This window comes from Lutra lutra, chromosome 5 (genome assembly GCF_902655055.1).
Source record: "Lutra lutra chromosome 5, mLutLut1.2, whole genome shotgun sequence".
Taxonomy (NCBI): Eukaryota; Metazoa; Chordata; class Mammalia; order Carnivora; family Mustelidae; genus Lutra; species Lutra lutra.
In genome coordinates this window covers 79,418,790-79,630,993 of record NC_062282.1, presented here as the reverse complement: position 1 = coordinate 79,630,993, position 212,204 = coordinate 79,418,790, and the positions used below count along the sequence as shown (strand labels likewise).

The 212,204-nt window shown below is 41.1% G+C and overlaps 8 protein-coding genes across 11 annotated transcripts in view; all 8 read right to left on the bottom strand.

Annotated features, from left to right (window-relative positions):
• Positions 1-12,968: 12,968 nt before the first annotated feature.
• Positions 12,969-15,425, bottom strand: PCDHB1 (protocadherin beta 1). Its single transcript, XM_047731078.1, has one exon. The coding sequence runs from the start codon at positions 15,423-15,425 to the stop codon at positions 12,969-12,971; it is 2,457 nt and encodes an 818-aa protein (XP_047587034.1).
• Positions 15,426-54,323: 38,898 nt separating this feature from the next.
• LOC125099906 (protocadherin alpha-C2) lies at positions 54,324-166,225 on the bottom strand. Of its 4 annotated transcripts, XM_047729527.1 has the most exons (5): positions 96,312-99,469; positions 86,630-86,688; positions 83,719-83,807; positions 54,954-55,055; positions 54,324-54,514 (listed from the first exon to the last, which is right to left on the bottom strand). In XM_047729527.1, exons 1-5 carry the CDS (start codon positions 98,871-98,873, stop codon positions 54,444-54,446), a joined length of 2,883 nt encoding a protein of 960 aa, XP_047585483.1. In that variant the 5' UTR covers positions 98,874-99,469; the 3' UTR covers positions 54,324-54,443. The 4 variants fall into 4 exon arrangements, with proteins under 4 accessions (XP_047585483.1, XP_047585484.1, XP_047585482.1 ...); XM_047729528.1 differs by lacking the exon at positions 96,312-99,469 and adding an exon at positions 163,742-166,225 and having other exon boundaries at positions 54,382-55,055; XM_047729526.1 differs by having other exon boundaries at positions 54,382-55,055; positions 96,312-99,465.
• On the bottom strand, positions 139,079-142,216 carry PCDHAC1 (protocadherin alpha subfamily C, 1). The gene is given in 1 exon segment (XM_047729532.1): positions 139,079-142,216. A coding segment is annotated over 1 exon segment (2,457 nt). The 5' UTR covers positions 141,649-142,216; the 3' UTR covers positions 139,079-139,191.
• Positions 166,226-172,219: 5,994 nt separating the features above from the next.
• Positions 172,220-174,716, bottom strand: LOC125099909 (protocadherin alpha-12-like). The gene has a single exon (XM_047729531.1). It carries the CDS (start codon positions 174,713-174,715, stop codon positions 172,220-172,222), a length of 2,496 nt encoding a protein of 831 aa, XP_047585487.1. The 5' UTR covers position 174,716.
• An 11,677-nt stretch (positions 174,717-186,393) lies between these two features.
• LOC125099911 (protocadherin alpha-10-like) lies at positions 186,394-189,212 on the bottom strand. Its single transcript, XM_047729533.1, has one exon. It carries the CDS (start codon positions 189,084-189,086, stop codon positions 186,666-186,668), a length of 2,421 nt encoding a protein of 806 aa, XP_047585489.1. The 5' UTR covers positions 189,087-189,212; the 3' UTR covers positions 186,394-186,665.
• A 5,024-nt stretch (positions 189,213-194,236) lies between these two features.
• LOC125099907 (protocadherin alpha-10-like) lies at positions 194,237-196,787 on the bottom strand. Its single transcript, XM_047729530.1, has one exon. The coding sequence runs from the start codon at positions 196,775-196,777 to the stop codon at positions 194,237-194,239; it is 2,541 nt and encodes an 846-aa protein (XP_047585486.1). The 5' UTR covers positions 196,778-196,787.
• Positions 196,788-201,610: 4,823 nt separating this feature from the next.
• LOC125099913 (protocadherin alpha-7-like) lies at positions 201,611-204,167 on the bottom strand. Its single transcript, XM_047729536.1, is given in 2 exon segments — positions 201,611-201,704; positions 201,706-204,167. Coding segments are annotated over 2 exon segments (2,352 nt in total). The 5' UTR covers positions 203,980-204,167; the 3' UTR covers positions 201,611-201,626.
• A 7,132-nt stretch (positions 204,168-211,299) lies between these two features.
• LOC125099912 (protocadherin alpha-6-like) overlaps positions 211,300-212,204 on the bottom strand; it is a 2,415-nt gene continuing 1,510 nt past the window's right edge. The window contains 2 exon segments of the mRNA XM_047729535.1: positions 211,300-211,415; positions 211,417-212,204. The exon segment at positions 211,417-212,204 is cut by the window's right edge and continues 1,510 nt beyond it. Coding sequence (XP_047585491.1) covers positions 211,344-211,415; positions 211,417-212,204 — 860 coding nt within the window. The 3' untranslated portion in view covers positions 211,300-211,343.

The window sequence follows — 212,204 nt, the reverse complement described above, 5'->3', positions numbered from 1 at the left end:
CTCTTCACTTAGTCGGGAGTCTGCTTGAGATTCTCTCTCTCCCTCTTCTCCTTTCCCTACTCACTCACGTGCTCTCTCTCGCTCTCTCTCTCAAATAATAAATAAATAAATCTTTAAAAAATGAAAATAGAACTACCGTATGATCTGGCAATTCTACTTCTGGGCATATATTTGAAGGAAATAAAACTACTGTCTCAAAGAGATATCTGCACTTCCATGTTCACTAAAGCATTATTCGCAAAAACCAAGACATGGAAAAAAACAGTAAGCATCATCAACTGATGGATGGGTAAAGAAAATATTATATATATATATATATATATATATATATATATATATATATATATATATAATAGATGGGAATATTATTAAGCCATAAAAATGAAGACATTCCTGCCACTTATGAAAACATGGATGGGCCAGGGGCATTAGGCTAAGTGAAATAAGTCCAACAGAGAAAGACAAATAATGTAGGTTCTCACTTATTCATGGAATCTAAAAAAGCCAAAGTCATAGAAACAGAATAGAATGGTGGTTGGCAAGGGATGGGACTGAGAGAAATGAGGAAATGTTGGTCAGAGGATATAAACTTCCAGTTATATGATGAATAAGTTCTGGGGGGATCTTATGGCATGGTAACTGGAGTTAACAATATTGTATTATATATTTGAAAATTTCTATGAAAGCAGATCTTAAATGCTCTCACTGAACAACAACAAAAAAAAATGGTTAATATGTGAGGCGTTAAAAAAAAAAAAGTCCTTCCAGTTATTTCAATCAGACTTGGATGGAGGGTATGGGGAGTAGAGAGAGATTTTTAAATTACAAATTCAATTTTCTTAATACTTTCAGGACTATTCAAATTACCCATTTCAGGGCGCCTGGGTGGCTCAGTGGGTTAAGCCGCCGCCTTCGGCTCAGGTCATGATCTCAGGGTCCTGGGATCGAGTCCCGCATCGGGCTCTCTGCTCAGCAGGGAGCCTGCTTCCCTCTCTCTCTCTCTCTCTGCCTGCCTCTCTGTCTACTTGTGATCTCTCTCTGTCAAATAAATAAATAAAATCTTTAAAAAAAATTACCCATTTCATATTGGGTGAGCTATGGTAGTTTGTTTTTTGAGAAATTATTTTTTATTTAAATTCAGTGAGACAACTTATAGTACATCATTAGTTTTTGAAATAATGTTCATTGATTCATTAGTTGTGTATAACAGCCAGTGCTCATCACATTATGTGCCCCCTTAATGCCCATCATCCAGTTACCCCATCCCCCATTCTCCCACCATCCGCACCCCTGTTTGTTTCCTGGAGTCAAGAGTCTTTCATGGTTTGTCTCCCATTCTGATTTCTTCCCACTTAGTTTTCCTTCCCATCCCCTATTGTCCTCTGCCCTATTTCTTATATTCCATACATGAGTGAAACCATATGATAATTTTCTCTGCTTGACTTATTTCACTTAGCATAATACCCTACAGTTCCACCCATATTGATGCAAATGGTAGGTATTCATCCTTTCTGATGACTAATATTCCATTGTATATATGGACCACATCTTCTTTATCCATTCATCTGTTGAAGGGCATCTTCGCTCTTTCCAGAGTTTGGCTATTGTGGACATTGCTGCTATGAACATTGGGGTGCATGTGTCCCTTCTTTTCACTACATCTGTATCTTTGGGGTAAATACCCAGTTGTGCAATTGCTGCATTGTACGGTAGCTCTATTTTTAATGTCTTGAGGAACCTCCATACTGTTTTCCAGAGTAGCTGTACCAACTTGCATTTCCACCAACAGTGTAAGAGGGTTCTCCCTTCTCCATATCCTCTCCAACATTTGTTGTTTCCTGTCTTGTTAATTTTGGCCATTCTAACTGGTGTAAGGTGGTATCTCAATGTGATTTTGATTTTAATTTCCCTGATGGCAAGTGATGTGGAGCATTTTTTCATATGTCTGTTGGCCATTTGGATGTCTTCCTTGGAGAACTGTCTGTTCATATCTTCTGCCCATTTCTTGACTGGATTATTTGTTTTTGGGTGTTGAGTTTGGTAAGCCTTTTTTAAAATATTTTTTAAGATTTTATTTATTTATTTATTTGACAGAGAGATTGGGATCACAAGTAGGCAGAGAGACAGGGAGAGAGAGAGGGGGAAGCAGGCTCCCCACTGAGCAGAGAGCCTGACGCAGGACTTGATCCCAGGACCCTGAGATCATGACCTGAGCCTAAGGCAGAGGGTTAACCCACTGAGCCACCCAGGTGCCCCTGAGTTTGGTAAGTTCTTTATAGATCATGGATACCAGCTCTTTATCTGTAATGTCATTTGCAAATATCTTCTCCCATTCTTTGGGTTGCCTCCTAGTTTTGTTGACTATTTCCTTTGTTGTGCAGAAGCTTTTTATCTTGATGAAGTCCCAAAAGTTCATTTTTGTTTTTGCTTTTCTTGCCTTGAGAGACATTTCTTGCAAGAAGTTGCTGTGGCCAGTGTCAAAGAGGTTACTGCCTGTATTCTCCTCTAGGATTTTGATGGATTCCTGTCTCACACTGAGGTCTTTTCATCCATTTTGAGTTTGTTTATCTTTGTGTATGGTGTAAGAGAATGGTCCTGTTTCATTCTTCTGTATGGGGCTGTCCAATATTCCCAGCACCATTTATTGAAGAGACTGTCTCTTTTCCTTTGGATATTCTTTTCTGATTTGTCAAAGATTAGTTGACCATAGAGTTGAGGATCCATTTCAGGGCTCTCTATTCGGTTCCACTGATCTATGTGTCTGTTTTTGTGCCAATACCATGATGTCTTGATGATGACAGCTTTGTAATATAGCTTGAAGTCAGGCATTGTGATGCCCTAGTTTTAGTTTTCTTTTCCAACATTCCTCTGGTGATTAGGGGTCTTTTCTGGTTCCATACAAATTTTAGGATTGTTTGTTTCAGCTCTGTGAAAAATGTTGATGGTATTTTGATAGAGATTGAATTGGATGTGTAGATTGTTCTGGGTAGCATAGACATTTTCACAATGTTTATTCTTCTAATCCTTGAGCATGGAATGGTTTTCCATTGCTTTGTGTCTTCCTCAGTGTCTTTCATAAGTGTTCTGTAGTTTCTAGAGTATAGATCTTTTACCTCCTTGGTTAGGTTTATTGCTAGGTATCTTATGGTTTTTGGTGCTATTGTCGATTCCTTATTGATAAGAAATTGATTCCTTAATTTCTCTTTCTTCAGTTACATTGTTAGTATATAGAAATGCAACTGATTTCTGTGCACTGATTTTGTATCCTACCACATTGTTGAATACCTGTATAAGTTCTAATAATTTTGGGATGGAGTCTTTTGGGTTTTCCACACAAAGTATCATGTCATCTGCAAAGAGATAGAGTTTGGCTTCTTTGCCAATTTAAATGTCTTTTCTTTTTGTTGTCTGATTGCTGGGGTTAGGACTTCTAGTACTATGTTGAACACTAATGGTGACAGTGGGCATTCCTGTTGCATTCCTGACCTTAAGGGAAAAGCTCTCAGTTTTTCCCATTGATAATGATATTCACTGTGGGCTTTTCATAGATAGCTTTTATGATATTGACATATGTACCCTCTATGCCTATACTTTGAAGAGTTTTAATCAGGAAAGGATGCTGTATTTGGTCAAGTGCTTTTCTTTTGCATCAATTGAGAGGGTCATATGGTTCTTGTCTTTCCTTCAGTCATGTGCTCTATCATGTTGATTGATTTCCAAATTTTGAACCACCTTCCATCCCAGGAATGAATCCCACCTGGTCATGGTAATAATCCTTTTAAGGTACTATTGCATCCTATTGGCTAGGATTTTGCTGAGTGTTTTGGCATCAGTGTTTATTAGGGATACTGGTTTGTAATTCTCTTTTTGATGGAGTCCTTGGTTTTGGGATCAGAGTAATGCTGGCCTCATAGAACAAGTTTAGAAGTCTTCTTTCCATTTCTATTTTTTGAAACAGCTTCAGTAGAATAGGTACTATTTCTTCTCCAAATGTTTGGTAGAATTCCCCTGGGAAGCCATCTGGCTCTGGACTCTTGTTTTGGGGGAGTTGATTACTGCTTCAATTTCCTTGCTGGTTATTGGTCTGTTCAGATTGTCTATTTCTTCCTTTTTCAGTCTTGGTAGTTTAAAAGTTTCCAGAAATGCATCCATTTCTTCCAGATTGTTTAATTTGTTGGCATATAGTTGCTAGCAATAATTTCTAGTGATTTTGCTTCTATTTCCTTAGTATTAGTTGTGATCTTTCCCTTTTCTCATGATTTTATTGATTAGGGTCCTTTCCTTTCAATGCGTTTTAAAATTTCCCTTTACACTTCTTCCTTGACACATACATAATTTAGATGTGTATTATTTAGGGTTGAAGTGTTTTGGAGATTTTCATCTTGTCTATTACCGATTTCTAGTTTGCTTTTATTGTGGTTGCAGAGCAACTTCTGTATCATTTTAATTACTTTAAATTTGCTGAGGATTGTTTTATGGCCCAGGATATAATCTAGCTTGGTATGTGTTCTGTGAGCACTCGGAAAGAATATAAATTCTGTTTTTTGATCAAATGTTCTATAAATGTCTGTTGGATCCTACTACCTGATGATATTGTTGAATTCCTTTTTTTTTTAAGATGTTATTTATTTGACTAAGAGATCACAAATAGGCAGAGAGGCAGGCAAAGGGGAAGGGGGAAGCAGCCTCCCTAATAAGCAGAGAGCCCGATGCAGGCTTGATGCAGGGCTTGATCCAGGACCTTGAGATCATGACCTGAGCCGAAGGCAGAGGCTCAACCCACTGAGCCACCCAGGCACCCCTATTGTTGAATTCTTGCTGAGTTTGTCTACTTCTTCTTGTCAACGGTTGAGAGAGGTGTTGAGGTCTCCTAACTACAGCTGTGAATTTGTCTTTTTCTCCTTTCAGTTCTATCAGTTTTGGGTTCACATTATTTTGCAGCTCTGTTGTTTCATACATGTATATTTAGGATCCCTATGTCGTCTTTTTTTTTTTTTTTTAGGATCCCTATGTCTTTTTTTTTTTTTTTTTAGATTTTATTTGTCAGAGAGAGAGAGGGAGAGAGAGCGAGCACAGGCAGACAGAATGGCAGGCAGAGGCAGAGGGAGAAGCAGACTCCCTGCCAAGCAAGGAGCCCGATGTGGGAGTCGATCCCAGGACGCTGGGATCATGACCTGAGCCAAAGGCAGCTGCTTAGCCAACTGAACCACCCAGGTGTCCCTCCCTATGTCTTCTTAATGAACTGACTTTCTTGTCACTCTATTATGTTCCTTTCTGCCTCTGGTAATTCTCTTTCTCTGAAATCTCAGGTATTAATATGGCCATACCTGCTTTCTTTTATTAAGATATTTATGGTTTATCTTTTCCCATCCTTTTATTTTCAACTAGCCTGTACTGTTATATTTGAAGTGAATTTATTACATACAGTATATACTGAAATGTTTTTTAGTCCATTTTGCCAACTTCTGTCTTTAATTGGTGTACTCTGATTTTTTACATTTAGTGTAATTATTCATAAACTAGGGCTTAAGTCTGCCATTTTATTTTTTTAAAAGATTTATTTATTGGGGCACCTGGGTGGCTCAGTGAGTTAAGCCTCTGCCTTCGGCTCAGGTCATGATCCCAGGGTCCTGGGATCGAGCCCCGCATCGGGCTCTCTGCTCGGCGGAGAGCCTGCTTCCTCCTATCTCTCTCTGCCTGCTTCTCTGCCTACTTGTGATCTCTGTCAAATAAATAAATAAAATCTTAAAAAAAATAAATAAATAAAAGATTTATTTATTGGGGCACCTGGGTGGCTCAGTGGGTTAAGCCTCTGCCTTCGGCTCAGGTCATGATCTCAGGGTCCTGGGATCGAGCCCCCGCATCGGGTTCTCTGCTCAGCGGTGAGCCTGCTTCCCTCTCTCTCTGCCTGCCTCTCTGCCTACTTGTGATCTCTCTCTCTCTCTCTCTCTCTGTCAAATGAATAAAAATTTTAAAAAAATTATAAAAGATTTATCTATTTATTTGAGAGAGTGCATGCACATGTAAGCAGGGAGAGGGGCAGAGGAAGAAGGAGAGAGAATTTCAAGCAGATTCCTGGCTGAGCACAGAACCCAATATGAGCTCAATCTCAGGACCCTGAGATCATAACCTGAGTCAAAATCAAGAGTCAGATGCCTCACCAACTGAGCCACCAAGGCAACCCTGCCATTTTATTTTTTGTTTTCTGTTTTTTGTTTCTGTTTTCTTTTTCTCTAGCTTTCTATAGGTTACTTGACCACTTCTAAAATTTTGATTTTATCTATAGTGTTTCTGAGTATATTGCTTTATAAGGCTTTTTAGCAGCTGCTTCTAAGTATTATACATAGATAACTTCTCACAGTCTACTGGTGTCATCATTTCACCTGTTTGAATGCAGTATAAAGATCTTACCTCCCCTCTGTGTCTTTACTCTCTATCTTGTTTATAATATTGTCTTGGTTATTCCCTCTATATACTTCAGAACCACATCGGGCAGCATTATCATTTTTGTTTAAACATAATTTAGAAAACCCAAGAGGAGAAGAAAGTCTATTGTGTTCACCCATTTTTTTAAAAACTCACTGTGCTTGTTCTTCCTTCCTGATATTTCAAGTTTCCTTCCAAATTATTTCCTGTCTGTTTGAGGAACTTCTTTTAGCCATTCTTTTAGGGTCAGTCTGCTGATGACAGAGTCTTTTAGTTTTCCTTCATCTGAGAATGTCTTGATGTCTTCTTTATTCCTGAAGGATATTTTAATGGTATGGGATACTGGGTTGACAGTTTTCTTTCAGTCACTAAAAACATTGTATTACTTGCTTCTAGCCTCTACTATTTCTGATGAAAAATCCCCTATCATTCAAATTATCTTCCCCCTATAGGTAATGTGTCATTTTTCTCTAGCTGCTTTCAAGACTTTTTGTCTTAATTTTCAGAAGTTTGATGTAGATTTCTTTGGGTTTTTCCTGTTTGAAGTTTGCTAAGCTTTTTAAATATCCACATTTATATCTTTTGCCAAATTTGAATAGGTTTTCAGTCTATCTCTTTGAGTACCCCTATCTTCCATCTCCTTTCCTATTAGGACACCAATGACACAAATATTATATCTTTTATTATTTTCCCATATATCTCTGAAGCTCTGTGCATTTATTTTTCAGTATATTTTCTTTCTTGTTCAGATTAGGTAATTTTGATTGCTCTTTATTCCAAGTAACTGATTCTTTTGTTTCTTTTCCTCCCTTCTACTGTTCAGCCTATCCACTAAGCTTTTTTATTTGGGCTACTGTGTATCTCCAGTTCTAAAATTTCCATTTGGTTCTTCTTCATATTTTTTATTTATTAAGACTTTCTTCTTAAAAAATTATTAAATTTTTTATTATTATATTCAGTTAGTGAAAATATAGTACATCATTAGTTTTTTATGTAGTGTTCAGTGATTCATTAATTATGTATTAAATTTTTAATTTTAATTTCAGAATAGTTAACATACCATGCTATATTACTCTCAGGTGTACAACATAGTGAAGCAATAATACTATACATTATCAATGCTTATCATGTAAGTGTACTCTTTAATCTCCATTTCCTATTATATTCATCCTGCTGCCCATATCCCCTCTTGTAACTTTCAGTTTGTTCTCTATAGGTAAGAGTCTGATGGGGTGGCTTACCTGGGTGGCTCAGTTGGTTGGCTGGCTAACTCGATTTCAGCTCCAGTCATGGTCTTGGGGTCATGGGATGGAGCCCCATGTTGGGCTCCTCTCAGTGCAAAGTTTGCTTGTCCCTCTTCCTCTTGATCTGCTCCTCCCTTCTGTCCCTCCCCCAACTCACAGGTAAGCTCTCTCTCTTTCAAATAAATGGATAAATCTTTTTTTAAAAAAGACTGTTTCGGGCGCCTGGGTGGCTCAGTGGGTTAAGCCGCTGCCTTCGGCTCAGGTCATGATCTCAGGGTCCTGGGATCGAGTCCCGCATCGGGCTCTCTGCTCAGCAGGGAGCCTGCTTCCCTCTCTCTCTCTCTGCCTGCCTCTCTGCCTACTTGTGATCTCTGTCTGTCAAAGAAATAAATAAAATCTTTAAAAAAAAAAAAAGACTGTTTCTTGGCTTGTCTTTTTCACTTCTTTTGTTTCTTAAATTTCACATATGAATGAAATCATATGGTATTTGTCTTTCTCTGACTGACTTACCTTGATTAGCCTTATTACTCTCTAGCTCCATCGACATTGTTGCAAATGGAAAGATTTCATTCTTTATATGGCTGAATAATATTCCATTGTGTACATGTGTATACACACACACACACACATATATATGTCACATCATATATGTATCACCTCTTCATTATCTATTTATCTATTGATGGGACACTTGGGATGCTTCTGTAATTTTGCTATAAATAATGCTGTAAATATGCTTTAATAAACACAAGGATGCATATATCCTTTTGTATTAGTGTTTTTTTATTATTTGGGTAAATGCCCAGTAGTGCAACTACTGGATCAAAGGATAGTTCTATTTTTAATTTTTTGAGGAAACTCCATTCTGTTTTCCACAGTGCCTGCACCAGTCTGTAACTCCACAAAGAGTGTATGAGAGTTTCTTTTTCTCCACATCCTTGCCAACACTTGTTATTTCTTGTGTTTTTTTATTTTAAACATTCTGACACATGTGAGGTGATAGCTCATTGTGGTTTTGATTTGAATTTTCCTGATGGTGAGTAATGTTGAACATCTTTTCCTATGTCTGCTGGCTATCTGGATGTCTTCTTTGGAGAAATGTCTGTTCATGTCTTCTGCCCATTTTAAAAATTAGATTATTTGGTTTTGGGTGTTGAGCTGTGTGAGTTCTTTATATATTTTGGATACTAACCCTTTACTAGATATGTCATTTGCAAATGTCTTCTCTCATTCAGTTGGTTGTCCATTAGTTTTGTTTATTGTTTCCTTTGCTTTGCAGAAGCTTTTTATTTTGAGGTATTCCCAATAGTTTATTTTGGCTTTATTTTTCCCTTGCCTCAGGAGACATATCTAGAAAAATGTTGCTATTGCTGATGTCAGAGAAATTACTGCCTGTGTTGTCTTCTAGGATTTTTATGAATTTAGGTCTTATATTTAGCTCTTTAGTCCATTTTGAGTTTATTTTTGTGTATGGTGTAAGAAAGTGGTCCATTCTTTTGCATATAGCTGTCCAGTTTTTTCAACACCATTTGTTAAAGAGACTGTCCTTTCCCCATTGCATATTCTTGTCTCTTTTGTCAAAGATTAATTGACCCATAATCATGGATTTGTTTCTGGGCTCTCTATCCTGTTCTATTGATCTACATGTCTGTTTTTATGCCAGTACCATAATGTTTTCATTACTACAGCTTTGTAGTATAACTTGAAATCTCGAATTGTGGTAATTCCTACTTTGCTTTTGTTTTTCAAGATTGTTTTAGCTACTCCAGGTCTTTTGTGGTTCCATACAAATTTTAGGATCATTTGTTCTAGTTTTGTGAAAACTGTTGTTGGCATTTTGATAGTACTGCATTAAATGTACAGATGGCATTGGATAGTATGGATATTTTAACAGTATTTGTTCTTCCAATCCATGAGAATGGAATACGAACATGGAAAGCCATTTGTGTTTGTCATAAGTTGAGAAGTATTTTGGCGGTAGTTTTTCAACCTTTTTTTCATGAACAAGATAGATCCATTCTAGCTTCTGGCTGTAAGCAGTGACCTTGGCTTTTATTCTCCATCTTGCATAGAGAATTTTTTTTCCTGATAGCCAGAAGAACCAAACTTATGGCAACCAATGCCAGCTTCCATCCTGCAGCTCAGAAATGCAAGGGTTTTATACCTGTTCATCATTTTATGTTTGTTCCATTTTTGTTTCATACTTTCTGATTTTTTATTTTAAAATTTTATCTATTTTTTCTATATTCATATGAGCAGAGCACGGTACACAGAAGCATAAACTTATTTCACCAGCTTAACAGAAAACTGTTTTTACTTTTTAACATTTTGTTTCAGTGTTACATAAACACAACCAATACTTTAATAATATTATTTTTACAGTGTCACATAAATTTGTAAACAAAGTCAAATTTTTGGTTGAAGAGCAGGTGTTTGATCAGTTGCATGCTTTGATGACATTCAACTGTATAGAAAATAGACATTTAAGGGGCACCTGGGATAAGCATCTGTCTTCGGCTCTGGTCATGATCTCAGGGTCTTGGGATGAAGCCCTGAATCAAGCTCCCTGCTCAGTAGGGAGTCTGCTTATTCCTCTCCCTCTGCCTCTCTGCCCGCTTGTGTGCACTCTCTCAAATAAATAAATATTTTAAAAAGATTTTATTTATTTATTTGACAGAGACCACAAGTAGGCAGAGAGGCAAGCAGAAAGAAAGGAAGGGAAGTAGGCTCCCTGCTGAGCAGAGAGCCTGACATGGGGCTCAACCCCAGGACTCTAGGATCATGACCTGAGCTGAAGGCAGAGGGCTTAACCCATTGAGCCACCCAGGCACCCCAAATAAATAAAATCTTAAAAAAAAAAAAAGAAAATAGACCTTTATATGGGAAACTTACATGGATGAATTCTGCTTCCACAAATGAAACTAATTCATCTTTTTTTGAGAGAGAGAGAGCAGGAAGAGGGGCAGAGGGAGAGAAAGAGAATCTCAAGCAGACTCCACACCCAGTGCACAGCCCCACTTGGGGCTGGATCTCATGACCCTGAGATCATGACCTGAACCAAACCAAGGGTCAGATACCTAATCAACTGAGCCTCCCAGGGACCCTGAGACAAATTCATCTTTAAATTATATACAACTGGGGCATCTAGGTGGCTCAGTCAATTAAGTGTCTGCCTTCAGCTCAGGTTGTGATCCTGAAGTCCTGGGATCGAGCCCCACATCAGGCTTCCTGCTCATCAGGGAGTCTGCTTCTTTTTCTCCCTCTGCTCCTCCCCCTCCTTGTGTTCTCTCTCTCTCTCTCTTGCTCACTCTCTCTCTCAAATAAATAAATAAAATCTTTAAAAAAATAAATTACATGCAACTAATGAATCATTGAACATATATCAAAAACTAATGATGTACTGTTTGTTGGCTAATTGAGTGTAAATTAAAAAATAAACCAGCAACAACAAAATACAGAGACATGACAGAGAAGACAATGTATTTACTTATTTTTAGGAGAATAACTGACACCTCTATTATACATAGCTTATAAATATCTAAACATGCCCATATAATAAAATTTAAACTTTTCATACTTTAGTATCTATTTAATAGTTTTAAAATTATAATGGAAATATTAAGTCAAGTTAATGTAATTTTCATTTAAAGTTAAAACATCATTATGAAGAAACCTTAACAAGATTTGAGAAACTTATACTTAAGATCATATAGCATATACAGTTATAAAGAAATACTTATTTTGGTCAAAATGTGTTCATGTGGATAATTCCAGTTTTAAAAAAATGCTTTTCATCCCAGATAAAGGGTTTGCTGAACACCAAAATAAATAATAACATTGGATTATAACCCAAATAATAAAATATATACCCATGAGTCTATATATTAAAAAAATAACTACATAATGAATAAGTGGAGGAGAAAGGAAAAGTTTTTCTTGAAGAAGAATTTCAATTAATTAATGTAAAAGGAATCATGGAAATAGAAAATTATCATTCTAATGGCACAGTGTTAATTGCCATAGGAAATATCCAGTAATGGATACTCAAATTAGCAGGCAAAAGTTTAAGGAGAAACATGATATTTGCATAATTTCAAAGTGTCTCTTACCAAGTATTTATTAATTACAAGAAAAAACAGTAACTTTATAGTGCAGAAACTTTACAGATATTATCTTAACCAAGTGACGGAAATTAATATCACCTTAGCACTATTTTTATATGTTAAGTATAACTGTATACTTAAAAATGTTTAACATAGCAAATTTTATGTTGCTTTTAACCACAATTTTATATAAAGATTAATATTACTGCTAAGTAGGACACATTGACATCAGGTACCCCAATAATGATGCACTGAGAAGGATACAGTATCATTTCTGTCTTCCCAATAATGCATAACATAAATCTAATCTGAAGAAGACAAAGGCAATCTCAAACTGAGGGACATGCTTGTTAACTAAGCTTATTTTGGTAACCATTTCACAATACATGTGAGTCAAGTCATTATGCCATATACCTTGAATTTACACAGTACTATATGTCAGTTATATATCAATAAAACTGAAAAATTGAAAAATCAAATCTGGTAATATCTGACAATGTATCTTTCCTTAAGGCTACTTAATTGGTATTCATGATCACTTTTTTCCTTTATATCTTTTTTATTTTATAGTTGTGTGCTAGCACTTCTTAACTACAGTAAGCCTAATTTATTTTCCCTCATCTACCTTTCATTCCCCACATTCAAATAACTTCTCTCTGATAAGGAATGAAATAGACTTTAGTGTATAAAGAGAGGTTTGAGACTTGCCTAAGGCCCTAAACAACCATTAAGAAATCACCTGTAACTTACTTTTGGGAAACATTCCTGAACTGAATCTCTTTGGTCTTATATCTGCCTTTACTTACCTTCTCAAATAAGTCAATCCTTTTTTTTTCTTTACCTTTCCTTCCATCTGATTACCTATAAGGACCACCATTCACCAGGCATTTGCATTGTTAAGAATGATGGCAGGCAAGATGTTGAGTCAAAGATGATCTCCACATACTGAGAGGCAAAAATCTAAAATTTCTGAGGGATAATAAAATATATTTCTGCTTCTCAAATCTAATTGCTTCCTGATGTATCAAAACTAGGACCTGGTTTTCATCCCTATGCATACATAACCATCTAATGGAAAATAATTTAAAGGCAAAATAACAGGATATCTTTATGGAACTAAGCATTTCTAGGGCCAGGACTAATGAACTTTTGGGAGAGACATAAATAACGCCTACATATAGCTCATGAGTAAAAACTACATACTGTTGTCAGGTACTTGGCCATGGTCCTCTGACCCCTGAGACCTATTCCTATTACAGTCTGGTGGTAAACGGGAGCCAGCTTCTGTTTTTGTCTCTCCAGTGCCATGCGGGAAGGGGAAGTTGGGCATAAAGCGTTTAAGAAACCGAAACTCACTATTGCTGGTGCCAGTGGCTGAGCACATTTCATAGGGACACGGTTGAGATAACGATCCATTGGCCCCTCTTTGTACCAGGTTGTTAGGGAAATTACAGTCATCATAGAAATGCTCTTGAACTGTGAACTTTTCTCTGTATTTAACCTTCTGGTAGATGTGTATACCAAAGATCACTGTGACAGAGAGGAGAAAGAGAAAGGAAAGCACAGCCAGAGAAATGACCAAATATTTAGTGGATGGATTTACCCTTGTAGGATTCTTGGAAGGATCCCGGAACTGCAGATAGGGTTCAGAAAAACCATCTACCAGTAAGATGTTGAGTGAGGCAGTAGTGGAAAGAGCTGGTTGGCCATGATCCTGAACAAGAATGATCAGTTTCTGAATCATGGGGTCTCTTTCAGATATCTGCCGCAATGTACGGATTTCCCCATTTTGTTGTTGAACAGAGAATAACCCAGGGTCAGTGGCCTTAAGGAGATGATATGAAAGCCAAGAATTCTGACCTGAGTCACCATCCACAGCCACTACCTTGGTCACCAGGAAGCCTGCATCCGCAGACCTGGGCACCAGGTCGTTGCAGGGTAAGGTGCCATTCTGCAGTGGGTACAAGATCATTGGGCGGTTGTCATTGTCATCCAGAACAACCACCCTGACAGTAACCTGGCTACTCAGTGAGAGGAAGCCCCCATCAGTTGCCTTTACCACAAACTGAAAATTTTGAATGGCCTCATAATCCATGGTTCTCAGTGCATAGAGCTTCCCATTGTCTGAATTTATGGAGATGTAAGCAAAGACTGATAAATCTCCACTTTGTGGAGGCAGCAGAGTATATGTTACTTGGGCATTCTCACCCAAATCTAGATCCTCAGCGTGAACTTTGCCAATAAAAATTGCTGGGCTGTTGTTTTCTCGAACAGTCAAAATGTAGGAGTCTTCCTGAAATACTGGGGGATTGTCATTAATGTCAGCTATTAACAGCTCAATCACAGTTTCTGTGAACAGACTGGGTGGTCCAGTATCCATGGCAACAACAGTGATGTTGTAGCCCGAAACCTCTTCCCGATCCAAGCCTCTGTCAGTAACCAATGAGTAAGAATTCCGGAAAGTCGGTTTGACCACAAAAGGAAGGTCTTCTCTGAGGAAACAGGTGATTTTTCCTCCCACCCGAACATCCCGGTCTCGAATAGAGAAAAGGGCCACTACAGTTTGTAGCGGGGAGTCCTCAGGGAGAGGACTGGACACAGAGGAAACGGTCACCTCAGGAGGATTGTCATTAACATCCACCACTTCTACCAGGACTTTGCTGTGGGCAGAGAGGCCCCCTCCATCGGTGGCTTGAATGTCAATATCATATGTTTCAATAGCTTCAAAATCTAGGGGCCCCCTCAGTCGAACCTCTCCAGTGTGAGAGTCAACCTGAAATGTTTGGAGAACTGCTTCTGGGTTTTGAGCCAAGGAATAAGTTATTTCTTTGTTGGAGCCCTCGTCCAGGTCTGTGGCACTCACAGTGGCCACCAAGGAACCGTTGGCGCTATTTTCCAGTACCTGAGTGCGGTACACCAGCCTAGAGAACTGAGGCACGTGGTCATTGACATCCAGAACCTCCACGCGGATGTGCGCGATGCCCGACTTGGGTGGGGACCCGCCATCCACCGCCGTAATTGTCAAGTTGACTTCAGGCTGGTCCTCTCTGTCCAAGGGCTTATCCAGGACCAGCTCAGCATATTTGGGCCCATGGCTGCGAAAGCGGGTGTGCAGGTGGAAATATGCATTGCGGCTCAAGGTGTAATTTTGAAGACCATTGAGGCCCACGTCCAGATCCTGGGCGCTCTGCAGAGGAAAACGTGAACCCAGGGGCGTGCTCTCTGGAATCTTTAAAAGCGGCTCCTTGTTCAGGAAAATTGGGGCATTGTCATTGATATCAAATACCCTGACCTCAACCCGAAAGGACTGCAGCGGCTCCATCAGGACTATTTCAAAGTGCAGGACGCACGGGTCAGCTTTGCCACACAGTGACTCCCTATCCAGTTTCTCCTTCACGAACAGATCCCCGGTCTTACGGTGGAGACGGAAATGCAGTTTGTTGCCTTCGGAAACAAGCCGCGCCCCGCGCGCAGCCAGCCTCCCTACCTCCAGCCCCAGGTCCTTAGCCACATTAGCCACAAACGAACCACTCTCCATCTCTTCCGCCACTGAATAGCGGATGGTGGCCGCACTCCCCACAGATACGCACAACATAAAGAGAAGAGACCCTACTTGCCTGCTCCGCAGGAGTTTTCTGTGCGCCACCGCCATCCGTTCTCACAGGCGCACTCTAGCAGCAGCCACCCACCACCTGTTGCGGATAGACTTCACTTTTCTGCCAACAGGTTGCTGCAACTGCGGCGGCAGTCAGCTTTGCCCGTCTCCAACCGCAGCGCCACCAAGGGCTAGCCGCGCCCGGTGAGCTGTTTTGCACTTGAAAGAAAATTTGCATTGAGCAACTCAACTCCCCAGTCTACCTAGTGTATTAATAGGTATATTCTCATTCCGGAGATTAGGTAGAGGATGCAAGTTGTTGCCGAAGCAACGGCTGACTCTAACCCGCCTTTTAATTCCCTTTCAGAGAAACAGTCCTTGGGAATTAAGAAGCCAATGAGGAGACTCACTCAAGCTGAAGTCACCTGTCTGCGAGGCGGCTAGGGCCACTGCAGCAACCGGCAAAGCTCGAGTAAGCAAGCTACTTTGCATACTCCGCACAGTCCGCCCTGAGATTAAGGGAGAAGCAAAAAGATCCTGGAGCCAAATGAACGGCTGCGAGGGGCGGGGAACTAGAGAAAGTGATAGGTAGGAAAAAGAAAAGAGCCAGATGTTTCTTTCAGGAACCTGGTATCCAGTAGATATATTGATAGGGTAACTGGCCAACTAGGCTCTTGATTTGCCAAATCTACTCCTTTCCCAAAACTCTCAAACACTCAGGAAGCAGGGCTTGAAATTTAGGATTATGATGGCAGTAATATTTACTGTGTTGTTTACCCGCATTATTTAATTTAATCCTTGCAACAACTCTATGAAGTCCACATTAGTATTTCTTTTTTTTACAGGTAAAGAAACTGAGACTGGATATATTATGTCACTCTCCCAAGATCCCCTACTGAATAAATATTAGAGAAGGAATTCAATTAATTTTGTCTGACTCCAGAGTCTATGCTGTTAATAAGTATATTATTCTGCTTCCCTGATAACATAGTGGACAAATGAAATGAAGACGTTTGGCTTTGGATTTGAAAGGAAATAAGAGACTACTTACATATCCTGAAAATGACTAGATAGAAATTTGGGAGATACTTGTTCAGAGTTTCCTTTACAACCATAGGATCATGGAATGTTTAAGAATGATAAGCCACCTCAAAAAAGATTCCTCAATCTCCATTACAAATCTTAACATTTGGCTTGAGTGTGCATCTCTAAACAATTTAATTTTATCTCTTAAAAAGCTGCATATCAAAGTGTATACAATGAAATGTATGGACGGTAATATTTTTTACTATGGTAAAAAAAATAATAATAACATTTATAGTAGAGGGGCGCCTAGGTGGCTCCGTGGGTTAAGCCTCTGCCTTCGGCTCAGGTCATGATCTCAGGATTCCTGGATCAAGCCCCACATCAGGCTCTCTGCTCACCGGGGAGCCTACTTCCCCCTCCCCCCTGCCTGCCTCTCTGCCTACTTGTCATACCTGTCAAATAAATAAATAAAGTCTTTTTAAAAAAGTTTATAGTGGATAATCTTTTCAATCTAGTTTCTTACCTTCAGTATGTAGCTCAAGGTGAGACTGACATTGTGTTTAATTCTCATTCATCCATTCCATTGCTATGGAGAATTCCAGAGTATTGTCAATACCCTTTGGCTACAGAGCATCAGGAACTCACCTGTCATTAAACAGAATTGTATTTTCTGACTTAGCGGAACAAGAGAGACTGCACGCCCCAGATAATCATGAGACAGCTTGGTAAAAGGGTGTTAGAAAGGACTTAGGGTATTTAATCTCATGCAAGGTGACTTTGGGCGGGGGGGGGGTGGGTGGTAAAGCAGGACTCTACTCTGGATGGGATGCGGTCAGAAATGGAGTTGATAACTATGGTCAAGTGTATTAATAATTCTCAGAAGGTAAGAGAAAGGAAGTAAAGCTGTGACTTGCAAACAAGATGTAACTGACATATCAGCCAGGATAGAAACATATTGCATCAATTTTTGTGGATTGGACGGTGTTCTTTTTTGTCTGTATGTTTTTAAAGATTTATTTTATTTATTTATTCGGCAGACAGAGATCACAAGTGGGCGAGAGGCAGGCAGAGAGAGAGGAGGAAGCAGGCTCCCCACAGAGCAGAGAGCCCGATGCGGGGCTCGATCCCAGGACCCTGGGAGCCGAAGGCTGGGAGCCAAAGGCAGCGGCTTAATCCACGGAGCCACCCAGGCGCCCCTTTGTGTGTATTTAGACAGGATTATGGTATGCTCTTGTTTTAAATTTGATCCATCACAGTCACATACTGGCCTTGTGTAATGTTGGTGTTCTATGAAATTATTTTTGTTCAATAGGGGAACACCATCGCCCAGCTTGGAGCATCAGGCCAGCAGCTAGCTGTCAGATGTTGCTTTTGCCTTTTTCAGTATAAATATAGCAAACTCATTTAGCCATTCTATTGAGAATTGCTGCTGTCCATAGCAGTATGCCCTTGTATACGTCACTTTGTGAACATGTACACATATTTTGGGTGAGGGGGTGTATACTCAGAGGAGGCACTGCTGTCATAGGGTATGTTCTTTTCAGCTTTCCTTCATATGCCCAAAGTTGCTAAGAGGTAGTACCAATCTATAATCTGATCAGCAGTCTAATCTCCAGGTGTTGAAATTCTTACCAACACCTAGCATTCCTCATCTTTTTAAAGTGCTATCTCAGGGTGGGTGTAATTACATTTCTCTGTTGATTAATTATTGATGAAGTAGGACACTTTAATTTGTCTTTAGTCACCTGGTTATCCTTTGGGTGGGGGTACGGTTGTTTGGGTCTCATGCCCATTTTTCCCACTGGATCATACCTTTTTTCTATTGATTTGTAGCTCTTCATATATTCTGAGTATGAGTCCTGAATATAATAAGTGAGAGAATAAGAAATGATTACCTTTAGTTAATATATGTCTACAGAGTTTTTGTTTAAAAAGGAGGTATTTCTCCCAGTGATTCACACATTAGGCAGAAGCTTATGGCATCTTAGGGAATCTTTTTAAAAATTGAGATATAATTGACATGTAACATAATAGATATGATATCAGTTTCCAAAGTACAACATAATGATTTGGTATTTGTATATATTAAGAAATGATCATCAGAAGGTAAGTCTAGTTAGCATCTATGACCACATGGAATTAAAATTTTTTTCTTGTGATGGGAACTTTTTAAAATGTATTTTATTTTCAATGTTTTTTTAAGATTTTATCTGTTTGTCAGAGCAAGAGAGAGAGCAAGAGAGCAAAAGCTGGGGAAGCAGCAGGTATAAGGAGAAGCAGGCTCCCCAACGAGCAGAGAGACTGATTCAGAACTCAGTCCCAGGACCCTGGGATCATGACCGGAGCTGAAGGCAGAAACTTAACTGACTGAGCCAGCCAGTTGTCCCTAATTCCAGTATGGTTAACAGTGTGGGTGCACTCATCACAATACATGCCCTCCTTGGCCCCCATCACTGAGTTCACTCAACTCCACACACCTGCCCAGCTGAGAACTTTTAGGATCTGTTCCCTTAGCAATTTTCAAATATACAATAGAGTATTAACTATAGTCACCACTGAGAAAGTCTTAATACAATCACTTTTCAGGATGCCTGGGTGGCTCAGTCAGTTAAGCCGCTGCCTTCGGCTCAGGTAATGATCGAGTCCCACATTGGGCTCCTTACTCAGTGGGGAGCCTGCTTCTCTCTCTGCCTCTGCCTGCCACTTTGTCTGCTTGTGCTCTCTCTGACAAATAAATAAATAAAATCTTTTTAAAAAAATACAATCACTTTTCAAATAATTCATTCCAAAGCCATAAATTTTAAATATTAAAAAAAATTTATATTTTTTAAGACTCCCAGTCTTGGGGCGCCTGGGTGGCTCAGTGGGTTAAGCCGCTGCCTTCGGCTCAGGTCATGATCCCAGGGTCCTGGGTTCGAGTCCCACATTGGGCTTTCTGCTCAGCGGGGAGCCTGCTTCCTCCTCTCTCTGCCTACTTGTGATTTCTCTCTGTCAAATAAATAAAGAAAATCTTTAAAAAAAAAAAAAAAGACTCCCAGTCTTAAATTTGTAATTTGTTACAGCAGTCCTAGAAACTAATACACAGCATAAACTAAGTTGTGGCTTAAAATGTGCTCTAATAATTGGGCTTGCCCTCTTGTTCTTCTGCCACCTTGATAAAAACACTCTGTATAGCCCACTGACCCAAGGATGAGGACAGAACAGCACTAGACACAGCCTGCATACTAAAGTCAAGCACAGCTGATCTCAGCCTAAATCTGCTGACCCCCATATGCATGAGTGGGAATTAATGTTGTTTTGAGTTACTAAGTTTTGAGGTGTTTTGTTACACTGTTCCACATGACAATAGCTCACTGACACAATATGTAAACATTTAATTTTGTTATGAGTTACTTGCAGACATTATGACATATCATCCCTAAATACCTCAACATGGGCATTTTCCCACATAAGTTCACATACAATTATCATACTTGGGAAATTTAACATGAATATAATACTAATATGTAACATATATTCCATATTCTAACTTCCTTAATTATTCCAATATTGCCTTTTGTGGTTATTTTAAAAAACCCAGAATACAATCAAGGATTGCACATTGCATTTAATTGTCATGTTTTCCCTGTTTTCCTTTAAACTGCAACAATTTAAGGAAAACATTCTTTTTTTTTTTTAAAGATTTTATTTATGTACCTGACAGACAGAGATTACAAGTAGGCAGAGAGGCAGTCAGAGAGAGGAGGAAGCAGGCTCCCTGCTGAGCAGAGAGCCCGATGGGGGGGGGGGGGCTCCATCCCGGAACCCTGGGATCATGACCTGAGCTGAAGGCAGAGGCTTTAACCCACTGAGCCACCCAGGCGCCCCAAGGAAAACATTCTTTAAAAGATTTTATTTTGGGGGGTAAGATCTTTGTAAGATCTTTTTTTTAAAGATTTTATTTATTTATTTGAGTTAGAGAGAGCGAAGAGGAAGAGAGCACGCGGGAGAAGCAGACTCCCTGCTGAGCAGAGAGTCCATTACAGGGCTCCATGCCAGGACACTGAGATCATGACCTTAGCCAAAGGGAGATGCTTAAAGGACTGAGTCACCCAGATGCCCCTAAAGAAAGCATTTTTTAAAAATTGCTTTTATTTATTTGACACAGAGAGAGATCACAAGTAGGCAGAGAGGCAGGCGGGGGTGGGGGGTGGGGGGTAGGTGGGGGGAAGCAGTCTCCCTGCTGAGCAGAGAGCACAATGCGGGCCTCCATCCTCAGACACTGAGATCGTGACTGGAGCCTATGGCAGAGGCTTGCAACCCACTGAGCCACCCAGGTGCCCCTTCCCGCCCCCCGGCTTTTTTTTTTTTTTTTTAAGATTTTGTTTATTTATTTGAGAGAGAGAGAGAGAGATCACAGGTAGTCAGAGGCAGGCAGAGAGAAGGGGGAATCAGGCTCCCTGCTGAGCAGAGAGCCCAATATGGGGCTTGATCCCAGGACCTTGAGACCATGACCTGAGCCGAAGACAGAGGCTTAACTCTCTGAGCCACCCAGGTACCCCTAGGAAAGCATTTTTTATAAATTATTTCTTTTTCATGATACCATCCTTTGAAAGTATCATTTTACAGATATTCCTCAATTTGGAATTGTCATTGTGTCTTCATGATTAAATTCCAGTGAAATATTTTGGTGACTTTATATCCTTTTCAATGCATCACATTAGGAGGTATATAATGTCATTTATCCCATTACAGGTGATATTAAGTTTGATAATTTGGTTATAAAATAGCTTACATCAAATTTCTCTATTGGAAAAGTACCTTTTAATTCTTTTCATAATTAATTAGTTATCTGGGGAGAGATGCTTCAAAACTATGTGAATATGCTGTTTCCAAAACAATTATTTGGTGTTTCCCAACATACATGGGTGATACTTGGCTAAATTATTACATACACACATACTTATATATATGTAATCATAGTAATTATACTTTTAATTCATTAATGCAGGTTTCTTCCTTCCCACCCCCAAGCTGTATTTGTACTAGCCTTGTACCAAACTGAGAATCTTTGCTTCCCAACACTATCAATGTATTTACTTATTATCTAAATCTTATATTATATGGTACTTTTACTGTAAGATCCAATAATCGCTCTCCTTATTATTCACCCAAAGGAGATGAAAACTTATGTCCATGCAAAGCTCTGCGCACAAATGTTTAGAACAGCTCTAGTCATAATTGCTAAAACTTGGAGGAAACCAAGATGTCCTTTAGTTATGTCTTTGGTTGCTTCCAAGTTTGGGCAATAATGATTTAAGCTGTGTAAAAACCCATATTCAGCATTTTGTGTGGATAAGTTTTCAACTCCGTTGGGTATATACCAGGGAGCATGACTGCTGGATCATATGGTAAAGAGAATGCATAGTTTTGTAAGAAACTGCCAAAATACCTTCCAAAGTGGTTGTACTATATTGCATTCTCACAAACAATGAATAAGAGTCCCTGTTGTCCCATGTGCTCACCAGCGTTTGGTGTTTTCAGGGTTGTGGATTTCGGTCATTATAATAAGTATGTAGTAGCATCTTATGGTTGTTTTAATTTGTATTTTCCTGAGGACATATGATGTGGAGCATCTTTTTATATGTTTATTTGCCATCTTTACGTCTTTATATAGGTGAAAAGCCTGTTAAGGTTTTTGTCTCATTTTTTGCTGGGTTGTTTTTTATTGCTGAGTTTTATGAATTTTTGCATATTTTGAATATTTATGAATCTTGGTCATTTATCAGATATGTTTCTTGCAAATATTTTCTCCCAATTTGTGCCTTGTGCTTCTGTTGTCTTGAAAGTGTCTTTTGCAGATAGGAAATTTTTATTTTTTTTTATTTTTTTTTTAAAGATTTTATTTATTTATTTGACAGAGAGAAATCACAAGTAGGCAGAGAGGCAGGCAGAGAGAGAGGAGGAAGCAGGCTCCCTGCTGAGCAGAAAGCCCGATGTGGGGATCGAACCCAGGACCTGGGATCATGACCTGAGCCGAAGGCAGCGGCTTAACCCACTGAGCCACCCAGGCGCCCCTGCAGATAGGAAATTTTTAATTTAATTTAATTTTTTAAAGATTTATCTATTGTTTTGAGAAGGAGACAGAGAGGGCTGCGGGGAGAGAGAGAAAGAGAATCCTGAAGCAGACTCCCCACCAATCGAGGAGTCTGACACAGGGTTCAATCTCAAGATCCTGAGATTACCACCCAAGCCAAAACCAAGAATAGGATGCTCAACTGACTGAGCCACCCAGGAGCCCCCCAATTTTTTTATTTTAATGAAGTCAGGCTAATCAATTATTTCTTTCATGGGTCATAACTTTGGTATTGTATCTAAAAGTTTATCTCCATACCCAAGAATATCTAGATTTCTGTTATTTTCTACAAGTTTTATAGTTTTGTAATTATATTTAGGTCTTTCTTCCTTTTTTTTTTTTTTTTTAAGAGAGAGAGCACCCACGTGTGCATGGGGTGGGGGCAGAGATAGAGATAGAAAAAGAATCTAAGCAGGCTCCATACCCAGCACAGAGCCTGATGTGGGGCTTGATCTCATGACCTGGAGATAATGACCTGAGCTGAAATCAAAAATCAGAAGTTCAATCAACTGAGCCACCCAGGTGCCCCAATTTCCCTTTTTTCAGATAATTTTTATGAAGGGTATAAGGTCTATATCTAGATTCATTTGTTTGGTTGCTTGGGGCTGCAGAAGAGATTGCAGTGGTTGTTCCAGGAGGGGGCAGGATGAAAAGCAGCCCCATCCCAGCAACTGGATATATGGGATCACCAGCTTCAGAAAATTAAGAGGGCCAGGAGTAGCCTAGTTAGAGGAAGAATGTAACTTATTAAGGTTCCAAAGGGAAAATAAGTAGTTTACCTTTCAGGATCAATAGCTCAGTATGCTGGAACATCAACAAACAAACAAACAAAAGGCTCTGCTCTGGCTTTGCTACTCTAGGAACAAAAATGGGGGGTTGAGGACTAGGGAAAGGAGAAGATAAGAGGAAAGGCTAAGAGTGTGGCTGAGTCATCCTTAATACAAAACAAGTGAAGCAAGCCACTCAGGGAAAGAGACAATGAGAGAAAGCCTGCACATGTTGCTTAGAACCATTTGTTGCAAAGATTGTTTTTTCCATTGGATTGCCTCTGCTCCTTTATCAAAGATCAGTTGGCGATTTTTTAAGAGATTTCACTTATCTATTTTAGAGACAGAGAGAATACATGCAAATGGGGAGGGTGGTTGGAACAGAAGCAGAAGGAAAAGCAGACTCTGTGCCGAGTGCACAACCTGACATCAGCCGATACCCTGACACCAGGACCACGACTGGAACCAAAATCAAGAGTCAGACGCCCAACCAACTAACCCATCCTGGCACCCCAGTTGACATTTTAAAAAAGATTTTATTTATTTATTTGACGGGGGGGGGCAAGCAGGGGGAGTAGCAGGAGCCCTACATGTGCAAAGGCAGATGCCTAACGAACTGAGCACTCAGGCACCCCCAGTTGACTTAAGAAGATTTTATTTATTTATTTATTTGTTTGTTTGTTTGTTTATAGCATGAGCAAGGGGATGGACAGAGGGAGATGGAGAGACTCTCAAGCCAACTCTGTGCTGAGCATGGAGCCCCAGGCAGGGCTCAATCCCACAACCCTGAGATCATGACCTGAGTCAAAATCAAGAGTTAGGAGGCTTAACCAACTGAGCCATCCAGGTACTCCTCACTTGACTGTTTTTATGTGGGTCTATTTCTGGGCTATTTGTCTGTTTTTTTTTTGTTGTTGTTTTTTTGTTTTTTTGTTTTTGCCAAAACCACTTTGTCTTGATTACTGTAGCTTTATAATAAGTCTTCAAATTAGCCAGTGTCAGTCCTCTGACTTTGTTCTTTTTCAATATTCTGTTGACTCTTCTGGGTCTTTGACCTCTCCATATAAATTTAGAATCAGTTTGTCAATATCCACAAGAATATCCTGCTGGGATTTTTACTGAGATATTAACTCTACATCAAGTTGGGAAGGACTGACATCTTGCCAATATGGAGTCTTCCTATCCATGAACATGGAATATCTTTCCATTTATTTAGATTTCTTTTATTAGAATTTTAAAATTTTTCTCATATAGATCTTGTACATATTTTGTTAGACTTACACCTAAGTGTTCCATTTTGGGGGGGGTGCTACTGTAAGTGGTATTATGTTTTTATTTATTTAAAATTTTATTCATTCATCAAAGAGAGAGAGAGACCACATGTGAGCACAAGCAGGGGGAGTGCAGAGAGAGAAGGAACCCCATCCCCCACTGAGCAAGGAGCCTGATGTGGGGCTCAAGTCCAGGACCCTGGGATCATGACCTGAGCTGAAGGCAGATGCTCAACTGACTGAGCCACTCAGGTGTCCTAGTATTGTATTTTTAATTTTAAATTCCACTTGTTCTTTACTGCTATATAGGAAAATGATTATCTTTTTTATTTTTTTAAAGATTTTATTTATTTATTTGACAGAGAGAAATCACAAGTAGGCAGAGAGGCAGGCAGAGAGAGAGGAGGAAGCAGGCTCCCTGCTGAGCAGAAAGCCCGATGTGGGGCTTGAACCCAGGACCTGGGATCATGACCTGAGCCGAAGGCAGCAGCTTAACCCACTGAGCCACCCAGGCGCTCCTGATTATCTTTTTTATATGATCCTCATATTCTGCAAATTTCTATAATTACTTATTAGTTCCAGGAGTTTTTTGTTGAGACTTTTAGACTTTCTACATGCCTGTTCATGTAATCTGCCAACAGTTTTCTTTCTTTCTTCCTAAGCAGTATACATTTTGTTTCCTTTTCCAGACAATATTTTTTCCATGCAATGTTTAAAAGCAGTGGTGAGGGGTGCCTTGGTGGGTCAGTCAGTTAAGTGTCTGTCTTCAGCTTGGGTCATGACCTCAGGGTCCTGGGATCAAGCCCCACATTGAGTTCTCTGCTCACCAGGGAGTCTTCTTCTCCTTCTCCCTCTCCTTTTCCCCCAGCTTGTGTGTGCTCTTAAATAAATAAAATCTTAAAAAATAAATAAATAAATAAAAGCTGCAGTGAGAGGAAACAGTTTTGCCCTGTTCTCCACCTTAGTGGAAAGCCACAGAGAATTTTTAAGGTAGTAAAACTATTTTGTAAGATACTAATGGTAAATATAGATCATCATATATTTGTCAAAGTTCATGGAATGTACACCACGAATGAACCAAATGGACTTTGGGAGATAATGATGCATCACTCACACTGTTGGTTCATCTATTATAACAAATGCACTACTCTGCTTCAAGATGCTTATACTGAGGGAAGCCTGTACATGTTTGAGGGAAGGGAATATATGCAAACTCTGTAATTTGGGCTCAGTTTTCCCAGTGAATCAAAAACTGTGAATCAAAAACTGTTCTAAAAAAGTCTTTTAAAAAATATATATGTCAGGGCACCTGGGTGGCTTAGTGGGTTAAAGCCTCTGCCTTCAGCTCAGGTCATGATCTCAGGGTCCTGGGATCAAGCCCCGCATCGGGCACCTGCTCAGCGGCGAGCCTGCTTCCTCCTCTCTCCCTCTCTGCCTGCCTCTCTGCCTACTTGTGAGCTCTGTCAAATAAATAAATAAAATCTTTAATATATATATATATATATATATATACATACATATATATACACACACACACACACATACATATATGCCAAAGAATTTGGGAATTTGAATTACGCTATTACACGAGTGCCATTTTTGTTTGTTCATTTGTTTGAAAAATCTACTCAGGCAAGCCTGAGAAATCTAATTAGACTCATACTGGATAACAATTTTTTTTTACCCCATGTTCTATCCTATACAACTCTGTATTTCCTGATTATAAAACTAGATAAAAATCTATTCAAAATTTATGTAAAATGTGGCACTTATGTTTATTCATTTACCTTTACACCATACATTTGAATGCTTCTGAAACTGTTCTGAAAATTTTGTCACTATTTTCAACTTCTTTCAGAAAAAATACCCTACCTAACTAGAATATTGGAAAATCTCTCCATTTGTTGTTTCTATTATTGTATCCAAACTTCAAGTTGTCTTATAGTTGTATTATTTGTAATACTTACTGTTATATCATACTATATTAATATCTGGGATCCCCTCTAATTTTCTTTCATATATATACTCCTTAATCTGAAAAAAAAACCTGTCTATTTTTAGGAGCCAATGTATTTTGAAACACTGGGGTCACATCTGCTGTTACAGACTTTACTACTATTTTAGAATTCTTTTCTTCCAAGTGTCTTCTCATGCATTTTAGGTTTCTTATTCATTCTGGCAGGAACAGGAGGCTTCAGGGGTCCAGGAGTCCTTCTTAGGCAGCTTAGTGTACTGCAGCTGCTCTTGATCTACCATCTGTTGCTTTGAATGACAATACCTCTTATTGTTCACCATGTGCAGGTGCGTATAATGTTTCAGTCTTTCACAGTAACATAAGAAGACAGAATATAAACCAATACCACTTATAGTCCAGATTTATATTACATTCTTATTTTCAAGAGATGGCTTTCATGCACTTATTCATGCTTGTTTGTTTTCCAGGCTGACTGGTCGCATAGGTTACAGGTGTCTTTCCATGAAATTTGATGAGTGTTTTGGGAAACTTCCCAATTTAGTCAAATGAAGCCTAGGCTAGAGTGATAATTTTTCTCTTCATTAAACTCTGACCAATTTCTTCCTCTTACAATTGAAGTCAATTCACATAACAACCCTAAATCAGTACCTCAGTTTTTTATTGAAACTAATATTTTGAAAATGTTTTGTACCTTAAAAGAGAAATGATCATTATATTTTCTGTGTTGAGATACACAGAACAGTAGCCACATGGGTGGCTCAGTCCTTTGGTTCTGGTCATGATCCCAGGGTCTTATGTTTGAGTCCTGCATGGGACTCCCTGCTCAGCAGGAAGTCTGCTTCTCCTTCTGCCCCTTCCCCTGCTTTCTCTCTCTCTCTCTCTCTCTCTCAAAAAAATAAATAAACCTTTTTTAAAATCCGCAGAATAGCAAATGAGAAAATTATCTGTAAGAATACTAAATATTAACAGGGTTGGCTGAAGACAAGTGTACTTCCTGAATAGGCCTTTCCTTTCTGAGATTAACAAATTTATTCACTTAAGAATTTTACTTCAGGGGCACCTGGGTGGCTCAGTGGGTTAAAGCCTCTGCCTTTGGCTCAGGTCATGATCCCAGGGTTCTGGGATCGAGCCACACATCGAGCTCTGCTCAGCAGGGAGCTTACTTTCCTCTCTCTCTGCCTGCTTCTCTGCCTACTTGTGATCTCTGTCAAATCAATAAATAAAAATCTTTTTAAAAAAAGAATTTTATTTTACTCTCAACTTGCTAGAATTAACTTTATACTGTAATCCATACATGTGAACATGTAGTAAAACTCTGCCTATATAGCAGTCACTTATTTCAAAAGATGGAAAGAATGATATTAAACTAATTAGAAAGGAGAGTTTACAAATATACACATAGAAATTTGAGGGTTAGTTGCACTTTTGACTTTATAGCTTATTTATTAGCATTTTACTTCATTTTTATTTAAATTCAATTAATTAACATAATGTATTATTAGTTTCAGAGGTAGAGTTCAGTGATTCATCAGTCTTATACAATACCCAGTGCTTCTTACATCACGTGACCTCCTTAATGTCCATCACCCAGTTACTCCATCCCCATCCTCCCCTCCAGCAACACTCAGTCTGTTTCCTATGATTAAGCTTTTAAAAATATGTATCTAGGGGCGCCTGGGGGCTCAGTGGGTTAAAGCCTCTGCCTTCAGCTCAGGTCATGATCCCAGAGTCCTGGGATTGAGCCCCATGTCTAGCTTTCTGCTCAGCAGGGAGCCTGCTTCCCTTCCTCTCTCTCTCTGCCAGCCTCTCTGCCTACTTGTGATCTGTCAAATAAACAAATAAAATCTTTTTTAAAAATATGTATCTATTTTCTTACAATATTTTTATCAAAATAACAACACTTGGTGGTGCCTGGGTGGCTCAGTGGGTTAAAGCCTCTGCCTTCAGTTCAGGTCATGATCCCAGGGACCTGGGATCAAGCCCCACATTGGGTTCTCTGCTCAGCAGGGAGCCTGCTTCCTCCTCTCTCTCTCTGCCTGCTTCTCTGCCTACTTGTGATCTGTCTGTCAAATAAATAAATAAAATCTTTAAAAAAATAGCAACACTTGAATGAGGCATTTCATTATCTCTTTCTCCTGTTTTTTTTCTTGCTATCTATCAAAGAATCTCTACACACTTATCAACCTAAGAGGCTCTCCATCTGAGGTTGCATGTAATTCATAGTGATTTAATCATCACTATATGGAAGATACAAGGTAAAAAGCATAAAATACTTTATTTTACACTTTTAAATTTTATACACAAAGTAAAAACAATAAGCATACCAAAAAAAAATCCTATTATTTTCAACGGACAGCTTACATACTAGCAGGAAGAAAATGAGGGGGAGACCAAGTTTTACTGCTAGAATTCCTATTACTTCTTACCACATATAAATATAATTATACTTTTTGGGGGGCCTGGGTGGCTCAGTGGGTTAAGCCTCTGCCTTTGGCTCAGGTCATGAACTCAGGGTCCTGGGATCAAGCCCCACATCCTGTTCTCTGCTCACCAGGGAGTCTGTTTCCCCCTCTTTCTCTACCTACTTGTGATCTCTATGTCAAATAAATAAATAAAATCTTTTAAAATATTAAAAAAATAAATATAATTATACTTTTTTTCCTTCCAGAAGCTGAAATCAGAGCAGTTACTCTCAGCTATGCTTTCTTGATTGTATTTGGCTAAAAAGATAAAGCTTTTTAGTAAAATTTACTCTGTGAACATTTTAGCAAATATTTCTAAATTCCTATATATACAAGTATTTCTCAAATACGTATCTGAAAACAAGATGTGTTGGGAAAAATGCCTGGGAAATTCTCAGTCTATTTGCACATTATTTTCTATGATAGAAGTGAGAGATCACTCTGGAAATTCTTAATTCCCCTATACATCTTTACGGATTTTAATAGGCAGATCTCCCAAAAACCACTTCGGGTGGGGGGGCGTCTAAGATCCCAAACCTTTACAATTTGATTTTTAGAGTTTAGGGTCTTAATCCGAAGTCCTCAACTTTATCAAAAGCATTTTCCTATTCTACCACCAGGTGGCAGATGGATCCATTTTTTTGGAGCAGGAGTCCAACCCCGCCCTACCGGAAGTTGTCATGTAAAGGAACCCTCTTTGGCCACGCCTACAGTTCAGCACCCTGGACACGGACAGCGACACCGCCCAGTTTAGTCCCATGACTTGCTGCAGAGGTTTTCACCTGACAAAGGAATTGGCCAATCCCAACTTGTTCCAAGGGCCGCGTGACTAAGTTATAATGCCAGATATGGAGGGGGGTAAGAACCCTTTGGTTTTGGACACAGGCTGGGAGAAACCAGCCGATATTAAATAATATCCCCTATTGCAAAATGCCATCTTTTCTCTCTCTCACTACTCTTGGATTCTAAGCGCATGCTGTGAATCCTGTCTTTGTGTGTGTGACAGACATTAGATCATCCCACCTTGGTGTGTTGGTTTGTTCCAACAAAATGCGTAAGCCAGCAAAGGCGGTACAAAAGTCTGTGTGAGTTATGGCGGCCAATGCCTCATCTTGCACAAAGCTGCTTGTCAGTTTTCCTAAGAAACTAGCGTGAAGATAGACTGCTTTTTCCGCATTGTTTTCCTATTACTCTCGAAAATACAAACAGCAGCTGTCTTTGTTCACATGAAATGACTATTTCAGGCAAAGAGACTGGATTGAAGCACAAGTGTGCTTAAGAAGTGATGGTTTAGGTGTTATGTTTCCAGTTGCTTAGCAACAAATTAGACAAAAAGAGCATGTTTGCAGGTTTTAATTCGTGTATCAAAATGGCAAAACTCAAGGGCAAATGAAAATGGGCTCGGGACAGCATAACTTTAACTGTCAGTAGGAATTAGAATCAGTCTAATTAAATCTCAGTTCTGAGGCAGCAGGTAGGGCTAAACAGGAACGTATCTATTTAAGATGCACCAACAGGCTAAATTAGACTTAGTTTTAGCTGTAATTTATTTATGTTTAACCAATTTCTTTCTTTCCCACTTTGTTTTGGCGATGATAATTCACATCTTTAACCAGCAGAGGGCGAATTGGCTGCGTCTTTCGCCCCTAAGTCACTCCCTCCTCTCGCCCCCCTTCCCCCACCCCTCCTCCCCTTGCCCCAGAGAAATTAATTTACTAGGCTCCTCAAATATACACCAGCTGAGGAAGGTGTGGCAGAAAGACATTTGCACACAGATCTTGGCAGAGTGCCCGCCCTGTCACCCTTGGATCTGTGGCTGCTCTTGTGTCTCCTTGCTGGGGGCTGCAGAGGGGATTGCAGTAGTTGTTCCAGGAGGGGGCAGGATGAAAAGCAGCCCCATCCCAGCAACTGATATATGGGATCACTAGCTTCAGAGAATTAAGAGGGCCAGGAGTAGCCTAGTTAGAGGAGGAATGTAACTTATGAAGATTCCAAAGGGAAAAGAAGCAGTTTACCTTTCAGGATCAATAGCTCAGTATGCTGGATCAACAAACAAACAAAAAAAGGCTCTGCTCTGGCTTTGCTACTCTAGGAACAAAAATGGGGGGTTGAGGGCTAGGGAAAGGAGAAGATGAGAGGAAAGACTAAGAGTGTGGCTGAGTCATCTTTAATACAAAACAAGTGAAGCAAGCTACTCAGGGAGAGAGACAATGAGTGAAAGCCTGCCAGGACACAGGGCAGAGCAATAGAGCATGCTGCACAGAGTTAATTTATTGTTGGGAAGAGCCCTCCGCATTCTGGACAAACAGGCTACCTGCTCCACAGAGGCGTTTTACCAAGTCTTGTAGGATTTTGCAGACTCTCCTTGGGCAAGGGGCCAGAAATCCCATTAATTAGACGTGTTCTTTCTCCTGTATATATTTATGTCTCAGAATTCCTCTAACTCAGTTTAATTCAGTAAAATTAATTTTTCCTGGAGGTCATTAAACTAAGTTTTATGTGGCATTGCATTTTCTCTCCTTCAAACATTAAATTTCTGTAAAGCTTATTTTTAAAGGACACCATTGCATTAATAAATTCAACTCTTGGGGTGCCTGGGTGTCTCAGTTGGTAAGTGTCTGCCTTCAGCTCAGGTCAGGATCCCAGGGTCCTGGGATGGAGCCCTGCATCAGGCTCCCTGCTCAGTGGGGAGCCTGCTTCTTCTTCTCCCACTCCCCATGCTTGTGTTCCCTCTCTAACACTCTGTCAAATAAATAAGTAAAATCTTTTATAAATAAATAAATAAATAATAAATTCAACTCTTGAGAGTGTGTGAAACTCTTAAAGTTGGCTATGGCAGGGGGCAAGAGGAGGATGTTTTAAGAAGATAGATTAACACCTTTCAGAAAGCATGATTTGACTCAAAATTCCATGATTAATCTTAGAGATGAATTGCACTTTGATGGTGTGTTGAATGTCTGTCTTTGTAGCATTCTCTCTCTACATGAGCACTGATAATATACATTTCTTTTTGTTTTTTTTTTCCCTTAGATTTTATTTATTTATTTGTCAGAGAGAAAGCACAAGGAGGGGGAGCAGCAGGCAGAGCAGGCAGAGAGAGAAGCAGGCTCCCCATTGAGCAAGGAGCTGTGATGCAGGACTCCACCCCAGGATGCTGGGATCATGACTTGAGCTGAAGGCAGCTGCTTAACCGACTGAGCCACCCAGGCATCCCTGGTAATATAAATTTTCTATGCATATAACAAGTTTCACTCATGTTGCACCAGGAGCCAAATGAGTCCTTAAAATTGACTATATAATGATAATATAATTATAATCTTTCCATGAAAGTTAAAATTATCTTAAAAAAAAAACCCAAGTAAAAAAATAAATAAATTAAATTAAATTTAAAAACCCAAGTAGTAAGTCAGCAAACAAGCAGGTAATAAAAAGGAACACCCTAATAGCCAGCAAGCATATGAAAAGGTTTTCAACATCATTAATTATCAAAGAAATGGAATTTTAAATGACAATAAAATGCCTTTACCCACCCAAGATAATGGCTTAATTAATTAATAATAAAACATGACACTTTCAAGTGTTGGAAAGGATTGGACAAGTTCAACTATCACACACTCTGGTAAAGTGTAAGCTGGTACAATCACTCTGGAAACCTGGGAGCATTTAGTCTAGTATCTTATAGTATACCCTACAACTCAATAATGGCACTCTTAGATACATACTCAACAGAAATGCTTACATGTGCATAAAAAAGACATGTACAAGAATGCTCATCATAGGGGCGCCTGGGTGGCTCAGTGGGTTAAGCCTCTGCCTTCAGCTCAGGTCATGATCCCAGAGTCCTGGGATCGAACCCTGCATCTGGCTCTCTGCTCGGCGGGGAGCCTGCTTCCCCCTCTCTCTCTCTGCCTGCCTCTCTGCCTACTTGTGATCTCCATCTGTCAAATAAATAAATAAACTCTTTTTTTTTTTAAAGATTTTATTTATTTATTTGTCAGAGAGAGAGGGGGAGAGAGAGCAAGCACAGGCAGACAGAATGGCAGGCAGAGGCAGAGGGAGAAGCAGGCTCCCTGATGAGCAAGGAGCCCGATGTGGGACTCGATCCCAGGACGCCGGGATCATGACCTGAGCCGAAGGCAGCTGCTTAACCAACTGAGCCACCCAGGTGTCCCAATAAATAAACTCTTAAAAAAAAAAAAGAAGAATGCTCATCATAGCTCAAATTTGGAAGCACCCCAAATGTATCTCAATACTAGCATGGAAAAGATATTATCACCAAAAATAGAAATATATACAACATGACATTTTTAAAGACTTCTCCTATAGCAACATTATGTATAAATCTCACAAACATAATGTTCAGTAGAAAAAAATCAGAAACCGAAGAAAACATTTTATATGATTCTATTATATAAAGCTCAATAACTGAAAAGAACAGTTATTCTGATTAAAGTCAGAATAGTGGTTCTATTTGGTGGAGATAGAGACTAGCAGGGAGCTCAAGGGAGGCTTCACAGGAATTGGTAATATCCTAGTTCTTGATCTGGATGATGGTTACAGGTGTGTTCACTCTGTGAAAATCTATTGAGCTATACACTATGTTTGTATGTGTTAATTATATTACACTGCAATAACAACAACCAAAGAAAAACACAAGACAGATCATTTTGTGCTTACATTTAAAATCATTCAGTGTCTTCCCATTACACTGAGAGCATGATGTAAATTCCTTAATTTATCTACAAGGCCCTGAATAAATTAATAATTTTTAATCTCTTATTAACCACCTGCTCCTTCCACTATCACACTTGAATTACTCTGACTTTTTGTCAGTGTCTAGAACATGTCAATCTCTTTTCAATCTTGGGGCCTTTGGACTTGCTGTTTCCCTCCGGGAATGAATGATTGCCAGCTCTTTTCATGACATGCTCCTTTTAACGCTTCCACTCTCAGATTAGTAACATCTTGTTAGAGAAGCTTTCTTTGACTCTCCTATCAAAAGCTCCTATGACGTACCTGGGTGGCTCAGTCCTTAACCGTCTGCCTTCTGCTCAGGGGAGCCTGCTTCTCCCTTTCCCACTCCCTCTGTTGTGTTGTCTCTCTCGCTGTGTCTCTGTCAAATAAATAAATTTTTTTAAAGATTTTATTTATTTATTTGACAGACAGAGATCACAAGTATGCAGAGAGGCAGGCAGAGAGAGAGGAGGAAGCAGGCTCCCCGCTGAGCAGAGAACCCGATGCGGGGCTCGATCCCAGGACCCTGAGATCATGACCTGAGCCGAAGGCAGAGGCTTTAACCCACTGAGCCACCCAGGTGTCCCCTAAATTTTTTTTAATCTAAAAGAAAAAGCACCTGTGATACTATTCTATGTGCTGCTATAACAAAGTACCACAAACTTAGTGGCTTTAAACAACACATCTATTATCTTAGACTTCTGGCAGTCAGAAGTCCAAAATGTGTCTCACGGGACTAAAATCGAGGTATCAGCAGGAATACTTTCCTTCTGGATGCAGTAGAGGGGAACCCATCCCCTTGCCTGTGCCAGCTTTTACAGGCTGCCTGCCTGTCTGGGCAGGTGGCCCCTTCTCCCACAGGTCCTCAAAGTCAGCTGTCCAGCAGCTTCAAATCTGACTTTGACACTTTCTCCCCTGCCTCTCTTCTCCACTCTTGTGATAATGCTGGGTCCACCAGGGGGATACTCCAGGATGATCTCTTGACATCAAGGTCAGCTGACTTGTAACTGTAATTCCCACTTGTTATGTGATATAACATATTTACAATTCTGGACATATCTTTCAAGGGACAATATTCTGCTTTCCCCTGTCCCCCTTGACTTTTTTGTAGGACAACATCTTGTTTATTTCCTTAAAAGCACTCATCACAATTTTTAATTGTTTTGTCCATTTTCTTGTTCGCTTGTCCACTCTAATGTAAATTCTAAGACAGCACAGACCTGATCTGTCTTGCTAGCCACTGTTTCCCCAGTGCTTAGCCTAATGTCTGGTGCACTGTAGGAGTTCAAAAAGTCTTAGTGGAAAGAATAAATAGATGATTATGATTTTAGGCTTATGTTTTGACATTTAACAGCTCTGTTTGGTCTTTGTCTTTCCTTCTCATATAAAAATATAAATTGCATCTTGGCAAGAGGGGAATTTCTGGGGGAATTACAGCATCAATTTTTCAAACTCTTTATCATACTAGCTTGCTGTAAAAAATAATGCCCACAGATAAAAGCCCATATATGTCTCATACATATCTTCATTTCTTTTTTGTACTTACAAGGATAGTCTATAAGTTAACTTCCCCTGGAATATAGCATATCGCAGGGGTCATGCCACTGAAGAAAAGATCATCAAGGATGAAAAGTTGTAATTCTTTGTTATAATGTTAGGAAAATGTGGTACAAAGGGCTCTAAGTCTGATCCTAGGATACAGTTATGAAGATATCATCAGAGAATCATTGTTTATCTGTTTTACCAGGTTTATACTATCAGATACCAAAGGTTTTTTTTTTAATACTTGGTGATTCATTTATTCAAGAAATATTTATTTATTGACAAACCATAAGAGACTCTTAATCTAACAAAACAAACTGAGGGCTGCTGAGGGTTGCTGGGGGTGTGGGGAGGTAGGAAGAGGGTGGTTGGGTTATGGCCATTGGGGAGGGTATGTGCTATGGTGAGTGCTGTGAAATGTGTAAGTCTGATGATTCACAGACCTGTAACCCTGGGGCAAATAATACATTATAGGTTAATAAAAATAATTTTTAAAAAAGAAATATTTATTGATCATCTATTAAGTATCCAGTTAATAGGCTTTTAGGCTCTGAGTACACAGTATGAATAATACAAAATCCCTATGTTTAGGGTGTCTACAAATTGATATATAATATTATGTGAAATATGGCAAGTTTTATAAAGAAGAAAGGTTTTGAATGGTTATTTGATTTATGTTATGAAAAGAAAATTCTGGTTGTTGTCTGAATGGAAGAAGGGAAACCAGTTAGAATGTCAGTGCAGGAAAATAGGTGGAAAACAATGGTAGTTCAAAATAAGATGATCATACTGGAGTCAATAAAAATTGGCTGGACTTGAGACACATTTTCAAGATAAAATTTACATGGTTTGATGATGCATCTGGATGTGGTTGGTGGTGCCATTTACTGATATGGGGAAAGTCAGGGTTAATTTCAGAATGGCCAATCAAGACTTCTGTACACATTAAATTTCAAAGGCTTGTTAAAGTTATAAATTACATTGATAGGGCAATTGAATATTTGGGTCTGGGGAGTTAGGGGAGATGGCACACCTAGAAATAGGAATTTTAGAGTAAAGATTAGGAAAACTATAATTAAAGCAATGAAACTGGATGAGATCACATAAGAAATTAGTGAAGATAGTGAAGATTGGCCAGTCGTAGGGGTGCCTGGGTGGCTCAGTAGGTTAAAGTCTCTGCCTTCAGCTTGGGTCATGGTCCCAGGGTCCTGGGATTGAGTCCCGCATCGGGCTCTCTGCTCGGTGGGGGGCCTGCTTCCTCCTCTCTTTCTGCCTGCTTCTCTACCTGCTTGTGATCTCTGTCTGTCAAATAAATAAATAAAATCTTTAAAAAAAAATTGGCCAGTCGTAGGACACTTCAACACTTAGAGGTCTAGAAAATGAGAAGCTAGCCAATAAGACTCAGGGGGAGTAGCCAGTGTGGTAAGAGGAAATCCAGAAGAGAATGTGCCCTGAAAGTCATGTGGAAGAACTTTCAAGAAGGAGCAAGGACACACTGCTGAGAGTTTAATAAGATGAAACATGAGATGGGAAAGATGGAGGTTCCCCTGTGACCCTGGCAGAGTAGATTCAATGAAGTGATAAAATTAAAAAAAAACAAAACCTGATCTAATGTGATAATCCATTATGAAAATATTCAGCTTGGATTCCTTTTAAATACTGCTACCTGAAGTACAGATTATATGAACTGCCAAGATTGCTGATCTATAAACATGGAATAAATTGGCAAAACTTCTAAATTCACAATTTCTTGGTATTAGATCAAAGTATATAGATTGATTCACTGTAATGATGTTGGTGGGAGGAAATACTGAGACTACTTCTTCATAGCTCTGAAGATACTACTTTATTCTCTGCCCATAATTTGCAATAACAGAAATCAGTTTTAAATTCTTCCCCTCAGGGCGCCTGGGTGGCTCAGTGGGTTAAAGCCTCTGCCTTTGGCTCAGGTCATGATCCCAGGGTCATGGGATTGAGCCCCACATCTGGCTCTCTGCTCAGCAGGGAACCTGCTTCCCCCTCTTTCTCTGCCTGCCTCTCTGCATACTTGTGATCTCTGTCTGTCAAATAAATAAATAAAATCTTAAAAAAATATAAATAAATTCTTCCCCTCTTCTGAAGTGGTTACAGATGCCTACTCTGTGCCTGGAAATAGAAAAACAAACTTCCCTGTGGAGAGATTTTTCATTAAAACTTTTATTTTAACTAAGCCAATGCATTTTCCAAGCATTTCAAAGCATTTTCCAAGACCTCTATATGATACATTGATGTTTGCAAACTAGTTCTTTGCTTTACTTGTGTTTATATGATGGTGAGGCTTTTTCCAGTAATCACCATCATGATCATTAAGCCCCCTAATCTCACAAGGTGTCCACTTTACAGAGCTCCTAAATCCTTTGCATGGGCCCAGGCAAGAAGTTTTAGAATGTGATCCTCTCAATGATCTCTGCCATCTCTTTTTCACAGAACTGTTACATTGAAAAACTTTTCTTCTAAAGATTGTTTCATTTCACCTAACAGTCAGCACTACAGTCATTCACCTGAGCTGAAGGCAGACACTTAACCAACTGAGCTACCGAGGCACCCTGATGAGTACTAATTCTTTATATGTAACTTTTCTCACTTTGGGGGGAAAAAAAAAAGATTAGGAGAGGAATTGGAAGTGGTAAGTAGAAGTAACTCTTCCATGGAATTTTTTTTTTTAAAGGAGAACTGAGCTGTAATTAGAAGGAAAAATGAGGTCAATAAATGGTTATTTTAAGGTGTGAGAAATAACACTATGACTGTATGCTGATAGGAAAGATCCTGTAGAAAGGAGAAGATTAATAATACATACAGGGGCGATAGAAAGCAATGTCTTTGAGTATATGACATGGGAGGGGATTTGAGTACTTGTGGAAAGGTGGCTTTAGCAAGGAGCATGGACAATTTAGCTAACAGCCATAGAACATCAGGTAGTGGAGAAAGGAACAAGGACAGATCACAAGGTCAACGTGGTGCAAATTTTGTGGCCATAGTCTTCTGATTGCTTCATTTATCAATGAGTAAAGATGATGCTCTACTGATCGAAGTCGGGGTGTGCTGAAGGTTGAGAGTATGATGTTGTCAAAGCAAGTAGGTGAGAGTAGGAGGGATTATGGACTAGGAAAATACAATATGATCACCAGGCAGCATTAAAGTCCATTTGAAATTTGTAATTACAAATAGAATATGAGAACAGCCCAAAATATTGTGGTATTTTCTCTTATGACTTTTGTTTTAAGATTTTATTTTGGAGGCGTCTGCATGGGTCAGTTTGTTAAGCATCCGACTCTTGATTTCAGCTCAGATCATGATCTCAGGGTCATGAGATTGAGCTCCAAGTTGGGCTCCGCTGAGCATGGAGCCTACTTAAGGTTTTCTCTCTTCCTTTCTCTACCCAACTGCTCCTACCCACTCATGACCACATTCACGCTCTCTTAAAAAAAAAAAGAAAGAAAGAGAGAAAAGAGTTTAAGTAATCTCTACACTCATCTTCAGGCTTAAACTCATGCACAACCCCAAGATCAAGAGTCACATGCTCCACCAACTGAGCCAGATGAGCACCTCTCTACTATCACTTTAATCAATGTGAATAGAGGCCTGGTATAGACAGTTTTGGATTTATGAGGAGTAGGATTGTTTAGAAGCATGTGTATTAAAATGCAAGAAAGTCAGGGAGTTAAGGGTATATAAAATGGAATGCTTATAATGACTGGCCATAGGCTTTTAGCTCAATAAGGAGAAGTAAGGTCATGGGGGTAGTAGAGATGATGAAAGATGGCAGGACTAATGGATTTTATGTCTTGGAGTGGCTGGAGTTATTTTTGAAGTTAGGATGCTACAGGGAATGAGCTGGAAAAATTGGAGGGGGTAGCCAGACAGCTGGATGCTTAAAATGGCTAACAGAGAAGTAGGAAGTATGAATAACATGAAGTCTGTATCTGACTTTGGCTGGGAGTAAGTGGCTGAGGCAGGTAGAACATGGACTAACTGTAGGAGAGAAGGTCAAGGGATAGAGAGGCTACTAGAAGACAAACCTATGTGAGATCAATTTCACCAACAATTATGACTGGAATAACACTGGAGAGGGTGATGAAGTGTCAACAGTTAAAATCTTCAAGAATTGAGGATGAGTGACACAGGGTCAGTAGATGGCAGCCACAAGGAGAGGCAGGAGGTGGAAAAAAACTATGACATGAGATTCCAAGCTGAAGGTTGTTAGGCATTCAGGGGGAAGGGGGTAGAGTGATATGGAAGTGGCAATGAGGAGCAGGAAGGGAATTTCTTCTTTCTCGCCCCAGTAGTTTTAGAGCTAAAAAGACAAACCACAGTTACATTATGGGAAAGAAAAAAGAAGAAGAAGTAATGTCTTCAGGGACAGCCAGGTTTTAGTTAGAAGGTGAATTTTCAGAGAAGACACTGAGGATACAGGGGATTTTGCTGACTGACCAGAGGGCACAGTGGAAGGGTTTCAAAAGTGGAAGTAGCTGTGGGGCACCTGGGTGGCTCAGTCAATTAAGCATCCACTCTTGACTTCAGCTCAGGTCATGATCTCAAGGTCAGGAGATTGAACCCCATCTCAGGTTTAACATGGAGCTTGTTTAAGATTCTCTCTCTCCGGAAGTGGAGATGCAATGTGGGGGGCTTGGGGGGTAGGAAAAGAAAAAATAAAAGAAGATGGGATCGGGAGGGAGACAAACCATAAAAGACTCAATCTCAAAAAACAGACTGAGGGTTGCTGGGGGGAGGGGGGACGGGAGAGGGTGGTGGGGATATGGACATTGGGGAGGGTATGTGCTATGATGAGTGCTGTGAAATGTGTAAACCTGGCGATTCACAGACCTGTACCCCTGGGGATAAAAATACATTATATGTTTATTTTTTATTTTATTTTATTATTTATTTATTTATTTATTTGACAGATAGAGATCACAAGTAGCAGAGAGGCAGGCAGAGAGAGGAGGAAGCAGGCTCCATGCTGAGCAGAGAGCCTGCTGCGGGGCTCAATCCCAGGACCCAGGGACCATGACCCCAGCCGAAGCCAGAGGCTCCAACCCACTGAGCCACCCAGGCGCCCCTATGTTTATTTTTAAAAAAAATATAAAAATGATTGAAAATGCTCAGTAATTGATTGTGTTTTATTTCACATGAATTAAATGCAATCATTTTCTCTAAAGAGATACTTCAGATGGCAGGAGGTAAGGAAAGACATTCTGTTTCATAAAGTTGTTTTTCTAAATTATAATTTGCTTAAAATTCTTTTACTTTCAAACTATATCTAGGTTTACATAATTGATTGGAATGACAAGGGTGTTTGTGGTTTTTGTTTAGTGATACACTAAAACTAAGTCATCATGGTACAGAATGTATTCTTTATGGAATTTAGAAGCTAATTAGTCAAGAAGGGAGAGTTGGTATCTACATAAATCAATTAATTAATCTGCAGAAGTTAAAAAAAGATTCTCTCTCTCCCAGACTATGGACTCTGAAGAACAATCTGAGGGTTTTGAAGGGGCGGGGGGGGGGAGGTTGGGGGAATCTGGTGGTGGGTATTATGGAGGGCACGTATTGCAAGGAGCACTGGGTGTGGTGTAAAAACAATGAATTCTGTTACATTGAAAAGAAATTAAATTTTTAAAAAGTAAAAAAAAAAAAGATTCTCTCTCTCCCTTTCCCTGTGCCCCTCCCCACCCTCACCCCACCCCTGCTCATTCATTTTCTCTTTCTTAAGAAAAAAAAAAAAAAAAAAAAGAATGGAAGAAGGTGGAAATCATATTTTTAAAAAAAGAAAAGAAATCCACAGAACAACACAGGAGCTACTCTCTAGGGGCAAAGAGTTGATGGCAGAGTTCTGAACTTCTGGAAATGGACATAAACTAGAAAGTTAATGCTGACGGCCATGAGGGCAGTTGTTGTTGGTAAGGCTATGACTCCGGGGTAAGGTACAGGGGGTCTCATCAGAAACATTCAGAATTCTTGGGCTCTCACATGACTAAAACTGGTGTCTTCCCTTCAGCACAGGGCCACAAGGAGACCCCCTTCAAACCCTGCCAACACAGTTTTGGAGGCCCGAGACACAGGACAATTGTGATCTAACATGAGAGTTTCATTCCACTGCCTTGGATATTATCCACAGCAGGAGGAATCAAAAGGTGCTGGCTTTCTACCCAATTTGAGGACAAATCTAGTCCTGAAGCCCATGCTTCCCCAAAGACCTTTCCCAAAGACCAGAGCATTGGGTGATAGTGGTGCTGCCAGTGCTGCCCATTCTTCTCACTGGAAGCAATGGCCTGGGACAACCAAAGGGTGACAAGAATAGTTTTTTGTTTGTTTGTTTTTTTAAGATTATTTATTTATTTATTTGACAGAGAGCAAAGCAGGAGGAACAGGGGGTAGAGGGAGAGGGAGAAGCAGGTTCCCTGTGGAGCAGGGAGCCCAATGTGGGTCTCGATCCCAGGAACCTGGGATCATAACTTGAGAGGAAGGCAGACACTTAACACACTGAGCCACCCAGGTGCCCCAGGGCAACAATAACATCTTCTTGACAAGTACCACTGAGCGGAAGAGTGCTCATGTTTTTGCTATGGCTACCAAGGGTGCTCCTGAAACAGGGGAGTTCACTTACAGCCTCCAGAGGAATTTTTTTTTTTTTTACTTTAAAAGTTGGCTACTTTCTATCACCAAGATCAAAAACACACTGGCCTAATCAGTAAATGTGGACATTTTGAAACATCCTAATATTTAAAAGGAAATTAAAAGTAAGTCTTCCTTGCTATCAATGCTTAAAATCACAGAGACACACACATTCTGAGTCACTGTAATAATTTTCTAGTCTTAGTTCACTGAATCTCTGCAGATTCAATTTGGCATCAAATAACAGACCATTCTTCTCTGCCACCGGGGCCACTGGGAGCTGATGGGGAGACAGATAGCACCTTAGCTACAGAAAAGGACAAAGAAGTACTTTCAGGTGACATTTTGTTTTGGGAAAAGTCTAGAAACATACAAGCCTGTTTTTCTGAGCAACCCTAAACAATACTGGAAAATTTTATCATGTTACCCTTTCTAAATCAACTTAGGTAGAAGTTAGGGTATGTTAGTTTGCCTCTGGTTGACACTTACAAGTCACCAACTTACTCTAACAGCTTCTCCATGTATGCAAGTGAAAAGTAAAACTGCCCCAAAATGTCCAAGGGGATTTCTGAATCATGGCTGACTGGAGACCAGGGTGTTTCAGCCTTCAACCTAGAAAAAACCTTCACATCTTCAGTCCCAGAACTTAGCTAATGGGCAAAAAAGGAAAACTGCTCCTCCCAGAAGATGCCTCACTCAGGCAAAGAGAATCGCCAGAGGCAGATGCCAAATTCAAGGTGGGACTCTATAAGTAATGTCTACAAAATCAATCAGGTTCTTACTATCTTAGAAGGACATAGCACACCAAGAGGGTTGGACACCTTTTCGAAGCAGCATGCTAAGACAGTGATGAGGATTTAATTCACCTGATACCATTCCACTTAAAGTCAATTCTCCTGATGGAATTGACCTAATTGATTTGGCTAAAATTAGCATTTTCTAGAGCAGTGGTTCTTAATCTCAGAAGTAGGTAATTCTGCCCTACGGAATTTTTTAAAAAGTAATGCCCAGGCCACAACCCCAGAAATTCTAATTCATTCTGTTTGTGGTAGAATCTAGGCATTATCAGATAAATGAGTAATACAGACAAAAATAATAATATCTTTATATAAATATGTGCCAAATATTGCATGGAACATATTTATGATATGATTATATGTGATGATATGATAACCATATATATATAATTATGATATGATTATATAATTATTTACCTAAAATTTCAATTTAACTGGCTATTCTACATTTTTATTTGCTAAATCTGGCAACTCTACCTATAACTCTAGTTTTATTCAGGAATTGGCTCTAGTTATGTAGACCACACAGATTGGACAGCTTTATTTAATGTTTTCTGTAAGTTTGCATCTTTTTAAAAGTAATGTTTTTCCCATTTCTGGGCAGTTCAAGGATTCATTTTTAGGCTGTTACTTTCTAAGGAACTATTAACTATTATTTTCATATTCTATTGCATATATTTATAATACATCAGGCTTCCTTTAATTCATCCAATTTAAACCTTTTGAGTATTTGCTTCCTTTTGCTATTTGTTGTTTTGTATTCCTTTGTGCATTTACTAGAATTTTAAAATATACCATGTCAGATCCAATCAGTGAAGCACTGAAACTTTCAAAGTAATAGATTTTTACAGGTGAAACGATAAATATTTGGCATTTGCTTTAACACTCCGGGGGGAAGTGGGGAGAGAAAGAAAATGAAATTGGCAAGATGATGGTAAATTGTTCAAAGCTGGATCATGGGCACATGAGGGTTCATTGTACAATTTACCCTAATTCCTTTAATGGAAACTTTTTAAAAAAAGATTTTGAGGGGCACCTGGGTGGCTCAGTGGGTTAAAGCTTCTGCCTTCGGCTCAGGTCATGATCCCAGGGTCCTGGGATCGAGATTAAGACCCCAACTGATATCAAGAATTGGAGCCTTAACCGACTAAGTTACCCAGGTGCCCCAAAACTGTCAAACTACTCTTACCCATTTATATCCCATTAGCAATATATCTGAGCTCAATTTACTCTCAAGAGCAAAGCCCGAGACAAGTGTTTGTGCTCAGATCATAGTTTGGGAGATAATCCAAAGGACCGGGAAAAGTGAGACAAAAAAAGCCAATCCAGGACACATTATCGAGATCACCACTGTGAGCAACCAAGCGCCAAACAGCCAGAACCCCAGAGTGGGGTGTAGGATGTCTCTTGTAATTATTTGGCCAAGGATCAACTGGGAGAAACATTTGTTTCTCAGCACTCATTGGCTGAAGGTTGACCCAGAGGTGGTAAATCCTGCACTTGGAGGTCAACCAGTGCCTTCAAGCACCAATGCTCCATGATAAGACATCAGAAAAGCCCTAGGAAAGAAAGCAAAAGACTTAAATGCAGGCTTGAGGCAGAACCCTGTCAGCCAGAAATGTGTCTAAGCCCACAGAAGATTTTATCAGCGCAACCAGCAGAATCAGAGGTGAAGTTTAGAGGCCATGAGGGAAGGCACAAGAAGTATCTGTAAGAAAGCAAATGAGGACACCTGGTGACTGGCAGGCACCCTTGCGAACACACTGTTGCATTAAACTGTGTAACCATTTTAATCAATGGGTGAAAGAAGTCTATCTCAAAGGAGTTTTATTTTGAATTTTCCGACACCCAACAGGCTCCAGGTCTGCTACTTGGGGAGTTAGTCAAACTTCTACCAGTGGGCTCAGAAACAAGGACATGTGGGCTCCTTTTGAGGAAAATGGGATACAAAATCTTGCATAGGCTCTGGTTTCATCTCAGAGTTGCTATGAAGACTGAAGGGTAGAAGTCTAGAAGAAAGGCAGGTGGCCCACTGTGCTCCACGGTTTCTAAGCTCTGATCAGCACGCTTCTCCCCGCACCCCCTACACAGGCCTAATGCATTCTTTTACTGAAATGTCAAGTCTGCATTTATTATAATTATCTGTCACACAAATATATGGACTGAATAGATTCTGAGATCACACCCTGTAATCTATCTAACATATCTATTGGGCTAAAAAACACCATCAATTTTTCACACTGTTTTGAGGCCAAATTTGCTGCTTGGATTCCTAAGGACCTCTTGTATCCTGGTAAATATTTGACACGTTTTCTGTGCTGACTGATCTCAGCCTATCAATAACCATGGCTGTGGCTGGACAGGCCCTTGTGGTTCTTAATGATTGCAAGATGCCCCCAGCAAGAACTATAAGAAAACTCTGTGGAAGAAAACAAAAACAAAAAACTTGCCTACTTACAGATTCTGGAAACTATGAGGCATAGCTGGGGCCGAGAGCAAGGTCGCGTAGAGAGAGCGCGCGCATGTGCGTGTGTGAGCGAGCGTGCCTGCACACCTACGGTTCTGCTTTTACCAGAGGCGAGAGTCTCGTGGCCTCACTCTTTATTGGTGAATTTAAAACATATCAAGGGGAATTTAAAGGGGGGGTGAGGGGAGCAGCTACGGGAAAGGTGGGGTATGGAAATCAACCAAGATGGGGGTTGAGGGCGGTGGCTGGCTGTTTTTGGAGTCTTGGGGCTGGCAGTTACTTAACATAGCCATCTTTGCAGTGGAGGCCTTTATTTATTTATTTAAAGATTTTATTTATTTATTTGACAGACAGAGATCACAAGTAGGCAAAGAGGCAGGCAGAGAGAGAGAGAGAGAGGGAAGCAGGCTCTCCGCCGAGCAGAAAGCCCGATGCGGGGCTCGATCTCAGGACCCTGAGATCATGACCTGAGCTGAAGGCAGAGGCTTTAACCCACTGAGCCACCCAGGCGCCCCAATAGAGGCCTTTATTAAAGCGAATGCCTCAGCAGTCAAACTTAAGTCAGGCAATTGCCTAACAAAAAGAAAAGCCTGTTATCACTTAGTTTACGCTAAAACCCTAAGTCAGGTCAGTTAAATCATAATCTGATAGAAAAAACGTGCAACTCTACAGTAATCAAAAACATACAAACCAAACCACAATGTTTTGCCTATCTTCTTTTCAGAGATGAAACGGAATAATAATATCCATTAGGCAAGAAACTCTCATGAACTGCTGGTAGCAGTATACTGCATTTCCAGGGGCCTAGTTTGTAATATGTATGTATAAGAAGGTTTAATGTGCGTATTTTTTTACGTCTTAGTAATTCCACGTTTTGGAAACTATCCTGCAGGAATATTGGATTAATGTGCCAAACGTGGTAAAAGAGTGTTCATTGTAGCACTGTTTATAGTGGTAAAAATATGCAAAACCTTTAATATCAATGAACAGGGACTGGTTAAATAAATTATAGTATAACCATGTCAGGAAATATATACAAGTAATTCAAAAGATATATATGTATGTAGGAAAGAGCAAGGTACAGAAAGACTAGTACTATCCTGTATATATATACACAGGGATGCCTGGTGGCTCAGTTGGTTAAGCGTCTGCCTTTGGCTCAGGTCATGATCCCAGAGTACTAGGATCCAGCTCATCCGGCTCCCTGTTCAGTGGGAAGCCTGCTTCTCCCTCTCCCACTCCTCCTGCTTGTGTTCCCTCTCTCATTATGTCTCTGTCAAATAAATAAAATCTTAAAAAACAAAAACAAACAAAAAAACCCACTTGCCACCATTTTCTCCAGGTAATATAATAAATAATTGAAAAATAAATAAAATATTAAAAAATAAAATAAACATGGCCTCCTTAAATTAGACTACTTACAGCTGTGAAGGATATCATGAAATGGGTATCGTCATTCACTCCCAGTGGCCTCTGGTCTTACAGTCCCTGATAAAAGAAGAATGACTTTGTTTTGTCACTTACTGGCTGTGACCTTGAATAAGACTTTTCCCTTCCTCAGTTTTCTTGTTAAATAAGTTTTGAATAGGCCTTAACTTTCTAAGATTCTATACACTGATGTATAATTTACAGTTGAGGAATATCAGTGGTCAGCAAGTTTTCAAAGTTGTCTCTTAATGTCTGATCTCCCCTTTAATGGGAATTCTCTTTTCTATTTGTAGCCCCTGGCCCATAGCTGATGGGACCACAGCTGACCACCAGACTCCAGGCAATTCAATCAGTTTTTTCTCTCCATGAAGAATTTAGAATGGGTATTTGGAAAGAGAAGGTAAGTTTTTGAGGCCCACTAAGGATAAATACATTTAGAAGCTGTGGAAATGAGGAGAGAAAAAATGGTCTGTAGAGATAGGTAAGAATGAAACAGATTAAGAAAGATAATTAGAAGATTAAATTTTAAAAAGACAACAACAGTTCTGGCTTTCTGGCCTCTAGGTCTCTTCTGGGGTCCCAGCTGTACTCCCATTCTTGGTTTCAATGAGACAACCTCTGCCTTTATAATCAATTGTCCTTTTCAGCTTAATCTAGATGGATTTTGGTTTCTTTAACTTGCAACCAAAAATCTGTTCTATGGGGCACATCTCTGCGCACAGAATGGACACAGAGAATGGTTCTGCAGCCCCTCTGCCCTCTCATTCCATATCTATGCAAGGACAGTAACTGAACGCTCCTACCTTTCTGATGGAAGCTCTGCCTGTAGAAACTCACCTCCCTGCCCTCCAAGCATCCCACGCTGGATCCAGCACTGTCTATGCTCCCAAACGTGTACCACCCACCCCCGTTCCCAGACTGGCTTATCAGACATCTGATGGGGCTCTGAGCTAGCTGCACCACTGTAAACACTCTGAAAGGAAGATGGAGCCTTCTAGACTCCCTTGCTCTTGGAAAATTGGCCAGAGGCCTGGGGAAGACAAAGAGGAAAGTGATCTGGATAGTTACTGCAGTTGAGAGGAAATGTGTATTTCATCTGGGTAATGAATGCTGTTAGCCATAGAGAATGGAATAAACCTAAGGACTTGGGACTGTTAATTCTTTCTTGAAAGGCTGATTTGTATCAATAATTTAGTGAGGCAGATCTTTCAAAGCTATGAGCTAGATGATTTTGTAACTGAGATTAACACATGAATGTCCACCTTGATCCTTGGCTGTCTCAGAGTCATTATTGATAAACAATTAATTTTTCTTAAAATGAAATCTGTACCATAGGTACTAGGTTCATATGTCTACTTCTCGGCTAAGATGTAACAACCTTGAAGACAATTGGACTACTTTCTATGCAGTATTCAACCAGATGGTATTAATACATCGCAGACGTAAGCAAGTACTTGAATTGTCTTTTAGGCTCCCTCTTTCATATGTGCAGCTCAGTCTGTGATTGGATGAAGAAAAGTCTTTGGGTGAAATGGAGCTTCCAAGAAATTATTTTGGGTAAGTAAATGAAAACAAATTTTTCTCACTTCTTTCTCATGAATGTCTCTTCTGTTTTCATCATTCATCTATATAAATAGAGCCATAATTTAATGCTGAGTACCAAAACTGAATATGTGTTCAGATGGAGGACTGTGGTTTTTATGGAGTCACATAAAGCTCATGAAAGGTCTTATAAAATTCCTCTTGGAGATACACCTAGACCAGGTTTTGTAAAGCTCCGGTACTGAATTTATCATTGCACACAAGTGCCATTTTTGTTCCTAGTAGCAAAAATCTGGATTGGCCTAAATTTCCATTAATTAAAAGAACAGGTAAATTACTATGACATTATGATCTGACCATTACATGAAATTTGTATAGGAATTAAAAGAAGTGATTTAGAGTTAAACTGGAGAAGCCTCCATGTTACTATAAGTGAAAAAAAAAAAAAGCTTTAGGGTAATGAGCACGGTATTCTTTTTTTTATTTTGAAAAAAACAATTACACATGCATAATGTGATACACATGTATCATATAAGTTTAATTTTCTATCTTTTACTTATCTGGTTATGACAATAGGGTTGTTATAGACCCCTCTTAGGCACAACGTCAAAGGGAAAAGAGCACCATGCTCATTGACTAATCTCCTTCGTGTGTGTGTGTGTGTGTGTGTGTGTGTGTGTGTGTGTGTGCGCACATAGAGGAAAATGTGCACACCTGAAAACCACACCTGAACATGTTGACATTGGACACCTGTGTGAAAAAGAACTGTAAGTTTCTTTGATTTATAAGGAATAACGTATACTTTTATAATAAAAATACAGTGTCACGTAGAATTAAATCAAATTAGGCTAGTGAAAGCCAAGCTTAAAAATGAGAACTGTTTCATTAAGTCTTCTGTATGTTTATGTCTCAGTTGTCAATTTCTTTAGCTCTGCTCTAAGACCAGCTGCTGGCTAAGTGGTTGAATTGTTCATGTTCTTGTGGATTGATGATTCCGCAGCCACAGGATAATTGCATAACCTAACAAATTGCTGGGCTTTATGTTTTTCACTGCCTAATCTCCCTTATCTCTTTGTGCAGATTATACTCCATGTTATGGAAGTAAATCTAGCAGTCAGTCTCTGTCTCACAGGAACTTAGGCACAGAGATAAACTCATAGACTTTCTTTGAAGCGAAAGACTTTTAAGATTTCATGTTGCAGCAGGCATTTCCCCCTGGGTCAACCCAATAGAAAATGGGAACCAACACACATTTTACCCAACTGGTTGTGACAGTGAGGTTGTGATATACCTCTTTGAGGCCCAACTTCAAAGGTAGAAGAGCACACTGCTCATTTACTAAGGCTCCCTGACTCGTTATAACAGAAGGGTCTGTCCATGTGTGTACGTATATCTACAGAAAATCAGAAGGGGCATCCCAGCTTGCAAACATATGTCCTGCTAGCCAACAGCCATGCTAATTTGGGGAGAAATTATGTGATCTTCTGCTTCTGCAAGGAGAGGAAACACATACAAAAGTGATGAAACAGGGTCAAGGAGTGGCCAGCTTGCCATTTCTTAAGGAAGCTCTTGGGATTTTCAGATCCTAAGGAAGCTTATCTGTAGTTTTTTGTGTGTTTGAGCATGTCTCTTGTTGTTTTGGAGGTTTTAAAATCTAGATTTAACGTTAGAATTGCTTTAGTATTTGGTCAACTACATTGGTGCTTCTGGCTTGGGTTTTGAACTTATAAAACTTAAAATAGGACATCTTGTGATTTAGAATCTTACTTTAGCCTAAAAGCCCTCAGTAAAGGCTCTGACACTCCTCGAGGAACCTCATCCTTTAAAATCAGATGAATTGTATTTCTTCAAAAGAATGAATCCCGCACTCTCTGTAAGACCCTCATCAAGCAGCTGGGTGCTTACAGGAGATAAACTTAGTTTGTTCCTCATTAGCTGTAGGACACTAGGCAAGTCTGTGGATCTTTGGTGTTTTGACCATCTGCCAAAAGAAGGTGTTGGAGGTGACTCCTCTTTCTCTGTCAAGCTGTTGCACTTAGGCTCACATGGAATTTATTCACTGGAACTCAAAAGTGACTTCTAAGCCCTTTGGTCTCTGGCTTTCAGATCCCTGATCATTAATGTGGAAGAGCTGTAAACAAACTGGTCTGTTGACCACTTAAAGACCTGATTATTGTTCATGATAGAGGTAGGTAAAGTGTTATGAAACTGACTTGACTGCTTTTTCTTCGGGCATGAGCAAAACGTAAAGGAGTAAAACTCTTTTTATTGCAGTTTAAGTTGACTTGTAATCCATCACTCACATTTTAATCAGTAGGAAAAGTGTCCTGAATGTAATAGCTACATTTCTGAAAAAGGGTGAGTGGATGGGGCACCAGGGTGGCTCAGTCGGTTGAGCGTCTGACTCTTGATTTGGGCTCAGGTCATGATTTCAGGATCATGAGATCAAATCTTTCATTTGGCTAACTCTGGGTGTGGTGCGTGCTCTCTCACTCTCTCTGGCCCTCCCCCTACCCCACTTCATCCCACTGTCCACCTTTCGTGTGCATACGTGCTCTCTCTAAAATAAATAATCTTTTAAAAAGGGGGGGCACCTGGGTGGCTCAGTGGGTTAAGCCTCTGCCTTCCCCTCGGGTCATGATCTCAGGGTCCTGGGATCGAGTCCCACATCGGGCTGTCTGCTTGGCGGGGAGCCTACTTCCCCTCTCTCTCTGCCTGTCTCTCTGCCTACTTGTGATCTCTCTCTCTCTCTCTGTCAAATAAAAAAAAATCTTTAAAAAAAATAAAAATAAAATAAAATAAAAAGGGGGGGGTGAAGAGATGGAAGAAAAGGATTATTAAGAATAATAACTCTTTATTGAGCACTGTGGTGTGCCAGACATTGTGCTAAAACCTTTGTGAGATTGTCTTGCTGTGTCTGCCCCACGAATCTGTAAGGTCTGTATCGTGATTATTCCTATCTGATAAATGATGAAACTGAGGCTGAACTACTGAGAGACACAATGGTTTGCCCAAGGGTCCCCAGTTAGTGAGTGACAGAGCGATACTGGTTTGTTTGTTTCTTTCTTTTCCAGGTTGTTTTTTTTTCAAGTTTTTATTTAAATTCCAGTTAGTTGGGATGCCTGGGTGGCTCAGTGGGTTAAGCCTCTGCCTTCAGCTCAGGTCATGATCTCAGGGTCCTGGGATCAAGCCCCACATCGGGGTTTCTGCTCAGCAGGGAGCCTGCTTCCCCCTCTCTCTCTGCCTGCCTCTCTGCCTACTTGTGATCTCTGTCAAATAAAGAAATAAAATCTTTAAATAAATAAAGAAATTCCAGTTAGTAACATATGGTGTAACATTAGTGTCTCTTTCTTTCTTTAAGCAGAGTAACCATACATCTCTGTTTCCCCAGGGTAGTCCCAGCTTATATCTTGTGTCCTGATTATTATTTCCATCTCAAAAATGGATTCAACAATAAAATATAGGTCACTCTATCTCTAGGTTTTTCCCCCTTGGTACTATTGACCTTTGGAACTAGAAAATTCTTTGTGGTGGGGGCTGTCTTGTGTATTACAGGGTGTTTAACAGCATCCTTGGCCTCTACCCATTAGATGCCAGTAGCATTCCATCCAAGTAACAAAACCCAAAAAATATCCCCAGGTGTTGCCAAATGTCCCTTGAGGAGCAGAACTGCCCCCAGTTGAGAACAACCGCTCATAAAATTTAACTACAGAAGGAAAATACAATCTATTTGTTATGGAACATAGGCTGTGAACTGAACCTACCTTGTACTGTGACTAGCATGTGCCCTGTACTCAATAAAGGTTTATTTCCTGGGGGGCATTATCTGACTGCCCAATTGTGGAGGGGAGCAAAGGCTAAGCAAGTAATGAATTAAGATGACCCGAGGGCTCTAGTAATAAAAATCAGTTTGTTGCGATTTTTCCTAGAGAACACCGAAACCGTGTACTGGGAAGTGACCCAGAAACCTCCTGGCTTCTCATTCTGATCACATTGTGGGGTCTGATTCTTGATTCCCCTGAGTGTTTGGCCTTAGTGCTAAACACAAAAGCCCGGGAGGTAGCCAGAGAGTGATACCATTTAAGTTTCATACTGCAAACATCTTCAATGACAACAGTTAATGATAATCAGTGTTCTGTTTTTCTCCTACTCTTATACTTAGAAATGACCACCATTTCTTTCATACCACCATTTTCCATTTATTAGCAATAACAGAATAAATACCAATAGCACCAATTAAAAATGAATCCACATGATGTGTTTTATCCTTACAGCTGTAATAACTAGTAACTAACATGGACTGGAAAGCACTTTGCAAATGTAAAAAGTGCTGTACAGATACATTATAATTATCATCATTAATAAATTAGCCCGATTCTCCTAGTATTCAAAAGGCACGTAAGGTCAGATACATGGGTTCGATGGGGCAAAATGATCACAACCTACAATGTAGCAATGGTTCACATGTGTTGGCAACAAGTTTTACCCCATGCAATCCTGCAGAGCTGAAGTTACACACCCTTCAAAATATGGGAGAATGAAGCTAAAGTAGACAAAACAGGCTTTTTTTTTTTGAGATTTAATGCTTTTAATAACAGACTCCTACCTCTTTTATGATAACTTTGAAAAGATAATATAATTAAACTTCTAAATTGTACATTTTAACAAAATTAAAATTTCTTATCTAAGGTGACAGTAAATTTTATTCTTCTCTATAAGCTGATATTCCAGATGTCATTAGAATTTCAAAGCATTCTGTGACTTCAGCGAGGTCAGATTGGTAAATTTTGTGCTTGCATACCTTCAGGGAATAACTGCGGTATTCATTCCAGAATTGTTACTAGAAAAAAACAGCTTTATCCATTCCCTTGCCAGCAGGAGTCTTGGCAAGAGACAGCTCTTGGCTGACCATAAATAAAATTCCTTGAATCACCAGTGTCTTGATTTAAGAAAGAAATTTTACTGTGTCTTTAATACACAAAAGCTGATTAAACAATGGTTAAAAAAACACTACTCCACTTTTTCACAGGTGTACAAAAGGAAATAGGATGGAATTACATTCAACAATAAAGCTTAAAGTTCACTCTAGGTAATAGTTGCATAAACATTCACATACACAAGCACAGAGTAAGTATATTTCAGGAGTCTTATAATAGCATACAGCATACATATGGGAGATTGATTTCAGGTAACATCATAGGTGTTAGCAAGATTAGCAATTCAGAGTGTTCTAAAAAAGGCAAACTAAACCAAAGAGGAGGTGTGGGCTAGCACACCAAGACAAAGCACAGAATTCGAGGATTGAAAAGTTGGCTCACTGTATGTTTGAGAAAACAATGATTTTTCTTCAATTTCAGGGTCTCAATATAGTTGGCTAGAGAAGGTTGTGTATTCAAAGTGCACAGAATTGTTTCTTAGAAAAGAGAGAGAAAGATCTTTTTATTTAGGAATTAATACATGCAAGAGGCAGCCCCAGAGTGACCTGAAAGAGTAAAGCTGTGATTGGCAGGTGGCCAGTATAATACAGATGTTCCAGGCAATTCTCTTAAAGCACTTCTGTAGCAGCAATGGTTGTTTAAATGGCTGTAGATTGGATTCTCTTTTGAGGAGAGTTGAGGGGAACTGTAGTCATCATATTTCTCTTTAAAGATTTATAGCTATAGATTTTTCTCTTTTTTTTTAAATAAATCTATCAAACAACAAACAGCATAAAGTGAGGTGTTGGGGTTTTCTTTTGTCTTTGCTTTTGCATATGTGTTGGAAAAGGACCAGGCCTTTTCATAAACATTGTGTGCAAAAGAATGGGTAAGAAAGTGAGCACAAGGACATCCGCAAACACATCAGATCTGCTTCTGTCGCCCTGGTTGGCCCCGTGCAACACTGAGCTGTTGGCTTGTCGGTGTGATGTGAGTTGTAGGGATCACAACACCACAGCGACAGACTTAAGGCCTCCTAGGGCCTGGTCAGTGGGGGCAGTTTTGTCTTCGGGAGGGTGGCCACCGCCTCTTGAGTCATAAGGTTTAGAAAGTCTGGTCCCTTTTCGTTTCGCGCTCCCCCCTGGATTGGCAACTCCTGCCTTTCTTTTGCCTTTCTTCCCACCAGCCCTCCTCATGCGGGCTAGTCTCATCTGGCCCCGCCCAGCCGAGGTCTGGCGCTCCCTCCCGCACCACCGGTGATCACACCAACCCAGTGGTCCCCCGAACCCCAGCTGCTCAATCTCAAAACCTTTGTGCCTGCCCTGCAAGTGTCATCAAGACAGCATCCCCGGAGCACAGGGCAGAGAGTTTCCAACCTCTCACTGGCGGGACTGGGAAGCCTCTCCTTTGCGGCGGAGGAGAAAGGAAACTTGGGTCTGCTTTTTAGGTTCTGAAAACAAGCCAGAGTGGAGAGAAAGAGTTAACACCAGACTTAGTAAAGCTTTCAAGACAAAACCTGTTCAATGGGATCTACATAGACACAGGGAACTTTCTGCAGATTTCTGAGGTCTATAGGAGAGGGCTCATGGAGACAGGAGAAAGGAGTGGGGAGTTGCTACATGGGAGAGAGTTGCCATTATTACAAAAACTGGCTAAGTGGCTTGTTTCCATGAGGTGACCTCACTGATCACTGTTGTCAGTCGTGCTGTTCCCTTTCTCTTTTTTTTCCTGGGTCTTGTTACCCTTCTTCTTTTTCTTCTTTTTCTTGGTCTCCTCCTTTTTGCCGAAGGTTATGAAGTCACTTTTGTCAATTTGGCTGTTAGTAGGCTCCTGCCGGATGGAGATGATTGCAGGAGATCCTGGGATAATGAATTTGTCTGGCAACTCACCGGGACCAGATTGTTTGGGGTTGCCTGGTCCGTATTTAAAGGTCCAGCTGTTGCTGTTGACACCAGCCCCAACTGGAGGGGACACCTCTCCTGCCTCCGGTTCTGAAAGACAGAAGGTCACAAGTCAGTAGGAGTCAACACATGCCCTCCAGGCCACACGAGTCGGGGAGACAGGGGAAGCTGCACAGATGAGCCTGACCCCCACCCTGAGAAATCAAGGGTACTTTCTTCAAGCCTGAGGGAAATGTCAGCATTTGGAAACAATCAGGAAGGCAGATTTTCTCACCAGAAGGTCTGGAAATCTAATTTTCTAGTGACATACTTTTGGTTCCTTGTGAAGAATTTCCTAAAGAGTATGGTTGTGATTCTTTTGCCTGAGAATAAGATGGGAAATGTACTGGGTTAAAGCAGACTAGGCAATAAAAGGAGTGAGAATCCATTTCACCAAGGAGGTGAAGGACCTGTACTATAAACTCGAAGATGTTTATGGAAGAAATTGAAGAAATAACCCAAATAAATGAGAAGATATTCTGTGCTCATGGACTGGAAGAATTAATATTGTTACAGAGTCAATGCAATCCTTATCAAAATTCCAATGGCATTTTTCACAGAAATAGGACAAACATCTTAAAATTTGTATAGAACCACAAAGGACCCTAAAGAGCCAAAGCAATCATGAGAAAAAAAGAATAAGGCTGGAGGGATCATGCTTCCTGATTTTAAGCTATATCACAAAGCTATAATCATCAAACAGTATAGTGTTGGCATAAAACCAGACACTTAGGTCAATGAAACAGAATAGAGAATGCAGAGGTAAACCAACACATATATGGTCAATTAGTTTACAACAAAGGAGGCAAGAATACAGTGAATACAGAAGAATACAGTGGGGAGAGGAGAGTTTCTTTAGTAAGTGGTGCTGGGAAAACCAGACAGCTACATTCAAAAGAATGAAACTGGACCCCCATTTTACACCACACACACAAATAAATTCAAAACCGATTAAAGCCTTGAACCTAAGACCTCAAAGCTTGAAATTCTTAAAAGAAAATATAGGCAATAAGCTCAATGACATTAGTCTTTTTTTTTTTAAGGTTTTATTTATTTATTTGACAGACAGAGATCACAAGTAAGCAGAGAGGCAGGCAGAGAGAGAAGGGGAAGCAGGCTCCCTGATGCAGGGCTCAATACCAGGACCCTGAGGTCATGACCTGAGCTGAAGGCAGATGCTTAACCCACTGAGCCATCCAGGTGCCCTGACATTAGTCTTTTTGAATCTGACACTAAAAGCCAAAGAGAAAAAAGCAAAAAGAAGCTATACCACATCTAAAAAGCTGCTGCCCTTGGGCGCCTAGGTGGCTTAGTGGGTTAAGCTGCTGCCCTTGGCTCAGGTCATGATCTCGGGGTCCTGGGATTGAGTCCTGCATTGGGCTCTCTGCTCGGCAGGGAGCCTGCTTCCCCCTCACTCTCTGCCTGCCTCTCTGCCCACTTGTGATCTCTCTCTGTCAAATAAATAAATAAAATCTTTTAATAAATAAATAAATAAAAATAAATAAATAAAAAGCTGCTGCCCAACAAACTAAACCATCAACAAAATGAAAAGGGAAGCTACTGGATGGGAGGAAATATTTGTAAATTGTATATCTGATAAGTGGTTAATATCCAAAATATATGAAGAACTCTTACAACTCAACAGCAAAAATGCATACAATCTGATGGAAAAATAGGCAGAAGATTTGAATAGACTTTTTTTCCAAAGAAGACAGACACATGGCCAACAGGTACATGGAAAGGTACCTGACATCCCTAACCATGAGGGAAATGCAAATCAAAACCATAGTGAGATATCGGTTCCCACTTGTCAGTACGGAGATCATCGAAAAGACAAGAAATGACAAGTGTTGGTGAGGACACGTAGAAAGGGAACCCTTGTGCATTGTCAGTGGGAATGCAAACTGGTACAGCCACTCTGGAAAATAGTATTGAGGTTCCCCCCCTAAATTAAAAATAGAAATAACATCAATCCAGTGACTGTACTTCTGGGTATTGATCCAAAGGAAATGCTAACTTGGGAGGTCTGAGTGTTTACAGCCGGTTGAGCCTCTGACTCTTGGTTTCGGTTTAGGTCATGATCTCAGGTGGTTGAGACTGAGCCCCATGTTGGGCTCTGCGATCAGCACAGATTATGCTTAAGACTCTCTCTCCCGGGATGCCTGGGTGGCTCAGTGCCTTGAGCTGCTACCTTTGGCTCAGGTCATGATCCCAGGGTCCTGGGGTCGAGCTCCTGCATCGGGCTCCTTGCTTGGCAGGGAGCCTGCTTCTCTCTCTGCCTCTGCCTGCCTCTCTGCTTGCTTGTGCACACGCGCTCTCTCTCTTTCTTCCTCTCTGACAAATAAATTTTAAAAATCTTTAAAAAAAAAAAAAAGACTCTCTCTCCCTCTCCCCCTCCCCCAGCTCTCTCTCTCTCTCTCAAATACATAAATCATAAAAAAATAAAAGAAAATGATGGGGCGCCTGGGTGGCTCAGTCGTTAAGCATCTGCCTTCTGCTCAGGTCGTGATCCCGGGGTCCCGGAATCGAGCCCCACATCGGGCTCCCTGCTTGGCAGGAGGCTTGCTTTCCCTCCCCCTGCTTGTGTTCCTGCTCTCATTGTCTCTCTCTCTGTCAAATAAATAGAATTTAAAATAATAATAATAATAATAATAATAATAATAAAAGAAAATGAAAACACTAGCTCGAAAATAAAGGTGCATTCCTATGTTCACTGCAGTGTTATTTTACATAGCCAAAATATGCAAACAACCAGAGTGTCCATAGATGGATGAATGAATAAAGAAAATGTGATATATATTGTAAAAATGAGTAAAAAATAATCTCATTTAAAATGGGGTCAATAAAAATAAAATAAATTAAAAATAAAAATAAAATAAATTGGGGTCAGGAGGGGAGCCTGGCTCGCTCAGTCCCTGGAGCATGAGACTCTCCATCTCCCTGTGGTAAGTTTAAGCCCCAGGTTGCAGATGGAGCTTACTTAAAAAAAAAATAAAAATAAAAATAAAAAATGGGAGTCAGGAAGCCCTAAGGGGAGAGATATCTCCCACATACCACTCCTAGCAGCCCGCATTACCAGCAGAAAGAAGAAAGGTGATTCTTACCTTGACAAAAAGAGATACTTTTCACGTAGAAATTTTATCTCCTGCTTTTAAGGAAGAAAAAAAAAAAAGACAACCTTTTCTTGTCCCAGCAACAACACCCTAACCACCACCTGAAGTCAAAGAGAAACCACCACAATCTAAGACTCTTATTCTTTTCCAAAGAACTTTTTTTAGGGGCAAAGGGAAAGGGAGTGAGAGAATCTCAAGCAGACTCCCCAAAGAGCATGGAGCTGGATGTTGAGCTTAATCCCACAACCTTGAGATCATGACCTGAGCAGAAATCAAGAGTCAGACACTTAACTGACTGAACCACCCAGGCCTCCCCCACCCCCATATCCCCACACCCCCACAAAGAACTTTTGTTTGAAACAACCCTCCCCAATTTCCTCCACAAACCTATTAAGAGGTTATGTTTCCTTTGTCTCTTTGGACTTGCCTGTGGTTTGCCATAACTTGCTTGTCCCAATTGCAATTCCTCTGCTATTCCCTAATAAACTCATTTTGCTGGTAAAATAACTGGCTATTTTATTTTTAGGTTTGACAATTTATATAATGGAATATCATTTGGCCATAAAAAGTACTGAAATCTTGGTATTTGCAACAACATGGATGAACTCTCAGGGCATTATTCTAAGCAAAATAAGTCAGAAGGAAAAAGACAAACACTATAGGATCTCACTTACATGTGATATCTGAAAAAACAAGCATGGTAACAAAACCGAAACCAAAAAGCCAAGCTCATAGATAGAGAGGACAGACTGATGGAGGCCAGAGGCAGGAGGGCGACAGGTGTGGGCGACATGGATAAAGGAGGTCAAAAGGTATAGACTTAAAGTTATAAATAAAGCAGTCATGAGGATGTAACATATAGCATGGTGATGACAGTTAATAATACTGTGTTGCATTTTTGAAAACTGCTAAAAGAGTAAATTCAAGTTCTCATCACACACACAAAAATTCTTTTGTAACTATATAGTGACAGACGTCAACTCGACTTAATGTGATGATCATTTTACAATGTATACAAATATCAAATCATTATACTGTACACCTGAAACTAATATAATGTTGTATTTCTATATCTCAGTAAAAAGAAAAACAATATTATTAAAGAGAATCTCTTTCACAAAAAGAAACAAAAAAAACCAAAAGCTCGGAAGTTCTAAAAGCTGTTGTAAACAGTGCATTCCCTGGGGCAATTAGTACTGTTAACTTTTTTTTTTAGCCTTTTCTACAGTGAAAGATGCCCTGGGCATTTGTTCTTATAATCACCGCTGAAATACCTGAATCTCATTTGGTGTCACCAACTACAACTAAGGCTACTGTTTCTCAAGCCACTTCTAACGGTCTCTGGGGTCTCGAGTTTGCTGTCATAATTTTTAAAATGGAGGTTTCAATAGTGCTGGTAACAGAAGAGGCAGCTAACTAAGTAGATTCTGTACTGCCGAACGACGTCACCAAACTAAACTGCCAAGGGATTGAAGAACGCTTGTCTACAATTATACTCCAAATGCTTTAATGGTCTCAGGTAATGGGGAAAAAAACCTAGATTAGAGGTACCTGATGCAGTTTCAGATGGGAAAAGAAGGAAAAGAAGAATATGCTAAAATCTTAGCATGTGAATTTTGGCTACACATGTATTTTGACACCTACTCTGTCCAGAACAAAAGATAAATTAGTTGAATCAATTATTTGATCCCTATTCTTTCACCGTGACCCTGAAGGGTGGTTGGATGAAGCAGAGAAGCGATGGAAAGATGTGTGGGTGTAGGGGGATACTGACCAGCACAGGAGGAGAGGATCCTGTTGTAAACATGGGTCTACTGGGGTAAAGCACTGGGAGCCAACTGGCTTTCCAAACCCAGTCTCCTACCTCAGTGTGCTCAGAGTCTAGCTGGGACAGACACTCCAGCAATCATAAGGCAAATGGGTAAATGCAATGACCAAGGTACATGTGAAACATTTGAGAAAGTCAAAGGAGATTCCAGAGGAGAGATGAAATTTGGAATAGTGAGACTGGGGGAAATTATTATGCATCCACAGGGGTTTTTGATGTAAGACTTTCCCAAGAGCCCAGCTGGAAGACACAATGACTTCGAGAAGAGTAGGGGTCAGAGCTAGAGAGAAAGAGTAATGATCTGTCTGGACAAAGTAATCCCAGCGGCCATGACATTGAAACCCTTTGACATCCCAGTAGTGTTCTTGTATCTGTCACTGCTCCTTTGGTGGAATCGTGAAAAGTTCTGCCAAGAAAGCCTTTGTGTTTGATTGCAGTTTGGGATTCTCTACATCTGCTCTCTCCATCTCCTGACCTATCACTTCCCTGTCTCTTCTCATCTGGCATCCATAGCACTACTTTTGTAACAGTGCCTATATCAAGCCCACTAATCACATTATTGCTAAAGCCAGTAGTCACAATTTAGTCTGCACTGTCGTGAACCCTCAGTGGCATTTGTCAGTCCCTTCTGGAGACACTGGTTTTATGAGTTCCCTGTCCTGACCTTTCTCTTTTGGCCCTAGACCTTCATCTCTTCACTCCTGTTGGGATCTCAGCCAAGTCCATGGGTATCCACAGTGTCCAAAGATACTGATGAGACACAGATTTCCATGTAGAGCCCTTAGCCCTCTGTGTTCCAGACTCATGTCTCCAAACGCCTATCCCGTATCTCCTCTGCAAAGCCTCACTGAGCATCTCAAGCTGAAAGAACTCCTGAGTCCTCTCATCTAGTCCTTTCTGCATCTCTCCGCTGCATCTCACCTTAGTGCTCAAGCCGGAAACTTCAGAGCCATTGTGCATTTATCATCCATCAATACCTGTCCTTCCTGCCTCCTCAATGTACCTTGACTTTGTCCTCTTCTCTGCATCTGAGCTGTCACTACCTTTTTTCAGTGCACCATTATCCTGAATGTGAATTACAGCAATAGCCTCTTCCCCTTCAGCCTTCTCTCCAGCCCTCCCCCCAGGAGCCAGAGTTCTCTTCATTCCTTAAGTCTGTCCCCTTTTTAAAAAAAAACCTGAGGTATAGAGGGGTGCCTAGGTGGCTCATTTGGTTAAGCAACTGTCTTTAGCTCAGGTCATGATCCCGGGGTCCTGGGATGGAGTCCTGCATCGGGCTCCCTGCTCAGCGGGAAGCCTGCTTCTCCCTCTCCCACTCCCCCTGCTTGTGTTCCCTCTCTCTGTGTCTCTCTCTGTCAAATAAATTAAAAAACAAAACAAAACAAAACTGATGTATAGGATACATACAGTAAGATCCTTCAAAAATAGAAACCAGATTACATCACTTCCCTGCCTAAAATTATTCAGAAGCCTTCTATTGCCTTAACAACAACAACAAAAAAGGCAAATGCCTTAACACGGTATATAAAGGTATATCAATAATCTATTATTTTTTTATTCTCTAATTTCATCTACAAGTCTCCCTCTTATCACACAGGCCTTCTTTCAGTTCATCAAACACCCTTTGGGACTGTTTTTGCCTCACGTTCTGTACACACACAGTTTCCTTTTGTCTAGAACAATCTACCCTCCATTCTTAGTGTGACTTCTCATTCTTAAAGTCTGTGCTTAAACGTAACCCCATGGCCGAGGCGTTTTATGACCCTCCTAGCCAAGCAGCCCCTTCACCTCCATCTGTCACTGCGGCAGAAAAAATAGTTGTTTTATTCACCACTACACAGCCAACATCTAGCGCAGTTCCTGGCCTCAAACAGGTATTTAATAAATACTTGTGAAGTGGGTGAATGAAAAGACTGTATGAGAAGCGGCAGCCACTCCAGCAGCTCTCAGCTCACTGCACTTCTCCTGTCCCTAAAGACAGTGAAGTCACGTGTGGAAAGCGCTAAGCCTGATTACCAGCTCTATGTGAGAGCCCAGTAAACTGAATCACATATGGGCAACTATATATGGCACAGCTCTCGGGGCGAGGAACGCAGGTTAAGAATATTGCAAATTTAGTCCAAGTACCAGCAAGCAGTTGGGAAACGAAGCAAGAACCTTTCTTCTCTCCCCCAAACTTCCTTTCCCTGGTGGAGCTTCCTTGCTAGCTCTTTGGACATAGGGCCATGGATGCTTTTTCTCCAAGACTGAGATTAATTTCTTTGATCCAACTGAGATAAATCTGCACTTGAGCTCAGCCAGAACCTACCTGCTTACCTTCAAAATGCAGGCCTTGTCCCTGAGAGATGGAAACAAAAGCAAGACTGGGATTTGGGGCACCTGGGTGGCTCAGTGGGTTAAGCCTCCACCTTTGGCTCAGTTCATGATCTCAGGATCCTGGGATCGAGCCCCGCATTGGGCTCTCTGCTCAGCGGGGAGCCTGCTTCCCCCTCTCCCTCTGCCTGCCTCTCTGCCTACTTGTGATCTCTCTCTCTCTCTGTAAAATAAATAAATAAATAAAATCTTTAAAAAAAAAAAAAAAAAAAGCCTGGGATTTGACAGCTAGGAAAACTGGGTTTCCTACCACTCCATAGTCCTGGACTTTACATAAACCAGGATGGAAACTCTTTTCAGCCACAGCCAGGACTCTGCAGGAGGCCTCAGGAATGTCATCTGGAGATGCAGAGCTCAGAGATAACTTTATCTTGAAGAATTAAAGAACGTGAATGGCTCTGCGGGTTGGCCGAGCAAGCCCCTCACAGCAGGACTGCTAAGAGTTAATGAGCCGCTTTTACATGTCAGTGAGCTTCTGGGCGTTTGCTGGGAGCCTTGGTTGGTCTGACTCAGCCTTAAACTCCAAGAAGCAATCAGAGAGATCCATCCCTGTGCATCCCCTTCTGATCCAGATTCTGCGGAGCAGAGCGAAATCTGGTTTCTCGAGTCTCTCACAGGCCATTGTGACTGACCTGTTCTAGTTGAAGTATAAGCAAACATCTCCAGGGGCTCATTCAGGAGAAATAATAGCTTCAGGATCTGACAAACAACATTTACTGACCTCCTAATCTTCAGGCCTATAGACCATTGGCGGGCTTTGCCCGTAAAATGCTGGGACTTTCCTGGCCAAAACAAGGAGAGACTCCTCTTTCAAGAAGATGGGAGAGGAAGAGAGACCAAGGCCAGCACCAGCAAATAGTCAATTAAGGGAATGTTTCTTCATTTGGTGCTGCTTCCCTTCCCCCTCCCATGACTTCCCACAAGTCCCTCTTCTCTGGTCCCAGGGGATCTACCTCACTAGCAATGACAAGACTGACAGGCAGTCAAGACTCCGTTAGAGCCCAGGAAGAGGACTTCAGATACACGCCAAGCCGGCAGGGGTCTGGATTCTTAGGCAGAGCCCTTCCCTGACATTCAGATTACAACCCAATGGGATTTAAAAAGGCTTTAATAACATATAAACATAATTACAGTAAATGGCTTTGCCTTTTTCTTTTTTCCCCCAGTATTGGCTGATTTCTCCACCATAGGTAGGAATATATTTTAAAAAATCAGAACAACATACATGTTTTTAAAAATGTGTATAGGTCTGCTATTTAGAAAACTGCCTTCTGGAGGTAACTGCCCACAACATTTAACCCTATAAGCCACTTTAGACACCTCCCCCCCTTAGGCACTGCCCCGCGTCTTTTTGGCAACATCTTTCCACTCCTCTTTTCTGCTAAAGGATCTCTGGCTGGAGTTTGGCCTCAGGGACTGGGAATGAGAGGGCTGGAGGTTTTGCCAATGCAGATACTGGGGAAGGTCCTGAAAATTGTGAAGCAAATGTCAGACTTGTAAACTCACCCCCAACCCCTATTCTGAATGGCTCTAGACTAGCACAGCGTTTTTCTGATTGACCTTGATTCTCCCCAAAAGAACAAAACCAAGTCATTCTGACCAAGGATAGGGTTTTCAGGAAAGATCTTGGAGGGGCATAGGCTAGAGAATGCGGGAGATGGCTGAATTCTCTTCTCTTCCGTTCATCTTGCTTCTGAACTTGAGAGCTTGCCCTGACTCTCACACCTAATAGCACGCAGTCCTGGGCAACTTACATAAATATTTCTGAACTACAGTTTCTTCATCCATAAAATGGAGATGATCACCTTCCTGTCTACACCACAGGATTATAGATGTATTTTATGTTTACTGGGATCTTCCTATGTGTGTGGCACTGGGCTACGCAGATCTACATACAATATAATTTTTGCTCCTCACAAGAACCATATGAAGTAAATATTGTCAATGTCCATGTCTGTTTTGTAGATATGTCTGTTTTATAGATGAAGAGACTAAGGACCAACAGTCTTGCGGTTATGAACATGTAGAGCCTAGGGCTCTGGATGGACTCTAGGCGGTCTCACTGCACCACATTCTGAGCTGTCTATGAAGACCCTTGCAATTACTTTGATCCTATTTGTATTGCCACCATCTGGGAGACAGAGATGCAGGCAGAAACCTCTAAGCTAGAATCAGCAGAAAGAGGTGGAGGCTGGGGGAGGGGCACGAATGCAGGAGTGACAAGCTCAGGAAAATCCCAGCCCATTCTGCAGGTTTCAGCCCTCCCCTTTCCTCCCCATTCATCCCTTTGTTGCCATCCTTGGGATTTTGGTCCTAAGGTTAATAAAGAGCTTCCAGAAAACCCATCATTTTGATTAAAGCCGGGGCAATCTTGCCAGACAGCACTCTGGAGCCTGCCTCCCGCCTACTCTGCTACGTCCATGCAGCCAGCAGAGGCTATTAAATGATTACAGCCATTTCCGGCCCAGCCAGACAGCTCCCCTGGATTGCTCGCTTGTTATCTGGCTGGGGCTGCTGCTGCTGCCTCTGGCTGCCCAGGGGAAAGTCAGAGCACGAATGGTTCTGCTCATTCTGGGTTTGCAGGTGAACATCCAGGCTTTCTGTGTAGGGACACCCCCCTTCTCGCCATTCCTTGACTCCTCTCCCTACCCAAGCCAGCCACTGCAGCTCAAACAGCTCTGAATTTGTTTGTACCCTCCTGGCTTTGAGCAACCATTTCATGTGTCTGTATGTCTCTCGGGTATGTGTGTGCGTCTGTAGCAGAACTTGGCAGACTGTAGAATCATACATGCTCAGCCTGACCAAAAGGCAAAAACCATCCACCACCAAACCTGTGGAAAGACTACGCGGTACAGCGTCCCCAGCTGCATCCCCACCCCCACCTACCATCTGTGGGGCTTGTGGGCTGCTTGAACAAGCTCCGCCTCCTCTTCCTCGCTCAGCCTTGATGAATTGGGCAACGTTAATCTGAGTAATTACAGCCCACAAATCACAGGAGAACCGTGGTCTGCAACCCAAATCCTGTCCAGGATCGGAGAGAGGGGGAAAAATCTCAAGCCACCTGGGCTAGCATTTCCACCATTTCCCCACTGCTTCTTAGATCTTCAAATGATGGTGGAAAGATTTTTCCATGGAAACAAGACAACGTAAAAATATAATGCCTGTCCTCTAAGACATTAGGCTCTATGATCAGAATAGTAAGTTTAAATATGGCTATACCATATAAATCATGTGATGTTTAGCAAATCACTTAATATCTCAGTTTTCATGGGAAAAGGAGATAATATATTTTTATATATTTAAATATATATCTGCATATTTATATGTTTATCTCTATACTTATATATGGAAACCCTTATATATACATCTTATATATATATATATAGCCCTTTTCTATACACACACACACCCACACACATATATAACCCTTTACATATATAGAAAAGGGTTTCCATATTATAGGTAAGGAAACTGAAAGCTTAATTTGCAACAAGGTGATATGCTCTAAATCACACAGGGATTTGGTAATAAAACTGAAAAATTCTTCTCGCATGGATTCCCCAGCTTAGTAATCGATTTGTTACTATTATTTTACTTCTGTGAAGCCTTGGGGATGAGGGAGGAGAGTAGAGCTCATTCACAGACCTAGCATCCTGACCCTTAGAGTAGCTGGGAGGGGGTGGTGTGAGTGTGATGGGAGACGGGAAGATCTGAATCCAGCATCCCCCACCCCCCAGCCCAGGCTGCCACTCCTGGGTATCTCGCCTCCTTTGGGGGTGGGGTTGGGGGTGGGGGTCTGCAGGATCTGGAAGGAGATTTTGTGGCTCTTTGTTGCCTCGGGCCACAGCTGGGCTAATTTTCAGTAATCTTGGAGCGGAAGAGATAAATCCAGTGGCATATTTTTAAAGCCACAGCTCTTGCTTTGTGCCCGAAATAACTCTACCATTTCTAGGTTAAGAGTAGAAAGGCATCATGTGCTGTGAACCTAGATTCAAAAATTGGAATGGCTGGTTTCAAATCTTCTAAGCTCTCCAAAGTCAGCTAGAAAAAAATATATATATTTCTTTCCATGACCCCCTAACCCAGCAGGGCTCAAGCTACAAGGTTTTCTGTACCTTATTCCTGGTTGCTAGAGTCCCCCACAGTCCAGAGGGCAACTTCCCTTTATAGCTTTCTTTTTAAACTGCCCCCAGCCTCAGCAGACTCTTATAACCTAGGGATAGCAGTAGGATTAAAATGGAGGTTTGGGGGACACACACACAGCTTGGAGTTGGAATCCCAGCTTTATCACTTACCTGTTGTGCAACCTTGAGCAAGTCACTTGTCCTAGCAGCCTGCATTCTTTCATATGTAAAATAGAGATAACAATATCCACCTAATGGAACTGTGAGCATTAAGAAGACACAATGCTCATAAATCACGCAGAACAATGCCTGGCGTGCAGAAGCCGGAATAGAGGATAGGTATTATTACAACGTAGCATCCCTCTGAGGAACCTGACTCCCCACGGACCCCGCCCCCCCATTTATTCTTGGATGCGGTACTGCCAGGAACTCTCTTTTCCAGGGGCCCTCTTCCCATCTGGCTCTGCCCCTCCCAGAGATCATTAAAGAACACTAGCTGTGAAGTTTCCCAGCTTCTGGAACGGGTTGCTAGGTAGGGAGCCATTCTCCAGAGCCTTTGGAGGCTGGTAGGGAGGAGGCAGTTTGGACACAGTGGACCGCCCAACAGATGGGGCATCAAAAGCCTCGGGTTCAGATTGCAGCCCTACCATTCCACCTTCCACTCTTTTTTCCACTACACTGACTTGGGTTTTCTTCCCCCATAGGCTGGACACAGCAGCTACCTCCAAGAGGCACTGTTAAGCCATTAAACGTATTTATCATGGACAATAAATGAGACATTGCACTAGGAATAAGGGCAGGGATATGAATAATATTAGGACACTGAGCCCTGCTCTCAAAGAGCTAAAGTGCAGAAAAAGGCAAATGAATAAACACAATGTTGTTTTAAGTGAAAGGGGACTTCACAGCAGAGGCAGTGACCTCAGTCTGTACTTTCTAACCTATTAAGTTCTTCTTTCCAGCTTATCTTTCCCAGCTGGCAAAGTGGCCCCTGATAGGAACTGAAACTGCCCCCTCAAGCACTAACTAAGGCCCTGACTCCAGTAAGACCCTGAATGCTTGACCCCAACACAGTGAGCAGCCTAACCCTTACGACACCCTCCGACCTTGGCCCCACACTGGAGACGGCAACATCTTGGAGATGGTCTTTGAGACACCAATCCGATGTCTTGTCTTCACAGTGCTGGTCTCCCTGAAATAAATTCCTTTCTTGTTTCCTCACCCCTCGTCGTTCTGCCTTTGGATTCTGTCGGCAGCGAGGAACCACACCTGGTCTGTTTGGGATCCCCGGAGCCAGGTGCCCCTGCACCCTTGGGCCCCAGTTGATACATGAATTTTTTTTTTAAGATTTTATTTTTAAGGGGCGCCTGGGTGGCTCAGCGGGTTAAAGCCTCTGCCTTTGGCTCAGGTCATGATCCCAGGGTCCTGGGATTGAGCCCCACATCAGGCTCTCTGCTCAGCAGGGAGCCTGCTTCCCTTCCTCTCTCTGCCTGCCTCTCTGCCTACCTGTGATCTCTGTCTATCAAATAAATAAATAAAATCTTAAAAAAAAAAAAGATTTTATTTTTAAGTAATCTCTACACCCAACATGGGGCGTAGAGTAATGAATGGGGTGTAATCTCTACACCCAAGATCAAGGGTTGCATGCTCCTCCGACTAAGCCAGCCAGGCACCCCCGAATGTTTTTTGCTTATTTAAAAAAATAATAAATAGGTTTTCAAAAAGAAAAATAAGGAATAAACAAGGTAGAGAAACTCTGGCAAAGAGATGGCATTAAACTTTCTAGAGACAGTGTGTGCAGAGCACTGGTCGAGAAATTAAAGAGCCCTGTTTCGGATTTTGTCCCCACCACTTAACTAGGCAGATATGGGATCTTACTTAACCCTAGGTACCTCAACTTCCTAGGCATTAAAATGGGTATAATAATAGACTCATCTCTGGGAGAGGCTATACAGAATAAAGGAGATATTACATGTAAGGTGCTTAAGACAGTGCTTGGCTTAAGTAAACAAACGGCTTAAGTGCTTAATACCAGTAAACTATTACTAATATTATCTGCAAGGAAATGCACAAGGAAGTGCACAAGATAAATGTATAGGAATGTACATTGCATTGTTTAAAAAACAGAGATACCAATAAGAAACTGGATAAATGAATAATAATACAGGCATACGACACAGTATATCCTTATTTTAAAAAAATGAAGTGGGTTTATATGCACTGACTTGAAAAGGTGTTTGTTAAAAAAACAAAGCTGTATATTACTACGCATAACATCTCATTTTGCTTTTTGAAAAGCTGTTTGTTTTTAACAAGCAAAAAAAAAACCATTCAGGAGTGCCAGGCTGGCTTAGTTGAATTATATAATTAAAAATTACTTTGAAAAATATTTGGAAGAGGGAATCCTAGTGTGAACGATGGACTCTGGGTGATCATGCCTGTCATCGTGGGTTCCTCGAATATGCCAAATGGACACTGTGGTCCTGGATAGCAGGAACCGGGAATGCTGTGCACCTGTGGGGACGGGGCCATATGGGAACTCTCTGTCCTCTCCACTTAATTTTCCTGTGAACCTAAAACAGCTCAAAAAAATAAAGTCTGTTGGGGCACCTGGGTGGCTCAGTGGGTTAAGCATCTGTCTTCGGCTCGGGTCATGATCTCTGGGTCCTGGGGTGGAGACATTAGACTCCCTACTCAGCAGGGAGCCTGCTTCTCCCTCTGTCTGCCATTCCCTGTGCTTGTGCTCGCTTGCTCTCTGACACATAAATAAATAAATCTTAATAAATAAATAAATAAATAGTGTTAACTTAAAAAAAATATTTTGAGGATACACACAAAACTGTTAACAGTGGTTGTCTCGCTGAAGGGAAGCGGGATTGAGGGAAACGAATATTTTCATGCAAATGATGCTGTACTGTTTAATATTCATACCAACAATACAATTACATGTTATTTTATTCTACAGCACTTTGAACTTCATGTTTATCAAAAAGCTGGGGGTACACACTAAACTATTGATAGTGGTGACTTCCTGGGAGCGTGACTGGAGATGGGAGGTAAGGTACTAGTCATTTTACTGTAGTTTTGTATGGATTTCATTCATCACAATTTTTGGCCTTATAATTAAATCAGGGAGAGATGAAAAAGATGACTAGCCCAGCCCCTACTTAACCCGCTGCAAATTCAAAAACCGGCTCAAAAATTAGCTGAAACAAAACATCGCTGCCCTAGACAGTCTGGAGCCAGGACCAGCTGCATAACTTGCAGGGCCCATAAAAAATTCCCCTAAGTACTCAAAGATGGCAACAGCGTAATATTAAACCAAAGAGGCCTTTCTAGGCACAAGGCCCCATGAAGCAGCCCTGGCTGGACCCAAGAGCCCCCTGCTGGGTCCCTTCTGCAGCACCACAACTAGACAGGGACCCTTCCTCCATCTTTCCTGCTGCTGGCCCCACCTGAAACTGGGAACCACAGTCCTTTCACCCAACAAAAAAACTGCTTCTGGGTGGGTCTAGTTGGGTTTTCAAACTTTTCCTCTCTCCCCATCCCCCTCACTTGGTTGCAGTCTGCGCTTCTTAAAATTTGGCAGCAATCCCAGGCCCTGTGTTGCTGTGTCACTTCTCAGCCTTGAGCAACCATTTCTAGACAAGCAGTGATCTCCCTGCACAGAGGGTATAAAATGGAGGTGCCATCAGAACACTATAGGAGAAGGAGGACAAGAGAAGGAGTGTCATCTGGGGAAAACCCTCTGCACCACCATTACTCCACACCCCCTTGCACTTCCTATACCATTTCATTTAATTTAGCAAAACCATTTTGAATCCTGTTTTTATTGTGTGCCAGGCATTGTGCTAAGTGCCAGGAATATTAAATTGCATAAATGATAACATTTTTTGAATGTTTACCATGAGCTAAGCATGGCACTGAGCATTCTGCCTGCACTAGCTCATTTAATCCTTACAGCAACAGTCTCTCCCCTTCTACACACTAATAAATTTGAGGCACAATGACTGAGCAGAACAGGGACCTGAGGCATTGTGCAATGCTGTGCTGCCTCCCTTAAGAAGCAAACCAAGGCAAAATTTAAACAAACTTGGCCTCCCTCTCCCCATTTTCACCGACAAGATCAGATCAAGTGCACTAGCATTAGCTCAGAACATTTCCAAGGCCAGTCCATTTTACAAAAATGCTGTAATCACCTCCCTTTTGGTTCCACATTTCTAAAAAGTTTCCAATTCTACTAGAAATGAAAAAGAAATTAAAAAATACAAAATCAATATACAGAAATCTGTTGCATTTCTGTACACTAATAATGAAGTAGCAGAAAGAGAAATAAAGAAAACAGTCCGGTTCCATTTATGATTGCACCAAAAACAAAAACAAAAAACCCCCACAAATCCCTAGGAATAAACTTAACCAAGGAGTTGAAAGACCTGTACTCTGAAAACTTGGAAGACACTGATGAATGAAATTGTAGATGACACAAACAAATGCAAAGATATTTCATGCATATGGAATGGGAGAACAGATATTGTTAAACGTCCATACTACCCAAAGCTATCTACAGATTTAATGCAATCGCTATCAAAATACCAGCAGCATTCTTTTTTTTTTTTTTTAAGATTTTATGTATTTATTTGACAGAGAGAGAACACAAGCAGGGGGAGCAGCAGGCAGAGGGAGAGGGAGAAGCAGACTCCCGGCTGAGCAGGACCCTGAGATCATGACCTGAGCCTAAGGCAGACACTTAACTGAGTCGTCACTCAAGTGCCCTTACCAGCAGCATTCTTCACAGAACTAGAGTAATCCTAAAATTTGTATGGAACCACAAAGGACCCTGAATAGCCAAAGCAATCTTGAAAAAAATAATAATAAAATAAAAATAAAGAACAAAACTGGAGGTACCATAATCCCAGATTTCAAGATACACTACACAAAGACGTAGTAATCAAAACCGTATGGTATTGGCACAACCTTCGCCCCTGTTTGTGATCTCTCAGTCTCTCTCTCTCAAACAAATAAATAAAATCTTAAAAAAAAAATTACAACCATTTAAACAGTTAGTATCCTAAATGCAGGGCTGCAACCCTGAGGGAGAGAAGACAAAAGAAGCTCATTTTTATCTTGAAATCCCTCAATTTAGAGAGAGCTCACTCTTACAAAAGAAATTTCCCCAAAGCAAATATTTAGAATCAATTTATACTTGGTCCAACAGAAGGAAACAGACGTGGCACTGACGACTGATTAAACGCAGGGAGAACGACCGGATTAACTTCTTGGTGATGCAATCCCCTGTAGAGGGGATGCTGGCCTCTAGGGAGGCTCTGTCATGGGTCTCAGGCCTAATCACTGTCAGAGGCACGGGGAGGGATCTGGTCCCCAGGCAGAGCTGCTGAGGGGGCTGAGAGGCTCTAGGCTTTGGAGGTGCCTGGTCTGCTCCAATCTCAAGGAGGCAGCTAGTATGAGAATAGGTCTGTAATACAAAATGCTCCTAAAAAACACACAAACAAATCCTGTTGTCCTGTGTATCCACAGGCTTGTCCTGTCACCATCCTAACCTCTGTCCCTGACGCAGGACGTCACACTCAGGAAAAGCAGATGAATGCCAGCTGAAGTATCTCCCCCCCCCAACTGCCCACAACTCCCAATGCACACGTGCACACCAATCAGGCTCCCCACTTTCTTCTTCAGGGAAGTACTGAAGACCTGCTTTCATCTGCTTTCACCTAGACACAGGTGCTAGATGCATACACAGGGCAGGCAACATGCACTGTTCCTTATCTCCTGGCATCACCCTGGGGACAGTGACTTTCCCACTAGCTATCGTGCCCTTTAATTGACTCCTTCCAGATCAGGCTGTGGGTGATCCAAAGAGTTCCTGTCTTCTCCTGACTGCTCTAACTCTTGGAAAAATACTTAGGCCTGGGACAGAACAGTATCTCTTAGCCGCTAACATAACAATGTGCCATCTTCCTCCTCTCTCCCCATTTTCACCTCTGCCCATAGAGAAACACCCAGCAACCAATACTTCCTTCCATGGGGAATGGCCTAGGAAATGGGTTCTCACCTTTAGCTCCATTTCCATACTTATTCTTCCCAGGAAGGAAAAGTTGTATGTCCAGTTGGGGAGATTACCATAAGTCATATTTCAAATGGATCATGCTTTTTGGTTGGGGAAAGTGAGCACTAACAGTCACTGTTTTTTCATGGTATACCTCTCCTCTGACTCTTTGTCACTCTCTGCTCCAGCTCCGTTTGGTAATCAAACCAGAATGGTTCCTCCTCCTCACCAAGAGAGTGGTCTGCCATTCTTGATTTTCCTCCATTGTGTTTGGGAGGTGGAGGCTCTACTATATTCCCCACACCATCTTTACCAATAATAAATCTGATTCTGAATTTTGATTCCTCAGTTGGCTCCTTGAATCTATTCTTAATTAATTCTTAGAGGGAAAGGGAGGTGATTAATTAGTCTCCACCAAAGTTCAGACAATTAATAATAGCCTCCAAAGCTGTGTAAAGTCTAGTCCTCACGGACTCTCATCACACCTCTTCATGGTCCTGATATGCACTTTATTTTACCTTTATCTCTACTGAAGTTTACAACACACAGATGCACAGAGCCACAGCTGCCTGAACATGAAAGACCCTGAGCTAATGGTCCCCCTCAAAATGCTGAAATCCTAATTCCTGAAACCTGTGAATGTGATGTTATATGGCAAAAGGGAATTTGCAGATGTGATTAAACTCAGGATGTTAAAACAGATTATCCTGGATTATACAAGTAGGCCCAATGTAATCACAAGGGTCCTTCTAAGGGAAAGAGGGAGGCAGGAAAGTCAGAGTCAGAGAGAGATCTGCAGATACTATCCTGTTGGCCTGGAAGATAAAGGATCCAGGAGCCCAGAAATGCAGGCAACCTCTAGAAGCTGGAAAAAGCAAGGAAAGAGCCTCTCCCCTACAGCATCCAGAAGGAATGGAGCCCTGCTGATATCTTGATTTAAATGCAGGGAAATCTATTTTAGATTTTTGATTTCCAGAACTATGAGATAATAAAGTTGTATTGGTGTAAGCCACCTAATGTGTGGTAATATGGTACAGCAGTCCTGGGAAACTAACACAGATTTTGGTACCTATAAGTGGAGTCTTGCTATTAGAAATAACTAAAATAACTAAAAATGTTGATATGGTTTTGGAATTGAGCAATGGTTGGAGATTGGAAGAATTCTGAGAAGCATGAGATAAAGTGCCTAGCATACTTTGAACAGACTCTTAGTAGAAAAGTAGTTACTAAGACACTGCTAGAGAGAAGTCAGGAAGAACTGAGAAATGTTAGAGAAAACATATCATCATCTTAGGGAATACCTAAATGGTCACGAACAAACTGGTAGTAGAAATATGGACAATTAAAGAGGCTGTCAGTGACAGCTCTAATGCAAATGAGAAACAGGTTATTAGAAACTGAAGGAAAGTGGATACTTGTTATATAGCAACAGGAATCCACCTTGATTTAAGCCAAGTAAAACTTCTCACCTCCAGAACTGTACAACAGTGAATCTGCATTGCTTTAAGCCATGAAGTTTGTGATAACTTGTTATAATAGTAATGAGAAGGGGCGCCTGGGTGGCTCAATCGGTTAAGTGTCTGCCTTCAGCTCAGGTCATGATCCCAGAGTCTTGGGATCAAGCCCCACATTATGCTTCCTGCTCAGCAGACAGCCTGCTCCTCCTCTCCCTCTCCCCCTGCCCCCCACCTTCAATCCCCACTCCCCACTTCCTACCCCCCTGCTCATGCTCTCTCTCTCATTCTCCATCTCAGATAAATAAATAAAATCTTAAAAAAAAAAAAACAGTAATGAGAAACTAATACAGAACTCACAGTCAGCCTGGAACTCGGACAATGAATAGTGTTGTCCAAGTTACCAAACTATTCCCTTCACTTGGCATGTGGGACAAAGTATCAGTAATGTGTTAGTTAAGTGCACAGGGTTCACTAGCAGGCAGACATAGGGGATATCTGCAGATATGGGCAGATATGGGTGAACAAATATGAAACACCACTATGTGCTAGACACCTTGCTCGATACTGGGACTGTAACAGTGAGCAAAAAACACTAAATGTGTAAATGTATGGAAATCACTTAATTTCTATGAGTCTCAATTTCCTTATCTAAAACATGGGAATGACAATGTGTTTCTCTCTTGTTTAAGTATCCAATGCATATAAAGTGTTTGTCACAGTTTCAACAAATAATAATTCATTAAGTCTTCTTCTCTCTTGTTCTAAAAGATTATTTTATAACAACAGGGGGCAACAACACAGGATTTAAAGATTCTGAAACTTCAACAACAAAGACCCCCTCATCAACATACATACTTCCTTGTTAATAGGTTATCTGTATCCCATGGTTCATCATTAAACACAGATCCAATCTCACAGGCTCAAAGGTGTCCACCTCAGGGCTGTCTACATACCTGGTGATACTCTTTTCCCCCCAAAACTCTCTGACATGTAGTTTGGTATGCATCATGTAAAGTAAATCATTAATTCACACAGGCTGAGGCTTTGAGCCTTGCTACAGACTTTTGGTTGACCCTAGATGATTATGGGAAAAGAGATGTGACACATGTGTTTTGAGTAAGACAGTATCTATAGTGCAGAGTCAAAAAACATAAAAGAGAAGACTTGGGAAATGTCACCTCACTACTCAGGTTGGCCCATGGTGCTAGCTAGAGCAACAGCTCTGGGCACAGGATTGGCCCAATGTTGGAAGTAAGCATTCTTGGACCATCAACAACAAACATGTTTATTCAGACTTCCTACATTTTTTAAGTTTGTTTGGTTGTTTTTTACATTCACTGGCAGCTGTAATCCAGAGGCCAGGTACACTGTTGGGATTCGACACTTAAGAGCTTCTCTAGTAACTCTAGTAACAATAAGCTTCTCATCATCCCTGTTTTCTTGTAGATACAAATTTGTTTCCTAAAAGTTATCTTTTTATACCCTAATCTTCTAGAGTTACACCTGTGAGTCTAACTTCTTCTTCTTTTTTCTTTTTTAAAGGCTCGATCTATTTATTTGACAGAAAGAGAGCAGAAGAGTACAAGCATGAGCGGCAGAAGGAGAGGGGGAGGCAGGCTCCCTGCTGAGCAGGGAGCCCAATGCAGGGCTTGATCACAGGATCCTGGGACCCTGACCCGAGCTGAAGGCAGATGCTTAACCAACTGAGCAACCCAGACACCCCAAGTCTGACTTCTATAAAGCTCTCAATTTTGTGTTTCCATCCTGGTACAAACATCATTTAAAAAAAATTTTTTTTTGAGATTTTATTTATTTGAGAGATAGAAAGCGAGAGACCGAGACGGAGAGAGAGAGAGAGAAAGCATGAGCAGGGTGAGGGGCAGAAGCACGCTCTCCAATGAATAGGGATCCCGACGTGGGGCTTGAACCCAGGATTCCAGGATCATGACCTGAGCCAAAGGCAGCACTCAACCGACTAAGCCACCTTGGTGCCCACAAGCATCCTTTTTAAAAATTTATTAAGTTTTGGGGCACCTGGGTAGCTCAGTGGGTTAAGCCTCTGCCTTTAGCTCAGGCTGCCTTCAGTCTCAGGGTTCTGGGATCAAGCCCCACCCTGGGTGGCTCAGTGGGTTAAGCCTCTGCTTCAGCTTAGGCCCTGGTCTCAGGGTCCTAGGATCAAGCCCCAAATTGGGCTCTCTGCTCAATGGGAAGCCTGCTTCCCCACTCTCTCTCTGTCTGCCTCTCTGCCTTCTCGTGATCTCTATCTCTGTTGGGTGAATAAATAAAATCTTTAAAAATTTTTTTATTAAGTTTTTATTTTAATTCCAGTGTAGTTAACATACAGTGTTATATTAGTTTCAGGTGTACTTTTTCACTTTTTTTTTTTAAGATTTTATTTATTTATTTGACAGACAGAAATCACAAGTAGGCAGAGAGGCAGGCAGAGAGAGACGGGGAAACAGGCTCCCTGCCGAGCAGAGAGCCCGATGCAGGGCTTGGTCCCAGGACCCTGAGATCATGACCTGAGCCGAAGGTAGAGGCTTAACCCACTGAGCCATCCAGGTGCCCCACTTTATTTCTTTTGGTACTGCCATCCTCAGGACTGCCTTCTCCCATCCTTCACCTGCCCACTGCCTTGGAGATAAACCATTCCAGGCAGGACCACTGCTGAGGAAACCTTTGGTCTCATTGAGATTAGAGTGGAATGCCATTGATTTCTGCTCCCTCTCCTTTTTCTTTTTTTTTTTTAATTTTTAAAAATTTACTTATTTAATTTAGTTGCTTATTTAGTTACTCTTTGTCTTACGACAGAGAGAGCACAAGCTGGTGGAGCAGCAGGCAGAGGCAGAGGGAGAAGCAGGCTCCCTGCTGAGCAAGGAGCCCAACCTGGGGCTTGATCCCAGGACCCTGGGATCATGACCCAAGCAAAGGCAGTTGCCTAACCAACTGAGCCACCCAGGCGCCCCTCCTTTTTCTTTTTTAAAAAGATTTTATTTATTTGTTTGAGAGAGAGTGAGCAAGAGAGCAGCATGAGCAGGGGCAGAGGGGGAGGAAGAAGCAGACAGCCCTCTGAGCACGGAGTCCAAGGTGGGGCTCCATCCCAGGACTCCGGGATTATAACCTGAGTCAAAGGCAGATGCTTAAGCGAATGAGCCACCAAGGTGCCTCCCCCTCTCCTTTTCTGACTGTGGGTAGCAAGCTCTACATGTGGAGGCAGAAGAGGCATCTCTCCAGTCCACATGCTCAAGTCCAGGTCTCCTAGCAATGAATTCTCTTATGGCCCTTCCCTAAGGGCCCCTAGGCTCTAACCAGTGCTTGACCTGAATATGTTTCTCCAAATTAGGCAATGACCTTTTCAACTCAAAGTTGACTGCCTCTGTGGAAATGAACATTTCAAGTTCTTTTGGAATCTGGGCTGAGTTTCTCTGAAAATATTTGTCATTAAAGAGCCTTGCTATTGCTGGGGATAGGCTTTCATTTCTATTTTACTAGAATCAGTGAGGCTTTAGGCAATGCTTGCTAGGGCTGCAAAGCTTAAATTAATTACAAGCTATTACCTCTCCTCTGCCCTCAAACCAGGTTATAGGTAGGTCCTTTTTGTCTAAGCATCTCTCAGAGAGGAGCCCTAAGCCCACCAGTTCTAAACAATCCAAGCCAGCTTTCCTCCAGAATGAAGTATAGACTCATGACCACTTTGCCACAGAGCTCTCAGGCTACACAGGGAGCCTGTCATCTTTGAGCCAAGTCAGGTGGCAGACTTGGTGATCACTGCCCTCCCTTGGTCCTTTGAGACATCAGAATCTTCCCAGTAGAAACCCGAATTTCCCTTTTGATAAGGGGTTTAAAAATTTAGCTACCAACTATGGTGTACATACACAACTAGGAGAGAAGGTAATTGGGAAACTCTACTGTTCCATGCAACACTCTTCAAAAAAGAAGGATAAAAGTGTATTATTTTCCAAAGACATGATTCAAAAGTTGTTTCTCATGATGAAGTTTTCAGGGGCCAGTCTGTATGCTCCAGCGACACATTAAATGGATCAATGATAACCTAAGGAACTATAATGAGTATCCATTTCCTGACCCTGCCTTAGCTGCTTCTCTGCCTCTGGAGGATCTGAAGGAACGTGGAGCTCAAGGAACAGTTCTTGCTACTCTTCTTTCCTCACTATATCCTCTAAAATGTGTGCCCAAAAGCATAAGCTGGAGTGAAGATGGGACTGGATTTTCAGGAGGCATATAAACTCTGTTGGTGGGTCACTTTTAAGGAAGAAATTTATTTATTTTGTATCATGGTCCCAACCCTCACTGTATTCTGCCCTGAGCTAATCAATCCTGGAAAAAATGGTGTAGGAAAAAACGAGGGAGGTGGAGGAAACACAGGGTTGAGGGAAAGAACTATCTCAGAATCCACTTATTAAACAGAAATGTTGAAGGGCACCTGGGTGGCTCAGTCGGTTAAGTGTCTGCCTTTGGCTCAGGTCATGATCTCAGGGTCCTGGGATGGAGCCTTGCGTTGGGCTCTTTGCTCAGCAGGGAGTCTGCTTCTCCCCCTCCCTCTGTGCTCGTGCTCTCTCTCGCAAATAAAGAAATAAAATCTTAAAAAAAAAAAAACAAACAAACCAGTAAACAGAAATGTTCAATTGTGAGAAAACCAGGAAGTTTTCATGCTAGTTTTTCATTTACATGATCATTAAAAATAGAAGGTACAGGGTGTTCTTCTAAAGGAGGAGGCAAAGGTGAATGAATAAAGCAAGTAAAGACTTAAGTTTCATGGATTCTAATTCCCCATTCCCACACTGTCTTGCTCCTTCCCTCCAGGCCAGGTCAGAACACAAAACACGAGCTACAGAGAGAACTACAGCAGAAGTGATGAGCCCCGAACCCCCAAAAAGTAAAAGTGCACCTTCCAAGGACTCACATTCCTCAGCTAGAGACCTCTCAGCCTGGCCCGAGCCTCCGGTAGCAGTGGAGGATGTGGATGAGGGAGCCTCCTCACACATACAGATTGCTGATCTCATTTTGTTTCCTAATAAGGATCTGTACACACCTCCCAGGACTGTGATTGCCATGACAACAGCAGAAGTTGAGGGTGAGCAGGTTAGTGGAACAGCTTTCTAAAGCCTCAAACAAGGCCTAAGGCTGCACTCACTCATGAAGTGGGAAAATTCATGTTGGCAGCGTTCCTGAACGGATTTCAAAAAAACTCAAGGATCATGGCTTCTTTTGGGAGAAGAGTCAGAGACGGATTCTACATGAAGCCCCTTCATGGAAAGGTGATTTTGCCAGAGAGGTAGGAAACCCTAAGACAAATAAAAGCACGAATCTTGCTCCGCCCCCCTCCTCCCCCCGCATAAAATTAGGGCACATAAACTGTGTCCATCATCCACAGAGTAAAAACATCTGGCAAACCAGGGCAAAAATAACCCCCCAGGGATAAGAAAAAACAAAAACGAAAACAGGTACATTATGAAAAATCTTCAGAATAGAGCCTTCCCACAGAGACAACTCAGAACAACTCAGACCTAAATTCTCAATGTGAAAGATAGACTCATACCTTGGAAAATCACAAAACGTGCTACCATCTACCAAATGTTATTCTCCAGGTTTTGGAGCATGCATGTATTATCTCATTTAATTCTTGTTACAACCTTATTAGGTGGGCGCCACTATTATCTCCATCTTACAGGGGAACTAGGAATCAGAAACGTTAAATAAGGGACTTAGAACTGCACAGCAGCCGAGCTAGAATTCAAAGAAGTGTTACGCTGACCTGGAGCCTGAACTCTTAGTGATTCTCTCTCTGATGTAGGGAAAGGGCTCCTGCTTCCTGCAAGAATCATGAGTAGATGCCTTCCTCGCACGGTTTCTGAGCCTCCAAAGATACCACACAACCTCAGGAATATTTACTCTCAATTCTACACCAGTTCTTAAACTTTGGGGTACACTGGGAGAACATGGAGGGTTTTTTAAAACACAGACTTCTAGGCCCCACTCTGAGAATTTCTGACTCAGAAGGAATTAGTGCAGCTGCTCCAAGTACTGTACTTTGAGAACCACTGTCCGGTCACTCTAAACTAAGGTCCCCTAGGCCTCCCTGCCTTAGCCATCCGGCCTGCCTAATTAACCTTCCACTGCCCAGTCCCGATCCCCTGGGGTCTTCCTTGACAAGCCATAGTGTTATCTTTGGCAATGCAGTGTGTTTTTGGAAGTCCCTGAGCGCTTTTGAAAATAGGATCTCCCACTCCAAAAATAATCTGTTGCCTGAGGTAATGAAAAGTAGAAAAGGGGGCCCGGAAGAAGCACTAGGGGATAGCAAAGCAGCCTGGTGAGCTGAAGCCAGACAGGCTTTCTCAAAGGCAGGGGCAGTCTTTTTATAACCTCTCGGGTTTCCCTCTAGGAACTGATCACAAGAGGGCACCCATTAAAACCTCTTCAGAACATTCACATTGAGAAAGTGAGAGTTGTAAATGGGAATGACTGGCCCTTTAACGCTCCCCCGCCCCATCCCTCCCTTTGAAGAAGCTGTAACTGGATGCTCTCCCTCCTCAGCCCATTTTCTTTCCTCTGCTCAGTCTCACGGGAAGCTGCTAAAGAAGAAGCCCTTGTCCTGGTCTGCTCACACAGAGGTGAGGCTGGAGAAGGGGGCCAGGAATCAGGATTAACCAATTTGATGCCTGACTTGTTTATCCTGCAAGAGACATCACCTGGTGATGTCCCCATGGATCCTTTCGGAGCGTGACATCTTTTTTTTTTTTTAATCATTTTTTAAAATTTATTTTCAGCATAACAGTATTCATTGTTTTTGTGCCACACCCAGTGCTCCATGCAATCCATGCCCTCTCTAATACCCACCGTGACATCTTATCCTAGGTTTTTGTGGACTGTGAAGATAAATGAATGGTTCAGCGACAAAGCAAAAGAATGCATCAATGGAGGAGAAACTACCACAAGGAAGACATGTGAATGAGTATTGGGGCACAGACGGCCTCCTTCTCTTCACGGCCGCAGTCTGCAGCTCTTTTAGGTGTGAAAAGGTAGTGGTTCATGAGGGGGTCTCAGACACAAGTGTAAGGAGACCCAGGCAACAAGTGGAAACCTTCTGGAAGCAAATGCACCTTCATCATGAGGCACTAAGGGCAACAGAATCAATGAAAGGCAGGCTCTTCTTGGGACCGGAAATAAACAAGTTTTTGAAGCATCTTCCTTTTCTCTGGGGAGAGCTAATGAAGCCTCCTCATTCCATCTCCAGAAGGGCAGCTGGGGTAGGGGTGCAGGGAGAGTGCCTGGACTGTACAGATGTCAGGATGATCCAGACAACCTTAGAGGGTGTGTCTCTGGGTCCAGAAATGAGAATTACTGAATTCTGGCCACCAGGTCATCAGCCTAGGCCATGTCATGGAACATGCAAAACCATTCCAGAAAAAAAAAAAAAAAAAGATAAAATTAGGCATTTATTAACACCGTTTGTCAAGCACTATATTCAGTTCTTTCTTCTTTAGTAATCATCGCAATTCATTAAGATAGGGGTTATCATTATACCCAGTTTACAGATGGAGTAATAGGAAAACATGAATTTAAGCAATTTGCTTATGCTCACCCAGCAAGGAAGTCTGGAATTGCAATTTGATTCAGATCTGATTCCAAATCATGATCTTAATCCTTATGCCATATTCCTTACTGACTCAGCAGAACATACTTTTGAGTCCTAAAACCTAAAAATGTTGAAAGGACAGTGCAGAAAGCAGAGGGGCATCCCTTTAACTTCAAGTCACTGGTGAGGAGGTGTATGGAAAAGTATGGTGAGGTCACCCGTGGACTACGTGGAAGACGGAAGCTGTGTCCAGCTCAGTCCATGAGGACGGTGACTTGTGCGTCAGGAGCCAGGCACAGTCCTGGACAGAAGGGATTAGCCAATAGTGAAGGGGAGCAATGGCAACTCCTTCCTTATCTTCTGTCAGCAAAAGGGGTTCCTAACATTCTTTCAGATCTGAAGTAAAGAGACCTGGGCCAGATGCAAAGGAAAAAACTGGTGGACGGTTCCTACTGCACATTTGCCTAGGAACGTGTAGCCACCAGCATCATCAATGAAAGGGAGAATGTATTCCGACTTAGTTCCTGGCTCACCAGAGTGACCTACAAAGCCCTGTGAGAACAGGAAAAGCCCTAAAATGAAGGCAGGTGAGCAGGGCGTGGGTGTAGCTGCTTTCAGAACAGATCTTAACATTCTAGGTGCCTCCCATGCTGCAGTACTGGACAGCCCAACAGCCCTTCCTCCGCCATCACTTCTTCACTCCATCCCTGGCACTGGGGTTGCAGATTTGTCAATGAACTATTTTATGTTCCTCTCCTTGCCATCTGGCAATATTACTCTCTAATGAATTGCTTTAACTTGTGCATTTTCTGTTGTGGTTTTTTTTTTTTTTTTTTTTACAAATGTGACTTTTAGTTGAATCATGCCACATTCATAAATAGCAAATGCTGGCTGATTAGAATCGACGAAAGCCCTTAGAGTTGCCAGCAAAAATGGGCCCTTAGCTGCACATGTTATTCGGATAGCCTAATCATTGAAAGGCACCTGATTATTTTTGGAAAGAATGTTTCACACGCACACTTGTGTCATCTGTAATGTGTCTGTGTATATATTTGAATTTGGATGGGTTCCAGCAGGCCAGCCATGCTAGGAATATAAGTGCTACACACACTTGGATTTGGAGCTAGACACACTTGGGTGTGAATCCTACTCTGCCACTAACAAACTACATGAACCTGGGTATGTTTCTTATCCTCTCTGTGTCTCCAGTTTCTCATACGTAAAACAGTCATAATAAATCCCTTGCAAGGCTGTCATGGGGGATAAATGAGATCACATGTTTAATGTGCTCGGCATAATGTCTGGGTAGATTATGGCTCAATAATCAGAAACTATTATCATCATCATGATGTTCTATTAATAGAGGATTATGATAGACACCATTTGAAGTCTCTGAAATCCTTCCTTTCTGAAAACTGTCACAGGGATGGGCCTATAAAGCCATATTTTTATTGTATGACATTGTATGATTAGACGAGAATAAGGAAACTAAGGAATTATGAGCTTAAGGAATTTTCCTATGCTCTCCCAGCCACTAGGTTCTTGATCCAATCTAGCAGATTCTATTTCCTGAAAATATGGATTAGAATCAGCCCTCACTGGTCCTCTAAACTAAGAAACTGTGAGACAGTCACGTGTGCAAACATACATGTCAAGGCAGTAAAAGTCTGTCTGCAGAATGAAGCAGGTCTGACTTTGACCTGGAGTCAAAGAGAGTAGTGCCTTGGTTTTTATACTTTCCACTTCCATGAGAAACACCACTGCATGTATCTGTCTGTAGATCTATGTGTCTCCCTTTTGCTTACCATTCTGAACAGGTTTGCAACATCTTCAACCAAAAGATCTTTGCTAACAGTGTCACCTCTGCGCATGAGGCCACAGATCTTCTCTGTGTGGCTCAGATAGCCTAAGCACATGAAAGACTCCGGGTTACTTTACAGTAGAACTTTATATACACGTGCACTCTTCTCTGTTTTTAATTCTTGAAGGACATTAAGTAGAAAATCAAAATAATCATGCAAGAGTATAAGGAAGTCATACATGTATGGAAAAGAAGAAAGACTAAAAAGAAAACCATTAGCATTCCTGATCTTAAAAAAACAAACAAACAAGTCATCTAATTGCCTTCTAGAACCCAGCAAGAAGAGAGACTTTGGGTCTTTACCTGGTGTTGCACTGGATACTGTTGGCCACTGCTGATCAGGCCCTCCTGGACCAGCCCGTAGAATGCCAGCCTCCTCCAGGTGCACAGAGCTGAGTAAACACATAGACCCAAATAACAGTTAGACCATAAGCGACTTTCCAGATCTTCTTCCACCTTGAGAAAGCGCATGGCTCTCTGAAGGCAGGGCTACGGCTAACACACTGTACTCATACTTGAAGCAATGACTGCTGAGCAGTTACCTTACATAAACTGCAAAAGCATCGTTGACTTCCTGCTTGTTATACTATTCGGGCAATAAACATGTTTTATCTTTGTGGCAATTCTGGTTGTCATTAATGCCACATGGTGTTCAGTAAATCTAATAGGAAGCCCATCAGAGGGCTAATGCCATTTGAACACCTTATTGCTGAACCGGATGAGGAGAACTTGTTCTCAGAAGCCCCAGGCCTCTTTTGCTGATTCTCTTGTTTCTGGGTCCTCTATAGCAAAGACGAAAATACATGAAAATTATTTGTTGACTGTAGCATTATTCCAAATTAGTTACCCAATTACTTCTTAACGTATTTCATGTTTTACTCTTTCTGTATTTTTTACTTATAGACCACACACCCTATATTTCCTGGGACTTGAGGAAGCCTATCACCACCACTCATGGATCCCAATCCAGAAAAGATTAATTCAGCATGAAATATTGCAGGGAGTGAGGCATGAACTGGGACTTCCTTGGAGGCAAGCAGAGATAGAACATAAACCCTTCAGGAATGGGGCAAACATCGTATTCATTTATATATGTTCAATGCTCACACATGGGAGACCCTCATATACTTGTGGGATGGATGAAGGAAGGAAGGAACAAATGGGACCGGAAGAGTAAACATCATCCCAAAGAATCCTCACCAGAATTAGAGGATTCTTTTCTTTTTTTTTTTTTAAGATTTTATTTATTTTTTTGACAGAGACCACAGATTTTATTTATTTATTTGACAGAGACAACAAGTAGGCAGAGAGGCAGGCAGAGAGAGAGAAGGAAGCAGGCTCCCTGCTGAGCAGAGAGCCTGATTCGGGGCTCCATCCCAGGACCCTGGGATCAGGACCTGAGCCGAAGGCAGAGGCTTTAACCCACTGAGTCACCCAGGAGCCCCTAGAGGATTCTTTTCAAAAAGACATTGGTTCATCTTGCAAATTAAGTTACTCAAAATTTACACTACTATTTGAAGGGTTATGTGAAGCGGTGAAGCAGATGAACTATTGTGGGGGAAGCTCATCTATCAATTGAATATTCTTTCACTCTTGACTCTGAATAATATATCTAATCCAAATATACTCATTAAGCTCTGCCCTACTGCAATTCTTCCTTTCATCTACATTCTAGAATCTTTCCCCCCTCAAATATTAATATCCTTCATGTGTTCCCAGATTCTTCCAGCAAATTCTATGGGTTCAGTCAGATTCATTCTGGAGATGTAACTTCCCTGGAACCAGCTCAAGTCAAAGCTGAATTTTCAAAAAAACAGTTGCATGAGGTCTGAGGCCAGAATGGCCAAGAAGCCAAGCACATGTGTAAAAAGAGAAGAGTATTCTTTGAGTTTACAACTCTAATATATGTTCAGTGTACTGTACTATGAGGAATACTGTACTATGTACTAAGTTACATTTAACTGCACTTTTTAGTTCATTCCTCATCCTACTTATATCTCATGGTATCTTAGTTGAAACCTGAGTAGGAACACACTTGGCTTTTTTTTAGCATTTTATTTCAAATGTAGCTTTAAAGGCACATCTCATGGTTTTGACACTTTTCAAGTAAAGCACTAGTTCAGCCAGGAGAGAAAAAGCTGGTATTATAAACCATGCTTTTCCCTACTGCATGGTTTGCAGCAGTAGCTCAGATGCAGGCAAAAGCATGAGCTGGTCACTAACAAACAGGAAGAGCCCTCCTGCCACTAGTATTCGAACATCTGCACAAGTGTTTCTGGGCTAAAATTATGACCCAGGTTCTAATGTGACATCTCAATATGCCCACTGCTGATCTTCAGGCCTTCACTGATTGGTTCTTGGTCAGAAATAGCACCCATTATAATGATCTCTGCTCGACTTGTAATGTAATGCTTGAGACTATGTTAATTTATTTCACTTTAATGCATTTCTAAATGGACTTAAAACTAATTTCTCATTAACTTTTTTTTTTTTTTTTAGATTTTATTTACTGGACAGAGAGAGTACAAGCAGGAGGAGCAGCAGGCAGAAGGAGAGGGAGAAGCAGCCCGACCTAGGGCTCGATCCCAGGACCCTGGAATCATGACCTGAGTTAAAGGCAGACGTTCAACCATCTGAGCCACCCAGGTGCTCCAATTTTTCATTAACTTGACACATACTTTGTAAGCTCTCTCTTTAGAGACCGGTGTAGGTTTGCTAAAAATCTACTGAACTGTTGCCCAGACATTTTGAAGGGCATAAGTTTAGAGTTCATTCCTCCCTTGAAACAAAATCCTTTTGCGGGTAGTGATCATTAGTTTCCTGGTTTCCAAAGACACTCAAAAGTAAAGAATCTTTTATTTGGCCCTATGGTACTAAATCAGCTCTGGGGATAATGGTAGTTAATCAATTACTGTCAAAGAGACAAAGTAGAGAAACCAAAATTATATTTAATCTGAGTCTTAGAGTAATACTATTACTCTAGTTTCATTTAAAATAAGATAGATTTGGTCTCCAGATATTCAATAAAGGCCTTTGACACTACTTCCAGTGTTTCAAGGAAGAGATATGGAGACAAAAGGAACTACTTTCTCCTGGCAAAGTATCTAAAACTTCTCAGTTTGACAGCAGTTTCCAGCCCCTGGACACAGAATGTGTCCGAGCCATACAAAGTTAAAGTTCTCCTGACAGAAAGAAAAAGGAAGGAACTACATACCTGTGCATTCCCGCTCGGAGGGAGGCAGAGTAACGCCAGTCAGGGTTGGGCTGTCGCGGCTGCAAAAAATCACAAAGGGAGGTTTTGTTAATAAGGCAGAGTGGTGATCACCCTGTGATTGATTAGCCTATTTCTGAAATATTTCTCATATCTGAAAAAAGTATCAAAGGAGCCATTTTATGGGCAACTCTAAGATGCTATCCATATATATATAGCACTTCAGGAGAAAATGAGCTCATCGGGGTCCTTCCACAGACTCCGTATCATGGAAAAACCAGACTTAATGATGCTGTGAGGACCAGCTGTGGCTTCGCCTTGTTCAAAACAGGTCCATGTTCCTAAAGCAGCACTAGAGGGAGGGCAGGCTATTTTGAGACGGGGAAAGCTTTCATTGTTTTGCCTTCAAATGCTTCACTAAAGGAAGGTCTCCCATTTGGTATTCTAGCTAGAACAGGGCTCAGACTCCACGAGTTCTGCTGGCCGGCCACACTGCAAAGGACTGCGATCTGCTGCCGGCTTTGCAGACTGCAGCATGTCCCACCCAGGATGGATGGGGCCCAGCCGCACGCCAAACCACGACGGGAGTCTGAACTTGTTTTGCTACACAGTCCTTTTCATAAAATCCTACCCGCTCCCTGCTTTGCAGAGTGTTTGGCCTCCTCCCTCAATTACTGCGGCTCAGCTCTGATTGCTTAACAGGGAGTGTCTGAAATGCAAAAAGGGGCTGGCTCAGTCTGCCGCACCTGTGTACTGGAAGGACCTGTTACCCTTTGTCCACAAACTGTCAATTCCAAGTGGAGGGGACGAAAAAGGAAAATATAGGCCCCTGAAGACTGTTGGAGGAGTTATAGGTTGCGTAGAAGGTACTCAGGAATCTCTGGGGACAAAACGAACCACCATCACTATCTGGTATGTATTAGCAAAAATTTTGTTATAAAAGAATCCTCTGAGGGGCGCCCGGGTGGCTCAGTCTGGTAAGCATCTGCCTTCAGCTCAGGTCATGATCCTGGGTGGGGTCCACAGGGCTCCCTGATCAGTGGGGAGTCTGCTTCTCCTTCTGCCCCTCCCTCTGTGCATGCGTGCTCTCTCTCTCTCTCAAATGAAATCTTTACCAAAAAAACCCCTGATGGATGTTCCCCTCAACATGTTTTCATGGGCAGAGATTAAAGTGGCTCTGTCACTGAATACTGAAGTCTATTTGAGTGGAAAGATGAACAGATGGAGGTTGTATTCTAAAAATTCCTCCGGATTATAATGATCATATTCTGTAGATACAAAGCCACAGAAATACCAATAAACTTCTTCAAAATGTCAGCAATTCCTATTCTTATCCTTTTTATTGTTTATTCAAGGATGCAGAGTATTTCATAGCCACACTTTTCCACAACACTTCGGAAAGGAGTGATCAGCGTCTCAACTCCCGGACAGACTTGTGGGTGGCTAGATGGTATTCAGAAACTTAGCTGAAGTCAAGGCCCAGAAAAAGCTACAACTCTAAGATACTTTACTGCAAATGTCCCCATACATTAACTGCCCTCTCCGGTCCCTTCCACTCTGCTGGCAAGATAGGAATATCATCCTTGGTGGTTAAATTCACAGCATTCTATGGATGTTCCATCTAAAGTAGCATAAAACTCTACAGATAGAATGAAAGGGTTCTCATTTTCTACTAGTGGTGTTGCAGGGACCAAAAGAGAAACAATTTGCAACTCATTCTGTAAAGCTGGAAAAACAACTGAAATATTTCCTATTAATCCAATTATCACCATCTCTCCCCTTACCATCAGCAGCACTCGTGTCAACGGTGAGAACCTTCCTTTAGTAAAGACTTGGATATCCATTAGGTAAATGTTGCCAATTTTTCTGTGATTGGGTAACATTTGTGATGAAAACTGCTGCGACTTCATCTTTGGACTGAAAGCACCAACCTCGTTTTGCTGAAAGGCACAATTCTAGTAGGACTGACTAAGAGACTCAGTTCCTGGGGCGCCTGGGTGGCTCAATTGGTTAGGCGACTGCCTTCTGCTCAGGTCATGATCGTGGAGTCCTGGGATCAAGTCCCGCATCGGGCTCCCTGTTTGGCGGGGAGTCTGTTCTCCCTCTTCCCCTTCCCCATCTTGTGCTTTCTCTCTCTTTCTCATTCTCTCCCTCTCAAATAAGTAAATAAATAAATAAAAATCTTAAAAAAAAAAAAAAGGAACTCAGTTCACTACACAACCTCACTTCCTCAACTATAACTTGTCACGCTATTTTCTGTAATAGTCCATCAGCAACAAGGTGCTTCTCAGATTCATTTATCAGAATTGTAGTTATGACATGTCTTATGGTAGTAAGACTGGGCAGGGAAAAGAAAAGGAAGAATATACAGTGTTTTAAGTTTCCACACGATATTAGGCAATAGGATAAGCACTTTAAACATACTGTTGCATTTACCCTAACACTTTTTTTAGACCATTAATTCTATACAAGGTGTATCTGTTTCATCCATAAAACATATGAAGATCCTCATATATTCATAATACAGAGCTATGTCCTCAGAGCTTCACATGGTTCAGGTATTGGGTAGGTTTTAAAAATGTTTCTGAACAAATAAACTATTATGCAAGAGTAACATTAATGTACTTAAATTTATAGAAATAAGAAATCTGAGCTTTAGAAAGATTAAATCACTTGCCTGATTGGTGGGTTTGGCTGATTGTTACATTTAGGTCTCCCTAACACAAAAGTTTGTGCATAAAAAAAAAGATTTATTTATTTGGGGGAGAGAGAGAATGTGAGCCAGGCAGGGGACTGGGGGGGGGGGGAGTTGGGTAACAGGGACAGAGGGACAAAGAGAGAGAAACTTTCACAGACTCTTCACTGAGGACGAAGCCCATCCCAGGACCCTAAGATCATGACCTGAGCTGAAACAAACAGTCAGCCACTTAACCCGAATGAGTCACCCAGGTGTCCCACAAGAGTTTGTGTTTTAGACTAATTTACATGGAATGACATATATTGTTGACTCTTGAACGACATAGGTGTGAACTTCATTGGTCCACTTACATGTCGATTTTTTTTCAATAAATACCATATATAGTACTGTAAATGTATTTTCTCTTCCTTATGATTCTCTTAATAGCATTTTCTTCCCTCTAGCTTACTTTATTGTAAAATAAAGTATATACAATATAAATAAAATATATTTATACTATATATATAATATAAAGCATATAAAATATATAAAAATACACCATATAAAATATTTACATAACATATAAAATATGTGTTAACCAACTGTTTACATTCTTGGTAAGTCTTCTGGGCAACAGTAGGCTATTAGTAGTTAAGGTTTTGAAGAATCAAAATTTATACTTGGATTTTCAACTGTGCTTGGGTCTAGCACCCCTAACCTTGTATTGTTCAAAGACCAACTATACTTTCTTTTTTCTCTTTGTTACATCTCAGTTTCCCAGATACTGGTTTATTTTTAAATGACACAAAATTTCAAGTAATAAATAAATACATGTGGGTTCCACCCAAGCTTGATTAAAATCAGAAAAACTCAAGTTTAAAAGTTGACTACTGATATACCAGACACATTGGGGACATATACTAAGGATTTGAATGAAGTATGATTGTTTAGTTTTCTAACACTTGATGATACATTCCAGAGCTATGCTTAATTCCTATTGGTGGAAAGCCCCACTACATTCTGTTGTTTCAAAGCTTAGTCCTTCAGGACACTAATAGCCACAAAACTCCAGATGTGGAAAAACTGAATTAGGTAGTCCATACAGGTGATGTAGCATTAATGAAGAGCAAGAAGCCATTTAAGTTTCTACCAAAATTATAACAAAGATTTAACTTATCCTGTAATGATATTATTTATTATTTACACCATAGAATATCTGAGCTATAGAAGGGTGAACCACCTCTTTCAAAACAAATTTAAAATAAAATAGGTTTAAAATACTTTATCTCCTTCAAAAGAAAAAAAATCATAGGACCACTCAGGAAATGACACTCCTTGTCATGGAAATCCATGCTGATGCTATTGGTAAACCATCCTCTGAGACATGAAACTACATGCAATGTCTCCTTTTCTTCCTATAGGGACTCTATTAAGGATGTATCCTGCAGATTTTTCACACTGATACTCTGTGATCATTAGTATAAACTATGAGAGGCAGAATCCTAAAATTCCCCCCCAAGATCTTCACACCTTGATGTATGTGCCTTGCATAATCTCCAAGAATAAATATGATGGCTCTTACTTTGCTTGGATTATGTCATATGACACACTTGGCTTTAAGACAGGGAAATCATCTGGGCCGAACTGATCTGAGCACATGAGCCCTTTAAATCTGGGTCTAGAGATCAGAGACAAGAGTTGGAGAGATTTGAAACTTGGGAGGGATTCCACAGGAGAGAAGATTCTCCACTGTTAGCTCCAAAGATGGAGGGTATCATGAGGCAAGGACCTGAGCACAACCCCTAGGTAAGTATGGAGTCCACAAAGAAGTAATATCTGCCAACAGCCTGAATGAACTTGAAAGCATATTCTTCCTCAAAGCCTCCAGAAGACAGCTCAGCCAAGGTGCCATATTGATTTGTGAAAACCTAAGCAGAGAACCCACTCACATCCTGTAGGACTCTGAGAGAGTAAATGGGAGTTGTTTTAAACCACTGATTTGTGGCAATTTCTTACAAAGCAATAGAAAATGAATATATAAACCGTTGGGTCAATAAGGCAAGAAGAAGTATAACATTTAAAATAATCACTGTTATATTACATATTAGTCTTCTAGTAAGGCAATTGAAAAGATGAGAAATATGAGAATTCTAAGTGAACTACTTTCCTCTGAAGTCACTTGCTAATCCGTGAAGCAGGAAAGTAAAATAAATATAGTATTGCAACATACTAATGGGTTCTAGTACAACAGAAAATGCTAGGTTTGCTTAATTCTGGAGGCACAGCCTGCTAGCACAGCAGTTACTCCCTCACTCACAGTTTTACTTCCCTGGAGCCCAGAGTCCTGACCCTGCAAGGCCAGAAAGGAACTGATGTTGCTTGTGTGCCAAGGAACTAACATTTTTCTTCACCTTTGCAATATCAGATATTTCTTTGCATTTGTCAAGTTCAAATTCCTGAAAGAAAAAAATTTGTAATTTTTAGGTGAGCAGATTTGAAATGTTGCTGAGGAATCCTCTTGCCCTTTGATTTTTGAAATCGTGATTATAGGTTATAATGCTAAAAATATGATCATATGGACAAACTAAATTTATATTCATACTTAATATACACAGGAAGTTTGAACCAGGTGAATTCCTAACAAAAGTCACATTCAAAAACACCTATAAATCTCCATTAAATTCATCGAAACCTCTGGACTCAGTAATGGCAAGTTTTCCTCAAATATCTGCGAAATGACATCATCCTAACCTCTCATTGAGAGCAGAAATTGGTGGCAAACCAAGGCAAGTATCCAGAACTGACTCTGCTCTTCTGTCAAGCAGACAGCATGCCAATGGGCAATTTATAATATGCCAGGCTGTGTCCCTGCAGTGTTTGGAGGTAGACCAGATGCCCAGGCGACAGCTCACCCCTGGGTCAGAGGAAAGGGTAAGCCAATGACATTCAAGCTACAATAAATAGATTTCTTCATCAATCAGAATATTTGCAAGATAAAGAGACGGAGAAGAGCTCAGCCATAATTCCATCTGGCTCAGCAGATCTGCAGAAAAAGCAAGGAAGGAGGTAATTTGAAGAAATTATTACATTACCAGACCAAAGAGAATCTTTTCTCAGAACAGTCTATAACCAATATGGAAATGGCAAAACAAAGTAGCCCACCACTCAAAAGCAGCCATGAGAGGATGGAACACAGGAATAGAAGTTCACAGATAGAATTTCTTTGCCTATTCTGACCATTACACAGGTTTCATGAATTCACCACCATGTCCTTTTGCACTAAGTGTAAATTCTGATATAGGACAGAGTCACCAGATAGAAAGGTTGGTCCTAAGGGAAAAAATTAGGTGCCACTAGAAGAAGAATTAGATCTTTCAAATCACTGCATCCACAGTTAGGGGTGCAAGTGTATAAACAGTGGCAGAAATACGGAAGATCCGATGGCTACAAATTGCTTGAAAAGAAATGGCAGCAAACTGATTTCTGCTAGTGTTTTGTGATTTCCACATCTTATGCCACCTGCTCCCACAGAAGCACAGTTGGACAGATCTGCCCAGAGCACTCAGAGTGACTCCTGAGGAGTCAAGGACCACAAAGGCACAGAATCTACCTTAAGATTTGGTTTCCTTTTCTTGGAGGCTCTGAAAGGGGTACCAACCACATTCAATATCAGGTTTTCAGAAATCTCCAAAAAGAAATTCTGCCCCATTGCCAAAAAGTTACTTTGGAGAGCTCATTGCACAAATGGCTCATGAAATCAGCTCACTGGGGGGTGAAATCTATCAAAAGATTAGAGTCTGATGTTAAATGCTGTTTAATAAGCAAAAAAGAGAAATCAGAAAAAAGAACAGAGATGAAAGATCGCCACAGTCTATGCCAAAGTGAAGCAGATAAAAAGATATCAGCTTGAGAGTAACATTTTTACCCATTGATCCTCCCGACTGTGACCTACTTTTATGCAAGGAATTACTTTCTCCTAAAGCAGTCAATTTACACTACTAGGTGAACCCATACGTAGTAGCCAAAATGCCAGATTATCACATAACGAAAGGAGTATAAGCATTGGGATTTCTGTCTACGCATACTATTTGAAACAGCATAATCTTTGAAATCAGACAGACAGGACCGAAAATAGAATAACAGAATGACTGGGTGTGTTACTTAACCTCTCTGAGCTTATTTCCTTATATGCTAGATGCAGGTAAGTGTTTCTTTCATGTATGATTTGCGGGGAATGAAATCACACATATATCGCAAAGCAGAACATTTTTATATAGCATAGTGGTCACTGATTGCAGATTCCCTTATTCATCCTTTATCATCTTCATCTCATCTAATGTGCGCACACGGCATGAAGTTTCCCCGCCATCTGCAATAACTAGGTAGGGAAAAGAGAAAGCCTACCGTGGGAGTTTAACAGGTTGATCTAGCAGTCATGACTTTCAGAGCTGAGTGACTTCTGCTTCCATTCTGCCACGTTGACCCGACTCACTCCCTTCTAACTATAATAATTTCAGGAGCTAGAGATCTTAGGGTTCTTCACCGGACTTTTGAATGTGGCTGGCAGAAATCTGCCTTGATTAAAATCATGCATTCATTCTCCTGCCAAAATCCCACAGGAGCAAGCACTTTTCTGACATACTTTTCTCCCTCAGTTAAAGGTTTGTGTATCAAAGTCCGTATTAACACACAGGTCAGTGTAAGACAGAAATAGTTCATGTATCAAACTACCACAAGCTTTGAGCCTAGAGGAGGGGAAGAGTGTCCTTCAGCTGGGCTTCCAGCTCACAGCTGGTGGCAATGCTCTCCCAGTCTCTTCACCACCTGCAGCCCACCCCAGGCCCAGAGGGGCTTCACAAGAATATTTTAAGCAAATGTCTACAGCATCCTTATTGAAAGCTAAGCCTTTTTTACATGCCTCCAAAAGCGATGATCTAAAGAATTCTGGAAACTCCTTGATTTTGTCCCCCTATTCTTCTTAATCTGCAATCGGCCTCCCATGATTGCTCAATATTGACTAACAGGCTTCTCTGATACATCCACTTACAATGTACATGGGAGGGCGCCTGGGTGGCTCAGTGGGTTAAGCCGCTGCCTTCGGCTCAGGTCATGATCTCAGGGTCCTGGGATCGAGTCCCACATCGGGCTCTCTGCTCAGCAGGAAGCCTGCTTCCCTCTCTCTCTCTCTCTGCCTGCCTCTCTGTCTACTTGTGATCTCTCTCTGTCAAATAAATAAATAAAATCTTTAAAAAAAAAAAAAACAATGTACGTGGGAAATACTCTATCCATCTGGGCTTTATTCTGTATTGTATGCATTACTTTCCTCAAGATTAGCAGGAATTTAGAATGTGAAACTGTGGACATTAAAAAAAAAGATAGCTTTGGAATGTCAATGAAAATACATCACAAAAATATAGGAGGGACAAATATTATTAATTCCTTTTGTAGTACCTCTGAAAGTTCTAGCTACAAAGTAGTTGTTTGGGATGATAACAATTCATCACTATGGATGGAACAAAATTCTGGCTTTTGAAATACAACTTCAAAGTATCACAAAGCAGAACCTCTATTTTCTATTCTCAAGCATGCGTATGGAGACACACTACACAAAAGCATCCACACATTCATGCACTGTCCAGTAATTTACACACCTTCTTCATAATAATGAGCAAGTGACCTTTGCCTACTTAAAACTTAAGGGGCGGTTGGGTGGCACACTCGGTTAAGTGTCTGACTCTTGGTTTCAGCTCAGGTCATGATCTCAGGGTTGTGAGATCGAGTCCTGAGTCAGGCTCAGTGCTTAGCACAGAGTCTGCTTGGGACTCTCTCTCCCTCTGTTCCTCCCCAACCCCCCACCTTCATGCTCTCTCTCGCTCTCAAATAAATAAATAAATCTTTAAAACACAAAACTTAAAACCCGTGCATTTACCAACACCTGTCTTTGATGTACAGCAAGCCATCCACTTTCCAAGGCTTTTCTAGCCATTGCCAACTAAATCTTAGATCCAGAAAACGAACATGTGCTTTGGAATATGTTGGACTATTTCTTGAAGTCCTGTCATTTAACTTAAAGATAGAAAGGACTTGAGAGGCTACTTCACATCTCATTAAAACCTTTGAAATTGTCCGCAGGAAGTCAGGAGATTTTACAGATTACATTTAATCTACTGCAGGGAAATCATATTACAATGAACGTGCCCTATGCCAAGAAAGCTGACAAACGGGAGAGTTCTTTTCTCCTTCTCCCCAGTCCCAGCTTGTCCTGGTATCCACCACATCCCCACTTCCTCAGTCCACTTGTTCTAATACCTCCGTAGCCCAATCAGACAAATTCGTTCTTGGTCTCTTTGCCTTACCATCCTTCATTTCCTCAGGTAGCCCCTACAGTAGAATTACCGTATCAATGAGCCAAAGCACACTTGGGCTGCAAGGTGAGATCCATAGTCTCATGACCTCTGACATGAATTGCCAGAAGATCCTATCACATCAGTTTGGCGCAATTACCAGAAATAGTAACTGGATAATTTTCAAGGTATAAACAAGGACAGCATGCAGAGTCCACCACCACAACGCGTAGAGGTCTCAGAGCTTTTTGAAAACCAGCACTCCTAGAGTACTTCCGAAGAGAACTTTCCCTCTAGATGATACAGCAGAGGCCATTTCTCCTTGAATCTCAAAACATTACCCAGTATGGCATCATCTTATTCTCAAGCCTGTTCCAGCCCTCTGCAGAGCTCTGTTTTAACATCAAATATTTAAGACCAATCCTTATTTCTCCAACATTGTTATGGTCAAGGCTTCATACGTCTGGAAAGAAAAAGTAAAACAATTCTCTGATGTTACTTTTCTAGCATGGGAACAACACAGATTATAATCAAGTCACAGGTACTATATATATTCAGTTTACCAGGTAACCCCATCACTGTTAGTAACTCAACAAAGCCAATGACACTTGGGGCGTGGGGAGGGGATGTGTGAAAACACATGACCCCTTGACTGCTATCTCACCTCGTTTTGAGAAACAGCATCATTTTTGAGAATAATCAGGTTCCCGGCACTCTGCCCACTTTGGCCTGTGAGGTGCCTGCTGTCACTCGCAGCTGCTTGGGCTCCCCCAGGCCCCAGTCCTGTCTGTGCCCCTGTGTTATAAAACATGAAAGTGTCACTCCCTGAGCCTGCTGTCAGACAGGCCTTGTAGCAGTAGGTCTTGGTGAGGGAGCCATTCCCTCGCACTTCAATGAAGTGAGGCTGCACTTTGAGGCCATGGGGTATCCTGGCATCGATATTGTTATTGGCCTGTTTGTTGAGTTCGGCGGGGCAGCGCTCCCTCACTCCACAGAAGCCCCCACAGCACGCGGTGCCGTATGCCGTGTAGCGGTAGCACTTGATGATGCTCAAAACAATGATTGTCAAAAGAAATATAAAAGACACTGTGCTTAATGCTATTATCAGGTAGAGCGTAATTTCAGAATATGTCCGCGGATTCTTAACGTGTCTCTGAGTATCTGGGAGGATTCTGGAGACTCTGTCCACCACAGCCACTGTAATGGCCACGGAGGATGATAGTGATGGCTCTCCATTGTCTCGGACCACCACTGTCAGGTTGAAAGTAGTTCCACTCTCATCTCCCATCTTCCTGGTAGTCCTAATCTCTCCTGTGTGTAGCTCAACTTTGAAGAGGTCCAGGTCAGAAGTCTGGGCCAGATGGTAAAAGAGCCAAGCATTTTGGCCAGAGTCTGAATCCATGGCTATGACTTTGGTGACCAGATAGCCGGCAGGGGCAGTCCGAGGTACCATCTCAATGGCTGCTGAAGAGTTAGTTGAGGTAGGGTACAGTATGTGGGGGGCATGGTCATTCATGTCCACCACATACACATTGGCGGTCACAGTGCTGCTCAGTGGTGGACTCCCCTTGTCCTGGGCCTCCACGGTCACAAAGAACTCCCGAAACTTCTCATAGTCAAAGGAGTTGACAGCATAAAGGCTGCCACTGGCACTGTTAACGGAGACATAGGAGGTGACTGGCAGCCCTTGAATCTCCCTCTCCAGGAGGGAGTAGGTCACCTCCGCATTCTCCTTCTCATCTGGGTCTGTGGCTTGCACAGTGCAGAGCAACACCCCTGGCAAGTTGTTCTCCTCGATGTAGATGGAGTAGGAGTCCTGGAGGAAGCTTGGTGGGTTGTCATTGATGTCAGAGATCTCAACCCGCAGCGTCCGCTGGGATGTGAGCTGGGGTACTCCCCCATCGGTGGCCGTCACTGTGATGTTGTAGGCGGGCACACGCTCCCGGTCCAGCGGACTGCTCACCACCAGTGTGTAGGAGTTTCCAAAGCCGTTCAGTCGGAAAGGCAGAGAGGCCTCCAGGCCCAGACTCACCTTCCGGTTGAGGCCCGAGTCTTGGTCATTGACACTGAGGAGGGCCACAACGGTGTTGGACACAGCGTCCTCAGGCACTGGGCTGTACAGGTCCGTGAGCACTACCTCTGGTGCGTTGTCATTCACATCCACGATGTCCACCAACACTTTGCAGTGACCCACCATGGGCACTGGACCCTGGTCAGTTGCCTGCACATAGATCTGGTAGGAAGAGGCCTCCTCATAATCCAGCGCTCCACTTACCCGCACTTCCCCAGTGCTGGCATCGATGCTGAAGAGCTGCCTCTCCCGGTCCGACGTGTAGCTGCTCAAGGAGTACCTGAGCTCGCCATTGGAGCCCTCATCCGGGTCGGAGGCATTCAGCTTCACCACCAGCGTGCCTGGCGGGGCGTCCTCCCGAAGCTGGACGCGGTAAGTGGACTGGTCGAAGGTGGGAGAATTGTCATTAGTGTCCAGGACACGCACGGAGATCTGTGCGGTGCCCGAGCGGGCTGGACTGCCGCCGTCCACAGCTGTGAGAATCAGGTGGTGCAAGACGGCCTGCTCGCGGTCCAGGCCCTTCCGCAGCACCAGCTCCAGCACCTTACTGTTCTCCTGCAGGGGTTTCAGGTCCAGCTCAAAGTGCTCGCTGGGGCTGAGCTCGTAGGTCTGCACCGAGTTGGCGCCCACGTCGGGGTCCTGCGCGCTCTCTATGTGAAAGCGCGCTCCAGGGGCCACCGACTCGCTCACCTGAAGCCGGTAGTCGGGCCGCGGGAAGCGCGGCGAGTTGTCGTTGATGTCCAGCACCTCCACCTCCACGGCGCTCACCGCTACGGGGCTGTGCGCCAGCACCTCCAAACTGAGCAGGCAGCGAGGCCGCTGCTCACACAGCGCCTCCCGGTCAATGCGCTCGTTGACGAAGAGCGCTCCACTCGTCAGGTCCAGCTCCAGGTAGCGCGGACTGGGCGCACCCAGATGGTTGATGCGCAGGCAGCCGGGCCCCAAGCGCCGCAGTTCCAGCCCCAGCGCGCTAGCCACGTTGCCCACCAGCGCGCCGGGCGCCTGCTCCTCCGGCAGCGAGTATCGCAGCTGGGAGGCCGCTGGGCCCGGCAGCAGCAGTAGCAGCAGGAGAGGCGGCGGCGGCAGCAGCCAGGACATGGGCGGCCGGAGTCGGGGATGCTCTGTCGCCCCAGGTCGGGTACCCGCCAGCTCCATAGCCACCGGCCGCGGCGGAGGTGGGAGCCGCGGGGCAGGGCCGGAGGCAGCAGTTTTCCCAGCGGTGCTCCACGCCCGGGCCCCGCCTCCGCCTCCGCTCGTGCCACCCTGCGCCCGCTCCCCCACGGCTCACGCGTTAGCAAACGCCGGGGGCCGCTCCGCTCGTAGGCCCTCCGGAGGGCTCCTGGCCCCGCCGCCCCCGCTGACGCCCCATATCCCAGCTCCTCCGCTTGCCTCAGAGCCACTCAGCCTGGCTCCGCTGCCTGCCTGCCGCCGCCGCTTCAGAGGGAGGGAAAAGGAAGCAGAAGGGGAGGGGGAGGAGCGCTCCGCAAGTCCGGCTCGGATTCCGCACCGAGGTGGCAGACGGCAACCGGGTGTGATCGGTCGCTCCAGCCACTCCAGCCCCGGCTCCCTCAGCCTGGCCCCGCGGGATCCCGGCAGACCGCGGGAACGCGGCCACTCCCTTTCTCCCTGCCCCCAGCTCCCTGCTCAGCCAGTCTCCAAGGTCCCTCCGTCGGCTAACGCGTCTCTTAAAAAGATTATTCTAGGACAAGCAGTTCTGTCTCTAGGACTTGGGCTATCAACCTTCCCAGGAAAAGATTTCCAAGCGCGATTCAGGAAAATAAACTCGGGGCCTTAGCTTAGTAGGGGTATCTGGGCGGCGCTCCACATTCAAGAGAAACAAGCGCAAGGGAGGCGCTCTGGGGTTGCTGACGATGGGGATTATTCACCTGACCCCAACGTTTTCCCTACAATACTCCTGAATAGTGCAGAAAGTATTCAACTCCTGGGGCAAAGGGAGGAGGATGGCAAGTGCGGTTCTCTTCTGTGGCGCAAGCCCTAAAGTAACATCCTGGGATCCCAATACTCAGTTCTGCTAGTAGCCAAGGGGCGCTTGCTTTCAGCGTGTACCTTGACAAATAACCAAGAAAACATCCAAAATTTTCTTTTAAAAACTGGCTCCATAAAACTGCAGGTGAAGGTCTTATTTGACCCCTTTGTATCATAGTGGGGAAATCTGGCAAAATTTTAAAGAAATTCTTCCCTCAAGTTTTTCCTTCTTTTACTCCAAATCTTTTTAATTTATCATCCAAGACATTTTCTTTGTTCTTTCAAGAGTGATTTAAAATTTTTTCTTGAACAGATGACAATGTCTTCAAGAGCCTGCAAAACCATTATATCAAGAGGGTGACTCTTGATCTCCCAAGCCAGGCTAGAATTTGGACTCCATGAATGCTTTGCAGTGAAAAATCTGCTGTTATTAAGCAAAATGGGGGACATTGGGATTTATCTTACAACAGTCAGCAGTTTTGATGGCTGCAGCTCCCCTCCCATAAATATGAGGTTCCTTTCCACTTCTGGCCCTCCTTCCTCCTAAGACTCAACCTTGTATTGCTACAGAGACAACAAAAAGACAACCAGTTTCTCTTCAGTGAATGAGAAGGCTAAAGGATCAGAGGAAGTGTCGCTGTGCTGTGTCACTGCCTCTTCTTCTCTGTTCCAGACACCCACTCTTCCCAGGCCATCTCCTCTCTTCCACAGGAATTTAAAATCCATTGCCCCACGTGCAAAAATCACTCACCAAAAAGTCCTGTCCCTTTCTCATCTCCCAGCATCCTCTCATTCCTCGATCTCCCTCTGTGGGTCATTTTCTAGCTATGGGCTGACATTTAACATTCTTCCCTCCTTGAGGGGATGCCTGAAGGGGCCAAGGCAATGATCCTAACACCCAGATTTCAAAGGCCTGAACTAGGACCTCCCTTCCTTCCCACCCACTAAGTGCACTTGCTGACAACACTCCACAACCCAACCAATTTGATTCCAGAGATGCTCCCAGATTCCTCCCATCACTGCTGCTTCTTATTTGTCCTCTTCATTCCTTCAAGGGTGCAGAGTGGGAAGCAATTTCCATCACATACTATTCCTGTCTCTTTTCTTAGGTCTCTGGCTTCTCCTTCTCTGTCTGCTTCCTCCCCAAATGTCCCTACAATAACTCTGCCTCTGTTTGCTATGGTAATTTGATCTCAGAAAGCCTTAAACTCTCAAGTGCATGAATTGTAGGCCTGGCCTATGTCTTCACCCATTACTTAATTCTGAAAATAAATGGCTTATAAGTGGAATCAAGTTATAAGTTGTCAGGAAGAGTGACCTTTTCTTTTTTCATCTCCTCCCAGGGCCTGACAGTCACTGCCACCTCTGCCCACAGCTCAGAAACCTGGCTACTGGGTATTGACCATGCATGGATCCTGTGCCCCTGAAAAGATCATAGGCACTTAAGGAAGAGTGACACTTAAAGTGACAGAGGCTTTGTAAAGTCTTTAATGGAAGCCCCCAAGTGTCACATCTCTAGAGAAAAAACAAGGCTTGTCTTTTAGCAATTTTGTCATCTTTCAGGAAGGACACCTGCCAGGTTATCCGTTTTGATGTGTCAGGATCATAAGTTTCAACTAGTATTTATATCCTCAGTGATTGAGAAGGCAAACAGAAAGCCAACACAAATCAGTCATCTTTTCAAAGACGTTGTCCTAAAGAGATTGTACTATATTTGGCACTACAATGATTTTGTTCCACACACTACTGTACTAAGCCTCTTGCCAACCTTCCTAGTTGGTGGAATGAGATTGCTCAGATTGCTGGCAAGTGCCCTGTCGACAATATGAATGAATGTTAATGCCTTGACCACTGCTTCCCTTACTATGTACTCCTTCCCTTGGACCTTCAAGAACCCCTATTAAAAAGCAGAATAGCACAGTGTTTAGGAACACAGACTTCGGAGTTGGTCATCCACTTGCCAGTGACTAACCATATGGCCTTGGACATGCACTGAAATGTAAGCTTCAGTTTACTCATTTTAATCAGGGAAGACAGACAATATTAAGTAAGGGTAGTTATGATTATAAGAGATGTTGTATTTAAAGCAATTTACATAGTGACTAACAAGTATGTTATAACTATTATTATTATTAAAATGCAACAATTTATTATCACATAATACTTGACAGTCTCTATATAGCATAGCGGAAGTCAGTGATGATGGGAGCTGAGTGTGCACCAAAGTTAAGCTTTCCCAATTACTTCTAGAGCTTAGCCTATATTTTAAAAACAAAAACCAGTCCCTTTTTATATCGCTAAGGAAAAGGGACTTCTGTCATGAGAATTCCTTCAAGTGATTTGCTTCCTCACAAGAGATTCACCTTTTGTTTCTTTTTAAAGATTTCATTTATTAATTTGAGACACAGCAAGCGGGGATAAGAGGAGAGGGAGGTGGGTAAACAGACCCCACTAAGTGCAGAGCCCAATGTGGGGCTTGATATAGGGCTTCATGTGGTAGCTTGTTCCCAGGACCTGAGATCATGACATAAGCCGAAGTCAGATGCTTAACAACTGAGCCACCCAGGTGTCTCCAGAGATTCAACTTTTTAGGATACATGAAAATACTTGAGCAACAGAGCACAGCAGAGTTCCCAAACATGCTGTAATCTCCAGCACACAGCACAGTGCTAGGCACTTAATGTTTTTTGAACAGAACTAAATTTACAACTTCTGCAATTCTCTGAAATAGAAACAGCTTCTTCTTTTTGCTCCCTCCAAGTCTTACATACATTACAAAATCCATCTTAAAACTCATCTAATCCAAGAAACATTGTCTTGTGTCATAATGGCCTTTTTTCCCTTCTTCCGCAGTCTACTACATATTTCTGAATGCTGACATGTGTCATTCTTCATTCATCCGAATGGTTTAATAGTATCTCTTCACCTGAATTATAAGCAACCTGCAAAAAGAAGTCATGTCCTATACTTCTGTGTATTCTTTTTTTTTAAGATTTTATTTATTTATTTGACAGAGAGAGAGAGATCACAAACAGGCATCCTATACTTCTGTGTATTCTTTTTTTTTTTTTAAGATTTTATTTATTTGACAGAGAGAGAGAGAGATCACAAACAGGCAGAGGGGCAGGCAGAGAAAAGGAGGAAGCAGGCTCCCTGCTGAGCAGAGAGCCTGATGTGGGGCTCAATCCCAGGATCCCAGGACCCTGAGATCATGACCTGAGCCAAAGGCAGAGACTTAACCCATTGAGCCACCCAGGCGCCCCACTTCTGTGTATTCTTCACAGTGTGGGAAACCTTATAAACTCTCAATAAATAATAATTGTGTCATTTTCTTCAGATCCTTTTTGGCAAATTCAAGAGCTGCTACAGTTTGGGCTTGTCCTCTTCATTGTATATGGACAGACTATGTCTAATGGAGAGGGGGCTCAAGAGTCTGAAATGAATGTACTGTGGATTTTTTCCTTTAAAATTTGAAATACTTTGTATTTCATATTTGTATATACCCCTGGAGAACTGAATCCCACTAATAAAGTTGCTGAACTCTAAAAAATGTTCTGCCCAAAAGTATTAAGTGATCATTCTTTCTACTTTATATTGTAATCATAAAGTACAAGTACTTGTTACTTATAACTAACAAAAAAAGTGACAGGTTAAGAGAAGTGCCATGATAGGCAAGGTTTTGTGCCACAGTAGACACGGTTTTGTTTATCCCCATGGTAGAAAATAATTTTGAGATAGTATTCCTCAATTATATCCCTTCATTATATTTGTAAAATGAATCTATCATGAAGTCACTGGACACAAGAGCAAAACCAATCACAACACCACTGAATTAAGGCTACAAGAAAAATACCAGCACTAAGTAAACTCTCCTAATTCACATAAATTTTTCCTTTATTATTGCATCATTACAAATAATTTCACTTTGAGATGATCAGAACCAAACCATCTGGAGTTTTTTGGCCATGGGGCAAGGGGACATACTCCATTAGTTTGATTGGGCTTTTTGGGCAGACCATGATGAGAATATCTGCCAAATCAGGAAGGATTTTCATTAGTGCAGCCCCAAAGTTGTTAAAAATTTTCACTTTGTTATAAAGGACCAGGACTTCTGGTCTTTATGCATCTCCAGAAGTCAAATACTTCCCTATATGGTTACAGCATTCTCTATAGGTACACCACCCAGTGGATGGGGACATAAAAAAGATTTTTCGTGTAACATGACAGCTAAATTTTTTTCACATTCCCTTCCATCCAGAAGGCATTAGCTTTCAGGGAGAAACCTCTACATTTTTAGTTCTGAGAAACTAATATACTATTGATTCTGAACTGAGGCATCTAAAAATTGCTTAGAATAAACAAAGGGACTCAAACTATCTTTGGATGAGTAACAGTAAAAGGAGAGACTAGGTTAAAGGATTGGGGCAGACAGTGCAACATTAACAGATAAAACCAAACTGTTCAATTAGTTTCTGGCTCTGCTTCTCTATCAGTATTCTCAATGGAGATAGCCTAACAAAAATTATAGAATGTTAAATGTTGAAAGGTATTTAGAAAATGTATTGCCCAGATTCTTTGTTTTTCATTGAAGGAAATGTTTAAGCAGAACTTAAACCTCAAGATCGGTGCCAGAAGTAAGTCAAGTGTCTTTAACAAGATATATGATCTTCCAGGGTAATGGAAGAATTTACAGATGTGACCAGGGAACCAAATTTCCTATTTTTTTTTTAAAGAGTGCCTTTGAATTTGATATAAATTCCTTCAAAACTCTGATATTAATAAAGTGATTGTTTATGAGCACTTAAAAATGAAGGCATTCATGCTACGGACTACTTAACAAAACTGGTAACATCAAGCCAACTGCATAGACTTAAAAAAAAATATTTCACATTGGCATTCTAGATTTTCAGTTACCAGAGTCTTTGATAAGGGAAATTCTACAGGCACAACTTCTCTGAAGTTCATAGAGACAGTTAAACAAAATCTCCCAATATAACCTTGCAGACAAAATGAAGAAAGAAAAGCTGCAAAACAATATAATTAGGTGATTGCTTAACTGTGTGAATAACACTGCCAAAGAGTGTTTATTAATGGAATGCTTTAGAACGTTAAATCTAACTGGGTGAATACAGCAATCCAACTGACCGGTCTTAGCCTATTTAACATTCTATCAGTGACTCAGGACAAGGAAGCATCAAGTGTCCAGGCCAATCCAGGAACAAACTGAGTTTTCTGGAATGAAAACAACTGCCTAGGTTAGCCATGTTTCTAACTCACTGAAAATAGCACCAGTATTCCATTTGAGATTCAATACCTGCCAGAAATTCCCAAGTTTGTCTTTAAACTAATTTCGGGCTTCTAGTATTGCCATTAAAACTTGTTCCAAGTTTCCATTCATCACTCGAGGCCTCTTATTTTAATAGAAATCCTTGTCTGGCCCTGTTTCTCCTTGTAATTCTTGGGATTTTAGCCATAGAATGAACTAAGACAGGAATCTGGCACTAACGAACATCTTTGTTCCCAAGTGGGTTTTAGCCAAAGCATTCATTGATTTGGATGCTCTTTTTTTTCTTTCTCAAAAAAAAAAAAACAAAAAAAAACAAAACAAAACAAAAAAAAAACAAAAACCCACCATACATCTTATTGTGGTTGCTTGAATTTAAACTGTTTTCCAAGATATGACCCGGGCTCAGTCTAAGTGAAGGCCATAATTTGTTTGCTGCTTAGGAAAAAAACAAACAAAACTGTACCTCTCAGATATTTCTCAGAAGTATCTGTTCATATATTCAAAGTATGAGGTAACTGTTGGCTTTGGGGATCCCTCTTTCACCCTGATGCCTTAGCACTTAACAGTTATTATTTCTAAACATATTATCTCATTTAATCCTCACAAGAGCACAGTGAGGTTGGTATTGATGTAAATACTGGATCAGAATCTCCAGGAAACGGGGGAGGAGTCAAGATGGCGGAGAAGTAGCAGGCTGAGACTACTTCGGGTAGCGGGAGATCAGCTAAATAGCTTATCTAAAGATTGCAAACACCTACAAATCCAACGGGAGATTGAAGAGAAGAAGAACAGCAATTCCAGAAACAGAAAATCAACCACTTTCTGCAAGGTAGGACTGGCGGAGAAGTGAATCCAAAGCGACGGGAAGATAGACCGCGGGGGGAGGGGCCGGCTCCCGGCGAGCGGCAGAGCAACGGAGCAAAATCAGGACTTTTAAAAGTCTGTTCCGCTGAGGGACATCGCTCCAGAGGCTTAACTGGGGTGAAGCCCAGGCGGGATAAGCGCGGCCTCAGGTCCCGCAGGGTCACAGAAGGATCAGGGGTGTCTCAGTGTCGCAGAGCTTACCGGTATTAGAACGGGGAAGCCGGCTGCAGAGACAGAGCCGAGGAGTGACTCTCAGCTCAGGGTTGCCTTGAACTGGTCGCAGGCTCGGTCAGCTCGGAGCGCGGCCGGAGGCCAGGGTGACGGGAGTCATTGGGCGCTGTTCTCTGAGGGCGCACTGAGGAGTGGGGCCCCGGGCTCTCGGCTCCTCCGGGCCGGAGACCGGGAGGCCGCCATCTTTATTCCCGTCCTCCGGACTCTACGGAAAGCGCTCAGGGAACAAAAGCTCCCGAAAGCGAACCCGAGCGGATGACTCAGCACGGCCCCGGGTAAGGGCGGTGCAACTCCGCCTGGGGCAAAGACGCTTGAGAATCACTACAACGGGCCCCTCCCCCAGAAGATCTACGGGAAACCCAGCCAGGACCAAGTTCACCTACCAAGGAGAATGGCGGAATTCCAGAGGAGAAGAAAGCAAAGCACGGAACTCATGGCTTTCTCCCCATGATTTTTTAGCCTTGCAGTTAATTTAATTTTTTTTTCTTTTTCAATTTTTTTTTCTTTTTCTCTTCTTCTGCTAAATTTTTTTTAACTTTTACCGTTTTTTTTAACGTTTTTTAAATAGTTTATCTAATATATATATATTTTTTCCTCTTTTTATATTTTTTCTTTATTGGCTTTCTTTTTTTTAATAGTTTTTTCTTTCTTTCTTTCTGAACCCCTTTTTATCCCCTTTCTCCCCCCTCACAATTCAGGATCTCTTCTGATTTGGCTAAAGCATATTTTCCTGGGGTTGTTGCCACCCTTTTAGTATTTTACTTGCTCCTTCATAAACTCTTATCTGGACAAAATGACAAGGCGGAAAAATTCACAACAAAAAAAAGAACAAGAGGCAATACCAAAGGCTAGGGACCTAATCAATACAGACATTGGTAATATGTCAGATATAGAGTTCAGAATGATGATTCTCAAGGTTCTAGCCGGGCTTGAAAAAGGCATGGAAGATATTAAAGCAACCCTCTCGGGAGATATAAAAGCCCTTTCGGGAGAAATAAAAGAACTAAAATCTAACCAAGTTGAAATCAAAAAAGCTATTAATGAGGTGCAATCAAAAATGGAGGCTCTCACTGCTAGGATAAATGAGGCAGAAGAAAGAATTAGCGATATAGAAGACCAAATGACAGAGAATAAAGAAGCTGAGCAAAAGAGGGACAAACAGCTACTGGACCACGAGGGGAGAATTCGAGAGATAAGTGACACCATAAGACGAAACAACATTAGAATAATTGGGATTCCAGAAGAAGAGGAAACAGAGAGGGGAGCAGAAGGTATATTGGAGAGAATTATTGGAGAGAATTTCCCCAATATGGCAAAGGGAACAAGCATCAAAATCCAGGAGGTTCAGAGAACCCCCCTCAAAATCAATAAGAATAGGTCTACACCCCGTCACCTAATAGTAAAATTGACAAGTCTTAGTGACAAAGAAAAGATCCTGAAAGCAGCCCGGGAAAAGAAGTCTGTAACGTACAATGGTAAAAATATTAGATTGGCAGCAGACTTATCCACAGAGACCTGGCAGGCCAGAAAGAGCTGGCATGATATATTCAGAGTACTAAATGAGAAAAACATGCAGCCAAGAATACTATATCCAGCTAGGCTATCATTGAAAATAGATGGAGAGATTAAAAGCTTCCAGGACAAACAAAAACTGAAAGAATTTGCAAATACCAAACCAGCTCTACAGGAAATATTGAAAGGGGTCCTCTAAGCAAAGAGAGACCCTCAAAGTAGTAGATCAGAAAGAAACAGAGACAATATACAATAACAGTCACCTTACAGGCAATACAATGGCACTAAATTCATATCTCTCAATACTTACCCTGAATGTTAATGGGCTAAATGCCCCAATCAAAAGACACAGGGTATCAGAATGGATAAAAAAACAAAACCCCTCTATATGTTGCCTACAAGAAACTCATCTTAAACCCGAAGACACCTCCAGGTTTAAAGTGAGGGGGTGGAAAAGAATTTACCATGCTAATGGACATCAGAAGAAAGCAGGAGTGGCAATCCTTACATCAGATCAATTAGATTTTAAGCCAAAGACTATAATAAGAGATGAGGAAGGACACTATATCATACTCAAAGGAACTGTCCAACAAGAAGATGTAACAATTTTAAATATCTATGCCCCTAACGTGGGAGCAGCCAACTATATAAACCAATTAATAACAAAATCAAAGAAACACATTGACAAGAATACAATAATAGTAGGGGATTTTAACACTCCCCTCACTGAAATGGACAGATCATCCAAGCAAAAGATCAACAAGGAAATCAAGGCCTTAAATGACACACTGGACCAGATGGACATCACAGATATATTCAGAACATTTCATCCCAAAGCAACAGAATACACATTCTTCTCTAGTGCACATGGAACATTCTCCAGAATAGATCACATTCTTGGTCCTAAATCAAGTCTCAACCGGTATCAAAAGATTGGGATCATTCCCTGCATATTTTCAGACCACAGTGCTCTAAAGCTAGAACTCAATAACAAGAGGAAATTTGGAAAGAACCCAAATCCATGGAGACTAAACAGCATCCTTCTAAAGAATGAATGGGTCAACCAGGAAATTAAAGAAGAATTGAAAAAATTTATGGAAACAAATGATAATGAAAACACAACAGTTCAGAATCTGTGGGACACAACAAAGGCAGTCCTGAGAGGAAAATATATAGCGGTACAAGCCTTTCTCAAGAAACAAGAAAGGTCTCAGGTACACAACCTAACCCTACACCTAAAGGAGCTGGAGAAAGAACAAGAAAGAAACCCTAAACCCAGCAGGAGAAGAGAAATCATAAAGATCAGAGCAGAAATCAATGAAATAGAAACCAAAAAAAACAATAGAACAAATCAACGAAACGAGGAGCTGGTTCTTTGAAAGAATTAATAAGATTGATAAACCCCTGGCCAGACTTATCAAAAAGAAAAGAGAGAGGACCCAAATAAATAAAATCATGAATGAAAGAGGAGAGATCACAACGAACACCAAAGAAATACAGACAATTATAAGAACATACTATGAGCAACTCTACGCCAACAAATTTGACAATCTGGAAGAAATGGATGCATTCCTAGAGACATATAAACTACCACAACTGAACCAGGAAGAAATAGAAAGCCTGAACAGACCCATAACCAGTAAGGAGATTGAAACAGTCATCAAAAATCTCCAAACCAACAAAAGCCCAGGGCCAGACGGCTTCCCAGGGGAATTCTACCAAACATTTAAAGAAGAACTAATTCCTATTCTCCTGAAACTGTTCCAAAAAATAGAAATAGAAGGAAAACTTCCAAACTCATTTTATGAGGCCAGCATCACCTTGATCCCAAAACCAGACAAGGATCCCAACAAAAAAGAGAACTACAGACCAATATCCTTGATGAACACAGATGCGAAAATTCTCGCCAAAATACTAGCCAATAGGATTCAACAGTACATTAAAAGGATTATTCACCACGACCAAGTGGGATTTATTCCAGGGCTGCAAGGCTGGTTCAACATCCGCAAATCAATCAATGTGATACAACACATTAATAAAAGAAAGAACAAGAACCATATGATACTCTCCATAGATGCTGAAAAAGCATTTGACAAAGTACAGCATCCCTTCCTGATCAAAACTCTTCAAAGTGTAGGGATAGACGGCACATACCTCAATATTATCAAAGCCATTTATGAAAAACCCACCGCAAATATCATTCTCAATGGAGAAAAACTGAAAGCTTTTCCGCTAAGGTCAGGAACACGGCAGGGATGTCCGTTATCACCACTGCTATTCAACATAGTACTAGAAGTCCTAGCCTCAGCAATCAGACAACAAAAGGAAATTAAAGGCATCCGAATCGGCAAAGAAGAAGTCAAACTATCACTCTTCGCAGATGATATGATACTCTATGTGGAAAACCCAAAAGACTCCACTCCAAAACTGCTAGAACTTGTACAGGAATTCAGTAAAGTGTCAGGATATAAAATCAATGCACAGAAATCAGTTGCATTTCTCTACACCAACAACAAGACAGAAGAAAGAGAAATTAAGGAGTCCATCCCATTTACAATTGCACCCAAAACTATAAGATACCTAGGAATAAACCTAACCAAAGAGACTAAGAATCTATACTCAGAAAACTATAAAGTACTCATGAAAGAAATTGAGGAAGACACAAAGAAATGGAAAAATGTTCCATGCTCCTGGATTGGAAGAATAAATATTGTGAAAATGTCTATGCTACCTAAAGCAATCTACACATTTAATGCAATTCCTATCAAAGTACCATCCATTTTTTTCAAAGAAATGGAACAAATAATCCTAAAATTTATATGGAACCAGAAAAGACCTCGAATAGCCAAAGGAATATTGAAAAAGAAAGCCAAAGTTGGTGGCATCACAATTCCGGACTTCAAGCTCTATTACAAAGCTGTCATCATCAAGACAGCATGGTACTGGCACAAAAACAGACACATAGATCAATGGAACAGAATAGAGAGCCCAGAAATGGACCCTCAACTCTATGGTCAACTCATCTTCGACAAAGCAGGAAAGAATGTCCAATGGAACAAAGACAGCCTCTTCAATAAATGGTGTTGGGAAAATTGGACAGCCACATGCAGAAAAATGAAATTGCATCATTTCCTTACACCACACACGAAAATAGACTCAAAATGGATGAAGGATCTCAATGTGAGAAAGGAATCCATCAAAATCCTTGAGGAGAACACAGGCAGCAACCTCTTCGACGTCAGCCGCAGCAACATCTTCCTAGGAACATCACCAAAGGCAAGGGAAGCAAGGGCAAAAATGAACTTTTGGGATTTTATCAAGATCAAAAGCTTTTGCACAGCAAAGGAAACAGTTAAAAAAACCAAAAGACAACTGACAGAATGGGAGAAGATATTTGCAAATGACATATCAGATAAAGGGCTAGTGTCCAAAATCTATAAAGAACTTAGCAAACTCAACACCCAAAGAACAAATAATCCAATCAAGAAATGGGCAGAGGACATGAACAGACATTTCTGCAAAGAAGACATCCAGATGGCCAACAGACACATGAAAAAGTGCTCCATATCACTCGGCATCAGGGAAATACAAATCAAAACCACCATGAGATATCACCTCACACCAGTCAGAATGGCTAAAATTAACAAGTCAGGAAATGACAGATGCTGGCGAGGATGCGGAGAAAGGGGAACCCTCCTACACTGTTGGTGGGAATGCAAGCTGGTGCAACCCCTCTGGAAAACAGCATGGAGGTTCCTCAAAATGTTGAAAATAGAACTACCCTATGACCCTGCAATTGCACTGCTGGGTATTTACCCTAAAGATACAAACATAGTGATCCGAAGGGGCACGTGCACCCGAATGTTTATAGCAGCAATGTCTACAATAGCCAAACTATGGAAAGAACCTAGATGTCCATCTACAGACGAATGGATAAAGAAGATGTGGTATATATACACAGTGGAATACTATGCAGCCATCAAAAGAAATGAAATCTTGCCATTTGCGACGACGTGGATGGAACTAGAGGGTATCATGCTTAGCGAAATAAGTCAATCGGAGAAAGACAACTATCATATGATCTCCCTGATATGAGGAAGAGGAGATGCAACATGGGGGGTCGAGGGGGTAGGAGAAGAGTAAATGAAACAAGATGGGATTGGGAGGGAGACAAACCATAAGTGACTCTTAATCTCACAAAACAAACTGAGGGTTGATGGGGGGAGGGGGTTGGGAGAGGGGGTGGGGTTATGGATATCGGGGAGGGTATGTGCTATGGTGAGTGTTGTGAAGTGTGTAAACCTGGCGATTCGCAGACCTGTACCCCTGGGGATAAAAATATATGTTTATAAAGCTGTAAAAAAAAAAAAAAGAAAGAAAGGATGAATCCCCAAGTTTTGTAGCAACATGGACGGGACTGGAAGAGATTATGCTGAGTGAAATAAGTCAAGCAGAGAGAGTCAATTATCATATGGTTTCACTTATTTGTGGAGCATAACAAATAGCATGGAGGACAAGGGGAGATGGAGAGGAGAAGGGAGTTGAGGGAAATTGGAAGGGGAGGTGAACCATGAGAGACTATGGACTCTGAAAAACAATCTGAGAATTTTGAAGGGGTGGGGGGTGGGAGGTTGGGGGCACCAGGTGGTGGGTATTGTAGAGGGCACGGATTGCATGGAGCACTGGGTGTGGTGCAAAAATAATGAATACTGTTATGCTGAAAAAAAAAAAATAAAAAAAAAAAAAAGAATCTCCAGGAAACTTTTTTGCATGCCTCTGTTTCTTGAGATTCTACTATAATATCTGACCATTACACATGTACTTCTTTTTTTTTTTTCCTTTTTTTTTTTTTAAAGATTTTATTTATTTATTTGACAGAGAGAGATCACAAGTAGACGGAGAGGCAGGCAGAGAGAGAGAGAGAGAGGGAAGCAGGCTCCCTGCTGACCAGAGAGCCCGATGCGGGACTCGATCCCAGGACCCTGAGATCATGACCTGAGCCGAAGGCAGCGGCTTAACCCACTGAGCCACCCAGGCGCCCCAGCACATGTACTTCTGATTAAGAATTGTATTATTTGGGACATCCAAATAGATCAGTCGGTTAAACGTCTGCCTTCAACTTGGGTCATGATCCCAGGATTCTGGGATCGAGCCCCACATTGGGCTCCCTGCTCAGTGGGAAGCCTGCTTCTCCTTCTGCTTTTGCTGTCTGTCTCTTTCCCTTTCTCCGTCAAATAAATCAATAAAATTGTTTTAAAAATTGTATTATTTGGGGGACGCCTGGGTGGCTCAGTTGGTTGGACGACTGCCTTCAGCTCAGGTCATGATCCTGGAGTCCCGGGATCGAGTCCCGCATCGGGCTCCCAGCTCCACGGGGAGTCTGCTTCTCTCTCTGACCTTCTCCTAGCTCATGCTCTCTCTCACTGTCTCTCTCTCAAATAAATAAATAAAATCTTTAAAAAAAAATTGTATTATTTGGTCTCGAGAACTATTAATTTCCAAGTATTTCAAATGGGATCCTATCCAATTGTTTCCATAATTACAAATTTCTTTTTCTTTTAGAGACTTTGATTGGATCTTCTGATTTTTTAATGACTAGACTTGATAAAATTATGATACAAAATAAATTTTTATTTCCTACCCCAAGCTTTCCTTTATCATCTTCCCACCCATGATATTTTGCTTAAATTTACAAATGAGGTTTTACAAATGATTCAGACTTTTCTGATATAAATCCCACTCATGTATTCCTTGAGATAGATGTTGTTACATAATTCCTTCAGTGGTTATGTACATAATACATTATAAGTTGGGTAAAATATAAATCCTTTAAATTAGCTAAGTTAATATGTAGTGTGTTTTCTGTGAATATTAAAAGATCTTTTAAGGTATTTTGATGAGATAATTAAGGTTATCTAAAAAACTTTCTTCATCAAAGGTCTTTTTGGGGCACCTGGGTGGTTCAGCCAGTTAAGAATCTGTGTTTGGCTCACGTCATGATCCCAGGGTCCTGGGATCTAGCACCAAGTTAGGCTCCCTGCTCAGTGGGGAGCCTGCTTCTCCCTCTCCTCCTCCCTTGTGCTCTCTTTTGCTATCTCTGTCTCTCTCTCTCTCTCAAATAAATAAATAAATAAATAAATAAAATCTTTTTTTAAAAATAAGCTCCTTTTTAAAAAGTGATTCAGGGGGGCGCCTGGGTGGCTCAGTGGGTTAAGCCGCTGCCTTCGGCTCAGGTCATGATCTCAGGGTCCTGGGATCGAGTCCCGCATCGGGCTCTCTGCTCAGCAAGAAGCCTGCTTCCCTCTCTCTCTCTCTCTCTCTCTCTGCCTTCCTCTCCGTCTACTTGTGATCTCTCTCTGTCAAATAAATAAAATCTTAAAAAAAAAAAGTGATTCAGGAAAGACATATAGATTCTTCAATTTTGTAGTAACTTCAGAATTTCTTACAAAGCATCTTTAAGATAGTAAGATCTAAGATTAAATTCCACTAGCAATTATAGACCCCCCGCAACAGCTCCTTCAAGGTTTTTAATCACATTGAATGCTAAAATCATGCATCTAGGTAGGGCCCTCTTCTAGTACTCCTGCTTAAAGTAAAATCAAAATCTATGATTCAAGATCTAGCTCTACTCTTTACTAATTATGTGTCCTTGAAAAAGTTGTTTAATTTCCCTAAAACTCAGCTTAGTAAAATAAGAAAGACATAGTACTTACTATAAATGTTTATTGAGATAAAGCATGTAAAAATTTCAGTATATAAGTTCTCAGTGATTATTAGCCAGAAAAAAGAAGGGGTAGCATAGGGATAGAAGTCTCATGAAATTATCCAAAAAACCTGAGGAGAAGGGAGTAAAAAAAAGGGGGAGAAATCCAACCTTCTGCATTCTTTCTCTTTTTTTATATTACAAGCAAAAAAAAGCTTATTCTACCTAACTGACAGAATAAGGTAGAGTGGAAGAAAATCTAGTACTGGTTCTATTTATACAGCATCTCTGAATTAATGGTCTCAAAAGATCTTAAAATCATTTAAGTTGTGGCATCTATAATTGGTTGATGCCAACTTCAGCTTTTCAGCACTGAACAGGAAAAAATATACATAAAATTCCCCAATCAATCAACACTTTAACCTGTGACTTTTTTTTTTAATCTAAATCTATTGGAGAATTCTCCAATAAATCCAGTGAACCAAAGACAATGGAGTGGTAACTTTAACAAAGATATAAAATTGAGGCAGAGAATAGTTCAATAATTTACTAGAAATACGGAGTTGATTTTAAGCAAACACGGGTAAAAATTACACTTTCTCTCTTTCCAATTCAATGTTACATCTATTATAACAGAGTTGTCACCCTAGGATTTTCAATATCCTTTACAATTAAAATTTCATCATAACCTCCCATGATTAGTTGTCTACAGTACCCTTAAGCAAGACTAGTATTCCTTTGATCCAATTATTATAAGCTCATTTAAAATCTCAACTGTATATGAAACATTCATTGGTTCATAAATCAATATATACATAGTATATATTGGACAACTCTGTCTCTTAGAATATGTGGATTTAGTGCTCCTTAAGCTACCAAGAGTTGAGGAATAAAGAGGATTTTCAAATTACAAGAAGTCATTCTTTCCACAGGTCAATATTGATGTGTTAAGAAAGTAGCAATCACCTTGATAAAGTCAGGCTGTGATTTCCTGGCTACAAGGATGAATATTGCATCTCTGGTTGAAAACGCAGGTTATAATTCTGAGAACCTGGCAATTGTAGGTTGCAGACAAACACAAAATTATCATTAATTATTCCCTAATCTTACTTCCCCCAGGGCCAATATATTTTGAAAGAAAATATGAAGGGATTCAGTGGTATTAAACAGGAAGTGCTAACTTGGAAATACAGTAAGTAGGAAATCACATTTATTTCCATATAACTTTTTCAAAAACTCTTGTATGTTGGTCTAATGAAGCTAGATTTAAATTCAAATTCATCAAGGATTCATAATCTAGTATGTGCTAATCTCATTAAAGAAATATTTTAATACGCATCAAGATTATTGAGTCAACATTAAGTATATGGCATAAACCCTGTAGGCAAGCAGACATTTCATAATTCTCCAATAAACCCTCACTCATCACTAATCTTAAAGGCAGAAAAGTTTGAAAGTCTAGAAGGAGACATTTCTTTTCTTCCTTGATTTAGATAAGTTTAGTGGCTCTCAATTTTTAGCATCCATGACAATTTCTCAAGGTGGTACCAATACAGGTAGGAACATTGTACTTGAAAAATTTATGTGATTTTCAAGCTTACTATTATTTATTTATTTATTTATTTATTTATTTATTTATTTATTTTTTAAGATTTTATTTATTTATTTGACAGAGAGAGATCACAAGCAGGCAGAGAGGCAGGTAGAGAGAGAGGAGGAAGCAGGCTCCCTGCTGAGCAGAGAGCCCGATGCGGGGCTCGATCCCAGGACCCTGAGATCATGACCTGAGCCGAAGGCAGCGGCTTAACCCACTGAGCCACCCAGGCGCCCCGACAAGCTTACTATTATTTAGATATACTATTCACCATACAGTTATTTTGGAACATACCCTTGAGAAATATGTGCATTTCAGTTCCATTTAACTTTACCTTATGTCTGTTTTAATTTTTAAATCTCAGAAATTTTAGAGAAAAAATTGCCTTAAGTTAGGGTATAAGAATCTTTTTTAAAAAATATTTTATTTATTTATTTGTTTATTTGACAGAGAGAGATCACAAGTAGGCAGAGAGGCAGGCAGAGGGAGGGAAGCAGGCTCCCTGCTGAGCAGAGAGCCAGAAACAAGGCTTGATCCCAGGACCCAGAGACCATGACCTGATCGGAAGGCAGAGGCTTAACCCACTGAGCCACCCAGGTGCCACTAGGGTATAAGAATCTTAATGGCAAAGATAAGTCCGAACAAAACAATCTCACTATATTTTTATTAAAATAAAACATGTCCCAGCTGTCTCTCCAATGCAGATCTTCCATCCAAGAACTGACTTGGGGTGTCCAACAGGCTCAGTCCACAAAGGACGTGACTCTTGATCCTGGGGTTGTGAGTTTGAGCCCCACATTGAGAGTAGAGATTATTTAAAGAAAAGAACTTACTTGATATCTGATAGAATAATGAACTGGAATGAACTGTTAAAGTAGAATAGGAATGCTTTTAGTCTATGAGCACACACAGGTGATATTCTTGATTTTCTTACATAGAACAAACATCATTCTAAACAATAGTTTATTCTCCCGATGTTTGGAATATGTGCATTAAATACTTGTTTAGACACACACATACGAAATCATGTCCACCCTTAGATGCTGGGGAACTTTTCATTCATTCGACATTTATTGAACATTAACTTTGTGGCAAGGACTGAACTAAATACTTAACTTCTATAACACTTTCTTGGTACTTCTTATGTACAGTTTTAATTTATATGTCAAATTGGGGTAATACATGTAGATATTTTCCCTGTTCAACATGCTTAAGACACAGAGTTTACTCATTCATGCTACAAATATTGAATGAAAAACCATTACCTGTCAGACAATCTGCTGGCTATTGGAGGAACGATGGCAAAAGAAACAGACATTATATTGATCATGGAATAGTGCAGTAAGGGAGGTAGATGATAAACAAGTGAACAAATAAGTAGGCAAAATGTAAAAATGTCATAAACAACCAAGAAATTATGATAAAGGATCCCTGAAGGAAATATATTTAGAAATAGCTATCAGCAAAGGCCTTCAGGAGGAGGTGACATTTAAAAATTGTGACCTGAAGGATAAGAAGAGGCTAGCCAAGCAAAGACTAGTGAGGAGAGCATTCCCTGCTGGGAGAACAGCAAGTGTGAAGGTACTAAAGTAGAAAAAGTCAGCCAGACTTGAAGATTAGAAAGACAGATAGTGTGGCTAAAGCATAGGGAGCAATGGGAGAGGGGCCTAAGATGGATGGGAAACAACCAGGGGAGGGATCTTACAGTCTTGTACATTACCATAAAGAGTTTGGATTTTATTCCATTTATTCCAAGGTAAAAAGCCATTGTAGGGTTTAAGCAGTACATGAGATGATTCATTGTATATATATATTTTTAAAATACTACCATAATTGCTATATGGAGAATGAGATAAGGGTGCAGGAAAACTAGTCACAAGGCTATTGCATCCATTCAGGGGAGGTAAGATGGTGATGTGGACCAAGGTAGCAGTTGTTGGTTGAAGATGGACACCTGTCAACTAAGTTTCAGAGGTGGAATTTATAGGACTGATTAATTAAAGAGCAATGACAAGATACCCTTTAGAGAGGAAGCTGTCAAGAATGACCCCCCAACTTCCGCCATGAAGAACTGGGTGGACAATGGAACCAGTTTCTAAGGACTATGGGTAGAGATGGTCTGAGCAGGTCTGGAAACCAAGGATTCCATTTTAGACACGTGTGAACTGCCTGAAAAAAGCCAAGCAGAGATGTTAGGCAATCAGATAGAGTTTGGAACTCAGCAGAAGGGTCTGGGCTGAAGATTTAAAATTACAGGAGCGCCTGGGTGGTTCAGTCAAGCTTAGCTAAGTGTCCGCCTTCGGCTCAGGTCATGATCCTAGGGTTCTTGGATTGAGCCCAAATTTGGGGCTCTCTGCTCAGTGGGGAGCCTGCTTCTCCCTCTCCTCTGCCCCTGCTTGTGCTTTCTCTTTCTCTCTCTCTGCTGAATAAATAAATAAAATCTTTTTAAAAAATAAAATTACAATTGAGTAAATATCTTCTGAATGAATGTGGACACTGTGGTAAGGGGGCAGAGTTATCCCTTATCCTTTGATAGCTGCTTCCTGTACTGGCCTTACTCTCCTTTTCTGCCATAGCAATACTCCTTATTTCTTATATACAGATCCCTTTCTGAAGTACTTACAAAATTGTACAGAAGACCTACCCAAAGCAAAGTGTACTTGGTGTTCTAGATATTCTTAGAAGCAACTAATAAAGGAAAAAAAAAATCTGGGGACCACTAGCCACCAAAATACAGCTTTTACTGCTGTAAAAAAGAGCCTCTATTATATACATGTGCTTTTTGAACAAGAAAATAAACATATCCATATATTTAAGGTTTTTAAAGGACATAAATTTTAGTTATACTATGTGATTTATTTTTATTTTTTATTGGTCTTCTATTTACTTGATTTAGGTTCAATAAGAGGTTCTTATACAAAATTCAATTCACCCAGAATTGTAAAAAAAAAAAAAAAAAGTGAAAGTCCTTTCAAATCCCATTCTCCTATAGACTACACCTTTAACAGACAATTGTACATCCCTACAGACTTTTATTTATACATATATAAATATGTACATATATATTTTGTCAAAATGTAACCATATGCTATACACTATCATGAAACTTTGGTTTTTTAGTTTTGCTTAACATATATGATGGACAGGGATGCCTGAGTGGCTCAGTCAGTTAAGTGTCTGCCTTTGGCTCAGGTCATGATCCCAGGGTCCAGAGAGATCAGAGATTGAGCCCCATTCAGGTTCTCTGCTCAGCGGGGAGCCTGCTTCTCCCTCTGCCCCTCCCCCTGCTCCTGCTTTCTCTCCCTCTCTCTCAAATAAATAAAATCTTTAAAAGAAAACAAAAACCAACCAAACAAAAGATATATGATGGACATCCTTCCATGTCAGTGCCTAAAATTCTGTTTCATTCCTATTAACAGCTAAGAATGGATATTCAGTTATGTATGGATATTTCATAATTTATTTTTACCCCATGATTGAATATTTAGGTACATTTCTGAAAGTATGTGCATGCATATGCCTGTGTGTTTATTCTGAAAGGTACTTAGTTAAAAGTATGCACATTTAATTTTTAATTAGGCCAAAATGCTGCCCTACATTTTTTGTGCCAATTTATACTCTCAATCAATAGTAAACAAGCCAATTCATTGACTTCAGATTTGTCTCCAAAATTCTGAGTTCATGATGTAGTAAAGAAACACAGAATCACATTCACAGCAGTATTTTGTTTTCGTTAATAAAAAGATCTCACATTATTATGTATTTCATATGATTTGCTTGAATCCTAAATGTTCACTGAAAAAGTCTGCTTACTTCTTTGAATTTATTTTACTTAAATGGACTGGTTTTATCATAGTGTTTTATATCATCTTATCCCTATATCCCAAAGGGTTAAAGTTTATTCCTTTAAGAACATATATTTCTTGATATCTCACTCTCCAAACGCTTTAGCCAAAAATAAAGAAATTATGATATTTAATTATTGGACAAATATGATATTTAACAAAAACTTAAAAACATAAGATTTGAAGCTGAATCCAGTATATCTAAGTAAGGTCACAACAGACCTTTCAGAGAAAACAAATGTAGCCTCTGGACAAATTTATAAAGCAACTCTCTGAGAGCTCCTGAAAATAAGCAAAAGCAGGGAGATTTGAGGGGAAGTGGGATGGAGTCAAAATTTGGAAAAAGGGATTAGCATGGAGTTTCCATTGCTTTGGAATGAAGACAGTCATGATTGTGGCAAAGCATGAGGAAACTAAAGCACAGATAGCCCTCAGTGTCTCTTCCATGAGGAACAAGAGGAAGGAGCCAGTGGCAACAAGCAAGCAGGGAGGGGAGTAGGGGAGGAGACTTGAGCTAGAGAGAACCAAAAAAGGGATCTTTAAAGTCTGTACCTGAATTCTTCCCATGTCTCTAGACATCCCCAAACCATACATATAGAAAACAATGCTAAAGCTAAAAGAACTAAACTAAACTTTGAACTACTGCCCATCACAAACAAGAGAGAATTTATATTTTTAATCCAATCAAGTTCTTCCTCTACTAAAAAATATTAACATCCTTCAAAGGAATATAATAGAATGCAGTCTCCACAAAATATATGTAATATCCAGGCCACGATTCAAAATTTCTTAGCATATAAGGAACCAGGAAAATGTGATGTATTCTCAAGGGTAAAGACTATTTAGAAGTTCATCATCAAACCTGAGATAATGCAGACAATGACTTAAAAGTAGCTACTATATTTAATAAAATAAAGGAAAATGTGCTAGTATGAGTGGAAAGAAAGTAAATCTTTTTTTTTAAAGATTTTATTTATTTATTTGACAGAGAGAAATTCCAAGTAAGCAGAGAGGCAGGCAGAGAGAGAGGAGGAAGCAGGCTCCCTGCTGAGCAGAAAGCCCGATGTGGGGCTCGAACCCAGGACCTGGGATCATGACCTGAGCCGAAGGCAGCGGCTTAACCCACTGAGCCACCCAGGCGCCCCGAAAGAAAGTAAATCTTAACAGAGGAATCGAAAATATAAAAAAGAGCTAAATGGAAATTTAGTACTAAAAAGGAGAATATCTGAAATAAAAATTCACTGGGTGAGCTTAGTAGAAGAATGGAAATAACAAAGGCAAATGCAGTGAACCTGAAAACAGAGCAATACAAATGATCAAATATGAATTGAGAGAGAAAAAGAAATGAAATAAAATAAACAAAGTCTCAGACACCTATTGGACAAGAAAGGAATACAAGGAATGAATATTATTAAAGAGCAAACTTTAACCCTACTATGATGAAACCAGTATCAAGATGTATCATATGTAAATAATTGGAATCCAGAGAGGAGTGAGAGAAGAGAACCAAACAATATTCGAATAAATTAAAACTAAAAATTTTCCAAATTTGGTGAAAAACATAAATTTATAGATTCAATAAATTCTGTCAATTCCAAACAGGATGAATATGAAGAAAAGCACAAATGAACATATCACAGTCAAACTTCTGAAACAAAGATAAGTAAAACAAACAAACAAACAAAAAAAAAAACCCACCTTGAAATTGGTGCCCTCACCCCCCAAATGGAGAAACAAAAACAACAATATTACAAAAAGGGAACAATGACTCAAATACCTATAGACTTCTCATCAGAAATCATAGAGGCTGGAAGACAGTGGAATAAAATCTCTGAAATGCTATAAGAACAGACTCTATCAACCCAGAATTCTATGTCATCCAAAATACTTGAGAAATAAATACATTTTCACATAGAGGAAAAGGAAGAGAAATTGCTGCAGCACACATGCATTACAAAAAAATTCTAAATGAAGTTCTTTTGGGTCAAAATGAAAAGATACTATAAGGAAAATCAACTCTAAAGGAACAAATGGCCTTTTGACTGCTTAATCAGAAATTATAATCTTGTCTTGTGGGGCTAATATTGTTTGACATTTAATACAGAAATTATAACATAAGCAATAGCATAAGAAGAACTAAATGGTCTTCCACAGTTGCAAAGTTTCTATATTTTTTTAAAGATATTATTTATTTATTTGAAAGAGAGAGAGATCACAAGTAGGCAAGAGGCAGGCAGAGAGAGAGGGGGAAGCAGGCTCCCTGCTGAGTGGAGAGCCCAATGCAGGGCTCAATCCCAGGTCCCCGAGACCATGACCCGAGCTGAAGGCAGAGGCTCAACCTACTGAGCCACCCAGGTGCCCCACAAAGTTTCTATATTTTATGAAAATGGTATACTAGTAACTGTGAGTAGACTGAGAAAAGTTAAGAGGTATGCTATAGGGACGCCTGGGTGGCTCAGTGGGTTAAGCCGCTGCCTTCGGCTCAGGTCATGATCCCAGGGTACTGGGATTGAGTCCCGTGTCGGGCTCCTTGCTCAGCAGGGAGCCTGCCTCTCTCTCCGCCTCTGCCTGCCTCTCTGCCTGCTTGTGTGCTTTCTCTCTCTCTCTTTCTGACAAATAAATAAATAAAAAATCTTAAAAAAAAAAAGAGGTATGCTATAATCCTTAGAACCAACACTAAAAAATGAAAGTACATATATAGGTTAAAATAGATATATCTAAAAATGGGAAGATATTATAAAGAATATTCTAGTAATTCAGAAGACAACAGTTAAGGGGAAACAGAAGAACAAAATAAGAGGGGACAAATCAAAGACAAATAATATATTAGAGAACACAAATTCAAACACATCAAAATTTACTCTAATGTTATTGGGCTAACCCTTTCAATTAAAAGACAGAGATCAGTGAAATGGATAAAGGAACAAGATCCAAAATACTCTTTCTACAAGGGCACACTTTATGTATGTGTATATATGTATGTATGTATTTGTTTATTTAAATTTTTAAAAATGTTTCAAGTTTTTATTTAAATTCTAGTTAGTTAACATTAGTGTAATATTAGTTTCAGTAGTAGAATTTAATGATTCACCACTTTCATATAACACCAGGTGTTCATCACAAGTGCCCTCCTTAATACCCATCTCCCATTTAGTCCCCCCACCCACTGCCCCTCCAGCACCCTCAGTTTGTTCTCTACAGTTAAAAGTCTGTTTTATGGCTTGCCTCTCTCTTTTTCCTTATGTTCATCTGTTTTGTTTATTAAATTTCACATATGAAATAAATCACATGTCATTTGTCTTTTTCTGACTGACTTATTTCACTTAGCATAATATACCTTAGCTCCATTCACATTGTTGCAAATGGCAAGATTTTATTCTTTTTTATGATTGAGTAATATTCCATTGTGTATATGCACCACTTCTTTTTTTTTTAAAGATATTTATTTATTTATTTGACAGAGAGAGAGAGAGAGAGAGATGGTAAGAGAGAGAGCACAAGTGGGGGAGCAGCAGAAGGAGAGGGAGAAACAGGCTTTCCACTGAGCAGGCAGCCTACCACATCTTCTTTATCCATTCATCAGCTGATGGACATTTGGGCTCTTTCCATACTTTGGCTATTGTTGATAATGCTGCTATAAACATTGAGGGGCATGTGCTCCTTCCAATCACTATTTTTGTATCCTTTGGGTAAATATCTAGTAGTGTAATTGCTGGGTCATAGGGTAGTTCTATTTTTAACTTTTTGAGAAACATTCATATTATTTTCCAGAGTGGCTGCACCACTTTGCATCCTACCAACAGTATTAAGAGAGTCCCTCCCCCCACATCCTTGCCAACACCTATTGTTTCCTGTGTTGTTAATTTTAGCCATTCTGATAGGCGTAAGGTTGTATCTCATCGTAGATTTGATTTATACTTCCCTGTTGTTGAGGGATGTTGAGCATCCCTTCATGGGTCTGTTAGCTAGTCAAAGTTTTTTTTCTTTTTTAAGTAATCTCTATACCCAATGTGGGACTAGAATTTACAACCCCAATATCAAGAGTCACATGCTCTACTAAGTGAGTCAGCCAGGAGCCCTACAAGGGCACATTTTAAATTTTAAAAAACAGAAAGTAAGTAGACTTACTTTAAGTAAATAAATATGTATTCCATGCAAATACTAAACATGAGACTGGAATGGCCACTTTAGTGTCATAAAAAATATACTTCAGAGGAAAAAAAAGAGTATTAGCAGCAATAAACAAATATTTAATGATGATAAAGAAATCAATAAATCAGGAAGTTTTTAGCTATCATAAATGTATATATATCCCTAATAACAGAGCCTCAAAATGCATGAAGCGAAAATGAACATAACTAAAGGAAGGAAAATAATAAAACTTGTATTAATATAAAAAATAATAAAAATATAATATAAAAATAATAAAAATATAAAAGTTTTATTAATATAAAAAATAATAAAGGTTTTAATGCTGCTCTCTGAGCAGCTGATAGAATTAGAGAAAACCACTAAAGACAATCTGACTCCCAGTTATATTTATAAATCACTACACCTGAAGACTGGAGAATACACATTCTTTTCAAGTGCACTTGGTAAATTCACCAAGATAGACTGCATGCTGGGCCATAAAATAAGTCTCAATAATTTTTTAAAAATTTTTTTAAACTTTTTTAAATTAATTTTTTGTTAACATATAATGTATAATTTGCCCCAGGGGTACAGGTCTGTGAATTGTCAGACTTCACACTTCACAGCACTCACCATAGCACATACCCTCCCCAATGTCCATAACCCAACCACCCTCTCCCTACCCCCTTCCCCGCCGCAACCCTCAGTTTGTTTTGTGAGATTAAGAGTCTCTTATGGTTTGTCTAAGTCTCAATAAATTTTAAAAGCCTGAAATCATGCAGTGTAACTTCTCTGACCAAAAGAGAATTAAATAGAAATTAAAAGCACTAAGATATCTGGGAAAACCAAAATATTTATAAATGAATTCTGGAACACCGAAAAGAAATTTTAAAAAATAAATTAAATAAAAAAAGACAGTGGGAGGGATGCCTGGGTGGCTCAGTTGTTAAGCGTCTGCCTTCGGCTCAGGTCATGATTTGAGGGTCCTGGAGCCGCACACTGTTCTCCCTGCTCAGCGGGAAGCCTGCTTCTCCCTCTCTCACTCCCCCTGTCTGTGTTCCCTTTCTCCTTGTGTCTCTGTCCAATAATTAAAATCTAAAAAAAAGAGAAAGATGATGGGGGAAAAAAGAAAGTTATTCCACTCCTTTAACTGCATAGAGTTATGAATCTAAATTTAGGTTACTTAATACCTTGGGGGATTCTTGGGATTTACAGTTTCTGTGCAACATTTGTGTATTATTTTAGATGTAAAACAAACTCTATTGATGTTATAACCCACAAATGAAATCTTGAAACACAAAAATTGATTTGAGTTTCTCCTCTTCTTGGATTTCTAAAAGCCCCTAAGTAAGCTTTTGAATAGGAGACTATGCAGCCATCCTATAGACAAAAAAGAGAAAAAAGCTCAACATAAGTTCAATCAAACCACTCTAGGGTCCAGCCTTCAGCAGAACATTGCATGAGAACAATAGATAAGTAGATAAAATAGATTATATAGATAAAATTAATTTGTAAATGATTTATAGAATGAAAATGGACATTGTACTTCAGAGGAGAGGCAAAAGTAAATGAGGCAGATGGCAGCTGAAATAGGCCTAAAATACAGATAAGTTTTCACAGCTTATCCCGCTGCTCATTTAAATAGGTTGAATACGGAATATCGTAACTGCAAATATGAACGTGAACTACTTTCAACTCCTTACTACCCAGAGAGTAAATCTTTTTTTTTAAAAGATTTTATTTATTCATTTGATAGAGACACAGTGAGAAAGGGAACACAAGCAGAGGGAGTGGGAGAGGGAGAAGCAGGCTCCCCACTGAGCAGGGAGCCGGATTCGGGTTCGATCCCAGGACTCTGGGATTATGACCTGAGCCGGAGGCATACGCTTAATGACTGAACCACCCAGGCGCCCCCAAAGAGTAAATCTTTTTGTTCGGTGGCAAAAATCAGTATGAACAAACTGTGAGCCCAAGGGTCACAGATGATGAAGCATACTACTTAAGAACCAAAGTCCTTTGCTCTCCAAGGAGCATCATTATAACTCAGACCAATCTGATTTTTAGTTCAACAAAAGTTGAGAAGCATCAGAGGTCACCAGGTGTGATTCACCACACACCAGAATGCAGACAGCACAGCTATAATCTTCCCAATACTCTAATCTTTGGTGGTGGAGAACGGGTGCTTGGGAGATGCGTTTCATCTCAAACACCTTAATAATGAACTACCTTGCTCAGGCTGTTGTTAACCTTAGGAAGTTATCCTGTAAAAACTTTGATGGAGATGGAGAATATGTCCTTCTTTTTCAGAGACGAAGCCAAATATAAAATCTTTTTTTTTCCTATTACATGACATTTTCCAAATCAAAAGAACAGGAATGAAAAACAAGCTCTCTTATTAACTTCCTCAGTGTCTATGTTATTTCTGGGTACTGAGTTGGGGACTAGAGACAACTTGCGATTAATTATTGGACCTAATGGACTATTTTTAATATTTTGCAAAACAGTCCCAACTATGGCTAGAAATAGGAACCAAAGAGAATTATGTCTCAGAGAATAATTCATGACCTGCAACAATTACAGAAGCAGATCCAGCAGAGAAGTTAAGACAATATTCTTAATCACAATCATCAACAGAAAGAATTAGCCAATATTAGAAGCTGAGAGCATGAACAGATGTTTCTGGAGTGATGGGAACTATACAGTGGAATAGATGATTAAAAGAAACAGAGACAGTTCTAAACTCTCGTTTTACAACTAGGAAGAAATAGGCAAAGATCACTACAGAGCTTCAAAAGGCTTGTAAACTACAAAAGGAATTTTAGGGGGAAAACCCAGCATTTTTCCCTTTGAGTGTAAACACTCAAGTTGCTCAGGTGTCCTAAAGCAAGATAACCTAATAATTATTATTAAAATGTGTAGGATGCAATTTACAATTATTTTATCTTCCTGACCATCTTATCATATGTAATGTCTCTATTTATAACTATTAAGTTTCCTGCCTTAAGGTGTACTATAAGTCATGTTTGTATAGCAAATACTGTATATAGTTTCCTTTTGATAAGTGTTTGCATGAAATTATCTCTATCCTTTTACTTTCAACTTCTTTATCCTTTTAATAAAGGTATGTCTCCAGTAAGTGACATATGGTTGTTTAATTTCTAACCAGTCTATCTTTATTAATTGGAATGTTTAGTCTGTTAATATTTAATGTAACTACTGATGCACTTCAATTGAAAACTATCATCTTACTACTTATTTTTTTTATTCTATCTGTTCTAATTTGTCTTTTCCCCCCTTTCCTGCCTTTATATAGATTAATTTAGTATATTTTTATCCTATTGTCTCCCCATTAATAACTTATTGGTCTCATACTCTTTTTTTAATATTTTATTTATTTGTCAGAGAGAGAGTGTGCACACAAGCTGGCAGAGTGGCAGGCAGAGGCAGAGAGAAAGGCAGGCTCCCTGATGAGCAAGGAGCTGGATGCGGAACTCAATCCCAGGACCCTGGGATCATGACCTGAGTCGAAGGCAGTGGCTTAACTGACTGAGCCACCCAGGCGTCCAGTCTCATACTCTTTTTTAAAAATATTTTTTATTTATTCATTTGAGAGAGAAAGAGAGTGTGAGTTGCATGCACTCACACACAAGCATGAGCAGGGGGGAGGGGCAGAGGGAGAGGGCCAAGCAGGCTCCCCGCTGAGCAGAGAGCCCGACCTGGGGCTCCATTATGACCTGAGCCTAAGGCAGATACTTAACTGACTGAGCCACCCAGACACCCCCACATATTCTTTTAATATTTTAAATGGATTACCTTTCACACTCTCTCAGCCCCTGCTTACTTGCTCTCTCTCTCTCTCTCTCCCTCTCTAAATAAATAAACATAGGTCTTTTATTTTCTGGCCATCAAAAGAGGATCAATAAAAAGATTATTTGAAGTCAATAAATTTTTGGCATAACTTATTCTAAAAAAAAGAAAGCAAAAATACAAATATGAAGAATGTAAAAAGAAACACCATTGGGATGCCTCGGTTAAGCATCTGCCTTGAGCTAGGACATGATCCCAGGTTCCTAGGATCAAGTCCTGTATCAGGCTCCTTGCTCAGCAGGGAGCCTGCTTCTCCCTCTGCCTGTTGCTCCCCCTTCTTGTGCTCTCTCTCTCTCTGACAAATAAAATCTTAAAAAAAAAAGAAAAAGTAAAAGAAACACCATTATGGTTCCTACTACACTAAAATAATGAGAAATATAATAACGTTAAGCCTATATATTACATTATAAAATTTAGATTAAATGCACAAATTTGTTGAAAAAAACAACTTGCCAAACTGACAGAACTAGAAATATAAAATTTATATAGCTCTATACCTATTGCAGATATTGAATTTATAATTGAAAACATTTTTTTTTATAATTGAAAACATTTTTATGAAAATAATTTTAATCCAAGAAAGCTTACTTCTGAATTCTCCACATATTTCTGGGAGAAGAAAACACTGATTTACACAAACTTTCCAAAGAATTGAAAAGGAAGTAAAACTTCTTAACTTATTATATGAGGCCAGGATAGCTTTGATAACAAACTCTTACAGAAACCTTACAAGAGTGGAAAATTACAAGCTATTTATATCATAGACACAGATCTTCTATCATAGACACACAGATTTTTTTAAAATTCCAAACAAAATGTTGGGAAACTAAATCCAGTCATATAAAGAAGGGTAATACATTAAAGCCAACCAAGGTTTATTCCAATAAAGCAATATTTGTTTATTAATAAATCAACCAATGTGATTCATGATTTGAATAAAAGAATAAAATCATACGATCACTTCAATAAGCAGAGAAATATATGATAAATTTAATATCCTTTCATAATTTTTTAAAGATCTCTTAGTAAATTAGAAAAGGAAGGAAGCTTCCTTAACCTGACAAAGGACCTCTGGGGAAAAAGTCTATCTCATATTAAATACAAGAAACTTTCACTCTGAGATCAGAAATAAAACAAGGCTATCATCATCACTTCAACAATGCCACAAAACCATATACCGAGACTATATGATTAGAAATTTTAAAAATAAATAAAGCTAAGAATATTGGAAATGGCATAACAGTATGTTTAGAAAATATAAAATAATATAAAATGTAAGATTTCAAAATTTAGCAAGGACATGATACAAACTTAATACAAAAGTTAGGTTTATATCTATATACCTGCAACAAAACAATTATAAAATGAAATTTTTAAATGCCATTTACAATAGCCTCAAAATACCAAATATCTAATGAACTTGTACAAAATATCCCTCCACACACATTAATCACACATAAACACTGAGAGGGAAAAATAAGTAGAAGGACATATGTTAGCAGACCAGCTATTTATGGATATACTATCATTATGTTAATAAATCCCATATTTTTTTACACAACAAATAAAAATCCAAGTAAAATTTTGTCAAAAAGTCAATATGCCTCATATTTTCTGCCCATTCAGTGTAATTCCAATTGAAAGAAGAGCAGAGTTTTTTTGTAGGAATTGACAAGTTGATTCTATAATTTCTATAGAAATGCAAAGGACCAAAAAGAGCTAAATTAATGTGGAGGCAGAAGAACAAAGCGGGAGAACTTACACAATGGTATATCGATACATATTAATATAGGATGGTAATGGGACAAGAATAGAGGACTAGGCCAATGAAACAGAATCAAAGTCTAGAAATTGGCAGAAATATACAGTCAATTGTTTTATGACAAAGATAGCACTGCAGAACAGTAAGAAAGGGTGGTCTTTTTTTATTAAATGGTGATGTATATGCAGACAATCCAACTGGATTTACACATGGAAACAATCTCAGCTCTAACAACACACAATACTCAAAAATACAATTTCAGATGGATTAAGATTCTTAATGTGCATGTTAAAACAAGAAAGCTGCTGGAACTATGGCAACCACTAAGCAGATACGGCTATTTAAACATAAGCTTGAATTAAATTTAGTAACATTAAATATTCAGTCCCGCAGTTTCACTAGCCACATTTCAAGTGCTCAGCAGCCATATGTCCTATATATGCAGATATAGAAAATTTCCAACATATAGAAAGTTCCATTAGACAGCAATGTTCTAGGAGATAACATAGAAGCATATTGTCATGACCTTGAAGTAGGCTACATTTCATTAAAAGGAAGGAAAGAGTACTAAGTAAAAAGAAAATACAAAAAAATCGGATCTCATTAAAATTAGGAGTTTCTGTTAATCAAAAGACATCTTTAAGAGACAAAGAGTAAATGGGGCGCTTGGGTGGCTCAGTTGGTTAAAAGACAAAGAGTATCTCTATACACTACTATGGAATGATCACAGGTTTATATTCTAAAGTGAAAAACCAAAGCGGAGAAGAATATGTTTTGTAGTTTATAATTTATCCGAAAAAGCAGAAGACAGACACACATATATATTTGCTTATATATATATGTATATATATACATATATATATATATACACACACATATATATATACATACAATAAGAAATAGTAAAAGGATAAAAATTTGATTACTTATAAGAAGAAAGAAGGACTAAAGTAGAGGAACAAGCATAGCAAATATGAGACTTTTCTAAACATACTTTCTTTTATAAATTTAGTTTGGAACTATTGTAATATTTTACAAACTATAAAAGAAAATTAAATTTTTAAAAAGCAAGTCCTATTTTTTTAAAGATTTTATTTCTTTATTTGACAGAGAGAGATCACAAGTAGGCAGAGAGGCAGGCAGAGAGAGAGGGGGACGCAGGCTCCCTGCTGAGCAGAGAGCCCAATGTGGGGTTCTATCCCAGGACACTGGGATCATGACCTGAGCCGAAGGCAGAGGCTTAACCCACTGAGCCACCCAGGCACCCCAGCAAACCCTATTTTTAAAAGTTTTTATTTAAATTCCAGTTAGCTAAAATACAGTGTAGTATTAGTTTCAGGCCTCAATTTAACAGCAACTTAAAATAAATGATCCTAACTCTGTATGTACTTGGCAGCTTAACTACACAGAGATGAACTATTCCAAGATACTTTAATACACAATAATTTGTTCATGCCTAGTGGGATACACCCTACAAATGAAAATAATGACAAAAATACTAAATTGATACTATAATCATATTGTTGGTGTAGTGCTGGTATTGTTTTCTAAGTCTGTTGTTTGAGTAGTGTAAGGTAACAAATGAGTAATTAGGTTGGTATAAATGAAAACTGGGATTTTTGTTGTGGGAGAAAGTAGACATATATAATACTGAATGAAATTAACCAGACACAAAAACATAATGATACTATATGATTTCATTTTTATGGTGTTGGAACTCATGATAATGGTTAAATCAGAAGAGAATAATGATAGATGGATGGGGTGGGGTGGGTTGCTGGTAATTCTCTACTTCCTTACCTCTGTGGTGGTTACATGATTGGGTTGGCTTTGGATTATTCATGAAGCTGTACACTTATGTTACATGAACTTTTATGAATGTTGTGCTTCAATTAAAAATTTTTTTTAAAGATTTTATTTATTTATTTGACAGAGAGAGATCACAAGCAGGCAGAGAGGCAGGCAGAGAGAGAGGAGGAAGCAGGCTCCCCGCTGAGCAGAGAGCCCGACACGGGGCTCGATCCCAGGACCCTGAGATCATGACCCGAGCCGAAGGCAGCGGCTTAACCCACTGAGCCACCCAGGCGCCCCCAATTAAAGATTTTTAAAGTGAGATTTGTGTGAAGCAGTTAAAACCAAGTTTAGTGGAAATTTAGAGCTTTTTATTTATTTATTTTTAAATATTCTATTTATTCAATAGAGAGAGAAAAAGTAAGAAACCATGAGCAGGAAAGACCTTGAATCACGAAGGAAATGTTGAAAAAGAAAAACAAAGGTGGGGCATCACATTGCCTTATTTCAAGCTTTAATACAAAGCTTTAATTACAAAGACAGCATGGTACTGGCACAAAAACAGACACATAGAACAGTGGAACAGAGTAGAGAGTCCAGATATGGACCACAACTCTATGGGCAGGAAAAAATATCCAGTGGAATAAAGACAGTCTATTCAATAAATGGTGCTGGGAAAACTGGACAGCTATGTATAGAAGAATGAAACACGACCATTTTCTTACACCATACACAAGGATAAACTTGAAATGGATAAAAGACCTCAATGTTGGGCAGGAATCTATCGAAATCCTAGAGGAGAACATAGGCAGTAACTTCTTCAACATCAGCCACAGCAAATTCTTTCAAGCCATGTCTCCAAAGGAAAAGGAAACAAAAGCAAAAATGACCTTTTGGGACTTCATCAAGATCAAAAGCTTCTGCACAGCAAAGGAAACAGTCAACAAAACAGAGGCAACCCACGGAACGGGAGAAGATACTCACAAATGACACTACAGACAAAGGGCTGATATCCAAGATCTGTAAAGAACTCCTCAAACTCAACACACACAAAACAGATATCATGTCAAAAAATGGGCAGAAGACATGAACAGACACGTCTCCAAAGAAGACATCCAAATGGCTAACATACACATGAAAAAATGTTCATCATCATTAGTCATCAGGGAGATTCAAATCAAAACCACATTGAGATACTATCTTACACCAGTTAGAATGGCCAAAATTAACAAGACAGGAAACAATAAGAGTTGGAGAGGATGTGGAGAAAGGGGAACCTTCTTACACGATTGGTGGGAATGCAAGTTGGTGCAGCCACTTTGGAAAACAATGTGGTGATTCCTCAAGAAGTTAAAAATAGAGCTACCCTATGACCCTACAATTGCACTACTGGGTATTTACCCCAAAGATACAGATGTAGTGAAAAGAAGGGCCATCTGTACCCCAATGTTCATAGCAGCAATGGCCACAATCACTAAACTGTGGAAAGGGCCAAGATGCCCTTCAATAGATAAACAGATAAAGAAGATATGATATATATATATATATATATATATATGTATATATATATATATATAGTGGAATATTACGCAGCCATCAGAAAGGATGAATACTGAACTTATTTATCAACATGGACGGGACTGGAAGAGATTATGCTGGGTGAAATAAGTCAAGCACAGAAAGTCAATTATCATATGGTTTCACTTACTAGTGGAGCATAAGGAATAACATGGAGGACATTAGGAGAAGGAAAGTGAAGTGGGGTAAATTGGTGGGGGAGATGAAGCATAAGAGACTGTGGACTATGAGAAACAAACTGAGGGTTTTGGAGGGGAGGGGGCTTGGGGGCGTGGATGAGCCTGGTGGTGGGTATTAAGGAGGGCACAGATTGAGTGGAGCACTGGGTATGGTGCATAAACAAAGAATCTTGGAACACTGAAAAAAAAAACTTTAATTTGAAAAAAACTTTAATCTCAATAAATGAATACAAAGAAAATATGAGGAAGGAAATAAGGTTAAGAGCAGAAATTAATAAAATAGAAAGCAAATATACAAGAAACGGAATCCCAAAAGTCAAAAGTTAGTTTTTGGAAGGGCCAATGTAATTAATAAACTACTTCCCAGCCAAGTCAGGAAAAATAAGAGGTGACAATAACTAACATCAGGTTTGAAAAGGGGAATAGCACTACAGATCCTACAGATGTTAAAAAGATCACAAGACACTATTAACAACATCATAACAAAAAAAAGCTTAGATGAATTTAACATAATTTTGGGAAACACAATTTATAAATCAATAAAAATATAAATATAAATAATTCTATTACTGATAAAGAAATATAATTTCATGACTTAAAACTTCCCCACAAAGAAAACTAAAGCACAGAGAACATCACTAGTGATTCCACTAAATAATTAAGAAAGAAATATCACCAATCTAAATAAACATGTTCAAAGAATAGAGAGAAAAAAAAACTTGAATTTGTTTAATAACCTTGACCCCAAACCCTTGTAAGAAAGGAAAATGACAAACTTATCTTAACCCTTATCTTGAGGGTTAAGTATAAAGGCAAAACCCCACTATGATGATGTCTTAACTGGCTGTTTTTATTTTGTATGAACATCATTTTTAGACTAAATAAAACAGCTGTAATTTTTGCTTAGAGATTCTAAAGAATAAGCATAATGTGCATGAATTCAGAGAACATTTTTGAGGGTATGTCATTATTACAGCTCTTCTATGAAAACAATATGTATGTAGATGGCAAACAGATGGTTCTAGAACAGCCAAGAATTTAGGATGAAACAGAAAAGTTTTTCCTTTTTCTCTGCAGCACAGGAGAGAGTGTATGTGATTGCATATTCATTCCTAGATTCAAAGACAAGTTCCAGATGAATATATAATGACCTTCTGTGTTTTTAGCTTGAGGAGGAAATTGTTATCCTAATTCTTTTCTTTTTCATAAATGCAGTATAAAAGAGACATACAATTTATTTGTATCCTGAACCATTCTCATCTTGTCAATTAAAACTGGGAACAAAGTGAGTAACCACTTTTATGATTTAGTTTTTGTTTTTAAAAAAAAATCTTTACCCACAAACTCCTTACTTCCCATAATACTTCAGTCAGAACCCTAGGCTATGATCCACATTCACTTGACATTCTTCCAAATGTTAATTCTTTCTGATATTCATATTATATCCATTATATCCAATGTAAAAGCCTCTTCGCAATTTAATCCATCTTCACCCCAACCCAGCAAAATGTATTTAGTCTCTGGGATATTATTGTTTTCCTCTAACTATAAATATTGAAGGCAACAAACACCAAGATATCGTTATCAGTCATGTTGTTAAAATTTTATCATTCATATATTTTCTAGGCATTGTTTTTTCCTTCTGTTTACTCAAGTTAGTAAGATCTTTTTCCTTCCCTCTTACCAGTTTGAGGTTTCTCTATTATACAATGAATTCTATTGTACTGTCTAGTTTTTTTTAATCCAAATGTATTCCTTTTTTTAAAGGCTTTATTTATTTATTTGACAGAGAGATCACAAGTAGGCAGAGAGGCAGGCAGAGGGAGGGGGGAAGCAGGCTCTCCACTGAGCAAAGAGCCCGATGTGGGGCTCGATCCCAGGACCCTGAGATCATGACTTGAACTGAAGGCAGGGGCTTAACTCACTGAGCCACCCAGGTGCCCCCCAAATGTATTTCATATGCTCTGCAAGTTTTCTTAATCACACTACTCTAAGGGTTTTCAAAGTGCAGTTATCAGTTTCAAAGTCAAAACAGATGTGAGAAAATATCTAATTAACCTATGGGAAAGCCTACTAATGGCATATATTTAACAAATAAAAACACCTGGAAATGTCAAAAACATCCTACCACTGTTAACTAATAACACTGCAAAGGAAAAACATTCTATACCCTACCTATCCTGGCAAAGGGAAAACTGCTTCAACTCCAGAAGAACAATACACTAACATAACATTGATGTGTCCAAACTATAATCTTCACATGGAATACTTAAGTCAGTTGTTCGCTGTTGTGCATTTTTGCCACATTAATATATTTATTCTAAAAAATTTGTAATTAATTTTAATGTAATTAATTTTAATGTAATTAATTTTAAATGGTAAGCAGAAATTTACATCTCAGAGGTAACATGTTAGATACCAATCTAAACAAAATTAAATTGCCCATCAAAAATCTTAGAAAAAATTAACATGAGACACATGTTGTCTACTGTTGCATAGGACATCAATTTTGTTTCTATCTGTAAAATATTATCAATAGGAAAAGTACAGATGAAAATGCTTTCCTGAATTTCCTAAACTGATAGATTTTACTTTTATAAAATATGCTTGTTTTTATAAGTAAGCTCCACACTGGGCTTGAACTCACAACCCTGAGGTCAAGAACTGAGCTGAGATCAACAGCTAAAACACTTATCCAACTGAGCCATCCAAGTGCCCCAGTATTGTAAAATATGTTGATATACACTGTAAACTAACAGAAGGGATTAGTGTCTAGACAGTATAATGTTAAGTGAAATAACATTCACAACAGTCAGAGAAAGACAGATACTATATGGTTTCCTTCACATGTATAATTTAAGAAACAAAACAAATGAGCAAAGTGGGGGAGGGCGTGGTAGGGAAAGGAGAGAGAAACAAACCAAGATATAGACTCTCAACTATAAAGAACACACTGAAGGTTACCAGCGAAGAGGTGGGGGTGGGGTGGGGGTGAAACAGGTGGTAGGGATTAAGGTGTGCACTTGTCCTGATGAAAACCAGGTGATGTACTGAATTGCTGAATCACTATATTGTCCACCCGAAACTAAATAATACTGTATGTTAACTACACTGGAATTAAAAATTTTGAACTAAAAAAAAGAAGGACTTACTATTTGAACAAAATAGAAACACATATACATCAACATGATTCTGTATGACTCAGGCACACAGTTAAAATTGTTAGGAAATTGCACTCTTTCCAAAGGATTTTTGTTTTATAAAATTCAAGCAATAAATATTTCCTTTCTAGAATTATGTAGTCATTATTAAGGCACTCAGTGAACACTATGACAAGCATTCTTTTCTAAAGAATCATGATTGGATCAATACGCAGTTGGAGAGGAAGAAGAAAGTAACAAAGTGCCTGGGTGAATTACAAATATTCCAGCTCTCTAGAAGTTATTTTATTCATGCTCTTATACATCACACTTTATATGTAAGGAAATATCCAGTCCACAAAGTTATTGGCAGACAGTGGACTACCTAAAAAGTAAAATATCAACATTGATAGAAAAAGACTGCTCAAGTGGATGACTGGAATGGCGCAGTATTCCTGCATGTATCAACAGTTTGTCTTTGTTACTGTCACTCATTTAAGTTTAAATATTTGGTGGCTGGAAATATTTTTCTGTGTTATTAGCTATATTTATCCTTTTATTTATATATTTTTTAAAAAATATTATTTTTTTATTTGAGAGAAAGAGAGATCACAAGTAGAGAGAGCGGCAGGCAGAGAGAGAGAGAGGGAGAAGCAGGCTCCCTGCTGAGCAGAGAAGCCAATGCCCACATCGATCCCAGGACCCTGAGATCATGACCTGAGCCGAGGGCAGAGGCTTAACCCACTGAGTCACCCAGGTGCCCCTTATTTATTTATTTTTTTAAGTAAGCTCCATGCCCAACATGGAGACCAAGGTAGGGCTTGAACCCACAGCCCTGAGATCAAGACCTGAGCTGAGGTCAAGAGTTGGTCACTTAACCAACTGAGCCACCCAGGTATCCCTGCATTTTTCCTTTTAAAGAATTTTCCAACTTCCAGACCCATTTCCTTTTAAGTCTACTCAAAATGTGTTTTTCAAACAATATCCAACTCCCAAACTTCAGACATTACTGGTATTCTCATCTCTCTTGGTTAAAGAAAGCAATGAAATAAAAGAAATAAGTTATGAATTTTCTTGATAGGAAGAGAGTTTATACACTAAGTGTTTTGATACCTGAAATATTAACATTATAGCACACCAATATTCTCCCTTAAAATTAACTGCATTTTAATTTGCATCCACTGTGACTTTTGCAGTGCAAAGACGTGCATTCCTACTAATCACTTTGTCATCAGTAGGAACTGCAATCATATTTAGTGCCAAAACACAGCACTGAGGTTTTTCAAGCTAGCTCTAGGACCAGAAAATCCCATTATTTTGTTCTATTATATATGAGGAAGAAAATAACCATTAAAATAATATATTTGAAAGTGATCTTTAAAATGTTAAATATATATACATGTAAATTGGAAAAGTGAGTTAAATCTTTGCCCTTATGTTGAACTGTTCTATGTTACCACCCAATTCATACATTAGCAAATGTATTTATTCTTTCATTCAACAAGCATTTACTAATCATATCTCATATATTGCATTCTGTCATGTGAGAATATTAAATATGCAAAATTATAAGGCATGTTAATCTATTTGCAGTTAACATCATTATTTGGAGAAGAATAATTTATAACTCACTTTTCCCCTATTACCGGGAATAGTAAAACAAGGAATCTTCCATTCCCTTTCCTAATCTCTGCGTACCTCCTTCCCTTGTATCCATGATCTCTATGAGAAGTGAGAAAGTCATACTGTAAAATTGCTGAAGATTGTCCTCACACTATTCAAAAAGTTTCTGAAATGTAAAGGGCCACTATGGATACATTTAAGTATTTGAGTAATTTAACTTTCACTAGATGTACTATTCTCAAATATGGTATTTACTTATTTCAAAGTATACTGCCCTCTAAAATAATAAGAAAATTAAATCTAAGTTAAATGGATTTTGAATGGCAAATTTGAACACACAACTGTTTCTGATGTAACAGTTCTCTTTCAAGCACTGAGTAATATATGGAATTTTGAATCTTTATATTGTATGCCTGAATTGAATATAACACTGTATTTTAACTGTACTGGAATTACAATTAAAAAAAAACAATGAACTCATCTTTTATTTTTGTGAAATATATCAATAAAAACACAAAATTAAAGGTTGTCAAGTCCTATACCCAATAGCTTTATATTCTATCAATATAAATATGTGTTCTGAGGCATGCTTATAATTTCCATATACTTAGAAACACTGTGTGGAGCTATTAGCTATGTTTTAGAGTGTCATTCTCAAAAAAGACTAGTTTGCCAAAATGGCATTTATTTAAAGTCTGACCTAGAAAATATGTAGCATTTTATTAAATGGTGTATCACTCAAGATTTAATTCAAATGCCATCTCTACCACCATGCCTTCTCTGATTCCCTCCTCCATTCCCAGATGTTCCCTCACAGTCTCTCTCCCTTCTTTGAACATCCATTGCAATTTATTTTTACATTTTTTAGGTTATCATCGTTAAATCATGTATTATTATAGCTTGAGGAAATATCTCATCTTCCATGATATTATGCTTATGTTATGCAGAGTATTGCATATTTTTCATTCCCACTTTTGGTATCAGAATGCCTTACACATATCTATTGCTCAAAATATTTTTTTGAATGACGGATTTATGCTTTAAATAATTCCTTAAACCAATTCCCAAAAGGAATTGAAGACTTTCCAGGTCATTTATTACCTGTACCCATAACTGGTGCCTTCTTTCTAATTTTAGACCTTTACATTATGTTACTTTTATTGTTCTTTAATGGGTTTGAATTTCTTACCCTTTTTTCTCAAAAATAAACTGTAAGTTCCCTGAGATCAAGGACAGTCTTTTATTACTCATATACTCCCAGAATTCTTAGCACAGGGGGTGCTAAGCAGGAGTGTTCAATTCAATGGATTAAGTGTTGCCAAAGGCTCACCTAAGAAGCATTTCAGAACATAGCAAGCAGTCACCTCCTGGCCAAAGGAATCAAATCCCTCCAAATTTGCTTACCATGGCATTGATATTTAAGTGATCCCCCTTCCTATTCCGAATGTGAATGCAGGAGATTGGCAAATTCAGTCCTACCCCAGTAGCCAGATTTCTCAGGTCAGCAGCACTGTATTCCCCACGCAACAGCAATCTGTTATTATCAGAACCAGGTCCTAGAGAGGCCCGATAGAGATAGGTCTGAGAAAGTCTCTCAACTGTAGTGACATCTATTGTGGCTGATGTCAGAGGATTTGAAGCCATCTTCCTCCCATACCTCAGTTCCTCTGGAGAGCCACAGCAGCTTTGAGAACAACAAACTGGGCTCTGGTTCACCTTGATACACACAAAGAAAAGTAAGCACCCCAGAAATAAAAAGGAAATACAGGCCAGAGCAATCACTAAATACAGGTTCTGGGTAGAAAGGTGGCCTCCTGTTTCCCAGGTATCTTCAAAGTCTAGAAGGACCTGAGGAGCAGAGTTGCTCAAGAGTATACCCAATGTGACGAAAGAGGAAAGTGGTGGGTCTCCATGGTCCCGAACCTCAACCACTACCCTCTGCTTAACCGCATCAGTGGGAAGAATTAAGCGGGCAGTTCAGAGTTCTCCCATACTGGCTGAAATTCTGAAAAGCCTGGAGTCAGAAGCCTGAGAAATATGGTAGGAAAGCCAAGCATTAGAGCCACTGTCTGCATCCTCCGCTACCACTTTTGTGACCAAGTGTCCACTCCTGGCAGAGCGGGGCACAATTTCTACTGGAACAGAGCCATTCCTGGGCACAGGATACAAGATGACTGGAGCATTGTCGTTCCTATCTATCACAAACAAGTTCACGATCACTGTTGCACTTCTGGGAGGAATACCACCATCCCGGGTGGTATTCACTTGGAAGTGAAACCCCCTGAGCTGCTCAAAGTCAAAGGAAATTTTGGCAGTGATAGCCCCGCTGGGTGATTCTACTGCCACCAAGCTAGAGACTGTCTGCCTTTCAGAGATAATATCCAACAACTCATAGAAGACAAGGCCATTCTTCCCCAGGTCGGGATCCTGGGCAAACACATGGCCTAGAGACGTCCCAGGACCATTGTTTTCAGCCACAAAAAGTTCCTGTTGTGGTTGAGCAAAGCTTGGTGAATTGTCATTCACATCAGCAACAAACACAGTCAGTTTCCTGCAGGTGCTCAAGGGGGGTGAGCCACCATCTGAGGCAGTGATCAGGAGCTGGTATTCGCTGACCTGCTCCCGGTCCAGCGGCCCATCAGTCAGCAAGCTATAGTAGTTGTCAAAGGAAGCCTTCAGCTTGAAAGGGCCTCCGCTGGACATGCTACAGATGACCTTACCATTGGGACCGAGATCCTCATCCCTGAGACTAAGGAGAGCAATCACTGTGCCAGGGGGAGCGTCCTCAGAAATGGAACTGGAGAGAGTCAGGAAATTGACCTCAGGGGCGTGATCGTTCACATCAGTCACTTCCACCAGCAGTTTGACAGTACTAGCTAAACCGAAGGTGCCCTCATCCCTCGCCTCAATGTACGCCTCCAACAACGTTTCAGGCGGACCTAGAGAAGCAGCTACCCGCACCTCCCCATTTCTAGGGTGCACGTGGAAGTGGTGTCTCAGCGCTGCTCGCGTGCTGTTGCTTAAGGAGTACCGGATTTCCCCATTGGAGCCTTCATCCAGGTCCGAGGCCTGAACTCGTAATAACACAGTCCCGTTGGGGGCAGTCTCTGGTACCTTGGCGCGGTAGACTGTGCACTCAAATACAGGCGCGTTGTCGTTTGTGTCCACCACTAGGACGGTAACGTGTGCGTCTCCGGAGCGCGCCGGCTGCCCGCCGTCCCTGGCGGTGAGCACCAGCTGGTGGGTGGCGCGCTGCTCCCGATCCAGCGCTTTCTCTAATACCAACTCCGGGTATTCACTGCCGTCCACCCGCGATCCCATGATCAGGCGAAAGTGCTGGCTGGGGCTCAGACTGTAGCTTAGGACCCCGTTGCTTCCCTCGTCAGCATCTTGAGCACTGGGGAGAGTAAAGCGGGCTCCGGGCATCAGGAACTCGGGGATGTGCAGCTGCACGTCGCCGGCAGGGAAGAGAGGTGAGTTATCGTTGGTGTCCACGACGTGAACTCGCATCGTGTGGAGCTCCAGCGGGTCCTCGAGCACCAGCTCATAGGTCAAGACGCAGACAGCTTTGGTCTCACACAGCAGTTCGCGGTCCGCCGGCTCTAGGACCACCAAACTACCGCTGGCCGGATCCACCCCGAAGTAGGACTCTCGGTGGCTGGAAAGGAAGCGAAAGTTCCTCAAGGACAGGGCGGCCGCCGACAGCCCCAAGTCCGCGGAAACATCGCCTACGGCTACGCCCCGCACGGTCTCCTCCAGCACTGAATATTCCAGCTGTCCGGCGGCAGAGCCGCAGGAGACCCACAGACACAGAACCGCCACCCTCCAGGCCACCATCCTCCCTCTCGGCGTCCTCGCTCCACCAGCAGCGGCCCAGGACCATGCTCCGGACTCCCGGAGAGCACGAACCGCAGGAAAGAGCAAGGGCCGGCTGTCCGCCGCCGCGGGCTAGAGGTGCCCAGACCGCCGACGTTCGGCCGCCTGGACGCACTGGAGTTGCCCGGGGCTGGCCGGCTGGAAGCTCCGCTCGCCGGACTGGAGGTGCGGCAGCCGTCTGGGAAAGCGGAGCTGGCGGGTGCGGAGGAGCGCAGCGCCGCCTAGGGGTGCAGAGACGAGGTAAACGGCTCGGGCTAGGGAGGCGCTGTCTCCACTGGCTGCTAGCAGGGATCTCTCCGAAGTCCCGGCGGCCGGCGCCGGGCGGGGCACGGAAGACGCTCGGAGAAGCTAACCCATCTTCCCACGAACGGAAGGACAACGCCCTAAGGCTGGCCTCGGCCTAACCTGAACAGCCGCCGCCTAAAGACCGCGCGTAACTAGGGCTGAGCTGGGCTGGGCTTCTCTCGCCACGGTGTGACAGCGGAACTTCCAGTCCGGGGCTAGTCCCGGGCTCTCGGACCCCCCAGAACCCCTACGGTGCGGGCGAAGAGAGCGGAACTGCCAGAAAAACCATGGGGCGGAGGCGGAGAGAGGCGGGATCCGAGCCACGAATGACCACGCCTTCGAAGCTTAAGGAAACAGGAGCCCCCAAACTAAGGGCTGAGGGGCATCGCATGCTGGATTCCCAGACTCTCCGCGGCGGGTTAAAGCCTCTCCTGCACCTTCTTTTATATCAGGAGCCAAATTTTTAATAGAGGCGACCAGCGAGGGGCAAATTGGGAAATAGATGCCTCCTCAAGCTTCCCTGGGACTCTGGCTTTTCGAGGCACCCAGGTGGGCGAGCGCAAGGCTTACAGTTTGGCTTTTTGTAGGTCAGCGGTTTCTCTTTCCCCAGGAGGCCCTGGGGCGGAGTGCCTCACCAGCCGCCCTTGACGCTCTCTGGATGAGAGAGGTTAGAAACCAGTCAATACAAGCACCTGAAACTCAGATTGACACTCATCCCCAGCAGGACGTGAGAAGTGGAGTGGGAAGAAAGTCACTGAGATACTCTCCAGAGTGTGACCAGGAAAATAGTCTGTAAATTTACTCTCTGTAGATATTTGGAAAATAGCATTGAGGCAGGGTAGGAACTGACTAGCTGTCCATACGTTCTCCAACTTCCTTTTTAGGCCTGTCTCCTGAAGGGATATCGGGATATTGATATGAAAAACATCTCTGAGCTATAAGAAATATCTCCAAATTTCGCCTTGCACCCTACAACCAGAGGATCTCCCTGAGGGAGAAGGCGATTTTCCTGAAGAGGAGGAAAACTGAAAAAAGAGAGTGCCCTCAAATGACTATTAAGTACTAAATTTCTTAAACTTCTTTTAATACAATTGCAGGGTCCAAAGCTCCAGGAACCAAAATTCGAAAGACAAAAGCTGAAAACTGATCAAGAATTGAAGCTTTCACTGCGATGTTCTTTTCTTTCTCTTTCTTTTTAAGATTTTACCCATTTATTTGTGAGAAAGAAGGAGAGAGAGGGAGGACACAAGCAGGGGGAGCGGCAGGCAGAGGCAGAAGCAGGTTCCCCGCTGGGTAAGGAGCCCCAGGTGGGAATGGATTCTAGGACCCCAGGATCATGACCTGAGCGGAAGGCAGACGCTTAACTGACTGAGCCTCCCAGCCTTACCAGGGCAATGTATTTTCTGGTCAGAAAACTGCCTAGAAGTGTTGATAATTATTGAAGCTGAAGCTGGATACTAGGGAGCTAATTACACAATTCTCTTAACTTGGGTATATGTTTGAACACTGTTATAATAGTTTCTTAGATTGCTGATTAAAATGAGGGGTGGGGAGGCAGGCTGTTTTAGCATTCTGGCTTTAAGACTGAAAGTGGGATTGGTAAATTCATTATGCCACTAAGAACCAATCACCTCCCTGGGAACAATACAAACCCAAACACTTATCTCTTCCAGGGAAGCAGGGCAAGCAGCAACATAAGGCAATTTAAGTAGTAAATGTCCTAGACTAATTTGTCTTTCTGAGTTAAGGAACCAAGAAAATCATTGACGCCAAGTCTTGGATAAAATCAAAGCAGAAAACATGTCAGCCCCGTTGAAGTGTTAGGTAGAGCTGTAAGTATAGCCATCACGCAGAATGCTCATTAGGATGTGAAACAACCCAAAAAAATTAAATTTATTCACCAAATTTCAGAATCAGAATTAATTATCTACTTCAGTGCCAGAGATTAGGATTTGCATTTCCTCATTTTCATTTAACGCTGCCAGCTAAGCTAACAGCTTTGGGGTGCAAAGTTGTACTTTTCACTTTTCCATTAGCAGCCCCTGAAATACATCTGGAGAGATGCACTCGACTTTTGGAAGCCCCTGATTTTAAGACCTGCAATCAAGTTTCCAGTTATACTGGGTTTAGAATTTCCGAGCTCTGTCTAGGACAGTATGTGTAGGTGTGGATTAGTAAGTGGGGAAAAGGAAAAACTCATACTGATAATCGAATGGAAAATCTTGACAAAAATTCTTACCCCTACACACACCTCTCAGACTTCTGGCTTCCCCTCTCTTCCCATTTCTCTGTCTAACCTGCCACTGATGATTATTTTCAAAGGATTTAATTTCTGTCAAGAATAAGGGACTAGGGGGCACCTGGGTGGCTAAGTGGGTTAAGCCTCTGCCTTCTGCTCGGGTCATGATCCCAGAGTCCTGGGATCGAGCCCCACATTGGGCTCTCTGCTCTGCAGGGAGCCTGCTTCCTCCTCTCTCTCTCTGCCTGCCTCTCCGCCTACTTGTGATCTCTGTCTGTCAAATAAATAAATAAAATCTTTAAAAAAAAAAAGAATAAGGGACTAGCTCTCACCTAGTGGGATTTGTTCTGTCACCTGCCTCCCTATCTGTAGGCATAACTGGGATTTGTAGGAAAGCAATATTCAGGAGATATTTGGGATATTTAGATATCCCAAAGATGAGGATATCTCAAGAGTCTTTCCTTTTGTATAAGATAACTAGGTGAACACTAAATCCACGATCAGTAAAACTTCTCTTTAGTGAACCTAATATTCCATTTTGCCATTTTATGCCATTTGCCGTAGTTTCTCCTAATTCAGATATTTTCGAGCTTTACTCAGGTACAAGTACAACTTTAAGTGGACTCAATACAAAAACAGTTTTGATTTCTGCTTGGGTTCTATTGCCAAGACATTATTATAAATCTCTCCCAACCGAGCGTAGCCTTAAATTATAAGTTCAAGAGATTTCTAGCCATAATGCGTAAGCTCCTACCAGAGACCTTGCAGCCAAATGAGAAAATAGTAAATCTGACACATACCACAAAAGTGACGAGGGATAGAAGCAGAAAAATGTTCACATTTAACCCAGAAGACTGACCACTAGCCTGCATAGTATTAATAAGGATCAAATACATCCTTAAAGGGTCTCATTACTGCCTGTATATCTCACTGTTAGTTAATACTAATCTGAATCATAAGCACAAGAGAAATCTTACAAAAGTAGTGTTATGAGTAGAAATTCAAAGAAACATTTATGATTTAGTACTCCCTGCTTGTCCCCTCCCCCTTGAGCACTAAGCATTTATCCACCAGCTTCATACAGCAAAAAGTACAACTCTTTCTGCCCATGGGTCCTGTCCCATACTACTTAAATAAATTACTAAGTTACACCATATTGTGTCTCAAGAATTTCTTGGCCATTGTGCTTGATGACCTGCAACAAAAGGATATTGCTTTTAAAACAAAATTAAGATTTATTTATTTATCAGAGAGAGAGCACAAGCAGGGAAAGAGGCAGGCAGAGGGAAAAGCAGGCTCCTTGCCGAGCAAGAAGCCCAAAGCAGAACTTGAAGCCAGGACCCCAGAATTATGACCTGAGCTGAAGTCAGACACTTAACAGGCAGAACCACACAGGTGTCCCCAAAATTAAGATTTTAAAACATATTTTATTTTTTTAAAGGTTTTATTTATTTGAGAGAGAGATAGAACACAAGAAGGGGGAGCAGCAGAGGTAAAGGGAGAAGCAGGCTCCCAGTGAGCAAGGAGTCCGATGTGGGACTTGATCCCAGAACCCTGGGATCATGACCTGAGCTGAAGGCAGACGCTTAACCAACTGAGCCACCCAAGTGTCCCTAAACAAGATTTTCTTAGTGCTTAAGATTATTCCTTGGGAACATATTATGTACTTAAAGTAAATTTAAAGATAAGATATCAGTGTCACATTAAGCAAATTTTCATCCTGTAAAAGCTGATCAAGTGTCCAAATCAAGTCTTTTTTCTTTTATCCCAAATCAAGTCTAACAGAGTAGTCCTTTGGGGGTAGAGATCTACATCACTCAAATTTTGTTTCTTAAGTATCTAGCTATGCTCTGGGCATACAAATTAAGTGGCTAACGCACTCTCAATATACAACATCCTATGTCACTTTTTTTTTTTTTACTTGCATCCTTTACCAATAACATATTACTACAGAATTTCTTTCTCAAATTTCTAATCCCAAGTAACTTGTTTTTCTCCATGACATAATACCATATAAAAGTATCTTGAGGGGCGCCTGGGTGGCTCAGTGGGTTAAGCCGCTGCTCAGGTCATGATCCCAGGTCCTGGGTTCAAGCCCCACATCGGGCTTTCTGCTCAGCAGGGAGCCTGCTTCCTCCTCTCTCTCTGCCTGCCTCTCTGCCTACTTGTGATTTCTCTCTGTCAAATAAATAAATAAAATCTTTAAAAAAAAAAGGTATCTTGAACCTTTCTTCGTGAATCTTCACTCTGACTCTATATTGTGTTTATGCACTACGGGTTTTACAATTATTTGCCAATTTTCCAAAAATTACCTTTTTTAAAGATTTTTTTAAAAATTTTATTTATTTGACAGACAGAGATCACAAGTAGGCAGAGAGGCAGGCAGAGAGAAAGGGGGAAGCAGTCTTCCAGCTGAGCAGAAAGCCTGATGTGGGGCTCGATTCCAGGACCCTGAGGTCATGACCCAAGCTGAAGGCAGAGGCTTAACCCACTGAGCCACCCAAGTGCCCCCCAAAATTACCTTTTTCTAAAAATCTTTTTCTATTTCCTCTTCAAAGTGTAGCCCTCAGAACTTAAAGTCATACTTCAGGCTGGTCACATCTGAAGCAAAAAGAGATCTTTTCTCCTTTATAAGGAGAACATACATTAAGGCATGTGTAAGGTGAGGGTATAGGTCCTAGCAAGAATAGAAGAAGGAAAAGGAATTTAAAAAGCAGTTTTTTCATGCAGTCCCTTCAGTTTCCCTGTCTAGATCTATTCTTATACATGCCTTAATGTATGTCCTCCTTGTAACAGTCAAGAAGTTAATGATTTCTTCAGAGTCTTCCAACAGAACAGATAATATCCAAGGAGTGCCCAAACGAGGTCATCATGAATGTTTTCCAAGACCACTGACTCCAGAGCCTCAGTGACTTATGGAAGATGTCTAAGAATTCATTCCTGTTTTGACCAATTCCTGAAATGTCTGAGGGGATGCATACACCAGACCACTCACTGTCTTCAATCTAAACCCCAAATGCCAAGCAAAGATGAGACACTCTCCCTGTTTCTTTCTGAGTCTCCCAGACTGTCTGTATCTGCTCTCTCCATGCATCTTCAATAAATTCTGTTCTCACTTCTCAGGGCTCACGTTTGATTTCCATCCTGCGTGAAGCCAAGGACCCTCTTGGCTGGTCCTGTGGGAATCCCCTCTGCATCCTTGGACCCAGACAGCTGCATTACTTTCATTCTAAATATTACAAATCAAGGAATAGAGTCTAAAATTACATCTAGCTCTTTAAAATATAATCAAATACTTTTTTTCATGATGGATTGAAAACTAAAATTAATACCTATTTTTTTTTCTAGATGTTCTTAAGCCACAGATCAAAAAGTCCTAGACTTTTGTACTTTTTCTTTTTACTCCAATTTGCTGAATATTACTGGGTTAAAAGCTACCCTATCTTGTTCAATTACATAATATATTTTATCTACATTCAAATTTTGTATTGCACATATTTGGTAAGCAGTCACACTAGATCTTCCTCTGAGCTGTGGATGAAAATTTTCACCAAGTGTAGCTTAAAAGGAAGGCCTGCAATCATTACCAACTAACCCATGTGGCATCAATTTATTAGTGCTTAACCTGAAATAAAAATCTGACAAAGATTCTATCAACATTCTCTAAAAAAGACTACACAAATCTCACATTATAGTTTCAAAACATGCTAAGCAAAATATTACTAGAGTATCATTATGATAGATGCTTAAAAGCAATTTGATAAAAATTTGATAGCTGTCACAAAACAATGACCATCTTCATTTTATATATATATTTTTAAAGATCTTATTCATTTATTTGTCAGAGAGAGAGAGAGAGTACAAGCATGGGGAGCAGCAGGCAAAGGGAGAAGCAGACTCCTTGCTGAGCAGGGAACCCCATGCAGGACTTGATCCCAAGACCCTGGGATCATGACCTGGGCCAAAGGCAGATGCTTAACTGACTGAGCCACCCAGGCATCCCCCATCTTCATTTTAAACAATAAAACACCAGAATAATTTCCGTGAAAAATCATGAGCATAACCAGATACATCATGTCATAGTTATTATTCAATACTGACTTGGATATGCTAGGCTAATCAATATAAAATAAAGAAATGTGTATGTGTGTTAGAAAGGAGAATAACATATATTGTTAGATGATAAATTTATAGGCAATATAATTTTCTACTCATGAAATCCCAGAAAAATAAAGAAAAATAATTAGAACTAAAGGGGTTCAGTGACATAATCAGCTTTCATCTTTGATGAAACTCTATAAAACAAATGAACTTCAAGCATAATATATATGAAGAGAAGTTACCAAGTGCCATGAAAATTGGACCAAGATATGAGAAAATGCTAAGAGTGAATTCGTCCCACTGGAGACTTGGGAAGAGCTGATAGACTGGAGTTTTCCAGAGTAGTGGTTCACACTGAAAAACAAAACCAATGATTCTTTGTTTGGAACGACAGGGATGCATAATTTGCCATCCCAAAATGTGTCTGTTTGGCTGGTGTATTATTTTAGGCTGATTATTTTTTCCCAAGTTTTCATTTAAATTCTAGTTAATTAACATACAGTCCAATATTAGTTTCAGTTGTAAAATTAAATGCTTCAAAGTTATATATGACAACCGGTGCTCCTCATAGGCTGGTTATTTTTAAGAAACAGAGGGCTTTTTAAAAAAGTCTCCCCTCTAACTGCCTAAAATAATTTACAAGACCTGTTCCAGGAAGGGAGCTATCACCATAGATAACTGCAGTATAATATGATATGGTAGACAGGGAAGAAGCTAGCAAGGCCTGTTTAATCAAAGCCTTCCCAATGTCATATTTTTTTTGGATGACCCAGCACACATTTGTTTACCAGACACTTACTCTTTCTATTCTTTTTTTTAATCATTTTTTAATTTATTTTCAGCATAACAGTATTCATTGTTTTTGTACCATACCCAGTGCTCCATGCAATCCGTGCCCTCTCTAATACCCACCACCTGGTTCCCCCAACCTCCCACCCCCTACCTCTTCAAACCCTTCAGATTGTTTTTCAGAGTCCATAGTCTCTCATTGTTCACCTCCCCTTCTAATTTCCCCCAACTCCCTTCTCCTAACTCCCCATGTCCTCCATGCTATTTGTTATGCTCCACAAATAAGTGAAACCATATGATAATTGACTCTCTCTGCTTGACTTATTTCACTCAGCATAATCTCATCCAGTCCCGTCCATGTTGCTACAAAAGTTGGGTATTTATCCTTTCTGATGGAGGCATAATACTCCATAGTGTATATGGACCACATCTTCCTTATCCATTCATCCATTGAAGGGCATCTTGGTTCTTTCCACAGTTTGGCGACCGTGGCCATTGCTGCTATAAACATTGGGGTACAGATGGCCCTTCTTTTCACTACATCTGTATCTTTGGGGTAAATACCCAGTAGTGCAATTGCAGGGTCATAGGGAAGTTCTATTTTTAAATTTCTTGAGGAACCTACTCTTTCTATTCTTCCTATTAATTGCCTTCTGCCCCTTTGAAGCCTTAGATCCTACCCCTTTCTCTTTAGTTCAGAAAGTCATATATGTACTTCATTTTGTTAACTATCTTTGGAATCTCTAATGTTTATGTGGATTCCCCTGCATGTAGTTAATCAAATTTTATTTTCTCCTGTTAATCTGTCTCATGTTAATTTAATTCTTAGACCAGCCACAAGAAGCTTGAAGGGTGAAGGAAAATTTTTCCTCCCCAGACTGAACAAAAAGATCTAGGCAAACAGGCTGAATCAGGCAGGATTCTCCTATCATCCTATTTGTCAGCACAAAATATAAGAGAAAGCAGGACTAAATGTGACAGAGAGCAGAAGCACTATTATTTCAAGAGTGAAGCTAAGGATGTATGTAGTAAGGTGAAGAGAAAATTCTGGATAACAAATTGCTCTGCAGCTGCCAATTCTCATCAGTTGGAGATATGCAGAAACTACGGTACACACAAACCACTCTACCAAACATTAATAAGGATACCTTCATGTTAGTCCAGAGCTCTGCTAGCCCATCCATTTACATTCTTCACCTGCAGATAGCTAGTCTTAAAGGAACTACTTTCAATAATGAGTAGTAATCAAAACTAAGCCAAAATGGGATCTCCATAAATACTACAAGAAAGATTAGAAAATAAACGTGTACATCTGTCTCACTGCCAGAGTCACAAGGGGATCTTTCACTGTGAGAACTTGGTGAGATTCCTTACTACATCACCAGGTTCACTCTTGGGCAGAATTATCAGACTACATATTAAAATAACAAGGTCCAACTATATGTCATCTACAGAAGGCAACTTTAGACTCAAAGATACAAATAAATTGAAAGTAAAGGATGGAAAAACATATATTATAAAAATAGCAACCACAAGAGAGCTGCAGCGGCTATGCTAATATCAGACAAAAATATTACTGGAAATAAAGAGGGACATTTCATCACGACAACAGTTGATTAGGAAAGTATGACAATTATAAGAATATAGATAGTTAACAACAGAGCCCCCAAATACATAAAGCAAAAGCTAACAGAAATGAAAGAAGAAATAGATAATTCAATACTAAAAGCTAGAGATTTTAATACCTTAATTCTGGCAATGGATAACACCTAAATAGATGATCAGTAAGGAAATAGAAGGCTTTAAAAACACTGTAAACCAACTAGACCAAAAAGACATTTACAGAATACTCACCCACTGACAGCACAATATATATTTTTCTCAACTGCACAAGAACATTCTCCATAACAGACCACATGCTAAGTGTCAAGCAAATTACTGTGCACCAGGTATCAACCCCAAGGGAGGACTCTAAATACTTCTGCCCATTGCATCTTGGCATCAGAGTTGCCAAGAAGAACACAATACAGTCAAGCAGGAGGGAACAACATTGTATTTACATAGAGAAAAGACAGACCAAGATCAGCTTCAGTACTGGGCATCAGTACCCCACGGCCAGTGGGTTTCTCTGTGCACCCCTCCTGTACCACAGTAGAAAGACCTTTTCTCCTCTTCACAGAGGACAGATATAACAGTGGGCTTGGTCAGGTGCCACATGATTCACATGCTCCAAGCAGAGACAAGAGCTTCAGTGAGTCTGAAGAGGGAAAGATATTCCCACACAAGATGATAAGACTATCACAGGCTGTGTAGACTCCATTTCTTGGTAAGGAAGTGTTCCAAGCCCAAGACCCATTCTTACATGACTAAGTGAAATCTGAAAGACTGCGCATGAAGGGTGCCTGGGTGGCGCAGTCAGTTAAATGATCCCAGGGTCCTGGGATCAAGCCCCACATCGGGCTCTCTGCTCAACGGAGAGCCTAGTTCTCCCTCTCCCTCTGCCTGCTGCTCTGCCTACTTGTACTCTCTATCTCTGTGTCAAATAAATTAAAAAAAAAACTTTAAAAAATCATTTAAAAAAAAAAGATTGCACATGAGAATGCCCTTCCCAACACTATGCCATAAAATAAACTTCAGTAAGTTTAAAGGGACTGATACCATACAAAATGTGTTATCTGACCGTAATGGAATAAAATTAGAAATCAATAACAAACTGAAATTTAGGGAATTCAGAAATATGTAGAAATTAAATCACATATGCTAAAATAACCATGGGTCAAAGAAGAACAAGGGAAATTAGGAAACACTTTGAGATAAATGAAATGAAAGACACAATACATGAAAACTTATGGAATGCAACTAAAGCAATGCTCAAAGGAATGTATGTTGACACTGAAGAGGAAGAAATACTTCAAATCAATTACCTAACCTCCTACTTTAAGATACCAGAAAAATAAAAACAAACCAAATTAAAGAATTAAAGAAGAAATAAATGAAATAAAAAGAGGAAAAACAGTAGAGAAAGATGACAAAGGCACAAGTTGGTTCTTTGAAAAGATCAACATAATTGACAAAACTTTACCTAGATTGACCAAGAGAAAAATCAAGAAAATGAAGATTACTAAAACCAGCAATGAAAGAAGACATTACTACAAACCTTAAAGAAATAAAAAAGATAAGAGAATACTATGAACAGCTGTGTGCCAATAAATGAGTAGTTTAGATGAAAAAAGTCTTAGAATACACAAATACCAAAATTGGGTAAAAAAAAAAAGTAGAAAATCTGAGCGGACATATGGAAAGTAAATAGATTGAATTAGTAACATTAGAACTACACAGGAAAAAAACCAAAAGGCATCATGAATGAATTCTACCAAACATTTTCATAAATATTAATAGCAGTTCTTTAAATTCTTCCAAAGAATAGAAGAGGAACAAGGGGCACCTGGATGGCTAGTTGGTTAAGCACCTTACTCTTGGTTTTGGCTCAGGTCATGATCCTAGGGTCCTGAGATCGAGTCCCATGTAGGGCTCAGAGCTCAACATGGAATCTTCTTGTCCCTCTCCCTCTGCTCCTCCTCTCCCCTGCTTTCTCATAAATAATCAAATAATATCTTTTCTTAAAAAAGAAGAACAAATACTTCCTGGCTCATTCTTTTTTTTTAGAAGATTTTTTATTTATTTGACAGAGAGAGAGATCACAAGCAGGCAGAAGTAGGCAGAGAGGTAGGCAGAGAGAGATGGGGAAGGAGGCTCCCTGCTGAGCAAAGAGCCCAATGTGGGGCTCAATCCCAGGACCCCAAGATCATGACCTGAGCCAAAGGCAGAGGCTTAACCCACTGAGCCACCCAGGCACCACTTCCTGGCTCATTCTGAGGGCAATATTACCCTGATATCCAAAACAAAAGACATGACCAGAAAAGAAAACTATAGACCACTATCTTTTATGAATATAAACACAAAAATACTCAATGGAATACCAGAAAACCAAATTAAGCAATATATAAAAGGAATTATACACCATCATCAAGTTGGTTTAACATCTGAAAATCAATAAATGTCATATATATTAGGTTGTACAGGTTGCCATGACAAAGTATCACAGACTGGGTGAGTTAAACAACAGAAATTTACTTTCTTGTAATTCTGAGAGCTAGAATTCAAGATCAATGTAGCACCAGTGTTAATATCTTTCAAGGCTTCTCTCCTTGGCTTGTAAATGGCCATCTCCTCACTGTGACTTCACATGGTCTTCCCTCTGTATGTGTTGTTGAACTAATTTCCCTTACTTTTTTAAGATTTATTTATTTTAGAGACAGAGGGTGTGAGCAGAGGCAGAGGTCTAATTTCCTCTTCTTAAAAGGACATCAGTCATATTGCATTAAGATTCACCTTAATGACTTCATTTTAACTCAGTTACTTCTTTTTTAAAATTTTTATTTATTTATTTGACAGAGAAAAACACAGCAAGAGAGGGAACACAAGCAGATGGAGTGGGAGAGGGAGAAGTAGGCTTCCCGCTGAGCAGGGAACCTGATATGGGGCTTGATCCCAGGACCCTAGGATGGTGCTTGAGCCAAAGGCAGATGCCCAACAACTGAGCCACCCAGGCAAGCCTACGTCAATTACTTCTTAAAAAATGGTCACAATCGCCAAACTGTGGAAAGAGCCAAGATGCCCTTCAACAGATGAATGTATAAAGAAGATGTGGTCCATATATACTATGGAGTATTATGACTCCATCAGAAAGGATGAATACCCAACTTTTCTATCAGCATGGATGAGACTGGAAGAGACTATGCCGAGTGAAATAAGTCAAGCAGAGAGAGTCAGTTATCATATGGTTTCACTTACTTGGGGAGCATAAGGAATAACACGGAGGACATTAGGAGAAGGAAAGGAAAAATGAATTGGGGGAAATCAGAGGGGGAGATGAACCATGACAGACTGTGGACTCTGAGAAGCAAACTGAGGGTTTTGGAGGGGAGGAAGGTGGGGGAATAGGTGAGCCTGGTGGTGGGTTAAGGAGGGCACGTATTGCATGGAACACTCAGTGTGGTACATAAACAATGAATCTTGGAACACTGAAAAAATGGAATAAATTTTAAAAATATATATCTCCAAATATAATTCCAAATATATTCTGAGGTACTTGGGTTCAGACATCAACACATGAATTTTGGGGGGACACAATTCAGCCCATAGTGATATATCAATTGATTAAAATACAAACACCACATGATCATTTAAATACATGCAGAAAAATCGTTTAGCAAAATCCAACACCATTTCATAATAAAATCAACCATCAAACTAGGAAGAGAAGGGAATTTCCTTATCCTGATAGGGGCATTCATGAGATAGAGTGGAAAATTGAAGAGGAAGACAATGAAGCCAAATTTGGTTCTTTGAAAAGATCAAGAAAACTGACAAAACCTTAGCTATATTGACGAAGAGAAAAAGCCACAAGACTAAAATTAGTAAAACCAGAAATTAAAGAGGGGTCATTTTCATGGACCTACTGAAAGGTAATACTATAGTTATAGGTGAAAACCAGCGTGCTTTTGCCTAAGGTCAGCGACAAGTCAGGAAAGTTTTCTCTAACCACTTCTATTCAAAATTGTGCTAACAATAACATAGAGGCTCTAGCTAGCCCAATTCAAAGCCAAGATCAAAGACACTCAGATGGAATGGATAGGAAGATTAAAACTATCTCCATTTAGAGATGACCTGTCCTTGTATATTGAAAATCCTAAAGAATCCACTAAAAACTGCAAAACAAATAAATGACATCAGAAAGGTTATAGGATAAAAGATTAATATTAAAACCCATCAATTATGTTTTATACACTAACTATTGTAAAAATGAACCAATAAAAAATGAAATGAAAAATCTATTAAAAAATGTTTTTAAAAAAGGGGGCATCTGGGTGGCTCCGTGGGTTAAAGCCTCTGACTTCGGCTCAGGTCATGATCCCAGGGTCCTGGAATTAAGCCCCAGGTCGTGCTCTCTGCTCAGCAGGGAGCCTGCTTCCCTTCCTCTCACTCTGCCTGACTCTCAGCCTACTTGTGATCTCTGTCAAATAAACAAATAAAATCTTTTTTAAAAAAGAAAATATTAAGGAATAAATTTAGCAAAAGAAATATAAAATGTGTACTCTGGAAACTCCAAAACATTGTTGAAAGGAATTAAAGAAGGGGCACCTGAGTGGCTCAGTTGGTTAAGCATCTGTCTTCAGCTCAGGTCATGATCCCAGGGTCCTGGGATCCAAGCGCTTTGGGCTCCCTGCTCTGTAAGAAATCTGCTACTCCCTCTCCTTCTGCTGTACTCCCTGCTTATTCTCTCTGTGTCAAATAAGCAAGTAAAATCTTTAAAGACAAGTAATTAATTAATTAAATTAAAAAGAAGGGAATTAAATAACATCTAAATGGGGAAAATCCTATGTTCATGGATCAGAAGACTTTACACTGTTAAAATGGAAATACTGTCTAAATGGGTCTACAACATACTCCCTATCAAAAGTAAGCTGGTGGGGCGCCTAGGTGGCTCAGTGGCTTAGAGCCTCTGCTTTCGGCTCAGGTCATGATCCCAGGGTCCTGGGATCGAGCCCCACATCGGGCTCTCTGCTCAGCGGGGAGCTTGCTTCCTCCTCTCTCTCTGCCTACCTCTCTACCTACTTGTGATCTCTGTCTGTCAAATAAATAAATAAAATCTTAAAAAAAAAAAAAGTAAGCTGGTTTCCTTGAAGAAACTGACAAACCGATCCTAAAATGCATATGGAAATGCAGGTCACCCAGAAGAGCCAAGAAAATCTTGAGAAAAAGAACAAAGTTGGAGAATGAATAATTTCTAAAACTTGCCTCAAAAGTATAATAACGAAGAGAGTGTGGTACTGGGATAAGGACAGACATGTAAACCAATGGAATAGAAATGGGAATCCAGAAATGAACTCCCACATTTATTGATCAACTGATTTTCTTTTCTTTCTTATTTTTAAAGATTTCACTTTTAAGTAATTTCTATACCCAACATGGGGCTTGAACTCACAACCTAGAGATCAAGAGTCTTGTGCCCTACCGACAGGAAGGCATTCCTTGATCAACTGAATTCCAACAACGGTTCCCCAACATTTCAACAGGGAAAGAATAGTTCTTTTCAATAAATGGTGCCAGGATAACTGGATATCCACTTGCAGAAGTATGAAGGTGGACCACTACCTCACACCATCTACAAAAATTAACTCAGAGTGTATCAAAATGATGCCAGCAAAATAACAGAATAGGAATTCCCAGCCCTTATTCTCCCACAAAAATACAATTAGCAACAATATACAGACCAAAATTCCTTTATGAGGATTCTAGAGTCCAGTTACAAAGCTGGAGTACCCCCAGGTGAACACAAGGCTGAAATAGCTATGCTGAAACAAGTACAAAGAATAAATTTTACTTGGCTCACATCAGCCCTGCACCAACGTTGACCCACCTCAGCACCAAGAAAGAATACCCTGGCTTGCCACTGGCCCTTCCAGAGGAAAGAAAAGAGCACAGCATGTGTCCAATGTATCAACTTCTCAGAAGGCTGCCTTAAAGGACTAATTTCTATATTGCCCCAATCAGAGAACTGATCGAACTGGCATAGTTTGGTTGCCTGAAGGCTATGGAGAACAAAAGAAAATACCAAGGGGACAGCTTTCTCCTTCTGGAAGGAGGGAGAAAAGTGAGGATGTGTCCAGACTTTTGGGATTTTGGAAAGCTGCCTAAGAAACTGGTATCTGTTTTATCTGACTCGGGTTGCTGACAGGAAACCAGCACACTCTGGATGCCTAGTGACCACTGAGAACAAGGGACAACTATTGCTATAGAACATAGAAAACTAAAATGCTGCAGATAGACACTAGAGGGAGCAACAAAGAGCATTTTAAATTGCCCAGTCCAAAAAAAAAAAAAAAAAAAAAAAATCCCCAGTCAAAAGAAGTGCTATAGGAAAGAAACTGGGGGTTGCTGGAGGGGAGGTGGGGGGGGGATAGGGTAACTGGATAATGAGCCTTAAGGAGAACACGTGATGTAATGAGCACTGGGTATTTTATGCAACTGAGGAATCACTAAATTCTATTCGTGTAATAATGCACTATATGTTAACTAAATTGAATTTAAATTTTTTTAAAGATTTTATTTATTTATTTAACAGACAGAGATCACAAGTAGGCAGAGAGGCAGGCAGAGAGAGAGGGGAAAGCAGGCTCCCTGATGAGCAGAGAGCCCGACGAGGGGGATGCGGGGCTCGATCCCAGGACACTGAGATCATCACCTGAGCTGAAGGCAGAGGTTTAACCCACTGAGCCACCCAGGCGCCCCTGAATTTAAATTTTAAAAATTTTTTTCAAGGAGCTAAAAAAAATTGTGAAAAGGAATGAAGAAAATCTATGGAATATACAGGACTTATTGGACAACTTTATTTTAAAAATTTTTTTTAATTTTACTTGTTTATTTGACAGAGAAAGAGATAGAGAGAGCACAAGCAGGGAGAAGCAGGGTCTCCACTGAGCAGGGAGCCTGATATGGGGCTTGATCCCAGGATCCTGGGATCATGAGCTGAGCTGAAGACAGATGCTTAACTGACTGAACCACCCATGGGCCCCGGAGACACCTTTAAAAGAAATTATCACTGGAATCTCAGAAGAAGAGAGAAAGGGGTAGAAAGCTTATTTAAGGAAATAATGAGAGAGAAATTCTCGGACATGGGGAAAGATTTTGAAATCCAAGTTCATGAAGCTAATAGGTCACCCCAAAATGTCACTCCAAAACAATCTTCTCTGTGACAAATTATAATAAAACTATATAAGATTAAAGGCAAAGAGAATTTTAAGAGCAACAAGAGAGAACAATTTCTCTCTTAGAAGTGAACCCCCATTAGGCTATCACCAGAAACATTGCAAGCCAGGAGAGAATGGGGTGATGTAATTCAGTCCTGAAATAAAAATAAACCACTGACCAAGAAAACATTATGCAGCAAAGTTATCCTTCAGAAATGAAAGTGAGATAAAGACTTTCCCAAATAAGCAAAAGCTTGGGGAGTTCATCACCATTAGACCTGCCTTACAAGAAATGCTGAAAGGAGTTCTTCAAACTGAAATGAAACGATGATAACTAGTAACATAAAAATATATGAAAACATACCATATGTTGGTAAAAGTAAGTATAGAGTCAGATTAACAATACCCAATATTGTAATATAGTGGTGTGATAACCACCATACTCTAAGGGTTAAAGAACAAATATATTAAAAATAGAAATCGTTATAATTTTGTTAATGGATACACCCTATAAAAAGACATAAATTATGACAATAGAAACATAAAATAGGGAGGAGTAAAAGAGTAGAGTTTTGCATGTGATGAAATCCAACTTACTGGGGTGCCTGGGTGGCTTAGTTGGTTAAGTGTCTGCGTTCAGCTCAGGTCATGATCTAGTGTCCTGGGATAGAGCCCCATATCAGGTCCCCAGTTTGACAAGGAATCTGCTTCTCACTCTCCGTCTGCCCCTCATACCGCTTATGCTCCCTTTTTCTCAAATAAATAAATAAAATCTTTATAAAAAAGCCAAGCTGTTGTCAGCTTAAAATAGGCTTATGTCTATAAGATGCTTCAATTAAAGTACAGGTAACCATAAAAAAAACTATAATAGACATAGAATAAAGAAAAGGAAATCAAAGATACACAAAAGATAAAGAAAAGGAAATCAATTCACAAAGGAAGATAGCAGGACAGTGGGGAAAAAAGGAACAGAGATACTATAAAACAGCCAGAAAACAATGGACATAGTAAGTCCTTACCTATTATTATTACTATTTTTTAGAAATTCTTTTTTAAAGATTTTATTTATTTATCAGATAGAGATCACAAGTAGGCAGAGAGGCAGGCAGAGAGAGAGAGAGGGAAGCAAGCTCCCTGCTGAGCAGAGAACCCGATGCGGGGCTTGATCCCAGGACACTGGGATCAAGACCTCAGCTGAAGGCAGAGGCTTTAATCCACTGAGCCACCCAAGCGCCCCTTTACCTATTATTATTTTAAATGAAAATGGATTAAATTCTCCAATCAAAGGCATAGAGCAGCTGAATGGATTAAAAACAAGATCCAACTATATGCCGCCTCCAGCAGTTTCAAGGACACACACAGGTTTAAAATGAAGAGAAGGAAAAAGATATTCCATGCAAATGGAAACAAAAAGAGAGAGTGGGAATAGCTATACTTGTATCGGATAAAACTGACTTTAAGTAAAAAACTGTAACAGGAGACAAAGAAGGTCATTACATGGTGAGAAAGGGGTCAAGTCATCAAGAAGATGTAACAATTTTTATGCATCTACCCAACATCAGAGCACAGAAATATATAAAGCAAATAATAGCACATCTGAAGGGAGTAATAGACATCACAGGAATAACAGGGGACTTCAAACCCCAGTTTCATCAGTGGATAGATCACCCACACAGATACTAAATAAGAAAACACTGAACTTTATCTCTACTTTAGACCAAATGGACCTAGCAGACATGTACAGAACATACCCACCAACTTCAGCAGAATACACATTCTTCTCAAGAGCACATGGAACCTTGTCCAGGATATATCATGTGCTAGGTCACAAAATAAGTCTCAGCAAACTTTAAAAGACTCAAATCATACAGAGTAGCTTTTCTGACCACAATCATATGAAACTAGAAGTTGATAACTGGAGGAAAACTAGACAATTCAAAAATATGTGGAAATTAAATAACACACTCCTTTAAAAAAAATAACACATTCCTAAAAAACTGTGGGCCAAAGATGAAATCAAAGGGAAATAATATTTTGAAACAAATGAAAATGAAAACACAATGTACCAAAACTCATAGGATGCTGCAAAAGCAGGGCTAAGAGGGAAATTTATAGCAATAAATAACTACATTAAAAGAAATAATTTGGGGGCACCTGGTGACACAGTCAGTTGTATCAGACTCTTGGTTTCCACTCAGGTCATGATCTCAGGGTCGTGAGATGGAGAAGGCTCTGTGCTGAGCGGAGTCTGTTTAAGACTCTTGCTGCCCTTCCCCCCAGCTCTCCCAGGCTCTCCTTCTCTTGCTCTAAAATAAATAAATCTTTAAAAAGAAAAAGAAAACAGGGCACCTGGGTAGCTCAGTCAGTTAAGTGTCTGTCTTTCGCTCAGGTTGTGACCCCAAGGTTCTGGAATGGACCCCCACATTGGGCAACCTGCCCAGTGGGAAGTCTGCTTCTCCCTCTCCCTTTGTCCCTCCTCCCCTGCTTGTGCCTGCTCTCTCTCTTTCTCTCTCAAGTAAATAAATGAAATATTTTTTTTAAAAAAGAAGAAAGAAAAAGAAAAACTATGTCACTTATGTGGAACCTAAAAAGAAAAAACTAAAAGATACAGAGAACACACTGGTGTTTGCCATTTGCAGTGGATGGGAGTAGGCAAATGGTTGAAGTTGGGCAAAAGTACAAACATCTGATTATAAAATAAATAATACACAGAATAGTTACTATTTTTAATAATACTGAATTGCATATTTGAAGGTCACTAAAAGAGTAAATCTGAAGAGTTCTCATTACAAGAAAAAAATTTTATAACAATGTACGGTAATAAGTATTAACTAGACTTATTGTGGTGATCATTTCCCAATATATACAAATGTCAAATAATTACATTGTACATCTGAAATGAATATAATGTTATATGTCAATTATATTTCAATTTTTCAAATAAACTTAAATTAGAAATAAATGTTTCCTAATTTAATTATTGGATGATCCATATAAAAATTAAATCTTCCTGGGGCGCCTGGGTGGCTCAGTGGGTTAAGCCGCTGCCTTCGGCTCAGGTCATGATCTCAGGGTCCTGGGATCGAGTCCCGCATCGGGCTCTCTGCTCAGCAGGGAGCCTGCTTCCCTTCCCCTCTCTCTGCCTGCCTCTCTGTCTACTTGTGATCTCTCTCTCTGTCAAATAAATAAATAAATAAAATCTTTAAAAAAAAAATTAAATCTTCCTAAAAAAAATTAGCATCTTCCTAACTAAACATGGAGACTATAAAATCCATAAAAGAAAAATATAGAAAAATTAATATAGAATTATGAAAAACATTTTTATCTGGCAAAATATCTATAAACACATCAATGTAAATTGTATAGGAGGAAAAAATATTTGTGAAATAGGTAGAAGATAACAGTTAATATCTATATTTTACAAAGAACTTTCCCTAACTGAAAAACAAAAAAAAAAAAACTTTTCAAGTTTTTAATGGACAAAGTAATTTACTTGACAAATCAAAGAGAACCAAATACAAATGACAATATGCTCAAATTCACTGGTGGTATGTGGAATTAAAATTAAAGTAACAATGAGATATAAAACCACGACTGATTTTAGAGACAAGAAAGGGTGCTCATAACTTGTTGGTGGCAATTAAAAGTACTTGAACAGTACTCTAGCAACACATTTTAAAATTAAAATTATTAATACACTTTGATGTGTCCATTCCACATCTGAAAGTGAATTTCACGGAAATAAAAGCACCAATATTTTAGGAATATGTAAATAATAGTACAGCATGGCTTATGAGGGCTAAAGAACACTTGAAATGCAGGGTTCGTCAACAGGTGAATAACTGAATATATCAGTGATTCACTCTGCATTACGGGGGACTAGACAGCTATTAAAAATATCAGATTTGGGGGCACCTGGGTGGCTCAGTGGGTTAAAGCCTCTGCCTTCGGCTCAGGTTATGATCCCAGAGTCCTGGGATCGAGCCCCGCATCGGGCTCTCTACTCAGTGGGGAGCCTGCTTCCTCCTCTCTCTCTCTGCCTGCCCCTCCGCCTACTTGTGATCTCTCTCTCTGTGTCAAATAAAAATCTAAAAAATATATATATATATATCAGATTTGTAGGGATTTCCAAAGACATTGGTGACTAAAAAATATAAAGTGCATTATCTGTCCTAATAAACTCTCTAAAACAAACAACAAAAAAATCTAAAAGACGTACACATGTGTGGAGCTATTAAGTGATTGCAAATAAATGTGTGCAAAGAAAATCACAAGCTTCCTTTGTACTGGATACCTGACGGGAATGGTGAGATGACCAGAAGGAAATGAGGAGGGACCAAATCAAAGGAGTTTTTTTTTTTTAAGAAACAAAAATGAACTGGGGCACCTGGGTGGCTCAGTCGTCTGGGTATCTGTCTTTGCTCCTTCATGATCCCAGGGCCCTGCGATGGAGCCCTGCATTTGGTTCCTTGTTTGGGGGTGGGGGGTGCCTCTCCCTTTCCCTCTGTGCTCTCTCTCTCTCAAGTAAATAAAGTGTTTTTTAAAATGAACTTTTAAAGGGCATTTTTTGTAATAAAAGGTTATGTGGTCTTTAAAACAAAACACATAGGGGCGCCTGGGTGGCTCAGTGGGTTAAGCCTCTGCCTTCAGCTCAGGTCTTGATCTTAGGGTCCTCAGATCGAGACCCGCACAGGCTCTCTGCTCAGCGGGGAGCCTGCTTCCCCCTCTCTCTCTGCCTGCCTCTCTGTCTACTTGTGATCTCACTCTCTGTCAAATAAATAAATAAAATCTTTTAAAAAATAAATAAAACACATATGTGGTATATCAATAAATTTTTAAAATAAAGACATTCATTTAAAAATTTTTAAATTTTAAAATAAATAAATAAATAAATAATTTTAAATTTTTTAATGTTTTAATCAGGGGCGCCCGGGTGGCTCAGTTGGGTGGGCGGCTGCCTTCAGCTCGGGTCATGATTCTGGGGTCCTGGGATCGGGCTGCATCGGGCTCCCTGCTCAGCAGGGAGCGTGCTTATCACTCTCCCCCTCTCCCTGCTGCTCTGCTTACTTGTGCTCTCTCTCTAGCTCTCTGTCAAATAAATAAATAAAATATTTAAAAAAAAATTCTAATTAGCCTTGGGGCGCCTGGGTGGCTCAGTGGGTTAATAAGCCTCTGCCTTCAGCTCGGGTCATGATCTCGGGGTCCTGGGATCGAGTCCCGCATAGGGCTCTCTGCTTGGCAGGGAGCCTGCTTTCTCCTCTCTCTCTCTGTCTGCCTCTCTGCCTACTTGTGATCTCTCTCTCTCTGTCAAATAAATAAATAAAATATTTAAAAAATTCTAATTAGCCTTATTAAAACAAACCTTTCTGAACGCTCAAGTATTCATAATGTATGGTTTCTTGTAAATGTGCACATAGGAAATAAATACTTACAAACTAAGAAAAACCTTACAAATGATTAGCATTACGGGTAATTTACTGTGGCTTTTACTTAACGATTTCAACAAGGCGCTGGGGGCGGGGAGCAGAGAGAGGGAGAGAGAATCTTTAAGCAGGCTCAACGCCTAGAGCTAGCCCCACCTGAGACTCAATCTCCCGACCCTGAGATCAGAACCTGAGCAGAAATGGAGTTCGAAGCTTAACCAACTGAGCCACCCCAGGAGCCCCAATCGGAACAATAACTCAATCCATAATGTCAATAACACTCATTAAATACCATGACGACAAGCAAAATTAAAGAATAATGTTACAACTGAGAATGAAGAACCTTAAACGATAAAGCTGTGAGTTAGGCTAAAAGAGTAAGGCAATTTCTAATACGAACTCACCTCTTTCAAATGTTCTATGTCTGGTTCTCTTTCAACGGTTTCCTCCGTAGAACTCAGACCAGGTGGAAGGCTGGGACTGAAGGCCATGAGGTCAGTCTTGGGCGCGCCCTCCCCAGAGCACACCCTCTGCCGCCTCTGCTGCGAGTACGACCAGCTCCCCACCGCGCTGGAGCACACGAGCGTGGGCTTCCCAGGCCCGCACGCGCCCTCCCTGGGCGGGGCCGAGCACCGCAGCGCCGTGTACAGCAGCAGCGTGAGCACCAGCAGGCTGGACACCGCGCAGATGGCGACGATCAGGTACACGTTGACGTCCACCAGCGCCGTCTCGGCGCCAGCGGCGCCCGCCAACACCCGCGACGACGCCTTTGGCGCCTGGCCGCTCTCCACCAGCGACAGCAGCACGGTGGCCGTGGCCGTCAGCGCCGGCTCGCCGTGGTCCTTGACCAGCACCAGCAGGCGCTGGCGCGGCGGGTCCGCCTCGTCCAGGGGGCGCGTCGTGCTGATCTCGCCCGTGTACAGCGCCACGCGGAACGGGCTGCGCGCGCCCCCCGCCGCCGGCTGCAGCTCGAACGACAGCCACGCGTTGTAGCCGGAATCCGCGTCCACCGCGCGCACCTTCGCCACCACGTGGCCCGCGCCCACCGACCGCGACACCAGCTCGCTCAGCGCGCCGCCCCCGCCGCCCGCGCCGGGCCGCGGCAGCAGCGCGGGCGCGTTGTCGTTCTCGTCCAGCACGAACACCTGCAGCGTCACGTTGCTGCCCAGCGGAGGCACGCCCGCGTCGCGCGCGCTCACTTGGAACTGCAGCAGCTCCAGCTCCTCGTGGTCCAGCGGCTGCAGCGCGTACACCTTGCCGCTCTCCGCGTGCACCGACACGTAGCTCGACAGCGCGCGCTCGCCCACGCGCCGCTCCACCAGCGAGTAGGACACCAGCGCGTTCTCCTGCGCGTCCGCGTCCCGCGCCGACACCGTGAAGATGTGGCAGCCGGGCGGGTTGTTCTCCTTCACGAACGCCGTGTACTCGGGCTGCGCGAACGCCGGCGCGTTGTCGTTCACGTCCGCCACTTCCACGGACACGCTGGCCGTGGCGGAGAGCGGAGGCGAGCCTGCGTCCCGTGCGGTCACTACTAGAGCATAGTTCGACACGCTCTCTCGATCCAAAACGCTGTCCAGCACCAGCGAATAGTAGTTCTTGAAGGTGGACACCAGCTTGAAGGGGACACGGGGTGTTAGTGAGCAGGTCACCTGCCCGTTGACTCCAGAGTCACGGTCAGACACGCTGATCAGGGCGATGACGGTGGCCACCTGAGCATCCTCTCGCACCGGAAGTGACAGAGAAGTTATGGTAATTTCTGGGGTATTATCATTTATATCTAGTATTTCCACGAAAACGGTACAGTGACCTGCCATTGGAATATTCCCCTTGTCTGTTGCTTCCACCGATATTTCATACAACTTCTTTTCTTCGAAATCTAGTTTACCTCTTGTTCTAATTTCCCCACTGTTGGGGTTTATGATAAATGCATATAACACCGCAGGCGATACAGGCCTTCTAAATGAGTAGATTATGTCTCCATTCGTACCATCATCAAGATCCGTGGCATTCAGCTTGATCACTAATGTTCCATTAAATGCGTTCTCTAATACTGTCACTTTATAAATATATTGGTCAAATTCTGGGGCATTGTCGTTCACATCCAGAATTGTAATCAGCAACTGAACTGTGCCGGTGAGCTCCGGTTTACCCCCATCAGTGGCTGTCAATACTAAGTTATGCTCCTGAATTTGCTCTCTGTCCAATGATTTCCTCAATACAAGTGACAACGAAGACGTCTGTTCACGATTGTTCTGTGTGTCCAAAGCGAAATACTCGTTGGGATACACTCGGTAGGTCAAGGCCGAGTTTACTCCAATATCTGCATCGGATGCGCCATCTAGTGGAAACCGAGTTTCTGGGGGTCTAGATTCTGCAATGATTATCCTTTTCTTACTTTCAGGAAACACAGGCGGATTGTCATTAATATCCTTCACCTCCACCTCCACATGGAAAACCTGCAACGGCTTGTTCACGATCACTTCCAGGTGAATGCTGCACTCCAGACTCCGCCCGCACAGCTCCTCCCGATCAATCCGAGAATTCACAAACAAAATGCCATTCTGCAGATTTACCTCCAGAAGGTCCCCGTGGCCTTTGGACGCCACGCGGAACAGGCGTGGCACCAGCTCCGCCAGCTCCAGCCCCAAATCCTGGGCGATGCGGCCCACGAAGGTGCCGTGTTTGGCCTCCTCCAGGACTGAGTAGTGAACCTGGCCGCTCCCAGTCTTCCAGGCTGCGAGGAGCAGAAGCAACAGCAGCAGACTCGGGGTTCCAGGGCCTCCTCGCCAGAACAGCATGGTACACTCAAAAGGATTCAAAGGTAATCTGAAGTATAAGTTATACCTTACCGCAAACTGACTCTCGCGGGCTTCTGAGGGGCGGATTCAACAGAGGTTTTCCACTATCTGCCAAATTTTCTGCAGGAAGGAGGAAGCGGAGGCACGTTCTTCTCGGAAATGTTCTCAGTGAAGAGCGACACCATGTGCATGAAGGTGTAACTGTAGAAATGATTAGGTCTTCACATTTTCCATTGATGGGTTTTGTTTTGTTTTGTTTCATTTCGTGAGGTTTTTCACTGCAAATACGTATTGAAGATTAAATGTCTTTCTTTCCAGAAACAGTAAGTCGCTATATTCTGCCCTGTATAGGATGCTAGTTGAGAATTGTTTGAATTCCATTTTTCCACAAATATATTTTGCAAGTGTAAAACTTTCATGCAGAATTTTTTTTAAAAGACTTTAAGAATCTCCCCACCCAATGTGGGGCTTGAACTCACAACCCTGAGATCAAGAGTCACATGCTCTGCTGAAGGAGCCAGCCAGGATCTCCCATGCAGAATTTTAAAAGAGGAATATTCGATATTCACTTTTGGAAGCCAGTCTCCAGTTCTGCCTAACTTTGGTGGTTTCAGTTGGGAATGTCTTTTTCCTGTAATATTTATTTAGAACTGTTCACACAATGGCCATTAAGTCCAAATGGAAACATAATCAATTATAAGAATAATGGTGATCGTGGAAAATATTAAGTGATATACCAGCTGTGTAAATAAACCATACGTATAAATTTCCCCAATTGTGAAATGTGGATAAAATATTTTTATTTAAACAAAGTGTCCTATCAATGTGTATGAGTTTGTGTGTGAGCATGTGCATAAACACAATAATTTAGATCATTAAGATATAACAACACTTTAAAATTTTCTTTGCGTAAAAGATGCCAAGAACTAGCATCCTACAAATCTGATGGAATTTGAATTAATACCAATAGGTTAAGCTTCACTCTTCTCCTCCCCATCCCTGGGAAAACCTTTACTATCATTTCAATTGACTCTGATTTTCCAAACATCAACAGGTAGGCAAAGATGTTAACACATCTTTAGCAAAAAAGAAAAGAAGGGAATATTACTTCTACCTATTGCTACAACTATCTTTACCAAGTCACAAAGTTCCAGGCAAAACAGAGTACACTCCAATAATTATCTTGCTTGTCCTATGCACAATTCTCCATGAAACAATAGTTCATTTCTGTGTCTTTGCTCATCTCTGAAAATTTGAGTAGAGTATCTGATATTCTCTTACCTCCATCCTTCTCTCCTGTTACATTACTTTCATTAACATGACTTTACTCCTATCGCTGAACAGTCCCTGGATTATTTGTAGTTGTTCTTGTCTATCAAGCTCTACCTTGTTTTCCTTTCCACTCCACCTAACCTAGACTTCAGAGTCAACTATGTGAAATATGTCAGATACCCCGAAAGCACTCACCTACTTCTATTACTCCTCTAACATTTTCTTTAGCTTCCAACACACAGCCTAACCTTTCATCCCTCTTACTTAGCTTCTCCATTTAGGGATGTTACTTCACCATGATCACGATATTCTCTACAAGTTTACTCTCACATTTGATTTGGGCTTGCAAATGAATTCCTAATTAACTCTTTCCTCCTGCATACAGAGATTCTTCTGTATTTCCTTCTCAAATTCCCAACCTCATTCCCACCATGTTGTTCTCAGATAACTTATACCGAGAGATAAGTAATCACATATGACTTCAATGTCTCTTTTTTTGTATCAACATTTTTCTTTCTCTACTAAGGAAAAATGATCCCTACTTTTAAAGTCAACCTTATGCTCTTAAAATATTATTCTCTCTTCTATCCTCTTCCATATTTTTCATCTTTTTTCCTGTTTTCTTTTTAAGTAGGCTCCACCCAGAACTCACGACCCTAAGATCAAGACTCTGAGATCAAGACCCAAACTGAGATCCAGTCAGACGCTTAACTGACTGAGCCATCCAGATGCCCCCATATTTTTCATCTCCATCTGCATCCTTTTTTAAAAGATTTTATTTATTTATTTATTTGACAGAGCACGAGCAGGAAGGGAGGCTGATAGAGAATGAGAAGCAGGCATCCAGCGGAGCACGGAGCCCAACAATGACAACGACTACAACTGCAAAAGTTGATCCCAAAACCCTGGGATCATGACCTGAGTGGAAGGGAGCCGCTTAAGGACTGAGCCACCCAGGCGCCCCTCATTTTCATCTTCATTCTTTCTTCTTTTCCCCTTTTTTTCATCTTCATTCTTTTTTTTTTAAAGATTTTATTTATTTATTTGACAGAATGAAAGAGATCACAAGTAGGCAGAGCAGCAGACAGGGGGGCGGGGAAGCAGTCTCCCCGCTGAGCAGAGAGCCCGATGCGGGACCTGAGCCAAAGGCAGAGGCTTAACCCACTGAGCCACCCAGGTGCCCCATCTTCATTCTTAATCAACCTGTCACATCTTCAGTATCTTTTTTTTTACTTGCTTCTTTTCCTCACACTACAAAAACACTCATGTGTCCATATATATGTATATACACACATATATATTTTACATATACACATGCCCATACATATGTACACACATTATACACACACATTTAAATTTGCTACTTCTTGTGGGAAAAGCAAGTTCTGTTTAACCCTTCTCTCTACCTTAAACTTCTAACAGTTACTTGATGTATTGTACTTGGAGTTTTATTTCTGCTATCTGTTGTACAGCCTACTTATGATTTTAAGCCTATTATAGTGGATTGAATAGTGACTCCCCTAAAAGATATGCTCACGTCTTAATCCCTGGAACCCATGAGTATTACTTTCTGTGGCAAATGACATGATTAAGTTTAGGGTCCTATATATGTATTCAAAAAATTATTGATTGAAGGAGTTTAGCCTGGATTACCCAGGTGGGCCCTAAAGTACTATCACATGTATGCTTATTAAAAAAACATATGGAAAAGAAGATATGCAGAAAAGGAGGCAATATGACCAGGGAGATAGAGATTGGAATGGTGTAGCCACAAAGCCAAGAATGCTGATAGCCATCAGAAGGTGCAAGAGACAACAGATTTTCCCTTCGAGCTTCAGAGGGTACCGCCCTGGCAATACTTGGATTTTGGATTTCTGGTCCACCAAAATTGTGAGAGAACAAAATTTTGTTATCTTAAGCCACCCAGGTTTTGGTACTTTGCTACAGCGATCGCAAGAATGAACATACATATTTCACCTCAATTCTTTACTTGGACACGTTGTTCTCATTTTTTAATCTGTCTTTTCTGATTTTATCCTTTCATAGATTTTTTCCCATAAGGGACTTACTCCCAAATCTAGATCTATAATCTATCCCTGAGCTCCTGACCTGTATTTCTAATCACAATGGCATTCTCTTAGCATTGCAAGAATAACATTTTCTTAAATGTTTCTATTTGCTAGCTGGACAAACATACACAAAGTGTTTCTTCAACTGTATTCTACATTTTGGTTAATGGCAATCTCATCCTCCTAGATGACCAAACAAAAATGTTGGTATCATCTTGTGTTTCTGTATTTCTCTTATCATTTGTAATGAATCATTCATTATTAAGTTGCTTCTAATATGCTAATGCCTTTTGTACATGTTTCTTTTGATCTATTTTGACTGTCATGATTTGTCTCCATTACTTGATACCTAGAAAATTCTGAAAAATTCCTTACTAGATTTCTTACCTGCAGAATCTCCCCTGTTCCACCCTTCAAGTACACAGTCACTAGAGCAAACTCTGCCCATTTATTCATACTAATCTCTCCATCAGTAAAACTTTCCAGTTAAAAAGTTACCTATCTTTCAAGGCACTCTTCGATAAAACATGCCTAATCTCTGGAACCCACCCCCACTTCTACCTTGCAGGGAACAACCTAGGTGGTTTATTTCAATACTATATATGTATTTAAAAATTATTGATTGGGGGGGTGCCTGGGTGGCTCAGTCAGTTAAGCATCTGCCTTCAGCTCAGGTCATGATCTCAGAGTCCTGGGATCGAGTTCTGCATTGAGCTCCCTGCTCAGCAGAGAGTCTGCTTCTCCCTCTCCATCTGTGTCTGCCCCTCACTCATGCTTGTTCTTTCTCTCTCTCTCTCTCTCAAATAAATAAATAAATAAAATCTTTTAAAAATTACTGATTGAACATATGCTATATGTCATATTCCAAAACTAAAGATATTTGAGACAGTAGTAGGCAAAGGCAGGAAAGTTTAATTCCTTCACTACTAGCTTGAAGGATTTAAGACTTTAGTCTCTAGTCATAGAAGCCTCTGGATATTTTTGTGGAAAAAAAATTACAAGATCTGAAGTAAGCTAAATGCATTTTAGAAGACTCAGCTGGGGGGTACCAGGGTGGTTCAGTTAGTTAAGTGTCTGAGTCTTGGTTTCAACTCCAGTCATGGTCTCATGGGTGGTGGGATTGACACCCACAGGCTCTGGGCGCAGCAGAGAATCTGCTTGAGATTCTCTCCCTCTGCCCCTCCCCCACTTGTGCACATGCACTCTCCCACTCTCTCTCAAATAAATCTTAAAAAATAAATAAAAGAGGGGCGCCTGGGTGGCTCAGTGGGTTAAGCCGCTGCCTTCGGCTCAGGTCATGATCCCAGGTCCTGGGTTCGAGCCCCGCATCGGGCTTTCTGCTCGGCGGGGAGCCTGCTTCCTCCTCTCTCTCTGCCTGCCTCTCTGCCTACTTGTGATTTCTCTCTGTCAAATAAATAAATAAAATCTTTTAAAAAAATAATAAAATAAATAAATAAATAAATAAATAAAAGATTTAACTGATAATAGTCTCAGAGCAGTAGTGCACCATAATGGGTTTGGGATCCTCTGAAACTGAGTTTGGGCTACTTCTCACTCTCTATTTGTGGCTTAAGCTTCAGGTTCCTCACCAGCAAAGTGACTATGATAAATAATGTACTTGCACCATAAGGCTGGGTTCTTTTTCTAAGGGTTTTATTATCAAGTAATCTCTGCACCCAAGGTGGGGCTCCAAACTCAAGACCCTGAGATCAAGAGTTGCATACTCCACCCACTGAGCCAGCTAAGTGCCCCAGGACTGATTAGATAACTAGATGAAATGATGCAATTAGAGATCATAGCATAGGCTCTACAAAATAACAGGGGATCAGTAAGTATTACTATATTTTACTGAATTCAGAAAGTCATTAATTCTAAGATGTACCATTACTTATGTGCTACCAAGAAAGAAAAACAGCCAATAAAGTTATTATAAACCATTAATTACAAGATGCATCCTGATTCAGGAGCATATTATAATAATTTTAATATAATTATTTAATATAATATTTTAAATATGCAATTACTTCATTATATTTTATGTAAAGAAGGATAGTACAGTAAGTAGCCAATCTCACTTAAAGAAGGCAATCTGTGTGAACAATAACAAAATTATTCCTTAGAATTAACAACATAATTATTATTGTTATTATAATATCTGAAGGACATTTGTGCTGAAATTAAAATGGTATTCAGGAGGATATTTTAGAAGCTTATGTATATAAGGAATGGTAAAAGAATCCAATTAATGGTATCTGAAAATTATTTGTACTACTCTTGCAAATATTCTCTGAACATGAAATTATAAAATATCATAAAAAATAAACTTGAGTTTTCAAACACGTATGCAGTTTTTACTCTTTTTTTTACAGATTTTTTTTAAATTTTATTTTTTATAAACATATATTTTTATCCCCAGGGGTACAGGTCTGTGGCAGTTTTTACTCTTACATACTAATGTTTCTCAAGGCCAATAATACAGGAAAAATGATAGAATTAGGAAGTTTAAAATGTGGTGATCCAAAACTAGTATTTCACCTATGTATCTCACTAATACATGAAACTTCAAGTGAATTTTCAAATGCAAGTTTCAAATGAACATGAAATACACAAAAATTTCAAAATGAGAGAATGATCATACCACGGATGATATTCCCTGGTTAAAAGATAACACGAAGACAAAAGAGAGGATGTATTTACACCCTAACAAAGAGTTATTAAAGAAAACAAATATACTTAAATTACATTAATGACTTACTTCACTGGAAGGGTTTAAACAATCTTCTGACTGTGGAAGGCTGGGACTGAAGGCCATGAGGTCAGTCTTGGGCGCGCCCTCCCCAGAGCACACCCTCTGCCGCCTCTGCTGCGAGTACGACCAGCTCCCCACCGCGCTGGAGCACACGAGCGTGGGCTTCCCAGGCCCGCACGCGCCCTCCCTGGGCGGGGCCGAGCACCGCAGCGCCGTGTACAGCAGCAGCGTGAGCACCAGCAGGCTGGACACCGCGCAGATGGCGACGATCAGGTACACGTTGACGTCCACCAGCGCCGTCTCGGCGCCAGCGGCGCCCGCCAACACCCGCGACGACGCCTTTGGCGCCTGGCCGCTCTCCACCAGCGACAGCAGCACGGTGGCCGTGGCCGTCAGCGCCGGCTCGCCGTGGTCCTTGACCAGCACCAGCAGGCGCTGGCGCGGCGGGTCCGCCTCGTCCAGGGGGCGCGTCGTGCTGATCTCGCCCGTGTACAGCGCCACGCGGAACGGGCTGCGCGCGCCCCCCGCCGCCGGCTGCAGCTCGAACGACAGCCACGCGTTGTAGCCGGAATCCGCGTCCACCGCGCGCACCTTCGCCACCACGTGGCCCGCGCCCACCGACCGCGACACCAGCTCGCTCAGCGCGCCGCCCCCGCCGCCCGCGCCGGGCCGCGGCAGCAGCGCGGGCGCGTTGTCGTTCTCGTCCAGCACGAACACCTGCAGCGTCACGTTGCTGCCCAGCGGAGGCACGCCCGCGTCGCGCGCGCTCACTTGGAACTGCAGCAGCTCCAGCTCCTCGTGGTCCAGCGGCTGCAGCGCGTACACCTTGCCGCTCTCCGCGTGCACCGACACGTAGCTCGACAGCGCGCGCTCGCCCACGCGCCGCTCCACCAGCGAGTAGGACACCAGCGCGTTCTCCTGCGCGTCCGCGTCCCGCGCCGACACCGTGAAGATGTGGCAGCCGGGCGGGTTGTTCTCCTTCACGAACACCGTGTACTCGGGCTGCGCGAACGCCGGCGCGTTGTCGTTCACGTCCGCCACTTCCACGGACACGCTGGCCGTGGCGGAGAGCGGAGGCGAGCCTGCGTCCCGTGCTGTCACCACCAGCTCATAGTTCGACACGCTCTCGCGATCCAAGGCGCTGTCCAGCACCAGCGAATAGTAGTTCTTGAAGGTGGACACCAGCGTGAAGGGAACGTGGGGTGTTAATGAGCAGGTCACCTGCCCATTGGCACCAGAGTCACGGTCGGACACGCTGATCAGGGCGATGACGGTGCCCACCTGAGCATCCTCTCGCACTGGGAGCGACAGCGAAGTGATCATTACCTCAGGGGTATTGTCATTCAGATCCAGAACTTCCACTAGGACTGTACAATGACCTGCCATGGAAGGAATCCCTTTATCGATGGCGTTAACTTGAATTTCATACTCATTATTGTCTTCGAAATCCAATTTCCCGTAAATTCTGATTTCACCTGTTTCTGGATTTATTGAAAACATGCATTTCTCACTCACTGGCAAAATCAGTCTGATTCCATAGGAAATTTCTCTATTCACCCCTTCGTCTGGATCAGAAGCGTTTAGTTGAATCACTCTCGTGCCGTTTGGGATATTTTCAAACAGCACTACTTTATAGCCAGGCTTATCAAACTCTGGAGCGTTATCATTCACATCCAAAATGCTTATTTTAATCTGAACAGATCCTGTTAGCTCGGGCTTACCCCCATCCTGGGAGGTCAGCAATATATTAAGTTCTGGAGTTTCCTCTCTATCCAAAGACTTCCGTAGAACTAGTTCAGGCAATATACTTTTGTCGTTTTTCGTTATTATTTTAAGAGTAAAATACTCATTTAGACCTAACCTATAGGTCAGAAGAGAGTTTACACCGATATCCGCATCGGAAGCGCCCTCTAGAGGAAAATGAGAATCCAACGGGGCAGATTCAGAAATCAGTACCTTTTGCTCTTCTTCTCTGAACACCGGTGGGTTATCGTTAATGTCCTTCACCTCCACCTCCACATGGAAAACCTGTAGCGGCCTGTCCACGATCACCTCCAGGTGGATGCTGCACTCCGCGCTCCGCCCGCACAGCTCCTCCCGGTCGATCCGAGAATTCACAAACAAAATGCCATTCTGCAGATTTACCTCCAGAAGGTCCCGGTGTCCTTTGGACGCCACCCGGAACAGGCGTGGCACCAGCTCCGCCAGCTCCAGCCCTAGGTCTTGCGCGATGCGGCCCACGAAGGTGCCGTGTTTGGCCTCTTCCGGGACCGAGTAGTGGACCTGGCAGCTCCCAGGTTCCCCCGCTGCAAGGAGCAGAAGCGACATCAGCAGTCGCGGGGCTCCTGGGCCTCCTCTCCAGGAAAACACCATTGTAGTTAACAAGATCTCCGAGGTGGGACTGTTGGTTTTAAGGGATCGCTCACCTGCGAACCTTTGTGAGCAATCTCCCTTCCTGTAGGTGTAGATATAGTTAAATTTACCCAGCATTCCGGTCAATATGGAGTCGATCCTATTCGGTCAGTGGTTGGAATCTGGGCTCGGAGACAAAATTTTTCCTTTTCACCTTCTGAGTGTACAGCGACATCATGTGACTGATTATGTAAGTACAAGACAGATCGTCAGGTTCTTTTTGGTTTAGCCACTTCCCGGGACACATTAAATTTTTTGACCTTTGGATGTTTTCATGGATTTTTTGTAAATGCTTATTTTTTTAATGTATAAGATATTAGTAACAAAGCACAGTCATTTCTATTATACTGCAGTTTTTAAAATATTCTGCTTCAAAGTCTATCATAATCATTGAAATACAGAATGTCAGAAGCAACTCTTTGCCTATCATGGAGAATAAAATAAAGAATAATATACATCACCCTTGGCCTTATTTTGCTTACAATTCTCACTTGTAATGACTTTTATCTTTCACAAGCACTTCATTGTAAGACTTTAGGAGAAACCTAAGAACTCCTGCACTTAGTAAAGAAAGAAAGAAAGAAAGAAAGAAACTAAAGTATTTCTAGCTAAATATTTCATTCATATAAATTATTTTATTCATACTTCCGTTGGATATAAAAATTCATCATAAATATGGAACATGTCGTTTTTGGTTCCTTGATGCTCAAATGCGATGACTTTTCATACAACTGCTCTTATTCCCATAACATATTAAAATGAAGCTTGGGTATAGATCCTGTAAGGTTTCACTCTAGCAGGAGGAAAGCATTTTCATGTAATATGTTGAATCAAAGCTTCCAAATTTCACAGTATTCTAAAGTGGCTGTGGAGCCCTAATATGAAAAACATCTGTAAGATGTTTTGGAGCCCAGTCTAACTAAAATCAAATGAATATAAACTTCATAATGAATTTTTGGTTTCCCTTTAAATGTGCCCTTCAGGCCAGTTAGTAGTCACTCAAAATCTGCTTCTCTTCAGAAAATCAGAATGGAAAAAAAAAGAAAGAAAACTAAATCAGAATGGTGACTATGATGCAAGGGAGAATCAAAGGACTTTTTATAATTTTATTAATTAATTCAAGATCAGCTTTAAGGGAAAACAAAATACAGATAAGATTCCACAGCTAATGGTAAACAAATACAAAATTTATAAGCTCATTAAAATTCAAGTCAAAATCTTTAAACCAACAATTTGTCACCATTCCTCTTACATATAATAACGAAGGGAAGTAAGATAAGAAATCTTTATAAAACCAGAAAGTAATAATCAATAATCATTCCACAAGTAAAAGATAACTTAAATCAACTATAAAACTGGTTCTTAAGTAATCAAAAAAATTGAATGTTTATGCTGTTAGGCTATTTAAATTGTCTAATACCACTACCCTGCTCCTTCATTTTCTATCTTCCACTTTCAAAAAAAGTCAATGTACAGTGGTTGCTTAGAAACTTTATTGAAAAAGTATTGTGTTAGTTATGTAGTCCTCACACACTGTTAGACATAATTAAATTACTAAAGAGATAAGAACATCTAAAATTAGCTTAATACTTAAACAATTGAACTAGAAGATGGAAATTATATTAAAATTATAATTTTACACCATTGAATGTAATCCTGAAATTAAGAATAAGCAGGAAAGACACAAAATTTGTAGAAAATAGCCCATATAATTCGGAATTATCTAAAAATGTACATTGACTACTTGTATATTGTAAAAATAACAATTTGCAAAAATTTAACATGCACTTAAGATATTCCAATATCTTTATTAAATTTAGATGACACTGAGTCATTCCAAAAACTTCATCTGGAGATGGATAATGATGTGTCCCTTACCTAACATTCACATTAATACATTTACAGTTTCATAAGTGATATGATGGCTTAATCTTTCAAGTCTGAAACATTTTGTGCTTTAATTTGGTTGCCTACTACAGAATAAAGAAATTTTAGCCCCTAAAGCTAAAGCGGAGCATACACATATGAATTTTATCAAATTCTCAAAGAAATCAGTTACTCTGCCACTCTACATATACCTAAGGATCACTGATTAGAAGAATGACCTAAGGTAAATGACCTTTGGTAGAATCATCAGAAGTGATTATAGCACATGAAAAGAAAATCTCACAAACATCAGAGATAAAGCTTTTAAAGACAAGAAATTTAAATTGCCAGATGAGCAAAAATGATAATTTACATTTCACTTTAATACACTTAACATTTTCCTTTCTAGATGAATCCACAAAATGTAGGGCAGACTGCCAACCAGCATATATTGGAGATATTATAACGCATGTCTTCTAGATGCATCTTCTAGATGCATGTCTTCAGCAAGTTGGAAGACATGGTGGAGTGATATGAATAACTTTATTTGCCTAGTAAACTTTGTAAGCATAAATCTGGGAGTTCTATTTGACTATGTTGTAGATAAATCTGTACCCAGTACATGCAATAAAATAAATCGACAGAACTTTTAAGTTCTATTATTTCAATGAAACCACCAAACAATAATCCAAGACTGAATTTTTAACTGCAAATAATAAGAAAATAGGTTTTATCTTATCAGTTGAGGCATAACTAAAGATTACTTAATGGAAAATAAATGTATGACCCATGTTTAACTCTACAGAAAAAGGTAAATCTTTTCAGACTTAAAGAAGAGAGTGTTCAATCTTTGATACAAGCCTGAAGTGAGAAAAGTCAAGCTATCTAATAATGTGAAAATATTAAAGCAAAAGGTAGTGTTAAAAGACAAAGAGGACAAACAAATAGAAATAACCACGGGAATTATCTACAGTAGTGAGGTTTAGAGATGAAATAAGTGGTCTAAGCACATCACTGAAAATTATAAATTATATCTAATAAAGTGCTGATAGGAGAGTCATTTTTGCATCTTCCTTTACCATTTTCTACCAAAACATTTGGAGACGTAGGGAATTTATTGGCAAATATATATATATACGATTGATCGCATGATTAAAATTGGATTTTTTATCAGTTGGCATTTGACTAACAGAAATTGTTCTCTAAAACATTTATACTCGTTTAAAACATTAATACTCAAAATACAGAATATTCATTACGTTTTTCTATGAAATCAAGTGGATTTTTAAAAATTTAACACAGACTTCAAAATAAGAGGAATCTGTAGGACTCACCTGCCCAGAGTAATTTGATCCTGCCTCCTGCCTTTCCTCTCCAACTTCTTTATCCAGACCAGGTGGAAGGCTGGGGCTGAAGGCCATGAGGTCGGTCTTGGGCGCGCCCTCCCCAGAGCACACCCTCTGCCGCCTCTGCTGCGAGTACGACCAGCTCCCCACCGCGCTGGAGCACACGAGCGTGGGCTTCCCAGGCCCGCACGCGCCCTCCCTGGGCGGGGCCGAGCACCGCAGCGCCGTGTACAGCAGCAGCGTGAGCACCAGCAGGCTGGACACCGCGCAGATGGCGACGATCAGGTACACGTTGACGTCCACCAGCGCCGTCTCGGCGCCAGCGGCGCCCGCCAACACCCGCGACGACGCCTTTGGCGCCTGGCCGCTCTCCACCAGCGACAGCAGCACGGTGGCCGTGGCCGTCAGCGCCGGCTCGCCGTGGTCCTTGACCAGCACCAGCAGGCGCTGGCGCGGCGGGTCCGCCTCGTCCAGGGGGCGCGTCGTGCTGATCTCGCCCGTGTACAGCGCCACGCGGAACGGGCTGCGCGCGCCCCCCGCCGCCGGCTGCAGCTCGAACGACAGCCACGCGTTGTAGCCGGAATCCGCGTCCACCGCGCGCACCTTCGCCACCACGTGGCCCGCGCCCACCGACCGCGACACCAGCTCGCTCAGCGCGCCGCCCCCGCCGCCCGCGCCGGGCCGCGGCAGCAGCGCGGGCGCGTTGTCGTTCTCGTCCAGCACGAACACCTGCAGCGTCACGTTGCTGCCCAGCGGAGGCACGCCCGCGTCGCGCGCGCTCACTTGGAACTGCAGCAGCTCCAGCTCCTCGTGGTCCAGCGGCTGCAGCGCGTACACCTTGCCGCTCTCCGCGTGCACCGACACGTAGCTCGACAGCGCGCGCTCGCCCACGCGCCGCTCCACCAGCGAGTAGGACACCAGCGCGTTCTCCTGCGCGTCCGCGTCCCGCGCCGACACCGTGAAGATGTGGCAGCCGGGCGGGTTGTTCTCCTTCACGAACACCGTGTACTCGGGCTGCGCGAACGCCGGCGCGTTGTCGTTCACGTCCGCCACTTCCACGGACACGCTGGCCGTGGCGGAGAGCGGAGGCGATCCCCCGTCCCGTGCTGTCACCACCAGCTCATAGTTCGACACGCTCTCGCGATCCAAGGCGCTGTCCAGCACCAGCGAATAGTAATTCTTGAACGTGGACATGAGCTTGAAAGGGACGTTTGGCGTTAGAGAACAGATCACCTGCCCGTTGGCACCGGAGTCACGGTCGGATACACTGATCAGCGCAATGACAGTGCTAGGCTGAGTGTCCTCTCGTACTGGGAGAGACAGGGAAGTCACGGTGACTTCAGGGGCATTATCATTGGCGTCTAATATTTCTACCCAGACTGTACAGTGACCTGCCATTGGGGGATTCCCTTTATCTGTGGCCTGTACTTCAACTTCATAAAACTTGTTTTCCTCATAATCTAAAGTTCCATTGACCCTCACTTCTCCGTTATTTTCATCTAGTGTAAACAAGAGTTTTCCTTTGGGCTTCACTGACATCAAGGAGTAGGTTATCTCCCCATTGACTCCTTCGTCTGGATCTGTGGCGTTTAGCTTTATCACAAATGTTTCTTTAGCAGCGTTTTCCATCAATCTCACCTTGTATTCTGATTGCTCAAATTCCGGATCATTGTCGTTAATATCCAAGACTTGGATGAAAAGCTGAACGGTGCCAGTGAGCTCTGGTTTCCCCCCGTCTGCAGCTGTCAATAGCAAGTTAAGTTCTGGGGTTTTCTCTCGATCCAGATATTTTTTTAATGTAAGCGACAGTCTTTTAGTCTGCTTACTATGTGTTGGTAATTCTAAAGAAAAATACTCATTTTGACTTAGTCTGTAGGTCAATAGAGCATTCTCTCCTATATCCGCATCAGAAGCTCCCTCTAGAGGAAAATGAGAGTCGGGTTGCTTAGATTCAGGAATCAGCAGCTTTTGTTCTTTGAGAGAGAAGACCGGTGGATTGTCATTAATATCCTTCACCTGCACCTCCACATGGAAAACCTGCAGCGGCCTGTCTACGATCACCTCCAGGTGGATGCTACACTCCAGACTCCGCCCACAGAGCTCCTCCCGGTCGATTCGAGAATTCACAAACAAAATGCCATTCAGCAGATTTACCTCCAGAAGGTCCCCGTGACCCTTCGATGCCACTCGGAACAGGCGTGGCACCAGTTCCGCGAGCTCCAGCCCCAAGTCCTGGGCGATGCGGCCCACGAAGGTGCCGTGTTTGGCCTCCTCCAGGACCGAGTAATGAACTTGGCCGCTGCCAGCCTCCCAGACTGCAAGGAGGAGAAGCGACAGCAGCAGACGCTGAGTGCCCAATCCCCTTCTTTGAGAGCCGAACATCGCATACATTGACTTCCAAAATAAGGTTCTTTACACTTACAGCAGCAGAGACTCCGGTTTGGGATTAAAAATCTAGCTGAATTTTTTAGAAGTTTCAAAGAATCCTTTAACAGTAGCGTTCGGCATGATGGAGTCCTTTTTGTATGGGGCGTTCCTGGCTGTTCAGACCAACCCTTGAAACAACTATTTCCACCAAGTAAAGAGCGACACCTTGCGCCTGAATAGTGAGTACTGTGCACTACATCGTACACGATAGAATTTTAAAGAGAAAAATATAATTAACTTCATGTGCTTCATCTTACTTTATCCTCAAAATAGTATTTCCAAAGTGCTTATTGTGGGAACATTCATAGTATAAGTCATATTGAAAGTGATGGTATGTGGAAAATGACATTTTTTTCTTAACATGAAATTGAAATTTTTGTTCCTACATTTGATTTAGAGTTATACAGTTGTGGTTTTATTTAGCTACATAATACACACAGAGTTTAGTTCTACAGGTAGCCTTATGAAAAACTAGGGTTAAACATTTCCTAAAGATATTGTTTCTCATATTAAAATGTTATCAAATTTGAATTGTTTTACTTCTAAGTTCTTTTGTTACTTTGGCTGCTAGGAAACTCAAAGACAAAGTTGAGGTATTAGTAACAACTCTTGAGTCCTTAAGTTCTGTATATTGTGTTCTCATCTCTGTGTACTTGCCTTCTATTCATACCTATTTTCTTTAGTTGCAATTCTCTTTGTTATTTACATTTAATTGCATTTGTTGCAAGCAATCTTATATCCATTAAAAATGTTTTCAAATTTAGTGTATAAAACAGAATTCACAACGGAAAAGTTTATTGATAGAGGTGAAATTTATATTTGACATACATGATTTATTAGGGAGGTTACTTTGCTAACAGTATAAGATGAGGTATTAAATGACACTTTATGTGATGGTGTCAATGATATGGAAGGAGGTGTCTTTCAATTATAAAATAAATTTTATTAGAATTCAATGAAATAAAGTCACCATGAAAATCTGTGGGTCATATTGGTATTTCCAAGTGACCAACATTGGTTTTTGTTTATCTGTCAAGATAGATTCATGAAAATAGCTGGCTTTTTTTGTCTATCATTTAACAAATGCTTATTAAGCACCTTTGAGTACCAGGCACAGGAAAGGACCAAAGAGACAATACAGTTGATAGGAAATTCCATTAGAGAGGGCATAGCCTGAGCATGGAAGGCTTAACCAGCACATTAAAGAACTGGACTTGACCTTGGTGGCATTGGGGAGCCATTGGATGTGCTGGACCAAAAGAGTAAAGTTAGACTTCAGAGAGCTGAAACTGGTGAGGTATCAAGGTGGACTGAAGGGAAGAAGACTAGAACCCAGGAGAACAGCAGGGAGCTGTTGTAGCATTGTAGGTATGACATGAGGTAGGCTAGCACATAGCAGAGTTCCCAGCACACAGTGGGCATTCAATAAATGGTTGAATGACCTGTTTCTTGTTGATAGAATTTTGGGTTTGGGACCATAAGTTTATTCAAAACAAGGGGAAAGATTTTTAATTATACTTCCTCTAAATGCATATTACTGGGTTAAACACACGCACATAAAATGATCAAACATTTCAACCATAAGCCAAGTGATTTTAATGTTTGTGTAAATTCAGCTTCATAAAATACCAAGTAGAAAATAAGAATTGTTTATATGAGTTATCATTGCCTGAAGATATAACTCGGTTATGTGTCTTTGTCTTTTCATGTAGCCTTGGATTTAAGGGTGTCAAAAGAGAAGCCAATGGAAATTTATAGTAGAAAGTGATTTAGAATAAATATCACTCTAGCTTGAATATTTTGTTGTATGGTTGATGATTCCTCTCCAATTTAAAAATATTGAAATAGCACAAGAAAAAAATACTATTATATTTGTTTGCATTTTAGTATTTTTCTTTATCTTGAATGCACACAGACACTATTGCTAATTTCAGATTTTGTTTCATTTTTTTCAAATTTACTCTTTTCCCCATATTATCATCCTGCTAGAACCCTTAGTAAATAGAAAATTCTTTCTTGGGGCACCTTTCTTGGGCACCAGAAAGAAGCCTCTGCCTTCGACTTGGGTCATGATCCCAGGGTCCTCGGATTGAGCAACTCCCCCCCCCCCCCCCCCCCCCGCATTGGACTCTGCTCAGCGGGGAGCCTGCTTCCCCCACTCTCTCTGCCTGCTTCTCTGCCTACTTGTGGTCTCTGTCTGTCAAATAAATAAATTAAATCATTAAAAAAAGAAACTTCTTTCTTATAAAACTAATAAGGCAAGCAGACTTGTCACTTTTTATAACACAACATTATCTTATGCATCCATGAAACAATCAGTTATAAGGGCCTCTAATCAAAATATAACATCAGACTCCATTAACAGTAGACTTAACATACTATCTGAAGCCTGTCAGATTTATTTTAGAGAAAAAGGAAGCAAGAGATCTCCAACCTCCTCATTATGGACTTTGGGGATTGAGATGGTATACACAATATGGAACCCTCAAAGGTAAATACAGAGATGAACAACAGAAAGTATACCCAAAGTAAATAATATTACAAGTCTGAACTAAAACCAGATGTTAATTTAGCAATTACTTTCCAGTAATATGGTATTTTTTTAGTATATGAAAGGACACTGGATGAACAGCAAGTCATAAAAGAGTCTGATATATTGTATAAACCAATGACCCATCTTTTGCATTTTAGCTATGATATTTCAGATAGCACCATCTCAACTAATTCATACAAAAGACATTATGCTATCTTTGGACTCATCTTTAGGGATAAGCTTGAGATCTGACAATAAGCAAATGCGAAGAAGTTCACATCAATATTAACACTGATTTTGTAAAATTGATTGAAAACCTGAAGAACTTTGTGCCAGAGTTTTACTAACCCAAACTGGTTAGTCTTTCTTTAAGATTTAGTTATTTATTTTAGAGAGAAAGAGAGAAAGCGTGCAGGGGGAGGGGCAGAGGAAGAGAATCTCAAGCAGACTCCTCACTGAGCATGAAGCCCAAGGTGGGGCTCCACACCAGGGGCTCCATGAGGGGCCCCGTGAGGCATTGGATCCCATGACCATGGGATGACAACCCCAGAGGAAACCAAGAGTCAGATGCTCAACCGACTCAGTCACCCAGGCATCCCAATCTGGTCAGTCTTAAATTTCTTTTTCTTTTAATATTTTATTTATTTATTTGACAGGGAGACACACAGCGAGAGAGGGAACATGAGAGCAGGGTGAGTGAGAGAGGGAGAAGTGGCTTCTCGCCCAGCAGGGAGCCCTATGCGGGGCTTGATCCCAGGACCCTAGGATCATGACCTGAGCTGAAGGCAGATGCTTAATGACTGAGCCACCCAGGTGTCACTAGTCTTAAGTTTCTACTGTATATCCTGCTAGTCATGTATTAGAGTACATGGTTTAATATTCTATTAGTCCTCATCATTCGCTAATACAGCATAACAGGTCTAGTAATATTTTTATTGAAAACATAACAGAGAAACAAATCTTGAAACCATTCTTGGAAACTCAGGAGAGTCTTCAAAATCAATAGATTAAAAATACTATCCAACATTGTATTAACAAAATTATAGGAGATACTCATTGATGTTCACTCTTTGCTATCATGGCTCATTGAAGTATACACAGTTATATGATCACAGATCATTTGTTCAGTCAGCACAAATCTCACAGACAACAATAAAACTGAAGAAGACTGAATTCTCAAATACCCACACACATTCAAAGATTTTCATGGGAGGGACACCTGGGTGGCTCAGTCAGTTAAGCATCTGCCTTCAGCTCATGTCATGATCCCCGGATCCTGGGATCAGGTCCCATGTCAGGCTTCTTGATCAGCAGGGAGCCTGCTTCTCCCTTTGCCTGATGCTCCCTCTGCTTGTGCGTGTGTGTTCTCTCTCTGACAAATAAAATCTTTAATAAAAAAAAGATTTTCATGGGAAACGTACCCCTTTTAAGCTGTTACTGAAGTATACAACTTTGGAAACACTTATTGAATCTTTTGTTGATATCCAGAATCCTGGAAATAATCATATTACCACTTAAATTTGTCCAAACATTATCATTATTCACAACCTAAAAAGGACAGGGCTGGGGTGCCTGGGTGGCTCAGTGGGTTAAAGCCTCTGCCTTGGGCTCAGGTCATGATCCCAGGGTCCTGGGATGGAGCCCCAAATCGGGCTCTCTGCTCAGCAGGAAGCCTGCTTCCCTTCCTCTCTCTGCCTGCCTCTCTGCCTGCTTGTGATCTCTGTCAAATAAATAATTTTTTTTAAAGGGACAAGGTCATTTTCATATCTGTCATTCGGCTTTGGTGTTCTGCTAGAAGGTTGCAGATCACAGTCTTCCGGGTTTTCTCATATATTAAATTATTCTTTTTATTTATATTATCTCCAAACAATGGATACCTTGTCCCTACAATGGCAACTCTTCATTATCTACATTATCTACATTACATTGAACGATGTAAAGACCTATCCCAATGTGACACTACAACAAATGATAATGATGCTCATGAACATCTTCTGAGAAAAAAGTCACTTAACACAAAATAAAACCTCAATTCTTATCTCAATTACAGCATTGTACAAAATTAACTATGAGGATAATCATAGTTTTTGAAGGTTTTTTCTTAACCAAACAGAAAGAAGGATTCTCCTGTATATACTTCGTGCTTGATTTTCTTAGCCACAACTATGCCTGAGCAGAGAAAAAAATTACTGTAGAAAACTCTACAGTGAATAAAAGGATGGCTCTAGAGGCACTGGTGGCTCAGTGGGTTAAAGCCTCTGCCTTCGGCTCAGGTCTTGATCCCAGAGTCCTGGGACTGGCCCATATCAGGCTCCTTGCTCAACAAGGACCCTGCTTCTCCCTCTGCCTGCCACTCCCTCTGCTTGTGTGCTCTCTCTCTGACCAATAAACAAACAAAATCTTTTTTTAAAAAAAGGCTTCTAACTTGTACACTGGAAAAAAAAGACAAAATAAACTTTCACATCAATTGATTTAGATGCTTACAGGTCTAAATACAAGTTCTCTGTGATCTCTTTAAAGAAGACAATTCACATCATGAGTTTGCATCAAATGTATCTAAAGTATACAACATCAAATGTGAAATGTGACCAACACCATCACTGTCAAATGCAAGTGACTTTATAGATACTCCATGGTTGTTATGCTTAAGCTATTTAAATCAATGTCATTTCAAAGACCTAGTGGCTTGGTGGACACAGGCAACAGTACCACCTTTCCCCATATATGGGAAGACTCCCTTAAACTCAAAGCACAAGGAAATGTGAATTTTCCTAACCCTACCCTAAAATATTTCCATACAGCCTTACAATAGGTACCATGAATAGAAGAAACATAAATGTGATCAAATATCAAATAAACCTTCCAATTAAAAAAGGAAATCAATGAATTAATCTGGAGGAGAGCAGCAATAGACTCAGCAGGCAATTAGCAACACTGAAATTACACTAGGAAATAAAAAAAAATTAGTTTATCTGAAGCAGCCAAAGATGATGAAGAAAATAAGCAGGAAATCATGAAAGGATTAAAGGAAAACGTAAAGTCCTCCCCAAAGGTAAGACTGCAACTTCATTCAGTATCTCAGAAGCATGCCATTGATTATAAAGAAACAAACTTATTTATGAAAGGAAGCCATCTCAACACCCCATGCCCATTAGTAATAAATAAACTTATAGTTTATAGGAAGGTAAGAATTCAAACACATTTCAAACTCAAAACAACTAAATTATGAAGTTATGCATTATTATGGTAATTTTTAATACATGAACACAATGAGTGGAGAACACCAATTAGAATAAGGAATTGAACAGAAAAAGTGAACTTGCTGCAAAATTGAGAACTAGAATATTTTTTTTAAAGATTTTATTTATTTATTTGACAGAGAGAGATCACAAGTAGATGGAGAGGCAGGCAGAGAGAGAGAGAGAGAGAGGGAAGCAGGCACCCTGCTGAGCAGAGAGCCCGATGCGGGACTCGATCCCAGGACCCTGAGATCATGACCTGAGCCGAAGGCAGCGGCTTAATCCACTGAGCCACCCAGGCGCCCGAGAACTAGAATATTTAAGGTTTGCCTAAATCCTCCATTTCCCATCAGTGATTCTTGCCTGGATAACTTAGCCTTCTTCATTTACAGACAGCTTTAGCCATCTATTTCATTATTGCTACTACTACTACTACTATTATTTCCAGCAATTAAATAATGTTCTGCTCTGTTCATGAAGATTTCAGTGAAAAGTAATAAAAACGGCTAGACTTCCAGTGTGTTTAAAAATAAACCATCCCAAGAAAAGAAAACAAAAACAAATATATGAGACAATAAACCTACACAAATGTCGCTGAACATATTACGCGATTGACATCAACAGGCATTAAATACATTCAGAATTACTGTACTTACATTATTCCCGAAAATCTGTTGTTCTCCACTATCTCCAGAATTTGAACAAGGAGGAATACTAGGGCTGAAGGCCATGAGGTCGGTCTTGGGCGCGCCCTCCCCAGAGCACACCCTCTGCCGCCTCTGCTGCGAGTACGACCAGCTCCCCACCGCGCTGGAGCACACGAGCGTGGGCTTCCCAGGCCCGCACGCGCCCTCCCTGGGCGGGGCCGAGCACCGCAGCGCCGTGTACAGCAGCAGCGTGAGCACCAGCAGGCTGGACACCGCGCAGATGGCGACGATCAGGTACACGTTGACGTCCACCAGCGCCGTCTCGGCGCCAGCGGCGCCCGCCAACACCCGCGACGACGCCTTTGGCGCCTGGCCGCTCTCCACCAGCGACAGCAGCACGGTGGCCGTGGCCGTCAGCGCCGGCTCGCCGTGGTCCTTGACCAGCACCAGCAGGCGCTGGCGCGGCGGGTCCGCCTCGTCCAGGGGGCGCGTCGTGCTGATCTCGCCCGTGTACAGCGCCACGCGGAACGGGCTGCGCGCGCCCCCCGCCGCCGGCTGCAGCTCGAACGACAGCCACGCGTTGTAGCCGGAATCCGCGTCCACCGCGCGCACCTTCGCCACCACGTGGCCCGCGCCCACCGACCGCGACACCAGCTCGCTCAGCGCGCCGCCCCCGCCGCCCGCGCCGGGCCGCGGCAGCAGCGCGGGCGCGTTGTCGTTCTCGTCCAGCACGAACACCTGCAGCGTCACGTTGCTGCCCAGCGGAGGCACGCCCGCGTCGCGCGCGCTCACTTGGAACTGCAGCAGCTCCAGCTCCTCGTGGTCCAGCGGCTGCAGCGCGTACACCTTGCCGCTCTCCGCGTGCACCGACACGTAGCTCGACAGCGCGCGCTCGCCCACGCGCCGCTCCACCAGCGAGTAGGACACCAGCGCGTTCTCCTGCGCGTCCGCGTCCCGCGCCGACACCGTGAAGATGTGGCAGCCGGGCGGGTTGTTCTCCTTCACGAACACCGTGTACTCGGGCTGCGCGAACGCCGGCGCGTTGTCGTTCACGTCCGCCACTTCCACGGACACGCTGGCCGTGGCGGAGAGCGGAGGCGAGCCTGCGTCCCATGCTGTCACCACCAGCTCATAGTTCGACACGCTCTCGCGATCCAAGGCGCTGTCCAGCACCAGCGAATAGTAGTTCTTGAAGGTGGACACCAGCTTGAAGGGGACACGGGGTGTTAGTGAGCAGGTCACCTGCCCGTTTTCACCAGCATCACGGTCAGTTACACTGATTAGGGCGATGACAGTTCCCAGTGTAGCATCCTCTGGAACAGACAATAATAGCGACGTCACCAGCAACTCTGGAGCATTATCATTAATGTCCAAGATTTCTACCAAGATTGTGCAGTGACCAAACATGGGGGGATGGCCTTTGTCAACTGCTTCTACTTGAAGTTTCCATAATTTAGTTTCTTCAAAATCTATTTTTCCGTTTACTTTTATTTCTCCACTGGCCGAATCAATGTGGAAAAAGTCTTCTGTATTAGAAGAGACATCAGCAGCAAAGGAATAAAGAATGTGGCTGTTTGAACCTTCATCCAAATCCGATGCGTTAAGTCTAATAACCAGTGTACCGTTTCTCGAATTCTCCGGTAATTTTACACGATCGACTGCTTTGTCAAACATTGGGGCATTGTCATTTACATCCAGCACTGTGATGTGTAACTCTGTGCTACCTGTCAGCTCAGGTTTGCCCCCATCAGTTGCTTGGAGCACCAACAGAAGCTCTGAAGCGACTTCCCTGTCTAAGGGTTTTTTTAGTAGTAGTTGGAGAGGTTTTACCTGATCGTTGGTGGGTACTTCCAGAGAGAAATATTCATTGGGGCTCAGTTTGTAAGTCAGCAGAGCGTTGGCCCCGATATCTGCATCAGAGGCGCCCTCTAGTGAAAAATGCGAGTCAAGAGCCCTTGTTTCGGAAATAAACAAATTTTTTTGTGTTGCTGGGAATACAGGCGGATTGTCGTTAATGTCCTTCACCTCCACCTCCACATGGAAAACCTGCAGCGGCCTGTCCACGATCACCTCCAGGTGGATGCTACACTCCGCGCTCCGCCCGCACAGCTCTTCCCGGTCGATCTGAGAATTCACAAACAAAATGCCGTTCTGTAGATTTACCTCCAGAAGTTCCCCGGGACCCTTGGATGCCACTCGGAACAGGCGTGGCACCAGCTCCGCCAGCTCCAGCCCCAAGTCCTGGGCGATGCGACCCACGAAGGTGCCGTGTTTGGTCTCCTCCACGACCGAGTAGTGGACCTGGCCACTGCCGGCCTCCCAGACTGCAAGGAGCAGAACGGAGAGCAGCAAGCGCTTGGTTTCCTGGCCACCTCGTCCTGAAGCTAACATCCTGCTTTGCTTCTCGTTAGTAAATCAACGTTTCATCAGAAATGTAGTCCTTTTAGATCTTTCTTTTGAGTCCTTGTTCCTGAGATCCCAACTGATCTTAACAACATGGGTGCGCACAGTCTTTAAAACACCGGAACCGTGGAGATTCTTTCTGGTCCGTGAATTATCGTAATTTTCTTCTGTTCAAAGAATCCGCTCCTTAGAGAACAACGACATCCTGTGGCTCAAAATGGAAGTACGTTTGTGTTTATACTATTTCTTTCACTTCTATTGTTTCTCTCATAATTCCTTCATATATTGCTCCATTTTTAATTTGTAGGCCTTTAGTTCTTTCTTTATACATTCCTTATGTGTGACCACTGGTCCTTTAAAGGTGGTTTTTGCCTTACAGATTAGAATCCTATCAGTTTTACCTTGGATATAGACATCTAAGAGAACGCACTACTGAACTAATTATATTACCATGTATATAAACACTAAAAGAAGTCCGTACTTGTAGATGACTAGAGATAGTGTGTTTTTTAGATTTTCAGAAAGTGATCATTTTGGAATGGCCTCTTGTTGAGCTTACTCCATTGCTAATACTATAATTTCTATTGCTTAATCCTTATACTATGTTAAATTATTCTAAACATTTCATCCAACTGTGAGGATAATAACTCAAGATACAAGTTCTCTTAAGTTACCACCTCAACATAATGGTGTTTCAAATCAATACTGAAATGCAAGCTACTTACCAGTTTATCCAAAGATTTATTTTCTTTGATATTAATGAATTTACCAAGTACTGACTCCGAGAAATAAAAAGCATTTTTATTGTTGGCTCATTTTAAAGCTTTTTCAATTATTGCATCTGCTCAGGATGAATGTTGTAGTTTCCATCCTGAAGGACAACTTAAATTCACATTACATTCATTGCTATTTATAAAATACTTTCTAACCCTCCCAAGGAAAACCCACTGAATCAGGAATTCAAGGTATATTTTCTGTTTGTTTATATCCATTTTACTCCAGAATTGGTTTACAGAGACTAGAGTATAAAAGCATTCTAAATCTAATTCATTTACTCAATTTTTATTTTCCTGTTCTTATCTCCAGTGCAAAAACCATGTGGAAATTTGCATCACAACTACCAATTACAATAAAGCTTATCAGTCTTATAGTAAAAGAGAAATATTTAAACCATTCTCAAGACTGTTAAGAAGCCAACTATCCAATATCTGAAATCCTTCTGATAAGATGGCAGCCACTGGGAAAATACCAAATTTCTCTACTGAAAAAAATTGTAAATGGCTACCCATGGCAATCTTAGGTTTTTATGAGAAAGTGAGCTGCAGTCTTCATTTGGAATACTTCTAAAAATAGGGATTCAATGATTATAAATCTATGCAAAAGATTTATAGTTCTAACTACTTGTAATTCTTTTTAAGTTGTGGAAGCCATAAACTGAAGACATTGCATAAAGAGGAGCAAAAACTTTTTTAGCACGTGTGGGTTACTAAATTCAGAAAAAGACATGACTAAGACAGTCATCCTTGTGTTTGCTGATTTAAATAATCTAGTCCCTTTGGGAATATGACAGGCTGGAGGTCCATTCCATTTTTGGTTTAAGGAATTGCTTCATTAGTTAAGTACACATCAAAGACAGTTTTTAAAGCCCTCACAATACCAAGGCTATCATATAGCTCAATAATTATAGTATACCAATAAAGCCAAATGGGTTGGTTACTCATCTTAAAATGGACTATAACAAATACTATGCCATCAAGAGCCATAGAGTACTCAGGATTAGCATCATTTTAATGCCATTTAATAAAATTATATTAAACATTATTATAAAAATAAAATGTTAGAGGGTTTTTACGTTTATTTATTTCAGAGAGAGAGCACTGGGAGGAGGGGCAGAGAGAGAGAAACTCAAGCCAACTCCATGCTGACTAGAGCCTGATGTGGGGCTCGATCTCACGAAGTCAAAAGATCACAACCCAATCCAAAACCAAGAGCCAGGCATTTAACCAACTGTGCTACCCAGGCACTCCTAAGTTGTCACAGGTTTTTAAAAAAATATTTTATTTATTTATTTGACAGAGGGAGAGACAGTAAGAGAGGGAACACAAGCAGGGGGAGTGGGAGAGGAAGAAGCAGGCTTCCTGCTGAGCAGGGAGCCTCATGTGGGCTGGATCCCAGGACCCAGAGATCATGACCTGAGCCAAAGGCAGAGGCGCTAACAACTGAGCCACCCAAGTACCTCAAGATGTCATGGTTTTAAAAGAAATTGACTAATTTCTTTTTTGGCAAGAATCCTTAACTTGAAATATTTTGATTTCATCCTGAAATTTCCATAATTCTGAGTTAAATGAAAGAAACTATCCATGAATTGCTTAAAAATATTTATCCTAAAACAGAGACAGGGCACCTGGGTGGCTAAGTCAGTTACGCATCACCTTCCGCTGCATCACCTTCCGCTCGGGTCTTGATTGTAGGATCCTGGAATGGAGTCCCTGGGATGAGCAGGAAGCCTGCTTCTCCCTCTTCCTCTGCCACTCCCCCTGCTTGTACTCTCTCTCTCTCAAATAAATAAATAAAATATTTAAAAAATAAAAACAGATAGAGGAAGACAATGGCAAACTAAAAACAGTAAAATGTGTCTTTGCTATCTCTCAACTACTCCTGAAATCTCACCTCATTTCCTCCCCTATCTGCATTTCCTCCTCCAAAGTCTTTAAAATTATTAGGTTGCTGGATAAAATGGTAACTGGTTGTGCTAAACTTTTGGTGAATGTTTGTGTTTTAAACATGTCCCCCCAAAAAGTGAAGTAAAATAAATAGTAATAAATTGGTAAACACACAATTCTGTGTTTCATTAATTGCTCACATGAAGAGATACCTTTGGATAAGACTTTTCTGCAAGAGGGGAAAAGTGACATGATAAAGGGCAGAAAAAGCACCTGGGTGGCTCAGTGGGTTAATCCTCTGCCTTTGGCTTGGGTCATGATCCCCCGGTCCTGGGATGGAGCCCCGCATCCGGCTCTCTGGTCAGCAGGGAGTCTGCTTCCCCCCTCTCTCTGCCTGCCTCTCTGCCTATTTGTGATCTATCTATCTCTCTCAATCTCAATGTCAAATAAATAAATAAATAAAATTTTAAAAAGGGGAAGGAAAGAGAAGGCAGATATAAGGGAAAGGAATTCTATATGCAAGTTGAAATACTCTGCATTAACTTATCATCTGTAATCTCTGAGAATAGGAGACTGGCCATGGGAAGTGTTAACATAAATAGGCAATGTCGTGCTTAAATCCCTGCCACAACTGTCTTTTTGGTGTTCCTAAACTTGAATAGAGATTTCACATTTTTTTAGAAGCTATTTGTGAAGCACATACAGAATAAAAACTCAGCCTGCATACAGAAAGGAAAAAGTATTGTTAAGGACCAAAGTTGAGATGATAAACTATTTTTTGTCTACTACTATTTTTTTATAAAATAGCACTACTATTTTTTCGTAAAATAGGATTTAGTAAAATAAACAAAAATGAAATCATAGGTGTCGGGTAACAACTAGTCTCAGAAAGGAATATTGAATAGGATAGCGTTGGCACCCTGCACTTTGTCTTGCATTTCTCAGTCTACCTCATCCAACACAACCCCGTTTAAGATGACTAGAGAAACTATAAACTAAATGCACGCTACAATCTCAGATCAATACAGAACGTTCTAATAGAACAATTCAGCATTCTTTTCAAATTTCTCATATTATTTTGGACTTATTTTCAACCTCCTTAAAATTAAAAGGGATTTTCAAATGTTCTCCATTATTAAACATAATCATGACTTTTTCCTCACAGTGCAAAATCTTATACTTGAACATAATAAGCAATATTTCATGCTGATAAGAGTGTAGATCATGAACAGCTCATTAAACTCTTTCATTTTACAACAGAACTATAAAAATTTTCTTCCACTCAAAGAATTGAATAGTACACACAGCAGAGATATCACCACTACCAAAATAAAAATGAAAAAACATCTTAAAAGCTCAAAGCCCTAAATTTCATAGATTAGGACATTTACAAATGAACTTCAAGTCTAGAAAGAGTACCATTAAAAAAAATATAAACACTGAATACTGAGGATATAGTATGCATTATAAGCTATATTGCACTACAGATATTTAAGATTTATTTGAGACAGCACCTGTGTGTTCTCTCAAACACCCCAAGCAACAAGGGGGAAGAGGCAGAGAGAAAGCAACAGAAGTCCCCAAGCCTACTCCCCTGACGGGTGTGGAGGTCTGAGCAAGTCTCCATACCAGGAACTCAAGATCATGACCTGACCCTAATGGAGAGTCCCATGCTTAACCAATTGAGCAACCCAGGCACCCCCAGATATTTTTTTAAGATTTTACTTACTTATGTATTTGAGAGAGAGAGAGAGAGTGTGTGTGTGTGTGTGTGTGTGCACAAGTAGTGGGAACTGGAGAGGGAGAGGCAGGCTCCCCACTGAGTAGGGACCCCCCCCCTATTGGGGTTCCATCCCAGAATCCTGGGATCATGACCTAAGCCCCACTCCCTGCACTCTTTATAAGTGCAGGGGACTTTAATAAGAGGGGAAACATACATATCCACCCTGAAGACAAATGATCAGAGCAGTCTTTAAGGTAAGAGGGTCATTCAAAATTTAGATTTGAAAGTTAAACTACTAATAAATTACTAGTTAAATAAAGTACTAATCTCATAAATACCTGTAACATAAAAAAACACTAGTTTATGAAAAAAAAACCCAAAACCTACAAACTACATCAAATATTTGTATTGGAAATATAAATACTTAAAAATAAGTTGAATAATTAAAAATTGAAGTATCAAGAAAAACTTGATGCACAGGATACACTAGACAAATTACAAAATGAACTTTTCTTTCTTTATTTTCTACAGTAAGCTGCATGCCCAACGTGGGTCTTGAACTCACAACCCGAGTTTAAGAGACACATGCTCTACCACTGAGCGAGCAGATGCCCCCAAAATGAGCTTTTAAAATAAATTATATTAGATTAGATATTACTAGAAATATTTGAGGTTTTACAGAAATATGCTATATCAGAAAGGATGGAGATATTCTGAGACATATATGAGGGTGGAAAGCGGTTAATAAAATATTATTCACAAAACAACAATATTGAAATAAAAAAGTAATAACCCACCTTCCTAGAAGTGTCCCCTTCAATAGACTGCTCTTCCATTTCTCCGTCTTGTACTGGACAAGGAGGAAGGCTGGGACTGAAGGCCATGAGGTCGGTCTTGGGCGCGCCCTCCCCAGAGCACACCCTCTGCCGCCTCTGCTGCGAGTACGACCAGCTCCCCACCGCGCTGGAGCACACGAGCGTGGGCTTCCCAGGCCCGCACGCGCCCTCCCTGGGCGGGGCCGAGCACCGCAGCGCCGTGTACAGCAGCAGCGTGAGCACCAGCAGGCTGGACACCGCGCAGATGGCGACGATCAGGTACACGTTGACGTCCACCAGCGCCGTCTCGGCGCCAGCGGCGCCCGCCAACACCCGCGACGACGCCTTTGGCGCCTGGCCGCTCTCCACCAGCGACAGCAGCACGGTGGCCGTGGCCGTCAGCGCCGGCTCGCCGTGGTCCTTGACCAGCACCAGCAGGCGCTGGCGCGGCGGGTCCGCCTCGTCCAGGGGGCGCGTCGTGCTGATCTCGCCCGTGTACAGCGCCACGCGGAACGGGCTGCGCGCGCCCCCCGCCGCCGGCTGCAGCTCGAACGACAGCCACGCGTTGTAGCCGGAATCCGCGTCCACCGCGCGCACCTTCGCCACCACGTGGCCCGCGCCCACCGACCGCGACACCAGCTCGCTCAGCGCGCCGCCCCCGCCGCCCGCGCCGGGCCGCGGCAGCAGCGCGGGCGCGTTGTCGTTCTCGTCCAGCACGAACACCTGCAGCGTCACGTTGCTGCCCAGCGGAGGCACGCCCGCGTCGCGCGCGCTCACTTGGAACTGCAGCAGCTCCAGCTCCTCGTGGTCCAGCGGCTGCAGCGCGTACACCTTGCCGCTCTCCGCGTGCACCGACACGTAGCTCGACAGCGCGCGCTCGCCCACGCGCCGCTCCACCAGCGAGTAGGACACCAGCGCGTTCTCCTGCGCGTCCGCGTCCCGCGCCGACACCGTGAAGATGTGGCAGCCGGGCGGGTTGTTCTCCTTCACGAACACCGTGTACTCGGGCTGCGCGAACGCCGGCGCGTTGTCGTTCACGTCCGCCACTTCCACGGACACGCTGGCCGTGGCGGAGAGCGGAGGCGATCCCCCGTCCCGTGCTGTCACCACCAGCTCATAGTTCGACACGCTCTCGCGATCCAAGGCGCTGTCCAGCACCAGCGAATAGTAGTTCTTGAAGGTGGACACCAGCTTGAAGGGGACATGGGGTGTCAGTGAGCAGGTCAGTTGCCCATTGGCACCAGAGTCACGGTCGGACACGCTGATAAGGGCAATGACAGTTCCCACCTGAGCATCTTCTCGCACCGGGAGTGACAGAGAAGTGATAATCACCATAGGTGAATTATCATTTTCATCCAGAACTTCCACTAGTACGGTGCAGTGACCAACCATAGGTGGGTTTCCTTTATCTGTAACATCTACATGAATTTCATAAGTGTTACTGTCCTCAAAGTCAATTGCATCATTTACTCTTATTTCTCCCGTTTTTTCGTTCATTAGAAATTTACTCCTTATGCTGGGTGGAACCAAAGCACTAAATGAATATATCATTTCCTTGTTTATTCCTTCATCTGCATCAGATGCATTTAGCCATATTACTAACGTTTGGTTCGCTGAATTTTCATACATCTTAACTTCATAAACGGATCTGTCAAATACAGGCTCATTATCATTGGCATCCAACACAAAGATCAGCAAAGTAACCGATCCAGTATATTCCGGTTTGCCTCCATCAGTTGCGGTTAATAACAATTGAAGCTGAGGATTTTCTTCACGATCCAGCATTTTTCTTAGAACAAGCACTGGGAATTTGCCTTTGTCTTTTTTGTTTATAGTATCAAGAATGAAAAACTCATTTGGACTGAGTCTATAGGTAAGCACTGCATTCTCTCCAACATCCGCATCAGATGCGCCTTCTAGCGGAAACCGAGAGTCAAGCAGTCGAGATTCGGGTATTGAAAGCTTTTGTTGTGAGACGGAGAAGACCGGTGGGTTGTCGTTAATGTCCTTCACCTCCACTTCCACATGGAAAACCTGCAGCGGCCTGTCCACGATCACCTCCAGGTGGATGCTGCACTCCGCGCTCCGCCCGCACAGCTCCTCCCGGTCGATCCGAGAATTCACAAACAAAATGCCATTCTGCAGATTTACCTCCAGAAGGTCCCCGTGACCTGTGGACGCCACTCGGAAAAGGCGCGGTACGAGCTCCATCAGTTCCAGCCCCAAGTCCTGAGCGATGCGGCCCACGAAGGTGCCGTGTTTGGCCTCCTCCGGGACAGAATAGTGGAGCTGGCCGCTCCCCGCCTTCCAGGCTGCGGGAAGCAGAAGCAAGAGAAGCAGGCGCAAAGCTTTTGGGTTGCTGGGTGTGTAGACCAACATCGTATATTTCTGCCGATTTACAAATTGATGAATCAGCGGTCTAGAAGAAACATGTTCTCTGAATTTTCCTATTCGACTTCTTACATCTAATTTTGTCATAAATGGCTGAGGTCTGAGAACGTAGCTCCTTTCCAGTCCTTGAGAAACAGGATTATGCCTTTGTTCTAAAAAACATTTTATGGAAGACAGCGACATCCGGTGGCTGAATGTGTAAGTACAATTCCGTGCGTTTAACTTGTCTTTCAGTCATAGCTTTTCATTCTATTTTGACGGATTTGTATCTCTAAAGATCTCCAAAAGTTCACATGATGTCTCTTTTGTATAAAACAATAATTACTGCATACTCCTAGTTCAGAGTCTCCTGAGTGGAGAACCTCAGAGAAGTAATTTCTTCCCCAGCAGTGATTATCATTAGCTATTTTGGAAAACAGTCTTAATATTTGTATATATTGATTATTAATATTTTACTGGATGACAATTTTAGGCCAGTTCAAGTTTTTGAAAGATCTGATTTATCTGAGAGGGAAAACGAGTGGCGGGGAGGAGCAGAGGGAGAGGGAGAAGCTGACTCCCCATTGAGCCAGGAGCCTGATAAGGGACTTGATCCCAGAACACTAGGATCATGACCTGAGCTGAAGGCAGGAGCCCCAAATATTTTCAAGGTTTGATACTTAATTCATTTCTCTTTGTCATTATCTGAGATTAAATAAAATTTAGTAGGCACTAGTCTGAAGAATCAATTCTCTAAATTGTTTAAAACTCCTAAATTTCAGTCATCACTAGTTGGTTGAGAGAAGATCACTGACTTTAACATCAGAAATGTCTCCATTCTGGTTCCTGTTCTTATACTTACTAGTTGTGTGACCTGGGGAAAATAATTTTATCTCCCTGTCTCTTTTCAGTTTTATAACATTCATACAATAATAATATGGTGGTTGTATGAATTATGATACCTTAAATGCCTAGGATTGTACCTTAAGGGGAGTGAGTGGTTCATAAATGGCAATATTCTCAGGCCTCAAATTAGCCACATTTATTTTCATATTGTGTCAAGACCACAATAAGCTTTTTGGTAAAAAGATTATTACCTGTAGAATATTATAACTGTGCAATGTCTTTACTGTTACTATTGCACAGGCTGACTGGTGGTTCCGGTCTTTAGGAAAACAGAAAAGTACTTTTAGTGAGAAATCAGTTACACAGGGAGAAGTTTCACTTTCTGATATGCATCTTACATGGGCAAAAATAACCTTAATTGTGATTCTAAATAAAATAATTCAAAAATGTATGATTTCCACTTGCAGAGACAAGTGCTTTCACCTTTGTTATATTTAATCTTTTCAAGGATCCCAATTACAGTTTTGGAATTATCTAATAGTTCTATCAGTGTCAATAAAGTTCTTCATCACTACCTGCAGTAAAAATATTTTGTTTCTCAAAGTTCTTGGAATCAAATATTCAGCAACTGAAATTCTCTTTTAATATATCTACACTACTGAAAAAAAAGAGAGAAAATTCTCTTTTCCCAAGAAGGGAAAACTTAATAATAGGAACTTTGGTCTTATCCAAAGGTTAATTTATTTACTTTAATGATGTTGTGATTTATAAAAGAAATAAAAATTATGAATTCTTTCAGTTGTTATTAAGAGCCGAAAAATAGAGCAACATTTATGAACAAGAAAACTGACAGGCTTGAGTCATTTAATTCATTGATTAATCTGCTCTACTGAATTTTTTTATACTTTTCTACTGCTTTATATTGGTCTTAGTTAAAGTCCATTTAAATTCTGATTTTAAGGATATTTTTCTTGGAAAATATGAATTAAAGTTGTGGATCCATCCACAATACCAATCAATGTTTAGTCTAAGTTATTATCTGGAATCTAATAATAAGTTTATCAGTGAATAATCATCTTAAGACAAGGTAATGATATAAACTAAACTCCATTCCTGTTAATGTGCATTTTATAGCAAGTAATAACATAAAGGCACCAATTAATTCTTCAATAACAAATAGAAAGTAGTGAATAGTGAAATTATATCCTCTCAAATAATAAGAACTTGTTTTGCCAAGCATATCATAGAGCTATTGGATCTAAAGCTTTAGTTGAATAACAACCATCTAGAGTTGTTATTAAAATGCAAATTTGCCAGTCCTAATTATTTCAGAAATGTTGGGATGGAATCTGGGAACCAGAGTGTTTAATAAGAACTTCAGATGTTGCTAATGCACTTAGCATTATCAGGTCTAGGATAGGATAGGCTGACCATAGGCCACAAGTTACCTGGGAAATACTCCATTTATGTCTGTGGTCTTTCTTGTCTATTTATTTATAAAGTCCCCTCACTTTTAAGTGTCTAAGATTGGGTGAGAACTTAGATAGTTAGCCCTATATAAAAACTACAGTTTAAGGACTGGCATAGGGAAGTTTCATTATTGGCTTCATGATTGCTCCTTGAATTGAAGAGTTTTAACCACAGAAACACAGAGAGCTAGCTGCTGAGCAAAATACTGAAGTGTCTTCCATGCTCTCACCCCTCTGTTTTGACTTTCCAAGCTGTTTTAAGTCCTAACATCTCTCGATTACAATGTGCTCATGCTTCCTGATGATGTAAAAGGTAAATTCATTGCTAGATGTTCACTGATCTTCTGAAAATTTGCATATGATGATAGCCCATATTCAGGAGAAAACAAATATTAAGGACAAAATTACCAATTATATCAATACAGCCATCAATAATAAAGAATAAAATGTATAATTATAGAAGACATAGTAAATAATAAATCATACTAGCTCTAAGAGACTAAAGGAGTGGGGGAGGGTGGTTGAATTTCTAGCACTCTTCAATCCATAAATCCACATAACATATAATCAAATATCTGGGCCCAATTCATTTAATTCATTGATTCATCTATTCTGATAAATTGTTTTTATACTTCTCTACTTCTTTAGACTGATCTTAGGTTAAAGTCTATTCAAATTCTGATTCGGTTGCTCTTGCACAAAAAAAGTGCAAGGACAAAGATATTTAAGGTGAAATATGCTGACAGACATGGACAGGATTGATCACAGGAGTTGAGAACACTCAAATTTTGAAAGAAATACAATGCAAAAGGGGCGCCTGGGTGGCTTAGTCCTTAGGTGTCTGCCTTCCGCTCAGGTCATGATCCTAGTTGGGATGGAGTCCCGCATCCTGCTCCCTGCTTGATGGGGAGCCTGCCTCTCCCTCTACCTGCTGCTCCCGCTGCATGTGTGTGTGTGGGGGGGCGCGCTCGTGCGCTCTCTCTCCCTCTCTCTGACAAATAAATAAATCTTTTAAATAAATTATATATATATACATATATATATAATGAAAAGAAAATAAACTGCTTTGTAACATATGCCAAACATGTCCTCTAAAAGGGAAAAGAAAATATCATTGAAACATATTATTTAAGTGAATTTTACTTGCACTTTCATGGTTTTATTGTGGCTCTATTCTCAAAGCTACTCTGATTTTGCTCTCCTGAGTTTTTAATTAAGGAATATCTTGTTAAAAACCTAACACAATAAAAAATATTGGAATAGAAAAATAAGTCATGTAACAAAACTCAACATAAGTACAAATGAAGTTTCTAAAATATTAATTAGAAAACAAAAACTTGGACTAAATACAGTATGAAGAACCACCAATCTGAAAGTCATATGCCACAATTCAGGAAATGTAAATTTAATATGTAATGAGTTTAAAGGTGCAATTGACCATCTCCAGATTTCTGTCTTTCAGAATATTGAGAGAAAAAGTAAATCATCATCTCCCCTGATAGGGGTAACTTTTTAAAGTTATAGAGGAAATTTCAAGAGAATTCAAAGTTTAGAATGTACATATATCTGTAATGCACAAACATGTATGTATACTAACAAAAATTTCAGTAAAAGTAAAAAGTCTTTTGAAAAAAGAAAATACCTCAAGGAAGGATTTTCTCCAATATCAGATAAAAGATTAATTTCAAGAAATTTTCTAAATGTAAAAAAGATTCTCAATCAATATACCACAATATTCTCAACCAATTATATAGAAACATATTTTACAAAAGTTGAAATGAGAGTTATATTTCTAGCATTTGTTGTCAGAATTAGACTCCTAAGGTAAAGTAACTGTTTTCTAGGGTATACTGAAATTTATTCATTGAAATAATAAACATTGAGTAGTGCTGGCCAACCATGCCTCTAGTCTCCATCCAGAGAAAGGTAGAAAAGTACAGTCATGTATTTCCACTTTGGGTTTCTTTTAGACAATAGATTATATACTAAAGTATCGTGCAAACTTTAGAAATGAGAGGCATCTGGATGACTCAGTCAGTTAAGCATTTAAGGGTATGCCTTCTGCTCCAGTCAGGATCCCAGGTTCCTGAGATCCAGCTCCCATATCCCAGCTCCCCACGGAGTCTACTCCTCCATCTCCCTCTGCCCCTCCCCTCTCTCCTGTTCGCGCACACAGTCTCTTTCAAATAAATAAATAAGATTTTCTTTTTAAAGAAATGAATAAATGGTGGACTGGTGTTGAAGTATACTGAATGTGTAGCAATTAAGTTGCTTTTCACTGAATAGTTATCAGGTACAGTGGCAGCACGGCTTTAGGAATTCAATATGACTCTCATGACAGGTTTTAAATGAAATTGATTCCATCACCCACTATATATTACCCAATGTATGGTTTATCATGATTCATAATTGGAAGTCAAAATACAAAAGGCAGGTATAAACTTAAAGTATTCAACTTCTGAATAATAAATAAGAATATATTTGCAGATCTCTAGAATAAATGAGTAAAAACTATTCAGAAGACCCGTCTGCAAATAAGAATGTCTTTCACACTTCAAAATTAAATATATAAATGAATAAAATATTTGAGTAACCCACCTTTCCAGAGGACTCCAAAGAAGCTTCTGAATCTTCCCTTGCATTTAGAGATCCAGGACATGGAGGAAGACTGGGACTGAAGGCCATGAGGTCGGTCTTGGGCGCGCCCTCCCCAGAGCACACCCTCTGCCGCCTCTGCTGCGAGTACGACCAGCTCCCCACCGCGCTGGAGCACACGAGCGTGGGCTTCCCAGGCCCGCACGCGCCCTCCCTGGGCGGGGCCGAGCACCGCAGCGCCGTGTACAGCAGCAGCGTGAGCACCAGCAGGCTGGACACCGCGCAGATGGCGACGATCAGGTACACGTTGACGTCCACCAGCGCCGTCTCGGCGCCAGCGGCGCCCGCCAACACCCGCGACGACGCCTTTGGCGCCTGGCCGCTCTCCACCAGCGACAGCAGCACGGTGGCCGTGGCCGTCAGCGCCGGCTCGCCGTGGTCCTTGACCAGCACCAGCAGGCGCTGGCGCGGCGGGTCCGCCTCGTCCAGGGGGCGCGTCGTGCTGATCTCGCCCGTGTACAGCGCCACGCGGAACGGGCTGCGCGCGCCCCCCGCCGCCGGCTGCAGCTCGAACGACAGCCACGCGTTGTAGCCGGAATCCGCGTCCACCGCGCGCACCTTCGCCACCACGTGGCCCGCGCCCACCGACCGCGACACCAGCTCGCTCAGCGCGCCGCCCCCGCCGCCCGCGCCGGGCCGCGGCAGCAGCGCGGGCGCGTTGTCGTTCTCGTCCAGCACGAACACCTGCAGCGTCACGTTGCTGCCCAGCGGAGGCACGCCCGCGTCGCGCGCGCTCACTTGGAACTGCAGCAGCTCCAGCTCCTCGTGGTCCAGCGGCTGCAGCGCGTACACCTTGCCGCTCTCCGCGTGCACCGACACGTAGCTCGACAGCGCGCGCTCGCCCACGCGCCGCTCCACCAGCGAGTAGGACACCAGCGCGTTCTCCTGCGCGTCCGCGTCCCGCGCCGACACCGTGAAGATGTGGCAGCCGGGCGGGTTGTTCTCCTTCACGAACACCGTGTACTCGGGCTGCGCGAATGCCGGCGCGTTGTCGTTCACGTCCGCCACTTCCACGGACACGCTGGCCGTGGCGGAGAGCGGAGGCGATCCCCCGTCCCGTGCTGTCACCACCAGCTCATAGTTCGACACGCTCTCGCGATCCAAGGCGCTGTCCAGCACCAGCGAATAGTAGTTCTTGAAGGTGGACACCAGCTTGAAGGGGACATGGGGTGTTAGTGAGCAGATCACCTCCCCGTTAGCTCCAGAATCTCGGTCAGACACATTAATCAAGGTGATGACTGTGCCCGGCTGAGCATTCTCTGAGATAGGGAGAGACAGGGAAGTAAGAGCCAACTCAGGAGCATTATCATTAGCGTCCAAAACTTGCACATGAACTGTACAGTGACCAGCTAGTGGTAGGGAGCCCTTATCGATCGCTTCTATTCGAAGTTTGTAGGTTTTACTTTCTTCAAAATCAATATGTCCTATTGCTACAATTTCTCCGTTTATGGCATCAATGTAGAACTTAGATTTTATATCTGGGGAAACATCACTAGAGAATGAGTAAATAATATCCGCATTCGAGCCTTCATCCAAATCTGAGGCGTTAAGTTTAATTACCAAAGTTCCATTGGGAATATTTTCTGGTAATTTCACGGCATAGAGTGTTTTATCAAAAGCGGGGGCGTTGTCATTGGCATCCAGCACTTTGATGAGTAACTGAACGGAGCCGGTCAGCTCAGGTTTGCCTCTATCAGTGGCCGTGAGCAATAAATGAAGTTCCGGAGATTGTTCCCTGTCTAAAGGTTTCCGTAATACAAGTCCAAGAGGTTTTACCTGTTCGTCATTTGTTGGTATATCCAGAGAGAAAAACTCGTTCGGGCTCAGTCTGTAAGTCAACAGAGCATTCTCTTCGATATCTGCATCGGAAGCGTCCTCTAGTGGAAACCGAGAGTCTAGCATCCTGGATTCTGCCATAAACAGGTTCTTTTGTGTCTGGGGGAACACAGGCGCGTTGTCGTTAATGTCCTTCACCTCCACCTCCACATGGAAAACCTGTAGCGGCCTGTCCACGATCACCTCCAGGTGGATGCTGCACTCCGCGCTCCGCCCGCACAGCTCCTCCCGGTCGATCCGAGAATTCACAAACAAAATGCCATTCTGCAGATTTACCTCCAGAAGGTCCCCGTGGCCTTTGGACGCCACCCGGAACAGGCGCGGTACGAGCTCCGTCAGTTCCAGCCCCAAGTCCTGGGCGATGCGGCCCACGAAGGTGCCGTGTTTAGCCTCCTCCAGGACCGAGTAGTGGACCTGGCCGCTTCCAGTCTCCCAGACAGTGAGAATTATAAAAAACAGCAGTAGATGCCGGTGCTCCCGGTCGCCTCGATTCGAGTACACCATTTCAAATTAATTTTTTTTTTCATTCAAATCGTAACGTGTCTCAAAATCTGGAGCAATCTTCTCATCTCTTCCTTACTATCCTGAAGCGCTCGCCATTGTTCGTCGGCTTAGAGAAATAGAATGAGGAGTCTTTCCAGTATGAAAACGGATGACTTAGTCTTGTCTTGAATGATAAAATTTCGCGGTAAAGAGCGACATCATGTGGCCAAATAGTAAGTACGGACTACAAATACCAATTTTCTATTCATAAGTGTTAAGTTTTACTTTAACCTCTGATTTTTCCCCCTCAGTTTCGTTAAAGCACAGGACCACAATTCCCATGCTTACTGAAAGCAGTAAGAAACTTAACTTCTAAATCTTTAGTGTGACCATTACTGTGGTCTCCTTATGCCTTGAAAACACATTTTCTTACGTTTTAAAATAAAAATAAAAATCTGACAATAAAGTGAATCACGGCTGGAACACTAAAATATATTAAAATATTTTGTTCGGAGTTCAGATTACTCCATTTTCTTAGGTTTCTGTTAAGAGAACTCTTGGTCCCTCTTAGGAATCCAAGATCTCAAGTATTTACTAGTGGAAGAAAAACTTAGAAGCATTATTTGTTTGTTTTTAGGAATCAAGGGATCTAAGCAACTAATTCATATACTTCTGAAAAAATACAATAATAGAGGATTTAGGGAATCTTTGAAGAAGAATCATTTGTATTAAATGAATTTTGCATGGAGGAAGTATTCTGAATTTCTCTTTTCATCAGAATTTATAAACTCTGTTCCAAAAGTTCATCGTTCTTATCTTTTTATTCTTTCCATCCTTTCTAAGCTCCACATTTAATGAATATCTACCTGTTTTTACAACCTCCAATTTAACTTGGATTCTTATTTCATAACAAATTTATTTCATTAGATAAATGTTGGTGCTCATTTGTCAGACTTAGAGCAGTCCTTTAATCAAGTTTGAGGTGTTTTATCCTTTTTAATTTTACTTCACGGAGCAAATTTTCTTGAATGTTTCATTCTTGTGTTTCCAAGTGCAAATTATATAATTACACCCATATTGCTTTCCAGTTTTGATACCTGCCTAAATGAGTTTTTTCCAACTTGTATATGTTTTCAATTAGCAAAAAATTGACAATAAAAACACAGAAGCATACCATTTATGTAGTAACACTAAATAAAAGCAGGTAGAATTTTCAAAACTACATTTCTCAAAACTAATTGTCATTAATACCATTTAGTCATGTAACTTATAGTGGCATAGCTTTATAAAAATGTTTAAGACTGGTTGGTAGTCTTAGATTAGTCTTAACTAAGTCTTAACTTAGACTTCCTTTTAAAATGGAGAAGAGGGGAGCTAGCTGTGAGTTAAACAGTATTTCAAGATGGCATGTTGATTATAAACTCAAAAGGTACATTGATACCTGTTCTATAAACAATAAATATGAATATAACTTATTTAAGCCTACTGGTTCACATTTTTAAAGAATCCTCATTTGTTTAAAGTTGAATACTATAAACGGTTCTTGAAAGTCTATTGTGGACATATTAGTCCAACTAGTTGGGGGTGCTGGAGTGAATTATGTGACCATCCAAATCAGAGCCTGATTTAGAGTTTAAAAATCAAGCTATATTACATAAAATTTACAGCCATAAGTAACATAATCAGTCACTCAGATAATACCACTTCCAAAGCTTACATCATCTTGGTGACCCTTCTTTTCTGTTTTGACTTACACATACCCTTCTATTAAATAAGCAAAAATTATAAATGTTCAATAAAATTCTGGAAGTCACTGAATTCAATTCTGAATGATAGTATCTGGATGATAGTAGCTTGTGCATTTGATATTGCAGTCACTTTCATTACAAATATTTCCTTAATTCTAGGTCAGGGAGAGGTAAAATAGGAAGAATATGATTCCCAAATGCAGAATCTTGAGTTATGAAGCATCCAGATGAATGTGTGCATGCATGCTGCAAACTCACTTTTTGCTGGGCTGTTATATGCTGCTGCTCACATGACCTTGAAGACTTTTTTTTTTTTTTTTCAGAGAAAGAGCATGTGCTCACACAACCATGGGTAGGAGAAGGACAGAGGGAGAGAGGGAATCTTAAGCAAGCCCCACACTGGGCTCCATCTCACAACCCTGTGATCATGACCTCAGCTGAAATCAAGAGTCAGACTCTTAACTGACTGAGCCACCCAGGTGCCCCTGAAAGTCCTTCTTAAGAGAGGGCATTGCTAGCTCGAGGATGATCTGGTTGAAGATTGGTTACACTAGTAATTTTCTTTCCTCATTGACCATTTCTGCCAAGACTGCAGCTCTGTTTTTGTTTTGAAATCTTGTCCTGAAGGGTTTGTTACCATGTTCCAATTTTCTCTTCCAACTATCTTCAGTGGCAATGAGTGGTACTAGTCACCAGGGCCACAAGAACATCTGAGACTTCCTTGCTGCAGGATGGCATTCTCAAAGGGGGCGCTACTTAGAGGCCAACAAACAGAGCCCAGCATGAGGCTCCACAACCTTTTGGCCCTCCATAGTGCTTCTGCCTCCTGACTCTGCCTAAATGAGGTCTAAATATTGCTGCTACCCTGGATTATTTCGATAGCTTCTTATTATGTTATTTTGCCACAACCCCATTTATCCTTCACTAAATCTTCCTGAAATACACCTTTTATTCCTGTTGCTTCACACTTTTAGTTTTCAGATGACTTTAGAGGTGGGTCAAAATTTCTTAGTCTAGGGGCGTCTGGGTGGCTCAGTGGGTTAGGTTAAAAGCCTCTGTGTTTGGCTTGGGTTGTGATCCCAGGGTCCTGGGATCAAGCCCCGCATCAGGCTCTCTGCTCAGCGGGGAGCCTGCTTCCTCCTCTCTCTCTGCCTGCCTCTCTGCCTACTTGTCTGTCAAATAAATAAATAAAATCTTTAAAAAAATCTTAGTCTAGTACTCTAACTTATCCAAACCCTTTTTCACATGTTACTTTTCCTGCCTTATCTCATACTCTTTCCTGTAAGAACCGTATGTTTTGACCAAAGCAGACTATTCTGTTTCTAGACACATTGTAATTTTCTGTGTACATATTTACTTAAGTTTGTCTGTTCCCAGGAATGCCCATCATGTTCCATATTCTCTCAGAGAAAACTTCTCCATTTTTTAAAAAAAGGATTTTATTTATTTATTTATTTATTTATGGAGAAAGAAAAATCTCAAGCAGACTCCACATTGAGTGTGGAGCCTGATGTGGGGCTTGACATTCTCCAGAATAGGTCACATAGTGGGTCACAAATCAGTCCTTAACAAATACAGAAAGATTGAAATTATACCACGTACCTTTCCTAACCACAACGCTATGGAACTACAAGTCAACCATAAGAAAACATTTGGAAAGACCACAAATACATGGAGGTTAAACCATATGTTACTAAACAATGGATGACTCAACCAGGAAATCAAAAAAAGATTTTTTTAAAAAGTACATGGAAACAAGTGAAAATTAAAACACGATGGTCCAAAACCTTTGGGATGCAGCAAAAGCCGTCTTAAGAGGCAAGTATATAGTAATACAGGCCTAACTCAAGAAGCAAGAAAAATCTCAAACAAATAGCCTAAACTTACATCTTAAAGAGCTAGAAAAGAACAACAAATGAAGTCCAAAGCCAGGAGAAACAAGGAAATAATAAACATTAAAGAAAATAAATGATAAAGAAACTAAAAAAGCAATAGAACAGATCAATGAAACTGGAAGTAGGTTCTTTAAAAAAAATTAATAAAATTGATAAACTTCTAGCCAGACTTAGCAAAAACAAAAGGACCCAAATGAAAAAAATCACAAATGAGAGAGAAGAAATAACAACCACCACCACAGAAATATAAACAATTATAAGAGAATATCATGAAAAACTATATGCCAACAAATTGGACAACCTGGAAGAGATGGATAAATTCCTAGAAACATAGAAACTACCAAAACTGACACAGGAAGAAATAGAAAACTTGAACAGACCAATAACCAGTAAAGAAATTGAATCCATAATCAAAAACTCCCAACAAAGTCCAGGGTCAGAGGGCTTCAAAGCAAATTCTGCCAAACATTTCAAAAAGAGTTAATACCTATTCTACCCAAACTATTCCAAAAAATAGGATAGGAAGGAAAATTTCTTATCTCATTCTGTGAGGCCAGCATTACCCTCATGCCAAAACCAGATAAAGACTCCACTGAAGAAGAGAACTACAGGCCAATATTCCCGATGGACATGGATGCAAAAATTCTTAATAAAATATTAGCAAATGAAATCCAACAATACATTAAAAAAAAAAACATCTACCATGATCAATTAAGATTTAGTTCTGGGCTGAAAGAGTGGTTCAATTTTTACAAATCAGTCAACATGATACACAACACTAACAAAAGAAAAAAATAAGAACCATATGATCCTTTCAGTAGATGCAGAAAAAGCATCCAACAAAGTACATGATAAAGACCCTCAACAAAGTAGGTTTAGAGGAGACATACCTCAACATAATAAAGGTCATCTATGAAAAACCCACAGCTAGTATCAACCTAATGAGAAAAAAACTGATAGCTTTTCCTCTATGGTCAAGAACAAGACAAGGATGTCCACTCTTACCACTGTTACTTAATGCGGTACTGAAAGTCCCAAACAGCAATCAGAAAATGAAAGGAAATTAAAGGCATCCAAAGCAACAAGGAAGAAGTAAAATTTTCATTATTTGCAGATGACATGATACCTTATATAGAAAACCCAACAGATGTCACCAAAAAATTTCTAGAACTGATAAATGAATGCATTGGAGTTGCAAAATATAAATTCAACATACAGAAATCTATTGCATTTCTATATACCAAGTAATGAAGCAGCAGAAAGAAATTAAGTAATAAATCCCATTTACAACTGCACCAAGAACAGTAAGATACCTAGGAATAAACCTAACCAAAAAGGTAAAAGACATGTACTCTGAAAACTGTAAAACACTGATGGAAGAAATTGAAGATGACAAAAATAGAAAGATATCTCCTACTCATAGATTGAAAGAACAAATATTGTTAAAATGTCAGTACTACTCAAAGCAATCTAATGTGGTCCCTATCAAAATATCAGCAGCATTCTTCACGCAGCTAGAAAAAACAATCCTTTCATTTGTATGGAACAAAAGAGACCCCTAATAGCCAAAGCAAGCTTCGAGAGCAAAGCTGGAAGCATCACAATTGTGGACTTCGAATTCTATTACAAAGCTGTAGTGATCAAAACAGTATGGTTTTGGCACAAAAGCAGACACGGAGACTAACAGAATACAATAGGAAACCCAGAAATGAACACACAAAACCATATGGTCAATTAACCTTCAACAAAGCAGGAACGAATATCCAGTGGGAAAAAGACAGTCTCTTCAACAAATAGTATTGGAAAAACTGGATAGCAACATGCAAAAGAATGAAACCAGACCATTTTCTTACATAAAATAATACACAAAAATAAATTCAAAGTGGATTACAGACCTAAATGTGAGACTTGAAACCATAAAAATCCTAGAGAACACAAGCGGTAACATCTTTGACACGGGCATAGCAATTTCTTTCTAGATATATCTCCTGAGGCAAGAGAAACAAAAACAAAAACTATTGGGACTTCATCAAGATAAAAAGCTCCTACATAGTGAAGGAGTCAATCAACAAAACTAAAAGGCAACTTACAGAATGGGAGAAGATATTAGCAAATTACACATCTGATAAAGGGTTGGTATCCAAAATACATTAAGTATTGTAAAACTCAACACCCAAAAATGAAAAATCCACTTAAAAATAGGCAGATGACATGAATAGACATTTTTTCAAAGACATATATGTGTCAACAGACTCATGAAAAATAACCAACATCACTAATCATCAGGGAAATACAAATCAAAACTACAATGAAATATCACTTCACACCTGTCCCAATGGCTAAAACCAGCAACACAAGAAACAATAGGCCAGGACCGGAAAAAAGAGGAACTCCCTTTCAGTGTAGGTGGAAATGAAAACTGGTGCAACCAACTCTGGAAAACAGAATGGAGGTTCCTTGAAGGTTAAAAATAGAACTAACCTATGATTTAGCAATTGCACTACTGGGTATTTACCCAAAGGATACAAAAATACTAATTCAAAGGGATACATGCACCCTGATGTTTATAACTGCATTATCCACAATAGCCAAATTTGGAAACAGCTCAGGTGTCCAGTGACTGATGAATGGATAAGAAAATGTGATATATATATTTGTTATTATACGTATATATACACAATGGAATATAACTCCACATAAAAAAGAAAACTATCTTGCCATTTTCAATAACGTGGGTGAAGCTAGAGAGTATCATGCTAAGCAAAATAACTCAGAGAAAGACAAATGCCATATGATTTCACTCATATGTGGAATTTAAGAAACAAAACAAATCAGCAAAGGAAAAAAAAGAGCGAAAGAGAAAGAGGGAGAGAGGCAAACCAAGAAAGAGACTCTTAACCATGGAGAACAAACTGATGCTTATCAGAAGGGAGGTGGGTGAGTGATGGATTAAATAGATGACCCGGATTAAGGAAGTCGACTTTTGATGAACCCCGAATTTTGTATGAAAGTGCTGAATCACTAAACTGTACACGTCGAACTAACATAACACTGTATGTTAACTAACTGGAATTTAAATAAAAACTTGTTTTAATCTTTATTTATTTTTGAGATAGAGACAGCGAGCAAGTAGGGAGCCCAATGGGAACTTGATCCCAGGACCCTGGGATCATGACCTGAGTGGAAGGCATACAATTAACCAACTGAGACACCCAGGAACCCAAATAAAAACTCTTTAAAAAGAAGAAATATTAAAGAAAAAAGAAGAAGAAGAAATATCTCCATGAAAAGCAACACACCAAACAAAATTCAAACATAAGAGATGTGCAATGTCTGAGGAATATAGATTTCATATGAATTTACTTGATCAAAGTGCAAGTTCTCTTGAATTTCTATTTAACCACTATTTGGATCAAATGCAAAGAAATGAAAATTCTACATAATAATTAGAAAAATGCTACTACTTATGCGTATTAAAAATGCACCACAAATAGATACAATGTCTGATTCCAGTTTAAATTAAGACTAATAACAAACTAAATAGATTACAATACTTAACAGAAAAATGAACAGAATATCTTAAGAAAATTTATTTAAATTTTTTAAAAATGAAAAATGTAAAGAAAAATTCTAGGGAAAGGATTTACTATTTCATGTATGTGTAACTGTTAATTATGAAAATTCAGACTTACCTTGGCACAATGCTCATCATTTAAATCCTGTTGCTCGCTCATATCCCCCACTACCAGACAGGGTGGATGACTAGGACTGAAGGCCATGAGGTCAGTCTTGGGCGCGCCCTCCCCAGAGCACACCCTCTGCCGCCTCTGCTGCGAGTACGACCAGCTCCCCACCGCGCTGGAGCACACGAGCGTGGGCTTCCCAGGCCCGCACGCGCCCTCCCTGGGCGGGGCCGAGCACCGCAGCGCCGTGTACAGCAGCAGCGTGAGCACCAGCAGGCTGGACACCGCGCAGATGGCGACGATCAGGTACACGTTGACGTCCACCAGCGCCGTCTCGGCGCCAGCGGCGCCCGCCAACACCCGCGACGACGCCTTTGGCGCCTGGCCGCTCTCCACCAGCGACAGCAGCACGGTGGCCGTGGCCGTCAGCGCCGGCTCGCCGTGGTCCTTGACCAGCACCAGCAGGCGCTGGCGCGGCGGGTCCGCCTCGTCCAGGGGGCGCGTCGTGCTGATCTCGCCCGTGTACAGCGCCACGCGGAACGGGCTGCGCGCGCCCCCCGCCGCCGGCTGCAGCTCGAACGACAGCCACGCGTTGTAGCCGGAATCCGCGTCCACCGCGCGCACCTTCGCCACCACGTGGCCCGCGCCCACCGACCGCGACACCAGCTCGCTCAGCGCGCCGCCCCCGCCGCCCGCGCCGGGCCGCGGCAGCAGCGCGGGCGCGTTGTCGTTCTCGTCCAGCACGAACACCTGCAGCGTCACGTTGCTGCCCAGCGGAGGCACGCCCGCGTCGCGCGCGCTCACTTGGAACTGCAGCAGCTCCAGCTCCTCGTGGTCCAGCGGCTGCAGCGCGTACACCTTGCCGCTCTCCGCGTGCACCGACACGTAGCTCGACAGCGCGCGCTCGCCCACGCGCCGCT

Excerpts from the sequence above, each read along its gene's own strand:
- PCDHB1 (XM_047731078.1), bottom strand. The coding sequence starts at position 15,425 with ATGGCGGTGGCGCACAGAAAACTCCTGCGGAGCAGGCAAGTAGGGTCT.
- LOC125099911 (XM_047729533.1), bottom strand. The coding sequence starts at position 189,086 with ATGTTAGCTTCAGGACGAGGTGGCCAGGAAACCAAGCGCTTGCTGCTC.
- LOC125099906 (XM_047729526.1), bottom strand. The coding sequence starts at position 98,873 with ATGGAGCTGGCGGGTACCCGACCTGGGGCGACAGAGCATCCCCGACTC. Across the intron at positions 86,689-96,311 it reads ATGCTGTTTCTCAAAACGAG|CCGCGACAGCCCAACCCTGA; the intron begins GTGAGATAGCAG and ends GATTTTTTGCAG. Across the intron at positions 55,056-83,718 it reads AGTATCCAGTGCAACACCAG|AACCGGAGGCAGGAGAGGTG; the intron begins GTAAAGACCCAA and ends TCTGTCTTTCAG.
- LOC125099907 (XM_047729530.1), bottom strand. The coding sequence starts at position 196,777 with ATGACAAAATTAGATGTAAGAAGTCGAATAGGAAAATTCAGAGAACAT.
- LOC125099909 (XM_047729531.1), bottom strand. The coding sequence starts at position 174,715 with ATGCTGGGTAAATTTAACTATATCTACACCTACAGGAAGGGAGATTGC.